The sequence below is a fragment of the Agelaius tricolor genome, unplaced genomic scaffold (genome assembly GCF_023055355.1).
Source record: "Agelaius tricolor isolate 1412-34295 unplaced genomic scaffold, bAgeTri1.0.p SCAF_8, whole genome shotgun sequence".
Taxonomy (NCBI): Eukaryota; Metazoa; Chordata; class Aves; order Passeriformes; family Icteridae; genus Agelaius; species Agelaius tricolor.
The window spans coordinates 19509369-19797726 of record NW_027269268.1 but is presented as its reverse complement, the minus strand read 5'-3'; the positions used below and the strand labels follow the sequence as shown (position 1 = coordinate 19797726).

The window sequence follows — 288358 nt, the reverse complement described above, 5'->3', positions numbered from 1 at the left end:
ACACATGTATTGCCAACACTATCTATTAACACAAGACATTAAGAGGAGTTTCTTATATTTGGAAAAAAAAACTTCACAGAAATAAAAATACATAAATCAGGAATGAGCTAAAACTCAGTGTCAGCATGCTCCAAAAATGAGTGTCTAATGTTAGGCTCCTAAATCCTTCTTAGCCACCAGGATTAGTAGCTTGATCTTTGCTACTGGTAATTGCCCAGCAGGTTCTGAGAAAGTAGCTCATTTAGGCACCTAAATGTCAGGTTTAGGAACCTAATTTCGGCTTCTAAAATAAGAGCACCAGGATTTTCAGTTACTATTAGAGTTTTACTTTCAGGTCAGACACAAAATCAGAAGGGCTCTAATTTTCTACTTCCACTTTAGACACAACCCCAAATGTCACCACTGCCATAATACTCTGTAGGTGGACGAGAGGAATGATGGCAGAGCCCATGGAGGAACACTGAGCACGAGAACAACTCCAGTGCCACAGCCTAGCTCCCCTTCCTCCTTCTGGCTTCTTGGGGAGTGCTCTCAGGTCTTGCTGCATTTGCCCCAGCTGCTTCCTTCCTTTCCTCTCGTTATCTGTGCAAAAGGCACTCATGGCTTATCTGTCTGCCAGGGCTCCAGCAGGGCTACACAGGCTCTCACGTCACTTCCAGCCCAGGCAGGGGCACCATTCCCACCTTCTACAAGACAAGGCACCCCTGAGGTGCCAGGGAACTCCTACACTCCAGCAGCTGAAATGACCTGCCTTTTTCTGCTGAAGAAGTGGATTTGCCTCTGCTATGCAACTGGTAACAGGATGCTCTACAAGGAATTGGAAGAAAAAAAACCCTAAAATAAGCTATTTTGATTGGCTACTTTTAAAGAGGTTCTGTATTCCTTCTCAAGACCCTCCAGAACACAAAAAGCATAACTCCAGAGTATGCTTGAAATCAAAACCGAGGCTAAACTTAAGCAGAAGCCAAAGCCAAACCAGAAGCACAAATCAAAACCAAATGTGTTGCTCTATTCCTAGAAAGTCCTCTTTTCAAATAAAAATGTAATTACGCTCTTATTTTGTCATGTCTCGCCTATACACAAAACTGTAACCATTTTACTAAGCCCTTTTAGAAACTGACTTTTATTTTAATTAGTACAGCCCTTTTATATTCTTTTGGTTATCCTCAGAACACCTTGCACTGATTTGTCTTAATTTATTCCTTACAGACCAGGGCAGCTTTTGTCTCTGACATCCTCAGAGTGTACACGTTTTTTGTCTGGAATTTTTTTAGTGAGTACATTTGAATAATTTTACATAGAGCAAAAATCTTTCGGAACTCCTTAATTGAATTTAGTGTAAGATGAATTCACAAAAGTCATCCTCAGCAGGATTGCAACGCAGACTGTAAGATTATAGTGTTGACTGGTCATATACAAGTAGGGAATTAATCCAAAGAGGCACTAAAAATAGCATGAAGAAGCTTTTTTAAAACTGTAGCCACCTTAATCAGTGCATAGAGCAAGGTGGCAAATGTTTTTTACTGACAGGACTGAGAAAACAAAAGTCAGAAAGGCAAGCCGTATGAATTTGATGAGTTTACACCTTTAAATATTCCCTGGGTAAAAGGAGAAAACATTTTTGCGGGAGATCCTTTTACAGGATCTCCAACTTTGCAAAATGACTTCGGGTTTATCTTCTAGAACTGCTAACCCTCTGAAAAAGGGCAGAAAGCAGGGTGAAAACCAAAAAAGGATGGATAGAAAGCAGGGTGAAAAGCTAAATAAGGATGGATAGGACAAGGTGGGATGGCTTAAAAATAAAAGAGGGTAGGTTTAGATTTTATATTAGAAAGAAATTCTTTACTGTGAGGGTGGTGAGACATTGGAACAGAGTTGCCCAAAAAAGTTGTGGATTTCCCATCCCTGGGAGGGGTTTAAGGCCAGGCTGGATGGAGATTTGAACAACCTGGTCTAGTGGAAGGTGTTGGAGCTGGATGATCTTTGAGATGACTTCTAACTCAAACCACTCTATGACTGTGACAGTGGGAGATAACATTTAATGAACAATTGCAGTGCCCTGTTGAAGCTGTACTTTCAAGAGCTCACCTAGGCACAGCTGCTTCAAGCATTTTAGTGCACACTTGTGCTCAAGTACAATGTCAAGAAACTTTGCAGACCAGTTTTCAAGGGCTTCCACTTTGGAGCATTGCCATGTGTGCAAGACTCAGATCATTAATTCAGGAATGGCTAAATCCTAGCTTTATTTTCATCATTCTTGCTGGTAAAATAAAGTGAGTAAACTGATAAGAACTGTTCAGTGGTAGGTATCTGCAGTGGTAGTATCTAACAGAAATGCAGGATGGGATTTGCTCTTTCCTAATGTGTCTGATTTGGTTCTGATTGAAGAGTAATTCAGTATTGCAGGAAAGGAAGCTATAAGAGCAAACATTATTACAATTATGAAAATATCCCACCTATGATTTGCTTAAAGCATAGCCCCACAGTAATTAACAGGGCCTTATGCATTTTCAGCTCTATCATTAGTCAAAGGCTTAACAAAATCTCTCTAAGGAAAAGAAAGCAGGAAGGGCTGTGCACAGATTCCTGGTGATTCATTGACTTCCTTCCTTCCTTCCATCCCCAGCTACTGTTTTACTGGACAAGTCTGCACACTAACCAGTGTGGTGCTGCACTAAGTAATGCCCAGTGCAAGAGAGGGCCACCAGCTCCTCACTTGCCTTCCATGGGAGAGCAGTGGCAGCACCAGCACTGTCCCAAAAACACCCCCAGGGTCTCCAGGTGACCCACTGGGCTCTCTGAGGAACAATTCTCACTTCCAGGGGTACCCTGCAGTCCCCTTCAGTGAACCCTGCAGCAGGCAAGCACGCCTGTGTCCACCAGCCTTGTCCTGCTTTTGTGGCCTGATAGACCTCTCCATCATGTGTGCCTGAGAAACAAGGGGATTGATCACCAGCTCACACTATCTCCCACAAAAGCAAGCTGTAAAATAAGAAAAATATAAATTTTAAATAAACATGAAGGTGTTTTCTTCCCTCAGCTGTCATGCAGGATTTCTCCAAGGCATCTCTTTGCTGCACTGATTCAGATAAACATGCTAAAACCCTCCCACAGAGACCTGGCTATTTCAGTGAGATCAGAGATATCTGGTAGGGTGTTACTATGTACAAGTATTAGCTCTCAAGTCCTGATTTTTTCTTCAAACTAAAAATAAAAATATAAGTAATTTAATCCAGGGGATCTCAAATCTGTGGCATGACTTAAATGAGCTTGTGGTATCTTCAGGGGTATAAAGGACATGGTGTTCCCAAGTGTCGTGGAAAGGTCCTGCAATAAACTGATTTCTCCAGCTGTACCCCAATGCTTCTTAAAAAACACCCCAAAAAATAGACAAGGTTATGCTTGCCTATTTCATGACCGTGAAACACAGCAGGATCCTCATGTCCCAGCTGAATCGCTGCTGGATAGTCCAGCTGTGTGCGGGGAATTAAATTGTGTTTTGACTTGTGTTTTTAGAATTCCTTGATTTTTATAGGATAACCTCAACAAAGAAGGTTAAGAGCCTTTCAAGGTGGCTAGAATAACTTTTATCAAGCTTTTCATACAGTAAGCTCTAACTAGCACTGTGTTTTTATTACTGGTCAGACTAATAAAATAATTACATGTATCACTGCAGTCAACCATAGAGAATAGAAATGCTAACCTTCTTTAATTTTTTTTTTTTTCCATTAGGAATTGACATTGGGGAAGGACTTCCACTGGACTAGGGGTTGTAAGTGGGCCTTGATTTAGGTTATGTTCTCTCTATAAAGCATTTCCCTGACCTGCCAGTGTGAAAATACAATTGACTTGAGAAGGAAATCCCTGTTGAAAAGGCCACCCTTAGTCTTCTTTTTATCTTCAAAGAACCCATGTAAGATCAGTGGGACTATTTCAACAGGAAGTTTTAACATAAAAATGCTAAAAGCAGCTCCTCAGTTTCACTGAATTGATGTTTCAACTTGTCATTCCTCATTTATCTTGACTCTTTTCTTGTTGCAACTTTTGCACAAAGCAAATAGACTAAACATAATTTATGTGTTACAAACTGAGTGGCATAATTCCCCACTTTTTAAAGTCAATTGGAGTTTTATCAGCAATCTGGAAAGAGGCAAAACCTGATCTCTCATGGCTGTAACTCCTGCCCTATTAAGAGCCATGGCAAAACAGCTACAGATTTTAATGGAAGCTAGAGCTGCCATTAGGTTCCTACATCCCCTATTTGCATTGCAAGAATGATTCAACTGTGTTATTTTCCCCTCTCTTGAACAGGATTTTATCACCTGTTCTTGTCCAGACTTTTCCCTCTATCAAAGTTCTCTATATTCAATTTCAGAGTCCTGTCACCAAGTTTGCAGTGGCATAATGCCACCCTATCTTGTAAAGGACTTGGCTCAGCTCCCAGCAAAATCAGTAAAATCATTTCCATTTCATCCTGCAAGCTGAATCAGACACAAGTTTGTAACTCTGAGCTTTCCTCCACGACCCCTCTGCTCTTTAGCCTTGAATTCCCACAGGCTCTCAGGAATTTGTTCTGCTTTTCCTTCCAAAGCTTTCAAAACAAAACTGATAAAGTGATTTTTCTCTCTGCACCTCTTCAAGGTTCTTTAGACAGAGCAATCAAAGGGTGAATGAGAAAAAAATATTTGGCATAATTTTCTGCAAACAGAAGTCTCAGGAATGATGTTGTGAGTAAGATGGGAACTGCTAAGCCAGGGTACATGAGTGGTGCCTCTGGTCCTCTGTAATTCTGCAGATTTCAGATCACATAAAACTGACAAACATTATTTCCTCATATTTTCCTCCAAATCAATATCTTGGATAATGAATTACCTATACATGAGAGGGTGTTTTCATGGCTGTGAAAGTTAAAGAGCAGCTATAGCCCCAGCCAGAACAGGAGGGTAGGACACAAGGAAGAGCTATTTACCCCTGGATTTTACACAACAGCTACAGGACATTGGAGCCACTGCCAAGATTCACAACTTGGGAATGGCTTGCTGCCCATCAAAGATCCAGCAGAGCAGCAGGGTTTAAGACAACACTACTGGAGCTGTTGAAGGGGACACACAGACCCTATTGCACTGCATAACCTCACATGTTGAAATTCCTCACTTATGGGAAGGAATGCCTTGCTCTACTCTTCTGTCAGACTGACACAACCAGCCTCTGAAAACTTGTTCAACAAACCAGTAGCAGCACTGTCTATCCCTACAGGTGCAAGTTGTGAGTCACACTTTAGTTCTCACTCATGTTCAGATCCAGCTGTCTTTTCTCACTGCAAGTGGTCCAGGATGTTATAATACTTGTAGAGAGGATGTGCATCACTGTTGTAATGTTAATTTGTTTTTAATTAAACTAATTTTAAATAAAAAATACGGTAATTTTTTTCAGTTTCAAAGGCAATTTTTTAAATTTAAAATGCTGGTTAGGCTTCATTCTTTTTCATTACTTGTGTTGTTGCAACCCTTCCAATTCCAAATCAGAGGTGCCAAGCTGTCTTGAAGGAATTTTCTTAACAGAGTTGTGTTCCAAATACTAATAGTATTAGTATTGTCTAAACTAGATAATTGGCAATCCCCAAAGAACACATAGGATCTGTTGCCTATATATTACTAGCTCAGGGCTATGTAATGGCCAGCACTAATTGATTTTCTTTCTTTCCAGTCATACAAGTATAAATCACAGTTAATAATTATCTCAAGTCATTTCTAAGATAGTGTCTATAGTAAGCATGCTTCCACCATGAGTACTATCTTTGATATGCTTTCCTACTAGGAGAGGCAGAAAAACACCATTCTTCATCCTGTCATTAAGCACAGACTGGAGATTTAAACATGTTTGGCCAAAGCTCAGACTACAGTGGTACATGATGTATAGTAGAAGTGACTGCATATATCTGAGTTCCACAAAAAAAAAAAAAAAAAAAGCAGGCACTATTAAATGTAATGATCAAAATGCAGCCTCCCTGGCTCCCACCACATTCAACTACACTTAACAAGTCACACAATGCAGCAGTAGCTACCCTCACAAACCTTTGCACCGAAAGTGTGGCATAACTGCATTGTGGATTTCCAGGAATGTTAAAAAGCTGATTAATTTGACATTTAAAATGTATTAAATGTCTACTGAAAAGCTGATTGTAATAGCCCTGAAAGGAGAAGGGCATTAATAGCTTTGCATGTATTATGTATATATGTGTTTAGGTGCAGTAAATATATAATAGAAACATTGCTATTTAAGCATGTTAAAATAGGCATAGGATGAAAAACACTTTTTACATATGGAACTTTTTACTCATAGGAACATATGAGTACGTGCATGCAAGAGCAGCATTGGTGAGAGCAAGGTTTAAACGTACAAGAGATAAATTCTTCAAGCAAATGAAAAAACAAAGCATCAACACTTTTTGTTTAAAGACATTCTGCAACATCCCTGAACAGGATAAACAACATAGAAGCCACAATGCTCTATCTCCTCAAACAAACAAATGACGTTAGCTAGCACTTGTGAGGGACTGATAGAAACTGAAATAACGTCCCAGACCTTTTAGAGCAGTTGAGCTGTGCTGGGTGCATATCACAATGGGAAAAGCAAGCAAATCTGGCAGTAACACAGTTTCCTTCATATAGAGCTAGCTGGTAAGTAGCAGGAGTGATTCTGACATTGCCCTGCACCATGCCAAATGCCCACTGCCTTCATGGGCAAGAACAGCAAGGAGAAACCATCTGAATATAAAAATCCTTTCACCAGATTTTAACACAGGACTCCTGGCAGGTGTAACCAGGAACAGGTCCATCTGAATCAATAAATGCATCCCACAGCACCCACACAGGTGTAATCATTACCCTGCATATAGTTAATAAGCTTCTTTATGCTAAGCTCCTTCCATATTTAAATGGAAGTTTTTATGACAATTGTGCCAGGTGGACCAATGCCTGAATAAATCTAGAATAAATAGCCTCAGATTGGACATAACTTCAAAATCAGTGAAGCTATTTGTTTAACTAGAGGTGTGTTACCTTGCACAGCTTTTTTCCTTTTTTTCTCATTCTTTACTCAAGCAAAGCTCGTGGGAGTTTCTCCCAGGGCGAGAACTGAGTTGAGTGCTAAGTCAGTTAAGCACTCCTTTGTTTCAGGTTCTATCAAATTAATAAACTTATATTAATAAGGCTTTCACACTGCATAGACACACTGATGTATGTAAAAATTGCAAGTCATTTTGTCATGGTTCACCTTTCATAAAAATTCAGACCAAAAAACTGTGACAGTGAGAATTTCCAGGTGGCCAGCCTCAAATTGGTGGAATTAGTTAGGATAATGTGAAAATTGCATCTCATTCAGATCAGTCACCCTGAGACTGGTGCTAAATTGCATCCCACTTCCAAATTAGGAATGAAGTTTCTGGAAGGGGTTCCTGCCACAGAGGGGTAGCATCTCCACCCACTGATTTCACAAGAAGTCTGGTCAGGGCCTAAGTCAAAATGAGGAGAAAAGTGGTCTTGTGTATTTCTGAAACTCCCTTTTGCTTTCAGACATCAGGGTACAGAGGTTCAGATGGGTGAATAGGTGGACCACAAACAATGATCTGTGCTTCCATATTTACTTAGGAATGCTGTATTTGGCAGTGCACGTTTCCAGTGGTGGAAATCTCACTTCCTGATGTAAATACAATATTTGGCAGCAGTTAACACATATTCCCCGAAGAAAACCCTGCCACAGTTTGAACCCAATGTGCAAGGGACATCAGCATTGAGACAAACTGGCTAAGCTCTTATATTTTGACAAATCTTACACCAAAATGTTCAATACAGAAGGGAGAAGGCTTAGGCAGACTTCAGACTGTTGTTCCAAGAAACACTGAACAGCAACTATTGGAATATTTTCTTTGCATACGAATGAATTGCAATAATCCCTGAATAATAGCAGGTCTTTGATTATTTTGTGGAATAAATATTTTCCTTGTGTAATACTGCCCAGTGGATTAAAAATCAAATGAAGTATAAGCCTGTGCCTACATTATCTAAAGCTCCAGGATCCCAGGAACCACTGGCTTACACACCATCACATACACCATTAAGAAATGTAAAGGTCATATTTTACTCTGCTTTCTTCATACATACAAGAGAAGAATTTTGGTCACAAAAAAACCCCATCTCCCTATTATACCCCAAAAGTATGAAGTTTCCTTGGGAAAAATAATGAATTCTAATTTGATTTTGAAGGAAGTAATCTTTTTTCTTGTAGGATCTGATAAAGCAGCAGCCCATGATTACCTAATCTGAAGGTCATGTCACATTCCAATAACTAACCTATCCACACAGGGGATGGAAGCTGTGCTGCACCACCCATCATGACAACTGTCAGCAAAACAAAAGCAACGTTGCTCCCTGCCTTCCTGGTACATCCCAAATTGTCTGGATGATAATTCCTAAGACCAAACAAACAAAAATCTGTAATGTGTGGATATACCAGTAAACTTTCAGAGAGGAGATAAACAGAGGTCAAGAGGAAAAGGAGCTTAAGTAATAACCACATGTTTGCAGCCGCAGGAATTTAGCCATGCTCCATTTAGGCAAGGAAGAGGGGAGGATGGTGTAGGTCTGAGAAGCCAACACGCCAAAGTCTGAGATCTGCTAGCAAAGCCTGGTCTTCCAGAAGCTTGAGCAGCTCCTCTCTCTCCTTTTCCCCACACTTAGAATGCTCTCATTTTCCCTATTCCAACCACTCCCCACATGCTCCCAGCACATATCCCCCTTGTACCAGCACTACCTTCTGCCTGGGCTCCTCTCCTCAGCCCAGCTTCCAAACACACACCCTGGCCTGGCAAAGCACAGGTCCGCAGTGCCAATTTCCCTTACCAGAGGCACCACACGGGGATCTCCCTCCTCTCTCCAGATGCCAGTTTTCATTTAATTCTTCAGGAGCTCATGTCTCTGAGGGCTCTGGTCTCGCTGCCAGGTGTGGGTGACTTCACCCCAGGCCCTGCAGGGTGAAGAGGGCTCTGTGGGAGCTGGCATTCCATCGGCCTTCAGCCAATCCTCGAGAAACAAAACCACAAAATTACTACATCGTCGAGAACGACTCTTGTTAATAAATACCACTGATGCTGAAGCGCTCCTTAACCATGATGGAAGTTGTGAATAAGAAGTGCCCAGGCCTTGCTGCATGTTCAGCCGTCCCAGGAGCCTGAGCCTGGGGTTGTTCCCCCTGTCCCTGTGCTGCCAAGGGAGGGAAGAGGGGACGGTGACCACCCTGTGGGGGGTGACACACCGTGGCTGCCAAACTGCAGGTGATGCTCCTGGCTCCTCACGGCAGCTCGCAGGGGAAGAGTGCTGCCACGTCCCCGGCCCTCACCAGGTGGCACCAGCATTCAGCCAGGATTCCAGCCGGGATTCAGCCAAGATTCTAGCCGGGATTCAGCCAAGATTCTAGCCGGGATTCAGCCAAGATTCTAGCCAGGATTCAGCCGGGATTCAGCCAGGATTCAGCCGGGATTCAGCCAGGATTCCAGCTGGGCTGCTTCTGCTCGCCCCGGCAGGCAGCCAGCGCTGGTCACTGAGCCCCACGATGAGGCCTTCTGAAGTGAATGGTGAATGTAACATAAAAAAATCCCAAAACAAAATAAAACCCCGAAACATTCCTTGCTTATACCTGAAAAAAAAAATCCTCTTTGTTTTTTAAACTACATGTTGCCTTCTCCCTTGCAATGTGAAGGGAGCCAAAGCCAGCAGCTCTGGTGACCAAACTCTGATTCCGGGCCTCATTTTCTGTGAACGTACTGCTCTTAGTTCCCTGCTCCTTAATGATTTTTATATTGTTGTTTGATGCAAAAGGAAGGGCAAGGCTTGATTCAGTCAAACCTCTTCAGAAAAAACCCAAGCAGTGTAATTGTTAATTAAATCACCTGAACTAATTAAACTCTTTGGAAAAATTAAAGAAATTGAAAAGCAAGTGAGAAAGAAAACCCTTCTCCCTTAATGTTGCTCTACTGAAGTTTGCGCCTGGAATCATGGATACGTTTTCCTCCGCTGAGTTTTTGCAGGTTAAAAAACAGTGTAGTCCCTAGATCCTTTGTCTCTGCACTTGAAAATCTGGCAAGGAAATAGCAAATGAGAAATAAAACTTCTCATGGTTAATACTTACATAAGCAACAAGCATTTGCCACACAGCTGCAGCAGCAGGGGTTTTGTGCAAGAGCCCACTAAGTGACATGTCCAGGGCTGGACTTGGTAGTGTGCTAGAAAGGCAGTTTTCTTTCTATAACAGCAAAGGCTGCCTGAGAAGTAAAGAGAAGAACATAGGCAGAAAATTAATTTAAAAAAAAATCTCTAGATCGTCCCTTAGGTCCTTCTGCCAGACGGCTCAGATCTGAGAAACCTGAGCCCAGCACCCTGAGCAAAGTCCTGGGGAGGAAAGGAGAGGAGCTGCTTCCCCCTCAGTGAGGATCCAAGTGGCTCCATCTCCACTGGGAGCTGCTGGTGCTCCCCGGCCCCCTTTGTTGATCAAACCTTGTATAGTTGGTATCAAAGCACAGTGGGTTACATTTAAGTGGTATCTTTACACACAAAGGCCTCCACATGTCTTTGCAGTCTTTGTATCTAAATTACACCAACTCCTGCTGAAATTCGAACAGATATATTTGATATGCAAAATAGCTGTAGTCTAATTAACAGCACTGGAGCTAGATTGCTCTGCATGCCACACTTGGATCCAAACAAGACTTTATCCTGTATATTTTATGAGTTAAACAGCAGTTGTACAGAAGGAAAACCACATCATCAGGACACAAATGAAAGGCAGAAAGGAAGATCATGATGTAATAATAATATTTAAAAAGGTAGTCTAATAATAATAAATGTTACAATCTTCATGACTTAGTAATTAATTATAAGGCCCCATTTGGAATGAGACCACAACAGTGCTATCACAGCTATGTCTCAATAAGAATTAAAGGTTCCACTAAGGTTTTGAATATCTTTCCTTGGTTGTCAAAGAAATTCTGCAATTACATTTGACATCCCATTCCATCTACATGGAATTTATATTCTCACAATCTGCTTAACTTTGTATTCTTCTCTTAGAACATCTTCATTAAGATTCTACTATTAGAAATTACTTTTTACATTAAATAAAGACTGTACATTTGCAGTTTCTAAGACATTCTGAATGTAGAAGAGAAATCAATGAAGAAACTTTTTTAGTGACTGAACACAACCACTATTTCTCCCAAAAGGAACTTTTAGACTTCTGTCTTTAGACTTTGTGCTTTGAAAAACAGGGCAGGTTTCATACATGATGAAGTTCATGCTAATGGCTTGACTGAGGTAACTGCAATGAAGAATTAAGAACTAATTACTGCCTCATAAATAAATTTTTCTTAGAAAAGAACCCATATCTTCACGTTATGACCTGCCCCTGAAGGCAAGGGTAACTCAGGTTCTCCTTAATAGATCCATTGGGATGAATTAGACTGAGACAACACTGAATGATCAGTGTTCATAAATATATATATGTAGGGTTTATTTTTGAACAATTTGGTTGCAATGGAAGGGAGATATGTAGCCTTTTTTGTTATTACCTGTAGGAATACAGCAATATAAAAGCATAGAAACAACAAGAAAATGTGTAAAAAAAGGAAAGAAAGAGAAATGAAAGATAAGAGTAGAAAGATGTCACCACACGTGGATCCTGTGATGAGCTGTTGGTTAAGGTGATGGCTGCAGTCCTCATTCATCAGGGGTGGGGATGAAAGGTTCCAGAAAGGAGTCTGTGGGCTGCTTTCTTTGGGGGTCTTTGATGGTTTACAACCCCTTCTAAGACATGACAGCTCCTCTCAGGTCAGCGTACATGAGCCAATTACTCACCTCCACAAATGGCTGATTGTTTTGAGTCATTAACCATTATTAGCACTTCGGTCTCTCACACAGAGTGAAGCAGGAACACAAGAAAAGATTTTCCTTTCAAAGCAATTAACTCATCATGTCTGTTAGGGAAAACAAAGCTACCTTGATATTTTTTTCCTCAAAAGAATCTTTGTGGGACATTGCAATGTTTTTTTAAGAGTTCAATATCATTTGTATGAAGATTGTCATACCATGTGTATATGCTCATACTTGAATCAGAAAATAATCTGGTATTTCACAGTTTACAGATAACTATAAACTACTGTTTATGTTTCCAGAGTTTTCCTGTCTTATACTTTACATATTCCAAAAAATTTCTGGAATCTTTTCTTATGTCTATATACCTGGACAGACCCCAGAAAACTTAATATCAACTTTCTGAGAGCAGAGTGCAAAACCGAAGCCAGCTCCAGCCATTTCTGTAAAGAGTCCCATAATACATATATATGGCTTCAGTGAACAGAGGTATCTGAAATATATTTGAATTAATAACACTCTTCACAGGTGAGCAGAGGAGAGAGGGAAATAGAAGAGAAGGACACAAGACTACAGCCCAAGGCACACTTAATAAATTAAGATGTCAGAAGAACAGTGTTAGGAATGTAGGAGAAACTAAAGCAGTTAAAGTCACTCTGGTGAGCTTTGAGACACTCAGTGCATCAGCCCACAGCTATCACAGGCCATCTGCTCTTCACAAAGTCAGGAGCCACTCAAGGCAGATGAATATTATGTTCAAGTACTGAAAAATATCTAATTTGGATGGATAGGAAAAGAGTTGTGGCTACTCCTTGTAAGGGTAAGACCACAGAAGAAATAGAATTTTGCATACAGCTAAGATTTTCTTCTATTTGCAGCTTCTATGAAAAGGCTTTTTCCATTTTAATTTGCCAGTGCATGAACTAAATAAATATGTGGGTAATGGCAGTCTGTGTAATACTGGGGACATGCCAGAAAATGCTTTTTTTTTTCAAAAAACACTCAGTGGAACAAAAAAATACATTTAACATCTTACCTGTGGCCTCACAGTTGAGGCCGCAGAGTTCAGTCACATTTGACCAACTTACTGAATGCTGATTCAAGCCTACTGAAGACAATTTGTTGAAGTTCAGAAAATACCTGAAAAATGACAGTGATGCAGAGTCAATGCCATAAAAAAGCATTTTTCAGATGAATTCTTTGGTAAAAAATTTTCCATTGTCAGCGCACCCTGGTCACCAATATTTCCCCAAAACTTTGTGGCCATCACACTTGATGGTCTAAACTCTGTTTAAACTAACAGGGACTCGACTGCTTTGAAAGTCCGTGTTCAACTTTTGGCTGACACCCAAAAGTCACGAAGAGTGTTGCCTTTCACAGCACTTGGAGCTCTCTGAAGCTGAGCAATGGTATGAGTATGGCTTTCAGGAGCATCTGCAAATTGCTGTTCTACAACAGACAGTAGAAAATGGGAGCTTAACAACATCCTACCTATTGAACTTTTCCAAAAGAAGTCACCAGTGCCTCGAAGATTGCAGAAACCAGTGTGTCTAGCAGACAGAGTGGGTACTGTGCTCAGCCTAAAGCTGCAAAGCGCTGAAGAAAACTTTACTCTGATTTTTAACCATCCCCATGAATGACCCTTGGATATGAACTACACTGGGCTGGATAAAGAAAATAAGCACTTGGCATAAATGTTAAAGAAGAAGGAAAAGCTTTCTCTTCTCTGTTTTTCCTTTCCTGTTCTGTTAATTTCTTGATGTTGTTACTTTACTGTGTCCTGGTAGTCATTGCCCCTGTGCCGTGGTCCTATTCTCATATGCAACTTGTTGGCTCTCTTCAGAGCTCCTGATTTTCACAATCTGCCTTCAGATTTTACCCAGCAAATCTCCCTTCCTCAAAAAATCTCCTTTGTCATCTTTACTATCTTTTCTCCATCTCTCCTCATCAAACAGGTTGTTTCCCAAACCTCCCACTCCAGGTTGCCTGGTGTATTGTAAAGGTGCTGTGCTTTGTTTGCAGTCTGTCATCCCACTGCAGTCAGCCCCAGCCCAGAGGAGGCATTGCTACCTAGCAGAGAGCAGTCACATTTCAGCTCTGGTGGAGGTTGCCCAAGCTCCCAGTTCTGCTCTGTTTTCCACTCTCTAGCTGTACCTCTGCACATTGCCAAGAGGTGCCTCCTACACTGCGCTCCAGGCTCAGTGGACAGGCTTGTGGGGAGAGGATCCACACCCTGCAGAGCTGTAACTTGGGGGAAACCAACAGGACACATCTATAAGAGCAAATCCTTAAGCAACACAGTCTTGAGAAACAAGTCTCTGCTGAATGCAAGTGTGCTCTGCTTGTGCTTTAAGGGCTTATTGTAATTATTTTTTTTACTTTGGCTAAATGTGCTTGGTTTGCCATATGTTCAGCAAACAACCTTTTCACCTAACGGCTACCACCATGCCAAATCTCAAAGCAAAGAAATTGCAGTGATCTTTTAATATAGAATAAAATATTGCCCCCCGCCCCCTCACTTGGCTTTGATCTGGAAAAAAATTACATCACTTTTTTTTTAAACTTATATTTCACAGGTGCAGGCCTGCGCCATCCCAGCATGGTCAGTCTCATTCTAAATGGTTAATGCTTGGCTGAAATGTAAGCATCTAAAAACAGGATATTACACCAGAAAACCGGATAAGTGCAGTAACAGTAGGAGCTGCAAGGCCCTTCCCAGCCATCCCCTCTCTCCATCAAAACAAATAGAGATAACATCTCAGTGCATTCCTGTCTAGTTAAAACCCTGTGCAAGCGAATCGACAAATTTAATGCACATCTCTGACTTGTGGCAACTTTTTGGTTGTGATTACCAGCGCTACAAAAGTTGATGTTCAGAGCTGTGGTGGAAAGAGTGCTTCTCTAAGGCTTTTTCTCATCAATACCACAGAAACAGCATTTCCCTCCCTCCTCCCAAAACAGGGAATGGCTGTGATGGTACCATCCTGACTCCAGACAGGATGTGTCACCTCCTTTCCCACTTGCATTTTTCTGGCCAACTGGTGGGTTCACCTTCACGGTGCCCTGCAAGGCAGAAGGAAAACAGGCATCCCAAGAGGGGACCAGCCAAGGAGTGAGATGATAAGAAGTGACAATTTCTGTCTTCATTCCCTTCCACACCATTCATTTGTGAACAGAGGAGGAGGGGACCACACCTGCCACTGGTCTGTGCAGATGGCCCTGCCTGTGTGAGCAGATTCACACCCAAGATGAAACCAGCCCGATATTTGCACCCAATAGTTGTGGAGTCAGGGACACAGTAGCTTTAACTCAAAAAAGCTTAGATTCTCTGTTCCCTCTGTGCAGTGATGCATATAGGAAAATGAAGGGAAATGTGTTTCTCCCTGACTCCTTTCCTACCCTGAAAAAGGCAATCTACTTTTCAGCCTTGGCCTCATCTTTCCAGACAGCAAGTTGTTTACTTGCATGTGTTCAGAGCCAGAGACTCCTGTGGTGGCATAGGAACTGCTGGGTTGGGAAAATAGAAATGCCACACCAGAACAAAACTTTTTCCCCAGCAAAATTTGTATTTTATATCGCTCAAGTCATGTTGGTTTTTGCTGTTCAAATCTATTTGTGTGTTCATTATGTCACCAGAAGAAAGGGAGAAAATTTGTCATTCTCTAGAAATTTAAACTTTCCATGAGAATTCCTGAAGTTCCTCTGTTTATTAGAATTCCATTTAACTTTGTGTTTTGCTTTGTTTTAATGCAGATGTGCCTTGAGCTATAAAGCAAGAGGCTGATCTGCTTTTCCATTGCATTTAGCTGCTTCTTTGCCAAATCTCAACATGTCCCAAGCCATGCACACTTTTCCCCTGCTTTAAAAGAAGGAATCCACATTTCCCAGAAGAGTCATGAAAAGAGGGGAACCAGTCTGATAAACCCCTTTTCTTCCTGAAAGGGAGAAGTAGCAGAGAAGGGAAGAAGGAAAATCACTGGTGTAGGATGTGTTCATCCTATTAGCCTAGCAACAAAACACACTGAAAGGCAGCAGCGCTTTCGGCATTAAACACACTGAAAGTCTTTATGTCAACAAAACAAAATAAAACTGCATTTTTGATGGGGAAATTTCACCTTCACTTGATGTATGCAATTTTGCCAGTGCCACCACTGAGGAAATAAATCCGGCAATATCCATTTTATGTGAGTCTCTATTTACCATAACAAGATAGATTTGTTCTGGAAAATTTTTTGTCAATATATCCTTTGTTAGGCATTACCTTCATCTCCTAGCAACAGTGTGGGGAAATCCATCAGAGACATGGAATTTAACAGCAAAATAGGATGGCTCACTGTAGCTTGTACATGTTTGGAAACCTGCACTGGCATGCAGATACTCTCCCGCACTTACACTGTTTATGTCCATTGACGGACTGATAAATCCAACTGCAGCATGGAAACTGGGAAAAAAAAGAAAAGAAAACAAAAACCCTACTCTTTCTCTCATTAAAAACAAATTTACCAAGGCACATGAAATACTGAAATAACTGCTCTGCCTCTTGCTCCTGGGAAAATTCTTTCACACCCATACACATTGCCCATACTTTGTGGGACATTGGATACACATAAACACACACACCACATTAAAATTCTTGTGATGACACCTAAAAAGTTTAAATGTCATCAAAACAGAGTTTTTCCAGCCTCAGAGATTTGTGGGGTAATTTTCCTAAAGGTACAATAGGAATAATAAACCTCTTGCAAGCATCACAGTCACTGAGCAAACAGGTACAGAAGATGGCAATGCTCCTCAGGTGCCTGTGCATTTCAGGGCATGTACCAAACTCTGCTCTTCTTTTTCTTCCAGAGAGAACCTGTGCTCCATTTCAAGGAAGTTAAGGGTGAGCTAAAATGCTTTAAAAAGTCTCTAAGGCATGTCTTGCAGCTGAGCTCTGCAATACCCCTTTGATCTGCATGTCATCCTGCTGGCTGTTTTTCAAGGTTGGATTTGTCCCTCAGGCTGGTCCCAGGAGGTGGCTCCTTGCCTGCAGTGGAACTGACATTATTGCAGCTCAGCCTCTGCAAGCACAGAAAAGAAAGGGATGGTACTGCAGCCTTGTGGCTTGTCTGTAGCATAGGAAAATGGGAATTCCCTGTCTGTCCCAGCCTGGCCACATCTGGAGCCTTGCAGCTGACAAAGCTCAGCCATGTCTCAGGACACTCCTTGAGGGTATGAACATCTTGGCTTCATTGGCTGCTGTGCTTCCAGAAATACACAAACTGCAAGAGCAGGACTAGGGTGTGGAAATACTTTGCAGAAGGGACATTGCCAGAGACTGAGGGGGAATGACTGAGAGGATTTCCTTTGCTCCCCAGTTCCCTGAGCACATTACCACATATAGAAGCCTCCACAAAAGTAAGAATGACTCATCCTAGTGATCCCCATAAGACAGCACTGTCTGAACCAGGCTGTCACCTATAACAAGATCTTATGGACACCATTCAAAGGCCAGTAAAGATTCCTGAAGTCTTTGTGGGTTTATACCCATACTCCATGAGAAACTTGATTTTATAAGTAAATTACACAGTTTAATCTCCTACACTATCACAAAGGCAATTTTTTATCTGCCAATCAGATAAGTGGATTATTTCTGTGTCCTTTACTATATCTTCATTAAGGGGACACTACAGTAGGAGATTGCCTTTATATGTGTGTAGTGTCCTGCAGATGGGAAATCTTCCAACATATATTGTAGAGGGTTTCTTTAATAAAAGAAGATGTAGCCCAGAGGCACAGTCAAGCATTCTAAGGACTGAGGAAATGTGCTGTTCTCAGAGATCTGTTTTAGTTCAGCTGGGGAGAGAGGAGGCAGCTGAGGGGACACCTCCATGTGACTGAGCCAGCCTGAGACAGCTGTTCCTAGGAGGACATTAACAGATCAAAAGGACTTTATTAACTACACCTTATAGATGTGCAAGGGCTTTAGGGGAGGGTTAATTGGCAACAAGGCAACTAAATAGCTCCCAATACAAAACCAGTTATTCAGGTATCTGCTGAACTCTGAAAAGGCAGCTGGGGAGACAGGTGGGGGAGAAAAACAGTTTTGGCAAAAGTCTGTGTTTTCAAGGGAAAAATACCGTCCAATGATTGGGTATTGCTGCTGTATATATATGGGGGAAATCTGAGCAGTGACCCAAACCCCATTCTGCCTATCTTTGGAATGAAAAGACTTTTGCTGCAAGACCTCTTCACACTGCCTGATCCTCAAACAGTGGCAGAAGATGCAAGAACCATCCCAAGTAAAACTTCTCCTTTAAAAAGACATTTATATTGTTGTTTCTGATTGGGCATAATGATTTCAGTCAATTTGAATTTTTACCCATCTAAGCTGTGTTTGTTCTCAAACTTTTTGCTACTGACTTGCACACATGTTCAGTACACAGAGCAAACACTTTGGTGTGAAACAACATCATACACAATGAGTCATCTGTGCTCTGGTCCACAGCCATCCCACAGAGAGCTGGGGCTGTCAGTAACTCTGTCAATTGCAAACATAGCTACAAACACTCAAAACCAGACAGTTATCTTGTATAACACCTTATGGAGACTCTGTCTAAAGTAAATAGGAGCCATGTCAATGTATTTTTGGAAGAGCTAGAATAGAAAGATAGATTATTTGGTAAGGGAGAAGACAAGTCCTTTTGGACAAGTCCTGTCTACACTGATGCATCTGAGCAAGATGATTTTAAAAATAATTATAAATTAACCTTTGACTTACAGAAGAACCTGTCCTGGTTTCTATGGTGATGTGCAGCTATCAGCAAGCGTTAGCTTCAAGTGTACAGAAAAAAATACATTTATTCATCCTGGGGAATAGCACTAAATAAATTAACAGTGTTAACTCCAAGTACCCTGATGACACAGGCAGGTGAAAAGGGGAAGAAAGGGGAGAAGAGTGGCACAGGAAGGCAGGGAACAGCAGAGAAGATGACAGAAAAGAAGGGAAAGGGAGTTGGGGGTATGGCCTGTAGTTATGGTTTTATAACATGGGGCAGAGCAGCCTAGAGAAGGTGAAGAAGGACAGAGAAAGGCATAAGAGGGACAAGAGCACTGTGTAGAGATGGACAGGCAGTGACCAAGGGGCCAGAAGGTGTGTAAATGGGAGAAAGAAGGGCAATAAAATCAAAGAATGTCAAAAAAGGTCAGAATGGGGCAGAGCTGGGGTGAGTGCTGCAGAGGAGAGCAGCAAAGAGAGGTGAAAAAGGGAGAGAAGAATGGCAGAAAAGCAGAAAGAGTGGAGATGAGCAGAGGTTAAAGAAGGGCAGAGAAAACAACAGAAGTGAAGAGAAGGTCAGATAAGTTCAAAGAATGTCAGAGAAGGTCAGAGACAGTTGGGCAGATGGAACAGAACAGCAGAAAAGAGGGGTGGAGATGAAGGAGGAAGAAGGACAAAGGATCAGGAAAAAAAGAGAAGGTCAGAGAAGGCTGAAGAAAGGCAGAGACAGGAGGGAGGCAGAGAAAGGAAGGAGAAGTAAAAGAAGAAGGGCAGAGGAGAATGAAGGCCAAAGAAAATGGGCAGAGACAGACGGGCAGAGTGGGGTGGAATGGGGACTGCGAAAAACAGAGAAGGGCAAAGGAGAAAGGTGAAGAATGACTCAAAGTGAAGAGCTCTTAAAGATTGTAAATTCACCATACCAATATTGGCACTAAGGGTGTACCAAGGAAATGCGTCCTCTGATTTATCAGAGTTGCTTAAGGATCCACGACAAACAGATTTCCCCCAATAATACACACACACCCCTATATCTAAATCTATACCAATATGCATTTTTCCATCTGAATGAGAAACGTGGGAGTTTTGCTCTCCACTTTCCCAACCCCATTCCTTTTGATCTGGGAACAGAGAATTCCAATTATACTCGGCCCTGTCACTGCAAACAATTTCCAAACCATCTGCTATCTAATAAAACAACTCGTCTAGACAAACCCCAAGCCAGGCAACAAATCTGATATTGTACTTGAAGTCATCTAAGTATTAACAACCTGCCATTGCTAACCTGTCAAACTTCTTCACTGGAAAAAGGACTCACATTTACAATCTCAGGCAGAAGGACTGGAAACTGGAAAGATTTTTTCCATCGTTAGATACAGGAGAGCTGCTTAGAAGATGGGACAGGATCCAGCCAGCCCAACCTGAGCACTGTTTACACCCACTCAGTCCATGCCTGCGAAAGCAGGGAGCAGTGGAGAGAGATGGGTGCTTTTGAAGGGGCCCATCTGCTCACACTGGAACTCCTGAAGCAGGTTTGGTGATAGTTACATAGCTGGGGCCCATCAGTCTTGCCTGCTCCAATAAGATGGAGAGCCCAGCGTATTCGGGATTTGCTACAAAACTGCTTTTAATTCGCTATGCCTGAGAGAGTGGAAACAGATCCCAGGTTCACTAAACTCAGACTTGCTTCTGAGAATTAGATTAAAAATGTTGTCTGTCTCCAATGACACCAAAATCAGCTTTGTGTTGTGTGAGCTGAGAGGTTATCTTTCCTGTTCCTCTTGTGTATTTTTTTTCCTCTAAGTTGATTTGAAAAGAAAGTTTTTGTCTTGATGACAGAGCTCTTAAATACTCAGAAGCATGGACCAAACTTGGCTCCAGCTTCTGAGCATTTCACTGTGCAATTCAGAGCCAAAGTCAGAAGGCAGCAGTCTTTCCAGGGTAGGGCCACAGGGGCAAGAGGGTAGGGCCACAGGGGCAAGAGACAAGTTGAGTTCCAGCTGCTTCAGAGAAGAGGTTTTGAAGCTCCTTTTTTCCCTGAAACCAGGGAAATCAAGTTATGGAATCATGTAAGCTGTTAAAAAACTTTGCTGAATCTTGTTTTATTCTGTTCAGAAAGAGTCAGTCAGGAAATAAAAAAGGCAAGAAATAATAAGCATGGTGCTATAACACTTAGACACTTACTTGTTTGGAAGCTCTTATTCTCTAGTCTTTATATCAGTTTGGTCCAGTAGAGCTACATTCAGAAAGAAAATACCTCTGGTAGGGTTTGACCCAACACCTTCTTTAAGGTTTCCATCACTCGATCTGAGCAGCAGGAGAAATTAAATTAATAGGAATTAGGCATCTATTTTCAGTAGAGCTTTTGCCTAGGCTACAGTGCTGCCCTCCCTCAGGATGCCATCTTACCTCTGATCAATGGAACGGTGTTTATCTATCCAAGGTTTTGCTCAATCATGCAAGTCCAAAACTCCCTCTCACATGATGGCTGTGAAGGCAACAAGGGAGGTTTTGTGAGAGGGAGAGAAGTTAGTCAAACCTCTTTTGGGTACATTTGGGCTGAGCAGTGGCCAAGTCCCACGGTATGCTCAGAAAGTGCCTGGCAGTTTCATTGAGTGACCTATCCCAAAAATGTCCTGGTACCAGGTGGGTGAGTTTTCTTCCCACAAGAGAGCAAGGAGAAGATACTGAGTAGGGACTGGTACCCTCTAATATGGGAGCAGTGTGTGCCTGAGGCATGCTCAGAAACACACTTAGGTCCTCCCATGAAACACAGTCAAACACTGACAAAGAATGATTATTCAAGGTGCAGACCATCAACTCCAATACTCTGAGAAACCTGTGATCTTCATTCTAAGTACTGAGCTGAGTTTGAGCTGCAGCTCTTCTCACTGAAATTGAGCCTGGTTTTGAGAAAAATCATGGGGAACTGGTAGACACAAACTGGGAACAGAGAAGCATATTTGGACAAGTGTAAGTGTAGTGAAGTGAGGAGTTGTTATCACCCTGAGTTATCACTCTAATGGGATGATAAGAGAAAGTTTATGATCCTCAGGGGTTAAAGAGGGAATCAGACAGTTGTACCCACCAGCATTATCTCCTCTGCAGTAGGCATGGCTGTGTTATAATGATGATGGATTGAGTCATTAGACATTTTGAGATTCTTTCATGATATAACATTGCTGCTCATTAAACCAAGCCTAGGTGAAGGAAAGGCACTGGGAAATGGAAAAAAAAAAAAGAGCTAGTGATTAAGTCTTGCTGGGTTTGGTAACTGGAATTGGAATGAAACAATCGACTGCTTGGAAATGGATTCTGCAGCAGCTGGGTGACAAATTGCAGGACATCCATGTCACCTTTAGCAGCATGAGCAACACTTAAAAACCTATTTAAATTCTAAGAATTATACCTATATTGATTAGGAATTACAGTCAATTTAGCAGTTTCCTTGTAGTAAAGTGGAAGTAAGCTGTTAATCTAAACTGTGGTAAGTGTTATAAACACATCCAATTTTGATCGAACTGTTACTGATGTAAACATATCATTATAATGAAATTCAAGTAGTAGCAAGAACTGTGGTACAAAGTTCTGGCCAGATCTCAGTGATACCAAGATAATTGATAGAAGAGCAAAAAGTATTGATCTTGCATGACTAATAGGCTGCTTAACACAGGGAGAAGGACTTACAGCTAAGAACTGAAGATTAAAAAAAACTGAATAGCAAACCTGAAGTGCTGCTTCAGTGCATGCTTGAAATATCACAAGATGTTGGAAAAACTCATTTACAAATTAATATTCCCTTCATATTTATGAAGTATGAGAATCTAGAGTACTATATCTGGCTTTGGTACATAGAACATTGTAATGATATAAATTAGACATAACTATACTGTGAGGGTTCACTTATATCTGAATATAAAGTAAGAATGCAATTCTGTTTAGAGAAGGCAAAAAATATGTTTTTTCTTTCGTTTTTCACTTAACACCATAAATCATATGTTTATGTCCTTCTATTTTTCCATTTGTAAGTTGGAGCTAATATTACCATGACATTTAAAAGGACTGTTCTGAGAAAAGAGTCATAAAAATAACAGAGAATTCAGCTATTGGAGCGCTGATTACCATCTTAATTATGTATTTTTTCTCATTACATCTTATAGGATGGAAACACTTGCTGTTTATTTTCCATCTGTGAAAGCTATGCCCAGTTCAAATTCAGATTTCTGCCCTGAGGATAAGTCTGGGAGAAATGCTTCCAGCCTCTATATCCAGCAAGTGAGAGGTGAGGGGACCCTTACCCACTTGTAAATACTGATTAATGCTCTCCCAGGTTTCACAGTGCCGGGCATGACCCAGCTGCAAGTCACTCAGCCACAGCAAGACAATAACTGTGCTCAGAGGAAGCCATCAAAGGCTTCCAGAAGAAACCCGCTTTGAGATGAAAGAGAACATTATTACGGTAATCAACTCTGCTAAGAGAAAAGGAAAGCTGTTTCTCTTTGGGAAGATTTCCAGTGTTGAAGAAAAGTGGGGGGAGAAGGCGAGAAGGGAAGATGATAAGGTCTCACACGTTTGATTGATTGTTCACATCTAACAAAAATAGCCCTGGCCTGTTCCCATTGTCCTGCAGCTGCTGGCTTCATCACACTCATTGTGCATTTCCTCATGGCTGAGCAGTGCAGTTGCCCAGTTTCCTCTCCTTCATTTCCTAACAAGATCTGTGATGAACTGTAGGAAAAGCCAGCAGCCCTACAAAACAATGCCTTTCAAGTTTCCCTGGGTCCATCCCAGAAACCCAGGCTACTGTCTTAGAGCAAAGCAAAGCAGTTTCAGACAAGTCCCAGTGCAGGTACCCAGATCCTGTCCTGAATCAGATCCTATCACCTGCATGTCTTTATTTTTTATTGCTTTCCTGGGGCATATCTGAAGTTATGTGGACTTTAAGCTTGCTCCTAAAGTGACAGGAGAAGCTTCCTGCACTCAAGGCCAAAACATCTTGAGAAAAGAATGTGCACAAAGAGATGAATATTGTGTTTAAAAGGTCTCTTTTCCCTCTATGTATTTAACAGCCAGTGTTAATTCTCCAAGGAGACATTCCTGTACATGAAAATTTCAGATATAGAGCAAGATGTAAGAGGTGTTCTTTCTCATTCCTTGGTCTTGGAGCCATTTAAATTGAAACAAATTCACCTGGCATGGCCAGATTGGTCACAAACTTGCTCATCCCTTGTGGGAATAAGCTACAGAAATCAAATTATCATTCCCAAGAAGGGTATTTTTGCATACAGAAATTAAACCTCAAAGCATCATAACTGAATATCCTAAGATTGAAAGGTTGGAATCATTCCTACAAATATTTTAGAGTCTATTAAACCCTCTTTAGCTGAATTTCTCTCTGCCTTTCATTTTATTGCCAGGAAATTGAGGAATACTTTTCTATAAATAGTTTACAGAGACCAGTATTTTGCATCTATACCCCCCTTCCAACACGGATACCAAAAGAAAGCTCCTTTTCATGCCATGTGATGCTTCTTTTTCTTTAAGAACTGTTTTCTTCATAGAGGAGCTACACTTCAGCAGAAATAACATCAGATGTTTCAGATTAAACCAGCTGAGAGGAAGATTTCTTCTTTCACAGAACCATAGAATGGTTTGGGTTGGAGGAGTTTTTAAAGACCATCCAGTTTCCACCCCCTGCCATGGGCAGGGACACCTTCCTCTAGAAGAGGCTGCTCAAAGCCTCATCCAACCTGGCTGTGAATGCTTCCAGGGATGGGGCACCTGCAGCTGCTCTGGGCCACCTGTGCCAGTCCCTCACCACCCTTGAAGTAAAGAATTTCTTCCTAATGGGTAATCTAAATATCTCTCTCAGTTTGAATCCATTCCCCCTTGTCCTAACACTAAATGCCCTTGTCAGAAGTTCTCCTCAAGCTTTCCAGTAGGCCCCCCTGAAAGGACACCGTAAGGTCACCCCAGACTCTTCTTTTTTTCAGGCTTTCAGTCAGTGCTTTGTTGTTATTCTTTACTATTTGTCAATACCTTAAATGTTCTGGATTAAATCAACGTGAACAAACTCCTGTGGGTGAAGCAGAACTAACTTCTGGTGAGAAGCGCCGGATAAAGGCCCAGACAGCTACAGACCAATCTCAAGGCTATTGTGAAGCTCCCTGCCCAGATATTTCATCAAGAAATGGCCCTTCAAGTGCAAATTTCTGACACCCAGGTGCAGGTGAGCCTTGCACACAGCTGAAGGAAAGAAGCTATTTGGGAATAATTGTCAAAAGGGAAGAACACCTGTGAAATACTCTCAGTAAAAAAAAATATTTTTCCATTCCTGCTCCTCCCTTGGGAATCTGTACACTTCCTGGATGAGGGATGTGTTAGCCCTGGAAATCCAGCCAAACAGATAAGCTGCACTTCAGTTCACCTTATTCGCTGCCAGATCTTCAATCTCAAAAACACTCAGAGCTTAACAATTCTTAATCCAAATGTCAGCCTTCTCCTCTTTCCTCTGCTCAAATATTTTGCATAGCTTGGAGCAAGGAAAGTCTTTGTAGGCAATTTCAGAGCTGCTCACGGTCCTTGTTGCAGACATTTCCTCCTCACACTCAACCCTTGAAACATTTATTTGGACTCTTAAACAGGGACTTAATGACACATCAAGCCTTTAAGAAAAACTGAGGGGGTGAATAAATGCTTTTCTGTATTTTAAATTTAAAAAGAAGGGATAATATAATGACCAGTCTGTGAATTATCCATGACAGCAGGCAACACCTCACACAAAGCTCATTCAAGTACCTGAAACCCACAGACTAATCAGGGTCTTAAAAACACTCATAGGCTCTATTCAGAGCCTCTTTTTACTGTAGTTTGACCTAAATTCTCTAATAGTCACAAAAAAAAAAAATTGACTGGAGAGAACATAAAATAAGCTCATTTCAAATGCTGCTACTAATGCTCTGGCATGGATTTTAGCAGCTTTTCTAATACTTTAGTTCAACATAACAGCAATGGAATCATTCTATCTCCATTAAGTCCCTTGAATTTGTATTCCAAAGGAAAGAAGAAATTATGGAAAAGAAGAAAAAGCATTAATTAGATAACAGGGGTAAAAAAAACCCAACAAAGCAGTTACTGTATCTACTTCATCAGCTTTATGGTTGTTTCAAACATGCCATACTTCGTTAAGTTGAACTAAGACCACTAGAGATCAATTAATATTGATTAAATGTGAGAAAAAAAGAGATATGACATTAAATAAATGTCAGGTTCATTCCTACAGCATAAAAAGTGAACTGGTTAGGCAAGGCATTTTCTTCTGAGTTTGTCTACGTCTAGTTGAAGAAGGAAGAAAATCTGTTCAATAAACAATCCCTACTGATCTTGGGAGATGTAGATATAAGAGCAAAAAACAGGTGTGCAAATGGATACGGACTGTGGCTATGTCATGATGTGCACAGAGAAATACCATCCAGGGAAGTATTCCAGTATCATCTCCTCCTAATCACTTCTTTCTTGGATATTTCTTGGACTAAATTATGCATTTGTTGTCCCTAAAACCTCTAAATCCTTACAGATATTTTTCATTACTATGGTAACTGTTTAGAGAGGAGCTGGTGATACAATCAGAGGCAACCATCACTACACAAACTAAATCAATCATTGTTTCATTAGTTTTATTGGCTCCTTCATACTCACAGAACTAAAATTGGAAAACAGAGTCTGCTTGCTCCCTGGCCTGAGGAAATTTGCACTTCAAGTTGGATAGGCTGTCTAATGAGAGAAACTGGGCTTAATATCCCCCCAGAACCAGTCATATCAACTGCCTAAAAATATTGAATCCTCCAACAGAGCAGCACAATTTATTTGGTTTTCCTGCTACACCTTACTCCTCAGGCATGCCAGGGTAAGCCTTCAGAGGGCTGTGCTTGAGGTGCCCAGCCAAGAACTGGAAGCAAGCCTTGTGCAAGGAGAGGTTCACATCTGGGCATGTGTACAGCTGCTGTGTTTCAGCACCTTGTGCTTATGCCTCCATTAGGCTTAGGAAACTAAGTAGGAAAGCTCCAGAATGAGTTTTGAGGAAGACATCCCTTTTCATGCTTACAGCTTTGCAATTACAGAACTCTTTGCAGATCACAAATGCAGCTTTAAAATTTCTTAGGCTTTGAATGACACACTTCTAGTATCTCCAAAATGCCTTCAAGCAAGAGCTACTACAAGCCCCCTTCATATTTTCCAAGACAAGAAAAGCCCTCTCTGCTTTTTCACAGACCCAGGGTTGGGGAAAGCTGCATCCTCAGGAGAGGCAGGAGCTGCTGTTGTTCCTCACAGTCCTGAGAAGACACCATAGAAGCAAGAGTGATAATAGATATCAAAACCAAACATTTGTTTTTCCCAAGGACTACTCCATGCAGTGTTACTGTAATATTTTCAATCAGAACCATGACTTAGGCATGCTGACATCTGATTGTTCACTTCTTACTATAGTTCTCCAATTTGTTCCTTTCCTTGCTTGCATATATGAGAGTTTTAAAATAATTTTGCAATTTTTAAACAGGATACCTCCTGACATCTTACAGAATACCACCATCCATGGATCAAAGTCTGAGAGACACCTTTGGTAGGATTCCCTCCTCTGATATCTGTTTATTCATACCAAGATGAAAAACACTTACCCTGTCCCAGATATCTAGGAGTCATGCACTGCAGTGCCTGAAGGTATTTAGGCTGGATTTTGCTCCAGTTCTCAACCATCACAGAAGAGTTTTCAGCCCAAAAACCATGCCAGTATGACTCCTGCCACCCCCAGGAACACCAGAACTTTGTCAGGCATATTTTGGAAGGAATAGGTATGTCTGACTGGATAACAGTTTGATGATGTTTTGAAGTACTATAAATGCATTAGGGAACCCTGCTACTGATACTCTCCTTGCCAGCAGCTACTCATTTTTGCACATCCTATGACAACTCATAAAACTCCTGCTCTGCCATTTTGAGAATGAATTGAGAATTTTGGCTAGATACAGGCTGTCTCCCATTCTTCTGCAGGCAGCTAAATAAAGCTAAAACACACATATACATCCTTTTTGAAGATTTCCATGACTGCAGTCATACTTTGTGTCAACAGAGAGGTTTTAGCAGTTTTCTGTTTGGGTCTGCTGCAGATCCCTGCAATTATCAGTGCCACCTCCTGGTGCAGAAACATACTGAGATCCAGCCACTCAGGAATGCTAGGATGAAAAAACACAAAATATCCCAACCCTCTCTTCCTGCTTAATATTTGTTGTTCTCTACAGCCTTTTATAAACAGCTATCTATCCTACAGGAAATCAAAAAGTGAAATACTTTTGTAGCTATATGTATTGAATGAAAGGGCAGGGAAGCTATCAAAGGCAAGAGGTTACCATGGATTTTCCTTTCCAGGATATCCATAACAAAGCTAAAACCAAAAAAGAAATGTATGTATATGCTGATCAAACCAGCTGAAGCTGAACAAGACAAAGCTTGTGAGTTTAAAGTTTTACTCAGAAATGTCTGCGTTCATTTCAGGACTGAGGAAATAATTCTTGCAGTGTTTCTGAACCTTAGATACAAAATCTGAGATTTTGACTGATGATTTGAAACCTGAGGGGGAATCCATGTCCCCACATCTTAGGTATGGAATTTCCACTGATTTACCCAGGCAAACAAAAGTGAGAGAGGCAAGACTACAGGTTAGGACACAGCTGCTGGCAGGAGGCAGCAGAACAGGACTCTAGTCAGAGCTTGCCAATTTATTTTCTAAAAATGACCAAGATGTGCCTTTTCTTACCACAGCAAGTTAGATGTTTTCCTTAGCTCCTCTCTACTTCAGTAACCTAATCCTCAAGCAAAACACCTTCAGCATTATTACTCAGTGCTCCCATGGGATGGGTCACACTTTCACCAGCCTATTTACAAGAAACCAATTCCCAAAAATGCAGGTGAAGAGAAAACACATAGCCAATGAAAGCAAATATTCCCAAACTTTGAAGCACAGGATCTATGTTTTCAGTGACACTTCCCATCCCTTTCCCATCTGTCTCACTCAGAGCCTCAGAGCAAGAGAAATCACAGGCTCAGGTCTGAAAAAGCAGCAGTGCCTTCCCTGTGCCCCCAGTACTAAAACCATTTTTGCTGGTGCTGGGGTACCAAAAAGGCCTGGAAGGCAGCAGAGCAGGCAGCCTCTCATTCCAGGAGAGGGCAGTGAAACACGGTGTAACTTGTCCAGGAAAGGGCAGATGCACCATGAACTGCTCAGCAGCACCTGCTCAGTCAACCCAAACGCTGACCTTGGCAGCACAAACACAGGCAAATTCAACAGTGGGCTTCAAGAGTGGGGTTTCACATGTCACAAGCTCCCTAAATTCACCTGGGTCACAATTTCCTTGGAAAATAATTAATGCAACCACTTGTTCGCTCCCTGTCCAGGGAGAGGAAAAAGTGTCATTAGGAGGCAGTGTTTTCTTGTGCTTAGGTTAACAGGTCTCATTTGTTCTGCCAGTGTGGAGGGAGGCAGAACCAATGGAAGAACTTGTAATTCTCTTTTCTAATTAAGATAATGTGCCACACCAGCCCTCAATCATATTTTTGGCATGCTGCAGTGTCCATGACACATCTCGGAGAGACCGCAGCTGTGATTAAACATTTTTGATAACCCATAAATATAAGATTAGTTGCCTCAGTTAGGTTTCTGATAACATCATTCATTTCAGATCATTCAATTAGTGTAGACAAAAGGGCTCTTTGCAGGAGACATAATGTCATTGTCTCTGGAAAGGAACGTACTTCCCAATCACTGTTTATCACTCTGTAATTACAGTGCTGTAGCAGCCATGCTCTATATTACAAGAAGTCCTTTTTGTGCCCAAGGATCCAACAGTTCTTTGTTTTAATTTATTTTCCTCTTAAATACCTCCTGCTATTTAAGCAATAATTCCCTGTAAATCAATTGTTAGCAGCAGTTAATGACTGGTTGGTTAATTAATAGCTGAATGCAAATCTGAGGGTGTTTGCCACTCTAACAAACCAGCAGACAGTAACTGTGGGGTTATTGCTCATGCACCCTATAATCAAGGACTTTTCTCAGCCTATGTATAATTTAAAGAAGGGACTGTCTGGGTTGCAATAGGTGGTGGCATTAGGGGTGTCTGTGTTCTGCTGGAGAGCTGCGTTAAGACGTTTTTAATCCAACAGCCTGCTCTGCTGCTCTCTCCAAGGGACAGATTCCCAGATAATCTTTTTCACAACATTGTCAATTAATATTTATATAAGCCTGTTTTGTCTCTTATCTTCCACAAAATAAGGTTTGGAGTGATGCTGCCATGGAGAAGGAAGGAGAGTCTAAAGCAGGCAGTAATTGATGTTACAAAAAGGGTATGTGTAATGGACCAGCTGGCTTATTATGAACTAAAATTCTGCAATATCTTCAATGCAGAGGATGGTAATGGGGAATAAATGTTGACATTTTCATGGTGAGCAATGCAAGACCATCAAATCAAACCATTTCTGGCACATAATGAAAGCAACATTTAAATGGAAACTTGAGAGATAAGAACATTTTTTCATATTTTTTTCTGAGTAGAAATGTGCAGCTGTAGGAGAAACTGCACGGCATGAGTTCCCCACGCTGACACAAAGCCAGGAGTTCCCAAAAGGGACTGTCTCACTAGTCCTAAGTTAAAGAAAAAAAAAAACAGCTGAAAGGAGCATCCTTGCATGACTGCACCAACCCTTCTCACTCTGACATTAACTGGTAAATCTAGACAAAAATCTGTCCTCTCCATGACCAAGGAGAACAATTGCTCTCTGTTTTGTTTTTTGTCCCACCTCTGCACTGGACATCTGCTGCCATGTTACTGTCAGCCTTCCCTTGGCTAAAGTGAACAAACCCAATTCCCTTGGCATCTCTTCACAGTTTGTGCTTTTCAGTGCCCTATGTTCTGTCTGATTTACCTGGATTTTTTTGTCCTTCTCTTCACCTGCAGGGAAAGGGAGCACCTGGTGGCAGTACTCCAGTGAAGAGAGGAAAATAAATATTGGTTGTATCTTAAGGATGATAATTCTGAACCATAGCCCAGAACATTTAATTCATTATTCCCTTCAATAGTCAAATATGCTGCTGCCTGGTTATTTCCCCACCTTTCACCCACCCCTATCTATCTACATCTCTCTTTCCCAACCACAGAACTTTGGATTGTTCCTGAATAAATGCAATTTAAATATTTGGGAGTAGTTTCTCCAAGTTGTGAAGATCATTTCAAATTCAGATCCTGACCTCCAAGGACTTCTATCATCTCCTAGTTTTGACATCGAGAGATTGACTTTGTTTGCTTGTTGTTTAGTTGTCAATAAAAAACCCCCAAAACTTAAAAGAACTGAGTATAAGGAAACTGCTGAATGACCTTCTTGAAATATCTTCCCTGATGGTGATCCAGTGATAGCTATTGCTGAGGAGCTATTTTTCAACAGGCTGTGCAGCTACCCCATTGTAATTATATCTATACCATATTCTTTAGTCTGTCACGTATGTCAAAAAGTGTCACTAAAAATCAAGCACCAGTGCATTTGCTGCTCCCTCTTTATTCATAGACATGCACTGTGACAAAGAATGAAATTAGATTGATTTGACATCAAATGTTCTTGACAAGCCTATGTTTTCCTGTATCAGCTGGCTACTTCAGATTGATTGCTTAATGATTTGTTCCTGAATCTTTCAAGGACTAAGTTAGATTGACAGGTCTGTAATTCTCTGGGTCCTCCTTTTCTCTCTCTTTAAAATATTATACACTGTGTTTGCCCTTCTCTTGTCTTCAGGGACCTCCTTTCTCCTCTGTGAGTTCTTAAAGATAATCGCTAATGGCTCAGCAATTGCTTCAGACAGCACCTTTAAGTACTCTGGGGTGAATTTCATCAGGCCCTGCTGCCTGGAATTCATTCATCTTACCTAAATATTCTTTAATCTATTCTCCTCCTCTTCCAGCCTGTATTTCTGCCCCCTTGTAAAAAGTAAGTTTAAACAACAGGCTGTATACCCTGCTGACTGATACACTTCATAATTCAAAGCAATTGAACATTTGTCAGTACATTTTAATCTTTTAATATTTACCAAGCTTTATATTTCCGTTCTCCACATTACAAATTCTAAAAACCCAAACTCATCAACCCCTATTCACTGGATGCTAAACAGACACACCACTCTCAAGGACAGATTCATTGCTGAGGATGGAGCAGAAAGAGAATATGTGACTAAAACATTATGTTTTGTCCTGCAGAATTTCAGCATTCACTGACAGACCTCTGCTGATTGCAACAACAGGTTCCCACTTCTGCCCAAGCTGTTCCTAAAATATAACTGGCACCTTCATTTCTGAGAGTACACCCACAGCAGTGTCCATGAGCCAAGCACTGTCCTTTGAATTGGTGAAACTGCTAGGGCTGTTGTCTAGATTTGCTCTAAATTACAAATATTAAGGCCATGTGTTGTTTGGGGTTTTTTTTAATATTAAATATGAAAGTCTGCCGAAAGTCATGGTGGGTTTTCCATGTAAGTACTACATGGAGATCTACTCCCTGTGCTCTGTCAGACACCTGATGCAACAGTACTCAGTGGGAAAGTAATTCAGGTTTCTACCTGCAACAGCCACGCAGAACAATCTTTATTTCAGTCTTTAATAAAATCTTTTGTCTACTTCTCCTCTCAGTAGTTCACTATCATTACAGACCTGAGTGACAGTGTTTGCATACCAAGGCTCTCGCTAAAGCAGGGCATTTTACAGTCAACACTCTCAGGTTTGCTTTTACTAGCAGTTCAAGGGCTTTCTGCCAGAATAAAGGATATTTCATAGGAGAAATTAACTTTTTAGAGGTCTGTAGGCTTAAGTACCATCCCATTCCTTACAAGTCAAGATGACTGCAAAAAGTCAGCTTTTAAATGAAAAGCACTGGGCTCAAGTGAGTTTGCTGACAAGCCAGTCATCAAAGGAGGAGGAGGAGAAAACTGGAGAACCACTGAAGGCATTCACTTGGCCTCTCCACATGGCTAAGTCTTGCAATGCACATTTTCTAGTTGACCCAACAAAGCCTGGATGACCAGGCAGCTTTTTTTTTTGTTTGTTTCTTTTTTTGTGTCTTGAAACCCTGATCAAACTCTCATTTGAGAATTTGCCCACAGTGACCCTGATCCATGTGACTCCTCTGCAAACATCCTCTTTACCTGGAGCTGCGTGTGGAGATTATGTGAGGGTACCAGCTGGGGGAGGGTCCAGGGTTGCTCACTTCTTTGCCTTCTCTGTGTCTAGAGGAATACAAGAGGTTTGTTCTGAAGCACTTCTATTTCCTAGCTTTACCTTAGCATGGTTCAGACTTTAAACTCAGGGTTCAGCTGTGCCAAAGTCTAAATTTTAATGTATCACTACCAGCAGCTGCTGTGTGTTTCCAAAACAAGGCAGCCATAAAAATCTAGGATAAAGGTTGTGATGGCTCAGAATAAGCATTCTCTTTTGAAGGGATCTGTCTCTGGGAATGCATATTTGGAAGAAATAGGTAAACAAAAATTTAGTCCTGCTCTACAAAGCTTTTCCTTTACAGAAAGAACAACACTGACATTTGAGATAAGAGCTGGTTTGAGAATTTTCTATCAAAAACTTCTCATAAAAAAAAAAGTATTCCAAGTCAAAACTGACCCTTTCTGCAGTAATATATTGGTTTTGATGAAACTCACTGGCAACACTGCTCAAGTCTAGAACAGAAATTATATGACATTCAAGAAGGGGAGAGGCAAACCACAGAGGTGGCAATTACCAGATGGAAGGGCATTCACCCAAGACACAGGATACTCTCCCATTTGCACTTCCAATTATCCACATCCTGTATGAATGCTATCCTGGTGTTCTGTCGTCAGACCTACCTTCTGACAGACAGAAGATTTCACAAACCCCCGCAAACAGACCAGTTCACTGCCTCTTCAATAAAAATAGATTTGCAATTCTCATGCCTGGAATATTGTCCTATGGAAAACAACTTTTGAGCCATATTTGAAGGAATTAACTTCCAGATACAACTTTCCCATAATGCCTCAGATTTCCTTTCTCATTTCCTTTTTGGAAACAGCGCTGTTGGGTTCCTCAGCTGGGACAGCTGGCTGGAGTCTGTTCTCTGCTACTTGTGTGGAACCAGCCTCATGTTCATCTCTATTTTCTGAATTTGGAAAAATCTTATAAAGGGAGTAATTTTCTTCTCATCAGTCTTCTATACCTTATCTGATATTAAAAAAAAATATGAATGCTGCTTAAATGGTCCTTTTCTTTGAGCTTTACTGCCATCCCCCTTTCTTAACCCATTCTCATTCTTTCCACTATTTTTCCAGATATTTTATTTTGAAGGACCCTTAGCAGTCTAAAAATGTTCAGTTTTTTTAGATTGAAGAATCTCTCCAACCTACACTCAGGTTATTATCTTGAATTTTGCATTTTTATAATATATTTGCATTTTCATGCCTAATTTTAAACTCCTACTTGTAATTTTGACTTTTGTTATAAAATCCCCTTCATAACTCCTCGAGTGAGACAACAATAAGCAACAGAGTCTCCACTGCCATCTTCCTCAGAGTTCAGTAACTCAGCAGGCCAGATTCAGCAGCCAGCTTTGAGTTCTGAATTTTCCAGTTCTTCAAGCACTGGAGGAACTAAGACTATAAATCAGTTTAAGAATCACTTGATAATGACCTGTCAAAGATTGGCAGGTTGTTGGTTCACAGGTTGGCCTTTACCAAATGTTGAGTCAGTTCAGAAGCATTCATGAACTTTTTCCCTTGTCTAGAATGGCACTGAACCTTTGAATCAAGGCTCTCACAGTAAGTATCAGTAACAAAATAAAATAAACCTTATCAGAATGAGGAACTTCTCCCTGTTTACTAATATCTTCAGAGAGAAACATAATTTTTGGGAAATTAGTTGCCCATGGGGCTTTGCTCCCCACTGAAGAGTCCCTAGACACCCCCCTTATCTTCTCTGCATGAATTTGCTCATCAGCAGGAGAAGGCAAAACTTGACTACACTCATTGTCTTGAGTAAACAGCACTGCTTTAGTGATTTTTAATGCTATGCTTCTGGTCCTTAGAAATGGTAAATTTTTCACTAGAATAAATTCCCTAATACTGCATGAAGGATTCAGAACTTCCCCACTGAGCAGCTCAATAAAAGATTTTTTAAAAAGGAGGGGATTCACTGTTATCTTTATTGAGAAGAAAAAAATATAGCTCTTGGATCAAGCTGCTGTCCATGGCATCCAATTATTTGTTTCCACTGCACAAAAGGAAATAAAAAAAAAGAAGAAAAAAACAGTAAAAAGAAAATTAGCTACATTGATTGCTGGCTGGGGTTTCATTTTGGGTTTCCCCTGTGACTGCAGCATCAGCAGGAATGGTTACTTAGTCATGAATGTGCTGCACAGCAAGAAATCAGATTGCTCCATGTGAGAAGCTTAGCTTTTTTTCTGGTCTCTCAGTTGGGTGAGGAGGAAATCCAGCTCCCCTTAATCACAGCCTGCCACCACAGAGGACACATAACTCACTGCTACAGCCTTTATTATATGGCTCCCCAAAATGAAAAGAGCCTGTAGATCTTGGCTGTGGGGTATTGGAAATCAGTATTATCCAAAATAAAATTCTAGCAGATCAACTTAATAATGCTTTTAAGCTTGTTTGGAAACCAGGACATTTTTAACTGTATCTTGATAAAACTCCACCTCTATCTATAATGGGTTCCTGATTATTAAACCCTTATTATAATATGATCACATATTTAAGCTGCAATTATGCTTAGCTTCCCCTTGTGCCAGAAGCCCTAAAAGAGAGGGATAGGGCTCTTTCTCAAGTAGTAATTACACAAAAACATAATTTAAAAAATACAATATAATAAATCATTGGGAGAAAAAGAACAATTCTGGGTCAAGCCAGAAGAAAAGACCAGAGCAGGTCAGAAAGTCAAAGTTACCTTGCACCCTAGTCCCTGTTTTGAGCTAGAAAATGGCACCAAAAAATCTCTACTCATTTAAAGCTTACCTCCCCAAAAGTGAGTTTGCTACAATGTGTAGCAAACATATTTCACTGAGCCACTGATATAGAAAAAGAGTGATTCTCAGAACCTAGTGTCCCAAACTAATCATCAGTGATTACAGTGCACCTGGGCAAAAAAATCTGAAATCAGATTTTGTTTCTGTGTCACAAACATGAAATTTCAGTCAGTGCTAACCTTACAGCAAATGAAAAATTTCATTTGCATTTTCCTTTCTACAAAACCAAAACTCTCCCTTTGTAAAAGTTTGATTGTGGAAGAGCTATATTTCAATGTGAAATTCCTAATGGACAGTATCTATAAGCATATGACAGGACTGCAATGAGCCTAACAGGGGCTATTCAGTTATTAAAATATCCAGAAACAGATTAACAATTTTTCATAATCAGAGCAGCACTATCAAGTGCAAGAGGGTTAAATAGATGGAAAACTGCAGAGTGAGGTAGCACTGGCTCCTAGGCCCTTACACAGCCTCTTCAATAAAGATTTTTTTTTTGGCCATTCCCTTGAAATACTCATGCTCCTTAAACCCTCCCTGATAGCCTCAGTGACATCCCACTCCCTGGTTCCTCTTACAAAAGACCTCACAGCCAGCATGCTGAGGCTAAATAACACCATCATCTTTTCCAAGGTAGCCTCTACCCAGCAGCATGAAGCAGTAATTTTCCACTTTACGAGCTGCACACAGTGCATTGCCTACAGCAGCTTGTTTAAGCACCCTGTCCCTGGGAAGAGAGATGCTCAGAGGGTAACTCCTTGTGCTGCACCACCACTCCCTCCTCCTCCTCCTCACTAGGCTGAGAGGAGCCAAGGCACCCCCAGAGCAGAAGGGGGAGGCTGCAGTACAGGCACAGCACCCCTGTGCCTCAGCACCACATTATCCTCCAAACAGAAAGGAAAATAAACACAAGTGGCACAGCACATCTTAATTTTCACTGCTGGTAAGTGACAGTTTTACTCAATTTTAGTCAGCTATCAAGTAATCAGAATGAATTAAGCAGCAGAAGGAAGGGCTGTGCCAGGATCCAATAAAGCAGTGTGCACTGGAGTGCTTCAGGGAGTCACTGAGCATCTTCCTCTTATCATCATCCCCCCGGGTTCCCCATCACTGCCATCAGACAGCATCTCTGAGCAGCTCCAGAACACCAGGAAACCAGCACCTCCTGCCACTCCTATCACCAGCTTTCAGAATCAGCTGTCAGTCCAGCTTGTCTCCGTGGGATGGTTCTACACACATGCCTGCCTGTCTTTATCTGCTTTGAAGAGCCTAATAAGAAGGCTTGAAATTGCTATTAACTCCCAGCAAGCTCCACTCACACCTTTAACTCAGAGCAGTGCTTGCACTTGGTCAGCACTGGTGTTCCCTCAGCTGAGATGAACATGGTGGGTTGAAAGTTTTCATGGGAAAGCCAAAGGCAATTTCTCCTTTAGACCTCCCAAGGAAAGGAGTAGCCTTGGGGACACTTCATTTCATGTTTGCACTTCTCTAAATATTATACCTGCTTTGGTCTCAAAGGTCATCTCAGGTGCAACCTTCCCATTGTAGGGATTGGATATTGTTGGCTGTAGTAAGGAGGGTTTTTTTATTATCTCCTCCTGGTCAGAGATCAGCTTTCAATCTGTGTTTTGCACACTGTGCAAGACATGAGGGTATTTACAAACACAAACTTCCAAGGATGTCTTTAGAGCACAAATGAGAAGGACTCTGGTGAAATCTCTGACTTCAGCTGTGTTTTACTACTGCCATTAAGCTGTCACACAGGGGCTGTAACCTGCAGTGATTCCATATATAACTGCACACACAAGGCATACGGTTAATGGCTCCTTCCTAAATCCTGACTGTCCAGCAGTAAGGAGGCTGTGGACACAGCCTCCGTGAATTTAGTCAAGCACACGCCTTCTCTTTACAGCACTAATAAATAACTCTTACCCTTTGGGACAGGACTGGAGGCACACAATGGAGAAATGTCCTGGCAGGCTAGAAAAGGACATCTAAAGAAAAGTGAGTTTTGGCTCAAGGTGGTTGTTCCTCACAGCTGTGGTACCTTCCCTGATGCTGGGCAATCCTAGCCCACATTAACTCTGGTTAGAAAATAGATTTTGCCAGATAGTGGTCAAATTTATACTGAAAGGGATGGAAAACACTTCTTCTGTTGCATGAAGAACATGCAAACAGCCTTTAATTATGGAACATTACAAAACTACACTGATCCAAGACCCTCATTATTTTTTTTCTCCAACAGTTATTTGCCTCCTCCTACGTGAACCACCCCCACCTCTCGGCAGCTCCTACTTCAAGCTCTTTGCAACATCTCAAGAAATTCAAATGCCTGCTCTTAGAGGAAAATAGTTTCTAATTAAACATAGAGTGTGGGTGTGAATGAAGCTGGGCCCACTCGTGCCTCGCTGAAATCAACAGAAAAATGTTTTTATTTTTTACCATGAGCATCAGCAAAGACAGGGGTGATGGGTCATTGCTCCCAGGCACAGTCTTGAGGAAACACAGGGTCACTGGTACCAACAACTAATGTGGATTTTCGTTAGGTTTGGGAAAAAAGTCTGAAGCTTCCTAAATTTCAGACTTAGGGTGAAGTCTTGGCTGGAAACGTGTACGCTAGAGATTGGAGCATGCCCAGTGGGCAACAGCAAGCCAAGAAGATGGAGTGGTCATGTAAACATTAGCTACTTATAGGTGCCAACATCAGAGAAGATCATCTTACAAACCTTCCTCTGCACCACATCAGAGCACGATTTTGTGAGTTTTGAACCAAAATTAAGTATTTGGGAAATGTTACTCGTCCTTTTCATGGCACAATAAGGTATTTTGCAGACTCAAAAATCTACTTACATAATTTTCAAATATATTCTTTCTTATATTCTATTAATCTGAGGTCTAAGTTTAAAAGAAAATATTCTAGCTCATAATTTATCTCTTTCTACTATAATTCATCCACAGAAACATCCAAAAAGTAGAAGAAAGTGTTGGAGGTGCAGACAAACACAAATCTTGCCAGCATCACAACACAATACAGAAAAACAAAGACAGACCATGGTTTTTGTTCATCTAGGTGGCAGTCCTATCAGGCTAGAGTAGCTGTAGATGGTGTTCAGGCTCTGGATGATTTAGTCTCCACTTCCTCAGTTCCTCCTTAATGTTCCTCTACACACTTACACAGCTGTGTAGTGTGCACAGCTGCTCCTCGACTCCCACAACTGCATTTTGACCAGTGTGGTTGTGGTTTCCATTTGGTAGTGACTCCACAGAAAATACCCACTTGGAAAACTGGAGAGGAAAAGATAAGAAGCTGAAAGTTTTTCCTGACACCAGTAGGACCCCCGTAGTTTGTTTGAGATAATTTAGTTTACAGCAGCACAATGGATCCTGGTGGTGTTAGAAGGGAGGTTCTGCCTCTACTCCAGAAAACGCTCCTGCACTGTGTGCAAGAAAAGCTGAGTGTGCTGAAGGATTATAGCACCTCATATTCCATTTAAATTCTCAGTTATGAACACTCCAGTTATTTTTGCAACAGTAGCTGGTAAAGTTAGGGCCTGTGTGAAGTAGGAAGAAATGAGAAATTGATTTTATTTCAGTAACACAAAATTACATTTTCCTTGTAGAGCTACTCAGACTCTCAGGAAAAAAAGAAAAAAATCAGTAGCTGATCTCCAGAGGTCCATCCAGCCCTATATGCTCATCAAAGTTCATATTCCTGCAGCTAATGATATATTTTCCTTCAGACCTTAGCTTGTCTGGAGATGGGAAGAAGAGATCTGTTTTTTTCATTTTGATGAGGCTAGCACTTTTCAAAGTTCACCTATGCATAATCTTGGCAGGGAGACGTGCATCTAGCTGATTTAGAAGACACATTTGTGTCAAAATCCATCTCTCCTGATTTTCACTGAAGTGCTTCAATATGCTATGGTACTTCACAAGATTGAAATAAATGCATTTCATACCTCTCATTTCCCCCAGCTCCCACCTTCCCTATAACTATGTTTCCATTCCTTTTTAGCAGAAATACCTGAGGCTGCTTTTGTTTTTCTTAACATCAGATTCAAACTCAGGGTGATTTGAAGACTTCTCTCTTGGACTTGTTTCCCCACAAGTCATAGTTCATCAGCATGGCAGCATCTCTTCTCCTGCATAAGAGTGGCTCCAGGGCTTTTCAGGTGCTGAGTTTGCCAGCAGAAGAGAGCAGTGCCAACACTATCATCCCTTGCATTGATTATACTTCCTCCACCACCGCCCCCCCCTCCCCCAAAATGTAAACATGTCACAATGCTTGCTCTCATTTAAGGCTCAGATGGGCTTTCTGGGGGGGAAAAAAGTGTTTTCTCTTGTCTGTAACAGACACCATGGCAAGATTTTTGAATTTGCACAGGATATATTTATACCCTTTAAAAATCCTGCAAAAGACTAATCACCTTCAGGAACACCCTGAAACTGTGGCTCCAGCTGTTTTAACTTCCTACTCAGCCTCTTGGAGGAGTGATTAAAGCCAAAGTTTGAAAGATTTTGATGCAAGGCTTAAAGGTATTCCCACCCTCAGCTGCATCCCAGCAAGCATTATTTTTCTTGCAGGGAAGGCAGGAGACCAAGCTGTGTGATCACCTTCTAGCCACCCTGGTTCACAGTCTTACTGGGATGCAGAGCAGTGATCAGTGGTTTCACACTGTGTTTTCAGGGTCTGAAATGTCACAACATTTTCTTTCCCCACCCCTGGGAGAGGGGCACAGTAGGGGCAGAGAAACAGAAGGTGCTGAAGGGGAATCTGCTACAGGTTCTGGTAAAACATTGGGCGGAAAGCACAAGCCATGAACTGCAGGTTCTTATTCTACTAAACATGGAAACCCTTCTCCTTTCTGACCCCTGTGCAGCACAAGGGGACCTCCAGAAGGACTCAGTGTTGGGGGCAAAGCATCCTCCAACCCCAGGTTCTCAGCAGCCACCCCTGCAGTTGTCAGTGAACTGGGCCCCATTACCTCTGCTCAGGTTGCATTTCATATTGACTGCTCAAACACCACAGGATGTAATGTTAAGGACTTTCATACTTCTTATTAGAATGAGCTGAAGGACACAAGTGGAATACAATATGTATTGTTTTGACCTGAAGGATGTTTTTAATGTGTGTAAGGGTGAGCCTTTACATACAGCACAGAAATGCTATAATGATATATGGAAAAGGACAAAGATACTGATAGCAGAGGACAAAAATTTTTCTGTTAACTGAGCAGCATTATTCCTCAGACTTATTTAAAACTGAACCAGTTCCATCTGGCTTTAAGAATCCCCCAATACTATGTTTCTGTATCATGACAGGAAAGATTTGCTGTGCCCCTGGGATAGTAGCTGGACTCCTACAGATGTCATGCAGGAAAGCAGAATAATGAGTGCAATGGGAAGAGCAAGAGAGAGAAAAAGAACAGAGGATTCTCCAGTCCTTGCTGTTTTTTTAAACCTAAATTCGAATTTTACTTATGTAAAGGCATGGCACAGATCTTGTTTCACCTTGGATTGCTGTGACCTTGTCACAGCAGAATGCCTGGCTTTGTCTATTTGCTGTGTTCCATCAGTAAAGGACATAACGAGTATCAGAAATCCTAGGGGATTGAACTTGGGGGTCTGGAGGTTGAAATACCAGAATAATCTTGCCAGTTGAAGAGTTTCAAATGATGACTAGAGCTGCTGAATTCTTATTCAGCTTGAACTTCAAGGGGATGCCTACTGGCTTGCCACGCTAGCACCAGCCTTGTAGGGTTACAGGCGCGCTGCATGGAAACCAGCTCCCCATCCCGGTCCCCATATGTCTGAGCTGCTCCCAACCCAAGATACAATCTGTCATGCTGATCTGAGAGGAGAAATTTGCCCTCTCAAATTTGCACAGAAGATATGACTTTGTCCTTCAGTAGAAGAAAATTCTTTCCTTTCTGAAGACAGTTGAATTTCCTCAAAAAATGCAGAGATCTGGGATTGGGATGTTTCAGAGCCTGAGTAATACAAGATCTCCCATGCAATAGCCCATCCAGGCCCCTCAGGAGGTTTTGAGGAGCACAGGCTTTCTGTCAATGCTAGACCATAAAAAACCACACAGTGCATTTCTGAAGAATATGAGGTTTCTTTGGCCCTGCAGTGAATTTAATGTGGAAGGGCCTAGGGAAGGGAAAAAAATTACTAAATGGGGGAAGCTTGCCAGCTGTGAGAGTTCTACCTGCAGATGCTTGAGTGACCCTCAGATGAGCTGGATTTCCTGAAAGAAAAGAAGGGCATGGAGGCAGAGAGGCTGTAAGGAACCATCAGAGGAACAGGGCTAGTCCCTGTGTGTGCTCCAGTATCCCAAGGAAACACAAGGACATCTTTCACCAGGATGCAGTGCTATGTCTCCTTATTTCTCATTCTAGCAAAAGTTTTGGCATGTGAGTAAAATGATTGATGGCCTACAGTGCTCAAAATTTTGGTCTGATAAAAAAGCCGAAATGATACAGTGGTGATTTGATGTGAAGTAGCATAAAACAGAGACAAGCCATGCTCATTGTCCTTTACACAAAACTCCTTTTTTCACTGCCCTGATTTTCCCAGAGGATTGAAGCACACACGAATGCCTTGTCACACACATACGTCCTCGTCATTATACCCCCCCTGCCAAGGGTCAGCTTTGCAAGAGAATTTTCACCCTTCCACATAGCTGTCCAGTGCAAAACTGCTCTATCACATATGGTCCTCCACTTAAGCCTTCTGGGACTAAAGCTATTCATAGGTTTTCCACTGAAATGATGGAGAGGAATGAAATTCAGTTCTGGCATAGGGTCTCTTTTGGCATTAGTCCCTCCCAGTTGGTAACTTCCTGCTCTTGCTTTTCCCCTTTCTATGGGGGAAAAATAGCCCAAATAATCTACACAGAAGTTTAGCTGTTGAGTGAAATTTCACAGCTTTTTATGGGTTTCACAGAATGACTCAAAGAGCCTATTAATTTGCTTTTCAGATTTTTTAGGTTTAAAAAAGAAATGTCTAGCAAGTCCTAAAATCCTTCTACAGAGCCCGGCTGGTTATGTTCCTCTTGGAGGCAAGTCTTTTTGTTCCTCTCCTCGGCTAGAAACCCACCACCTCCACCATCTTAATTTAGATTTTACTTCTAACAGGAGCAATGTGAGTTGCACCACAGCTTCCTCAAGGGACTGCATGCTGGTCCCCATGAAAAGCAGCACAGAGTGAAATCTCCAGGACTCAGGATGAGCTTTATGCTGCATCGAATGGAGATGTGCTCTCTCCCATGCAAAGACCCCTTAGGCCTCTCAATTTCCTTGGTTCAAGCTCAGGACCAGCACAGCTTTATTTTAACTTAGACTTCCCTGTGAAAACTAGACTAAGCAAATGCAGAAGGTCCCTCCAGTCCTGGAATTAACTTAATTTTACTTTGGTGAGAGAAGTTTGGGGGAAAAACCCAGTCTGAGAGTCTCTGAAAAATGTTGATTAAATGCAACTTGGCAACAAACCATCATGGAGCATCTCTTGCCAAACATGATCTGGTACTTGCAACTTCCACTGAATTTCATTCCTATTGTAGCTGAACTTGGGGGAAATGACAGGGGAAGGATATTAATATATTAGGGGCTGAGAGAGAGCTGTTTTTCAAGTGAGACAGGAGCAATGAGTGTTTCAAGCCCCTCATACTTCAGTGAAATCCAATTTTCTGTCACAAATGTTGCACTGAAGAAAGAATGCACTTGGAAGTCAGAACCTGGGATGCTAAGCAGCATCTATAAAATGCCTAGGAGATGAATACTTCCTGTGCCCCTGTTGCTTGCAAATGTTGCCTTCAGCCTGCAGCAGGAGCAAACATTAGCCACTGGTGCAAGGCTTTGTACTCAGAGGGCTTTTCAGAGAATCCAAATTGCAGCTTGTACTTCCCTGCAAAGGCTGAAGAAAATGGCTGTGAATTCCCATGCTCAGGAGTAATGTGTGCCTTTAAACATTTCATAAAAGTAGGGATCTCTGCTGAGACAACAGCTCACAAAGGCAGGCTCAGCCTTCAGCTGATATAAGCTCTGGCCAGCAAATTTCTGTGCTTAATCCTTGGAGAGTCCCCTGTGTCATGCCTGCTGGCAAGCTCCAGTTGGCTCTGAGTGTGACCCAAAGGGTAGAAGGAGGGAGTCCATGTGATGGGTTACAAGCCTGGATTGTTTGGGATGGGATGGCAATCTGTAATCTTCTGACCAAATTTGTCCTGCCAAAGAACATGATAATAATAACAGCCCTCTTTAAGGATAAAGGCAAATCCCAGCACTGAGATTGGTGGGATCTCTAAATTCTTTGCAGCTTAATCACAGCAAAGCAGTCAACCATGAGGTTAGCTCTAAAGGGATATGTGACAAATGTGCTGGCCTTGAAATACAGCAAACCTACAGCTATTTATTATCTCCTTGCTGTTCTGCAGGCAAGAGGCCATGGTGGTAGCAGCAAGATGCTGCTGCCCCTGCTTCTCAAATCCAACACCCTGAAAGCATTAAGGGAAAGATTCCCATTGTCACCCCCACTGAGAACAGTTCCTTAAGTCAGAGCCTTCTTGGACTGAAATATTTCATTAGCTTTGGCTAAATTGAATATAGCTAAGTCCTCAGACTGTGTCCAGAAGTAATATGCCTTTTACCTCCTGCCCAATTCACCACTATAAACAAATTAGAGATACACTTTAAGCATGTCATAAACCACTCCTGGCTTAAATTTATCCAGTCTTAATAGCATTGCATTCAGAATAAACTTCCAAGAGAGGTAAACACAGTTAGAAAATAAGGCTTTTGCTCTCCTAGAAACAAAATATATTCTTTTGTCACTACTAAATAATGAGAACATTAGTTCAAAGCATCAGGAAACATTTCAGACAAGTAGGAGAAGGATTTAGTAAAAAAAGAGTATGTAATGGCAATTCTTTTCCATCCAGGGAAGAGCCACCTAGGTGAAGCCATACCACACCAGACACCAGCATGTGGCCCTAGCTGGCACTTCTGCCTTGCCATCCTAGGAATGGGAGCCATGGACAAGCACAAAAGCCTGTTTCTTAAAATAGGTTCAGTGACCTGAATGCAGGAGCTGCTGGAGCTTGAAGCTTTGTTTTATTAATCAGTTTTCATGCATTTACTTGAGGATTAACACAGGCTGCCAGCTTTATCAGCATTAATTTAGAGTACCTTGAGCTATTGAGGACAGAGCTGTCTGCTGCTCACAGTGTCAGCACACCACCCCTGCTCCCCTCCTGCTCAAGATTAAGGCACCATTAGGACAAAGTGAACGCTTCAGATCCACACTGCTTGCTACAGCTCTGCACTGTGACACACCAGAGGGGAAAGGGAACATGCCAGAGGCAGCACTTGCAGGTTATTTTGCAGCCAGAGGGTGGCTGGGGCTGTGAGGCTGAACGAACAGCAAGCCCTGTGTTGCTGTCCCCCCAACAGCAAATCTGATGCCTCCACAAGAGAGCACAGCTTCCCAACAGCACAGAGGCCCCCAGAGCTCAGTACCTGAAGCATCTTTAAAGCACAGCACTAAAAAGAATAGGACATGAGCTATGTCCTGTAGGCTGTGGTACAGAGCCTCAGCAGGCAGCTCATTCCACTACAGCTCAGCCCCCTTCTGGCTGCTTAAACACCTCTTGCCAAAGCCAGTCCAGCAAGCCTGGAGGGGCACTCTCTCCCCTTCTATCCTACCTGCACTTTCAGTGGAGCTTCTGCAAAGGTTTCTGAGCTGCAGCAATCCACATGGACACCAGGAACCATCTTGGAGGTGGAAGGTTCTGTGGCACAGTTTGTTTACAGCCTCAACTAACCAGCTGTAGCTGTAACAGCACAGCAATTAACGCCTCCCTAGCTGAGCAATTAATTGTTCTCTGCTGCAGACGGACACCTGGACAAAGATGTGCTAGAAGAGCTGAACATCTCCAGACGTTATCTAAATCCAAGGGCCCTGAATCAAGGACCACCACCCACACTGGCAAACATCTTCTCCTGACTGAATCCAGACACCAAGTCAGGTGTTAGTAAAAAGCCTGTAACAAACCTCTGACACTATTTAAGCAGCTCATACACCTGTAGAGTGTAACTATCTAGTCTTAATCTAAAGCATCTGTCTGGCATGGGCCAGAAAAACAGTTTGGGGTCTTGAAGCAGAAGGACTGGGAACTGTGATCAGATGAGAGGGACAGTTTAGACTCTGGGAGCGACTGAGCATCCACAGAGGCCTCTTCTTGGCAGAACATATGGCAGACCTGGAAGAGTAACTGTACTCTTGTGTTTGTCTACAGCACACTTATCATTTCCTCTGGGATGCAATTATGAGATGAGAACAAACTAAATTCAGAGGTACATACACCAACTGCACAGCAACATCGACACCCTAGCATAAAACAAAAGGCACAAAGCTCTAGAAAGTCACTCCAAGAGGATGTAATGAAATAGCAGCTATGATTTGTCCAAATCAAGTTTCTTTAGACCAAGTCTTTCTTTAGATCAAGTCTTACTTGATCCAAGAGGTTGTTTTGCCAACACTGAAGAAAAGAATGAAGGACTGCCTTGGGTGAGGCACATTTCTTGGCTGAAAACCACAGTCCCAAAACCACCAGAGTTTTACTTCAGGCATGCACATGGTTTGGGACCTCTCCTTCAACAGCTCACTGATCTCTGCCAGATGCTGCAGCCCTCCCAGATCAGTAGCCTCTTACCATATCTCAGTTACAATCAACTGCATCTCCTCTCTCACTTCCTTTGGATGGAAAGAGGTTTGAGAGGACCTACCTGATCTCCCACACTGTCATGTTTGAGGTGGCAGTCACAGCATGTGGGGGCCAGCAGCTTCAGCCAGAACCACAGCAGCTGGAAAAAAAAAAAAAAGATAAAGTTATAAACCAGGAAATATTTTCCCAGGGTGAGGTACCTTCTTGGCTGGCCACACCCAGGGCCAGCATATCTGGGCTGCCTACTTCTTAGGGACTTTGTATGAGATGGTGTCATGCATTTGTTCCACTTAGATTTTGGCATGTGTCAGTCAGAGAAATTACGTCTGGACTCATGATTGTGACTTGTGTTGATCATACAGATGAGGGGAAATCTACTGATTTACTGTTTCAGTCTAAGACAAAACCTCCCTTGAAAAAACAGCTTGTGACCTATGGAAAGGGTAGGTTATGCAGTCAGTGGTGGCTAGCCTGCTCCCTTGCAGGAGGGGGCTGCCACCAAAGGGAATGAACCAGCAGGTACTTACCAGTGTTCTGTACAGGCAGGTGGGACTGTAGACCTCTGCCTTCATCAGTGCCTGTACAACAGAAATGAGGAGTCACACAAAGACACTGAAGTTCTCCAGGAGCAACTGTTGTGGAGATGTACAGAGCACTAAGGCACAAACCCTCTGAGCACCTAAGGAAGCTGGTCATGGTACTGAAAAACAGCTGGCCAGCAAACCAGGTACTGCATGGGGCTGGCACCCAAGTTAATGCAGTTTCTGAATTGCAGCTGGCTCCACTTTCATTGGCTGAGGAGACAGGCAGTGGCCTGTGTGCCCACCCCCAGCCCCTTCACCATGCCCTGGGACAGTCACCATCGGCTAGAGCACGGACAGTGGCCAATGCTCAGCAGCAAATAAAGCCTTCTCAGGGACAAGCTCCTCGTTAATCGTTCCTTTGAAACACTCAATCAATCCCCCCTTCTGTCTAGGAGGGCTGCCAGAGAATAAGATGATTGCTCTCATGCCACCTTGTGTGACTCACCAGAGAGAAAAGAGTACAGCAGTACAGGGAGGATAATTACTCTTTTTTTGTGAATTGGTGCCTGGTTTCAGTGTATTTAAGTGTTGTTTAAGTGTCTAGTTCTTGGCCATTGTATTCAATCTTATTTTTATTAGGGTCTTAAAATTTTTACAGCATGGAGAAGTTTGTACCTCAATGGGAGCTTTCAGAATACAGTGAAAAATACAACCATAAAAGACAGAAGTACAGGTTGCTCCCTGGCATTTACCTATAGTGCTCTTCTCTTGCCTCATTAACTTTATAAGCATCCAGGTTTGCTAGAAATCATGGTAATTTATACTAAATCAGTAAAGCAAGCGAGCTGAAATGCAAACATGCCAAAGCCACTCTTCCACCATGCATGTTGCTGCAGAGAGAAAACTGGTTGCTTGAGGGAGGGACAGCTGTCAATGCCACCACAGCTGTGCTATTTCCCTGACAAACATCTCACTGGACATGTTCCCAGGGGAGAAGTGGGTGGGGACATGAGTACAAAACTCCTGTGGGCAGGAGCAGCACCCGGAGTCTGGGATGTCTGCAAATCTGTGGATCCAGGTGTGCAAAATCCTGTCTTGGGTGCACTTTCTTCTTTCTGTAGTTTCCCCCCCTCAAATTTGTTCAAGTGGTTCAAGTCTGAGGAAGGAAAAAGGCCAGTCTGTTTTGCTTTGTGGGCTATATTTCTATGGGATGCTGCTCCTTAAAGAGCACAGCTGCATTGCTGCCAGGCAAACACACCCGTCCGCCAGGGCTCAAGTTTGTTCTCTATGGGTGGCCAGACCATATTCTCTAAAAAACATCCAAAAACACCCTAAACTCACAAAAAAACTACCAACAGGCATGTAAGCACTTCCACATTCCCCAACTTGCTTGTTCTGCATAAACAGCAGAATTTTATTTTTCTTTCTGCCACATGCATTTTTAAACAGCTGTATATCACTCTTGTTTTAGAAGACATTGCATAGGGAAAAAAAAGGCTGCAAAGAGACTTTGCTTTTTATTGATGGAGAAATACATTATCAGGTGTGGTTCACAGGGTTAGTCCCTCCAGTTTACCAAGAAGGAGATTTCAAGACTTTGCAGATTTGTTTTCATATTTCCTTTGACCAAATAGGTCACTAAAATCGATACATATTGTTGAAGTCCATCCAGCCCACTATCCACTATTCCCTGGGAAGGACAGCAATGAATGCTAGGAAATAAGAAGGAGCATACCTATAAGAAATCCTACCTGTTCAACTTCCTCATACGTGGGTTGCTGCTCATGTTACTGTTTGCTTCCAATGGGCGGTCAAATCAATACCACTTCTAAGCAGGAAAAGTAGATTTCAGAAAGAATATTGTTCAGCATTATTGAACACAGACTTCCTCCCTCTCCACTCTCAACCCTTTTTTACAAAAAAAGAGCTCATCCAGCAGGCACTTTACCTTTCTTAGCTAGAGGACACAGATGGGCTCCTCTGCACCACAGGTCAGGAGTGCTGGGCAGCAGTGGGAGGATCTGCAAAGAACTATCAGGACATCACAAGCCAGTTTTACTGAGTTTCACTCTGCATTACTCTCTGAGAATACATAATTTCTCTATTTCTAAAAGCAGGAAGAGATAACAATACCATAATTACCTTGGAAAGGTATCAAAGAGCCTAATGAAGTAATATTTGTTAAGCACTGAAGGATCTTTGAATACTGTGAGCGCTTTTTGGCTTTACTTTGTCCTGTGGTGGTCGTTCAGAAAAATACTGAAATGAAGGGCAGAATTTGAAAGTGACTATTTCCATAGACATCAGCATCCCCCAAACCCACTTGTGTTAGTGTGCTTTGAGGTAGTTAATATTTGCCAGGTGTTGAAATGCTCAGACACATTTCTCCCCAAGGTATTTAGAACTGTGATCCGTGAAGGCAAATGAAAGGGATATACTAGGAAACGCATTAGAGTTCTTCCTGTGATCTTGTGATTTTTTTTCCCTTAACGCTTTTGCACAGTTTCAAACCAATGATTAACTTTCCACTGGCAAAATCAGGGCTGTAAATGTCTGGGGGAACTTGCTAGACGTGCTCTTGCACTCGCGTTTGGGCAGAGCTGGCTCACGCGCTGCCCCGGCGCTGACAGGGAGCGGGAGTGCGCAGGCCAGAAGCGTGCTGCTAGTGCAGGCAAAGGCCAGGAGAAACTTCACCTGCACAGACACTAAACACTGGGCCTTTTGGCCTCCACACTAACTGATCAACCAGATTAGGCAAGGCTGGAGTCAGCTGCCTGTGCTGCAGGCTGGCTGCCCGCAGGGCACGAGGCTCCCCGGAGGGGCAGGATACTCAGGTGACATTCTGCTGGGTCCCTTCAAGACAAGCAAGAACAAGGCTCCTCAGGGGGAAGATGAGGGAACTTCTGCAAAACAATCTCTCCAACACAACCAAGAAAACACCCAGTAAAGCAACAGCAACAAAAAAATCAGCCAGGAATTTAAGAGCTGTCGAGGATCTTGAAATGGTGGTGGCTGTGGCAGATCACCATGGATGGGGGTGAGGGGAAAGCCTGCTGGGGCAGCAGGACATTGAGCCACTGCTCTGACATGGTGGGTAGCAGCTAACACAAGCCAGGGGAGCAGAAAGAAACTGCTTGGTTTTCACCCTTCATTGATGCTGACTGTGTTGGCCTTGCAGCCTCCAGGATACTGGTCACAGTGTGCCACCAGTGCACCATGGTTTGCTCACCAGCTGATCTCAGCTCTCAGCAGTTGCTAAAATATGGGGGGCAGAGGTATGTATGGTAAACCTCGGTATTTTTCCACTTGTGTTCAGCCATGCTGGAGCTCAGCTTCTGTGTTAGGCCCCTTCATACAATAGATGGTATGCCAATAAAATTGCTCTCAGGAGAAAATTCTACTGGGTGAGGCTAAGAGTGGCAGAATGAGGTTCTTAACAATCTTGATAGAGGCTGTAAGCAGTCTAAAGAGAAGCCTAATTCAGATGCCTCGGTATGCAGCCTTTTTGATTACACCCACAAACCACCCACAACCTCCAAATTGCTATTCTTTAGAAACACCCTGCAGCACTTTCTGGTTTCCAATATACAGCAGTGCTCTAGGCTTAGCTGCTGGATTTATGCATGCACATGCAAAAATAACTAATGGAGAGCTTGATCAGACAGCAGGATCTTTTCTCAAATGACACATTTTAGTAATAAAGGAAATGTATTCTGTTATCCTGCTAGCATGGAATAATGAAACCATAGCTTTCCCTTCCCAGCTTTTTTCCCTTCCTCTCTTTTGAGTGTTGCAAAGCAGAAATGATCCTTGGCTTGTAGGCTGCAGCAGCCCACAGGAGCTTTAAGAATAGTGTCAGAAACCCACAAAGCCATGCTGTTAATTGGGGACTGGGTCGTTGGTGAGACTTTGGAGAGCTGTGCTCTCATTCCAAAGCAGCAAGGTACCCTGCAGGTGCCAAAGCCTGACATTTCCATGCAGAGGGAGGAGGGTCCCGTGTTGTTGAGACTCATTTGTTTGGCAGCTTTGTCAAGCACACCGTGGCCTGGGAGATCAAACCCTTCTTCCTGCAGGTTCATGCCCATAATCTCTGCCCCTCCACACCTCTGGGAGGTGCTGCTGTCACAAGGACCAGTGACCATGATGTTTCCGTGTTTTCTTTGTAAGACGTGTGTGCTGCTACTCAAATCTCTCTCTGTCTTCGCACTGCTGCCTGTATTGCCCAACTCTGTAACTCTCAAAGCAGAAGGCTAAAGGAAAACAAGATGAGGCTGATTTTTAGGCCACCTTGTGAACTTCTGTTTTGTTTCTTGGGCAGCTGGGGTTTCCTTTTAATTGCAATCTCAATTTAAGGCGCAGGACAGAGGGAGATCGAAGGGGAAAAAGAAAACCTCAACTAATTTTCTTCCCTTTCTGGCTATTAAGTGTGGTTTAAGAACAAAGTCTTCCCAGAGAGCTTCTGTAATCACAAATAAGAGAGACAAGAAAATAAAAGTTATGCTCCTGCTAACACTCCTGGGTTTTAAAAATTTTAAAAATATTTCAGTGTTCTACTCATGTTTTTGTGAATCTCAGACCTCCATATTACCTCTCGTAACCACCATCCACACACAGAGACCTAATAAGGTGGAAAACTCCAGAATCTACAAGAGCTCCAGAGATATCAGAGGTAGAGAAGCATTGCTGGTAGAGAGCTGGTTTCTGCTGTCATGTCAGAAGCAACTGGGGAGGTATAACTACACATTTATCAGCCTTTTCATCAAAGGAAACTGATAGCATGAAATGCAACTTGTTCTCTGTGATGCAAATTCATCAAAACAAGAGCAGAGGAAGCTCATCAGCTCGAGCTAACTCTCAAACAAAGCTCCCTTCAAGGCTGCCCCCCAGACTTCTGCCTCCTTGGCTCCCAGCTCTTCAAAAAGAGCCTCTCCTGCCAGCCCCATGGCAGGAGAAAACCCCATCCATCCTCTCTCAGAGAGTTTTCCCAGTGCAACTCACACCTACACGTATAACTCTGTTTCTTGCCTCGCTAATGATTCTATAAGCCATCTCAGAGGCCAGCTGCCAGAAGCTGATGTCTCTGCAAAGTGAGAATTGTTTGGAGCATGCAGGAAGGTACTGTGTTCTCCTAGCAACCAAAGTTGTAAAATAATGTAATCATATCCAAGATAATGTGATAAAAGATTATATGATGCTTGTATCAGGTTGTTATGGCAACTGAAATAAGTTTAAATGCGTGTATCCAGCGTTTCAAACAAATAATGTAATTGTCTGCAAAATTACCTTCCTAATTAACCCCATTCAGTTTGCCATCCTCTCCATTCATATAAGCCTACTACAGGGCTGTTGTGAAACCTTATTTTCATAGAATCATAGAATGGTTTGGGTTGACAGGGACCTTTAAAGATCATCCAGTTCCAACCCCTTTGCCATGGTCAGTAACACCTTCCACTAGACAAGGCTGCTCAGAGCTTCATCCAGCCTGGCTTGAACAATGCCAGGGATGAGGCATCCACAGCTTCTCTGGGCAGCCTGTTCCAGTGCCCCACCACACTCACAGTAAAGAATTTTTTATTGTGCCTGATTTAAACCTACTCTTTTCTAGTTAGAATCCATTCGCCCTTGTCCTGCCAGTACAGGCTCCTGTAGAAGGCCCCTTCCACCTTTCTCGTGATCTGTCCATCCTCACCCACCAGCACTCCAAGTCCTTCTCGGCAGGGCTGCTCTCAGTCTGTTCATCCCCAGTCTGTGATGGTACCAGGGGTTACTCTGACCCACATGCAGCATCTCGCACTTGGTCTTGTTAAATCTTATGAGATTTCCATGGGCCCACTTCTCCAGCTTGTCCAGGTCCCTGGACCCATCCTTCAGGTGTGTCAGCAGCACCACTCAGCCTGGTGTCATCAGCAGATATGCTGAAGGTGCACTCAATCTCCCTGCCGATGCCATTGGTGAAGATATTTAATAACACTGGTGCCAGTACAGACACCCGATCTGACATCCACTGACCCCTCAGAGCCATTGACCACCAGCCTCTGGATCTGACCATCCAGCCACTATCGTATCCATCTAACAGTCCACACATCAAATCCCCCTCTCTCCAATTTAGAAAGAAGGAGGTTGTGAGAGACCCTGTCAAAGCTTTACAGAAGTGCAGATAAATGAGATAAATGGCATCTGCAACCCTTCCCTTGTCCACTGATGCAGTCCCTCCATCATAGAAGGCCACTGGGCTGGTCAGGCAGAACTTCCCTTGGTGAAGTTGTGCTGGCTGTCCCAAATCACCTCCCTGTTTTCCGTGTGATTTAGCACACCTTCTAGAAGGATCTGTTCCATGATCTCTCCAAACACAGAGGTGAGGCTGACAGGCCAGTAGTTCCCAGGCTCCTCTTTTCTACCCCTTTTAAAAGATGGGTAAAATGTTTCTCTTTTTCCTTTCATATGGGACTTCACCTGACTGCCATGACTTGTCAAAAAGTATGGAGATTGACTTGGCAACTACATCAGCCAATTCCTTAGAACTCTGGGATGCATCTCATTGGATCCCATAGACTTAAGCACACTCAGACTGTCATGAACCAGGTCTTTACTCACCATGGGGGGGACTTTGCTCCCTGGTCCCCATCCTGCTGTCCATCCACTCGAGAGGTGTGGGAAGAGAGGTTGCCATTGAACACTGAGGCAAAAAGTTCTTGAGTACCTTAGCCTTCTCCTCATCCATTGTTACCATTTTTCCAGCATAGTTTACCTGTGGGGGAAGGGGGAGCATTGCACCTTCTCTGACCACTTTCAAGGCCTTTATCCTGCCTCTGCCCAACCCTGTTTTTATTTTGTTTGAAACCTTCTTTTTTTTGACCCTGCTGATGTAAAATTTGTTATTTCATCACTGCACGTTTGAGTCAACACCTATTTGCATTTCAGTGCATCATCTAACATGGGCTTAGTTTTTTCCTTTTCAAAACAATTTTGTTTCTTAGGGAAATGTCCTAAGGTGGTAAGATTTACTTAACTCCTTCCCTTCCCTGTATCTTGATGAATAACCAAAACAGAAATTCCAGGAAGTGAAAATACCCAGCGCCAAAGCCCAAATGAAGATGACCCATCATCTCAGCCATGCTAACAGCAGCTAGGAAAAGAAAGACATCCAAGAGAGGGCACACTGCATGCTGTCAGAATCTGGCATCCTCTTCTCAATTTCTGTTCCCCCTACCAAAATAATAACCAATTTCTCAAGAAAAATCAATTGCCTTGCTCCAAAATTTCCAGTTCTTATCACTAGATACACTTTTAAGAAACATTTTCCATGTCTTTTGATTCCTTCCCTTTGAGGCTTTATAAAAGTCTAATTTCCATAGAGTGTCGTTCTGAAATCAACCCATCTTCTGTAATAGTCCCAGTGGGCTGATGTGGGGAGATAATTGTTTTCTGGATTGGATCAGAGTTTTAGTCTATGCTTCATTTCTGAGCTGTGATTTTTAAAGTGATTCTAATAGATACAATATTTAAACTGACACCTTTGTCAAAATTTTGGGTTTTTTGGGTTTTCTCTCTTTCCCACTTCCCAATCCTTGCTGTACATGGGGACAGTGGTGGTGGGTGGGGGCTGGGTCCTGTGCCACAGCTGTGGGCAGGAGGGCACAAACCACCTTGCAAACCCACTGGAACTGTGCCCTCCACAGGCTGCTCCTGCTGAAGATGCCAAGGATGCTCAGCTGATCTTTTCCCTCTGTTCTTCCATTACCTGCCTGGTGCTGACAGCACAACCTGCACTCCAGGTGCTTCCCTTGCCCTTCCTTCTTTTTGACCTGCTAACCACTCACCCGAAGCAGCACTAATGTACCAGCAAAAGCTTTGCTGCTTTCAACACCTCAAAGGAAAAAACAGTCCCCATAACAACACAAAGCAGCAGTAAAGAAGCTGGAAAGAAGGAAATGGGGTTGATGAATAACCTCAGCTGCCCTGCAGAAGCGTACCAGAGGGCACCACCTGCCTGACCAGTGCTGTGCCTGCCTGCCAGGAGAGCCCAGCTGCACACCCAGACACAACCCACTCTCCGTGCCTGCCTTCCCATCTGCTGGAATATTGGCCATGTTTACCCTGCACTTCATGGGCTGGCTCCAGGCTCTTCCCCATGTGACTGCAGCATCAGCCGAAGGCAAAGATAACCGAGCCCAGCAGGTGCTGTGTGGAAACCAGTGCTGGCAATGGGCTAAGCCTAAAAGCATCAGGGCCATTTGCCACGTAGGCCTGACTTGCAGTTGGGTTTTTAGCCCTGACAGCAGGTTCATTTCTAGGCTGCAGAAAATTCCCCAGAGGGCATAAGCAAAAGGAGAGAAACAAACCCTTTGAAAATATAATTAATCTAGGTCTTATTTTCTTTTTTGCACAACGACAAAAACAAGACAGGTAATGTCCTTTCTGTAAAGGCACAAGTAGCTCTTTGGATGCACTAAAAATGCTTTTGTGAAATAGAAACATAAGGGTTTTTAAAATAGTATGCTCTATAACCAAATTACCATTCCAAAGTAGCATCATGCATAACATTCCTTAAATTTACTGATAACTTCCCAGCTTCCTGTTCTTCTTGGGAACAGGAACGAGATTAATTTAACTTTGATACTGCACTAAGACCCAGGGAAATGCCTGAGTAGCATTGTGTACATCATACGTTTCACACCAACTGCACCATCCTTCTGAACTTGCAATTAACGCTGGGCTCCAATACCTTTCCTCCATCTGAGCATGATCCAAAAAGCCATCCTGGCAGATTCAACAGGAGCAGCCAACACACGACGGGAACTCTGAAAGACATAAAGGATATTGCAAGGTAGGCATTGCACCACACAGGTGCCTGTTTGGAAACCACAAACCAGGAGCTCCAATTCCCTGAGCACATGCTGAAAGACACCTACAATATGTGCAGCAGGATAACATTTTCTTATTTTATAACTTGTCTAAGTGCCTCCAGACAATTAGGGTTAGGATTCATATGTATTAGGAATTTACCAAAAAGAGGATACCTTGACACAAATTTAATCTTTTCATAGGTCTGTTTTGCAGACAAGAAAATATCAAAAATCAGCCTATAATTTTGTTTGCTCACATATGAACATTAAAGTGAAAGAAAGGAAAAAGATCTGTAATTTTTGCCTCCTTAGAGCTCACAAACTTCATTTGGAACTCCAACATCTCTGAGCACTTAATAATAATCCTAGTGGTGATATGTAAAGGGTTGGAGGAGTTTCATACAAAAAAAATCTTACTTTAGCTACTTATTTCTGTGAGGCTCTTTGCGTGGCTTCATCAGAATGAGCTATGCTGGCTTTATGAGAGTGGATCATTTATAAAGCTCATATAAATGATGTATTCAGAGAGTGTTTTGTGCTCCACTTGATAAGCATTAATTGTATGCAAAATGGCATACAGCAACTAATCACACCTCTTTCTTGCAAGGTAGTTGTGGCCACTCAGGTAGGAAGCCCATATTTTTGGATATTTCTAAGCTGGCCTTACAAGCATTTTTAGCTCTTTCTTTAAGAAATGAGCAAGGTAAAATTTGTCCAATTGTTATAAATTAATAAAAGATGCAAATCTAGTCATCTGCATGAAGAAAATGGGAAGGTAGGAGAGGCTGTTTCTAATCCAAATCCCCACGCTGACTCCCTCTGCAGCAGCAAGGAAATTATTTTCTCTGCTCTGAGCCCCAGTTTTCCCCCTCAAGCGCTAGTGCTAATTATACCTGCCTCACTGAGGTTTTGTAACAAACAGCCTGCGTGTGAAAACTACTTTGATGCAAGCAAGAGCCAAGTTTCAGTAATAAACATATGGTGAATGACATTTTGCCTGGATTTATGCACTGGAAGAGTTTATTTAAATCAGATTTGGAAACCGATAGCGAGTCGGAGGAACGCTGCACCGTTTCTCAATCAATAAATAAATACTTGCTTGTAGCCTCTGCTCTAAATGCACGGAAGCCTGGCTCCGTGCCAGGCATTAGACAGACGGTGGGCTTGGAGTTTGTACCCTTATCTTCATATTTTTTGGAGCTCGTTGCCCTGTCTTCCAATGCTTAGTTTAAGGGCAGAGGGGGAAGGTGGGAAGGTGCTGGTACCATCCAGGGCAGTGTTCCAGCACCAGTGAGCCAGGGCAACACCCTTGCGCAGGGAGAATTTTATAGCCAAAGAGCATGTGGAGAGGAAGATGGACTGAATCTAGATCCAGCCATTCCTAAAACTAGGCAGAGATGGAAATATGCTTTTTAAAAACTTTCTCCAATAACCAGGCTGCTCTAGCCAGAAACACCCTAAAATAAAACCTTACCTGGTGTCTGTAATCCTGAACTTCAAACTACTGTACAAATTACATCAGTGCACTTAAATACTTTATCTTAAAAGGGTAGCCACCGACTTGGGCAATTTACAGACTTCAATTATTTACAATTGCCTCTTTGTCAAAGCAGGAGAAGGAGGAGGAAGGGAGAAGACTGAGTCCTGGCAACGCCGTGACCCTGTGCAAAACCATGGGCACACAGAGGTTTTCAGCAAAGAGCTCAACACCAAAATGCTTTGTTTTAACTGCAAGCCTTCTAAGAGGGAAACTGCTTTTCTTTCATTCTGTGCTCTGGGAACTCGTTATTCATTTTCAAATTATTTGAGCCAGGCTGACTTTGTGGCTGCAATCCCAGCCCTGCCAGGGTCCAGTTGCCTTCCATGAGGCTGGGAGTGCCATGCCCTGTGCACGCAGCCCCCACAACTGCAGCCCCCTGTGAACACTTTCCTGATGGCTTCCCAGGCACACCAGGAACCCTCACCAGAAGTTGCTTTCATTCTTTTGTTAATATTTAATGCAAAAGTTTCATCTTGAAGGAGAAAGACCTTTTGGTTCAGAGGCAAATCTGAAATGATTTTCATATTAAGGCTCTCAATTACTCCTTCTCAAATAAGTGTTTCCATATGGACAATTGTATGACAAGTGGGATAGAGTGGTTTCTGCTTTCTTCAGCTGCAGTTATTGATAATTTCTGCAGCATAGGATGGATTCCTTCACTTCAGACCCAAATTAACTTTCCAAGATACATGCATCTTCTCCTCTCCCTCCCTCCCAATCTTAAATTACCAGTACCACAATCCCACTGGGGAACTGGGAAAATGAGGGTATAAAAATGTTTAATTTTTCTAATAGTTTTAATTACCATGTATTTTTAAAGCCCTGTGATTTCTCACGTCGCTGTGGGATAGCTGTTCTAATTTGAGTGGTGACAATGTACGTGGGTATGGAATTAAATTTAAACCTTCCATGGTTACTAACAGCTACCATCACCACCCTGCTCAGGATAACCCTGATGCTTTGCTCTGGGGCCTCCCTTGCCATGGCCATTTTCCCATCTCAAGATTTAAAAGGGATCTCAGAGCCTGAACCTCACCAGTTCTTCTAGCCAGGCTCTGGAAGCAGAGTCACTTACATACCACCCTGGGACTTCTTCATCTGGCCATTGGGCTGCTCTTGATGAGAAATGAGACACCAGAGTGCCCGACCGAGCCACACTGTGGGCCTCTTGGAAATTTTTCCTCTGGGCCTACTTCTTCAGTCCTGTTATCTGAGGTTTGAGACACACAGACATGAGAGATGGGTTTTCGGAGCTAATCAGGATGGGCAGTCCTACCAGACAGAGAAGGGGAAATAAGCCACCAGCAGCATTCATCACAGAGACCCTTCTCTGGGGTTTGTAAGTCTCACACAAGGAAGGGGTTTAGGGCAGTTCGTCACTACCCAGTGGGGCAAAATTTGAAAGCCCCAGTGACTGCAGAAGGGATCTGAGGGTACCAAGGGTCTGGGTGGTAGAAGCAGAAAATCTCCCTTAAGAAAGGTCATGCTGGCAAAACAGCCTCACTCCTCACAGCCTAAAAACACTTGGAAGAACAAGACAACCAAACAGCTTTCCTTCAGTAAAGACAATGATCACACTGCCTTGCCTCCTTTTTTGGTCTAACCTTGTCATTTATGAGTGTACCCAAGCCTGGAGGAGCAATTGGGATCATCCCAAAGCACAGACCAGGGAGTCCCACCCACAGCATGGATGAGTGTTCCAGCTTTTGTGGAGGCAGCTGAGTAGCCTGTCTCTGCTAACAGAAGATTAAGATGTCTAGCTTAACAGAAGATTAACATGTAAAAATAAAAGCCAAGCGAAAACAAGAAAAGTGACAAAATAACAGCATAAATTACTGTGTAATATGAACATATTAATAAATTACAGGGATAATGATTTTTAAATTATCACTTCATCGCTGATGTATTTCTGCATTAGAGGCAGTATTTCACAATCTATATGAACTGTGCTGCTTTACAGATGTTACCTTTTATAATTCCCATTGAAAAACTGAAACGCTGATCCAGATGACACAGCTGGTTAACATAAGTATTGTATTTTCAGATTTCCAAGAAAGCTGTCAGGACGACTTGAAAAAAACATTTGGTTTATTATTTATAAGAAATGCTAGCTTTCCAATGCCAGCTAATTCACTTAAAATGCTATACCAATGTGCTAGGTTCAGCTGAGCAAGGGATTTCCAGCTTTGCACAATTATGGCTTTGGCAGCTAATACTGCTTGCAGCAGGGCTTTTTCCCTTTGGTTTTTTGTTGTTTTTTTTTTGTTTTTTTTTTCTTTTTCCATGCAAGTTAACTGAATCCCTGAATTTCTTCATATGCCCTAGAATATAAATTTGCTGATTTCAAGGCAAATTTGTTTCATTTTAAATCACGTTAATTTGCTTCTGAAGATAAACCAATGATTATTTAACTGCTTGGAAATTCTCAGATCACACTTTTGACATGTTTGCGGTGTCTGTCCCACATGTTGAAACCTGTGGGACCAGGAGATCATCAATAGGAGGATGAGGAAAAGAGGGGAGAGGAGATGTTGGGGTTTGCAGTGCCTGTGACTGCATGGAAACTCTTCAAGCCAGGTCCTGTAGTGGCACAGTTGAGGTGAGGGCAACTCCAGTGGGAAAAAAGTGGGGTCTGGAAAGCAAAAAGTGGCATTTTTTTGTGTCAGACACTGCAGAAGGGTAGTGAGCCTTGAGTGTGTTTTTAATACCTAATGGAAGACAAGTAATTCACAACAACATTAATGATCATAAGCATTAGTAGTTCCAGCCCTCCAAGATTTTATGATGTGGAAAGAATTACTGTACATGTCAAAAGTGGGAGGGATTTGGACTCTTTGCTCTTCCATTGAAAAATACAAATACTGACTTCCATTTCTCTCCCTCAACACCTTTGTTCTCTGAAAAGACAAAGGCTGGTGGAGGAGCAACAATCTCATATTTCCCAGTGCTCTGTCTTCTGAAAATGGAAAAAAAAAAAGAGAAATACCTCAATTTTCGATAGCAGGATGAGGGGTTTATTTCTCTCTTCATACTTCATTCATTAGGAGCTGTCAGGTCTCAGGGCACATCAGAGGCACTGGGAGCAGTCAGGTACCAGCTCCCAGGCTGTCTCTGGAGCTGGCACGGAGGCAGAAATGGAAATGGGCATCACCAGCACATCCCCAAGGAGAGAGCTTTTGCACAGGTCCTTGCCAGACAAATGGACTGTTTCTACAAGAACTACCAGGCATGGGGGAAGGTGTGTGTGGAAGAAGCTCCATTACCCCTAGAACTTTTGGGAGTGCTGTGCTCCCTGATTGAGGGAAGAGAGCAGATGCTGTCCCACAGAAAGTGCCTCAGGAGTGAGTGTTCTCCCCTCATCCACCAGCCCCTTGTGCCAATGTGATCCCGCGCAAATCAACCAAAAGCCCCTGAAACCCCCCCAAAACCTGAAACAAAGCAAAAGAACTCCACCCAAGGAGGAAGAACCCTGCTGGCAGCTGGCCACTGCACTACTGCTCTGAACCATGCCAAGGTGAAGGGCTCAAGGACATGATGCAGAGCCAAACTTGCAAGGCAGAGCACTGAGCACAGCAAACACTCATCACCCCCATTCTGAGAACAGCTTGCCTGATTTTTCACTGGCCTCAGGCAGCCTGCTGAGGGACCTGCAGCCAGAAAGAAAAGTGAATAAAAACAGTCACGGATGACTTGCCACAGGGAGCCCAAACTGACTGAATTGTGGATCTGATAAGGTGCCAGAAAGATTTATTAATTAATCGACTGGCAATGGGAACCATGCAGGCAGCAGCAGCCCCTACCTGCATCCACTGACAGCTCCCTCTTGCCAGCCCCACCAGCCAAGACACCAGGAGTCTGTGGGGAGGAAGCAAAAGGAGCATCCTGGGGATGCACGTGCCCACCACTGCTCCCTCCCTCATGCTCCTGTTATCAAGGCTTGAGTCCCTGCCCAGAGGCAGCACAGGTGCCTTCACATTTGTTTTTAATGAAGGATACAACTGTGCAGTCCAACAGCACATGGATGCAAGGACAGCCTAGGACTTTAAACATAAGCCCTTGAGATATGCTTGCCATAAAAGCAAACATCCCTGCCAGCACACACAGAGTTTGCAGCACATGGTGCTTCCCTGGGCATCCCCCAGCAGCCACCTGTCCCACCCTGCAACCAGCAACAGCCCCAAAACCTGCAGAGCTGGGGCAGATACACCACCCTGGCCGTGCAGATGTCCCCAGACAAGACCCTGACACCAACACATTTTATTTTGTCTCAGCAGTGCAAATGATGGAGATCAAATGTTGTCACCAGTCCAATCCTGAGCCAGCCAGACCCTGACAAACTGCTGCCAGTAACTTGCAATCTCCCTGGAATACAGCTGTAGGCTTTGCAAAGAGTGGCACCTATATTCATGGATTATGGTGATGGGACTTTTCATTTATTTATTTATTTCTCTTTGCCCCTCTCCTCTGTGTCCAAGCATCCCTGGGCTGTAATTAGCAGCATGCTGCTTTCCCACTGCTTTCCCAAAAGTGCAGAGAAAAACCAGAACGTGGTGGGTAGGGAAACACAAGCGGGATTAAATACCAACATAAATCATTCTGAGGGTGTAGGACCAGGAACAATTTTTTCACATTTCACTCACTATTTAAAAAGTACAACCACCTCCAACCTCCAAAAGACACCTCCTCGCCTCCATTGTGAAATGGAAATGAGGTTGATGTGTGATTTCCATCCTCCAGGCTCCCCCTCTGATTCCCACCAAATTCTTCTCTGCCCCCTTGGATGCCACCAGCCACAGCTCAGCCCCAGCCCCATGTGCCCCACGCTTGGCCAAGTGCCTTGGAGCAGCCTGGAGACCAGACCCAGCACAGAAGCCACTGGTCATGTGCTGGGGCACCTGCTGAGGGTGGATGTCCCCAGTGGCCTTCACAGCATCTCAGTAATTCCTGTTGCTGACCTCTCTGCATGTATACCTGTTTTTCACCGGCAAAACTGGTGTGTGTGCCCCCCCTTTCCTCTCTCTGCTTTTCTTGCAAGAAGCTGCTTATTGCAGGGCTGCCTCACAGTCTTCTTCCCTCCCTCTCTGCCTTCGCTTCTAGGTTTATTATGTATCAGCTGCAATGGTTTCTGGAAGTTTTGCAGCATCATATTTCTCACTCCTTGCCCTTTTTCTCCTAATGCCTCATACCTCAAGAATGAGCTATTTGTTATTTTTCAGGAAATCTGCCTTACAAAGGTTTTGGCTGCTCCAAGAAGCTGGAAAGCTCCAGGAGACAGCTCAAGCAGGAGCTGTAACCTCTGATTCCTTCTCCTCCTTCGCATGCTGTGAGGCACATGGGGATCCTCACCTTGCACCACTTCCCTATATCCCTCCAGCTCCATCTCATCCCATGTGCATCTCCCACAGCTTGCAGAGATGACTATGTGGCTCCTGCTGGGCTGCCCTGCTGGCTCCAAAACCCAAGCAGAGCTTTTCATCAGTGGGGGCTGGACCCCCATGTCCTGCCCACACTGCGGGGAGCCTTGCACTGAAATCTGTTGGGAGCGGGGCCCAGAAGCTGCTCAGGCTGTCACAGGGAGCTGGGAGCACTGGGGACTCACGTCCTGCTGCTCCAACAACCCCCAGCTCAGTGTGAGAGCTGTGCAGATGGGCAGACAGCACAGAAAAGCTCCCACCTCCTGTGAGCAAATGCCACCCCCGTGCCTGGGAGGGACGAGCATCATGGGGACGACCAGTGTGTGAACCTCCTGCCTCTCTTCAGTGGGACACTGCTGAGCAGAGCTGGATGGACACACACACACAGCCAGCCCTCCAGCCTCACACACATTGCTGCATCTCTCCATGCACCACAGCTCTCGATGAAAGCTGCAGGAAAAGGTCTGGCAAACACAGTTTTCCTCAGCCTGTAATACTCTCATGCCTGAGCCTTACTAGATTCCTACAGTAAACCCAAGAGTGTGTCTAGGGCTGCTGCATGTAATTAAAAAGTGATAATTGTATCAGGTGTAATCTCACCCTCCCTCCATGCAGCCCTATACAGGTAAGCATGGGAATGGCTATGTCACTCTGAGCAAGGGACCCTGCCATGTCAAGGAGCGAGAAGGCTGCAAGTCCCCCCTGCACCTGTCAGATAAATCTACTGCAGCCTCTTATCAGCAGCAGTGCAGGGTCCCCGAGCCAGCCTGCCTGATCCGCGGAGCACTGAGGTGCTGTGGAAGATAAAAATCAGCAACCCACAATTAACACCACCACCAGCAGAGCCTCCTTCACTCACCAGTGCAAACACCTTCTCCTGGGTGAGCAGCACCAGCAGGTCTCTGCTGTCAGCAGGGACCCTGCACGCACCTCAGCTGTCGCCACCCACGAGGTTTTGGGCATCAGAGGCCGTATTTAGCAAGCCCCACTGTCACCATAGCAACCAGTTTCGCTTAAACGGAGGGATGCAGAGGCCCGGATGCTCCGACCCTGGCAGGGCAGGGGGTGCCATGGATGCTCCGACCCTGGCAGGGCAGGGGGTGATGGCACTGCCAGCTCCTCACTGGGGCCGTGCTGCTGCCCCCCGAGCAAGGCAGCGCCCATAAAGAGTCTGGCCTCTCTGAGTATTTTTGCTGGATGTTCAAATGAATTGCCTGTCATGAAAAAAAAGAAAAGGAGAAAGGAATTATAGTTATTTTCTTCCCAGGAGGTGCGATTCAGTTCAGGGAAGGTTCCATAAGGATCTCCTTGAAGGATGTACCTTGCAAACCTTTGTTGTTCTGAGCTACACTCTGTGAGACTGCAGGAGAAGGCTGTGGAAGACAACAGGCAGCCCCCACAGGGATGGTGGCAGCTTTTGAGGAGGACAAGGTCCTTACCAAAGGCCTGGAAGTCTGGGTAATCAGCAGGAATTATTAACTTGGAAAAGAGCTCTAAGATCATTGAGTCCAACCACTAATCCTGCACCACCATGTTCACCCCTATCCACATCTCATCTCCATCACTGTGTTCACCCCTATCCACATCCCTAAGTACCACCCCACACAGCTTTTGAACCCTTCCAGGGATGCTGATTTTCAAGGCATTGCATCCCTCAGTTCTCAGCAGCCACTATAGATGTGATCCACTGATGGAGCAGCAGCCCGCCTGTAATCAGGCAAGCCCATCCTACAACAGACATCACAAAGATTTTAGTACCCAAGCCAATCACAAGACCCCAGGATTTTATTCCAGTGATGTACAAATGCTCACACAAGCATGACTTAATTTAATTTTCAGTGCTCAGCAGAATGCATTTTTTGGTGCATCTCAGCTGTGTTGCAGAGATAAATGATGCGTTTAGTCTTTTGACAATTTTGCTAAAGCTTCATTCCCAGCTGATCTCTTTCAAATGATATATATTTCAGGGATTTTTATCCTTAATTAATCTTTGTAATAAAAAGAAAAATAGGAGTTTTAGAAGAAATGCATTTTCTGCTATTAAAATCATATTTTCTCTCATTCCTCTCTTATTTCCTTCCATTCCCTGAGCCTTGGCCTTTCACTGCCCTTGCAAACAGGCAATCCCTGAGACCTCTCCAGTACATTTGATACTGCAGGAGACTGGAAATATTTCAGAGCCAGGAAATAATGACAGTTATTCCATTAGATACAAAGATATTCCTCCACAAGCCTCACTAAAAAAGCATTACACTGTTAATAATATTACCCAAAACTCCCTTCCAGCTCTAAGTAGCCCAGATATCCCTTTGTCCTGCTGCTCTGCACTGTATCCTCTCATCCCCTGAGAACACTTTGGCAAAGTTTGCTGAACTGTGGAGAATACTTTTGCCATAACACACGTGCTCTCTTCATCCTGATGCGAATCCCAGGGACTGACCGGGCAGCCCCCGAGCTCCCACAGGCTCAGGTTTTCTGCAAACACCTGCAGTGTGCTCTGAGCAGGTGAGCTCCTGCCCTGGCTGCTGGCTTGGCTTCCCTGCAGCACATCCTCACCCTATGGGCTCATCTCTGGCCTCCTGCTTCACCTGAAGGAAGGGCAGCTAAGGGCAGGCAAGGCTGCCAGGCCAGCAACAGCAGGAGAAGCAACAATAATGCTACCCACACATACACTTTTCAGCTCCTAAGTGCTGTTTACTGTGCTGTGCTCTGATTCCTGAGAAATTCTGCTTTAGTGAGCTGCAGATACCCCTCCCAGCCCCAGTCCCCTTGGAGCTGGTGCTGTGGGGATGGGCTGCAGGTGCTCTTGGTGCTGGGGCAATTGCCACACAGGCTGAGAGGCTTTAAGCCACCCCTGGGTCATCTCTGTGCTTCAGCTTTCCCAGAGAGGGACTAGAAAGTCCCTCAGACTTCCTAGGAGAGAGCAGCCAAGAAACCCAGAGGAAGGGCCAGATGACACATGGGGACACAGCAAGAGGGGGAAGAGGCAGACAGGGCAATATCCCACTTTTACATCTTGTCTCTTGATAACTGTGTGATACTGAGACAATCTAAATGCTGGAAAAAAGATCATATTCTCTCTCCAAAACACCTGTGCTGGCTAACATACATCTATATACATATATATATATATACACACACACATCTACATAAGTAACTTCTTGGAGGCAGAGTCTGTGCTGACACTACCTTCACACTCCTGATGAAGCTGTGAGGAGCCAGGAGTAATTCTGATGCACTACACACAAAGGTGAACTTGGGTTAACTGTGTTAAAAAACAATAATAAAAGCACAGTCCACAGGAAGTGGAGAAAGTAAAGCATTTCTATAGATAGTTTTACTTAAAGCTTCATACTCTTGGACTGGCATGGGAGCAGAGATGCCAAAGAGCAGCCCAGCAAGAAATTCCAGGCAGTGCAGAGCAACTGTCCATTCTCTAACTAGTGCATGAATATCTTTATTTTACTGGCTAGCTATACCTTAATAGAATAATCACTATAGATTGTAGAATGTAGAGTGGCCTGGGTTGGAAGAAAACTCAATAGTTCCAACCCCCCCTGCCATGTGGGAGGATTTGGAATTAGATTCCAGTAGGTGTCACAGCACATATTCTCAGTCATTATGGAAGACCACTCCAGAGGTGCTCGTTCTCAGGGAAGAACCCCTTGAGTTTCAGACAAGCCACATGATGGCTCTGGTGGTTTTAACAGAAAACACATCATTTGGGAGCTGCCAGCTGAGCCACAGAGGGAACCATGGCTAGGAAGCTGGGTGAATCAGGACCACAAGTCCTGACACATTGGTCCCCCCATTCCCCACTGGGAAGCTGCAGACAACACATCCCCAGGGAGCCTGGGCCAGGGCATGCCTGCTTTTGTACCCCTTCGGGTCCCCACAGCAGCAACTTGCTCTGACTTGGTGGGCTGGATGGCATCTCCTGGTGCAGGCTCTGCCAGGAGCTGCTTCCCTGGCGGTGAGCTCTCCCTGAGCCCCTGGCAGCAGCAGGGCGTTCTGGGGACGGGAATCCCTGCACCCCCCAAAGCCTGTGTGAGTCATGGAGCTCTGAGAGATGGAAGGTTATTTCTGGATGTAACTTTCTGGACTGAGGGAAACACTGCAGTGTCAGCACCCAGCTGTGCTTTTAGGAGGTGAGTTGTTTGGCAAGTCTTGCAAATCTATTTCCATATGCAGGCACACGCATGAATCACTCCTTACAAGAAAAAGCTGCAGGGGTGAAAGGGCCAAGACAAACTTTACTGGGAGTGAAGGCAAAACCATTATTTTTTTTCTCCACTATAAATAAAATAGCCACACAGAGGCAGGAGAGGCCAGAAGCCCCCTTTCTCCCCTTACCCAGAGCTGATCCTCTGCTTGTTTTCCCCAGCAGCTCCTCAGCAAGGATCAGTACTATCACCTATTGATGCCAACCTACTTCTGCAGCAATGTCAGCACTTTTCACAATGTGTCTATAGCTTATTGCCAATGTTATTTCCCCATCTGCTAAGAGAGAAATTATCTTATTCCCCTGTCCAGTCACTCTTTCCCCACAAATATCAGTGTTTTCCTAACACTACCTATTCCCAAGCAACAAAAATAGGAACTGTTTATAGGGACAAAAAGCTTGAGCCCAGCACGCAGGCAGCATCAGTGCCCCAGAGGATCTGGGAAGAGGAACCAGGGCAAAATGGTGGCTGTGATAAAGCAAAAGAACAAGGGAGAGAAAAGAAAAAGGGACAAGAGGGGAAGAAAATAAAGAACAGGAAGAGAAACATGTGGAAGAACTTCCCTCCACCAGCAATCCCTGGTAGGAAATCCTGATGCCCCTCAGTAATCCTAGTCTCCCTAGCAAAATACAAACCTAGGAAAAGTCTCACCTAGGAAAGCGGACAGAGGCAGATGCAAAAAAAGAAGCATGAAACAACTTACAATGCCACAAGCATTACTTGCTTGGCTAAATTTCTACCTGCTACATCTGAGGAATCTTTTCGCTATCTCTAACTTCCTCTCCAACATCAACAGTTGTGTTCCTCCCTCCATCTGGCTCCTTTCTGCTTCAGCTTTCACGTGCGTGTTCCTCACATTGATCCTTTGTGCCTGTTTGCCCCACAGTACCGCAGCAGACAGCCCCTCACACACATTGTGGTCAGTAGCTCCTTCAAGATTTAAATCCTTGCATAGGATTATGCTTAGACCAATCACCCTGTGGTTGCTCCTGATTTATATAAATTTCTGTACTTATATATCCTCCAAGTATATTTTCAAAACATACCACCCATTCAGAGAGCTCTTAAAGAGCACTGCTAATTTGACGAGCAAGCAAATGTGGTATTTTTTATTGTGACTAGGAAAGAAACTTTTGCAATTTCCTGGAATAAGTGCTGTCAACTCTTAACTTGCTTCTGTCTCGACTCCTGTAGTCCTTGTTTCCATACCCTAAATCTCATTCTTGGCTTTCCTTCCACAGTCCTTTGGCCAATACTTTAGACCTCTCCCTTACCGTCATTGCATCATTTCCCACTTATTTAACCTTGCTTTTTCTATTCAAGTGTCTGGAAAAGTTTTCTGCTGCTTTTCAACCATGATCAGCAAAGATAACTCAGCTGGACTCATGCTGGTTTTCACTGTATTCCTAGACTTTACTGGTCATGTCCAGCTTACTTGGCTAACAGGTCATTTTTCCATTCCTTGCTAGCTTTTTATTTTTCTCTGACGTGGATAGTTGCAATCCCTACCTTACAAGGCTAATTGAGATTTAAGGTCCTCATAATTCCTGCCCTCTTATCCTGCAGAGAGCACAGGCTTTAGCCAGTCATCCCAGCTGACTTCATGGCAACTCCCTTGTACAAGGTCCAAACTCCTTAGTAATACCATCCTTGCACTAAGGCTGAACTGATTCAACTCTTCAGCATGTAATAAATGTATCACTCTATTCCACAATCTGTGCTTCTTCCTCTGCCAGGGCTCTGAATCCCAGCTCATTCCTTATCACAAGTCTGCCCTCCAAAACTTTACCTTCCATGCCATTGCCTGCTTTCCTTTTCTACACAACTGCCTTCAGGTCAGCACCTGAACTCCACTATAAATTTTAAGTGCACATCTATTCTCAGGTGAATTTTATCAGCCTAGTTTCTGTCATGGCCTACTCAGAGCCCTGGGAGCTTGGTACAGCTTCCTTACCTCGTCATCTCAGACTCACAGTGTAGCACTGCTACCACTGTCTCTTCTCCTGGCTACCTTGAAAAGAGAATGAAATAAATAACCCAATCTCTCCTCCCAGTCCCACTACTCATTCCTTTCCTTTCTCTGGCACTCTGGTCCATGGCTGCAGGGCCTTCTCAGTCCATCAGCTCTGCAGCTTTATTTAAGCTCAGCCAAAATGTCAGACCTATATTCCCTTCAGAGTGCTCTTTCTCCTCAGAGAAATGCAGTCTGACTACAAAGCTTATTAAATATGTACTGAAAACAATAAACAACCAAGTGACAGATAAACAAATCACCTCCTCCTCAGGCAACCTTGTCAGAAGGTTACTTCTCCCTCCCCAGGGAGGCACAAGATCTCTCATTTATGTGATAACGTGCAGATCTCCACCACGGTAATGACTTTATACACATCACATGCTTCAGTGCTTCAGCCACTTGCTTGCTGAATACAGGAAGGAAATATTTCCCTCTGTAAAAATTTGGTGAGATTTTTTTTCATGACTATTTCACCTTCTGAAGGATCAGCAGTAGGTGTGGACAAAGCACAGGAGTGGACAAAGAGTGAAGAAGGTCCTCCCTCTTGCAATTGATACTTACCTGGAAAATCTGGCAATCAAATTTATTACCAGACCTGGCAAACAACTACTAATCCAGTCTTTCACTGCTCTCTCAGTCTGGAAAGGCATTCATTTTCTCTTATCTTCTTGGATCTGTACCTTAGTATATCTCAGCTCTGCACGTGCAATGTCGCTCTGCTTCTTCCACTTTCTCAGGTATTGCTCTCATCTGTTGAACTCACAATGCCAGAAACATCAAATTTAAACGTCAAATGGCACCTACAGGCAACCAGGTTGAGTCTTTTCCTCCTCACTCTCCACTGGTGAGACACACCTGGAGAGCCATACCCAGGTCTGGGCTCTCCAGCACAAGGGAGACATGGACTTCATGGAGTGAGTTCAACAAAGGAACACAAAGGTGATTAAGGGATTGGAAGACCTGAAGAGATGGAGAGAGCTGGGACTGCCCAATCTGGAGAAAAGGTGATAAGTACTTGATGGGGGGAGTAAAAGGAAAGAGCCAAGCTCTTCTTGGTGAGGCCTGGCAACAGAACAAAAGACACAAACTGAACTACAACAAATTTTTAAATGTAAGAAAGAGCCTTCTGCACTCTAAGAGCTCTCAAGCACTGGCACAGCTTGCCCAGAGAGGTTGCAGAGTCTTCATCCTTGCAGATACCCAAGACCTGACTGTACATGGCCGCAGTCAACCTGCTCCAGCTGATCCTGTGTGAGCCCATCTCAGCAGTACCTGCTGGCCTCAGTGACTCTCAATGCTGTAGCACAACAGCAGTTATGATCCATGCCAGTCTCCTCTGGCACAGAACTCCGGGAAATTAGCCCAGGTCACAGTGTTCAACTGCTCATTTAAAGCAAAGGAAATTATTAAATAGCCAAATGTTGAGAGCAATGGGCTTGCTCAATCACAGCATGGTCAGTGGCATCAGCTGCCTCAGGAATGCAAAAGCTAAAATATGAAAGAACCACCTCTTGCTCAAGTCCTGCTGCTGTAAGAATTGCCTAACTGGGTGTCCAGACACAAACTTCCAGCAGACAACCATGCCAGGCTTTGCCCAAAAGGGAAGGGGGGCCGTGGGGAATCCCAGAGCAACTAGTGATGGCCACAAGTGGGGCTGCACAAGGAGCAGACACTGTCATGTCTGTCACCATGCCTGCAGGCTTCCCACTGCATGGCTAAATCAGTCCTTTAGCACAATCTTTGCCAAGTTACTTTACCTAAAACAAGCTTCTGACAGGGATGACAGAGCCAAGGCAGTCCTTGCCTTTGCAATCATTGGCAGAGTACTGCCCAGAGCACACAGCTATCTGTCAGCCTGATGAAACCTGGTGTCACATGTAAAACTGAAACTGCTCGAGTTATTTAAGAAATATTTAAAAAAAAATCAGGGCCTCACAAAACTTTTTATTTTATAAAGTTCAGCAGGCCTGATACTGCAACATCAGCTCAGCAACACACAAAACCCCAACCCCTATCTCTAGCTCCATCAGCTCATCTTTTTTTACTGCCAGGAAAGTGCCTACAAGCCTGAACATTTACATATGAAAATGTGAATGTAGATATATTTTTTCCAAAATCATTGAAGACCAAGAAGTCTCATCCTTTTGCATGCCCAAAATGGCCACTTTTAAGGGGATTAAACATAATTCCAAAAACAACTAAGAAAGCAAACTGAAAACTATTTTTCAAATGGTTGTTTTGGTGCTTGTGGTTTTTTAGCATTTGGAATAGCTGATTCTCACATCCCTCTCTTAGTCAAAGAAGTGGGAAGACTCATCAATCTGACTAATCTGAGCAACAGTATCTTGAAAAAAGAAGGGAAACTGATTTCTAAGGACTAAAATCGTAAATTCAGCTTGCACCCAGAAAATGCCCCCAAATTTTCATTATTTTACACTCTGAATGCCACTTCACTAAAAATTTAAGCTAGGGAGGAGAGAGTCAGGACTCCTCTAGAGGCTTCAGAAGAGGAAAATGCTGAAAAATTCCTACCTGTGCCCAACAGTAGGCAACACTAGCACAAGCTTAAGTAGGGTTAAATCTACTGCAGTTTTGGAGGAAAATCCAGAAAAAATTCGAATGCTGTCTTCTGCAAAAAATATACACTAAGAGCTCATGCACTTTGTGCTTAATAGCTGTTGAAAAGCAGAATTATGATAGTGCAGAAAATATAAGACACTATATCAAACACTACCTCACACAGCAAGATTCAGGTGGTTAAAAATACAGTAAATCTCTCAAGTAGGCACCAATGATGGTTTTGGCATTAAGGTGGGGTATTCAGTAAGAACAAGGAAGATATCTGTACAGGGAGACACAGCCCCATGCATGACATGTCACGGATGAGGCCACAGAATCCAAAACTCAGCCTTCAGTGGCAGCAGGGTTTTTCTTCAAATTCATCCACAGTTTCTTCTGCATTAGGAAAAAAAGAAGGAAAGCTGGAAGAGATTGGATGCCCTGAAATGAGACAAGCTTTGGAAATCGTTTTTGGTCCTTCCAGGAACATTTCAGTATAGCTTAGACTACCCCTTGGAGCAATCCAGAAACTGCCCCTCAGTAGGATGGCAGGGCTTGCTTCAGGAAGGAGCCTGGCCATCCTACCTGGATGCACAGGACACTGCTGTTTTGCATGCTCCGGATGCTTTTCATTCTTTTGAGATGCAAAAACTTCCAAAATCTCCTTTGTGACCAGACACTTTGTACATTCCCTAGTGGAGCACTCATCCTGGGCTGACCTGCTTATCTAATAAACTCGTCAGCAACTACAAGAGACATTTCCAGCCCAAGTGATTGGTAACATGGACCTTTTGGGTTAAATCTACCAACTGAGAGCCTAAGCAGAGTCACTGCTGAGCAGAACCCCCCCTTCTGTACTATCAGGCTGGCTGGTGGAACTGCCAGGGCCTAAGTGAAATGCAGGCAGACAGCAGACTGGGCTGCCCAGCAGCGCTGCCGTGCAGCACGGGGCGTCTCCAGAGCAGGACTTAACCTCAGGTAACCTGCAGTGTTCAGGGAGCACACAGGGCTCAGCAGGAAAGCCAAGTGGTCACGCAAAGTGTCACTGTCCCCTTCTGCACACAGCGTGCCCCTGAACCAGAGGGACAAACAGCTCCACCTGGCAGACGAGCACACAGATTCTGTGCATCTGTGCTGCACTCTACACAATCTGAAATGAAAAGTTACATCTGAAATAGTCCCAGATATTATGAAACCTCTTTATTTTTGCCACCTGTCGTATCTTGTCAAAATTAGCAAGAGCTAAAGTGGGAAAAACATGTAAGAAAGCAGGCACTGAGCCTATATTTAATAATGGTACCTGAAAGGAGGGCTAAGACAATACCCACATCATTGCACCATTTGGCATCATCTGTCAGCTCTTCGCAGCATGATGGACTCAGGAAGGATGATGCTGAGCACAGTTAGGGAGAAAATAAGGCAGAGCTTTGACAGTTCTTCTCTGACTAAAAGAAAGAGCATTTGAAATAAAATTGTAATCATTGTAAATGATACTTGTTGACCTTTTTAAACACTCCAGATAAGGGGAAAACACACAGAGGGCTTTTTTTAACTTGTGCACTCTACTTGTGAGTTACGTCCCATTCATTTTAGTGAAAACCCAACCTTCTAACCAGACCTTGGGGGAAGTCTGCAGAACTGAAGAACTGACAGAAGTCAGTAGCTGGGTAACACATGGGTTTATTTCTTGGTAAAGAACTGACCTTGAATCTTGAAACCAGTCACTCATCTCTTACAGCAGCGGTCCTCTCCTGTCCACAGCAAAAGACAACAAGAAGCACACGCATGAGGTGCCTGCGTGCTTCTGCCACTGAGACAGCAAGAAAGGGCAGGATGCTTAAGTTCATGCACATTTTTATTGAGTAGTAATATAAAATGCTTCTTTCATTGTTACAAGTGCATGCTTTGATTGCCAACATTTCGAAGTCAAATTACAAAGGCAAGGCTGTAGGCTGTAGTGAATTACTTGGGCACTTATACAATTGTTAAAAAATATCAATGGACTGTTTGTTTTGTTTCCTTTTCTTTTTTAGAATGAACCAGTTGAAACCCGTAACTGATATACAAAGGGAAAAAAGTGAAAAAATTACACATTTTGTGGCACATGACAAAACAGAACAAAATGACTAAACCATTATGACATTAACAGTTATCATGCATTTAGAATTTCACATGTAACTACAAACTTATTTAAATTTCACAAGGTTTGCTAAACATGCTACCCATCTATATGTGCACTGACAAGCTTATGTTAAAAACTTTAAGAATACTCTCCCCCCTTAGATTTTTCAAAGCTTTTTTTGATTACAAAATTTCAAAGGCATTAAGCATTTTCTTTTTAGAGAATATAAAGTACGCCAGTATACATACATTTCCAGTATAAGTCAGACCACTAAGCGCATTACAGTCCCATACAGGCCTATACAGCCATTTTTTCTTAAAAAACATGCATAGGCAGATTTTTACAGAATATAGATGCTTTTCACTGCACTTAATATGGTGTCTTGTTCACTATACTTAAAAATGCACCACTCATAAATATTTAAATTTAGCAAGCCACAACCAAGACTTGTTTTACCAAAAAAACCCCAGAAAACCTCCCAAACCAAACCCCCCTAAATATAAACAGCAAAAAAAGATAAATGTTATTATTCCAGTCTTTTTTTTAACAAAGAAAAAGATAATTGCCGCCAAATTAGTAAGGTAAGTGTTATATTTAAAGAAGGGCATTGAAGCACACTAAAGAAACCTGAGGTAAGCATAATCTGTACAAAATTAAACTGTCGCTCTCGCTCGCTCTCTCTCACTCTCTCTCTCTCTCTTTTTTTTTGGCATTTTAAACAAATTTCCAACTTTTTTTTTTCTTTTTTTCTCTATATTTTTAAAGAGTGCCTAATTTATTTCATAGCCATTGTCTGACAAGAGTAGCAAAACATTATCAATAAATAGTCCTTATTTAGTTTGTACATTTTGTTAAAAATGTTTCGATGTTGTAGATGTTGAGTGCTGCAACTGTAAACGTACAATAGTTAGTAAGAAATTAAACAAAGTTTTCATGTCCAGTAACATAATAAAAGGCCTTTCAGTAACATAGCTAGACGTTCCCAATGTAGTAGGAAAACATGTTCATTCCCCTAACTTTGCAATATATACCAGCATGAGCTTTCATTTTTCTACAAGCATTTAAAGGCATATCCAAAGGAGGTGTGTCTCCCCCACCCGCCCTCCCACCAAATTAAAGTTGACGATCTCTTTGTTGATGATTTTTGTAAACTGAATCCAACACCTGGCCCCCAGAGCAAACAAGCTATTATCAGAGGCAAGAACACCCCAGTGCTGACGTGCAGCAACCCCATCGCGCCCTGCAGCTCACCCCCCCTCCCAGACAGCGGTCACTGGATATTGCTGCTATTACTGCCGTTGCTGTCCGTGCCATTAGTCTCTGTGGAGATTGCCTTGTTGATGGAGTTAAGGTTGGCATCGGATGGCACGTCTCTGCGCGGAGGCATTCGCTCATTAATTCGATCTAAGCCTTTGGCCTCTTCGAAGCTAGTGATCTTATGCTGGGGTGAAAATCCTTTGATAGCTAAATAAAGGATTATTGAAAAATAAAATTAGCAAGTTAAAACTCTCAGCAGTTTTTCCCCCAATTTAGCAACAAGTGCAGGAGTCCTTCTTTGGGAAGGCAGCAACGAGAAGATCTGACACCACCACCAACTCCTTACCACGCTCAGAAAGAGCTGGGGCTCACCACCACCGTCCCTTCCAACACAACTATTGTTTTCAACACAATCAACTTCCAGTATTTTGTCGTCCACTGGGGCTCTGCTTGGAACACCAAGACGCTGACATGAAACTATGGTTTGCACTTTGGAACCATGCTGAGGGCACAGCCGTGAGCTGGTGAATTGGCACTTGCTGTCACCACTTACAGCCTTACGGACACCGTGCCTTGCCCTAGTGCTCTTCATCAGGCAAAATTCCCCACTGCCAAAGATCATGCAAAAAGTGCTGGCTGCTTCCAGATGGTGATGACATGGTGAGGCCACTTTGTGGGATATACATGAAAGCTAGGGAAGATCTGGGGTGACCCTACAACAAGTTGCCTTCTGTTCTCAACACAGGTGAGCTGTTGTTGATTGCCTGGGGCAATTATCCTCCCTGATACAACCCTGGACTTCTGGAAAGCAGCTTGAGTCAAATGGCAGGAGCACTGTGCAACATGGATCAGGGATATTGTCATTTTGGACAGCTATACAGTTTAGCTCAGGAAATGCACTGACAAAGGACCAAAGTTCCAACTGAGGATTTATGATCTGCCCTTTAGCAGCGACATTGGTGAGGCCATCCCAACCTCAGAAGGAAGCCACAGGCTGAGGAATGTACTCACAGACTGTGATTTTTATTTTATTCTCTCTCTAATTGAAGTGTTGCAGATCTTTAGATTTAAAGCAAAAGAGAAAAAAAGCACTGTAGGCAAACAGCAGGTCTCAGCCCCGTAGATCAGCCTTCTTTGTCTTTTTTCTCTTATCTGTACCAAATCAGTGCACTCCACTTCCAGAACTGGAATTTCTGCTAGGCCTCTATCATAACATGCCACAGAGCAGAAATGGTGCTTTAGTACCAGGAAACTGCAAACTCCCTGGGGAGAAAATGGTAGGGGAGTTTCAGGGATCCAATTCAGTATTCCTTCTCCCCTTTTCTCTTCTCCATTATCCCCAACTACTCTCCTTCCTATGTCGAGTCCTGATTCTGGACAAGCTGGTAACTTCTGTTAAAAAAAAAAAGCCTAACACATCCAAAACCCCAGAACATCCCTGGTACCAAGCTACCATCCTTGTATTTAGTGGGGAGCAAGAAAAGGCATTTTTTCATGCTGGTTGTGCCAACCTTTCCTGTGAAAAATGATACATCCTGTTTGTCTCAGGATTTAGTTGTTTAGCCAGTTTCACAAATGTTTCATTGGAACTTTGTGAAGTGCATGGTTTTTAACATGTATTATACTTCAACTTAGAAAAACAACAACATAATGGTGATTAGTCAAGTGAGCAGGGACGAAGCAGTGAAAACAGAACAGGTTGTACAGTAAGTTTTCTTAAGGTTTGCCTTTTGGGTTGGGTTTTTTTTTTAATTTACCTTCTACCACAAAATGAAGATGTCTAACAAGCACCCATGCCAATCCCTTAAAGCAATAGTTTAATGGATGGCTGCATTGAAGCTGAAGCAGTTGCCATGTCCTGGAGCTTGCCAGCAGCACAGCCCAGTTGGTGTTACCGGGCCCTGAAGGAGAACTGGTGAAACTTCTCCTCCATCAGAAGCTTCACCTGTGTGGAGCAGTAGTTGTGACTATGGTGACAGTGGCTAACTAGCAAGGATGGCAAATCGAGAATGAACTTGAGGGGTGCATGTTGCTGGCATGGGGGCACATTAAGGGATTGTATTTCCAGTAGACACATTATTGTCTGTAACACTAAGGAAGGTGCTCTGCTGTAGTTGCTGGTCAGACAACGAATATTAGCAGGTTACATGGAGAGTCTACTAAAACACAACACATAGTCACAGAAAATCACAGAAAACAGCCAAACTGTCAACAAGAATGCACACTGCAGATTAGAGATTGCCGATAGGAATAGATAATTCCAACATAAATAGCAGCTTACTCACTGCTATTTAGAAAGCAGTTGTATTTTCTCTTACATATTTGTTCTGTAATTTTAATCACTGCTTTAAAAAATTCAAAAACAAATTCAACTGGCCGAAATGGCACATCTTACCAAAGGACAACAATCACCAGATTTTTTTTTTTTAATTAGTTAAAAAAAAAAGACCCACAGAAAATTTGAGAGGGGCAAGAACAAAATACAACTGAAGAATTTTGTTTTAAAGGGGAATTCTGAAAATTCTTCTTCCAAAACTTTGTAATACTGAACAAATATTGTACATCTACATTGCAATACATGGTTACTTAGCTTTTACCTGAAGTGTTCAAAATTGTTAAGGGTTAAATTAGAGGTCTGTCAACAAAGCACCAGTTTTCAATACTGAGCATTCAGAAATCTTCTAAGGCAGCCAGTCACTTTATATGCAGCTAAAATGGTGCCCGTGTTAATGGTTGCTCTAACGTAAATATCCAGTGTGTAAACTGCCACTACCAAAAGAAGCAGACATCTTGCAGACAAATGTCTTGTGTTGTTTTACTTTTAAAGGGAAACAGAAACATGCTGTACTATAACAAAAGACCAATAAATTTTTTCATTAGTGACCTAAAAGAAAGGAAACAAACTGAAGCATAAATAAAGAAAAAGTGGAAAAGAAACAACAACAAAAAGAGAGAATATATAAAAAGCTATGTGTTTTCTTTGACCAGAAATTGCTGAGGATAGTTTGAGCCAGCCTCCAGTGCACAGCTTTTGAGCTATGTGTCACAAAGCATTTATGAGCTGCTGCCAAGTTATGTCCCGTGAAATCTGAGTTCCCTGATCTCCTCCTGTGGCATTACTCAGTGCTTAATTCAACATACAGCAATTCCAACGTGTTTGTAACTTACAGAAAGAGAAAAACCTCAACAGCAGCAACAGAAAGAAAAACCAAAAGAACACTTTCCCCTTTAAAGCAATTACATTTTGGTTAATATCGAGCCACAATTGTTAGCCCAACACCCACACAATCTGTACAAGCTACAGCAAAATGAATACACCCAGCAGAGCCCTTATCTGTTGTGGCACCAACAGAAAGGGGACTGGCCAATTTACCTTCATCAGCCTCAATAGCCTCAACAGTAGCTGAAGAGAAGAAAGGGGTAGCAAAACGAATGAGAAAAAATGAGCAGAGGATTCAACTCTAAGAACAAGTCAGTGAATAGCAAAGGAGCTACGACACTAATGTTACTGTAAGTGCTGGATTTTGGCAAAACAGACACACAGAGAAATGTTTAGACAAAAACAATAATTTGCAGATTGAATTAAGCTAGAGTTTGTTTTAAAGCAGAAGTTTCACAAACTAAAAATTTTTAAAGACACATTTAAGAAGTTTTCTTTTGACTCAAAAGAACTACAAAATGTAAATGTCTTCCATATTGCACATCTGACCTGAAAAGGTCATTATATAATTGTCCCAGCTCTCAGTAAGAGCAGTTTGACTTGCCCTGTCAAAAGAGAACAAAAAATGGCATAAAGCCATTGCACAAAATTCATACAACTTACAACATCAGCCTGAAAAGTACTGGTGCCAGTACAAGACAAAGGAATTCCATATACAACTTAACAAAATTATTTTCCCTCTCCTGACTAAAAGAAACATCCCCACAGCATGGGATCCTCAGAAAGCTTGGCCTTTGCCTGTAACCTTGCCCAGTCTGCTCCATCTGTAAACTTTATTTTTGTCAACACAGTCCCTGAAAAACATTTTGCTAATATTTTATTTAAATCAATGGATGCAGATGTAAGATTGACTGTTGGACCTCCAAAGTTGCAAAGCCTGGTCAGAGAGAGCAGAGCTTGTAACTGGGAGATTGCTGTGATGTTATGAATACCATGTTATCACTATTATGAAACCATTAATGGTTCTTAAACATATACTTTCATTTGAGTTTTACCCATCAGCTTTGGTATGCATTTTTTTTACAGTCAGAGATTTAGAAGCTGATGCAAATCATTAAATGCAATCCAATATCCCAAATATTTTAAAAGAAATTTTGATTTTCAAGAATTTCTCTGGTTTAGAGAATAGTTCAAGAAATCAAGTTTTTAGGAAGTCACGTCTTCTTTTTTGTCTTGTTTTCCCCTACGTAAAACCCAAACGTGTATTTTTTTTTAAGTTAGGATGTCAAATATGGATTAAGATATATTCTAAAATATCTATACTATTATCTTGCTGCATGGGGAAGTGAGAGGATTTAACCCTCATGCACCAAGGTAAGCCTATGCCTCTCAAGCAGCAGAGCAAGAGAGATGGCTAAAAAACAAGGAACAAAACCAACGCAAACTTAAAAAAAGAGGAATCATGATAACTAGGATGAAAAATTAAAATGAATAACAAGATCCAAACCAGCACTGACACATTAGAAAAAATGAAGACTAAAATGTATACTTCCACAACAGAACATACTACTCATATTTTCTGTTAATACATATGGCAATATGTGTGCTTAACAGAAACTATATGAACTTCAGAGTATTTGGTGAATGGGGTACTGTGTGTTAACTAATGCAGAAGCTTGTGTATAGTAATGTTTTACTGAGCCAGAATACTGCAGTATGAGGAGATTTTCTTTTAGCTTTTGTAACAAGAACATTTGGCAATTTTCTCAAATTAATTTCAATTCCTATTATTTTGCCAGGGCAACAATAGCAGTTTCCTTGGACCAAATTTTCTGACAAATGTAAAGCAACTATGTGGAGAAAAACCTAGGTGAAGACCACAAACCCATTAAGAAAGGCCTCCTGTGAAATCATATTGCAGCATTTCCAAAGCAGAACGTTACTATGTCCATCACACACAAGTCATCAACAAGAAACAAGAGAAGGGAAAAAAGTGGAAAAGGAGGTTTACCACCGTATACCTGAATCTTCTAGATTAAAGAGACAGTAAAGGGAAAAATACAGAGAAAGAATGCTCCAGGAAGGAAACAGGAAAACAAGAGGCTGAGACTGTGTCAAGGTTATAAAGCATTTCTATTTCTTACATCTACTGCCAATAGAACCTCTATAACTGAGAGACCTTTATGCGTGCCTGCAATATACTCTACAGCAATACACACAGGGAAAAAAAGGAGAGCTTCCAGTAATAAATTAAACACTTTGCACTCCTTATTCCATAAGGAAACAAAGGCAGTCCTACCATAGACTTACCAATTTCCTGTAACAAGAAGCACTTGGTATAAAACTGACAATCTGTATTGTGTTTGTGTACAAGGCAAACACTGTGTTTGTAAGAGCCTCCCTTCACTTAAATCAGAGTGGCATTGTTCTCGTGTTGTCGCCTAGAATTTCTAGGAGAGAAAATCTAATTCTAGACCTATTTTCCACTGGTGGCTGTCTATGAGGAAGAACAAATCAGATAAAATAAGAGTTTGAGTGTCATTAGCTAAGTCAAGCCTTCAGTACTCCACGTATCAAGAGCTGCTCTCTAAAAAAAAACCCCAAAAGATGCTCTGAACTGTGGAAAGAGTGCACTTAACATACAATCCTGAGCTATCATTCTGAACTGTTGATTTTCAGGGCCTCCCCCCTTTTCTCTAAAAATTGATGCTAAGTAGTAAGTCTTGAGATGAGGCCTCCCATAAACTGCTCACAAATGCTCCAGCACAACAAACTGCCTGGTTTTCTTCTATCCTTTGTGGTTTTTTTTTTTTTCCTGAGACAGCTGTGGTTACTTTTCTTAGGTTCTGCAGTTGAAAACCAATTGTTTTTTGTACACAGGACAAGACACACGGGCAAACAGGCTTACCGCTTTGCAGTGTTTGTTTTCCTCCGGAGAGCACTCCACTGGGCAGCATTCCTGTCGGAGTCAAACCTTTCAGCGTCAGCACACTCTCACTCTCTTCTCTGCAAAGGTTAAAGAAGAAATGAAAAATAAAACCACCAAAAGTAAGTAAATGTCTTTGCTAAAAACACGAGATATGTTTTAGACATCTTAAGCTACACATGCCCTGCAATGATTTTGTCATCTCCAATCTCCTTGCCAAGATAGACTGGATTTGGTGATGACATCAGCACCAGTGAAGTCCCCTTCACTGCTGTGTACATTTGTTAAACCTTTGCATCACACCATATGCAACTCCTACTGCAGTGAACACTATAACCTGTGCCTATGGAACAACACATCTGTCAACTCAAATATGACAGGAGAAGGACCAGAAGGACCAGCTATTGCTAACAATGCATTTTACACTATGTGGTCCAAAAGCAACTTAAACTGTTAGTTTGCTCTTGTCTGCACTAGCAGGCAGGTGGATTATTTATTGATGACCACCAGCCACTTAAAGAAAGGCAGCTAAAAGTTCATTAAAATTAATAAGCACTTCCATCCTTTCTAGTAATGTCCTTAATACTTTTGTATGCTAAAAATAATATGGATTAAACAAAATTATTTTATGAAACTGAAATATGCTTTGCTGGTCTCCAAATACATAGAGTTTTTAAATATATGGCTAGAGGAATACAACAGCTCTATCCAGAGAAGCCTTTAAGTAAAGCTTTCTACAAGGACTGTGATGCTGCCTATGATGACATACTTTCTCAGCAGCAAAACTGACCCCAATTCCTTAAGAGAAACCTATTTTGAAGTGCTTTACTTTGAAGTATATAATGACATTAAGCTGGAGGAAGCAAATACAAAGACAGAATTTAGTTCCACATTCACTTGAGGATAATGTGGTTTTGTCTATAAAAACTGTCTTTCAGCAATTCTACTACTTACAATTTTCTTTGGACCTACATGCCCTGAATGACTCACGTATATGAAACAACTCTTGTTTACCTACTACATATACTCTTCCAGTTCTATTTTTAGTTTGAAAATAATTCTGCTTGCACTCACTTTTCATTATGTAATAGTCAAAATCAAATTGTGACCATTTTGTTTGCAAGTTTCCCAAGCAATTAAAACTAACGCAAGAGCAAAATATTTTCAGAATTAACAGAGTATTTTTATCATCAGCAGTTACACAGCAAAGCTTTTGCTTTCTCTCAATTATTCAGTACATTACATTTTTTTTTTTTTTTTAAATTAAAGTGCAATGGCACTTTTAGCTTTACCCTCATGGGTTAAGTTTATTTACTGTATTTTTATTATCTTTAAACTGAATGTGTACAAGAAAGATGTGTGTCACAAATATCATGATGTTTTAGCCTTCAGTATTCCTTCATTTCTATTTGATGTCATTTATTTTTATTTATAAAAAAGGATAATAGACTGATTAAGTACTTTATTTACCTCTCTCCAGTCTAAATACACCGAAAGAAAAGTCAGAGTTGAGAAACAAAGTTGGAGAGAGTCAATGACAAGGAATCACGTAGTCTTCCATTTAGCTAAAGCCAATCCTTCTACAATACCTATTTTCATCAAAGCTCATTTATAACATTTGAAACTCAATACAACACTATTTTGATACCTAATTTTTTACACTAAAATGGCTGAAATTATTTCAGCTTTACATTCAAGTTACATCCTTGAGGAAAGGGACCACTCCAGCCCAAAGAAGAGATGACTAAGTTCTTTGCAGATGGTCAGATTAGGTGCTAATCTTTCAGAAAGATTTCAAGAAATAGTGAAATAAATTTCATAAAACACAATGACTCGAACAGGGACTTCAAAGATTTCCAGAGCAGGTTGGTATATAGACAGATGATAGATGGTGGCACTGCTGATTTCTTCCTAGGGTTACACACAATTACCTGACACTTGTGTCTTACATGGATTATGCTGACAAGACAGAAAAAATATCCCAGGCTTTTCTACAGGAATAGTATTTGCAAGATGACCTTGTGAAATTTTTACTGCCTAGCAGCCTGCCACCTAGCTGAGGGGAATCAGCCTTTCTCAGAAAAAAAGATAACAGGTATCCCAGTGGTGGCTGGGATGAAATGTCACTCATCCCCCTGGAAGACTTGTCACCAAAACCATGCATTGCAGGTACCTGTTTATTTGCTGACTATGCCTTGGATCACAGTGAGGATGTGCTGTATTTGCTGGTTAAAGCTAAGGGAGAACAAATTACTCTTCATCTTCAGTCTTTCCTGCAAAGCTTTCAAGGCCATCAATAATCAAGAGCTGTAAAAGGCTGTGGTGGTTTTGGCTGGGGTAGACTTAAGGTGTGGGACTTATGTGTATCATTGTAGAGAGAGCATATGCAGGAATTATTCTGTATCCCTCTTCCATCCTTGAAACCATTGAAAAGCTTCTGCCCTACAGATCCCTTTGAAGAAGTCTGACACATGGCTGATGTCAATCATCTGTAAGTTGTACAACTTCAAATATATCAGCTGATCATGCAACTTCAGATCCTTCTGCTTATTAAAGTTCACAATTCTTGTGAACTAATCCTATATTTTAAAAGGTGGTTCACAATGGAATACAGGCAATCCAGAAGCTGTGGTTCAAGGTTATGGGAGAAAGCCAAGTTTCCCAAACTTTGTTTGCTCAACTATCATTAGAGGAAAATAGTTGTGCTGTTTTATGAAGGTGGTAGCAGCCACCTCCAGGCTCTCTGCCAGACTTGGTACAGAGAAGCAGGTGGAAACATTTGATTTCTCCCCTATCTTGTTTAGGGAAAAGGCATGATGCCAACCTGTTTTTTTCTTTATTATGGGCACCACTTTGAAGTAGCTCATGCACCACCAGTAAGTCAGTTGTAATACTTTGGGATGCCCAGGTACAAGGCCCTCCATCTCAGTTTGCTATTTAAAGCTATGCTGCTGCAATCTGCAAGGCGTGGGTGAAATGCTGTGCCCATGCAAAGCCCTGCAGAGAACCTGCCCACTGCTGGCATGCTGCATCCAAAGCAAGCAAGTCGGATGTTTCCACTGAAATTAAATAGTGGATTCTTCAAGTAACTATTTTATTTATTCTTCTTACATCAATCATGAAATCATAACAGTAAATGTTTTAGAACTCCCATGATTTTTCACTAAGCATAACCCCATCAACTGACTCCAGCAGACCAACACACAGCTTCCTGAGGAAAAAATCACTCGCTGAAAGGGAGGGAGAACTGTATTTTCTATATTTAGACTTCAGCACAGTACAGCATGTTTTCTCTTCTGCTCAGAGACATCAAATGGAGAGCTCTAAACATTGGGTAGCAATTAGTTACTCATGTTCATGTGTTTGGGGGAGTGCAGCCCAAAGGAGCATGTTGCTGTTGCCTGCACAACCATTTCCTGGATTTCTAGGTAAATGACCCTAATGCTTTCATCTTTAGTCATCATTACTCGTGGCTGTAGCAACATCTGTGGGTGACAAAGTGTGACAGCTGACTTCTTTTTTAACGAGAGGTGATGTATAACATATTCTTTCCCCACATTTAACGTTTGCCTCACAGGGGCTAGAAGTTAATTAGTACACCTGGTCAGTAAAAGTTTTTAAAAATGGTAATTGGATTTTTTTTTGCTGATGTCTTTAGCTTGTTTCATATTCAGCAAAAGCCCTGAAGAAGACTATTCAGAGCCAAAATAAATAGCACCATTGTATAAATAAAACAATCTCTAAAAGGCTGCAGTAGAACTCAGTTGGGTGGTATACTAAAATAGCATATTTGCTGTTTGATTAACTGTTGAGTGCTCTAAGTAACTACTGAAAGATATCATTCAACACTAAAAAAAACTAACCCAGCATAAAGCCTTACCTTAACACTGAGAAAACTCTAGCCATTTTTCCTATTGCTCGTATCTTGTTCCTTATAACCTCCTTTCGAGCAGCAGCTGTTGCACCTATGGAAAAGACATTAAAAACCGTTATAGGGATTTGTAAACAATTTATCACTAAATACTTTCAATACTAAATACAAGAAACATCATATTAATGCTACAGTTTGCCAAACTAAGCCACATTTGCAATCAAAACTGAAAACACTTTTTCTCATTCCTAGTTAAAAATTATTTAAGGATAATAAAGCCTAAGGGCAGAGTCATAGAAACGAGCATGAGATGGTAGGGGTTGTGTTTGCTGGCAGTGGCAAAGAGAGTTCTACAGAGCAAATTCCTTCTAATCACTGCTATGGACTGCTCAAAATTATAATTGCTTTGAAATTTGTGAACTCATGCAATACTCTGCCTTTTAAAAAAGGCAGACTACAGTTTGGCTGAGTTTCAGGTGTACTTGTTACTTGGGCATCATCAAAATCTGTACATGCAAGAGAGAACCACCTGAATGGAAAAAAGCAAACAGGACTTATTACAAAGGATCCCCCACATCCCCAAGAAAATGTTCTGTTACACTCAGAAAGCCAGTTTCATTAATTATCACAATCAGAACCACATACATCATGAAGATTTCTCCTAAAGGTTTCTGAAGGACAGCTAACCTTGACTTGTGTGGATGCTGCCTGACAACTCCTGCCTGTTCAAGGGCAAAAATGAAAATTTCTGTTTTCAAGTTCTAACAAATTGATCTATTTTGTAGAGCCCATCAGGGAAGCTAAATCAGCAGAAAGGGGTAAAAATGAGGAGGACAACATTAGTGAAGAATATGCTTGGATGAAACCAGACAAGTAGCGGCGGAATCAGAACTGGCTTCAGCGTGCAACAATCCAACACCTCCCAACACCACACATCATCTTTCCTGCCCTGAAAAACTGTTATGACAGGAGCTCAATGTCATGGAATTCATGAACTCAATGGACTTTTTAAAGGGATAGCCCACAGACTAAGAGGAATGATATCTGTGTGTTTATCTGCCAAAAACAAGAAAGGTGATGGTGTACTGGAAAATGTGGAACCTGCTATGATATACCACAATACTGTCCTGGTTTTGGGTGGAATAAAGTTAGCTTTCTCCTTAAAAGATACTCAGAATGATGGCTTTCAAATCTCCCACACATAAAGATAAAAATATAGAGCAAATATTAAAACATATAAAGATAAAAAGAGATATGAACACTTGGGCATAAATGTCTAATTCTAGACAATAAAGAGTGGGAGAAACGGCTATAATTCAGCTGTAGCTGAATTAATGTAATATATTTTAAACAGCTTAATGAAAAGTTTAAATAAAACAGGCCTGATTCAGCCGGGTTCTCCAGGAACAGAAGGTGGTACCTTCCTGCCTCAGTACTATGATCTCACAGAACTGTACTCTCAAGACAGACAAGACATGGTTTTCAGCCTTTCCTATTCCGAAAACACTTGAGCATGATTTTTCTTCCTTTCTTACCCCTACGCATCACAATCCCTACTTGCTTATTACAAGTCCACACTGTTCTGGTGTATCATATAAGGATATTCAAAAAATTGAACAGCAACTAAGACTGTAGGATATTTGAGAACTGAAAACTGGAACTGTAATTTATGACTGAAGTGAAATATAATGTCCTACATTTAAATACAAAATAAGAATAGAGAAAAACCCCCTCCTTAATCATAAAACACAACAGGCTCAAAGGGAGTATTTTGTATCTCATTGATACACATAAAGGTTACTAAAAAAAATATACTTAAAGAGTTTGGTCTCCACTGAATTTCCTAATGTGTCACAAATATGTGAAAATGACATATGCTTAGTAAACATTACGAATAATTTTATTTATTCTCTCTGGCTTTATTAACAAATGTACTTGATATTCACAATGTTTAATTGCCCTGTTAGTTTTGACTGAATATCACTAACCTCACAGTATGTGGATTTCTTAACTATTTATACATAAATCTTAGACTCACATTCCAAGTGTGTCTAGTTTAATATTTTGAAATTCACTATTACTGCAAATCCTGATGAATTACTTGAGCTATACTTAAGCACAAACTGATGTGAAAGTAAATGGGTCAAAACCTGAGAACTGGCTATAGGTAAAAGGGTTAATTTTAGCCCTTGCAAACATTGCCTGATATCCTCTTAAGATTCTACCTTCTTTTCTTAGAACCACAGACTCATTTAGGCTTGAAAATATCTTGAAGATATTCCAATATCTAAACAAACCCTTTTTGAATGAAGGAACTAAAAAAAGAAATTTAAAGTTGAAGTGTAAAAATTATTTAGGGGGTAATATAAAAGCTTTGAATCTTACTTCAGTGATTTAACAAGTTCTATTGGATTTTGGATTGGTATCAAAACACAGAATCTGCAAGCCAGCTATGAAGGATTAATATAAAAGGTAATTTAAATGTTCAGGTTAAGAAGCACAAGAAGGAAAAAAAGGGTATAAATGCTGACAATACTCTGAGACGTAGGATTGAGCAGATTTAAAACAGTGCTGAGTAAAAAAGTCAACCCCAAATCTCTCACTGGTACCCTCATATATATTATGTAGTTAAGCATTAGGAAAATTAAGAAAACTTGAGCCTTCCAACTTATTGAATACCTTTCTTCTGTGCATAAATGGGATCTTCTTGTGAATTCCAAAGAGGGGAAAAGAAAAAGATCAGTGATGTTTGTAGAATGAAAATAAAAAATAATATAGAACATTTGACAACATCAACGGAAGTGTAATGTTTAAGTAAAGTCTGAAAAACAGAAAAGAAACAAATTAAGCAGAGAACATCCAAAAGGAAAGAAACAGGTTGAAATGAGAGGGGAAAAAGAAAAATAAAAAAAGAAACCTTTTCAGCTTAAAGCCTTGTTAGTAGGTTTTGCAGGAAATCAACATGCAGGTAGGAGACCAGCAGCGGTGTCACCACCTCTCCAACACAGACTTTCTCCTGCTTTGATAAAGCTAATCACTTCTCAAAACCAGCCCCACCCTGGCCATATGGGCTGTGCCTGTGTGATGATGCCTCTTTTGTTAAAAAGGGTCAAACTGATTGCTCCAGTTCTCTCACAGAGAAGCTTACTGTCACAGGCACGTCTGCCTCTCCTAGAGCATCTGTGCCACCCGCTGCACGCCTGCCTTTGTCCAACTGCTCCAGCAGCTCTCGGGCAGCAAATGCAAATGCCACCACTGTGTAAGGTACTGCATTTTAAAATCAGCTCTTTGAGGGCAAGACAAGTGCAGCTCTTGGTGCCCAGGCACAACTGCACCATGGTCTGGGGACACTGGGCACCTAGTGCAGGCTGCTAGGTTGGTCCAGAGGCAGAGCACACCGATGATGCGGCTCACAGGAAAATGCTTTGGGCATGGAAACAACTACATCTGACTAAATCACAGAGTCAATAATAAATACAAAGATTACATTAAAATGCCACTCTGTCACCAACTCACAGAAATTAAGTATGCACTGCAGCCCAGCCTTAGTGGTTTGGAGGAGAACAAATGCAAACCCCTGGGAAAACCCCTCAGTTTCTCTCCCAGCTAAAAATCAACTCATTGCCAAGCTAAGACACTCGCATCAGGCAGTACCATGAAGGTCTGTATCAAGATATTGGTAAGTAACAGACCTAAGGACAAGACCCTTGCTTTTGGTCTCTCAGTCTCTGTTAGTTGCTGCTGAGCTGGCTCCAGGCACAGTTGACTGCAGTGAAATGTGGCAAATGTCATATACTACTGTTTACAGCAGAACCAGGTTATGACTGGCAGGAGACATTTGACTTGGGAATTCTCTTTAGGTTGGAACTACAGCACTGTACTGGGAAGCTGTTTTCCAACAAAGGAATAAATGCTGTAGCTAATGGCTCTGACGGTGGCTTTTCTGTGAGAAGGCTGAGAGCTACACTGTTGAAGGCAATACAAAAAAAAAAATTGTAGATAATTTAGGAGTGTCTTCATGCCAAATCATGGTAAAGATGCATACAAAGCAAGCAGTGCATTTGTGTCAAATTGTTTATTGCATTATTGTACCCTTTTAATTAGCAGTTTAGTTTATTCAATCAAATGCATGAGGCCAGAAATGTTGCTAATTAAAACAAAACAGAACTCTGACTGTGTGCTTGCTAGGTAGAGGTATTTGCAGCTCCTGTTGCTAAGTGATATGTTTGATGCACAAACATACAGCACATGAACTAACATTTGCCCAAGACATTTTTTTCTGGACCAGATTATATTGCAACCACCATAGCAAACAGGAAAGAGAAAGTACAGCAAGAGGAAACTATCAGAGATAAGGAAACTTGACCTATCATGTTCTCTCATTTTTAAAGTGAGTGAAACCAAAAGGCCAATACAGGCCAGCAGGGACATATGGGATAAAGGGCATTACGATATTTAGGCTTTTTTCACAGTAAGCTTACACAGAAACTGCCTACAACAAATTGATCAGATCCCCATGATGTGTTTCCTTAGGGGGGGGAAAAAAACAGTGAGGGGGCAGGGAAAAAAAAAAAAAAAGGAACACATGCTGTTGAGCATCCTGCTTATGGCTAGATGCAACATACATGACTCAGAACTAAAAATAATAATAAATGAAAAAAGGGCTCACAAGAACACCATGCAGTGAAGTCAGGCAATACTGATGGGGCTTTGTTTTGAAGGAAGGAATGAGAGGGGAAGACAGAAGGCAAGAAAACGTAAAAGAAGGTAACGAATGATCAGTGCAAACCATAGTGATGGACCATTCTCACTACATGTGGGAACCCAGGTCAGGGCATGTTCAAACTGCAAGGAGAGAAAGGAAATCAGCAGCGAGCCCTGAAAACTATTGATGATCTAAAAATAGCAATGATTTTTAAGAATCATTCCATAAAACAAAATGCATCTGCTGTTGCAGATATCAGGTGGTTCCTACTATGGTGAATACTGCTAAAAAGAAATCAGCCAGTAAACAGGACTAATCCTCCAAGGAAGCTGGACAGAAATTACTGATGAAGAACAGTGGAAATATTGAGCCACTACAAGACTGTCAGCAGACAATCCTTACAGAAACAGCTTTGATTAAACTGGTAATCATTCTGGTCTGTTTCACTGAGAACACAAATGAAACACATCTTGTACTTCTCTTCCCCAAAAGGCAAGGCTTTTTAAAAAAAAAAAAAAAAAGAAGAGGGAGCTCGACGGAAAGAGAATTTTTGTTTGCTGTACAGATAAGAAATCAGAACCCACTAAGAAATCATTACAGATATCAGCTTCTATTTAAATTTAAATCAACATCAAATTTACTTCTATATCCGAATCCTTCAGTCTCTTCCATATGTATGATCCCCATGAGCCTAACATGTCCATTGGGCTGTAGGTAAAAGTGAGAGCTCACGGCAAGCTGCAGCACCAGTGCCACAGAGCCCATTTTACAGTTCCAAGGGGACTGATTACCTGGGAAAGCAGACATGAACATATGCCAGCTCTGGTTTTTAGCTACACATGCTAAAGACAACTACATTTCTAGTATCTTCCTTGCCATAATGTTTTACACAGAGAAATCATTCATAAGAAAAAACCTGAGAGCAGATTTAGGTAACTGTATTAGTGGCACAGCAGTAGGAATGGTTTAGTTATTCCTCAGCTGGAAGGAAACTTTACTGCTGTTAGATATTGTTACACAGTACACACACATGCAAGCCCAGAGCATTCCAGCCTGTCTCCCTGCTCAGACACCTGCAATGCTGCAAACTCCAGGTGTGGAGCAGTGCCATGGCAAAACTCCCAGGGAGGTGGGATGGGGGTTCACTTGCCTCTCAGAAAAAACACAGTAAATACAGAGACCTCCTTCAGCTGGAGAGGGCTGCTGCTCAAGACCCCTAACACCTCCCTATTTCTGATTCTGCTTTTGAAAACATGTTCCTGAACTGTAACTTGGGGATGGGAATGATGACACTCCAAAGTTTTAGAAAAAGAGTACATAGGCATTGGCCTGTCTATGCCCAATGGAAGCTTACAGTACAACTTTAAAAGGAAGTATTAGGCCAAGGCTGAATTAATTTAGAAATCTTTCCCCTAAAGTCTTTGCTTTGGCATTGCAATCAGTGGAATTTCAGCCTGTGCTTAAGAGCTTTGTTGAGCCAAGGATTTTAAGCACATGGTTTGTTGCTACTGTATTTAACTTGACACAGTTTTTACTCATCGTATGCCTCCACACAATTTCACACACTACTTTAATTACACAGTAGTGACTTATTTAAATTTCATGAGGAAAAAAAATTGGGCACAATATTCAAACAGGTATTTTCTTCTCTTCACTGATTACCAGTTTCAATAATTCAGTCTTTGTCCCAAGTCCTGCAAGATAATTGTTCATGTCCACACTCTGTGGCCGATGCAGAACAGGGAATTCCATCTGGTTTTTCAGAATAAAATCAAAGTACTATCATCTATACCAGTCTTCTCCATCACAAAGGAAACATTTTGCAAAATCTGTGACCTAGCTTCCTAGATTTGAAAGAGAATCTTAATTATTAATTACAACTTCATTAAACATTTGTCTTACTTGAAAGTTCTCCATTTGCCTAGTTCATTCATTCTGTCTAAAAACATCCTGAGAATATTCAGTAGTGTTAGATTTTTCCAGGTTCTTATTTTTAAAATTATTTCTTAGTATTTCTGTCCTTTTCATATATTTTTTTTTAGACAGATTATCTATGATTACTTTTCACAGATTTTTTTTAAAACACTGAGAGCATTCAGAGTAAGAATGTCAGGGATACATGGGATTTTTTTTCAGCTTTTCTCAATTGAGAAGGGACATTTTAGATAGCTGCTATTTATTCTTGCAGACCCTAACAGAAAATTATGTCTAAGAAAATAAACTGACTTTTAAGAATCTACAAGTTTTAGGATACAAAGTACAATTTACAGTCAAACCAACAGGTACAGGGCAACTAATCATCATATAAATTTCAACCCAAAGGATAACAGAAGTGACCATTTCTGTCTTGGCAGAAATGCCAGGTTAAATCATTTTCTATCTGTGTTTACATGCTTATTTTTAAAGATTCTATTGCTCTTGAAAGCCTTTTAGACACTCAAGTGCATCAAAAGAAGTGACTAAAGAAATACCTCAAGTAAAAGTCTTCCAAAGTCATACTACCAACATTTTGGGAAGGAGCTCTGCAGGAAGCATATTTCATTGACATAATGAAACTCACTATGAGAATACCTGTGATCTTTTGCATGAAATCATCTGCCTCCTTCATGACAACATAACCCAGACTTCGTGGAGGGAAATGCAAGTTTTTAAAGCAGAAGAACGGGATAAAGAAATGGTTTAGGTCAGGGCAGAGCCATTAATTCTTTCTGAAGCGTAATGGAAGCAAATCCATTGGAGTCCAGCACAACAGTTGCTTTCAGTGGCACAGAACTCAACTGGGACTCAGAAAATTATTTCATGGTTAGTAAATAAACTTTTAAAGCAATTCCACGGCAAACAATTTCAACCAAGGGTAGAGGCTCTTACCATCAAATCCATCTTCCTCTGTTCCCAGTTCATCATCTGAGCAGATGTTCAGCACGTTTACCAGCATCTCTGTCACTAAAATGGAAAACAAGTGCAAAATGTTGATATTAAGCTTCCCTGGTCTGTCAGATAGCCAACTCCAGCTGTAGTAGTGTGAATAAAAATTCAGCACAATAACAGCACCCACTTTTTAAACAACAGGATCTGTAATATTAGAAGCTGAAAGTGTCCTGTGTAGCTTCTAAAAAGCACAAGTTTCCACAAATATTTTTCCAAATACAATGAACACAACAAATAGACTTAAAAAAATCTGCTAATGATCTCTCTTTTTGCAACTGTCAGTGAGGTAACATTTGTTTTCTCCCCCTCAAGGCATTTTTTGCTTTTCACTCAACTTGGATAACAAAATGACCCCTCTCCTGTTGCTCCTAAACTGCAATAGGATTTGATTTCCCTGCCCAGCAAATGGGAACAACATTCCAGTGGAAAAAGGTACAAGAGGGATCATAGAGTATTTCTTTATTTATCCAGGTTTTGGATACTACTTCAAGTTCAACAAAACATTAACCTTTGTAAGATGTCCCCTTGAATTCAAGGGACAAATACAAATAGACCAGACAGTGTACATTCCTTAGAGGTGGAACTATTCTGTATTCAACAGATACATCACTATTGGAAGAACTTAGGCCATATTCAGCTTGTTTACTTTGAAACTTGGGCATGAAAGGGTCAGCCACAGACTGTCCCTACCTTGGTCTCGTTTCTTTCCAGAGAGACAACTGTGAGACACTAACTAGAGAGCATACAAACTAAGAACAGTGGAAAAAAACCAACCCCAGCTAAAACCAAAACCAAGAAAATGCAACTCAGAGAACAAAAAGGCCAAAGTTATGACATAAAATGTGAAGCAATTAGCAGATTAAGAAAAACTTCACTACAGCTACATGTAGTAAGCAACATTAAATGTGTTACCAGGCTTGTCTACCCTTGTACTGGCTACGCAGGTTGAAACTTTAATTTTTTTAGTCAAGTAGTTAAAATTAAAAATTAAAAAAAAATTAAAAATTAAAATCCTCTTCTGTAACCACTATGAAGGCTTGGAAAATTAGAAGGGTGGGAAAAAGCTAGATTTTTTCCTACTTTAGTGAAGGATTTAATATTTTCCTCTGACAGTATTAGTGGAAAGACTTTCCACGTTAACAACAACCAGTGAAGCTAACAGCTTCCTACCTTGGTTGGCCTTTGAGGGAAAAAATCTATATTAAAAGAAAGGGAATAAATAACAAGTTGTGTGGAACACCAACTTACATCCTTTGAGTATTGCTTTGCATAGAAAGGAAAATACCGATTTCACTTCTTTGGGCTCTAAAATTTCCAAGAAAATGGTGAATGTGACCTCTGGAAGAAATGAAGGAGGAAAAACCACCCCCAAGATGTAAGAAGAATGAGGAACACCATGGTGTCAGAACCTCAACAATTCTGGCCATGCATCCTGCAGCCCCATCTGAGCAGGCTGCTGATGGGAAGCCTCTGAGAAGTGACCTTCCAGCACTGCAATGTGTGTGGAGAACATGCCCAACCTAAGAACAGCCTGGCTGAGTTTACAGCCAAAGAAAATGAACACGATTTATCTGCTTCACAAGAGTCTGCACACGCCTCAGTGACAATTATGTCATGTCTCCATTAGTGCAAGCAGCTGCCTATTCTTTGGTAATCCCTGTTTTATGGTCTATCTGCTTTGTCCACAGAGACCTCAGGTGTCTCACAAGCAGCTTTCCTCAAACAAAACAGTAGCTCAAAACAAAGCTGGTCATGACTGCAGGTATGAGACACAGCTGGCTGTATTTCCAGTTGCCTATTAAGAGAGAACTGTTATTCCAAGCAGCTTTTAAGAGTTTATTAGAGTTTTCTGGCAGTAATTTTTTGTTGCAGCAATACTCTATAATGGATGGATCAAAGCAAGCCTCATCTCAGGCACTGAATAAATGACTTGGGGTTTAGGCAGTTTGTATTTTGTATTAATTTAATATGCTAGACCAAAGTGTTCTCATGCCTTTTGTGTACTTGCCATTCACAGCATGAAGCTGCATTTAGGCAACATCAAGAGCATTAGGTTTCAATAAAATATCATTTGTGATCTTTAGACTCTTCTTGCCAGCGATGAGGCACCACATGTCCTGTGCAGAGAAGGGGATGAGGAGCAAGTTTTCCTTCCTACTGGCATCCCTCTACTCTCTCCAGGAACAGTTAGTCAGACTGGCTCTTAATATCATCAGCTCTGTGTTTGCTAATGAAAAAGCAACCCACCCATAAAGGTAATGTGAGTAAAGATGCAACCCCATGTAGAGAAGTCTGTTGAGACATCCATTCAGCAGTGATATCCAAGGGGATGTTCAAAAGCTTATAACAGAAAAACAAATCAGAATTTTGTTTAGTGAATGCACCTCTGGCCTGCAATGCCATAAAATCTATTTCTGCAGCAGAAAGATAAGGGTATCATCACCTGGAAAGAGTGGAAATTATAAAAAAATATGAGAAGTGTGATTAACCACTGGTAATTGCTTGCCCCTCTGAGCCCCATTTCTACAACTTTGTCTTCAAAAACAAGACACCTGTCTTCAAATTATTCTTGTCCTTTAAAATAAATGAGGCTACATGCACAGTGACCAAGAAACCATTCTGCAGTCTTTAGAACAGAACTGATTTACATACATACCCTTCTCACCAACAAACGGCAAGGACCAGGTAAACACATCCATGAAGTTTGGAAGCCAGTACGGATGAGGGGAGCAGTTGAACTGCCTGATATTCATAACATTGTTCTCATATTTCAATACTGCAGCTAGAAGGAAGAAAGAAAAGAAACAGAAGAGACATCAGCCATGTGTGTAACTGGCTACCAGACCAGGAATGAGGACAGCATGCACAGCCCACAGAGCTGCTCAGCAGCTTCCATACACTTGATCCAGTGGCACCACCTGAATGCTACTTATAGTAGGATAAAGCCTCACTGAAGTTGAAAGCCATTTTCAGTCTGAAAGCAGTGTCAACAGCTTTCCCTGCCACTAAGATGGGCTGGTAAGTGAATTAATATCTCTGAGTAGTCAAGAACATGAGCTCTGGGATCTGCCACCAGTGAGGAATGAAGCAGAGTATTCAGTCCCCCATTTCACACAGTTATCTGAGCTCCTCACAGCCATGCTTTGGAGATAACAGAATAAAGCATTTATGACTCAAAGACTGAGCACTGCTCTTCTGATGGACATTTTCAACATATTTCATTCACAGTATTGTAACTGAGAAGACATCTGCTTCTCACATTATGCAAACTCTAGGCAGGCAAAAACGTGCTCCCTATAATAGGAATCAATACTAATACAATTTGTCTTGCACCATTTAACATTCTCATCATTCTCATCAACACACAAACACACAGACTAAGTCTGTTCACAGGCAGAAATATAGATATTTATGCCACACCCACTTTTTAAAGCACTGCACCAAGTTCAGTGTTAACTATTGTTAATGGACTTCAGGCTCATGTCTGAAATGGTAATCCAAAAAGGTAGCTTTGAGATTATCACCAAAGTGACTTAAAGACATGAAATTCTTTAAACAATGCAGTTACAGGAGACTGCATGCAGGATATTTAATTAACACAAGCAACAGAAACAGTCAACATAAGGTGTGTCATTCTGTGCTTTCCCCTTTCCTCCAGCCTTCCCACTTCCATCTCCCCAGGGAGGAATGTAGTTCCAGGGACTGGTTATCACTTAATAGCCAGCAATAAAGTTGCACAACTGCAATGTGAGACAGCATTGTGGGAAATGCAGTGTTGGCTGAAGGGACTGAAGAATTCCTTCTGATTATTTCTCTCTTTTCTGATTATTTCTCTGATTGTCTGTCAATCAGAGAAGAAACCTTTTTTTATGCACTAGGTTGTTGCTTCACAAATATTTAATAGGATGTTAAATGCCTTCCATTTTGTGGTCAACGACAGAGTCCAGAGCGACCTGGGAGTTTCTGAAACATACTCCCTGACAGACACAGAAAACAGCAATAATGTGAACTTTTGCCAGGCAGACACCATCCACTTAAATAAACCACATTTGACTCTTGCCCATCCCAGTCTGACAACTGGCAGTCAATCTGCTGCTCAGCAGAAGAAAAAAATGGCTTAATACTAGTAATAGCAAAAATGAGAAAACTAGTGTCAATGCTCTGAATATTTCCAACAGATTTTGGCTGAAATCACATGCAGCAGATTGAAATTCATTCTTTTTCTATTACTGTGACACAATTACATAATAAAAATAAATAGTTTGTGGCTTTACAGAAAAAATGAGTCAAAACCACACAAAAAGGACCACTTAGTGGTTGTAAAGATTCATTTAGAAGGACTAAAACTTCATCATCTTAGTGAGCTGAGGTAGTTCCCCTTCCCACTACTTCTTCAATTTATCAATTAAGTCTACTTCTAAATTCTGTGAAATTTGAATGAAGAAATAAGTTTTACAGGGAACTTTTAAAACTGGCCTCTGAAAAACCTGAACCCTATGCAAAACAGTTGCAAAACATAAAATTAAATAAAAATGGCTTTAGTTAGGTTGTTTCCTTTGAAAGGAAGATAATTTAAGATTACTGTAACAAAAAATATCCTCACAACACCTTGTTAATTTATATACCTGAATAGCTTACAAAATAAAGTTCCAATAATAGTATTTCAAAAAATTCTCCCATGTAAATGACCTGTACATCTCCTCAACAAATCGCTTCAAAATAACATTACACAATAAAGCAGGGTAATAACAGAGAAGCCTTCTAAAATAACTCTTCTCTTAAAAGTATAGAATAAAATGGGGTATCATAAAACCAGTATCACAAATACTTTTTGGCATTTAAATTAAAAATCTGTAATTTACAAGCACAACGCACACAAAATATTTTTATTAGGTAAGTAATGAAGATGATATTTAACATGCAAATCAGCTCTTGTTATGAATGTACAGTCCTGATTACTACTTAGTAGTCAGAAGAGGAAAACTTTGCCTGGATCAAGTAGAAAATACTCCTCAGATAACAGCAGGAGTTTCCCTGAGCTTATCTGCCTCTGTGGTTTCTTTTGATAATAGCTTTCTTTTCCCTCTCTGTTGGCTCAGAAAAGATTGGGGGTTTCAACTCTGCTTCATTCCTTAGTCCTTAGTTAACTCAGTGCCTAAGAAGCTACAGGAGAAGCAGCAGCCCTGAAAGAGTACACAGCTTTTGAAGGTTACAAGAGTGGAGGTCACACAGTCGCTGATGGAGGAGACAGAAGTGGAATGGGCTCCTTTGGTTATGAAACTTGTAAGAGAGGAAAATCTGACTCTACTCAACATTTGGTTATTATTCCAGGCTGAAACCTCAATACTTTTTCTTTTCAAACACAGACAGATGATAGAAGACCAAGCCATCAACCATTATCATGTATAATCACCAACCAGAGCAAGAATCTTATTTTATTATTCTTAACAGACACACACATTTTAACCTAATTTTGATACTTGCTGTTGTAAGTAAGTTTTAAAAGCTAATGTTTTGTAAAGTGAAGATGTACAGATAGCCCAAATGACATTACACTTGTTTCCAACGGTAGTAACTGAGATATTGGATGCTGAAATCACATCAGAGTGAAATGAAACACTAATGCAGCAGGCAAAGGGCATTTGTACTGTTTAGCTTGAAGCATTTAACACAGCTACCCTAAGGCTGGGAATATGGGTGTTGAAAACTGTGCAGGTAAGACACCTCCTTCCTTTGGCTACAAATGGAGACAGCCCTTCTAACCTTCTCAAGGTTAGACACAGCAGCTAGGGCTAGACCTCCCTGGTCTCCTTCAGTTAAAGATGAGCCTGGAGCAACTGTGTCACACCGGTCAGATCCGAATGGATGTCTCAGACCCTCGGGCATCTCAAATGGGGCTTTCAAAGATTATATATTTGGAGGTAAGTTAAGGCCTGAAGCCATGTGAACAACATTAAACTGTGTGACAGATAGCTCAGAATTTCTCAAAGACATGACATATCCTGCTTCATGATCTGACAAATAATTTTTCAGGGTAAATTAATTAATAACATTTTAATCAGAAAAAAAAACAATCAGAGGAAAAAATAATGAGCTTGGTAGAAATACTAGCCCAGAATATTTTTAGATGAACAACCTAAATATATTTTCAGCAAACAATTTAACTAATTTTCTTGTAATTTTCTTTCAGAAAACTCATCCCACATTTAGAAAATGAATCAGTGAAAAGTCCCCCAAATTCTTCACACCTAAGAAAGAATTTCAATTTCTGATTTAATGCCAAATTAACTTCAGCATTAACTGTGCAACTGGGAACAATGCCTTCTCAAGAAGAGTTGCTAAGTAACCACAGCATTTTCTGCCCAAGTCAGGTCAGGGATAAGGGTTAGTAAAATGAACTTAAATACTATCAAAGGACAAAAATTATTTACTCTACAAGGTAATGGTCTAAATAATCAAGTACAGAAGTGAAGATAATTGTAGATGGAAATATTTTTCCTTATACAATTTTAAAGATTTTTATTTTGCATGTGCAACTGCATCTTGCAAAGAAACAGCCAAGTAACATTCAAGATTTAATCAACAGACTGCAAAAATCACTTTTGGCAAACTTCTCTGCATCAGCAATGAGATGGCCTAGATACCCTGACAACTCTTCTTTAAAAGCTTTTGTTTCCGTGACAAGTACTCTTCACAGCAGCAGAGATAAGGCATTAAAGAAAACTGATAGGGCAAACAGAGGTTACATCTCTCTTCTTCCTCTCAAAGTGCTAATATTTCTCAGAGATCATCCTTGTCTTCCAGGTATACTACTCTGTCTTTTTCCAGGTGAAAATAATTTTCCTGTTAGATCCATCTGGATCAGGCACACTTCATGGTATAGTTCATGCTGAATCTTTATAAACTTCACTGACATATAACTTATGATACATTAACAAACATACAGATTTACAGATAGTTTTCATTTCTCCACTATCCCAAACTCTCCTGCACACTGACTTTCTTTTCCTGCTTTTCCTTTAGGAAACAACACATGTATGTTGCAGCATGTTGGAAGAAACTTCATGCTGGAGATTTTTTCAATAACTTTGGTAGTTCTCTCTCCACTACAAAACCTAATCTTTTAAAAGTGTTCAAAAGATAATAGTCTGTATTTAAACAGCAAGTTAAAATTGCTCACTCAGCCAAAAAGCACCCACTTACTGAAGTTACAGCCAGACACAAAAATGCCAGTATTACCAGTGTTCTACAAGTAACATTTCTGCCTCTATAGAACTTCTGTAGAATCTTTCACTTGATTTTTTTTTTGTTTATTTTTTGGGGGTGTGCATAAACAACATTACAGCAAGGCCTAATTAAGGCATTAAGAAATATTGAATGCAGTAATGAAAGTTTAGACACAACACAAGGCTAGATCATATCACAAGGTAATTTCTGGCACCCTCTTATTCAGTTGCTATGGAGAATTTCTCCTAGTTATGGGCACCCTGGAGCCCAGGGGCAAATCTGTACTTACACAATTTTCTCAAAGTTTCTTGATCAGCACAGGTGATCTCTAAGGCCCTGAAGTCACTGGTAACTACCACAATCCAATTAACATTTATCTTCTTACATAAGCTTTCTCTCCAGAAGCAGTAGTCTTAGAAGAATCACCAATGCACTGGTACTTCTTGTAATGAGTACTAATAACAATCTTTGAGTATCTTTATCTTTATGCCTTTTAATAAAACAAATGAAAGCAGAAATGTTTGAGAAAGCTACGAAGATACTGAACAGTAGCTCAGAAGTTGCCAAAAAACTCCCTCCCTTTTGCCAATGCTTTCCATTATACTGAATATTGAAGGAATTATTAATAGTAATGGAGTAGGATAATAATGGAAAAAGGAGGACACAAGGCTCCCAATATTGAGGCAGTTTCTGAGTCTTTGAATCACCCCCCTGAAAACCTCTCTCTGTGTCCCCCTTAACTAAGAGGGATGCCCTGACAGGAGCCTCCTAATGCAAAACCTCCCTCTGGCACCCAAAGCTGTGTGTGTGGCCTAGGGCTGTGACAGGAGCCACAGCCACGTGTGCACAAGTGACACACACAGCCTGCATGAGGCCACAGCCAGGAACCAAAGGGATACAGAAACCTCCCTTTGGTGCCAGAACCCAGCACAGCCAGAAGAGGTTCCATGGTGGGTCAGCACTGTGAGACAGCTCATGCAGAGGCTCCATGGCAGCGTTGTTAACAGCAGATTTGCTGAACACAGGCTTGTTTGGGTAGCTTATCTGCAGCCACTCCTGTCAAACCTTCTTTTGCATTGATATCCTTGCCTCCCTACTGCTCTTTGAGGACATATCTGATCCCAGATCTGATCCCATGGCTGCTCTCCACCAGGGACTGAAAGAGCCCCTGGATAAAGTTGGCAAACAAGTCTACTCCTGAAGTGTTTTGAGGAAGCTCAAGAAACTACATCTGTTTTAATGGGTGTAAGAACCATCAACCTGGGGGAGAAAATGAGCATTCTTAACCTCTTGCAGCTTTAAAAAAAATGTATTTATCCTAAACAATACTGCATTTAAAAATGACCCATTTAATGTCAATGGGAGCTTGAGCCTCTCAGGAATTTATTCAGGGTGACTGTTGGCTGACAACCAGAGGAACACTGAGAACGCATACTAGACAGGAAGGTGCTTACTAGTAGGAGAATAATTCCTTTTCCAAGGACTGACAGTAACCAAACCTCCAGATAACCTGTAAAAGTCAATTAGGTTCTGCACCAGTGCATGATGAGTCAGCTAGAGCAACTGCCCTGACAACACCTCTGGGTGGAAATAATGGAAATACTTTCCTTTTTCTATTGATACCAGTCAGAAATTGTGCTCTCAGTAAATTCATTTGCTGCAAACCAAGGAAGTCAACAAGTAGCCATGTTTTGGACTCATTCTATACCATAGTGGTTTTTTTTTTCCTTGAACAGGGAAGCAAGCACCCAGAAACTATCCAGATAAAGATGTATGAGCAATGCAGCATGATAAACTATGCATGATGTACTTTAAATGCCAAGAGTCAGGGCAATCAGTCACATGAAATAATGCCTCCAAACTTCTAATGAGCGAAAAGGAGGCAGATAATCTCAATGGAGATCCATTACAAAGCTGTTAAAGGTCAGCCTCTGAATTCACAAGAAGTTATATATTCAGGAGTGGCACACAGGTGCTGATGCAGCATCAGTGCTGATTTACCTGAGCTCACTCTGAGCAGGTATTGCTGGCAGTGCACACCAACTCCAGCTGTGGCCACAGATAACCCCTCAGCAAATGGTGTAGAGCTTTCCATCAAAATAGGCATTCCACCACATGTAACACCTGCCTGCCACAGTGGAGCATCCTGGAACAAGGGAAATGACCCTCTCTTTGGAAATGGAGATAAAAGAGAGGCAATTCTCTTTACCACCCAAACTGTGGTTTCAAATTCAAGGTTTTGAACACTGTGAATCATTGCTTTCCTTTTAATATTTGCCCTCAAGACAAAGTTTCACATAATTCACCCACTGCCTTCATTGCACAGAACTGCTTCCATGCCTAAGAAACAAAAGGTGAACACTTTCTACCACCTTTCTTTTACAGACTTGTGATCGTTCAGCCTTCGACCCAAAGCAGCCAACCAGGAGAGTAAACACACTTCTCCACCAATAGCAATGATCCTACCAAGAAAATGAACACATTCCTTACTTCATCCTGCACTTCTTAGGTTGCTAGCAGAGCCCCTACATCATTAACTTTTACAAAAGTAGCTATTGACAGTTCTGCTTGCATGGTTTTGCAGAATAACATATTAATTTTCCCACAAGTTAACAGGTATATTAAGAAATCTGAGGTGTAAAAACCCCATTATCTAGCAGCGAAGTGCTTCCTTCCCTAGCATTCAGTTCATGTAATAAAATCTTTTAGATTATAAATTTTATAACATATAATGATGCCTGAAGAAAGCTTTCTTTTCAAGTTTAAAGAGAAGTATTGTTTGCTTCCTCTGCAAACAAGCATCCAGATTAAAAACAGCCCTTCACATGAGAGACTGATCTCTTTGCAAGGCAGCAACTTGCAAGAATATAACTGAGAAAGAATTATTTTACTTTGTTCACAGAGAAACACAAATTATTTTATCATTATGGGGACTAGGAGAAAGTAAACAATACTGCTCATTAGAAGATATAGAAGGACAGGTTTATTAGAAAACTTTATTTTTAGAAACATGAATATTTTTTCCAGTTCATTAGAGATTTCTGGGAATGCAATAAATGAATAAATTCAGAGAAGCTGCAAAGACTTGTATTGAGTGGAGCTTTTATATAGTGACCACCGACCCTTATTTCTGTAGTAACCTTTTATTTTTTTGGCTATTTATATTTAATTTTTCTACATTTCAGTAGTCAAGGATTAAAACCCCCAAAATGTAAAGGAACTCAGACATCCATCCCATGCTTTATCTGCTCATGACCTGTCAAAGTTTAACTGGCTAGACAGTTTGCACATACAAACTCCAATAATTTTATTGGAAAGAAGCAAGGAACAGATAATTAATTATAAGGAACACTAGGCTCTAAACATCTCACCCAGAGCACTTCTTAATATACTTCTTCATTAATAGAGCTGTTTTAAGTTTTGCTTCCCGTGTAACATTTACTTAATAACTTGCAGTCAAAATACAGAAATATCCTAAGGCATATTAAAATACACAGTTATGTTCAGAGGCATACATCTGCCTGTAAGGAATTTAATTAGGTTTGTATTATATAATAAGTGGAATGGGCATGAACTAACAAAAGAGGAAGAAAATGGGCATGAACTGATAAACACAGGAATGAAAAGACCAACATATTCAAGTGCACAGAAGTACAGTCTACTGTACATGAACAGGAATTAAATTCTTACCTTTGTTATTGTATACATCTAAATAGTTTGGTGCTGAAAAAATTGTGATTAGCGAAGGGAAGCCTGTTGTTTGGCTTTTCCTGTACATACGATACCTAAGAAGAAAGAGAAGATACTCATTACTACCCAGTGTTGAATGTCCATTTGTCACTGACCACATTCAGTGCGAAAAATGCCCAGTGCATTAGGGCTCTGGCTTTTAACACCTGCCAAGACTGAAAAACACATACATGAGCTACTTAAAAGCCACAGGAAAGAAGTATTTCCTGCAGATTTTCTCATTATAACCATTTGACGTGACCAGGAATCCATGCTTGAAAGTGGTGTGTCTGTCTGAAATTCAGTGAGCCAGAGGTGGGATTTGTTGTGAATTTGCTCACTGCCCAGGACATCGCCAGACTTTCCCTCTGGGGGACTGTGGGTGAAGCAAGCACCAGCAGGTACCTTGGCAGGGTCCTGCCTTCAGAAGGGAACTGGGTGTCCCCCATGACCCTCCTGCTGCCTGCCTTCTCCAGGCATAGAAGCCATGGCACGGCCAGGGCATGTGGAAGGGGTGAGAAGGGAAGGGGAAATGGGGCATCTGATACTTTCAGTGCTGTGTCTAATCTTATCCACTCTATCAGCCAGTTTATTAATGTCTGTGTGTTTTCATTACCTAACCTTACTGCCTCATGAAAAATACGAAGCTCATTGGGCCAACAAATAAGCACTAAACCTGCAAGTAATTGGAAAGAAAGCAACCAAACAGTACTTAGACACAAGTACACCAAACACTGCTCTTTAGTCCTCAGCTACAAGAAACCTAAGAATTCAGCAAACATCCACAAAAGTTGCACTGAAACTGTTGTATAGTTTAAATGCAATCTTTTCCACAAAATTTTAATTTTCACCCTTTACTGGAAAGCAATACAAGAAAAAAGAAATCTTATTACCCTTGAGTATTCCATGCTAGGTATTTCTGGCATAGTAATAGCTTGCTTTTAATTGCATTACCATATGGAAGTCACAACAATTCAAACATTCAGAATAGTTTTTAATATGCATAGTGAATATTGAGCTTATTCCTACAATGCCACTAATTTATCTTTTATTGCTGTTCAAGTTGGCTAAAGTTTTTACCTCCAAACAAACACAATAATAATTTAGGCATGATATGCAAAGCTATTTATTCAGATTCCAATCCTTCATTAATATCTCACAAGTATGGTACACTTCAAATAAGAGGAATTTTTAAAGTAATTTTTTCAAAGCAGCACAAAAAATTCTACCTTTATAATGACAATAGTTTCATGGGGAACCATCAACACTACCTGATGCTTGACCTGGACTGTTTTTGCATTCAATGGCTTAGACTTCTTGAATTCATTAATGATACCCCTGCAGAAAAATTTATGTGCCTATACAGTTCCATAATTTTTATTTTTTTTTATGAAGTATAAAACCAGTAGACCCAAAAGTTTTAGGTAGCTGAGAAAGTCCTAAAAGATGGCAGTTCTGGCCTTTGTGAGCCAAATCACTTCTCTGGCATCATGGCAATCAGTGTGTAAAAATACTCTGGCATATTTGCAAACCTTTTTCTGAAATGAATTTGTTTTTCTTTACATGTCTGGCATTGTTTGGCATCAAAAAATTTTGGTCATTTTAAATTAGTTAAATACACTAAGGCTAAGTAAGTGGCATTTATAAGAATTCATTAAATTTTGTAACTCACTAATAATAATGTAAAAGACATTATAATGCCAGTGTGTATTTTTGTAGCATTAGTAAAAAGTGAGAGCTGTTGCAACTTATATATTCCAGTTCATTCTCACTCATCTGCTCTTCCTTTTTGTGCTCTGTTTGGGAATGGTAAGCCATTATACATAATGAGTATTATTATTGCCCCCTCTCCACACATACTTACCCAGCATCCTGGGCTTCATGAGCTCGAAGTATGGATAACAAGTTATTGTGCTGTAGGAATTCACATACAGCAGGGTAACTGTTAAAAAAAAAAGTAATAGCACCTGTTAAGGCATTATCAGAAGCAGCACAAAGAACTCTATAGCTTTCAAAAAATGTATCATAAAGCATGCATCATCCATGAAATTAGCACCTGCTCTGCAGGCAGATTTCAGTAGAGACAATATCACCAGCAGTGTCTTTTTAAATCCCCCCCCATAACTGCTTGGAAAGGAATGCAAGAAACTCATCCATTACATAACAACAATCAGCCAATGGCTTGTCAGGAAAAAAAGGTACTTTCTTTTATTCATCTAAGATTTAATGTATTCTAAAAAAGCAAAATGTAACACAGCAGTTGCTTGTAACAGAAAACTTCACCCACTGACTACTGTATGCAGTGGCTGCTTATGGACACCAGAAAATAAGGTGGTTAAGTGGAAAGAAAAGGAAAGAGAGAAAGAAGAAAGGAAAATCGATCCTCAAACTGGGAATGTTTATCTTCCTGAACTTTATCTCCTTGAGAAATAAATTATCTTTCCCCTTGGCAACTTAAAATCCTGTGACTTCTGAAACCCCAAAAATGTGTTCACTGAATATATCTGTGCTAAACATACTGAGCAAGATAAAAAAAAAAAAACAAACAAAAAACCAAAAAACCTCAAGTATACAGTACACAAAAAACTGCTGTCCCAGGCATGGTTTCATGGTTTCACCTTAAGTGGCCACCTGCAATCAGTTAACAGCCCCCTCAGTTTCTAATTTCATGCATGAAAAAGATGAAAACTTACATACCCCTCTCCCCCAATCTAATACATCATCTTCCTTTAGTTTCTCCAAGAGACATGATACTACTTGCTTCCAAACCTTTCTGAGTATTTTGGAACTGAAATGTCATTGCAGCTAGAAGCTACAAACCCAGTGGAATGCTGTATTGCTGTTTCTGGATTTAAGCTTCCTAGCATGTATTCTCAGATGCAGGTCTGGTATTTGGAATTGTTTAAAAAGATTGCCATTATAAAACAATTTCAATTCCCAAATTATGTGGGGTAATGTTTTGGCAACTACAGTGATCTCAAATGCTGACAGGCTGCCATTCAAACCACTGGCAAACGAGAACTGATTTGCATACATTTCTTTTCATAATTAATTGTGACTAAATGCAGACTTATGGTACATTTTGTTTAGAAATTTTTACATTAACTTCTGAAAACTGGGGTCTATCATGAAAATCTGATAGACAGTTGATTATGTTCATTATCAGTGCAGCTGCTCAAAATGGCTAGGCTATTACATTTTTTTCCTCCATAGTATTCTTTTCATCCAGTGTTAAGTACTGCTTTTAAAGAAGACATAATGAAGTGGTAAAAAATGCTCCTAAATAGATATGATAGGTTCTTCTTTCCATTTCAAGTACAAAAGTAGTGGAGTTTTTTATTGCCTAATTATCTTGTTCTTCATAAATTTGTGGAAAATAAGAATTCTGCTAGCAGAATTTGGCAGATTCTACAGGGCCCACACCTACAATAGCAGAGGTGTCACAGTGCTCCATGCAAATTTACGAAAAAATAATTTGCCTGCCTTCTTTTTTTACAAGTGAATAGCACGGGACCTTCAATGTGCCAGCTGCCCTATTACCCAGAGCACCACAACCCATGAGCAGTCTATCAGGATATTTTATTTTGAAAAAGGCAAAGCAACTTGCAAGCATTTTTCTTGAGCTTCTTGTTGAAGCAGAGGCTGGGGAGTAGCAAACTTTGCATCATGTGCAGCTATTACATATGCTATCCTGCATTTCCTTAGTATGTTAGCTTTAGATTAAACCATGTTACTTAACACAAAAATACATGTCCTAAAAAGCAGGTAAAAATAAAAAGTCACACAAAGAGCCAATAAAACAGACATTATGGCAGAAATAATCAAAACCAAAATTCTACAGAAATTACTTCTGCTTGGAAATCTTTTTTCAAATATTTTTTATTAAAATGACTGACTTGCAGTCAAATTCCCTACTAATTTTTCAGAGTGCTACCCTTCCAGAAACCCCTTCCTCCTCGCCCTGCTTTGCAGAGCCCAGACTGTAACTCAGATGAGCCAGAAATAAAGCAGTTGGCCAAGAGGGAAAACAAACAAACAGAAATCCCCCACGCAACAGGCTTTTCCAGAGCGCCCCAGCCTCCTGCCTTCATGTGTCATGCTGAATCACGGAGGAGCGGTGACTCACAGAGAAAACAAAACACCCCTCTGCTAAGCTAGAGAGATGCTATTCCCCATGGAGTACGTGACTGATATTCCCTACTTGGGCATCTTCTTTCATTAACATGCCTCATGCATACTTTACTAGTTCTGAGGTCTCTTTTGCATGATATCTGATTACTTCTGGCAGTTTTCAAAGAGAAGCAATACTTTGCTAATATGAACCAAAATGGCAAATGTTTTCAAATTGTTTTTCCACCAATAACTGGAAAAAATAGATGGAATCAACATAGTTTTTTTTCATGCCCCCTCATCATACCATTAAAAGAGAGGCATAAGCACTTTCAAAAGAGAACATTCAAATTTAGTTCAAAAAGCTTCTGTAACATTACATGCACATATAAAATAGGTTTCCTGCAAAATCCATTGGCCTTGCACTTGAGTCTCCAAAGGCAAATGCTTTGTTGCTGTGCTGTTCCCTAAGCAACTCTCAGAACATCCCTTTCCACCAGCTTTTCCTTGCTCTTAGCTGTGCTGTCTGCAGAGCTGCACTGGGAAGTGGAACGGGGCACTGCATTAGAACAAATAAACACATCTTTTTTTGCAGAGTCGTTCTTCCAGAACTGGATGCTTTCCCAGGTCTGATGGAGCACACAAGCAATTCTACTAGTACATCTGGGCCGACAATGTGAGGGTAGCAAGAGCCCTAAAAGCTTCTGGTCTGGGAGAAAGAAGAGTAGAAAAGTGGGCAAAAGTATCTGTTAAAAATGCTATCACTAAAAAAAAAAAAAAAAAAAAAAAAAAAATCATGCAACTGTGCTTCCCACCCTGAGCTGAAAACACACTACAGTCTTCAAAAGCTTTCAGCAGGTATTTCTTTAATCTTTGCATACTGACAAACTTAACTTGCATGTCAAGTGCACCACTGAAATCATTTGCTTGTAGGGCCAAAATTATAACTCTACTCCAGAGTAGAGTTCAACCATCTGCAAGGTTGAACCATTTCACTGCTATCCAAGGCTGGAAAGTGTTTCTTGAACAGCTCCAGGCAAAGTGACCCCAGCAGCTCCCTGGGAAGTCATTCCAATGCCTGACCACCCCTTCAGTGAAGGGGTTCTTCCAAGCGTCCAACCTGTTTCTTACAAAATTGCCTGAGAGTTACTGTACCACTAGCTTATGAAATAAGTGCAAAGGGTCATTGGCAAGATCAGTACAAATTAAAAAGTGTAAATAAATATTTGCTAGAAAAATTCAAGGCAAGAATTAGGTAATTTGGTAAACAGGAAAACTTCTTTACTGGCTGGATCAGCTGAAAAACTATGTGCCTGTGGGTCTAATATCACTCGGGAACAAATTAATTCCCTCTTGTTTATAATATACTCTGAACACATTATTTTGGGTATGGATGAAAGAAAAGCTTAACTCATACTAAAAGAACAATTTAAACAACCAGCATTCCATTAATGATTTCTACTTTTTCACAAAATTGCATCAAACATGACCAGGACTACAAAGGAGGTACAATTTTAAACTTCACATAGGGAAAATGAAATCCCATCCCTATCACTTTTTGTTCTCTTTAAGGTACAGAAACTTTAATATATTTTCATTAATTCCTTATATTCCACAGTAAACATTTCACTCTGGCATTGTGCTAGTTTGACAATCCACAGTACAAAATACTGCTAGATGCTAAAGGTGCGCACTAAGCGTTGACTCTGAGCGCTTCTGAAAAATCAGACTATTCTTTCCATCTCTAAATGACAGGTTATGCCTATGGTTTCAAGATCTGACATTTTACACCTAGCCACAGCAGTTTCAAGAACTCTTACATAAAGGGACATTTCTTGAAGAAATACTGGATCAGTTTGAAATTCAATAGGCTGTATGAGAATGATCACGTAAGAAATGCAGTGAGAAGCTTGTCAGACTACTGTAAGCTACAGTCTTTACACTTTCTCATAGAAATGGCCCAACATTTCAGATATGGGTTTTGGCTAAATGCAGAGGATTTTGTGCACTTCTGAGATGGAAGGTCCAGTTAACATGGTGCATGCACAGTTAGAAAGCCACATTACTGTTATTTTCCTCACAGCATCTTTGTATTAGGAAATAACTTGAACTCAGAGCAAAGTAACTTGCAACTTGTCATTATAAGTTGCAAGTAATAAATATTTTATTTATTTTATTTATCTGTAATAAAAATTATTTATTACAGATATTTCCTGCAATTGATTAGGAGACCTTAATCAGCTAGAAATTCTTTCACTTATTCGCAGGCATGACCAAAATCTTCCTGACTTCATTCAAAATTCTCATTGCTATCTTTTAACTTCCCGTTCTAGAAATGACTGAAGAAGCTTAAGAAATTTTATTCAGTGAAGAATAAACACAGTCATTCTATTAACAGGCATTCTTGAAGGAGGACTGAGTATTTCAGTCCTTCCTTTACAAGCCTGTTCAGGGAAATTTGTTCCTTTACTCAGGAAGTAACTAGAAAAGGCAAGGAAAATTAGACATTCTACACTGATGGGATACCTTTTATACCAGGTATTATTATTAGGCAAGCAATTAGTCATCTTCCAGGGCAACTAGGTACTTCTTTGAAAAGGAATGCTTGCCTTCATATAAACTCAGATAACATGATTCCAAGCTAGCCTTCTGACTCAGTCATCAAGCAGTTATATGTCCCTCACATGACCTGATAATTAGCTGTCTTCTGAATAGTTCCTCTTCTCCTGAAAATGCACTTTTCTGAATACGCATCAGGACAGAGTCTAGGTCTGGTACATTTTCTGGAGGAAACTGATAGATGCATTTAAGAAATTTTATGGCAACCGTATGGAGCAGACCTCTGAAAAAAACGCCAACCTAAAATCTAGAACTTTTTCCAGTATATAAACATCCCTGTATTTAAGCACAAGCCAAATCTGCCAGGCTATTCATGAGTGGAAATCACCATTGTGTGCAATGCCTGGGAGTCACAGGTACACTCCAGCATTTGCTGCTGCTGCTGAGAGGATAAGCAATGATTTTACTGCTCAGTCATAGCCCATTTGTTTGCAGCAGTGTGCCATCCCTTTCATGATGATCCCAAACACACCCATGGAGCACCTCCCAGATGTCACAGACCCGAGTGTGGCTGCCGGAGCTGCCCACCGGAGGCGGGAGCCAGCGGCCCAGGCTGCAGAGCCAACTGCTCTGCTCTTCACTGGCCCCATGCTGCACCAACAGGGCTCTGAGAAGGGAGCCAGAAATCTCATTTTTGAACATCAAACCATCTGCCACCTTCCTGATAATGTCACCAACAAGGAGGTTGATTCCAGCGGCTCTGTCACCTGGTTTTTGGTGGAAGCCCTTGAATTACTTTTGACATGTTACTAAACAGCTACAGTCAGTGTTCAAGGGGAGATTTTCTAACACAAGTGAAAGAGTTGGATTCCTCCCTTCCTCCGAGTTTGCTGAGAAAACGTAGATTTGTGTAACTAGCATGGGCTGAAGGAGAAATGCTTCACTTCAAAAAGTTCAACAACCTCTTAACATTTCAATAACATCTTCACGTTTCTCCTGAACAAAAACCTTTTTTAAATTAATATTTCACTGAATACATTGCTCATTTTGCCATTTAACCTCCTCCCCTGCTAGTTTTGCTACTCTGGTGTCCTTGTATGTTGTTCTTATCTACCACAATAAAAAAAAGGCAGAAATTCCTTAAAATCCCCACACTGTCAGAGGACAGCACATTCATGTTTCTGCAGGAATGTTACAGGCACTTTTCTGCATTTCAGGTATTACTAAGTCCCATTTAACAAATGCTTTTTAAATACTGAATTTCTTAAGAAGAATTGCTTCCAAACAAACAAAAAAATTTGATCAAACTGAGAGGAAAAAAAGTTCCTCTGTGGGGGAAATCACAATTTTTATTTACCTTGCAGAACAATAAGTAATCCGTTTTTCAGTGCTGGCATCTTTCATTAGAAATTACATTTAATTTCCAAACTAGAAATGCAGTTGCATACCCCTTTTTAAAAGCGACACATTCATTCTCTAACTTACAAAAACAGAGGCAAAATACACAGGCTTTGGTGAATAAAATTAAGTGATTTAGAGTTTTCCCACTGTGACATAACAGAAGAGATTAAAATAAAGCAAGGATGAATTTTTCTGAAAACAAGGCTAGCCTGCAGAAAAAAATGCCTAATTACCTAAGTAGTGCCACAAAGTTCAAGCAAACATTTATACTGCAAAAGCAGAACCAGTTTGCCAACAGAAATCTATCCAAAGTAGTAACAATCACCTGTAGAAGTACGAGCACCCCCTGACTGTGTTGTGAGTGAAGTGTTCCTGAGTCTTCTCATTTCCAAAGTCCTCCAACGGGTCTGACCACAGGATGTCACACATAGGTCCATATGCAGGTGGTTCCTTGAATCGATCTAACTAAGAAAAATAGGAGACAAAGAAATACTAACTTCTTTCAACTATGTATCACAGAAACAATGAAGCAAAATTACTATTTTTCACTCCATGAGCAAGTGAACAAGAGACTCATAGCAATCTGTTCTTCAGCTTTAAAGCAAAGGAGTTTAAGCACCAGCAAAACACTCCTTGCAAACATTGATGGGGACAGAAGGAATAGATAGAACTGAAAATTAAGAGATTCAGTGGATTCATGTTCTACATGAATTTTTGTTTGCTTTTTTTTGCCTTTCTACTGGTTTTTGCAAGCATTCCAGTGGACAAGGGAGAATATAATATTTCTGTATTTCATGATTTTTCAAACCTTAAAACATGAAATTTATGTAAGTGGGGCACCTCAAGAAAATATAGTAGTTATTTCAAAGCCAGGTTCCATTTAGATTTATGTACATTTTCACAAAAAAAAAAATCTAAATATCAAGAAAATATCGCTGCATTACAGCATGTAGGCATGACATTGCTGTTGCTCCTGTAACCTCAACCCTAATTAAGAAGCTAAAAACTTCTTTTTGGTCCTCCTATGGGTATTTAATTCTTCAAATTATATAGAATCATACTGCAAATAAGATGAAGTACAGCAAAATAACAAAATAATAAAAATCAGTATTCTCCTGGAAGAACTCTTTAATATAATAACATCATGTGTTATCTCAAGAATTCTTTCACATAAGAGCAGCCCTGTTAAGATAGTGTATGAATAAGGCTTGCAGTCTGCAATATTCTCTATTTTGACCAGAAAGATCAAGTAAAAGATTCAGTAGCTAGTAGATACTTTCTCCCCTCAAAAAAAAAAAAAAATCAAAGAGAACAAATGGGTGTTGTAAGTTTTCAACACTCAAAGTTTTAGTAAGAGACCTCTACAATTTTGCCTTTGCATTCTTGTTTTGACATATTCACAGCATATCTACACTTCTTATTTCAGCCCTCTCCGAGTAATGCTTATGTAATTACAATGCATTTAAACAAAAATTCATAAATATGCAAACCCAGTTTCTGCTGATTGCCAACGATAAATAAAGCTGCAGGGTTGGGCAGGGAGAAGGAAAGGTGTTAATGAACCTAATCTACAATCTGAGAGCTAAACAACTTTACTCTGCCATTATGCTGTTTCGGAGCCAGCTAATTTTTATGCAGAGTATTTTTGTTTACTGAGATAGTAAACCTTTACCTCAGAAACAAAACTTTGCATTCAGTAATTTTTTAAAGTGCAGTTAATATCTTAAGCTAATTGCTTTTAAACCAAAACATGTAATTACTGGCTCAATTTGTTGTTGTTGTTTTTTTTTTTTAAACTATATTCATTTCTTAGTAGACTACAAATTAACCTCAGAATATAAATTACCTTTCACTAACCTGAAAGCTCAGAAATAGATATCCATTTGCAAGTCTCAAACAGCAAACAAGGAGGATTTTTTTTCTGGGAACACTAAGAATGAATGGTTTAAATAGCTCTTCCTAGAAATATCGACTTCCTAGAGATCTCTTCCACAAAACATGTGAATAAAAAATTAATCCTTGATAACATGCAATAACACTAGATTATGTGAAGAAGCTGTTTGATACTGTTCTCTGAACTTCCATGAGATTTCTGAGAAACTTTTCAGAACATAAGGGTACTACAAGTGTGAACTTATTAAGCCTCAATTAGACTACGTGCTGGGCACTCTAACGCAGAACAACTAAAAATATGGTGGGACTCATTGAGAATGAAGCTCTTGACAATTTAAAAAAATACCAACTATATTCATTACAATCACATGAGCCTTTTTTGTTACATCTTTATATATTGTGAGGTTCTTCTAGAGCTCTTTTGCATCTTCTCCAAGAAAGCACAGAACACTTAACAAGGCACAAGGAGTTGTCAGATGGGGCTTGCATTGTGCTTACAGGTAATAACCTCCAAGACTTACTTTTCTGATGTCATCTAAGGTGTTGATCTCGGGAGACAAGCCACCATGTACACACAGGAATTGTTGGTTCATCAGAGCAGCCAAGGGAAGGCAGTCGAAGGCATCCATGCAGGCATCATATACACGTTCTGAATATTTGATTTTACCTTTTAAAAATTGAGATAGTAACAGAAAGTGCCATCAACACTTAAGAGGAAAAAGGATAAAAGGATTGTGCTTAATATCGCAAACTTTTTCCTCTCACTATTCTATCTAGTATTGAGGACTTGACCCAAACTTTTGCTTAATACAAAAATATCTTCAGGAACCCACTGCTGGAAAAATTCTTCCTGTTCTGAGGTGAAGCTAATAAAAATTTTTTCATATTTTTTCTAAAAAACTGTAAATAAACAACTGAATATACCATTATAGTCTACCATTTCTACTCAGTACGAAATCTGTAGAGCAAGCCTTAAAACATCATCATTATCACTCAATATGCTCTCTATGAAATAGTCAGAACTTTAGCCCAGTCCCTTATAATTAATTATCTACAGAAATGCCATTATGAAATGAACGAGGTGGAATAATGAAGCTGAAATGTTAATTTACCAATATGCATATTAAACTCAGTAAACCATGAAGCCTTCAAGCCAATTAACATTTCCTTTATCCCCAGTGTAAAAAGAAAACACAGACTTATGGCAATAGTTTCATCTCACTGTGTCACAGGGAAAAAAAAGCTTCATTGTGCAGGTAAAGGTCTACATCTAATAAGCTTTTATGTGTCACTGCATCATTTCTTGCAACACAGAAAGGAATTTATATCAAAAGAGCATATTGAAAAGTTTAAGCCTACACACAGGACAAATGTGAAAATGCTATACCTAAAGGAAGAATAAAATAAAAATTCCTTGCATTTTTCTCCTGCTCCATGAGATGAGACCCAGTGAGATGAAGTCCTCCTTAACTAGCAGTCAGGAACCTATCACAGGTGCCAGGGCTGTTGTGCCAGCAGGTTTTGCCTGCCAGGCTGCTGTGTGGGGCAGCAAACCCTTGGCTGCTGCCAGGAGCATCAGCAGCAGAACACGCTCACCGAGAGCATCCTGGCCAGATGGACCCACAGCAGCCCCAGGATGCTCCCATACTCAAATATGGGGGGGTCTAAGCTCTTCCATTCCACACCACTGAGAGGTCACTGCCCCCTCAGGGAACAGGGACTACCATTTAAAATTAATGGCATTTAACATGAAAATTTGCTAATAGTGAACCAATATAAAATATCTGCAAAATAACAAATTAAGTTGCTGAAAAAGGAGTTAAGAAGTGAAAGGTAAGATAGACTTACATTCTTGCTTAAATGTGAAATACTCTGTTAAATGTCTACATTCATGGTTCCCACGAAGTAAAAACAGTGTTTTGGGGTAAAGGATTTTCAAGGCCCACAAGTACAGCACACACTGTGAATCAGAAGAAGAAAGAAAATTAGAATTCATAATTAATGACGGAACAATTTACATTCCCTTCCATCACAAAAAACTTGCAGAGAAAGTAAAAGTGCAAAGCAAAATCTGTGCAAAGCATTTATTTTCAACTGATTAACTTCATTCTTCATATGCTACACTCACTCTGCACTTCAGCCTATACTGGCTGAAACTCGAGTGGGTACATTCTGTCAGAGTTTCACACTTCCTGCTGAGTGGCCCCTCCCTGGTCAGCCGTGCCAGGCTGCCCCCAGCAGCCCCAGCTCTCCCCCAGTGCTTGCTGTGCATCCCAGAAGGAAGTGCACACTCTCCACCTGCAAGGGTAGGCAGAAACCTCCCGTGGAAACAATTCCACCGGAAGACCTGCATTTCCTGGCTTAAGGAAAATTTGCCTCAGAACAATTTAACTCACACTTCAGGAAATACCTCAGCTTCCAGAATTACAGTTTTTAAATGAGAGCTTGTTCATTTTTCACTTAGTGTTGTTCCCTACATATAACTGCGGTAAAAAGATCCACAAAGCTCTTGCATTAAATGAAGTTACTACTAAGCTTTTACAATGCCTCTTCTCTTTCCCAAAGATTTCTATTTGAGATGACATTTCTTCTAGATGTGTTTTTAAAGATAAAAAGAAAAACAAACTTGGAGAGGCTAAGCTCTGCTCAGACCTCTCTAAATCACCCAATTAAAAATATTTGTTTTGAAAATGAACTCACAGCTCCAAGAAAGTTGATGGAAATGAGACCCACTCATCCCATGAGATGAGCCCACTGCCTGCAGGGGCACTTTACAGACCACAATGTCCTCTCAAAAACTAGAAAGCTAGAAAAACTGTCTGAATGGTTTTTCCTCCAGCCTTTCCTTTCTTATATAACCATGAACTGCTGAAATGCTGCACAAGAAACAAAAGGTGTCAAAAAACCCCACTTTCATTCTCAACTACTTCCCAACACTCCCCTTTGTTCCATTGGGGGAAAAAAATTCCTTTCATTTAACTTAATATTCAATAAATTGGAAATTCAGAATGTACTCTATGGTTTCAGATTAGAACAATAGCATTGATGTCAATGCAATGCCTCTACATTATAGTGTGAACTCCCTTCTACAATTCAGAGTGTCTTGAAAAACAGCTGAATAATAAATTTAATCATCTCAACATGTAGATTTCAGATCCCTTGTTTGCTACTTAGTCAACTTAGAAGAAACACAGGAAAAGATGAAGGGATTCAACATTTTAATGTTTGTGCTCACACTATCCATAGATAATCACACAGCAGCAGGAGTTTTATACTACTACTCGTTGCCTTGAATTTATTACATGTAAACATCTGAATGCTCTGCCTGTCCTTTGTCTGTAATTTCTGCTCTTCTACTCAGAAGAAGAACAGAAATTACAGACTCAGAGGGTGTACAGACAGAGAAAAACAGCAAAAATACAGGCAGTATACTCAAGGAATTGTAAAACTAATTCCCCCTCTTGGAAACACACGGGAGGCCTCCCAGCTCATGCCAATTCTTCCACCTATCTGGCGCTACTGCCACTGCAGGAAGCAAGAATAGATGCCAGAATGCCAGGGAAATCATGCTAATGTAATCCAGCATGGAATTGTGGTGTCAGGTCACAGGAGTCATCTGTTGTGGCCCAAAACAACCAAAGGGTGTGGGTGGAGAAAGTCTTCTGCCTCTCTGTAAACTCCAGCAGACCTCGGTTTGATGGTTTCATTTCAGGGGGCAAGAAACCTGAACTTGTCCACACCACCAGAGCAATTTTCTCTCTCTTTGATGATGACTTCATCATTCCTCCAAAAATTTCCAGAACATTCCACTTCAAACTTACTGACACATGCAAAAATTTGATGTAAATGTTGTGAGACAAGAAGTCTAAAGTGACGCCCCCATGCACACAAGGAAAGCTCCAGGCAAGTTACCTTAGAGCTTCTTATCCTGCCAAAACATTGCCCTCATAACTAAGTTTTTCATTTTCCTAAAGCTCTGGCAAGATTAAAGCAAGCACTCCATATTTAAAATATTGTCCGGATCTGGAAAGCAGGGAAAATAAGTAGAGATGGAATTTTTGACTTTTTGGCATTAGGTACTTGTTTACAAGTTGATTGCTCTATATTTGCTTATCATAGATTTATTTTTTCCTTTTTTTTCTATGCTTCCTTTGAAGTACTCATAAGAAGCCGAAAATAACAGAGAATCAATACAGTCTAGAAACTTCTATTTCTCTGCCACTATTCAAGCAACCTAAGCCCACTATTCATATTTTGTGTTGTTTTCAGCAGTACTATATCAAAGGTTTATTTTGTTTAGATGATTTCTTTAATTTTCTCCCTTTTATTTTTCAGTAGTTCAGTGAAGTAATGTTGTAATAGGAAATAAGAACTAATTAGAAGATTTTTTTTTTCATGCAAACTAAAGAGCAAATATGAGGGCAATGATTTTCATGGCTTTTCAACTTAGTGTCATTTATATACAAAAAACATTATGTGTAAACAACAAATCATGAGCAAACATTCTGGTTTTGATTTTTTCCTGCCTGTGCTTCGCATATCATAATTCTTACTGAAAACAAAATATTTATGATAAATTGTCCTTGTTGAAAATCTGAGCTTAAAGTCTTTAAGTATTTCATAATACTGCTTCCCTGTTGTCAAATTTTTAAATACCTTTCTTCCTTCAACATTGTCATCTAGAACATTCTCAACATCAGCTCTGCTGTAACTCTATGCAAAATGTCCAGCTGGGACCTTACAATCTAGACATCTGTAAGGTATTTTTGCCTATTTCATTTCAAACTATCCAAAGACCCATATTACATATATATATATGTGTGTGTGTGTGTGTGTATATGTACGTATGTATGTATGTATGTATGTAAGACTTAGACCCTCAAACCCCTCTTGTTTAGTGTCTTTCAGCTGTTGAAATAGCAGATATGTTAAGTTTGTAACAAAGAGGTAATCTGTTTACCTCCCAGCTCCCCTAGTCAAGCTGTTTTCCGTCAAGCTGTTTTCCTGCTGAGGTTCTGGCAGCCTCAGCTTCAGGAAAGAAAAGGTCTGTGCAATTAAGCACTGTGTAAGCCAAAGGCCCACATTTTCAAAACAGACTTGGGATTTAACTCCACTGTTGCATTCTGAATTGGAGCATTTGCACAATTCCACATCTCAGCCCATCCTGGAAAGGAAAACCAAAGGTCTCACAGCTCTTCTGTGCATCTCAAGTTATGTGATTAAAACAAGGAACCTTGAAAAATCATCACCATGGCCACTTGAGTACAACCACAGCATCACAATGCTCACTTCTTGGTGCTCTGGCACTGGTAGTGCCAGGAAGAGAGAGATGCAGCTCACTGCCAGTTGTGTGGCTTTGCAGGGGCCACAAACGATGAACTCCTCCTCCAAATGACTGACAGCACTAGGCACACCTCAGCAGATGAAATAAAGTGTGAGTGAGTGTGAAGTAATTCGTACTTGAAAGGATAATTTGAGCCACACATTGCTAAGGTCTCTACTGATGCTCTGCGACCTGTGGAACTGGCATAGCTCCCACACTCTCTAACACACACTTCACTAAAATATGAAAATTGTATTACTGTAGGTGCACTGAAATAATGACATCATCACAACATCTAGTACAGATACAGCTTCCTAGAATGGAGTAACCATCCCAATGGAAACAGTGTACCTTTTACATACATAGCTGCATTCACACTACTGGGATGAGTCTTTATTACAGCATGATTTCAGAGACAAATAAAGATAAATTGCAGCTGTAACCAGAATACTCACATGAGATGCAACTTACTGCCATTTCTGAACTACTATCCCTTGAGCACAAAGAAGATTATGAATACGACTGCAAATAAAGAAAAAGCCATATTGTCTTCACTACAAGTAGGATTTCAGCACAATCGCAATATACTGTTTGCTAATGTTTAGACCACATTACTCCCATTTCAGCCTTTAAAAAGAGTATCTGAAAAGTTACAAAAATATCCAAAAAGAAGTACCTCTTTTTCAACCAAAAACTGACTAGGAAACTCTTTTTTGTAAATGTTCCTATAATTCTTATAGCTAGTACTTTCTAGACAGAGATGGCTCCTAACTCTCCTTTTTGGTATCCTGTGTCTAGGCCCCAGCTGTTCTCTAAGAAGATGGGTCCCACAGAGAGATGGCATCAGTGCAGGGGAAATGGTGCCATTACATGTTCTCCCCCTGCAGCCAAAAGGGGGTTCTTGGATGCTGGGGAATCACACTGGGAACAGCTGGCACAGGACCAGTCAAGCTGCAAGGACAGCCCTGACACAAACAGATGTTACAATCTGGGAATCTAATACATATAAAAATGCTCTGAATTTGCTGAATTTTCACAGCTCTGAGGAGCAATGCCATACAGAAACGAGATCTCACAAGATGCAAATTGTTGCTATGAAGAAAGATATTTGCTACTGGTCTACAGAAGAAAAGGGCAAGGAAATTCAGGATAATTCAAGTGCTAGGATTTTCTTTGCTTTAAGAGAACTGAAAAAAACTATTAAGTTCACTGCTGAAGTATTCCTGATCAGCCCAAATTATTTTAAATCAAGCTCCTTACTGGAAAACATTAATACACTACAGCAACAGACGATGCTGAAAGGTGTTTATTTTTCCAGTGAAGAATTGCAAAGTTCAGAGACCTGAGAGATAATAAACACACAACTTCACCAGCATTAACTTGACCCACTGTTTACTGACATAAATTTATTTATGTGTAATTCTTTTCTTGGGAGAGACCATTTAATTTCTAAGAGTTCACCGAGTTCAGAAGCATCTCAAGTGCCAGATGCTTTTTTAAAATTGGCATTAGGTCCAGCAGTCAAATTCCAGACTCACTCCAAACACCTCACTTTGCTCTTGCTGGAAATACCACAACACCAGTTTCACCTTCTGCAATGTCAGTCTGTGCACTCAGGAAGGGAAATGTATGCATGTTCTGAACCTTAAGACATAACTCCACTTTTGTTAGTTTTGAACACTGGTTCAATTCTCCATTTTTTAACTTTTTCCTCTGCCAAAAATGATCACTACATACCTTATGATGGTCAAGCGACATATAAGACTGTATATGGAATTGAGCAAGAAAATAATTCAAACAGTTGGTTTACATATTATTATTAATGCACTGTAGTTGGTTTTTACTCTGTAATTTTCCTAAGACTGTGATGAAAAATAGTCTATATGTACACTCCTCCCTACACTGGACAGCACTTGTCTGCTTTTCAAAAAAGAGTTTTCAGACTCGGATAGAGAGATTAGTCATTCTCCCTTACAACCTATTCCTGCAGAACCACTTAGGCTCTAACTATTCTTTACATTTAAAAATAGCCCTCTGTTTTGATTATTTGGGTTTCTACTCTCCATGACCATAAAACTTATTTGAAAGTGAAGACTAAGGGGTTTCTTCTGCTCTGGAGTCAAACCCCTCGAACAGTGCACAAGCACAAGAGGGAAATGTTATCAGTTATACAGCCGAGGAAACAAATGCACTGTATTAAATTGCTGAAATTTGTTCTTTTAAGTGAAGAAATGCCCAGGTTCTGCCAAAAGGTCAAATGGAAAAGAGAACACAGATATGGAATAAAGATTCCGTCTGTGCCAAGAAACCTTGTCTCATTCTACTCACGACTTGACATTTTTTAACTTTACCTGTTGGAACTTCTCTATCAGTCTCTCATCCTTTGACTCGTTGCTTAGAGCTAATATAAAAAACACCAAACACACCCCCCCTTCAAGCAGTGAAGCTCACACCAGTAAAAATGGAGCATGCACATGAAGAACTGAGCCCTTGGATCAAAAGCTCCATAGAGCAAGGACCGACATTTCTGCTGAGTGCCTTATACAAATACTTTTCTCTTTTTCCCTCTGAATTATCAAGTGCCTTCCACCTACCTTATGCAATTTCTTTCTCTGTTCTTAATGATAATAGCTTGCATTATGTAGTACCTTTCATCCAGAAGAATCCCAAATGCTTTGCAGCCCACAGAGAAGGATTATCTCGCCCACTATCAGAACTCAGCTCGGTCTAAGCTCAATGGTGTCACTTTTACACTAGAGATCACACAGCAATCAAGGGGAATGCTTTAAAAACATGTATTACTCATGATTAGTACCTTGGACCAGCCACTTAATTCTTTTGGAAAGACCCCAGAACTGCAATACTCTCCTGTCTCCATAGCAGAAAGGGAAGCCAGCAGATGGATGGAAGAAAGATCACTATGTGATTGGCATGGCAGAAATATGAACCGAGGCTGGGGCTGTTTACCAGCATGACTTCCCCAGCACAGAGTACTGACAAGAGTTGGTGCCTGATCTATGTACTTAGGTCCCCTTCTCCACCAGAAATATCTTCCCCCTCTAAATGCCAAGTTGCATTTTTCACAATTTTCCTTTCCTTGTCACTACTTATTGTGCTGAGTTCATGCCTGAATGCACAGCTCTACATCTAAATACACTTATGAAACAGAAACTTGCCCTTCCTTTCAAAGATAATCTTTAATCAAGGTGACAGGTGGGGAAAATCAGTTATGTGACCAAAAAAAAACAGTAGTGATTTGAGAACCTAACATAGAAAAGAAATAATATAAGTGACAGCTGAGATATTTCCTTGGTGCTGGCAGAAGCCAATAATGCTTCCAGTGAAAAAGCAATGTTCCTGAATGGAAAAACTGCATTCAGAATACAATTTGCTAAGTATGTATGCACAGGTTGCTAAATGAGAGATTTTAAGGGGATTATTGCCTATACATAGTCTGTTGTCTTTGTTTCATATGGCTTGCTATTTCTTTAATTGGCAATAGCACTGGAACACATTTTGGTAAACTGTCAGAGAAGCACTTGAAAGCTGTTCTATTTCTTTTATTAAAAGCCTATGTATATAGAAGTGAAGACAAAACTTTCCTCTTCCAGACACATCTTGTCTCAATCAGAGACTGCAGGAGATATGAATGAGGTTATCACAATTCAAAAATGGTAGTTCAAGACCGAGCTGCACAATGGTTTAAGTCTGTGCAGCTCTTCCTGCTCCTCCTTCCCAACCCTCCCCAAGCAATCCAGCATGGCAACCCACAGCAGTGATTACCAGCTCACTTGAAATGAAGTTTTAAAATGAACTAATAAAGGAAAAGTAGTTTTATTGAATCTAGTTTTTCAGAAACTTCTTACTTTAAACATAACACTGGCAAGATAATACACTGATCTGTTTTCCAAACACATAACTCAGGTGTGCTTGGTCTTATATACTTGTATACCAATATGGCAACAGTATACTTGGATGTGGGATGTAGAATGAAACAGCAGTGGATGTGTTCTCACATGATGCCATCTTATCTAGTCACAGACATGTATCATAGGATCTATATTGCTTCCAACAGGTAATGGGCATTCTACCCTGACTGAGAGGGAATTCAAGTCTGAACTTTTCACAGAAAAGATCAAGAGTTCAGCAAGGATTTCTGATTGACTAGATGACTTCAATGACTAGATGACCTCAATGACTAGATCAGCTATAACCTAGACAAAAAAATACACATCAGGTTTTATTCAGTAGTAGTGCACTTCATCCTGTCAGTTTGTAAAATCAAGCAATAACACAGGATAGAAGAAAACATCTAGTTTGCTTTACAAGCACTGGAACAGAGAACTTGGGTTTGGTATTTGACTCACTTCTAGTCAAAGCTGGCAGGTTGGATAGGACACTGTTTCTTTCACAAGCCAGCTAAAGAGGCCATTTGACCTCCACATTCTATGGCCTCACCTGGAGACTATGCCAGGTCTCAGCACCACCAACAGGGCACCTGTGCATCACTTCTCTGTGGATTCAAGTGCTGCATAAAATCCAGAGATCATGCTCTCCTGCATGCCATATCTAAACAGAACTTATTCATTCTCTCCAGCACAGCATGCTGCATGCTGGCTTTTTGTCCCATCTACCTCTCATCTAGTCCTTCCATTCTCCTAAAATTTCACATCCAGGAAACTCAGATCAAATAAGCCTAAAAGTCAAACTAAACTATGGGTCGCAGGTTAAGTTTTTTCTGTTATGTCTCTTTTCTAATAGCTCTCATCTACTCAGGCTATTCAGCTTTTGCAAGCTGCAGAGCACACTGCTTTCTGTGCAATATTTAGATGGCCACTAGTTAGCACCATTCTGTGTCAGCTTTCCAGCACAGATATAGTGGGATTTGGCTGCATTCCAAGCAACATTTATAAAAACACCACCAGCAACCACCAACATGGCATTTGTGAAGAGCCTCATATTCCTGAGCTAGTTAAGATATGATGGTAAATATACAAAAACAGGCTGCAAGCAGTTTTGCACCCAAATCCAGAAATTAGAAACTTACTTCAATGCTGAAGTACCCTCTGTCCACGTAGTCCCCCAGGAAGAGGTACCGCGTGTTGGCAGGAGAACCTCCCACTTCAAACAGTTTCATCAAGTCAAAGAACTGACCATGGATGTCTCCACAAACTAGAACAGAAGAGGAACAATATTTAGATTCACCATGCAAAAATCATCTTAGGTACACACAATCCAAAGACGTGTTATGACAATTTTGTGCATCGTTCACTAGTTAAACAGTTTAACAGTCTGTGCCTTCAGGGGAAGAGTTTGGTTCTGCTCTCTTGTGAAACTTCAAACTCCCTGGTGGGTGATTTCAAGCATCTGCAGGAAGGCAGGCAATGCTTTTGGAGAACCCATGGATGTCTAAGCATGCAGTGTCAAAACCTGCATTGTTTCTTCTACTCAAAAGATAACTTCCCCCCCACACATCCCATTTAGGGTCAAGCCTGGAGCTTTTATGGCAATGATCCTTAACCAAGGTGATGTTAATAGCTCTGACTGGTACTGTTTAAACTGGTCCTTCAGTGACCTAAAAAAAAACCAACCCCAAAAAAACCCTCTGATTTTCACACTCTAAGGGTGATTTTTGAAGTAACTGAAGAAAACCAAGGGTCCAGGATAGGCCTTATCATGCAGCAGCAGCCACCTTAAGTAAAATTCAGATGCTCTCTTTCAGGTAATGCTGTTGGATCCGCTGCAGGTAAGCAAACCTCACGTTTGTCAGCATGCCTTGGAGAAGCTGAAGTCACAACTCCATATAGACACAAAAGGACTACATACCACAGCTGCAGCACCAAATACAACAAACTCCCAGTGCAAAGTGTTCATAGGCTACTGTCTTTCATCTCAGTCAAGTTCACATTATAGTTTTATATTTGTATCACTTTTCCCTGAATGTATACACTAAGATCCATATAGTGTCATTCCATCAAAAAAACTAAATACAAAAGCCAGAAAGAACCCCCATCCAACCACCCACTCCCTTTGGGTACAGAAAAAACCCACTGATATCTCAGTCACCGCTTTCATGAATATTTATGTGAAATTGGTGACAATTCATGATTCCTGACTAGCTGACCATTCTTCTGTGATAGTAACATGATATTTTACCCATAAAATAGCATATTTCATCTTATCACCACTGTGATACACTGTATAATCTTTTTACCAGTTGATTCCCCACTGGGAGTTTTAGATGACAACTTTCATACTAAAAGCCATCAACATTTACAATTTCAACCTAAGAATAATATCTGCCATTAATTATGTAAAATAAATACTATTTAAATTTCCAAGTGGTATGACACCACCACTGTTTCTCTAAAAAAAAATGTTTGTACTCCGAAGGAAAGTTTTTGGTAACATCTTTATTTGAACACATTAATCTACCAAACCGATACACATTTCTTGACTGTACTCCTCTGCATGGACACTGTGGGAAGATTAAAAACACGTGTCGCAATTTGATGGCCAGGCAATCTGCTCTCCTAACTTGCAGCAGAAAAGCTTTTAGTTACATAACTGTACAGTTCTACCAATTATCGCCCGCCCCCATTTGCTCCAACTGCAAAAACCTGAAGTTGAACAAGACTTACAGATTTTTAAATGGATTCAACTTTTTTAGTTTTACTTACAGCACAAAGAAACTGGACTTTTTTTTTCCTTTTGGTATGCAGGCATGTGTGAACAGGTAAAGACACTGGGCCCGTTACAGAGAAACGAGAAAGATTAGAAAGCTTTCTGCAAGTACCTGCACATCCCTGAATTTGTCACAAGTCAGAAAAGCAGTGTGCAAATCAGTAAAAAGGACAGAAATAAAAAGTGCAGAGCTCTGCAATCCCACAAGTTGCAAGAGTCTGAATCAGTCTTGAAAATGGGTACTTGATAGATATTCTAGGTACTTTGCACAGAGCAGCCTACTTCTTTTATACTTAGCAATAGATGCTGAAATGTATCCAGGAAAAACAAAACAAACTCCCCCCAAAGATGGAAAGCTGAAAAGCCCAGCACTCAAAACTAACCTTGTCAATTAAAGTAGTTCCAAAAGAGAAACTTAAAATCAGCAGGTAAAAGCAGAGAGAGGAAGATGCTCAAAATTAAGAGTTAGCATTGAGGTTTAATTTATCATGGCCAAATCCCAGAGTTCCTCCTGGGAAACAACAATGTTACATACAGTTAATCCAATTAGTATTTTGCCTGGAATAGGATGGAATAGCTTACAGACTTTACACTTTCCAGGTTTGTATGTATAGGCTTGAAATGTCCTTGTAATGTAAAACCCATATACTCATATTCTGATGAATAGCCTGATTTACAAATGAATATAAGGGGCAATTTTGCATGCATACACTACTATGCTCAATTTATCATTTGAAAAGAACTGCAACTGCTCCTAAAGCTATAGTTCTGCCACCTTTCTTTGCAACTCTAAATTCCTATGAACCTCTCAGATCTGGAAGATTTCCCAGGCAGTTGCATCAATGCTTTATCTTTCAATAGGTGGGGGCAAAAGAGACCCAGCATTATATTTCCATTCATAAAGGCAGAAACATCAACCAGCCAATAACTCTAGCATAGTCTCTATGTCATCTTGCAGCTTCATATCACTAAGAAAGAACTTGCAGCACTGTCCCCACCAAGAGCCCACAGAAGAGGTTCCATATCCACACCGCACTGCTGAGTCCACTACTGTCATCCTTCTTGTTATGAGAAAAAAATAATTAAAAGCACACTAGTTATTATATATTCAGGTTTACTCTCTTACAAGTATTAGCATTGAATCTGTTGTTCCTGTTAATTTTGCCAGACACATCCTGTTTTGTTACACCTGCACAGGGCCTCTCTTGGTACTGGAGCTCTTAATATTAAATAACACATGCAAAGAGGTATCAACATTCTTTCATCACTAATAACCAAAAAATTCCCAGCACAGTAAAGCAGAAAATTCAATTTTTAATGAAGATCTCCAGGATCAATGTACTTATGGATTTAAACTATGAACACGGGGAATGTAAAGCATGGTTTCTATGTGTGCAGAATTAACATTAAAAGCAGCTGTGTTCATATAAAAAAAAAAAATCCAGAGGAGGAATTCACATAGTATCCAATATCAATGATTTCACAGAAGTGCCATCAAGTCATGGCCTTTGTACACTCATTCATTTATAATAACAAACTAATCTGACAGCAAATTTTTCTCCCTAAAGAAGACAGCACTCCTTAATTTATCCAGTGCTCTTCAACTTCCTTTGTATTCTAAAATTGCCAGCTGGAGAACAACAAAACTTTTTCTACTCACTATTTCCAGAGTCAGTTCAGGCATCAAATTTGTTGCTTAAGAATTTGTCTATTTGAGCCTGTCAACATCCTACCTAAACTCTCAGGGCAGCAAGCTCTAGAACTGCACAACACACTAGAAATGTTTTAAATGTAAACAAATTTTTAAGTTATTTGAAACTAATGTCCTGATCTCCAAAAAAGTAATTCCTGGTACAATAATAAAATTTGAGAAACACTAGCTGTTTGTGGACTCCTTAGAAATGTATCTCTGTTGAGGAAGTTTTCAAGGAAGACAAGAGCCCCCTTCACAAGATTCAAGTTCACAGGACTGCCCTTGCAATTCCTGAGAAATCATGTTTCTCAGCAGCTTTTTCTACTTGTTATGATGGGTATTTTGATCCACTACACAACCTTTAGGTAAGCAGCAGATTTTTTCCAATTTAACTGTCTATAAAATATCTTTCTATTACAAAAATAGAAATTGGACGCGGCGAGACACAGGAGAAGTGTTTTTGTCATCCTAATACAAATTAAATTATGTTTCTGATGGCTTTTCTGTGAGGATTTTTCTTTGATTTATGTCAAAGAACAAGCAATACTGAAACAGGAACCACTGATTTCAAGTGGTATTAGCAGTGAAGGAAATTTGAAGCTGAGCAGTGCATTTGCCAGTTTATTTATAGATGACAAATCACTGGTATAACAGTGATTTAGAGTGCAATGTCTGCTGGCACAAATAAAAAGTCTGCGAATGCTCTTCACATACCTTCATTCAGATAACTAAATGCTCTTCACTATGTACAAACTCAGTCCAAAGATTATTCTATACGGTTTCCCACTCCAAATGGACATTAAGAACAAAATTTATATTCACACTACATTAAACATTGTCAATTTCAAAATTTTCCATCTGCAACAGTTTGGATATGCCGCACTTATTTTCTCATTTACCAGGTACATACTTAATTGGTGTAACATAATGGGCTGATAGTAAAATACAGTTACTGTTTCAAGTGAATTTTCATTCCATGAAGATTCCATCAAGATTATATTCTCATCTTCAAATGCCATCAGTTATTAGGAGCAGGTATGTAACACTATCACCAGCTCCAGAAGCAACATTTGCAAATTCATACATATATGACAATTAACAACAATCCAGCAAAGATATCTTTTAAACCACTGTGTAGGGAATAATATCCACCACTTGATCACTTGTTCTTTACATTCACTGAGCTGGAGATGTTTTTGCACTGAGTTCCAAGAGACTGTGCTTGAGCAAAGCAGCACACAATACTAAATACCTAAGGGAGGAAAACACCCTATTGAGTAACATTGTAGAATGCAGACTGCAAATCCCAAAGGAGGTTGCTTTGTACAATGTTTTGGAAGCATTTAGCTGCTTACCATTCCATTAGTGAGCACATGCTTCCGAAAGCTTACTGCTTTGCAAAGACAACTGATACTTACAAAGCCTTACCGACAAAGAAACAATTGCACCATGTAAACCTGCACGTGTCTGAGCAGAATTGTGGCTGGTCACTTGTACAGATCTACAATGAGATGGTAAAGAGGCTGCATGTCCAATGACAAGTATGCCCTAAACATTTCTCTTGGCAAGGAGTTTGAAGGAATGATAAGTTACAAAAGGCTAAGTGAAGAAGCCAAGTGGGAAGGAGCACTTACAGTGGCCACACAAAGGCAAAGTAAAATCAACTAAACCAGCTTCTGTAGCTCAGTTATCAAAGACTGGGCTTCCTCAGAAAACTCATAAACATGAGGGAAAACAACCTCAACAGCTATATGCATAAAATTCTCATGTGCTTCAAGAACAACCACTGCATTGTTTTTGAAGGGTTCAGCTATAAACCAGAAGGCTCTGATTTTCCCCAAAACTTAATAAGCAAGTCACAAAGAAGGTTCACATGTCTTTGATTACGTAACCTTACAGCTTGAATGAAGTTTGTCAGCAAATGTGTTTCTGAGGAATACTATATATTGCCATAGCAATATGAAATGTTCAGAACACCACAGTTTCATTCCTTTTTTTTTTTAATCACTAAGGAAAGAGCAATTTTCTTCCTTATTTTCTGGAGAACCACAATGAAGAAGTACAAAATAAAAGAAAAAACTCCAGAGATTTTTACTTGCATGTGCTCACTACAGGGCAATTCAAGACACCAAGTTTGTGGTTAAGTTACATACATTGTTTCATTGCCATGCAATTCTGTTCCTATTTGTGAGCTGATTAAAGAACTTGAAGATTTCATTACTTACTGAGATTAAGGTCAGAATCATGTAGACAGCTCACTAAGTAACTCTTCCAAAGAAAACAAGTACAAGATTCAACATAATGGGCTTTAATATAAACGTTTGTTATACTAAGTCTATTGAACAACACAGCTCTATTTTCAAAAGAAGCATGATCTCATTCATATTCATATCTGGTTATCTAACGTGATTATAATAGGCTTTCATCTATCTTTTCCCTTCAATCACTGCATGTAAATTGATGAGTTTATACTACCAGAGTGAACTGGCATTAACAAAAAACTTCAATCACGTATTTTCATAAACAGGCCTGGTTGGCCAGAGATAAATCCAGAAACCATTGACCATACAGGTACAGCAAAGGAAACCACAAAGGAAGCATCAAGGCTGCATTTGCCAATGTTATTTGACTGATAACATTCCTCCCTTGCATAGAGGAAAAAATGGCAAGGAGCATCTTGGGAAAATCTGTTTTCTGTGCAACACATGAGGACACTATACTGTGTTCTGCTCTGCCAACACTTGCAACTCCAGTGTCTGTAAAGATCACCCACGCTCGCTCCTTCTAATGGGAGTTCGTTTTCTCCCACCATCCCCTGAAGGCTAGAACAAATTAATGACACTTGATTTGAAGAGGCAGAGTGAAAAAGAATAGAGAAGGGAAAACATCACATCAGAAAAGACCTTCAGGACAACAATCATTAATATTCTCTGATGGAGGAAGCAAGAAAACCCCCAAACCCTAACCCATGCAGCAAAAGCCCCTCAAAATGCTAAGCCTAGAAAAATGTCTTCAGCACAAAGCTTTTAAAAATGGCTCTAGGTATTAATTTTCATGTCACAATATTATTTGCAGTGTCTCAAAACAAAATAAAAACCAGGTACATAAGCTTAGCAGGCAGAGGAGTGACTTTGTGTATACAGGAAATACCAGAAACAAATCCTAGGAAACTGGCTCTACCAACTGCTGTAAAACCTACACTGGCAGAGAAAAAGTCCTTCTCTCCATGCCCCTACCCCAGCTGAATTTTTCAGAAGAGTAAATTGGTAGCACTTGTTGGTAATGAAGTACCAAATGAAAATTTTCAATTCCAGATCAAAGCCACTTAATGGAGTGGTAGTACAAAGGGGATGGTATCTAGTGACTATTTTACAGATCTTTTTTTCCAAGATCAACGTAGGTAGATGCTTTCATCACATATATAAGATGCTGAATGAGGTCACAGAGGGAGAAACAAAGTGTGACAGGACTAAATCAGCCTTCATTCCCATATCCACCAAAGAAACAAGCAGCTCTTCCCCCTGCCACCCTCCCAAGGTCAGCACTGCCCCTGAGGATCCTCCTTAGTAAATATAAAAGCAAGTAAACTGTCATTGCCTCCTGTTAATGCACCCTTAAAATCAGGGAGCAATGAATATTCCACAAATAACCCCATCAGAAGGATTATTTGTGAGGAAATATTCACTGGTGTTTGGGTCAGGATTTCCAGCTCATATCCTGAGATCAAGTTTATTTTTAGCAATAGGAAAATTCTCTTACCCTCAGTTTTACAGATGTGAAAAACAAAGGCCCAAGGAATTTTAACAGTTTATAAGGTCACAGGTTCAGTCAGCAGGGATAGCCTGAGAGGGAGCAATGCACATTTATATTGCTGCATCCAATTCAATGCACCAGAAGCAGACAGCTTTCAAGGAGGAAGGAAGATTGTGCAGAAGAAGCAGGCACAGCCTGGCCTTAAACACAATGTTCCAAATGAAATTTAGGGAAGGTGAAACAAGGCAAAATGAGAAAAAGACTTTTGAAGAGGAGAATCTCAAATAACAGCATAATTTTTTTTTTCTGGTTATTTATTTATTTCAACTCTTAGAAACAGGTTTCTCTACAATCAGTATTTCTCTCAGCAGCACTAATCCCAACCCCAGTAAAGCTAAAACACAGGCAGTAGTATTACATGGATCCAGTGAGAGTTACATAAAGCCCAAAGAAAGCTTCAGTTATTTACAGGGCCATGATGGATAGTATAGTTTGCTCTTCTTACTACAGAATTTTAGAGCAGTATTACCATCACAGACTGCAATCCAATCACCTTTCAAGCACCCAACAATGTACAAGATTTTACAGGTAGCAGAATTAGCATGTCAAGCTTCAGTATATGAATGCCTACTATCTAAACACCCAACCACAAAGCCTTCATGTTGGCTGGTAATACAGGTTATCCATTTTTACCTAGGGATAACATTTGCTGTCACAGTTTCCTCATTCTATGCCATCACAGCCCTGCTTGATGCTTTACCCCATCCCTACTAAGTGTTTTATTAAGAATCAGAAGCAACACTATTACAAAGAGCATCCTCCCTCCTTCAGTGCAACAATTTATCTTATCAGTGGAAAACAAACATTTGCCCACAATGAAAAACTGCATTTGTTTGTTACCTTTGTATATGTAGCACTCTGTACATCCCAGAAACAGAAGGGAAAATGAGAATGAAATTTCTCAAATTCCTGTGCTCTTAATTAGCAACCATCAGTATCAACATGGATACTCGTATGCCTCCTGAGCTGGAAGAGCCAGCACAATTAGCTTAAAGAAATTCAGTGAAGTATAGCATTTGGGCTATATTCAGGGCCATGAATGAAAAGAACCAGCAGCAAAGACCTACTGAGCTTTAAATGTCAGTTTTTGCACCCATCTTAGTGGGCTTAAGCCATCACTGTATCCAGCCCTTCTATACTAGGGATGTTCATGTGATAGTACATGAGTATAATGTAAAGGAAAGCAAGCAATGTACAAGATTCCTCAATTCTACTTTAAGACACAGAAAATTACTTTTTGAAATGATATAATCCAAATAATATAACCAAAGTCTTATGCAAATCTAATTCTGGTGAAAAATGCTTAAGCTCTGAGGAAAGTGCTTTCAAGAGAAAGCTCTCAAAAGTAATTTTTTGTCCTGGTAAAAGCTCACAGAATAATTAGTTAGGAGAGCCAGTGCAAGAAGGAGTTGACTACAATGATTTCCCCTTGATGAAAACATAAACATGATCTTGAATAGATGGCTAAATCCATATGCTGATCTTAAATCAACATGAATTATAGGATGGTTGGGGTTTAAAGGCACCTTTAAGAATACCTAGCTGTAGAAACGAACTGCTATCACTTAATGATCATTATGAAAATAAACACAAAGAAGTCATGTTGATGAACTGAATAGCCTTAATTATGTTTCTTTGCATAACCTTGTTATCAGGCAGAGTGCAAGCAAGTTAAAAAGGACTAAGGGCAGCACTAAGGGCTGTCAGTCAGGCAGATTTGGGCTAGCTCTTGCTCTGTGCTCCTCAAGCAAGCTAACCAGCCCCTGACACTATATTCAGAATTGTTTTCCTAATGTCTGGCTAGAGAGGGGAAAAACCCCCAAAAAGTCAGAAGAGGGGGGTGACAGGAAAGAAGTATTATTTTAGCAGACAGCTACCAACCACATCACATGCCTTAAGCTGTTCTGAGAGGTAAGAGAGTACTGCTGTTCAGAAGCAGAGGTGAGAAGAAAAGGCCACTACCTTGCAAAGAGAGTATCAGGTGAAAAAAAATGAAAAACTCTGTTACACTGAATTGGCATTTAGGGCACTCTTCTGGTCTGTAGTCTAGCAGTAACCTCAAATATGACATCTTTTCAGGCTCCTAATGTAGAGTTGGTAAATACATTTTAATGATTACAGACCAGACATTCCAAGGGGAGATAAGTAAGTGTTTAATGTGCTGCCTATCACTCAAAAGATTTCATTGACATTTGATAAGTGAATTAAGTGTACATGAATTCAGTATCACCAACCAAGGATCTCCACACCTTACACTTTGCACTTGCAGGATAAAGGATTCTTCTGCTTGAACCCCAGACAAACAGATAATACAATTATATGTAACACAATCCCATCAGAGCACACAGCAAAATAATGCTTGAATGGGGCAGTAAGAGATGAGTATTTCCTTGTTCCCATTCCATGCAAGTTGGATACTGGTGATTTTTTAACACAAAGCTATGCTCACACAGATTGAAGATGTTAAACCATTATTTCAGAAGAACTTTCCTCTTTAACTCTCTTGCTCCCTAGAATGACTCACTTTTCAGAAAGAACATTGTCTGCTTTTGGCTGAGATCCAATACATTATCAGTTTAAATCATAATACAAAATGTTCTTTCCAACTATAATATACTACAATACTAACCCCCAAACCAGCCATATATTAGTTTACTTGTGTCGTGAAAAAAGAAAAAATCCTTTCCATGATATTAAAATAATTGCATTTCTGTTCCTCATCTCTCTCTAGCATGCATTTCCTGCAGCTTTAAATTCAGCTCCCAGCTGTAAGAAACAGGACCATGAAAACATTCCTGGTGAAAGACGATTTGACAAAAGCCATCAGTTGAAAATGCTCACAGTAAGAGTATCATTTTTACTAGAAATTTTAATGTAGCATGTTATTAAACCGTTTGTGATTCCTCATAACCTCTACATTTCAGAGAGAAATGCCACTTTTCACCACCTCTTACAGGCTGTGAGGTTCCATCCTGAGAGGGCTGGTGACAAGCTGACCTCTGCAGTATGTGCTTCTGTTCAACAAAGCAGAGTCAAGCAAAAACCCAAGGAAGTGCTCAAAACCCCTGACCCTTATCAAAGCACCTCCAGGAGTCTCTCTGACCAGAGTCCTTCACTAGAACAATGAAATCATCAACCAAAATGGTGAAACATCATAGGAAGCTGAACTTTCACCAAAACAAAAATTACTATTACAAAAAAAAAAACCCCAAACCTCAAAACCCAAATGCCAAATGAGAAGAGTGAACTTCTCCACACAGTCAAGGCAAATGCAGTACGCCCAGCAGCGTTACTAATTTTCTTGCAACAAAATTGCTGTCATTGCTTAGGAAAACAGCCAACACACAAGATGCCATTGTGTTTTTAAGCAATCATGTCTGCATCTAGCCTGGATTTATATGGCTGTATAGGTCCCTTGATAGTTACAGATGCTTAAATTTTACACTGTTGCTTACTACCATCCACATATTGTCAGACAAAGTTTGGACACCAGCACCTTGAAAGAAATCATAGCTTGTAATTCAATAGTCCATTGCTACAAGGAGTGGGTCAACTCCAATTTCTTGTTCATTCATTTCTTTATTGATGTCTAATTCCCTTTGTTTTCTATAATGAGTAGCTTAACAAACTGGCTTTTTTACAGGAGAAAAATAGTGAACCTGGTATCTTCTACATTGATGGCATTTATATTCATTTTTATGCATACTTCTAGCTATTCTATTCCTTGCTTGCAAACAAGCAAGAGGCTTGATTCCCAAGAACATGCTGCCTTGATGTAATGAAACAAAATCCTTTACCCTCGTTACACATTCCTTTATGAAACACCAATTGCTGCTGCTGCTTTAAACTTGTAATGGTTTTGCACAACTGATCGGTCAAATTTGGCTTTCAACAGTCCAACAATTTCAGGGAAACAATTCTTTTGTGGATTTGATACTGTCAAGTGAAAAATGTGTACTAAGAAAAAAATATGCTATTTGTACTTCATGGACTTCCCAGGCTGCTTGCTTCTCTTTTGGACTGCAATAACCTGGTTATTTGAAGTCACCTAGAGGCAGAAACCTTTCAGACACATAAAAATAATAAAATCCTAATGTATTCATATGTTTGGTAGAGCTTGCCTGTGCTTCACTGCAATGGTAGATATTGCTTGGCAGTCTCTCTTTAGCCTTTTGTATCTGGCTAAGTAATATAAAAAAAATAACCCTCTTGGATCATAAACCTGCATTTATTGTATCTGAATGTTTTAATGTACTCCAGAAGTTTTATAACTATATAGTCATTGAAAAGTTCATACAATATTTTTGTGTATCTATATTTCAAACTGAAATATTTACTACTGAACTTGGTAAAGAAAATTCAATAAAGACCTTCAACAGTCTGTCTACTATAAATGGACTGCTAGAAAGCTGAAAAGCATGTGACCAAAAGAAAAAAGGAGCAGCAAAATCAACAGAAGCATCTTATAAAAAAAGGAAGACATATCATTGTGACAAAAAAAAAAATATGAGTCAGTGCAGACAGGACCTTTTCTTCAGAAAACACACAAGTAAGGTAATCAGGTTTTAGAAGATCATCACCCACAAAAGAAGATAATTGTGTATGTGTCTTTTTGGTGACCAATAAAAGCAGGGATATCTATGCATCACAGGAAGTAGAGCTGATGAAGGTGCTATGAAATAACACAAGTAGAAAAGAACAGGCTTTCAACATTATTTTTCTCCTTTTTCATGCTGTCTCTGAGAACAGACAATTCTAAAATAAAATAAAAAAAATTAAGAATCCAACAACTAATTCCCTTACCTCATAAGAATGCACATACAGCTAGGAAATACTTGAGGTTTTCCACCAAAGAGCAGAAATATATATGTTAGTCCTTTGTTTAAGAATTATAAGAGTCTAAAAGACTGTTTTAAGAATTTAAAAAATGAAAAATGTCATATTTGTTATTTTTGAATACTTTTCCAGCTTTGATCAAAGGTTCAGTGAAACTGGACCACATAGAAAAGACCTAAAACTCTGGAAATGTTTTGACAAGTTTTCTTAGAGGATGGAGGATTAGAAACTTGCCATGGACAACATTACTTCCATCAGCAGTGGACAACAGTTCATCTCTTGCATTGAGGACTGACCAAGTACGTGGCTACAAGGGATCCCAAGATCTGGAAGATGCTCCTTCAGTTCTGGAAGCTTCTGAGTTGTCCCTTCCAAGCTGAACAAGGAACAATTTCCAGTCCTAAGCTTCAGCAGGAAAGGACTCAGGACTTTCCTTGAGCCCCTCTCCTTGATCTACTTTTAGAAACAAACAGCAGCAATAAGGGAACTGAAAGAACAAAGCCACAGACTTCTGCAGCCTAGCAAGGCTTCTGCAGGCACAAGTCTTGCAAGCCCAGAAAGCAGTTTTCCCCTTTTTTCCTTTTAAAATTGTTGTAACAAAGTTCTACTCCAGGTATTCATATCTGTGATAAAAAAATCCCAAACCAACAAAACAAACATATAAAAACCCCAACAAAAAACAACAACAACAAAACCACACACAAAAACATCTATTTAATGCTACTTAAACTGGAGCAAGTTATCAGAAGTAGCATGGATAACAGTAAGGATCAGATGTGCTTTGCATTGGAGCAATGATTCTTAATATTTCCTGTACTCCCTGTCACATAGATCTCATTTGCTTACCAGTGTCTCAGAAAAAAACACCTCCAGAAATACTTGTAAAAGAGAACAAAATACTTAAATAAGCAATGCTTGTTTTCTTTGTGGGTTTGGTACTCAAAGTTAGTAAATATCATTGTCTTGTTTTGCTTTAATTATACTGTCCTTTTGGGCACGGAGGATGATGTTGTGAAATGCTAAAAGTCTCACACCCTTGGAAAGGCATTACAACATAGTGTCATTAAGAACTGGACTAACGCTGACATCTTTCTGTAGATCATTCATAATCATGATTTGTGGGATTATTTCACACCTGAGTAGCAAAAATGCTTTTCTGTATTGAGGTTCCATCTTCAACACAGGTTTTTATTTGTCACCTACAAGAACAGTATTCTACGAAGTTCTTTTTTAAGTAAAAGGGTAAAGAACCATCGTTTAAGGTAATTTTTCAGTGGACTGCAGCACTGCTGTGGTTTTCAAGGCAGCCCTTGAACATGGATGCTTTAATTATCTAAGCTCATTAACTAGAAAGATATAAATCATCATTACAGCAGGAAACAGAGTGCAACATTTAAAACTCAATTAGCAACAACGCAAGCAAGTGGTAGGCTGCAAAACCTGGCTTTTCTGTCAAATTAAAGATTTAATAGAAGTATCAGCACCTGCCTCTCTTGCTACTTTAGTCCTGGATTATCAGGAGCTATTTCTCTGTTGTAAACGGCAACAGTAAAAGAGTTTATTTGGTAACTTAAAAGGCCATTTCTATTCCTTGTACCTTCGCTTGAGTTTTTATAATTCTTATCTACAGTACTCTAATATTCTTTATTGGCTGATGCAGTTTTTGAGCTGCTAACTAGCATGAAGTCATTTTGCTAGCACTTGTAAAAACAGAAAGCTATTTAATATTAAGAGTGTATGTTGGTTTTTAAATACATTAATTCACTAAACTTCTAGCAATGGAAAATTCACATTTTGAAATTGCTGATGGATACATTCCTCAAACCAGAGAAACAGAGTGTCAAGAGAAGAGGAAAGCACAAAGTGTAAAATGAATAATTTCTAAACTGCAAGAAGTCACTTTACCTGTTCTTCAAACTCCCTTCACAAACAAAGTGATCATTCTACAAAAAAGAATGGTAATTTTCTGCATTCAGGAAGAAACAAAAAAGGCTGTATTTTTTTTCAAAGAGCATGTGTATCCTGAGCAAAATACATATTAAATAACACAAAAACATTTGTTTCTGCTACCTGGTTAGGTAATCATTATAGAATAAAAAGGGTGCCTAAACACAGAGGGAAAATATATTGATTTAATCACAGTTTAGCTGTCTTTGCCTGCCCGTTTAGGAATGGAGACAGTGAGGGGTTCAGTGTGACAAATTAAGACTTTGCAAGAAATTACCTAAAGAGCAACACTAAGGAAAAAAATATGATCATGCAAATATATCTATACACTTTTGAAATAAAATATAGGTACAGTGTTAAAATTGTTCTGAATACATCCTTTACAACTGCGATTTCCTACTTTGGCTTTTCTCTTCCCCTTGTGCTTAATTTCACCTTCTTTTTCAATATGTCAGGACAAAAACAGGAGAGCTACAGCAGGAGAGAAGGAAAGGAACAGTTTTCTAGGCCCCTGTCTTGTCTTGACACTGGGACTGCATCAAAACCTGTGACACACAGAATTGATTTCCAGTCTCAGGGTTGGAACAAGTTCACACTTAACTGAAAGGCCAAGAATAAATGAAATACAGATGTGGAAAAAAAAATAATTCCTGAATAGAATTTTGAGACAACAGATGTCATCTAATAATCTACTTGTTTTTACAGGTAAATTATAAAAAAATAAAATATGGTGTATTTAAATATTTTAAAATAAATTTTCAAATATTAAAATACACTGTATTTTATTTTTTGAACTATGTAAGCCAGAAAAAATCTGCCATTCTGAAAGGAACGAATAAACAAACCCAGTGCATATTCCAAGTCAGAATCAAGTTTCGTGCTTAGTTCAAGACATTTTTTACAGAAAACGAGTCCTCTGTAATCGCCAGTCAAATGCTACCCATGTACGTGAGTCACATACAGATTTTGCATCCCAGACAAAAATTCTCCCTCATTGCTGCTGTATTATTAGACAGATACTTATGTCAACAGAAAACAAAAAGAGAAGTATGTTGTGGTTTTCAGTGAAAACCATCAGGAAAAAAAAGGTGAAAAATAGCACAGGAGGCTGCAAAACCGCATTGAAGTTTAATACCCTCTCCAAGCCTTTAAACTGTGCTAAGTCCTGTAATTCTTATACTTTATCTATCAAGAAAAGGTGCATCAGCTCAGACTCTGATTTGGTATGAATCGAGCATCTGTAAGAGTCAGCATCAAGGGCTCCTCCTCATGAAGGCAGCATCCCCTCTTGCACTGGACTTACCCTGCAGCACCACAGGTGACATGCTCATGGTGGCACTGCAATGACTGCTTTGCAGCCAGGTCATCCTGCCTTGTGCTGCTGGGCTGAGCAAGGACCAGACTGCACAGCCAGTGGACTCAGGAACTGCTGGAAAACATCTGATGGCCTACAGCAGGTGCTATTCCTTTCCACAACTATCTACATCTCCTTTTTTCTTGTTGAGAAAATAAAAATGCTTCTTCAGAAAGACGTTGTGCTGTTAGTTAATCAATGCATAGTACCCACAATGCAAAATGGCTGTCAAACATTAGGTGGCTATTTTGCAATAAAGTAAGGCAATATCTGCTGGCTGCACTTCAAATTCATTTTTAGGATTGTGAAGGGCAGTGTCCATATAATGCACATCCATAAAATGTCCATATAACACAGGGGTAAGGTACCATGCTACACTGAGGAGCCCCATTTACACTAGCCACTAAACTGAGCAGGTGTACAGCCTACAATACAATACACTCAGCCCTCACTTCAGAAACCCATGCAAATTCTTTTTCCTCTCAATTCAGCTTTATTTGATTTTCCCATTCAAACCTAATTCTGCTTCTCTGCACCTCTGGGGGAAGCAGTTCCTGCTGTATTAGGTTTAGAGAGGGCATGCCTGATGTTAATACAGCATGGGAATGCATCAGACAGACACATTATTAGAAAAGGATTTACAGCATTTCCAGTTGAAAATAAACAATGTAAACCAGAAATTACTAAATCTAAACAAAATCTGTTTGCAAGATGCCTTGGCTTAACTAAAGCATCCTGAATACTACCTGTTTTTACAACTAATTATCAACAAGTGTCATTAGATCATTTCCTTCACCTCAGCTGTTCATCTCAAGGGTTTACCTTTGGCAGGGTGACAGTAAAAGGAAGCTTAAAAAATCCACTTACTCCAAGCTTAGAGTCAACTTTTGCTCAGAAAGCTGAAGTCCACAGCTCAAAATACAATCTACTGTGTAGCACAATAACTTTAGAACACCATTATTATTTAACTTAGACTAGTAACAATTGTAGTGGGTATGGCCAAAATCCCCAGAAGGACCTGAGATACTGGAAAAAACATCATCTTATAGATTTGAAATAAAGGAAATTAAAGACCCATACAGTAAAACTTTACTATCATAAAATAAAGATTTAATATAATCAGTGGCATAATCAATACATAATTTAGTACTAAGCAAGGTGAGCTGTCACAGACTGAAGACAGATCAAGAGACTGTACAACTAAATGGAGAGTTCACAGGAGGTAACATGCTCCTCCTGCTCCAATCTCCTTTGTCCTGTCAGTGCCTCTCAAATGCTCTAATCCATGAATGGATCAAAGCTGTATTAGAGATTAACAGCAGCTGGCCAGTAGGAATAGGGAATCTCCCCAAGGAACAATGTAGATTGCTCCAACCTCTGCAATCAAACCAGTGCAGGTATCCATGCTAACTTGTTTGGCCAATGACTCCTGGTTTCCCTGCAGCAGATCATTGCAACTGCAGGTAGGAAGAAAAAAGTTTCCAGACGGGAGCTTTCACTCACAGGTGAGAAGTGGACACTGAGGGAGGCACCTAACTCGAGTGGGTGGTGGTGGGGATGGCTTGGTTTTGCCTACCCATACACTCACTGGTAGAGAACACACACAAGTTAAAGCAAGTGGACTGCCAGCAAACTGACAAGCCCCAAACAAGCATATAAGCAATGACTAGAGAGGAATCATTCCCCCCAGTCTTATGAAATACTATCCCAGTTACATCAGCTCTGTAGAATCTGGACAGTGTTACTGAATGGTATGTTGCTCTGTGCAGCTTATGTTGCTATCCCTCAAAAAATCTCTTATCGCACACTCTAAGATGGAGAAGAATCCCATTAGCATTTCTATTAAAAGGGCTTTGAAACCAAACTCTGGAGTTAACAAGCATGAAACATCAACCACAAAACACATCTAAAAAGCTTTTGGTTTCCCAGGAGGGTTTTGGCTTTTTTTCCTCGCTACTTTCCTTAACAGCAAATCAAATAATAATAACAAATGGTTCTGATAATTAAATGCCTCCACATGTTACTGGAGGCGTTCATTTCATTGCACTTACATAGAAGTACAATAACTGTATGGTATGCTGCAGCAGAGTTTATTCAAGTGTACTTCCTCAGGAAAGAAAATTATTAACTCACCAGATGCAACAGATACTGACATTTCTCCATTATCAGGATCAACCAAAACACAACATAACGCAAATTATCATATACTAACCTAAACTCCTACATTAAAGAAAAAAAACCAAGAGCTATAAATAAAAAGACCTATTTCTCACCTGACCACATTTCCTAACTATATATCCCTAGAACTGTAAAGGAATTTCAACAATATCTTTTTCACTTCAAAGACTTAACTCACATCTTCACGTAATAACTTCTGCTTGGACTCATAAAAAGGACTTGGTAGGCTATGTTGGCTTTCCAAAACAAAAGCTAGAGATTCAAAAAAAAAATTCACAAAAGACAGCATGTTGCCTAATGACTGCTAATAGAGGACTAGGCAGGCTACAGTAAAGGACCAAAAAACCAAAACAAACAAAACCCAACAAATTTAAGTACCACAGAAAACATTTCTTCGTCCGTATTATTATTGTAAAGAAAGTCTCCATGACTTTACAACACTGACAGTCATAAGAGAAGAAAATAACTTTCAAGACAGAGCCTAGAAAAGTGCAATGACTTTGAAAACCTCATAAAACTAATTAAAATGCTTCAAAAATATCAGTATCCATGTTCTTACTACTCTTAATTACTCATAATCACTGTTACTTAATAGTAAGCAATCTTATACTGGAATTTGTCCTCTATATTTCCCTTACTGAACTGACTTAACAAATTATATACCAGAACTGTAATTTACTTCATGGGTTGTAAAAAGCTGACTACCTTTCCACCTTTGACAATTTTGCATCTTTCTGACTCATGGTGATACAAGAGCACAATTCACTTGCAGAAATAAATCTGTATCTCCTTCAAATAAGCTCCTTGCAATTCATTCCCCCAACACATAATAGCAAGGTTTATAACCCCAGCGGGAGGCTGGGTTAATAGCACTGCTTTTCCCACATGGGAACAGCAGCTGTGAGAACATGTGTACTAGCATACTCAAAACATGCAATTATTAGTTTGAATAAGATACCAAAGTGTTAAAATACCTTAATGGGGAAAAAAATAACTTCATTTGGATGCTGAATGATCCACAGTGAAGACATATCATTTTCCTTTTTTTAACTCCCAAATTGATAGCATCCTCTTCTGGCACAAATTGTTGTTATTAGTCACAGAAGCTTTTTTAAGATTTATTTATTAAGTCAAATTTCTCCAGCCAAGAAATCACAGGGATGTAACCTCATCAGCATGAAGAACAGATGGACATTCCCAATAGGGTCTCCTATTCCTCCTCAAGCCCAGCCTCCTCTTCCCAGCATGGTCAATATTCTTAAGTGATGGGATACAGGTTTGGCTGCCAGCACTACTACCCATGTGCTCAATTTGCAGAGTGCCCACTTCAGTTACCTGGCCCACTGAGTCATGCTGCAGGAGCCAAATATCAGTGACTTACACGATGTTCAGGCTCCTCTCATTTTCCGCTGACAAAGTACTACTGTTCCTTTACTGGATATGTACAGCCAACAGAGACAAGAGTAAATAAAAATAAAGCAACTGACCTAGTCTTTTAATATACCTCCAATGGCTTAAAATACAGTATTCCGTACAATAGAAGTTCAACCCCCTAAGTATACCACCAGTTTTGAAAAGGAAATCCTACTAAATTAAATCAATAGCTCTTGGACCCTTCTGTTTTTCTTCTTAATTCTGCTCCATCTCCAGTGAAACCCTGTAAATCAGGCAAAGTACCAACTCCCACCAGCACCTACAACGGCAAGACTTCACAAGGACAGACTTGGGCTTCTAAATTTTCAATATACTGAAGCAAATTTACTTTCAAGATCTGTTGTTCTTCAACAGGCTCTTTTCTCACTAGACTCTAAAGCTATATCAGAGATACTTTAAGGAGGCTTTTGAAATTTTTTTTCAGAATCTGCATACAGCTCCATCTTGGAACTGCAATATGAAATCTCAAAAGAAATCACCAAGAATTCTGGCTCCTGTGTTAATTAAAAAAAAAAAATCACATGGATACTTCTACCCTAATGTTGCTTTCTGAAGCCCTCAGATGGCTAACTAAAGACTAAAAACTTTCCAGTGATATCACACTATGGGAAGATATGCATGCACTGAGAACAGTTCAGTCAACTGTGCCTCTCATTACAGACAGGGAACTTTTCTTCCAATTCCAAGCTGACCTTTTATCATTATTAATAGGCAACCACCTTTTTGTACCGCCACTGTTTTTTAAAGAAAATAAGCCATTGTTCCTCTGGCTTTTTCTCCTCAACCTTTTCCATATGCACAGTTCCATCACTTCTGCATCCTTCATCCTTAGAGCACTTTGTCTATACTTTTTTTTTTGTTGAATTGTAACTTGAATACAATCAGAATTAGGTTTTTTATTCCAGAAAAGTTTAACCAGGGCTTCTAACCACACAGGGATGAAAATCAGCACAACACTTGCCTGTGTTTATTAGAAACGTCTTCTCAGACAAGACAAAATTTATCTTTTTCACACTTAGCCATTCTGCCATTAACTGTGAAAGCCAGGACTTTCTCTTCCACAGACAAGATGATGAGCAGGATGCTAACAACAGAAACAGTCAACTTCGTGAGTAAAACTAAGGACTTCATCCCATTTTTACTACTGCAACCTTTAATACATTCCAGTTCTTCCCTCATTTCCAGTCCTCTGTTTGACAGTGCCTCCCACAGAGTGTCCTCAGCAGAATTTATTAGCACATGCCCACTCTCTTATGCCAAGATAATTAATGAAAATATTATATACAATTTGCCTCCTGATGAAGCTCTAAGCCTTCTGGAAAGTGGCACTTCCTTTAACAGGGCTCAGGGCACCTCCTTTTAGCATTGCAGGGTTCTCAGAATTTTGGTGAGAGCCACAAGCCTGGTGACCTCAGTCATGACTTGACTTCCTAGATGCTCAGTCTACACCAAAGTTCTCATGCAGGCCTAGAAAAATCTGGCTGCAGCATTACAACGGGAGTATCTTCACCCTAAGTTATGGTATCCTGTGATGTGATACTCTCCTGAAATGAATTGTTATGCCCGGTACTAAGCTCCAGCTTGGAAGGATGTGACCTAGCAGCTTTTTCTGTTGCTGCTGTGCTTCTTCAGAGCTCATCTCCAACACCTGTACAGAGACCAGCAGCTGCACTTGCACATGGAGAGTATGAACAAGATAATTTTGCAAAATGCAATGTATCAGCCACTTACATGCCTGCTTACTTTTCTTGCCTGGGTTACTTCTTCATTCTGATCAACGTCTTTGTTATCTCCCTGTTACATGTTGCAAGGGCAATCATTTAGTACTTGGCAAGAATGCTGCAGCCAGCTTTGTAACAGACCACCCTGATGTCCAAACTTCCAACACCTTTTCTCCTTAACTCTGCAATCTGTGATCAACGTTGTCCTCAATATCCTTAATTAAGATGCCACCTGTGTCTAAACAACAACAGAAAAATGAGATGACACAACTGCATTGACTGAAAGCAGACAATACAATCGTCAGTGCAGAATTGCTGGGTTACCCTCCACTCAACACACACCTAAACAAAGTCATAAGAAAAGGTCTGTAAAGACATACCATCGTATCAGTTCTGAAACTGTAGGGAAGAAACTGTAGTTCATACAGCTATTCACAAGACACAAAAGTAGTTACCTACTAAAGTCACCATTAAAAAACATCTACACACAGCAAGCCTAAATCAGTCAGAGGGATGGCCAAGGTAATCCTCAGAGGTCCTTTCCAACCTCAGCCATTCTGTAGCAACATGAGGCAGGATGCCCTAAATATCTTAGAAATGCCTAAAATTTTGCCTCTCCATCTCCCCTCCTCCCATTTGCTCTAGAAACACAGTACAGCTGTGACATCTCAGATGCATAATGACTGGCAGCCACAGGCCTCCTAACTACTGACCATCAGTCCCTTTGTCTTGGGAAACAGCACGGTACTGCCAACACAGCTTTGGCTCAATAAAAAGCTTTACTAGCTGTGGTACTACACACTGAGTACCATACATACAGGAAAAAGTAATAAAAATAAAAATCAAACCAAGTCTCAGAAAAATGTTTGCAGCACCTATTAATTCCAGTGAACCACAGCAGTTACAATGAAGCAGAATAAAGGAGTTCCTCTTTTTTCTTATCTGCCTGCCAGATACCTGCTCCCAGAAAATATTAACAGCTTGCTTTACCTCAAGCAGACACAAAATTATTAATTGTACCTTGACGACCAGCAAGGTTTCAAAGATGCACTGACAGCACCCTCTTAACAGCAGGGCAAAGCTCCTACACAAAGGCCTGCATTATGGTTCCTTAGGATGACCAAAGTTCAGCTGGCCAAAGTCCAGATGGACAGCAAAAGCCACATCCTTCTTCTAAACACCCTGCAAGGTGATTTCCTAATTGCACACTTCTGCAATGTCCTGGAGCTTCTTTTAATATCTGCAGAGAAAAGTACCTTGTCGTCCCAAATGTTTGTAACCCATACGTTCTAGATCATCCCTGGTTTGACACATGCTCTGCTCCTGCCAATCAGCACTTACCACGGGCGAGAGGCTTTGCCCAGGAAGATGACTACAACTCTCGACAGCTGGTTGACCCTTTTGACCTTATTTCTGTTTGGTGCAACTTCAGACAAGAGACATTGCTGCTTGCATTACTGCCAAAGCTGCTGGTCAAGTTCCTATGAAGTTCAACCAGGGAAAGTGCTGGACTCTGCACTGGGATAGGGCAACCCTGGATGTACAGACTGGGGAATGAGATACTGGAAAGCAGCGCTGTGGAAAGGGACCTGAGGGTCCTGCTTAACTGAAAGCTGACTATGAATCAGCAGTGCCTTGGCAGCCAAGAAGGCCAACCATGTCCTGGGGTGCAGCAGGCACAGCATCGCCAGCCAGGCCTGAAATTGTGTCAGGGGAGGTTTAGGCTGGATATTAGAAAAAGGTTTTTCACCCAGAGGGCATTTAGGCTCTGGAACAGGCTCCCCAGGGCAGTGGGCACAGCACCAGCCTGACAGAGCTCAATAAGTGTTTGGACAATGCTCTCAGGCACAGGGTGTGACTCTTGGGAATGGTCCTGTCCAGGGCGAGAAGCTGGACTTGATAATCCTAGAAGGTCCCTTCCAACTCAGCATATTCTATGATTCTGTGATCTCCTAGCAGCATATCAGCTGTCTGGCATGACACAGCCACCACACTGAAACAGGGCAAACTAGGCACAACATCCCAGTACTTCCCCTGGCAAGGAAGAATACTGTTCACCAACAGTGATCTGTTACCTATTTGACAAAAGCAGCAGCTACATATCCTGAATCAGGCACCTCCATAGTGACTCGAGAGAGGAATTACAGGTTGGTTTGTTTTTCTTAATGTTGACACCCAGGCACAGAATTTCAAACTCTATCTTCCTCCCCAGTCTGTGTGAAAAGCACCCCACAGCACAGACAACCTCTCTGCAGCAATAAGCAGCACGGGCCCCCCACCCACACCACTGAGCTCACAGCTTAGAAGCAGTTTAACCCCTCTAGAAAGAAGCTTGCACTGAAATACAAAAACTTACAAGAGTCATTGGCTACATACTATTTAGTACAAAGACATTGCCATATTCTTGCCAAAACCCCAAACATTTCCCATACCTAACAGTAGAGCACTAAAATGCTATTTTAGTGCATTTAATGCATTGTTTGGCTAGACCTGGCTGGTGAAAGTGCAGACAGGGATACTGGCTCTTCCACACAGGTGAAATCACAGACTAGGAATTCTTCTGCTGCTGTTTGAGTAACACAGTCTAGTGGAATGTGCCCCTGCTCATGACCTTTAAGGTCCTTTCTGACCCAAACCATTTTATGACTCTACGATTTCAGTTGCTGTTTTCAGTAGTTGCCATGCCTGTCTGTCAAAAACCCCTCACCTGTATCTGTGCCAGGAAATGGCAACCTGCCCTAGCAATGTGCTACTGACATTTTAGGGCAACCCCTGCAACCTCAACTACACATCTAGGATCTAAGTTGTGCTCCTCAAAGAACATGCTAGCAAAGACCAATCAACTGTTTGTATGGTTCTTAGATATTTTTCCAAGAACAGCATGTTTAATTGTTTCAGTTTCAAGAGTCTAGTTATAAATATTTGGTGTACATATCCAAATGCAATAACACAGTGTGCAGTAGCAATTAGGATGAGAGTGATGTAAAACAATATTCTTAGAAGAGCAAATTCATCTTTTTCCATCACATTTAGAAATCCCTCAGGTCACTTTCATATACATGCATTTTGTTGAGACAGATCATTGCTAGTTTCCACAATAGTCCCTTTCTTTAAAATTCCTTGATTCCTCTCAATTTTGTTTGCAGATGCTCAATTACCCTGCAGAAATGTAATGTATCTAGATGCAAGTAAAAATCATCATCTTCAGTAATGGCCTCTTGAAAAAAAAGAAGTTTGCTTGAAGATGCACATTAAAACTGTGAGACTCAATTATGTTCTGTCAGTCATTCCAGTAGCTTCCTACTGTGGTAGGTGTCTGGGGATAAAGAGCTGGAACTAATTTCTCCTTTTAATTCCATTTTAGAGATCTCTATAAGCTCCATATACAGTTTTTCAACCCTCAGTGGCAGTACCAGCTATACCAGCCAAGCTGGCAAAAGTTGCCTTACACCTCTGCAGAACCAAAATGGTCATAAGGTCCATATACTATAATCTTGACATCATTTTCATGATACTGCCTATATTGAAACTCTAGATCTAAAATCTGATTGAGACAGTGGAAATATTTTAAAATCAAAAATTTGTAAACATCATGGCAAAGGTGCTTAAAATAGATTTTCTTGAAAACATGAAATTGAACTGTTTCATATATGCTAGATATGTCTTTTTGCTGGCTTTATACTACAGCAGATTTATCCTTCTCTTTCACATAATCATCCCAAAGCAGAGTTTCCTCTTCTGTGACATGGACAGCATCACAGATTACTACAGTATCATAGCTGAAGCTGAAAAAATTGCATAACTATTTGTCCTGGTTTCAGCTGGGAGAGACAATTTTGCTCCTAGTAGCTGGTATAGTGCTGTATTTTAGTTTAGTGTGAGAATAATGCTGGTAACCACACCAAAATTTGGCAAGTAATGTAGTTTAAAATTGTTTTTCTCCAAATGCTGTTTAGCTCAAACTCTTATCCCAATTTCTTAGCACCAAAAAGGACCCTCTCACCCCCAGCCTACAACAACAGAGGGGACAGGACTAAGTGGAAGAGATTGATTTGTGAAGCAGAAATTGTCTTTTACTAGATGACTGCAGAGAGCTTGGCATAATGCTACTGCAATCTGATTAGCATGGCTCACTACTTCTTTTATTAAATAATAATTTACAATAACAAACCCTCCGATGACAGATAAAAATAATTCAATATTATAGTAAATTCAGGTGGTACTAAATACATGACCAAATTTGATTCTTAAAAGAGATTTTGTGATACATTATGTGACCATCAGGAATCTCCTTCTCTGAATTCACTGCTCTGTGTCAGGGGTGTGTACTCCTCACATCAGGGTCAGTAACCCCTGTTGCCTCACCCCCATTTTGGCTATCTTGCTGACACAGTGACACACAGACACCACAGCCTTCCTCTGCAGTGGAGATATAGATAAAATGAAGCCCACTCATCACCCCAAGGCCTCCCCCTTCACAGGCAGCCAGATGCTCGGCACTGTGGAGACCCAGTGCAGAAGTTAAAGGTCTGTTCAAAAGGAGAAACCAATCACCCCACCCCAGTGCACACAACAGAAGCCCCCAAGAGAAATGCTTGTGTTTCAACACTGCATTTAGCCCCACAATCACCTGCAGAGTCACCTAAAGCCAGATAAATAGGCCACCACCAGCAAAGCTTTGAAAAGAACCTCATGTATTCTACCAATGGATAGCACAGAAGGTCCCCAAGTTCAATCTTGGAAGAAAAAAAATATTGGTAGCTGCTCTCTCAAATGTTTCAACATAGGAAAATGAAAAGATCTTATTCTAAACAAGACAATAAAAACTCAGATTTCTTTCTGACAGTCTCACATATACATAAACAAAAGTACACATAAAAGCAAAATATTAAAAAATGTCTCAAGTAGAAGGTAACACATGCTTATAGATTAATTATATTTCTTTCCACCATCAGCTGCTTTAAAAGGACAACTGCATAGATCAAAGCACTCTGTTATACACCAGAATTTTATTGCTGCCAAGAGAATTAATTCAAAATGAAAACCACCCCACTCATCTTAAATTTTAGGCTAGAATAACCATGAATCTCAATTTTCATCAAGAAATTCTCTCCAGCCAGGGATGATGTAAGACACATTTCTTCTTGCTTTCACTCCTAGTTGAGTGTCCATCCACTGCCAGACTTCCACCAAACCTACTACTTGCCATGGAAATATGAAATTAAAGCTTGCCTGCATTTGTAGGCTATTCTCTGAGATGCAAACCCATCCCTCCTCTCAGAGAGGACAAGGGAAGCACCCGGAGGAAAAGCATGATGCAGATGTGCCAAAGGAGATGAAAGCAGCAGCTTATGCAAGGAAGCCCAGATTTCTTACGCAGAGGTTTTCAAGTTATACTTGCATGTATGCTAAAGAGAAAGGAAATTTCCTCAAAGGCTAAAGAAAAAATGCTCCAAACATTGAGAAAGAACCACCATTTTGATACAAGGCACAGTTACGTTATTTTCAAGAAATTCGGCAGTTTAGATTACAACAGAAAAGGCAGGAAAGAAATCCCTCACATAAATGAACATGTGACTTCAGAAAATGATTGGATTCTGCCTTCAGGGAAGGGAAGAAAGCAAAAAACACAAGATTTACAGGGCTTGCTCTAAGACCAGGAATGGAGGTACTCCTTCTACATCTATTTGCTGATGCTATGCAAATCACATATTTATGGGTTTATCACAGAATAGGGGGCATGGATTTTAAAAGCAGTTGTCCTACCCCACTGTAATGTTTAGCAACTCAATAGGTAAAAGTAGCAAATTAGCCTCAAGCACAATTATAGATTTAAAATTAATTCTCACCTGCTGCTATTCAAGTATTGCTTGGTGTTCCCCAATAAATAATCCAGTAAATTATGTTTTGCCACAGTTTGGCCTGTGACCATTTTTCATCTGTTAATTCTGGGTTATTCCTGTTCTGCTTTTAAGGCAAGCTCAGGCAGCAGATTGTCCTGCATGGTCTGGCACCATTAGATTGCACTCTGCAATTCTGCATTTCACTCTCCTGGGGAGAACCATCTGGTCTACAGGTTTTAGACGCTGACCACCTGAGTGGAAGCAACTTCATTAGAAACTTGTGTCAAAAAAAAAAAGAAAAAAGTACTTCTGCACAGTACTTCTATTCATTTAGGATGCACCTGTAGAACAAATACATACTCTGTTTTTAATACATGGCATATACACTTTTCTTGTTACTACAGTGTTTAGTAATGAACGAGTTCTTGATTATTTTATTTTGGTTAAATTTATTATATTTTGCTACAGTGCTTTAAACTTATGCAGAAAATTGATGGATCTTTTCACATCAGCACCATTAACTTCTCATTGGAGCAAATAGAAAATATACATATGAACACTCTAAATTAATTTAAAATTCCTAAGATAGTCAATAGTGAAGTCTGAACAAGTAAACAAAATATTTATATTAAAGAGAAGGAATTAAAAAGGGATTTTTTTTTTTCAGTTGAGAAGCATAAACTGCACATAAAAATTATGCTCTAAGCTGGGAAGTGCCTCATTAATTTTGTCAGCATGTATGAATGGGGAGCTTTTCAAAACCTTTTAACATCTGTCTGATTCTGTCCCTTGTAAATCCTTATCCATTTCAGTAGGATGAGACAAAGACCTAGGCAGACTACTTTATAAATGCCTTTGGCTACAGACAGCCCACTGCATGCATCATTATACACAAATCCTCGGGGTGGAATAAAAAAATAGAGTACAAGGAAATTAACTCAGTCTTCATATCCTACCATTTGCTGGGATGTTGTTTCCTGGGAGCTCATAATCCATTTCAATTTACCTTTTTAACCCTCAAAATCTTCTGTCTTCTGGACTGCTACCATTGTAATTTGTATTGTTTGTTTGACATTGTGTTCCTTTGAATAGTAAATAAGCAAACTACATATTTCATCCATATCTCACTGCCTTCACAGAGTACTACATGTGGGCCAACTCCTCACACAACCTTTCTGACAAGCACCAAATTAACATACCTTCTCAAAAAATAAAGCCTCAAACCTCCACATGCTTCAAGAGAATACAAGTTACCACATAATTTTCCAGGTTTTTTAGCATATGAGGGTTTTTAAATCTTCAGCACAAATTGGAGCAACAAATCTAGCCATGCTAAAGCAGAAACATGTCCTGCTGTTCCCAGAGGTACGTGTTCCTTTTCAATTCCATCACAGTGTCTGAAATGGGTCAGTCTTTAGCTCTTACTCATCTCTGCTGGTAAGAAAAAGCAGCCTAAATGAACAGAACTAGTGGGGGGGGAGATACACACATACTAGAGGGAACTTAATAAAAACTAGAGGTTAAATACTACTGAGGGTTCATCTTCTCTGAACAGTATAAAACAGCATTTGCAGCCTCTGACTACGCTTGGCCTTGACGTTAAAGAAGGGGAATAGCAATGTCAAAGAGCAGGATCACCAGATATCTTTAGGCTGAGGAATTAACAGACTGACGTGTTCTTCTTAGGTCAACTCACAAAATAATGTTTTTCTCTTTTTTTAGCTTTCCTTAGAGAACTTCCAGTTAGTTTATTAACCAAATGTTAATTTTCCCAGTGATTACTATGCACCCATATTTCTGCCCTTCCCCAGAAATGCCTGCATTAATATGCAGTGTCACTGACACAACCACAACAGTGTTCAGCCACTGTTCTCCTTGCAACCTCTGGAACTCCCAGCTACCACAGGCTTAACTCATCCTATGAGAAAACTATTTTCTTCTCCTTTGAGAGACAACCCAGTGACAAAAACATCATTACAGGAAAGATGTTCAATAATACAGCCACCCAAAACTGTGTTACGGACCAATACAAGTGGTTGTTTTCAGAGAGGATACTGTGGCAAAGCAAAAAAATTAGTGGCTGCTTATGCTAAGAACAGCAAACAGCTGCCAAGAACTATCAGTCTGCCCAGGCAGTATATATAGAGCTAACAAACAAAATAAGGACTGGAAAAGGCACATTACATTCCAGAAAAAGTTGCTACTAATGTAGGAACCAAAACAGTGTTAACACTAAGGTCTCTATGATACCTCCTGCTACATACCACAACCACCTCGTGGAATAAAAGAATTAAGAGAACTCAGTATAACTTTCTCTGACTTCTACAAACACCAAGCAGGACAGTTGTACTGCTATCCTGTACCTTGGGACAGAAATAACTTAAACAACACTTACTTCACGTTTATTTGTGTGCATGCTATTACAAAATTGGGAGACACCTAAGAGATGTTTGACAGAAAAATATTTGGAATAAAATGTTAATAAGCAAGGAAAAGCAGAGCTGAAAGCTCTGCAAACATCAGCAGTGACACAGAGTGATTTGCGCTCCCTCTGTCAGAGTTCACACGGGCACTGAGCCCTTAAACCGTTCCCAAGACCAGAGCTCACTCCACGAAAACTCCAGCAAACACTCTGCCTAGTTATGAATTATTAACTACAGCAAAACTCATTGCTCAGGACTAACAGCAGCCACCCATTAAGCAGGGACCAAGCTTTATGTTTCCTTTGAGAACCACAGCAAATAGCACTTGCTGTCATTCTTATCTGAAAAATCAACCTCACTAAATGAATTAGAAGTTTATTCTTCCTCAGATGGAAGAACACAAAAGCCCAATTTCCAAGAGGGGAAAAGGGCCTTTTGGCATCTAATTCCAGAGGAGAAAAGACATTAAACTTCCCTTTAAATGAGATGACATACTAGGTGATTCTGTGGTGTCACATCTGTTACTGAACTCTATCCTGTATGTAGTGTCTAAAATCACTACCTAGCATTATTCCATCATTTGCTGCAGTACTACTATGAGCATTATCAAATGCAGAAATATTTCCATATTTCAGACTATGGGACACAAGATGCAAAAAAAGGCCTAAAAGCTTCAAAAGTCCAGCCAGGAGCTAATGCAGTTTACCTGTTTAATTCCAAAACTGCATGAGTTGTAAAAAAAGTCTGAGATGAAAACTGTAGCAAATTTAAGTTCGTTTGTAAACAGAAGTATTTTAATTGAAGTTAAAAAAAAATCCTCAAACTCACAAAGTTTAATTATCTAATTATCCCTAATTCAGAGACATCTAAAGCAGGCTCCATATTCCTGGAGGGAAGAGACAGGCACTCTCCTTTACATTATGATTTTCTTTTTTTTTTTTTTTTGGATGTTATTACATCTTTCTACAGAATTTACTAAAATTTTTAAACAAACATACTTCAGATTAAGAAATGCATCTTCACATTTCCTCACACCCTGGGAGTCAATTTAAAAAGGCTGTTAAACTAAAACTTTGTGTTACTTTCATGCAGATGAATATTCAACAGGTACTAAGCCAGCTCTATGAGATTCACAGTGAGCCTATTGAAGTGACCTGGATTAAAGGCAGAACTAAAAAGAGATTTCTTTTTAAAATGCAAGTCCTTTCAACTCTGTTTATAATGAACCTTCATAAAATCTATTAAAATAAGAAGTAAAAACTGCATTTGCATTGCTGCAGATATAACTAGCTGCTACCATAGTTAGGGGCTGGAACTTTTCTCCAGCAGTTGAGAGGTGCTGTGTGCCTTGAGGCTTCATCCAGGGAAAGGGTGTCTCAGCCATCTGTCTTTGGAGCACCTTGCCCCCAACGACATTTCCCAGACTTTAAAGGGCAGATCTGACTTTCTGGGCCAGGGCACAAGTTACTGCCTTGCTCCTGATTTTAGACTACTGAGCTTAATAAGTAAAAGATCTCCACCTTCTCCATGGGGGCTCTGTTGTTTTAAACCTCAAATATGGACCACAACAGCTGATAAGGAACTGGCACACTGGTATCAAAAATCTGCAATTCAGTTTCACAAATCTAAAAAACTTTCAGAAGTTCTACATTATCTATATATCAGTCCTTAGACAAAGCATTTAAAGGGCAGCTGAGATAAAGTGAAAACTTGCATGGATTCCACATGTTTCTGAGGAAGGGAAGTGACCAAGAGAGGAAGGGAGCTCCAGAGAGAGCAAAGAGAAACAGTGGGAAGAGCCAAGTCCAGACGCATTGAGGAAGCAGAGATGAGTGAACAGAAGGTTGGTTGCTTTTAGTTTTGAAAGCTGATGCAGGAGGGAGATGGGGAGGACACCTGGATGAGAATTTGCAAGGGGCTTTTGACCAGGCAAAGGTGCTGTTCTGCTTTCAATATGAGATGACTTAGTACAACACAGATTGCTCCAAAAATGCGTTGCATGATGTTTAAGAAACATATTTATGAATGATTTAGATTTTCCTGTCTGAGAGACACTGTTTCTAACCTAAGAGAGCACCTGAGAGAATGTACATCAAGTTCTCCCCAGAAAGAGAAGTTTAACTTTCTTCCCCCTCCCCATACTGTCAGCAAGCGGTTCTGGTGAAAGAAAATGGGATTTAATAAACAAATTTAAACAGTCTTGAGTAGTTCTCAGTCTAGGTATTTAAACAGTCTTCACCCAGACATGAAATAGAAACAGACAATGCTGAGTGCCTGTACCAGGAAGGCTGAGAATACCACAATAACTGCTTAAGATTCTGCAAAAGAAAACAACAGAGAGAGGAAGAGACAACATCAAAAAAATCACTTCAAGTCTCCACAGCCTAGATCAGAAATAAGGCTTCCCACCAGAATTGAATACCAAGTTATACACATGCTGGCATTCCTTAGATGAGGTTAGCTGGCAAGTTAAGGGCATCCTGGCCTGTACGAGCAATAATGTGGTCAGCAGGGCTAGGGAAGGGATCATCCCCAGTTCTTGGCACTGGGGAGGCCACCCCTCAAATCCTGGGTTCAGTTTTGGGACCGTCCCTACAAGAAAGACATTGGGGTCCTGGAGTGCGTCCAGAGGAAGACAACAGAGTTGGTGAAAGGTCTAGAGAGTAAATCTGATGAGAAGCAGCTGGGGGAGCTGGGATGGTTTAACCTGGAGAAAAGGAGGCTCAGGAGACCTTGTCACTCTGTATAAATGTCTGAAAGCAGGTTGTGCCAGGAGAGGTTTAGATTAGATATTAGGAAAAATTTCTTCACTGAAAGGGTGGTCAAGCATTAGAATAGATTGCCAGGTTTGTGAAATCACCATCCCTTGAAATGTTCAAAAACGTGTGGATGTGGCACTTGAGGACATGGTCTAGCATTAGAATACAGTATTGCTGGGTTACTGGTTGAACTCAATGACCTTAGAGGTAACAATTCTCTAATTCTATGATAAAGATGATACAACCTAGAGCAAACACATCCTTTATCACCTGAGACAAAAAGCCTTAATAACCTTTGAAAAGGAGAAAAAGGAGCAAATGGATGCTAAGACACCAAAAATTATTTTTTAAACTAATGCTCCTTGGAGTATCACAAAATGAAACTTGGAAGGATGCTATTCAAAATGCTGGAAAAAATGCAGCAATATGGACATGCCTCATCAAGAGATGCATGCAATAAATAATCAGCAAGTATTTAGTATACAAGCAACAAACACAATTGCAATCTACACCATAATTCTGAGCACTGACACATGCAATGTTGTTTCTTTTGAAGAAAAACATTACCTTATTTTCTATAAACATCACAAATACAGAATCACAAACTCACAGAATGGCTCAAACTCACAGAATGGCTAGAGTTGGAAAAGACCTTAGGAATTATGTGGTTCCAGTCCCCCTACCATGGGGAGGGACAGCCCCTGCTACATGGGACATCCACAACTTCTCTGGGCAGCCTGTTCTAGTGCCTCATCATCATCTGATCAAAGAATTTCTTCTGAATATCTAATCTAAACCTGCCCTCTCTTTCATTTTAAAATCATTGTTCCTTGTCCTAACATGCCAATATAATATATAATATCTCCTCCTCCCTCCTTTTTATAAGCTCCTTTCAGGTACTGGAAGGTGCTGTAAGGTGTCCCCAGAGCCTTCTCTTCTCCTGGGCTGAACAGCCCCAGCTCTCCCAGCCTGTCTGCAGGAGAGGTGCTCCAGCACTCTGAGCATCTTCATGGCCTCCTCTGGACCCATTCTAACAGATCCATTTAAAATAACTTCCAAGTGTCAAATGGATACACTATCTGATGGTTCACCATGATAGAGTGCAGTAAGTGTGCACGTAGACAGACAAGTGCCTGAAACCCAGCTCAAAATGTGTAAGCTTTGTATCCTGAGTATTTCATACACACACCCTGATGTGATTTTCTTTAAGCCTCAAAGTGAACAGCTCCTCCCTTATACTGGTTCCACAGAGAATTATTTCCATGAAAGCATATTCAATCTTCTCATGTGTTGAGCAGATTTCACAAGTACAATTTTGGTATATTTCCCAGATAGAAATCATACCAAAGAAGCGTCATGCTGTACTGAATTTCTTGATGACAAAAGCGTGACACCTCATTTGACACAGGGTGACTCAAATATAGAGTTTAGTATTATTCTGCAAATATGCAAAAAACATCAGCAGATTTTCAATTTAGTAGCAATTTAAGGATCATAGCTGATTTAGTTTCAAGAAATGATACATTACTCCTATAATTTCACTATCATAACATAGGAAAATTTTAAAAGCATTACATACACAGCTAAAGTGTATGGAACATGCCCAGACTACACATTTGACTTTACCAGGTACTGATATTGATTACCAGGTATTCTTTCTCAAGCACTGAGAAAAATACTCTATTTTCAAAGAAATGACAGAATACCTTCAACTTCCCTAATAAGAAAATGTCATTTCAGCCTTTGGGTATGTGGCAGCAGCAGCCGATTATGCTCCTGGCCACTGCAGTTCCCCTTACTCCAGCTCCTGGTCTCAGACACCCTCGAGTGAAATGAACTGCTTAAGGGTACTAAACCAGCAAAAAGCTAGGCACTACACTGAATTACAGGACTTCTGCCAATTTAGACCTCAGTGGGCTTAGCAAGCTGGGAGAGTGGGTCCAAGGGAGCCCCCAGCCCAGGGGTCCAGGCCAGCCAGTGGGCAGTTCAAGCTGCTGCCACTGAACAGCCAGCCCAGATGGCCACAAATGCCACTTAACAAGTCAACAGCCATGCTAGAGGAAAGGGTCGCTTACACTGGCTCAGCATTACAGGAGGTGAAAGGAAAATGGAGGATCTGCATGCCCAGGTCTGCTCAGAAACAGAACAGCTGAGGAAACATCTTCTGCAGGTCTTAGTTTGCTCTTTTCAACCAACAATATTTATAATGGTATTAGAATAACTCAGTGATTACATCCGACCAAAAAAGGTATTTGCAGTTATGTGGCTGGCAAACTAACAGCAGTGACAGTACAAGAACATGCTTTAAACTCCTTATGTAATGAGCTGAATTTACTACGACTGCCAGTTTTACAAAAATGTCTCAGCATTTTAACTTGAAACCCCAAAAAAGCATCAGCATGTAACACAAAAAAAAAAAGTATGAAGAGCAATCTCTTCATACATCTCAAAAAAGGAAGCAATTAAGACTTGTACTTTTTCCGATATTATCAAGGACACTGGAAAATTGCAGAGAAAATAAGAAGATTGCCAGGAATTAGACTACTCTGGTAGATGAAAAGATGGGGAAGAAGTGGGAGGAGAATGAGCTATTTTCCACATTGTGCTGTTAATTTTCCAATTGAATTGTCATTGCAATGCTTTAACTTTAAAGTTTACCACACAATTGCAGAGACATGAACTGCTAACAAATCTTCCAAATGCAGCTCATATTTTCAGTCCAAAACTCATTATCTTTATGTTAAACATCACAAAATAAGCCATTATGAAAACTCACAGAAAGGTGAGGTTGCTCCAAACCCCAATGTGACAAGCATGCATTGATCAGCTAATTTGTCTCTCTACTTTTTCTACCCAAAAACTGAGGTGGTATTTTTGCTTTTTTTGCTTTTCTATATCTAAAATCAAGGCACAGTCTACTAGCCATAACCATCAAATCACTGTTCTTGACAGGCTGCAGATCACATTATGTTTTGGAGGACAGAGTTCTCTCTCCAGCAAAAAGTATCAAAGGCTACTGAATTTGGACTCAAAAATGCGGTGCAGAAAGTGCTTCAAAAGTGCATTTATGCAATGGAGAAGAAAGTGTGGAGGGATAACAGTAAAAGACCATCAAGCATCAGCATTGTCAAAATCCTCCTCCACTAGACACACTTGCACAACTTGACTGCATCTGCAGAATAAGAAATTGCTGAAAAATATACACCTGCATGGTATTTAAAAATACACTTGATCCAAGAGTCTTCCCCACGCCACATTCCCCTCAGTTTGATTAATATATTGACATAATATACACAGCAGGTAACATGGAGACCCAGATTCAGGAGCCATGGAAATGAAGATTTTCCACACGTGGAAAACATTGTTATTAATATACTAATTATTTTTTCACAATGATATTTAAGCCTTGCTAAACAGTCAGAATAATTAAGGAAAGAAGAGGAAAGAGCATTTTTTTCCTGTGATTGTATTAACCTTTTCTGCATGATTAAGCTAAAAAGACAGCCATCGTTTATCATAATGTCTATCAAAAGATTTACAAGTCACTGAAATCATATGAGGATAATAGAGAATTAAAAATTCCTCATTTCTCAAATAATCTTTCTTGGACCACCTTACCCATCCTTTTATCCTCAGGGAGAGGATAAAAGGCTCATGTACTAGACAACATTGAGTAAGTGAATTGCTGGTTTCCCTTACATAGTTTATTAAGAATGAAAATATAGTCTCAGTTTTAAAAACTTTTCATAGCTGAAAAGACTAGGGTTTTCCTTTATCACATGATTTTCCACTATGTGGTTTTTCTTCTCATTTCTTACTGACTCTTTTAAAGCCAAACATTGTTTTATTTTGACAGAAAAGACATGAGATTTCAGCAAAAATGATGATTAAAAAAATCCTATGCTTCTGCCTAATTGCATCATAATTAAGAGTTTTGTTCTGTTTGTTTTATAAGTTCTGTTGTCACAGCAGTGAGGAATGTACACTGGGAATATCTGATGGATCAAAATTTGAAGAAATTGGGCAGAAAGTTACTTCTTCCGTAAGAAGTCTCATAAGATAAAGGGTTTTTTTTTAAAAAAATACATAAAACTATGAAACGTTGCTCTTTCATCTAAGTGTCAAAGCACATCATAGAGTTTAACTACAGAAATCTCTAAGACCCAAAATTTTGTGACGAGGCTTTTCAAGCCCCATTACTCAACCTCTGGCAGATTTCTCAGTGAAAACTAACAGACCAATTCAAAGAATCAGCTTTTTAATTTCTATTGGTTAGGTTTTCTGAATTTTTCTCCTTTTCTTTCTCCTTTCTAATATTTACTTGTACAACAGGCTTTCTGTGCCTGTTTATAAATGACATGGATATCATATCAGTAATCTCTTCTGGTTGAAAATGTAATTTATTTTAATTGGAACTCAAAACCTGTTTGAGGGGTGGCAGGAGGAAACTGTTCCTATTTCCTGCTATAGTTCTCTCAGCATCTAATTACATCCATAAAGAGAAACAATGGGGAGGCTGTGTGTTATGCAGTTTAATGTGGTTAATTACACTATGCCCCCTATGCATGCAAATACACCAGAGCCTCATAACTGATACAGCACCCACCCAACACATTTACCAGCTGTAACAACTGTGCTTTGAGATCACATATGATACACACTCGAGATATAAATACTTGTTTACTGGAAAACGCTTCTAGTTCACAAGAAATCATGTAAAATGCAGCAGAACAGACACCAAATAAAAAATTCTAACCATTAGCATCTGTATTTAACACAAAATTCTTGTCAATATGAATTCAATTGCTGCAACTAAAATCATACTATTCCTACTGAAATGCCTTTGTCCATGTTTTTGTATGGATAAGATACTTTGCGGAAGTCTTTTTTTTATACCCTCATATCCCAATATACTAATAGGAGTTGAGCCAAATTCCAAAAGTTTTACAAGATTTGTGCCACAGCAGAATGGAATTAAGGAACCAGTCAGAACTTCTGCAAGACAGATTCAGTGCATAGGTGTCTCTGAGGACACAGAATAAATATTTTAAATAATATCTATCCCTGAGATAGATTCAGTTGGGACAGTGACACATCAGCTGGACACATCTTCTTCATTACTACTCTTTCTTCAAAGTCATGCTTGCATCAGCAATGGTCTGTGAGTGCAAAGGCAGACAGAGGGTAGGTACTCAAGAAGGTGCACATGAAACAGCTGCTGGCATGCAGAACAGTCTCTGAACACCAGGCTCTCCTCCAGACACTCTGGCAATGGGGAAGAATCATCAGTCGCACATTGCAGAGCAATAGCTTTTGGTGACAGCTTAAATGTTAACACCACCTTTCCCATGGAGCATGAAAGGACTTGGTCTTGAGAAAAGAGACATCTCAGTGCTCAGACAACTACTCTTCCAAGGCCAGATTTTTTGAATACAAAATCACCAAAAGAACAGAACAAAAAGGTAGAAGGAGCTGCATATGGTCCTTCTTCTATGAAGAATCAAAGAAATGTTTCAGAGGCTTAGAATGAGACCGTCTGAGCTCAGATGAGTCACTGGGGGTTCTTGGAGCAAAACAGACAATATGGATAATTGATAAAACAGGGACAGACAGTAAGAAGCATAGTCATGAGGGACAGTCGTGATGCTTGAGGAATATGATAGCCTTTGTGAGGAGTTAACCTCCCTCAGAGCACAGTTGGACTAGTAGGTGGTCTGTTCAGAAACATCATGTTACGAGGGAAGGACGAATGTGTGTAAGTTGGAAAGAAAAAGATGGATTAATTAAGAAAAGAAGTGGCAGAATTTACTCTGATCTACCTTTGAACCTGGCCCTGGTTTTGAACAAGAGGCAGCACAATGTGATTTTCAAAGGTACTGGTCAACCTAAATTATTTTAAGAAAAGGACTTAATGTGGGAAGAACAACACAAAAATAGCATTATCTTCATTACTGAATGAAACCTATGCTGAAAAAAGCTGCAGTCTGGAGAGTAGGTCACGGGTGCCTAGGGAAAAATGTGATGAATTAAGTGCCAAAGAACTCGCAAATGTTGAGAAGATAGATGTCGTTTGGCAGACTAATGCCTTGATTTTGTTTAAACTACCTAAACTGAGTAACTTAGCTTCAACAGCACAGTGAAAAACTGCTACTGCTATAAAGTTTTAACCTTTACCCATTCAATTACTGTTAGGCCTGAAAAGCTCTCCTCAAAGAAAAAAGAAAAGAGCTTCTCTGAAGAACTTGGAAAGGTGATATTCATATTCCAGATATTCTTAAAGATAAAAGGATATACAAACCTTGAGGTTTTAGAACACAGATATACACACCCACACACACCCAAGCTTTGTTTATGCAGTTGAAACACATTTCCTTCTACCATAAAAATCTGCAGCAAGCAAAGGCTTCAGATCTTCATCATTTCATTGCTGCCTCAACCCAACAGAAATCCAGTTTAATCTTCACTGCCACCCTAAGTAAGATAACATGAAATTTTCCCCAAATGCTTATTTAGAAAATGAGACTCCAAAGTAAAGGCTGACTAGGCTGACTTGCATTAATTGCTTATCCTTATCTGCTCTCCCACAGCTGTGGTCATCTTCCAGCCTGTTCCCCTAGCAACAGCTGGAGACCTCTTGTTCTGGCCTTATCGCTGTGGTTACTCTTCCTCTCTTGCATATTGAGAATATATGGCCTTGATGGCAGGTGCATCAGGAAGCAGCCAGACACACCAAACACATGCCACCAGATGGCATCTTCAACCAGCTACATTTTAAGATCATGCCTTCAAGAGGAGTTCCTGCATGTGATAAGAGCCTTGATATTCTGAAGCCTCAAGCTTCTAGACTAGAAAAAGCAGAAGCACTAGTGAAGACCTAGATTGGTGTCACTGATCTGAAAGTAATTTTTTCATTGCTAAAATCATCATTTTACTGAGGATACATTTGTTCCCACAAAAAAGATTCTGAGAGCCAGAGCAGTATTCTGCACCATGCCTGATGCCTTCTCCCCACATCTCCTTAACGACGTCTCTCTAGTTTTACAATAAAATCTAGGGCCAATGCACTGGATTTTCAAAGAGGGACTACTGATTTACACAGGATTTTATTACATTTGATACTGGTTCCCTGTTTAGAGGTGGTTTTGGCCATAATTAACCTCTACACGTATTTGGAAATTTCAGGTTTTCCGCTATTATGAGAAAGTCTATTTCCCTTAGCAGACATCTTAATGAAAACATGACAAACAAAAAACCACCCTTAACTCCAAGTAATTCTACAAGAAACAGTAGACTACAAGCCTATCCTTAATCTGCTGTTATCAGTCATTACAGTAACAAATGGAGAACACAAACCACATCCAAATCTATAAAAATGCTTGCTTTATTGTACTTAGAGACCAACCAAGTCTTACCTCAACACGCTTACCATGCTCTTCTCCTTTCAAGTATAATTTTTGGTTATTTCCTGCCATAGGCATTGCTAATTAACTGCCTTTTAGAGACAAATATTTTCTTATTTGTCTAGAATCTAAAGATTTCCTCTTCAAAGGGATTTTACCCTTTCAACTGACTTTTTTTGATAGTTTGGGGAAAAATACAACCTAGATTTATGTATGCAGGCTGATTTCACAAACAGCTCTTAGGTCTTCCTCTCTACAATTTCAGCTGTGTACCCTGCACTGAGACTGGACTTTTTTCCCCCCTCTTAAAGTCTGATGAGAACCAAAGGAAATGAAGTGGAACAAAGAAGCTACATTAGCTTTCATAACTTATTGCTCTAGACAACTCCAACTATTACCTGTGACAGGAATCAAGCCAAGCAGAAAGCAAATGAAAGCGTTCTGCCACTTTGTCAACAGCTGAAGCCGCCAGATTCATTTCTATGGCCACCAGCAACATCCCCAACCACTGTTGCCACACTAAGCTCTTGACCTGTATGTACAGGAGGCACCAAATACAAAGGAGAACATGCATGAAAAATGAACTGAAATGTGTTATGTGTTGTTTTCTTCAGGTTTTCTAAAATGATACATTTAAGTGCTCTTAATACAGGCTAATATATAATAAATCTGACAGTTCACTGAATTTTATCTCCTTAGTTATTCAGAAGAATTTTTTTTTGTTTAGATGAATAAACTCCTATAAAGAACTCTCACAAGCCATTCATTTTGACATCTAAATTCAACCTATTCTGATTGAAGCAATACTTTTGGTATTTTCCACTTCTAAAGATAAATTTTTTTGCAGAAGTAAATTAGGAGTGAGAAGAGGTGTAAGAATGACTGTCAAAAATTCAACATGGCAACTCTCAGAAGTACCATCTGAAAGCAGTAATGCTGAGACACTTAATGAGCAAGAAGGATTCTCCACAGCACCTCCCCTTGTGCTGAGCACCATGGCTGGTTTTGACTCTCACAAAGGCTCTGAAACTGGAGCTTAGTCCTCTGCCATTCACACTTGGGTTGCCTGCTTTAAAGATGACATAGCTGAATTTGTGAAAATCTCACAGGAAGGAACAACATTGACTTAAGCCAAGCAATCCAAAAGGTTCAATACAACTGCTAAGTTCAGTATGCAATAAAGGGAAAGACAACATGTCATAGGACAGACTCCTCTTGAAAATTCAATTAATGCTGAATCTTCTTTAGTGGATGAGAAGTAAGATCCTCTTCACTTATCAAAACCATTTTATCAGGAAGAAATTAGCACCCAAGTGGTATCAGTACATGAATTTCAACTAGATTTAGATACTTAAAGCTGACAAGAGAAAAGCAGGAGCAAACACAGTCAGTGCAGAGAGAACACCAAGGAATAATTTGAAACTCACCATTTAATGTTTAATGCCCTACAAGATGCACATAATGACCCCCATGTCAAAAGAAAATGTTATGGCTTGACACGCTACCAGTACAAATCATGTACATTATTGCCAGAATCCCCTGTGACACTTCCCAAGACTTTCTGAAATCAACTGCAGATTGAAAAGATGTTGAGCAAAACTGATCTTCCTAACTGGTACATTTATTTGGAGATCATTTTTTTAGGCTTTTTAGGATTTTTTTAGGTTGTAAAGAACATCTTAAAATACTATTTTTAAAAAATGAATTTAAATGTTTTGAACTATAGCAGCTTTCTTTTTCATTTAAAAAGGCAGTATCTTCAGAGGATATTATATACACCTGGAGATTATTCTATAAAGGTTTTCTCTAGATAAATGCAGAAAACCAAATAAAGAAAGCATCTGTCTCAGCTCTGGTAGTATTTCTTAGAATAATTAAAATGCTAACACAAAAGCATGTAAAGGCAGGAAGAAGTAGAAGAATCACCCAGCCCAGAATAATGTCCTTCTATAAGTACCATTTCCAACTTCTGATGTTCTCTGATTTATGCTCTAAGTGATGACAGGTATGTTTATAGTAGCTCTTTAAGAAGGAACCTATTAGTTATCTCCTTTGCACTTGTTAGTGCTTCTCAGTAGGTTTTGGTGAAAGGTTAGACACACAAAAATAGGGCAGAGATGAAGGCAAGAGACAGCTGGTGTTAGCTCCAAATGCACAATCAGACTCTGAACAACAGAGGCACACCTCTGCACAGCGACTCCCAAATCAGATTAACATGATGGTACCTCCAATGGCAACAATCAGCTGACACAAAATGCTGTTTGCTCAGACTTGCTATTAGCCCACCCCCTCACACTCCTCTGACTCCTCTTCTTGATTGCTGTACTGCAGCCACTCTACAGCTGTTGCAGGTACAGTGTGATTAAGAGCAAATCAATCCCCCTTTCAGCCTCACACATATATAAATCATGACTCCATAATTATTTCACATTCAAACAAAATGGGGAACTCTGTTTTGTTCACCTGTGACTGGTAGATTTTTTATTTTCCAAGGGGGAAGGCAAACAGACTGGAATTTCCCTCTGCCTCCCTCTAGTTCTTACTCATTTCAGTAGCTCCTCCATCCAAAATGGATAGAAGGAGGAACATAGGTGGCTGTGATTTCAGCAGTGATCCCACTGCATTCCCACATCCCTTACTAACAGAGACTATGACCTAAGATTCAGTTAAATTAACCATGGTGAAAATCAAAAGGAGGAGTAACTGGGCAAAGCTAAGAGAACACAAAAGGCAAGAACAAAGGTTGACTCTTCTTAATGAGGATTACACAGTACAAACATCATGGTCATTTTCAAAAAAGAACTCAAGTGTCAAAGACCCAGGTCTAACTCAAGCTGTGCCACTGACTACAAAATTGCAAAGCAAGTAAAATCTCTGATTTCAGATACATATTTGAGAAGCTATAATAAACAGCACTGTTATGATGTACTCTGTCTGCTTGGAATAGTCCTAGAAGAAATGCTAATGTGCTATACTGTGCTGTCAGTATTTACATGATGAACCACCCACATGCTAAATAAAAGATGGCAAGAACAAAGTCCTGAAGGCTTAGGTGTTTGCAAGCAGTTGTTTTTGTATTTTTGCTGGTGGTTATTTTTTTAATCAATGCAATTTCTGTGCTGACTTGAAGCCCAAAATACATTTGATCTTCCATTTCACAGCATCAAATTAAGCTCTGTATCTGAAGGAAATCTCAGATTCCACAAATTCAGTTTGGCTTTTTTGACTAGTTTTTGCACCAAATAAAGTGAACCATAGATAGATCATTTATAAGAACAACTGAGGTAGTTGTAAAGAATATCATCAGTACTATCCACTGTGTTGGCAATAATGATAGATTTAAGCAGCTGCTACTAGAAAACATCAGCTCTGCCAAAATGTCAGATGCTAATGGCTGAAGCAGCTCAATTAAGCTACAAGACACAATTGCTTTGTTCTACCAGGGATGCAGGCACACATATTTCAATCTATATCTGGAACCAACAGAAGCATTTAGGCAAGGACCAGATAAAAAAAAAAATCTGATTATATACAGCCTTACATCTTCACCTTCTTACAAAAGAATCAGATTTTAAGCCACAAGTGATCTGATGCATTATGAGTTCTCAATAAAGCATGCAAAATAGCTGGAGTAGTGTCAGTTTTAATCAGCAACCCAAATAAAGGATCCAATCAAGATCACTTTAGCTGTTCAACAGTATGTTTAAATGGTAAATTACTTTAAACATAAGTTTAAATGCAGGTTTTCTGTAGTTTAATGACATTCAACAGTGATAACGTAATGGAAAATAATTGTGCAACAGTAAACTGTGTTTATGCTACATTGAGAAAAGAGGATATCTAACACATTTTAAAAAATTATGTCAAACATTTCTTCATAAAGTCTAATTAATTTGAGAAAGCATATTTGCTTTCTTCTTGCTGCTTTCTTCTTCTATCTGCTCTTATATAGTAAAAACATGCAAAAACGACTGGACTACCATTTGTTTTCAAGACAGATACAAGAGTAGGGGGTGCTATTAATACTTTCCCTTTCCTCCACTTCCCAGTTCCAACCTGTTCTGCTGAAATCTCATCTATGCAAATGAGATTGTGAATGGATATTAAGAAAGAAACAAGTAAAAGTTCACTTCAGACATTACCTCACTCTAGGCAAAGTTAACTTTCCTATGATGAAGGAGAATTAACTGCAGGCTACTAAATCTGAGAGTGAGACTAATTTGCAGAAATGTGTCCAGGTCTCAGGTGTTACTGCTAAAACAGCAACTCAAACTGATACAGCAATACCAGGAGCATTCGCAGCTCTCATGCATCTCCAAGATACAGAAAAAAGAGTTGTACTGTAACTAGCATCCTGTTCTGAGGGCGGACCCCATCACACACTCACTCTTAGTGCCACAAACAAAATTAAAGATGCTTTTTCAAGGTAACTATACTGAATGTCCTATGGCAAAGAAGGGAGAAGTCCAATTCTTATCCTCAAAAGTTGCAGGTATCTAGGCTTCAAACCAGCAATTAAGCTTTAAGATTTGTGTGTCTGAAGACACCAGCCTTATAACACTTCACAATTTGATCACGTATGTGATTATTTTCATGGCACATATGTAAAAATTTTACTTATACACCTTCTGGGAATTCAATAGTTTCTTCAACAGTGATCACAGCACATAGGATTTAAGCCTAAGTATGAAATAAACAAATTTTAGCTACAATTACTGTTACAGAACTGTTAATTTCAAACAAACTCTGCTGTGCAAATGTGGATTGATCTAACAACATTTGTAGGTCTCTAATAAGCAACCTTGCTTATTTTCCATGCTGAAATTTTATCTTAAACTGCTTCAAAGGTAGAAGTCAGAAAGAACTGGTTTAGTTTGACACTCAGATTGGATCAGATCATTCACATGCATACTAAATTCAGTGTAATTTTAAATGATATTCTCTTTTACTATAATGTGGGCATAAATACTTTTATTAACTCATCTTAACATTGATCACTTTAGCTAGAAATTCTTGCTGTTTACAAAATTTTAGCCTGCACAGCACTAGCAACCTACTAATATTATTTCATGCTACCAAATGCGAGAAACTGGGCAAAGGAAAAATATATGTGGTACAGAAAGAAAAATTCAGGCACAAACACCCTACCATTCCACAGAATAATGTACCCAGACAATATTTGGAAGCCTCACAGATCATAAAGGCACATGCTAGTAGGAAAGGGCTTTCCCTCTAGTTTTTATGGACCTGTAATGTACAAAAGTTTCCAAAGGTCACCCAAGTTGTCACAGCTGTTCCCACACAGGCTTGTCCATAAATGCCTACAACCTTTTTCCTCTCATCAATTTAGAGTCTGAATTGCAAAAACTCTGTGTGCTCCCAAAGACACAAACATTACAAGCAATTCAAGTACTTAAGATGGATTTCCATAATGCTGTGGCATCAACCAAGCCAATGGAATTTTCCACCCAAAGACACTGCAATAATAGCACGAGTGAGTGTATTTCCCCTTAGCGAGCACAAGGTTAGTACTTCCAAACCTACAGGATACAAACACCCTACCTCACAGAGCCTGTGACACAAAGGCTCTGCAAACAGCAGTGGTTTCCTTGCACTTACCACAGCCATAAACACTAGAGCTGCAAAAAACAGGACTAGGAGAGGAAAATATGGCCAAGGAGTCCTGCAGAGACTGAGACACTTCCTACACTACAAGAATAAGCTTTTATTCTGTCTTCCCTGATGCCCTCCTCTCTTCATCTACCAAGCTTGCACCTGGCAGTTCAGAAAGCTTTGCACACAGGCTAACACAGAGACAGGACTTCCTCAATGAAGCATGTTTAGAATGAAAGTATATGCTGTTTTTACCTATTTTCCATTTTTTTCTAAGTGAAGGAGTAACAGATGCTGGGACCTGTGCCTGTGCATAGCCTGGCAACAGCCACCAAGCCAGAAACTACTGTCATGGACACTGCTGGTGGGGCAGCCACACAAACATCTGTGTACAGACAGCTGCCTCAGTAATATTCATGCATTACATTTCAGTACACATACTAAAAAGTACAGTTTTATAAAGATGTATATGACTTAGGTTTTAGTGTTCTTAGTTTACTGGAGGACACTCTCATTTAGTACTGACGGGCAGAACTAGCTAAAAGGACTGCACACTGAGCACAAAAAGTGAGATATATCAAGTGTGACAAGAAAAAAGAGCACACATTAATTACTTTAAAAATAGATATCAACAGGGGAAAAAAACTTATCTTAAAGCACCAATACATATCTTACAAGCTTATTCATTTGTGCAGTCATATGTGCAAAAGGTATCATGCTATTTTCATTCGCTATCTGTAAATATAACAATATCCTCAAGGAAAATAATCTAAAAAGTACAAGCAAAGATGTGCAATGATAGATATTAGATAAACGTATCATTTTACAGTTCTAAACTGTAGTTTGTATGTCATTTAAGGAGGTATACATTAAAGCACAAAGAGAAAATCACCCATGCACCCATGAAGTCAAAGGGACACATGCTTGGAATGCAATTAAGAATGTTCAGTAGCCAAGCAGCATATTTTAGATTTGGGAGAGTCCATAAAACATTGCAGTCAGTCAACATGCAAAGAAAGGGCAGTGTATATCACTTGCTCAAAGTCACTCTGTATAATAATGAACCTCTGTAATTAGGCTACCTAGTCAATCATAAATCTGGCATTCCCAAATGTACTTTGGAGTGTGACTTCAGTAAACATTGCCATCAGAGTGATTCAGAGATATACTTCCTTAGCCTTCTAGAAAAAAAAACCAAAAAACAGACACTAAAATTGAGCCAATTTCCCCATGTGTCATGATACTGTTATGAACATAATACAGGACTGCAAATCCTAAGTCTGCCATAAAGACATCTGTCCACTGAACACCTGTAGTCTAGCGGTAGATCAACCTCATTAAACACACAAGCTTCAAATGAAGTCTGCATTCCTCCAAGTGCAGAGGTTACAGATGAAGTCAGTCAAGACAACATTGCCTCATCACTTCCCAGATGCAAGAAAAGTCCTAATAAGGGCACTTGGAGTCCCTTATTTCAGGCTCAGTTCATATTCCTACCAGTGAGCAGGAGCCCAGAGTAACTGCAGGAACAGCTCTCCATGTCTGTAAGCCAGACCTGCAGTGCAGGTGTGGAGCAAACAATGACAATTTGAGCTACGCTCACAAATGGGTTCATCAGGAATACTTCAAAAGGCTTATATTATAACCTTGCCAAATTTGAAAATAAAATGTATTAATTCAAATAGCAATCACATTGATAGCTCCAGCTAACCACAGATACAAAGTAAGTTTTAAACACTAATGCAAAATAATTGATTGTGCACGTCACATTCAGGCTCTTGGCATGACTCACACCCAATTATCATTTTCTTGCTCAAATTCAAGCCTTGTATGTACCCACTTCATTGCACATGACTTATAAACAGAACTCTGATACTTCTTCTGAGGACAATTTTACCACCCCTTAAAATAAAAAAAGAAGTGAAATTTCAAATGACTGGATGGTTGCACAAGGTTTTAAGACAGAACTTTTCATATTCTTTAACACTTAACAAGTATATCACTCTAATAGTCTGCAATGATATTGCTTCTACAGTTACGCTCTTCTGTTTTTCTTCTTTTTTGATAATCACCATCTTATAAGCCAGTGACAGGAATATATTTCTAAAAGATGAATGCCTCTCCCACAAAGAAACCCATATTAGGGGGGTTTATTAGTGGTTTATGACTGTCATTCTTCAAAAAGATTGCTTCTCTTGTATTGAATCCTAAAATTTATTTTCTTAGCCACTCTATCAGTGGTTTTGTTTGTTCTTCCCAACGTTTGAAAAAAGCTTTCCTCTACTGCACAGCTACTTCCTGACTGTCTGCATAGCTGGCACTTCCACTACATCATCAGGCAATTGATATTCTCTTTATCCAGTCACCTGCTGTCATACTACTCATACAAAGAAAATTGTCAGGCCCACAACAACCATGCCTCACAAGCTTTCTCAACCTCCCCCTCACAATTTAAGTTCTTTCTTCTTTTGATGATCACTTTCATAACTACAGCTTTCATGTTTGTTCATACAGAAGATTAGCACTTTCTCAGCTACCCTGCTAACACACATCAGGAGCCCAGCTTTCCTATGCTGGCTTAAAAGAAAGTAGCTACCAGCCACCCTGAAGAATACTGCAGTATCACAATCACTGCATGAGAATAATTTCAAAGGCAGGAACAAAGCAAGGTGTAGGCTTAACTGAAAAAAGAACCAAAGACTTATATTATACCAGTGTTATACAATGGGGCAAACTTCAGGAGATTAATCCCCAAAATATAATTCAGAACAATTCCAACACCTTCAAATGCATTTAAGAAAAAATTTGAAGAGAAAAATTAAAGAGAGAGGGAGAGAACATTAAACACAGGCTTATGGAGATCAGCTGGGACACAACACACCAGAGCTGTCCTCCTACAGTATACATCTCTCAATGGATTAAAAAAAAAAAAGGTAAAAATGACACCCAAAAAAAACCAACCCATATAAAGATAGAATTTTCTGTGTGTCTGACACCCCATTACAGACAAGGGTACTGCACCTCTACAACTTCTTCGATTTACCCCGAAGTGTCAAAAAAAAAAAAAATCTGCAGAACTTTATTTTCAGTCAACTAAGGGTCCTTTTATTCATTCGGTTTTCCTTATTCATCCATGAGCTGCAACATGATTGACATCTTCTCCACCAGAACTGTACAGCAGCATGACGAGCTAATTATTACATAAAAAATGATACACATTACCTCTCCAGGTCAAGCTACAATCCTCTAGTTGGATGTAATTTTTAAAATTACAAGCTTTAATAAATTGTGCATCATTCTAGTCCAGACACTACATTCAGCTTCAGAGAAGGTTTCCTGATAATGAAGGGTTTATTATTTCTACGTAGGTTTTGGTGACTGCTACCAGTATTGCCAATAAAAACTGGTAACCCTTCCTCTGCAGTAAATTACTATTTCTTGTACTTTTATCAGGGCTCTCGAGAAGCAAAAGTGATGAAACCACCTGACTTCTTAAACCAGGTTTTATACTTTGGCTTCATAGTTTAAACTGGCTGGAATTAAATATCTTTTCCCCCCAGCTAACTTTCTATGCCACAGATCAATTAGTTGTCAAAAATGCATTCATATCTTGTAGCAACAACAAAATATAGGAGGACACACATTAGAGCAAGCAAATGCATTCATACATTCAGAATGCAGGCAGAGGCAGGAGACAATTAGAGAAGGAAATTCAAAAATAAGGCATTTCCTGAGGATTAATGAGCGGGTGGTAGTGTTTGATAGTCAAGGGCAGGATGGGCTCTGCAACTGGCACAATCATTAATCCCCCAGGCAACACAAACTGCTAATTTTTTTTCTGCACTTCTTACTTTCCTTAACATCTAATTAAAATTTCCACTAAATTTGACACCATAATTTCCTCACAGAATCACAGAATAGTTTGGGTTGGAAGAGACCTTAAATATCATCCAGTTCCAACCCCTCCATCACAGGCTGGGCAAGTCCCATTTGGACCATGTTGCTCAAAGCCCCATCCAGCCTGGCCTTGAACACTTCCAGGGATGGAGCATCCACAGCTTCTCTGGGCTTGTGCCTCACCACCCTCACAGTGAAGAATTTCTTCCTAATATCTCATCTAAACCCACCATCTATCAGTTTGAGGACATTCCCCCTCGCCTTGTCACTATGTGCTTTTGTAAGAATTCCCTCTTTCCTGTACGCCCCCTTCAGGTAGGTGCTAAATGGTCTCACTGAGGCCTTTTCTTCTCCAGGTTGAAGATCCCCAGACCTCTCAGCCTCTCTGCAGAGGAGAAGTGCTCCAGGACCCTGAGCATCTTTGTGGACCTCCTCTAGACTTGCTCCAACAGGTTCATGGGCTCCTTATGTCAGGAGCCCCACAGCTGGATGCAGCAGTCCAGGTGGGGTCTCCTCACCAGTGCAGAGGGCCTGGAAGAGAATCCCCTCTCCCTTGCTCTGCTGTCCACGCTGCTTTTGATGCAGCCCTGACCACAGCTGGCTTTCTGGGCTGCAAGTGCACATGGCCAAGACATGCTGAGTTGCTCATCCACCAACATTTCTAAGTCTTTCTCATCACCTCTGCTCTCAGTCCATTTTCTGCCCAGCCTTTACTGGTGCTTGGGATTGTCCCAAGCCATGTGCAAATTCTTACACTTGGCCTTGTTGAACTTCGTGACATCCAGAGCCCAATGCTGTCTGTATGTCTGAACAGTCCTACTATGATAAATAATATCTATACAATTACAGAATTAATACCTGGTGCAAAAGGCCAGGTAACTTGTCACGTTTCAGAAAGTAGTTGTAATTTTCTCCTAAAGACTAAAAATGTTGCCTGCCTTAGACAGGTCTCAGCAGACATAATCCTTTCCTTTATATTACAAACTGCTTGATGGCCTCCATTATCCAGTGGTAGCAGACAAGGAGTGAATCAAGTATTGGAGAGAAGAACTGATTTTCAAGCTGCCTTTCAGTGCCTTAGGAAGCCACATACATTAATGCATTACCAAACATGTCCCAGGCAGCAACCATTCCTCTCCATCACCATAACTCCACACTAACCTGTGACAGGTGCATCTATGTCCAGCAAATTCTTTTCCTGGCGGAGAATCGAAGCTCCCTCTGTTATTATTCTCAAAGCGACGCTCTCTTCCAGTCTCCCTTCTTTCATAAGGTGTGCCTTTAAGATATCCACACGAGGTTTCCCATCATTATCAAACACTTCCTTAGCTGTGAGACGGTGACTTGGAGGAAATGGGACAGCTACATGAAAAAGAAACCAAAAAATATATGGTCACTCTTTACAGAAAAGCTTCTATTACTGACACATTTCAAAACACATTTCTGCTGCAGAACAATGCTACCAAAGATTTTCTACTCCCTCTTACAATTTGTGGTTTAAATTGTACATAGACTCCCAAAGATACCATTAAAGTGCATGTATTCTACAAGACATATTATTAACACGTGCAAGAAATAATTCATGCTTATAAAAAATTGAGAGAAGTATATTTAGGCCATAATTACAGGTAGATACATTCAAGTAAATCCCCCAAAAGGCATGGGAATACTAGGGAAAGGAGGGAACAGAGTTTAAACTGCTCTGGTAGAAATAGAGAACATTGACATCCCTTTCATTAACGGCATAAAATGCACAAACAAGTGCAATATTTAATATCTGTGCATGGACATGCATAGATACACTCCAATTAAAATTCTAAAACCAAGACAGAGCTCTCTCTAATGACTTTGGGTAGAGCGATGTAGGATGTTGTCCCTGTATAAGTAATAGCTTGCTGCACAAGATACATCTGAAACCCATCAGTGCTGAAGAGACCATTCCAGCACGGACAGGGCAGAGGATGCATCAGACTGAAGTTGGAAATAAATGGATAAATACAAAGCTTGTCCTGGCAACATGGCTGCAACCTGCATACTGTCCTCAAGTAAGGTCAGAGGCATAAACTTGTATGTTCCTGCTCTCCTGGGGCCAGTTGGAGCAAGAAGGCTCAGAGGTGATGCTGTCAGTTGCCAGGATGAGGCTGGGACATTATCCCAGCTTAACCCCCTTTCCCTCGCAGCTCAGTTGGAGCAGCACTAGGCAGCGCCTGCCTCACCAGCCACAGGGTAATTATCCTGATCCTTGCCATAGATGCAAGAGGGTCAGGTTGTTCCAGAGCTCCAAGCAGGGACAGGAGGTAGCCACAGGGCTGGTTTCAGCTGGTCACATCTGCAGTACAAACCTGTCCCTGCCAAAGGGTCTTGTCCCCTGTGGAATGTCTTACTGGCAGCCCCATCCCACACAAGACATGAGACCCTAACACAGCAGATCAACATATCCATGAGCTTCAGTTTTCTTCTAATTTCACCAGCAGTGGACTGCAAAAACCCATAACTCACACTCATTATTTAAAGTTGAAACCCAACACTCTTCTCTTACATTACTGGAAGTAACAGAGCAGAAAATAAAAAATTTCACTTTACAGTTATTTTCCACTGATATTTTTGACAAAAACAGCTTCAGAAAATGCCTTTCCCCCCACCTCAATCTTGTTTTCATTCCTTTTTGCTGCTTCAGCAGTCCATTCACTGAAATAATCTGGTGGGGACATATGAATGTGGGTGTCTGAAATACACTGAAGCCTGACTGCTCTCAGACTTAAACATGGGGGAAAAGGTGAAAATTTATGAAATAAACAATTTATTATGCAACACAGAAAAAGAATAATATTTTCAAAAAACAGAAGGTGAGTGAAAACTCAGCAGTTCTCCAAGCCTCGATCCTCTTTTTACAAAAACAAAACCCTGATCCTAAAGATCCTGCATTTCCAGCATTGAGAAAGGAGGAAGGGGAAAAGGTGGTACATATCTGCAATCACTTTGGCTGGAAGAAGCACATGCCATTAGCTTGCATTCCTTAGCAAGACAACAGCCACTGCTCCTCCTCAAAGGCATGATATTGCACAAACCTATGCAGTGCACCAGTACTTTGAGGTAGCTACCATATATGCTTGTAATGCTGAAAGGAGATTTTTACATTTATAAAGACAGAGCAAAACACAGATGCAATGACAATAGCAAACAGAAGCTATGACATAAAACCTACTGATATAGAAAAAAAATGACATATGCTGCAGGACTGTAAGAGTTCTGCAGGCAGAGCTCTAACAAAGATGTACCCACACCTAATTAAAGAAAAAAGATACTGTTCCAATAGCAGATGATTCATGATTAATTAGCAAAAACATGACTGACTGAATAGACCACAAATTGCATCTTCCATTATGAGAATATTAACTTTGAATGATTAACTTTGAATGTACACATACACAGAGCTTCCATAGAAGAACAAAGTAAGAAATGGTCACATTTGTGCAGAAGTCAGTTAAACATCATTTTTACTAATAACACCCACAAACGCCGGTATCAACCAAAATCCTTTTATAAATACAACAAACATTTAACTTCCATTGCTTTATAGAGAGCAATGTTACCATCTGAATACACAGGTATCCATCTGTTTCTCCATTCTTTTTTTTTCTTTTTCTGCTTTTTTAAACCTATCGTATTAGCATATATAAGTAAATAATAACAAATGCAATAAATTTGACTCTTCTCAGAAATAAACCCTAGAATTTCATCAGACACCAACTGTGCACACAATACACAATGAGGAAGAGCACAGAACTGGGAGAGGAGGCCACCAGGGAAAGGCAGGAAGAGGAAGGAGTGGGGTACTGAGCTGCCAGTATTGAGCTCCTCGCCAGGGGATGTTTTTGTAAAAACAGACAAGAACCTGTATTAAGCAAAGGCCATAAAAAGGGAGAGGCAATAAAATGTGCATCTACACATAAGACATAATTTTAGAAGTTTAGAGACAAATCTTGCTACAAGACCACCACACAAGACTCATGCATGCCTAATCATATTCTATAAAACTTAAAACCTGGACTGGTGTCCATCTCATTTACATTACTTTCTTTATACTGGCATAAAAAACAAACAAACAACTATTGGCCAAGCAAAATACTACCCTGGTGGTTTGGTCATAAAACATGAACCACAACCAAATGCAAAGAAACAAAGTTTAAAACCCTTGACCTCAGCCTGTCAGTAACAGTCTCCTGAGATCCTAAAGCACAAGAAAATTCTCTTTAACCATTTAATAATGGGGATTTTTCCACTTGTGCTTTCAGGTCTCTTGAGCATGTTCCAGCAAATGGAGGAAAAGATCAACCTGTTCTTTTGCTGTTCTTGCAGGCTCCTGTAAAACCCATCTCATCGCTAACACAGCCACTGCAAAGGTCAGACATCATTACTGTTCCTCTCAAATATTAAGCAGCCTCTCTGGAACAAATAAATAAACCATAAAGAGCTCTGCTTAATTAGAGTGGACCATGTGTGCTCGCATAAATAAAATACAAGCATGTGGCAAAGCAAGCATTATTTTGTTTATATATTATTCATTTTAAAATGAAGCTGTACACTAAATTAATACTCTCAGAGGAGGCTGCCCATAAGAAAAACCCTCTTTCATCAATGTTCAAGTTCGCAAATTATCTCCCCCTCTAATGCTTGTCCTATAATTTTACGCAACTTATGCTGCATGGCTGTACTTAACTATAGCACACCGTACCTTTATGGCATATATATGCTTGCTTTTTTACTTGTAAGGAAAACACACCAATAACATCTGCCAACATCTCAATAACCCAATGCACTGCATTTGTCTAACAGCAATTTGCAATTCTCCATTTTGAGAAACATTTGCACTAGAGCCATGCCTAGAGCACAAGTTAAACACACTGACACTATGCCACAGGTGCAGAAAACTTAAAGGTCACTCTGCAGCTTTGGGTTTTTTTACATCTACTTCTTCATAGCCTTCAGACTCAGTATGCACAAAAGTTTCCTAAAACTATGATAAAAATCATCTCCGTAATGCCAACAAAACTGTATTTTTAAAAGACAGAAACATTTTTAATAGTTAACTAACAGGTTTTGCAATCTGACTTTGAAAATCTAACCCATTTTATAATGTGTTTGAACGTATAGCATAACCCAGAGCATTCCTGCTGACCAGTAACACCCATACTGGAGTTTTTACTATTTAATCGGAGTTCTGCATTTCTGCACCATATTGGGTCTGACAAAACCTATGCAGCAACACAAAGACACAGCTGAAGATCAACTTTTCAGCCTAAAGACATGAATTTAACATTACCTAATTCCTGTACAGTTGCCTATGAACTTCTGGTTTACATGGTTTCTATGAACCTAAGGGGAAGGAACGATGACTTTTTTTTTTTCAAGAACCCTACTTAATTCAGGTGACAGACTGAAACAAGATGAGTCACCATCATCCACAGCTGCTAAAGGGGAACAGAGTGAAACCCCCAGGCAGCACAGGGCTCACCAAAGCAGTGGAAAAAGGAAAAGGAACTGCCAAAGATGCTCAGCCCCGCAAGACATGGAATTCTCATGTGACAAACATCCCCCCTCAACAGATTTCCTCAGGCACCACATGGATAATGCTTTCATCTCCATACACAAGTTTTCTGGAGACAGATTCAACCATTCCAACATATTGAATCACTGCGATCTCTTTGTTAACCTGCATATTACTTCCTTAGCAGGTATTTTTTTAGGAGTATCACAGAGAAAGTTGAGTTATTCAGAAGACAAAATTTCTTTTCAATATAAAATTTTGTATTATAACATTCATACCATATGCAAGTTCTTATTAGTTTTTTGTGTACTTGGCAGGGAAATATGTCTACACCTGATAAAAAAAAAATCCAGCTATTTATATGACAGCAAAAGAGTGAAACCAAAATCATCTCAGTGGAGCTAAAAGTGGAACACATGTTCTGATGTTTCCTAACAAAAACTATCAGGTTTCATTTTACATTAGCTACTGTCATTAGAGTAGGCACTGAAATTGGCAATCTCTCTCTAAAAGATCAAGCTTTCACCTGCTATTTTAAGACATGACGTATTTGAGGACTGTTTTTACTAAATCTGCTCACCAGATGGTGAAAGTGTTGGAAATTAGAATCTGGAAAATAAATCTACAGTATAAAATAAGAAGCAGCTATGAGGATTCCTATAGAAATTTAGCGTGAATTTTTCTTCATTGCCAACAAGTTCTTGCAGTGTAATCAGAAGAGCTCACAACCGTATTTGCTAAAAGACATAACTAAATTAACATCACTCATGAGCAAGGCACTTTGCTTCACAGAAAGCTGAGCTTTTCACTGGGCTAGCCAGTCAATACTGCAAAAAGAAAGAAAGAGTCCATCAAAAAGAATGTTACATGAAGACACCTTTGGGTAACAGCACTTGCATGTGAACAGAATTGGGAGCAGACGAGAGGCACACCTCAACAAAGCCCACATACACCAAATTTAGAGAGAAAAGAGAGAGGAGTTCCTTTCACAGATATCTCAGCTGACAACACGGAAAACAGGCCATTTGACATGAGGCAATAACACCTGTGGCCTAGAAAAAACAGAAGGTACTACAGGTTGGCAAGGAAACTGCTTCTCACAAGACTGAGATGAGCCATGCTAGCATCATTTTTTGATGAACAAAAGCTCAAACTATAAAAATTTTAAAAAGTAACAAAAGACGCTTCATCAAATACGCCAGTTCCAATGAATATTTTTAATATATTCTGACACTTCAGTCATAACTGGGGAACATAAGAACATAACAGCAAAGACAGAATTGCCTCAGAGAAGCGTGCCTAACTTTGGACAACAGCTGTGATAGGACAGTGTTTGTAAAAGGAAGGGCTGTGTCAACCATGTACTGATCCCAACACACTGCCACGTTGCTTCCAGACACTAAGGCTGTGGCATTCTCATCAGTGGCATTCTCATCAGTAGGCTTCACTCCTTCAGTGAAATGTCACACTCTAAGACAACCCGTACCTGCACACTACAAGCAATCCTCATGCAGAATAACTCCATGACACCTCGGGAAGCACAAGATCTTTATAGGATTTGAGCCTCAAACTCACAAGAGAAGGATGAAGTCTCACCCCTGTGCACCTTGTTACTTTCACAGGAGGGCGCTGCCTCTGAGCAGCTGCGGAGCTGGGACTGACTGGCACACTGTGCCACGAGCTATGTCAGTACATCTCAACCACATGGATAAGTTTTTGATAGGATGATCTCTCAACTGCCTCTACCATTGTAATGAACATACAGGGATCTTTTTGCACCAGTGGCACAGCAGAAAAGAAGGACAATAAAAGTCACCATCAACTTGGACCAACAGAAGGGGGATGAAATCCTGTCATTTCTGTCTAATTACCAAGCTGAGGTGTGATGGGCTGCCCTTGGGTGGATGCCAGGTGCCTGTTCTTATGGGATGAAAGGCTAGAGTACTACCACTTCCCACCATTTCAGGAATTGCTATGGCCTTTTCATGGCATTACTGGCCTCCTCCAGAATACACAGCACCTGACAATAAGTAAAGTATATAGCAACACTTTTCTTCAACTCTTTAAAAGAGCATAACCAATCTCCTCATAAATTCAGGTCAAATTATACTTGGAAAGAACCACCATAAGTAGCTATGTCACCTTCAGTCACTTAAAAAAAACCTAAAAATAACACTCACTATTTTAGGATTTGATTTTCTTTATATTCACCTCAGGAAGCTTTAAAACTCTGAAGAAGAATTTACACAAAGAGGTTCTTCCAAGAGGTTAGAGCAGTGGCCCATTATTCTTACTCTGGGCTCAAATGAAGAATAGTTATAAAAACCACCAAGGCCTGGATAAACACACAAGATTCCCTTGGTAGTTTGACCCTTGACTGGTGAGTTGATTGACTCACCCATCTCACCCACTCTTGAACACTTCTGTAATTAATTGTAGCATTGATATCAACAACATAGATAAATGTATATCTCTGTAACAAGCCAAAATCTAACTCTAATTTTCAATCCTTATCAAGCAATTAGCAATAAAACTGGTTTCCAGTTTTTCAGAAAAAGTCAGAGAAAAAAATACATCAGAAATTTTCCAGAACATTTACAGGCAACAGACACATCAGAGAGCATAGGAACCCTAAGAACCTTGGAGGAGGTACAGGCTGGAAAGGGGAAGGGAAGGAGGTACACTTTAAAACAACTGCAAGAAAGAAAAGCCTCCTAATTCAAAGAAATGGGTCTGTATGAAATATCAAATTGTAGTGGACACGGTTATACACTGGCAGCATTCCCAGAGTATCTTCTGGCCTACTACTGTAATAAACAAATCCTATCAGTCTTAAAGAGCACAAAACAACACACATCCCTATAAAATATTGCAAAAGAGTATTCTTTCCTTGTGTTTGAGATCATATGCAAGTATCTTTGACATTTACGATCCACTCTTTTATCCACAGTCCATGGATAAAAAATCAACTACAACATAAAGTGGAGAGGAAAAATTCAGTTCAATAGGAAACATTCCCAGTTAGGACCAACACATACAGTAAAAACTGGAAAATGTGATCGTAGCTTCCTGGCCTCATCAGAAAAGTTTGTTTTTCTACTTTGTTACACCCAAGTTTTTCCATAGGCCTCGAACTGAATACTGTTGAGCTTTGTTTTTATTAGCTTTTGGAACAGAGAACAATAATTACCCAGAGTTTAAATTCCTTTATGAGAACAATTCATTTGGAGAAAATAGTCAGAGGAAAAAGAACCCCGTAACAATGGAAAATACCAAAGGTCTTCCAAGACTTAAGATAAGGAATCAGGCACAGTCCTCCATCCCCGAAAACACTTGAGTGATGGATAATTTCTTTTCTATGGTAATACTTCATTATTGTTCCTAATTTGAGGCAATTAGGAAGTAATTGCACTTGAAATTATTTCAATCTACAGGGGGGAAAAAACCCCAAACAATCAATTCCAGGACCTGGAAAAGTTTCAAGTATCAATACAAATTTACGGCACCATTTTCTTCTGATTTTTTGGTTCAACTTAAGTCAGTTGACACTACCAAATTTCAGTCTTATATAGCGAAGGCAGCTAAAAGAAGGACTGCAAATAAACCCTCACCTACAAAACAGAATTCCCTCTCCAACCTTCTGAGCATAATGAGGTACTCTTTAACAAATTTTGTCAGAAATCAGCTTGGCTTTGAGAACTAACTCAAAAGTTTCTAGTGACATGCAAAAGGGCAAAAAGAAAACACAATTTCCTTTCCAAATGGTCTACCAATGGTTCTACCAGGGCAACCAAGATTTAGCTTCCAAAAATTGACCACTGTACACAGCCTGGCACTTGTCAGACAAATTTGTTAAAACAAGTCATAGACTCATAAAATGGTTTGGGTTGGAAAGGACCTTAAACAGCATCAAGTTCCAACTCCTATGCCATGGGCAGGGACACCTTCCACTAGACCAGGTTGCTCAGAGCTCCATCCAGCTTGGCCCTGAACTCCTAAAAGGAGAGATGAGTAAGTGCAAGTAAAGCAGCCTTTATTTGGAGTAATTCTGTTTCCTAACACTCCTTAAATGCCACATTACAGAAATTGCTCTGCTTAAATGTCAGCCTGCAGAGGTTGATTCCTGGAACAAGAAACACCAGCACATCCCTGGCTGCTACAAGAAAGTTCACTGGGCAGAGGAAATGAAAAATTCCTACTAGCATTACTAAGTAATCGTTTAAAAAAATACATTTCACATTTCAAATTTAAGGCTATTTGGCACCTCGCAATTGATAACTTTATGTGCAGCCTAAGGACAAAGGACAAAGACAAGGGGGTAAGGATGCTAACAGACCAAGGTATTTTACTGCTATGTTGACCAAAGGACTTACAAGTAGCATCTTTGAATCATATAAGTTTTATTTTATTTGAATTTTTTTAAAAAGCTACGTTTCAGTGAAACAAACAAACTCAAACACCTTACGTAAGACAATAAATATGAGTATGGGAAAAACATTTAAAATGTTAATGTCTGAACTATGCCCTATGAACTAAATAAAAAAGACATGCTGACCTGTAAATGTTAACCTGGTTTATTATTTTGCTGATCATGAGACATGCAGCAAGTAGCAGATATACACCAACACCTCATAAATCAGTCAGACAAGTCTAAGGAACAAGCCTTACAAATATAAGTATGTGTAAGGACCAAGGCAGCTGGAGCCAAATTGACCTTAAGAAGTTCGAAATAGCAGTTGATGTGTGGGTGTTTTGTTTGTTTCAGGTTTTGTTTGAATTTTGGGATTTTTTTTAATCCCAAAGAGCTTTGCTTATTTAGTAGCATTCTAGCCCTTGACCGAAGTTTTAAATCAGCATACTTCTGGATGAGTGAATCTATACTGACTCACACTGGTTTTAAGGTGTACAAGGAACTGGCCAAGCTCTGCACCTACTAGTGTGAAAAACATAATTTCAGAATTCCACTGAAACTGAATTCTGCTTGTTCAGCCATAATCAACAGACAGGAAATACACATGCATTAAAGAACCTGCACCTGATTATATAATAAACTAATTTGTACTAGGCTACATGTATTATTGATCCAGTAACAGCCCCTTCTTATTTAGGGGTCAGGTCATACACCTGGAAAAACAGCAACATAAAGAGGTACTAATAATTTTTTTTCCCCCATGCAGTTTAATGTCTAGATCCCAACTAGTTCTAACAGCATGGTTTGGCTTTGTCTGCATTAGGATTTAGGGGCACACACTTCATGTTACACAGAGCCATATTTTAAACGAACAAACAAAATCCCCATCTCAGTCTTCACTATACTCACTGAAATGCCTAGTTTCTCCTGGAACTCAGCAAAGGCTCAGTACAATTTGTTTCTTCTTGCCTGATATCAGAGATATGGCTTACCACTCCAAACTAATACCACAGTTCAAACTAGAACATTTGACAGGGGAATTCAACCCTTCAGTTTACAGAAGGGGCATAAGCAGAAGGCAAAGTCAGCCCTCCACAGACCCTGTAAGCACTGGTGCCTTTCTCTCCTGATGAAAAGAATTCAAACTCTTCCACGGGACTCCTATAAATAGTTTCATATACAACTGTTCTTCTTCCAACATGCTCAAAGGACTAATTTCCCTGTGATGTTATTAGAGTTCACATAGATCAATACTAAAGATTATGGACCAGATTCACCACTGTGCTATGCTGTAATGCCATTAAACAAATACCCTTTCTAATCCAGCATTAACAGATCACACTGAGCTTTGAAACTGGGTTCAGCCTGCTCACGGTGTCTAAATAAAACTTACCAAACCAAACCGAGTGACACTGACATTAATCTCAGCAATGTGGCTGTGAATCAGCCCTGGTATTTTGGTTTGGTTTTCATGGCTTGCCTCTACCAGCACTTGTATCATGGAACATCCGCATGGAACTTCTGCCTTGGACTCATCATCAAAGCACATTTATTTCCATCAACTAACCTGCACTTCTGGAAAAAGTCATGTTGATTTTAAAAGTAACACATGCAGAATTTGTAAGAAAAAAAATTTAACATTTTTAAAAGGCAAGTTTTTGTTGATTGGAACATTATGTGGTCTGATAGGCACTTTTTTTTAAAAACTTTTTCTTTTTTTCTCAGTACACGTGGCAGAAGCAGCTTCAAAGCTCACAGTAAAAGTTTCTAGTCCTGTATCTAAAAGGATACTTAACTCAAATCCTCCTTTTATTTATTATAGATGCTTTTATATCTTTTGTAAACCATATCTTCCCTCAAATCTCAATTGCTGTTTAATAAATGTTAGATAAAAATAAATCTGTCTAAATTTACCATTTTGCTCATACTCTCTGAAACATCCTGTTTTTAAGCAGAACACTGGAGTTTAAAAAAACAGCTTAATGAAGCAGTGAGAGAACCAGACACCTGTGCTTTATTCCCAGATCTGTTGTGTAAAAGCAATAATTTTTTTTGCCAGTAACTAAACATAGAGAACACACAGAAAGAGCTCACCACTGGGGTGCTCAGGTCTGTTGTGCACCATCCTGTGTTGGTCATGGAGACTCTGTGATGCCTCTGTGAAGACCAGCATAGCACAACAGGACTCCCAGCACACTTCCCCCAACAAAAAAGATGGAGCACAGCTACCAGAGAGACACCAAGAAAATGGGACTCTCTCATTTGCTAATGGTGAGGTGACATCAGGCACTTCCGGTCACATCTCGGGTCTCAAATCCTTTAATGGAACAGGTGACTATTATTTCAAACCAAGATCAAAAGAGATTTCAATCAGCCACTTATCCAGAGAAGTGCTGGCTGAGAGACCTTAGGTCAAAATACCACCTTCCCCTACCTTGACCAAGACCAAAATATTTTTCCACAGATGACTCAAAAGCCATGGATCAGACAGCAAGAAAGGAAATGTGATGCTGCAGCCTATGCAGCTGTGCAGGCATCAGGGAAACTTAACTCATTCCTTTGGCTACCAAGGCCACTTCCACATTAGATATTCACTCATTCCCTAGAACCAGTAAAAATGGCCTCATCTATTGCAGGGGCAGGAATTTTGATGTCAACATTCCCCTACTGCACATACATTTTTTTTTTCGGGTCCTAAGGAATCCAAATTCTTCTTTTACACTAAGCAGATAACTTTTTGAGACAAGCTGAGGACACTTTTCTCCTCAAGGAAGAAGTAATAGAGTATTAGTGCACCTTCCCAAAGGTAAGAACCTTTACCCCTCCTTAAATTCAAGTTTTTTCTAGCCTGAGATGAAAGTATGGCTACAAGATTAAGGGGGGACAAGAACAGAGGGACTACTACGCAGCTTTTTGCTGCAATATGGCAGTATTAATATCAATAGAGATTAGTATTAATAATGAATATTTGGACAAATAAAATTAAGATATTTTTCATATAAAGAACCATAAAAAGCAAAAGCAAAAAACAGGATTCAAATGCTCTAAAAAATATCTCAAGTTTCTCAGATTTCTGCTTATACATGAAAGTAAGGACCATGAGCCAGAGGAGAAACCTCAGATGGTATTTATCATGGAAATATATAAATAGGTCCATTCACTAATGGATTGCAAATGATAAGACACAGCCTACACATTTCACTGCTTCTTAATCTTCCAAGTCCATTAACTCACTGCATTATCAAGAGATAAGCTTACCTATAAGGTGCATCAGAATTTTTTATTAAATTACCTTAGCAAGAAATAGAACTTCACCTGTGTCATATATCACTATATCAACATTACTGATATAATATAGCTGACCTGCTACATTATTATATATTATTATAATGAAGGAAAGCAGGACCTGGAGAAACATGCCATAATCACAACCTAGCACCAAAAAGCAATCTGGCATCTACAATCCGTGATGTGCCTCTTGGCTTTTCTCACTCCGAGCGCTGCACTGTTCTGTTCTGTTACATGCATTACTTCATTTCAGTGCATCATCCTGACCCAAGGAAAACAGTTCTGACTTAAGTGGAACATGGGGCTGTTTCCTTCAAATAGATTCAAAGATGTAGTCCCTGCTACTTGCAAATCAAAGCAGCCTCTTTCCAAGAACACGGTCACTTCTCATGCTGAGCAATGGGCTTGTACTAAGCATCTAATAAAGACCTGCAGATAAAAGGCACATTTCATGAACCAAATGATGGAGTACAAGAACAGAGAATTCACTGTTCTTGCTTCACGCAGATTTCCCACTGTTACAAGAGAGGCTGCAGGAAGGTCAGAGATGCTCAGGGAAAAGAATACTTTTTAGCCTAAACAAGTAGTGGGAAACAAAAAATATTTCAGGTGCACAACACTACCCGAAACAGATCTGTAGCCACACACACAAGACTTTCTCCTGTTTGCTCAACTCTTCTGCAATTTTATGTAATGGTTTGAATAAAGCCTAAGGAAACAAGGATCAATAAAATAACTTCTCACAGACTTCTACACAAAACCATCTCCAAGACCTCTGATACTGCTGGCATCCAAAATCAATGGAGTAACACTATCAACATAACAATGCATAATTCCCAAGGCATTCAAAATTTAGGAATATTAAGGGGTTTGGAGCTGTCTCCTCTTGCATTCCGTTTTAAAGGCAAATTTCTAATGCAGCACACATTCAAAACCCCTGCTAGAGCCTCACTGTGTCGTAAGCTAAACTTGTGGAAGGCAGAGTCAAAATCTATGCCTTAGTGAGCTGAAAGGTAGCAGCAATTTGCACAGCCAGTACCACTTCTTTTTGTCTCACATGTTGCGACCAAGGCAACAGTTACTCTGGGGACCAGCATAACAAAAAGGAAGAGCCTTTACAATCTGCACAGGTATCCCAAACTGAGCAATGTGCCTTACACATTTCCTATATCAAGAGGTTTTGTGCAGGGTTTTTTCAAATACATTCAGCTCTGCGTCATTAAAAATAATTGCAAAAATTACAGTGATTACACTTCCTGAAGTGATTTCTATCTTGTTACCCTGCACCATTTGCAGCAAAAGCATTAGTACTGGTGTGGAGGACAGAGACAGCACATAGACATGAAGTATTTATAACACTCATCTACATACAATTATTCTAAACAAAAATCTCTGATATGTTTTGTATTTAACAGAAAACCTGTCAAGGAAATAATACACACCATGGTGGTATCAAGACGGACTGCTGATGGCCTTGTTACACACTCTTACATGCTTAATAATAAAGAAGTGAATTATGATTACAGAAATTGAAATGAACTTAAATACTCACCACCCTGTTTGCATGCACACAAGTGAAAACTCTACAGATTACAGACTTTATCTCTAAAAGTTATAGAGAACTATAAAGAAGTACCAAAGGATACCCTGACTTGTATTTCCTTTTCACACAAAAACAATCCACATTGAACACAGCTGAAGAAGTTAAGATGCTTTTCCAGGTTACTGACAGGTAACACTACACAGCACTGATGTGAACAAGTGGTCACTTCTGACAGTGCTGCCCTAAGAAATTGAACTAGTTTTGTAGAAGTTTGGGTACGTGTCTTACCAGTCTCTCCACTTCACACAAAATTCCATCTGAATTCAAAAGGTAATGGACACTAATCCACATGCTCCTAAAAAGCCTCAAGAATCATATTTAGCCAACACTGAATGGCTGCAAGGCTTCTAAACTATACTAATTCTTGATCAATACAAACACAAGCACAAATCCCCAAAAGCACACAACCACCAAAAACAAATATTGCACATGAGATGTTTTTGAGGGAATAGTTAAAAAGAAATGCATCTCAGGGCTGTGAGTACCCCAGGCAATTAGGATCCTCAGAACCTTCTTATATAATGCACTATACCCAAAGGTATACCAGAAGAAACTCCTCAGTACAGGCTACATTCACCTGGACCCAAATCACTACACCAGCCTTGCCTCTGTTCAGAGTTATCTCCACAAAGCCATTATCTCCCAAAGTAGTATTGCTCAGAGAGGAGAACATGGGAATCTCCCATGTTTTATGGGCAGCCAGTGGCCAGCTCCAAGCTTAAAGTACTGAAATGCTATCTTTTATGACCAAAGAACTTGAGGGAGAAGATGGGTCTTGCAAAAGCCCTTCCTGTTCCACAAAAAAAATGCTTACAAACAAATTAAACCCAGGCCAACACTGCACGTAAGGGCCCTCTGAGGGACAGATGCCTGTCTCCTCCCCACCCCAAGGACTGGAGAGCCAAAATAATATTTAAACTTGCTTCCACACTTTTTAATAGCTTTTTTAATATTTGTGATGAAACAGATAGTAAGCAGAGAGAAATGTCTGCTTTTCCTGACTTAACTGCAGCTTTCCAGAATGGCCTACAGTACTTCCTTGTAAATGCAGCTGCATTACTAATCTATTGTATGAACTTCACAAAAAAGATTAAGTATTCCAGTATAAAAAGAAAATAGCTTAACAATAAATAAATTTATAATTAGTCAACAGATATCAAAAACCACCTCTGCACTGAAACAAAGTTTTTTTCCCCCTACAGAGCTTGCTATGACCAGATACACAAAACTCTTTTTCTATACTTGTTAAAACCAGCTCCTTGTAGACTATGCAGTAGATGTGAGAACAAAAAAATCCCAAAAACTATTTGAGACCAAAATGTGCCCAGTCTATTAATCAGGTTCCAGTTCCAATACAGAGCAAGGCCTATCTTTTGCCATTAACTTCACATTTTTCTAGTAATATTCATCTAAAAACCCACAAAATCTCTGACTCTGCTTCCTCCCTTCCCCATATACTAAAACATCAAAATTACTATAAAAGAAAGTTGTATTTTTCACAATACTTATACTGTATTGCATCAGACTTACTTAACAGGACTGATTCCTGTCAGCTAACACAGAAAATCTCAATAGAAGCTGCAAAGGCCTAAGTGATTTTCATCTAATTTGGTTTTGAAAATGTATCATTGTGTATCTCCTGAACACTGAAGTCTGATTTACATCTTTTTATTGCAATGCAATAAACTTCTGTGACCTGGGGGTGTCTGTGTAGCCATTACTCTCCAAAACCCAGCCAGCACTCCAACTGTAACTAGTTCCATGCATTCCACTTAGCACCTACCGGTGGCCACCTAATCTGTTGGAGTCTGTGGAAAAAAAAAATGTTGGTGGGATGGTTTTGCTGTTGTTGTTGTTTTGGGTTTTTTTTTCCTATGTGGGGGAAGAATATATTTCACCTCAATTGCCAAAAAAAAAAAGAGATTTAATTTAAACTACAAAATGATACATTTAATTACACTCACAATAGGTTTAAAAGTTTTTTCTTCCCCCTATCTAGCTCCTTCAAGCTTTGTTAATCTTTGACTGTTTTGTTTCCTGAATAGCTTTAAAGAAGACTCTTTAATAAAATTATCACTATTTTATTAGACAAGAGTGAGACTACTTCCTAACAAAAATAGCAGCAAACAAAAGGGAAGAAATTTGCTCTGTTGAAGGTAGGTTAATATTTCTAGTGCTATCTTCTGGGGAAAAAACACAGAACAACCTACACTGAATTAGAGACACTAAAGAAGCCCTGAGGAAAAACAAAAAAAAATTGTGGACATGCAAGTAATACAAGAGTTACCTTTTTTACTCTTTCTACTGCCAAGATAGGTAATGACTGGGATGATAACTGTGAAGTCAGAACCATCACCAGTTTGCCTCCCAGCAAACTACAGTCTATTGAATTTGCAGCAAAACCAATCCCAACCTTTCATGTGCTGCTCCCAAACTCTCTGAGTTACTTCTACAAATGAATTAAAAGACACTTGTTAGGAAAACCAAGAATTCATCAGACATTGAATCAATTATTAACCACCTGGCAGCCAGCAATACCTTCCTTGTATTACCAATTCAGTGTTCAAACTGTAAGACAGAGATTAATGCAACAAATACATTTTAGATGCACATTTAACCGAGTGCACCATCAGTTCTGAATTGAGTCCATAAATGGCTTACTTTCCTGCATAATTCACATTACAAATAAGATCCAGCGACCTTTAATAGGGTGCAGGAAAAAAGAGCAAACCAAAGTCTGATTTAACTACAAGTTTCTGAGCACAAGTTGAAGCATTTTCAATTATCTTTTATCAAATACTCAGTGAAACAGAGGAGATTAAATTAAGTGCACTTCAACTGAATCATTTTCTGCAGAATCAAGCAGTCTCAAATTGCTCTGCAACTTGATAAAGAGTAGAAAATCCTGCATGTAAGTGAAAAGCAAGTACAAATGTATTATATATTATGTTTGTATGACACAAAGGCTTTTTTAAGATTAATATTATCTTAGCATTAAGAACATAAAGATACTAATGCGTACTAAGTAGGATTTATCACACAAGAAAAAAAATCCTTTGTGCCTAATTTCTTGAACATGTATTAACAAAGTCTAAGACTGCCGCTGGGAATTTCCCAAAGCACCCAAGAATCCATGCCTTATCCAGATGCAAGCAAGTCAGAAAGCTCAAACTCCAGTTTCTCAAGTTGTATCACTGTCCATCATGTTGTCACAGAACAACTTCCACATTTCTCCTGGTTTAAAGATTAGGCTAATGATAACTTCAAAGATTGCTGGGTTAAGGAGAACCATAAGGAGAAACATGGGTTTAAAAGATCTATCCCCCTGCTGCCCTAGATGCACGTAATGTAATAGTTTTCAAACCTCCTCATGCTAGTTCAGCACAGCATGTCCTAATTAAACCTTAAAAGTTAAACACATTAATTTTTAGTAATATTTATTTTTGCTCTTGCATTCTTACTTATTTTCTACCTGAGGTACCATGAGACATGTGCTTTGGCAAACTCTGCATCATCCCAAGAGCCCTGCCCTGATATTATCTGGTACAGGTCTAATCTTACTGAAAGCCTGAGGTAAACATCTGAAAACCAAGAGACTCAACTGCACAAAGGCTTAAAAGGGTTACCACACTTTTAAGGCCACCGAGTTCAAACTCAAACTTACTTAATGGTTGTGCTCTGTGGGATACATTAAAGAAACACAGTACACAGATATTCAGTCTTTTTTCATTATCTGAAGATCTCAAAACCCATGCTCCTGCCCTAATAATTTAAAGATACATAAACACTAAAATGAATATGTAAATACTAAATGAAAATGCAAACTCAGAAGGATAAATTCTACATTTAAAGCTTTACAATCAAACTTAATTGCTTCTGATTTAACTCCTTTGGGGGAAAAGACCCACCTACTTACTAGAATCTCAGTCTTGCAAAAAAAAGTGATTTCTAAATTACTGAAGTCCTATGTTCATACTTCGTATTTTGGTGGTATCACTGTCAGAATCTACCCTGCTTACAGTCAGGGGCAGATACACAGGAAACCCATTAATCCAAATTCACACTTTTAACCACCAACCATCAGTTGAATCAGCAACCCTGGCTGACAGGACAAACAAAACATTACTGAATTTATGATAGTATTTCCCTCTTCTGCAGGCAGCCAAAATAATTTTGACACATTTATGTACATCAACTTTAGCAGCAGATGTCAAGTGAGTTAACTTGTTTGTCTATTCCCCATCCATCCCAAGCTTAAAACCTTCCAAATGGAATCCCAGAATGTTTCCTGGCTAGAAGCTAGGTATGAAGCTATGTTTTCAAGAGGAAAAAAAAATTAAACCTTGTTTGGGCTAATCCAGCAAGCAAGAAGAAAACATTGTTCCTCACAGCAAATGCAAGGCAGGGGATGATGAATGGGTTTTCTGAGGTTCACAACATCCGAGAGAATGGAAATATTGCATATCCATATTTTTCGTATGAGAGACTGTGATGTTTTTTATATTGAGACAACATAGATAAAACATATTATGCCTTCCTCTACAAGTGAAGGGCCTTAGCAGAGATCCTGCAAAAAAGAACTGATCTAGTTTCCATAGCAGTCCCTCTTACCTCAAGCTTCACCCTGAAATTTTTTGGATGCACGTTGGACTGCTTCCAAATTTGCTCTTCTCTTTGAAATTTCAGACTCAATAACGAGATGAACATTGTGAAATCACAACTCCAGCAACGCTCAAATACAGCAACTTAAAAATGAGTTCGTTGCAACTTGTAGACATTTTAGCCCAGAAAGGCTGCTTTCTCTGTGCAAGGAACCAGGTCAATAAGCAAGGAATAAAGCATCACTTTTCAATGGGTGTGGAAGAGCTTCATTGCATGAAATACTTAACAATTCACTCAGCCGAACAAAGTTCTTACATTTTCCAGCAAAACACAAGTCAGAAGCACACTGAAGATGTATTTATTGCGAAAATCTTGCCACAGGGAAAATAATAACTGTCAAAAAGCAAAATATATACTCAGATATATATATGTTAATGGAAACAGCTTAAAACCTTCTCCTCTGGAACTCAAAATGAACCTAAAATCACATTGCATTCCATTTTCTTTTTCCATCACTATGAAGTCTGCCATTTGCATCATTTAACTTTACCTGGTTACCTGAGAAATGAGATTTCAAATACCGTATTTGAAAGACAGTCTTGGCTTCTCCTTCCAGTGTTCAGAAGCATATAATTGAAAAACCCTAATAAGCATATAATTGAAAAACACAAGCACAGAGTAAATGCATCTGTGAGGCAAAGACAGAACAGGGATGTGCATGTTTCTCTAAATAATAGGCTGGTACAATTAATTAATAATAGAAAAGGACACACTAAAACCACATCCAGAAACAACAAATAACCTCTCCTGAAGCAGTAACAGACAACACACTACTTCCAAACAAATACTGAGGAGCTCTATAAAGATAAGTTTATCCATGAGGCACAGACAAGGTAGCATTTAAAGAGGAGGCTGTATTATCTGCCTTTGCCTTTTTACTATTTATGTTTCTTTCCTTCCCTTAATTCCTTTTTGCGAAGGCTTGGGCCCAAGGAAAGGCTTACTCATTTACAGAATTGAAAATAACCCCAACATCTGGTAGATTGCATTAGCTCAGCCCTTCAAGGTTTGCCACAGAGCCAGGCAACATTCACCCTCACAGGCTCCACCAAGAAAGTTTTCAATGATTTGTTCCCCCCCTTAATATAAGGATTGCAATTGGAATATTTTTATTCTTATGAACAAATATTTGTAATATTGCACGTCAGCCTGCAGGACTTTATAGCTCTCATGGTATGAGAATAGCTGGGGTTTGAATGAGGTTTGTTTGGATTTTTTTGAGGGGGACTTTTTTTGCGTTCTAACATTTCAAAACAAACATCTACTATCTCACTACATTTATATAAACAAGAACCATCATCATAATACAGCCAAGCTCTTTGGTAGATTAGGATTAATTCCTACTTTTAAAAACAGAGGAATAAGAAAACCTAGAATTGAGGAACTTTCTAATCAATGGATTTCTCCCAGATTAATGTTCTGAATTCTCCCATTTTCCTCATGGCTTACCCCAGCATTCAGAACAGTCTTTTAGTTTAACTCTGCTGTTCGGTAAGCCAGAGCTGCTCCAAACACATGAGCTTAGGCACACACTGCACAGCCATGCCCTTTGTCCTTCCCCTAGAGGCATCAGCCACTCCATTTGCTGGGCACTACTTAGGCCTACAGAGCATCAGGCTCCTGCCTTCCCAGAGTGACCCATGGGAAGATGATCCTGGAAATAAAAGGCACAAGAGCCAGGTCCAAACTTAGCATGGTAGAACTGTAATTTTCTCATGTTTTCCATTCCCATGGGCGCACTCACATTTATCTACATCAAAACTTCATTTACAATTTTGTGGCTTAGTTAAGCAGGACTCTAAGAGTGTTGTGCAATTCTTTAGAGCTGGCCTTTAACTACCCTGAATAAAGTGGTACTTCATTACCTCACTGTTCACCTGCTCTTCCAAATCATTTATACAGCCAACACAACAGGGAGTAGAATCTCATTTTTTCCAGTATGTTATTACAACGTTTCCAGCTTTCCACAGTTGATACTGTGTATTTCAAAATTTATTTATACTTGAAAGTTACTGTTTAATTTGACATTTAGGGCTACAGAACACAGTGCTTTTCTGCAGGGGAAAAACACCCCACTGTCTTACTCATACTCTTCATTTTTGGCAGTCTCTCTCAGAAACACTTTGTCTCATGGCAGAGATCATTATCCTGAAATGATGCAGCCTGTGTGCAGGAATGAACTATGTGCCATTATGACTCTTGCAGTAACAGACCTGATTCCAGTTTCACACTGTTACAACACGTCACACTTTGTCCTTATTTTATTGCTCGAGTCCATTAAGAATGACAGTTTGATCTATTATCAGGGACTTGGCTCAAAGGGAATGTAAAATAAGGAACTCCAACTTCAGGATAAGTACTGCACCATGCTACTTAGAAAACCAGAGTAAGCTCATTTAAATGTCATTTCAGTACACAAAAAGCTTTTTCCATGTTTACAACACCCATTTTGGCTTTTGCTAACATCCCATTTTATAAAATTTCAAGTCAACCTGCTACAGCAGCTTCACTGCAAGATGAACTAACAATCTGGTGGGCCTCCTGTCCTCACGACCGCTGAAGCACAGGGATTTATTTTGAAGAGCTAACACAAGTTAACAGAATACAGAATGCAGACCTGGTGAGACTTCACACATTTAAGTAAGGTAGTAGGTAAGAGGAGAGAGGAAAAGTAGTGAAACAGTTGAATGCTTACACTTGTAAAGAAATCTAACTTAGCAGCTTATGCCTAGTAAGGAGACAGTGAGAGGCCTCCAATTCAATTACTGAAGATAAATAAAAGACAAATTTCTCATAAACTTGAAGTATATGGCCAAAGCTTAGATTAATGCCCAAGACCTAACAGATGGAAAATGAAATTAACAGCCACCAAATTCAGGTATAAGGCTTCCAGTCAGCATATCTTGGTTTCATACAATACCCTAGTTAAAGATAATAATGGATTTACCTCTGTGCCCATCAGCTTCAGCAACTGATAACTTTTAAGACAGTAAAGAGCAGGTAGGAACTAAAAACTGGGTCTAGTTATAAAAACAATATGGGAAGTGACAATCTGCAGAGCAGTAAGAGGTTTACCTGAAGTGCAACAGCAAAAGGTGCATATTACATATATTACATATACAGCCAAGCCAGGAGGAAAACAGGTCTCAGATGAACTGAGAAAAGGCAAATTTTGAGCACATAAGTAAATACCTTCTCAAGTATCTGCATAAGTCAGGGGTGTGAGAGGGAAATCAAGGGAGTTATTGTTCTCCTGTACAGTGAGGAGTCCCAACAGTTCTTGTCATCTTTTCACACTACACAAACATTTCAGAAGAAAATATGAGAGGCCAGCATAGGAGGGCTGGGTTCCAACTCACCAGAGCTTACCATGTCTCATAGCTAGAAACTGGTTTGAAGACTGAAACATGAAATTAATCTCTATTCATAATACCATCTCCCTGTGCTGTAGCCATTTAGCATAATTCCTTAGCAGAGATTTCCCGAAATATTTAAAGAGGAGGGTAATGGTAATGTGGGATAGAAGGCACAGGCAAATACAAGCAACCACTGTGAGTTACAAGTTAATAATTATTTCCTAAAAAAATCTCTTCCTTCCATGATTTTCTTAGGGTTTTTCAGTTTCATCTGCCTTTTCAGATTTTAACAGACATTGCTGCTTGGACTAGAATGCAAGAGAGAGAGAGTGCAAGACCTCAATTAGAAATTCAAAGAATGGCTTTGAGGAAGATTGTTTTTCCTCTTCTAACTCTGAACTCTACATTGGTTTTGTCCAACTTCTTCACACAGGTAACTTCTCTTTCCCTTTTCTCCCTTCTCCTTAATTACAAAATACAGAAGTGGTCCTACACCTCTGTGTGCCCTTTTTTCATTTAACTATTTGCATTTCAGACTCATACTCAGGAGCATTTCAGAGGCCTGCATAAAACAGTTTGCTGCCAAAATACTTGCTTTAATGATTTTTCAAACCATTGAAATGTGCTTATCACGGTATCATTAAAAATCTCTTCACACATCACACTTTTGCAGTCTTTCACTGGCAATGCATCTTCATAGGCAGAATATTTTCAGCACTTCAGTACTGGGAGGAAGGGAGAAGAAATCTGAGAACTGCAAGCATGCAGTACAAAGAACACAGCAGCACGGGGTACCCAGACCTCAGCTTGTCAGAGGTGCAGCGTCTGCACAGCTCTCTGCCTGTTCACCCAAAGTCTAAGGCTTCTGACAGTCACCCAGTGATGCCTGTTTGAGAGCACATGGATTGAGACAGCCCTAGCAACACCAATCTGTCACTGCTCTCCAGTAGTGAGGGGAACATCAGCTAAGGGAGACTGCAGTGGAAGACACAAGGAGGTCCAACAGGAGGAAAGAAAACCAGAAGAGGCAGCAGCCTGTGCTCCAGTCTCTTGTAATTCCAAATAAAGCGACTGCAGAAAAGCCTGCACAACAGCATTAATTGATAAATGTGACTAAACAACCTAACCCAAAGCAGAAACCCATACTACTCTAATTTCAACTTTAGTCTCCAACATTTTCATTAATCTTGCCTTATTTATCATTTATATCTTTAGAGTCTCACAGGTGGGAAAAGTTCTGAAGCTAAGGACTGTGTGGACAGTTGGGTGCTGAGCATCTCCAAGGATGGAGACTCTACGACCTCTCTTTACCATGCTCTCATTCCAAGGGGGACCAAAAGCCCTAGATTGGTATCAAAAGCCCAACTACACAGGAAACACTCAGCATGACTGAGGGAGGAATCAATTCATAGAGAGACACTTTAATTTAAATATACCTACAGAAGAATGAAGTGAGGGGAGTATTATTTCTGAAATAAGAAACGAACTTGCATGTTCTTGGAAATTAAAATTAGGTAAAGACAGGTTTCAGGTATGATACTGCTGCCTCCAGAAGAAGAAGGCCAGTGAGTATTTCTCATTCTCTGTTTTAACATATCCTTGCAGTCAGTTACAGTGAGAAGGAAAAGACGTATCAGACCATTCACAGAGCTGTATTCTCTACCGCCCCACTTTCTAGGAATTACCAAAAGAGTAAAATGTGGTCTTCCAAAACCTCTCTCTTCAACACTGTTGACTTGTAATCGCAAAACTGGGTGACAAACATACATATACAAGACAGAAGAGCTTTATCCCTTGAATACTTAGCATTTACACACTCAGTCCCTCCAAAATCCTTGTTCTTCAGTGACCACCATCACTGGCCTTCCCAATCATATTTAATATTACTACCCATATACTATGAAATTCTCTTTTAAAGGAACAGTCAGCTGCAAGAAGCCATGAGAAACTTCATTTCTTTGGGCACTGACATTACTGTCCCTCCTTAAAAATCAATAAAATAAATCCCTGCACGTGCCCTTCACTTGGCCACCATCAGAAATCAATACTGAGAGGAATGAGGAACCATGTGCTCACCTGCCCCTCTCAATGCTGCAGCCAGGGAAGGGAAGAACAAGCTGTCTGGGGGACCTCTGGCAGCTACTTCACATCTACTTTCAAAATCTCCTGCAAGTGCCAACTGCATAGATTACACAGCTTTTTATCTGCTTTACAGCAAACAAAGCAGTTGCCAAGATAAAGCCACTTTGCAACCCAGCAGGGTTACAGACACACAATGGCAAATTTAAAAGGTAATAGGAAAAGCAATAACCTACCACTACCCATCCTCTCCTGCCACTGTCAGACTAGGCTGGAAACCAACGACTGACTCTGACTCCAGCAAAGGGATAAAAAGTGGATAATCTTCAGGTCTTTATACAATTCTCCAGTTCAGACAGAACTGCTCCCTTCCACTCTCACGTACTTTTTTAACACTACCACATACAAGGGATTAAGACAACACACTTCCACCAGCAACTCTTGCAAATATTAGCATTTGAAAATTAAGTTTAGATCATGCAACAACTCAGAAAGGCACAGACAAAAATATTTCATCTAACATAGTGCTCATTCCAGTCATATTTTTTCAACACTTTTCTTTTTCCTTGTCGGATTTTTTTGGGACTAGGATAAAAGGCAAGCTAACAGAAAATGAGGTTTTAGCCCAAACCCTAACTATGCCTGAATCTACCAGTAAGATGTCTTCCTATCCCTTAAATCTCTTGTTATCCTCCATTAAGGACAGGGATTTACAAAGCAGAAATTAAATGTCAGGTTTTTAAAATTACAGTTGTACACTGGTTTCAACATGCTTTCGTCACTGTAAATCCGTTTAGCTTGTTGCTGTGCCCATGACTTTGTTGCAAATGCAGGTTTACAGTTTGGGTTTATGTCTAACAGTAGCAAAAGCTGTCTGTTTTCTGTGTTTGGAGACAAAATACAGTAAATTATGCATCTAATCTACAGATTAGCATAAGCAGCATAACCATCTTTTCACAGCACTCAGGAGAAAGCAGCTGAAACTCAGATGAACATACCAGATATGTTCATTTCCAAGTAAAATGCAGAGGAAGTAAGGGTTTGGTCTGAGCTCTTTCACACAGAAAAGAGGAGTAGGGAGATGCACTCAGGGTTTTCTCTCAAAATGTTGGACCTCCCTTATTTTACTGAAGACCTCTTTACATTCAGTGTACTAAAACTAGGATGAAAAAAGAATTCATCTAGCTCTGCCTGACACAGATATGAACTTATAGTTGGACCACATTTGATGTTCAGTATATTAGGTCATCTCTGAAAGTCTAAAGTTAGACCAACCTGCTTCTTTATGCTGTGTTAGATGAACCAAGAAGTTTGTTTAGTCAGAGGCTGTTACATGCTCTAAACATTTCTGACTCTGAGATGAAGCTGCTCCATGACAGCAAGCAAATTTCACCACTTTGCCATACACTCTTTCTTTGCCTACCCTGCATTTTGTGTGAGAACCCAAGAAAACCATAACCCAGATCACAAAACCATCTTGGTGACCATGACAGACAGAATTATGTTAAAGATCTTCTCAAGTCTCTTTGAATTTTCCATTGACATAATAAATGCTGAGACATTGGTCCTAAAGTGAAACTTGTTCCAGAGCAGAGACTTAACTGCAAGACGATCCAGGCAAATCACATTCCTAACATACAACTGCCAACAAATGTGCATGACTAACCCAGTATCTTTAGACTCCCTCTACCAGAATTTTGACAGCACAATTGAGCTCTTTCTAGAGTAGGAATCTTAAATAGGTTAAATTTGTTCCCCATGAGTGTGTTGCTCTCCACAGCCTAGAAAAGGAGATTAAGGCAATTAACTAAGGTAGATACAAAAGGTGAAATGAATCCAGACCCTGATCTCTACACATCCCCCATAAAATCACCTCTCCTCTCAGCCAAGGAGCTACTACCATCATACATTTCCCACAATCAAGCCAGCTGAAAGATTTGAATCAGCAGAGTAAAGCAAAGAAACACAAAACCCCACCAGTCACAGTCCATCCTCTGACGGCAGTACACGTACACCTCTAACTGCAAAAGCTGGGCTGTCCATCCATTTGGTTTGAACACTTGCATGACAGTAAGGGGAAATGAGAAGCCTTTTTTCCCTCCTATCTATGGATCTTTCTGTGAATTTCTTTTGAAGATGGCAACCACACTACCCACATGCATAATGCCTACAAGCTGAAGTGTCAATTTCCACCAGCCTCCCACCAGCACAACTGACACCATCTGAGCTCTGAGGTTTAATCCAATTCAAGTTAACCAACCTCCTGAACCACACTCAGCAAAATATATTTTACTTTTTCCCTTTCAGGAATCCCTTCTCCCCTCCCAAGACTTTAGAACACTACTCAGAGTAACTAGTTCTTCTGAAAACAGATTTTTACAAATGACATGACAGACTGATCTGTAAGGAAGGCAAAATTAATGCCCTCAACCCATATACTCAAGATGCAGTTTTCCATGTCTTCTACTAGACAGCAAAAGTAAGTATAAGACCCTGGCAGTATGATAAATACCCTTTCTAGGTAATAGGTATATGCTAAATGCAAACTTAATTAGAATAGAATTGAAAAGTTAAGAAGCCATTAAAAAAAACATGAATAAAATATTGTCCAAAGATACAGATAGAGTATTTTATTTTTTTAAATCCATTTTTTCTCCCAACACCTTTGCTCAAGTCTTTCTTTAAAGTCTGTTGCCTTTTTTTTTTTGAGGCATGTTTTGCTCCATCATGCATTTGCTAAATGCTGAGTGCTGTAAGGCTTTGCTCCTAGGTTAAAAATCTGAGCTGATTTCTTGCTCTGGTATAAAAAGCCTCCACAACAAAATAAATTCTAAGAGGGCAGAAGCAGCTTTCTACTCCACCTCATGGATTTTCACACAGACACATCCCAGCTGTAGGGCTCTAAATGACCCCTCAGAAAGAGGATGGTGAAGATCTGTAGGAGCAGTACAGTCATGCCTACACTTAACCTTCAACCACTGCTTTAAAAAGACCTGCTGATGCAACCCCACATTTGAATTACAGCAAGTGTCATGTCAAGTTGAGGACTGTACAATTTACAGGCTAATGCCTTGAAAACATTACAAAACAAAACTAGCCTTGCATATGAAATATTTTTAAATCAGGAGATGCATGACTAGACAAGCAGCAAGTTTTCTCAGTATTTCAGCTTTACTTTCAAACATGTGTTGCTATTTTTTTCTTTTAAAGGTAATTACAGATATTGGGCAACAAGGGAGAGTTTTTATAGAAGCTGTCAACACAACAGTCTACTTTTCCAGCTTTCCTCAGAGCTGAAGAGAAATCTTGTGTGTTTCTACTAGGTAAGATTAGAGACACCCCAGCCTCCCATAAGAATTCTTGCCCTTAATGAGCCCTTCTTCCCCCTTCTGTGTTCAATTACTACAGCCCAGTCAGAGTTCAGAAGCACCAGTGCAAGTAACAAAAGGCATCAATTATCAGCACTGGAAACAAGCAGAATACTTCACATGTACGAAACTCTCCATTTCATTTGAACATCACAAAGTTAAAGATAATTTATTCATTTGGTTTAGCACAGTGCAAAGTTTTGGAGTAGCTGTCCTATTTACTTGTCTCTCAAAAATCTATTATGAAAGTCTTCTTTTATGCAAATGTTTTATTTAATCTCTTGCTCACAGTTAAACTTGAATGCCAAAAGAAAAACAAATTCAACTTCCTGCTACTGGGGAACACTGTGCTGAGGACTTGTCATATATTTCCTTTATACTTACATACTTACAAATTATGTATGTGAGAAGCAGATGATGAGCAGCAATTTGGCAACACTTCACCATCTGCTATTTGCAGATCTAGTCAAATTCAGAGTTAATTAAAGATTAAAAACAAGGACCGATACTTTTGAAGCAAAGAGCCATCTTCTTTCCTGGCATGACTGTAAAAAAATAACTTGGGTAGGTTGCTCCCACTCACTCCAATACAATCATAAATCTGCAATATCATAAGGGCAACACAAATTGCACTCATAAAATACCTGTATATCGTCTATTTTAATTGAAAAAATATACTAAAATCATGTCAGCTTTTTTAGAATGCCACAATCACAGTAGGCTACGTAAAGCCCTATTCAGGAAAAAGTCTATCTATCAGTAAGAAACATAAATTATCACTGAAAGACTCTTGTAGAAAGGGCTACAGAAAACATTAGAGAAAAAAAATTAGTCAGGTTGTAACATCTTTTACCTTTTATTACATACATATTTAACAAGTAATATTTATTTAAGGGTGAATCAGGAATAAGATGGCCCTGATGGGTCCCTTGCATTACTACACTGATAGCATGCTACCTTCCTGTTGTCCAGTCCACATTTCCTATGCTGCTTCTGCAGGAATCAGCTCATGTCAGAATACCCCCCTCCCTCCTCAGGGCTCCCAGACCCTCTTCTCTACAGCCTTACTTCAGCTGCCTCCCTCATTTATTTAACTTTCTGAAAGAGCTGGGAAAGAACAACAAAAAGATAAAACTGGAAAGGGTGCAACAAGTCCTCCCAAGATGCTGGCTCAGGTGTATGAAGCAAAGGTGCCTGCTCAACTCTCAAGAGCAGTAACCTGAGCTTGGTGTTTCAGAAAGGGTTGGAAAGCTCTGCTCTGTTTCCTCTGCTACCTGAGCCTGCAGCTGAGCTGTGCCAAGTCCAAAAGCTCACCAGGCTGCTGCACAGCAGCTCACTGTGGCTGGCTGCCAGGGAGAGAGAGCAGTGCTGGTGGAGCTGAGCTCCCTGGGACACCGGCTGCCAGCTGCCCCTGCCTGCTGCTCAGCGCTCCTCAGCCAGCTGGAGAGCGATCCATGGAAACACCACAACTGCCAGGGTGCAGCATGCAGGGGGATGGAAGAGACTCAAAGATGGGGAGCCAGCTTGGAGAATGCTGGGGAACAGAACAGGAGCTCTGAAAAAATGGCAAACTCTACCCTCTCCCCAGCAACCAGAAGCTGGTGATGGATTGAGAGATAATTACTGAAGAGTAATTATACTTGAAACAGACTACTTCTGCAGATTGCAAACAATTTTTTTTTTAATGAAATGTCAAACATCAGTCTTCTTGCTTTCTCCTCCTCATTTTTGCAGCAGTAAAATTTTCAGAACTGGTTGTGCAAGCATCATGGCAGCAATCAAGCTTTGGTTCACCAGCATTTCACTGAAGCTTACTTCCTGTGAGACTGTTACACAGGAAACAGGGCAAATAGGACTTCATGGCACCTGATTTGGGTTAAATACAATTTTGTTTCAACTAAGAAAAGTTGAACCAATGGAAATTTTATGTCAAAATATTTAACTTCTAAATGCCACCATTAAATTCTCCCCAACTTTTAAAATATCTCTCTGTAAGAAGTTGCCCCACACAGCTGGGGCTTACTCAGTCCCCCCCCATGTCATGATAGGGGAGGGAATTGGAAGAGTAAAGTGAGAAAACTCAGATTAACACAACAGTAGCTTAATTGCTAAAGCAAAAGCCATGCACACAAGCAAAGCAAAACAGGGAACTCATTTACCACTTCCCATAGGCAGGCAGCTATTCAGCCTTTCCCAGGAAAGCACAGCTCTATCACACCTAACGCTGACTTGGGAACGCAAACACCATCACTACAAACGTCTGCTCCTTCCTTCTTCTCCCCACTGCATATGCCAGCAAGATGCCGTTTGATGCGGGATATTCCTGGGGTCAGTTGGTGTCACCTGTCCCAGCTGTGTCCCCCTATTTGTGCACCCCCAGCCTCCTTGCTGGTGGGGTGGGATGAGGAACAGCAAAGGTCTTTAGACTCTGTGCAAGTGCTGCTCAGCAGTAACATAAACATCCCTGTGTTACCAACACTGCTCCCAGCACAAATCCCAAAAAGAACTTCATACCAGTTACTGTGAAGAAAATTAACTCTATCCCAGTACAAATCAGTGGTATATTCCCCTCAGGCTGGTTGCTGCACTTAGAGACTTGGTATACCACATCTAAGACCACTTTTTTAAGCTGTGTTTCCACTGCAGTCTATTTAGCTTATGCTGTCTCTGTAGAAGATTTCCTGAAGTGAATATTAATGATATATTATAGAAATACTGAGGTTAAAAAAGGAAATGCTGATTGCATCACTCAAAACATTCTCCTGACAGGGAACGATTTCAGCTGTTTTGCAGAGTCAAATTTAAAAATATCAGGCAGTAAATTTTAAAATTATTCTTGTCACTGATATCAATTTATCAGGAGAGGTTTGAGGGTCTTCTGCTTTCTTCTTTACAGACTTCAGTAAAATTATTCATTTCATTTGTCAAAGTTTTATATTTTTATTTCTTAAACTTTCTGATTTCAAAACATTTGTTGGTTCCAGACACTCAGCATCAGGTTATTCCTCATTAAGTTAGCTACATCCATTCAGCCTTTCAGTTTCTAAATATATTTGAGAGAGGGAAAAGACAGGTAGTAACAGCACAAATTATTTAATGTGTACAACCCTGGAACAGAATAGGACAGACCTCTAAGATCAAGTCCAACTTTTTTGAGGAAAATTTGAGACGTTATAATTGGGAAGGCTGTGGTGAGCAATCAGTGGGAACACCATCCACAGCCCTGGTGACCTGCAATCAAGAAATAAATTCATACCTAATAGGTGCAGAGCAAGGCTGTGACAATGATAGTAGCAACCCTGGGTCTCTTTTATGAGAGGCTAAAAGAGTTTGCCCCCTTCAGCTAGGCAAAAATGAAGGTGGGGGGAAGATAGGGAGAGGATGGCTCTGTTGTCCCTACAACAGGCAACAAAAGGGGAAGGAATATGGGCTGGAAACAAATACAGGAAATCTGGGTGGACAGTGCTGACCAGAGAACAAGTGGGTATCAATTGGGTCATCAGTAAGAAGCTTGCCAGACATGAGCACTAAAGAGGTCTCACAGTCTTTGAATCCAGGTAGACTGAGAAATTAAATAAATCTCAATAGTGTAAAAGTGGAGCTTGAACCATTTTTGGAGAGGGCTGCAAGAATGCTAGAAGTGACAGATGAGTGGATTCAGTGCTCCAGAAGAGGTCCTTCCCAGTCTTATAGTTTCTCCTTTTTGCAATTTTAAAACAATCCCTCCAGACTCTCCATCAGCTGCCATTAACTGCTCTGCTAATTTCATCCCTGGTGTCATGCATACAGTGCTCTGATTTGGCAAACAAGCCCCAGAGCTCACATAAGCAGCTTCCCAGAGGACTAGCACCTGCTTGTTCATTATCAACCAAGGATTTACAAATGCAGAGACACAGGAAGAGCCCTAACAGCCATAAACTGTAAAGCTGGCAAGGCACTGAACAGGTCACTCAGGGAAGTTGTGGATGTCCCATCGCTGGAGGTGGTCAAGGCCAGGCTGGACAGGGCTTTGGGCAACCTGGGGTAGTTGAAGGTGCCCACAGCAGGGGAGTTGGAACCAGATGATCTTCAAGGTTCCTTCCAACCCAAGCCGTTTAAATTTTTTTAAAAATAAATTTAAAGGCAGCACTGCTACAACAGAATAGAGAGGACAGAGGCTCCAGATTTAGAGGGAGGAATTTCTTTGGAAATCAACACTTACAGATACAGTCTGGCTGCAGCAATACTGCCCAGCACAGGCAACCCTTAGGCAGCTGTCACTCTAGCAGCTTTACTTGCTAGTCATTATATTTAACTTTATAAGTATTTCCTGTACGTAATTTTAATAATTTCAACGTGTGGATACTTACGCAGTGACTTTTTGTATTTATATATATAAAAACATTCTTATCCAAAAGTTAATAAATATTTAGGAATGTACCAGTGTACAGTAACCTCTACTAACTATAGTAGAGGCTGAAGACTGTTCACATACAGCTTTACTGAAAGAAGAATTCTTATATTAGGTATAAAAGTATGAATAAATTATAGGTAGTTTTACAATGTGGTTTATATAATATTATGCTCTGTGCGCCTTTCCTTAGAGTGCTTTCTATAAAAGAATCCATCTTGTGGAGTGAGATGCTTTTTGAGCCAGTAAGTCTCTTCTAGCTCAAAAACCCAGAAACATATTTCTAACCACTGTCTTTTCTTTTTCCTATTTATAATATATTACCTTCAGTTATACTCTTTCTACTGTTTCCATTATGAAATCCTGCTATGTGTTAGGTACTGCCACTTCAGAAAACTCATCTGATGTAAGAGGACAATTATTCCTACTTTCATTTTATCACATGGGTTATTTCTGCAATTTAAGACACAAATGCAGGGAGAACTAATGATCTCAAACCAGCATTTTCAGCTATTTGTTTATAAAACTGACTGCTTCCCACTTGTATTTAAGTCTAACATTTTAGAACATCTTTCACCACTATACATTTTGTCACACTTAACTATGAAAATAAAGTACATTTCAACAGATGTGAGCTTAAAAATCTTAATAAACAAAACCAAAGTCCAATGTTCTACTATTTATAATGGGAGGATAAAAAGCTTTGCACTGCATAGAAAACAAACTAGCATGTTTCTCTGAGAAGAGCTAGTTTAGGGTTAGGGGGTGTGGGTTTTTTGCTTTGTTTTGTAGTTTTTTATCACTAAGAGTCATACAACAGCTTGAAGTACGCTGAACACCTTGGGTTTAGAAAACACCAGTATTAAGTATTTAAAGACTATTTATGCCAGTAGTTTTTCCCCCATGTAGAAGCATTTCAAGTTCCCTAATGCATCCTATTTGAAAATGGAGACATCTTAAGACTTTTCTTTTGCTAGACTTTTCTATTGTCTTCTTTTTCATAGCAATGAATCATCCCTATAAATACCTAAATTAATTCTAACTAAATTTTTAACAGTGGCATATTTCTGAAACTGCATTACAGTGATTTGAGAGTTCACTTTCCGAACTGAAATGTTGATGAACTTTTCAGTAAAACTGAGGTGAGTTCCATAATAAGATGGCAAGAGAGAAAATGAAAATTGCTCAGAATTGCACATTTCTGTGTTTAGAATTCACATATTTCCTTTAGCTCCCCTTTAGTTCCTTTTTCTCCTTCCTTTTTCACTAGAAAGACTGCACACAGAGTTATAATAAAATATTTTCTATGTTTTGGGTTAAGGGTTAAAAGAATAATGGTTTACCAGTTTAAGAAAGGAAAATAAACCATATGTCTGCAGAACGAACTGAACAAGCTTCCTGTATATTCTCATATTTTGCAGAGTTCTATGAACTAAAAGAAAAGGCAAGCCAAAATGATGGCCTGCATGCAGCCACAAACAGTAAGTAGATACAGTTTTGAAGCCTATATAGTGATCAAATCTCTTCTTGTAGGAAAAGTTTTCAAAAAACATACAACAACAAAACCCCACAAAATAATGAGATCATCCAGGTTTGTTGCTAAATGGATAAGGAGGAGAAGGGGCCTCCCTTGTGAAATTTTCCAGCAAGGGCAGCTTCTGTGCTACATATGACAAGGATTACAAAGGTCAAACTACACAGAATCTGAAACTAACAGATGGCATCAGTCTACTTTTTTCAAACTCAACAGGAACAAGCAAATCTAAGCTAGGAAAGCAAATACTTAAACAGTGCTAACAATTATCTGAGGAAAGAACGAACACAGATCAAAACACCCACACATTCATGTCCTGGTACATGCACAGCCTGTTACTGCAAATGTGGCATTAAGAAATCAAGGGGGGAAAATTTGGTTAACTTTAGTTACAGAAAATATTAGAACAAATGCCAAAAAAAAAGCAAAGTACCAGCACTCAGACAATGAGATGAAGTAAATTCTAAGTATTTGATTCTGTAAAAGACTATTCTGAAAAAAACACATTATCAAGAAATCACTTGTACCTTTTTTCATTCCAGCTGGAGAAATATTTTTACATATACTTTTACCATCCTGCATATTTCATATTTAAAAAATGAGGTGGCAGCTTCATTACTGACTTCAGGAAAAAGGTAAATAACTGCTTTATCCCTCCTTTCCTCAAATTATTTCTAGGATGTATGATGTACAAACATTCAACCTCTACTTTGATTTCAAAATGCATTTAAGCCCTCTATATTTTGATGTAGTAACACATTAACTTCATATTTAAAGAATACAAAATACTAAGCCATTATCATCATCAGAACTCTGAATGCTTCAATTTTCTTCCAAAATGTTTTGAGGCCAGATACAATTAAAAAGTGTAAGCCATAAAAGGCAGAAGCTCATCTTCTGTGGCCTTGAAGTAGCTTTTATTGACTCCACCTGGCTTGACATTAAAGAAGTGCTGAATAATTATAAAAGCCATTATTTTTAGTTTCAGACTCCTACCACGCTATTGAGGTTTTTTCTTTTAAACAGATGAGGGGGGATGTTTATGTAATATCTCCCCTTACAGCTTTGAATATAAAAGGCTTGAATGTGAGAAGTTTGATTTGTCTGTATTACCTTCCTAAATTATGTTCACTGTGCAGTTACAGCCTTAAAATGCTGAGCCTGCCTGTGCAGAGCTTAGCCACTTTCCCACCTCTCCGCATGCCTTCCAGAGGCTGAAAATTACAATTCTGCCTAATTCCAACCCTGGACTCGGCACTTGAAAGTTGATTTGCAACTCTCTGTATTTTGCTGTTCTCCACCAGTGTTTTTGTACACACAGACTAGAAACAGGCCAAAGAGCTGAGCTCCTACCGCACTCAGCGACAGAACTGCGCTGTGAGTGCAACACCACCCGCTGCGCGTGATCGAGGTGTGCTAAACCAAACACATTCTGTACACCCCACAAAGCTTCTCTCCTGCGGCCCAGCACTTCACCCCACACGTTTGCACTTAAGCAAGATTCCCCCTCGAGCTGGAAGGAGATGTATCCTGTCCCTCATCCCAAACACGCAGCCCAGAAGGTCGCTCGAGCATGAGCAGAGGTGACCGTGTGTGGCCGAGCGCTCCGTGTGTCCGTGGGGCTCGGACCCCCGGCCGCCCCCACCACGGAGCGCCTCGCTCTGCCGTGCTGTTATGGCAGACAGCACTGGGTGGCACTGTTAGACAGTGTTTGTGTCCCTGTCAAGGTAAGGAATATCCTCTCTCCCCACCTTGCCAATTTTTAGCAGCTGGCAGTGCAGCTGTGCAGGTTTCCCAAGGATGCTGTTGCAAACGGCAGCAGCAGCAGCGACATCCCTACTCCCATTACACACTAGGGAAAAAACAGCACTTGCTCATCAAGGAAATGAAACCTGGTTCCTTGAAAAAATTCTAGAAAGCAGTTTTGCTTTTTTCCACTTTCAGTAATGTAGGTGTAGAGTGTTGTATTTACAAGTCCCAAATACAAAATAGTTGTACTGAAGTTCCAACACTATTCCCCATAACTGTTTTGTCAATAAAGTCAAGTGTCTCAACAATCTCAAAAGCTGATGTCTGAAGGGCTATGTGCACTAGTACTGTTGGAGAGGACCCCAGTCTTATTTTGCCTGCACTCCAAAGTTCAGTTTTGCCCAACCAGAGAAAACACTTAACAAGTATTTTTTATTGCTCTGCTCTTTAAGATGCTGTCACAGGCTGCCCACAAAAGCTGTGAAAGCCCCATCCCTGGCAGTGCTCAAGGCCAGACTGGATGGGCCTTTGAGCAATGTGGTCTAGTGGAGGGCGTCCCTGCCCACAACACAAGGGTTGGAACAAGATGATCTTTAAGGTCCCTTCCAACTTAAACTATTTGATGATTCTGTGATAATTCCTAAATAGAGGTAACTTAGTTGCAATTAGAATGCTTTTAAAAATTATTTATGAGAGTAATGTTCTCTACAAGTTAGCTTATTTTCAGGAATATGCACAGAACTGCAGTAAGATACTCACTGAAAGGTGGTAAGGCTACTCCTGATGGTCCAAAATGTGTGGGCTAACAATTACCAGAAATTCTATGCAAGTTTTTCAACCTCCAGCACAAACTGAAAGGTTAATGTAATACTACAGGATGTGGAAAACTAGAAGCCAGTCCTTAATAATGACTACACAGCTTCAAATACTGCTATTTGGCTAAAAGTAGGCTTGACTCACAAAAAAAAAAAAAAAAATTGCACCTCTACAAATATGTCTGAGGGTCAGAAGTTAACTATTGCATTTCAGGTTGCAGATGATACATTAGTAAAAATAGTAAAAGCTTGCTTAGTACTGCTAAACATGTTCACATTATATAATTTCATAATCAAAACCAATAGCTCTGCAGAAAAAAACACATCTTACTTTTCCAAGAAATAGGATGGGAAGGAGGTTGAAAAATTATTTCAAGATATAACAATTTGACAGCTAACAGGTTTTCAATGCTGCACCGTGTACTAGGAATTTGGAGGAGGCAAACACTGAATTCAGAGCTGCAGAGGCCTCATTACATAATGTCACTGTCAACTGGGGTATTAGAGAAGTGAACAATGAGAGTGTGACAGCCTTGGTCATTTGAGGATTCCACCACAGCTCCCACAGATATATACACTGGATATTACACACAGTATTCAGCTTCCATGGGCAAAAATGGCAGCTTCTGCATGACTTCCACAAAATCAGAATCTGATGTCTCGATACAACATAGAGAGGTTTGTTTTAAATTAAAAGAAAACTATGAACTTGCACGTCAAAACTGTTAAGTCACTGAAAATCTTAATTCTAAAGGTAAACTGACCCTTAAAATCTGTTTTATTCTGGTTTTTAACTTCCTTTCTTTCACTCAAAAAAACCAACAACAAAACACACAAAAAACCTCAAACCCAAACAACAACAAAATACCTTTGCTTCAATAAGTGGAACCTTTAAGTCCTCCTACATATCATCTCCTAAACAACTATTATCTAAACTACTTGGCATCTACCCTTTGAACAGCTGTACCATGAATTTAGGAGTCCAGACCAGCAGCTTGCACCTCAACACCAACATGACCTGCTTTACATGACACAATGCCTTCATTAACTAAAGCAGCTACAAGGAAGAGGTGCCTTTAAAGCATGGTGAAAATACTTAGCCCTCTTGCTTTTCCTCTCCCAACTGACAAATGTTTGTCTTCTGCCTTACATTTTTTCAAGTTGGTCAAACCCACAAAATTATGACTCCAAGAAATTGTCATCAAGAACAAAAGGGCCACTAGCAGAAGTTTTTTAACAAATAAACATTCCCAATCTAACTATATATATATATATATATATATATTAAGGGTCTATTTTTAAAATAGGCAGATGCATAAGGAGACACCTGTGCTTTGTCAGAAAGAATAATTACCCAGTTTCCACACATTTTCAGGTCCCAGGAGGGGAATGCTGGCCTTCACACTAGTAAAAGCTGTGCTTTGGGTAGTTACATTTGTCTTTTCTCTCTTCCATTCTTTACTTCTTCTTGAAAATATAGGATAAAAGCCTAATAAAAAAATTCTAAGAAGCTGCACTGTACATGGCCCATTATTCCCTTTATTTTAAGGTTCATAAAAACATCAATTTCCTCACAGAGCAAAAGACTGGGCTGCACAGTATGACTGGCTGAAGAATGCACTCAGCTCCAAGCACACACTCATGGCCCAGTGAGATGAAGAGGAATTAATTGTTTTCCGTCCTCGGGATGGCTGCCAGAGAGAGTGCAAGGCATGCAACACATTTACAATTTCACTTGACTTAAAAAAGCAGCATACAAGTAGCAATAATGAAACTCCTACTGATGTGCTCACTTGTTCCTTCTCCCTCCCTCCCCCTGCAATTCTGAAAACAAGTAAATTAGAATCCCAGAATGATAGAGCTCTGCTAATATTGACAGGAATTAATACATTCATTGAAGCAATTAGCAAGTTAAGAGACAAGAGTTAATCATGACTGCAAGTAAAAGAGCCTGAATACAGATCTTACACAAGTAAATCTTATTTTGAAGAGGTTAAAACTGAGGCTTTTTTATTCTGACATTTTTTAAATACTTTTTTTTAAGGATATGCAAATCACTGTGTTAAGTGGTATAATCTACAAAGCAGATTCTACCAACTTTCAGTCAGCAGACACCTTCCTTTTGCACAAGCTTAAACCACACAGGCGTTTTGCAAACTGTCCCTTTTATCTCTCCTCCCCTGGGCACAGGCTTTTATTAAAAGCCCCGAACTGTTGCCAGCGTGCTGGTTTAAGCACCGCCACTAATTACACTGGAGACAGATGATTTCTTGTAGGGCAGACGGCCAGGGCAGGGTCCCCACGGAGCTGCTCTATGTCCCTGTCGGGCACCAGGGCTGGCCACTGCTCCTGCACACGGCTGCGCTAAGTAGGTCAGCTGTCACCTGCGCCAGGGTTCAAGCTTCTCACACAAGAGCACATTATCAGTCCTATCTCAGGATCAGTTTTCGACAGCTGAGACTGAAATCTTTTTGCCTTTAGAAAACCCCTGTGTATTTTTCAGCCAAGAAATTCACTTTCTTCCCCCCATGGTTTTGACAGCAACTGGAGGAGCACTCCAGGCGCAGCACTGACCACTTCTCCCCCTGTCCACCTCTCTAGGCATCTGCTTTGCACAAGAAACAAGATTCAAGAATACATCATTTCAAAACAAACAAAAACTAAAGCACCCAGTATTTTCAAGTTTGAAAACACATCCTAACAGCAAACATTTATTTTTCTTTCCTCTAGACCACTTTGTGCCTCAAAACCAAACCTAACCGGGAAGTCATACTTGCTATTTCAAGTGACTGCCTAAATACTTCTCCATTTGATAAATATCTCTCCCAAACTACTTTTTTTCTCATTTGCATTTCTGAAATGCACAGGTCACTATAGGTATATTATTTTAAAAAAACCCAACAACTTCTTGTTTCCATGTTTCAGCTACAGTTTTATCCCAAACCTGATTTATCATAACGAGTCTCTCTAGAGCAAGCACTACCCTAAACTTGAGATTGCTGGACCACTGTGGGACAACAAGCAGGAAGGTGGACTGGAATTCAAGTGTTCTGGCACTCAGGCAAGTGAACAGAGGATACAGGTGGTAAAGTTAAGTAACTCCCCAGCTGCTGCTCCAGCCCTGCCATGCTGCAAATCAAAAATCATTCTCGGGTGCCTGAGTGCTGTTTTTGCTGAGTGGTCACTGTCCCACTGCTCAGCTCTGCTACCTGGGCTCAGGGCTGCAACAAAGGCAAACATCAAATGCAGAAATTTGTATCCCATACCATTTAGGGGGATAGAATCATTCTTTGAAAAAATAAAATGTCCATGGATTTGTCCACTCCAAAACAGGACAAGGTGGCTTATCCTTCCTCATCAGGTACTTGTACTTTCCCTGAAAGTTAGGTCCATATATACTTCTTGTAAAAAAATATTTTATTACATACCATGAATAGGAAAAAATGTTGATTTCCCTTTTCCCCCTATAGAAAGCCTTTTTCTTCCTCATACAAAAAAATATATAGGCAGCAAGCAGCTACATATGGGCTTCATGTACACTCACTTCCCCTAATGATACTATCTAATCATTGGATATGCAAAAGGAGAGATGCTGAGTATCCAAGAGGACCAATAAAATATATATCCCCCTTTGCCATATTTGCAGCTGAAGGCACGTTTATTGTCAGAATGAACCTTCTCAAGTGCCATTCACTTGGAAAACAAGGAAATTAAAATATCTTCCCTCTTCCGTTTGCTTCAAAAAGCTTTTAAGTTCCACTTGAAAAGAGATACAGAAGAGGCTTCAGGAGAGAAAAGAGTGGGTGGACAGTTTAAAAATTCAAGACCAAGCCTGCAACAAGAGTTTTGAGACATTATTTCTTCAGGCAGTAAGAAGCAGGTAAGATACTACATCTTTGCACATATACTCTATAAAAGGCATTTTACAAGCTCTCTCATCTCATCTGTAGTAATGGGGTTTTCCCTTCTTGCCATGCCAGCAGGAGACTGCTGTGCAGATGAGATGATGTCACCTCCTGGAATCCCCCTCAAGCCCTGCCAGCTCAGTCTTCCCAGTAACAGAGATACTGTCTATAAATAGTTATCTGGTGAAAACAAGGTTAGCTAAGGAATTGTGAGGAAAACAAGAAATTATGAAGACCAAAAAAAAAAAACCCCAAAAACAACAAGCCCACATTTTAAAAGATACTGTTCTTTACCTCTGAACATCAAAATTTAAAATTCTTATGAAAAGAACACCTTTGCCATGTGATAACTCTACAAAATCCACCATCTAAATTTGCCAGTGTTTCTAAAATGATCCCAGAAATAGAAGCAATATGAACGTATACAAGGTAATAGTCACATAAATTTACTTCTGTCATACAAATCTGCTATTCAGAACCACCTCTGACAAGCAGGGATATATTGCACACTGAGAAAGATCACTCCATGTATCACAACCTTGAAACACAAAGCTGGAGGCTGAAAAGCCTCATTTAGGCAAGTGCTGTACTATTTTCCCAGCATGGCATAAATTTCAAACACTACCTTTGCATGTCTTAAAGAGTATTTCAAAAGTTCTATAGAACTGTAAACATGGGAAAATTTCTCTCAAAATATATAAAGTTTTAGTAATTCAGAAAGCCTGGAAGACATTCTGCAGAGAACTATAGAGAATTACAGGTTTAAAAGCCCTCCTATGCAACTGTTTTGGTGATTACAAATTGTTGTTGAATACATGATATTCAAAGAAGGACTGAGAGTAACAAAGACACTCACAAAGAATTTCAGCAAACTTCTACCATGCAGGGGCTCAGTTTTGTAAGACTCTAAGACATACAAAGATATACACTGAAAACAGTGTCTCAAGCATTAAGTTTAAAAATCAGTGTATCAAGGCATATGACCTTTAAGTAGTATATTTACATCCTGCAAAAGTAGCAGGCACTGCTGGTACATACAAGCCTATCAGATGATAAGTAACACATGCCTTTCACCCAAGGTGAGAAGTGTTCAGAGTGGTTTAGGGGGATTTTCACAAGTGCTGGTGTGCAGAAACCCATGCAGAGCTCTACCTAGGCTGGCAAGAGAAAAGTGGTCTCCTTTTAGTGCACAAGCCTTTGTCAGACGCATAGAAAATATTTTTGAAGCCTGAATTTACAACACTGAAAATTATTACTTCAGGTTTTCAGGGAAGTCAAGTTCATGTCTGACGCCATTTGATATTACACCTGCCCAATTCCTTGATGAAATACCTGCTGCACCTTGTGAGAGTAGAAAGCGTCATAAAGAAATAAAAGAATAGACTACATAAACCAATTGTCTTAGCAAAGAATTGGCAAAACAAGCCAAATGAATTAATGAGTTAGCTTAAGAGCACAGTGTCAGGGTAGTAAAAATATCCTCTTCAGTGCTGTACTGACTAAAGGAAACAGCTGTCTAAATATTTGAGTTTTTCTGAAAAAACATTACTACACTATGGCAAACAGTGAAGCTAATACTTTCACACAGTGAAGAAAAAAGAAGTGACCAGAAGCAAAGGGAACCCTCACAGTGATGTTAGCTAATTAACAAAGCTATTTTCACTGGAGAAAAAGGGCATGAGAAACTTCTGTAGGTATTCTGTAAGGAAATGAAATTAAAACAGACGAGGCTAATGCAAGGTGCTAAATGAAGGCGTCAGTTCAAGTGAAACCAGGCTCACTGCTGACAAAGTGCACTAAAGGAGCTCATTAGAAGAGGACTGCCATCGTTTAATCTGCATCTCAATGACTGCCACAAAACAGATCTAAGCCTACCTGGGAAAGCCTTTACATTCTTAATTTTACTCTGAGCAATGAAATGGAATTTCAGTGAAATCCTGGAACACACTGAAGAGGCAACTACCTCAAGTGTTGTATCTCAGATGTGGAGCTGAGATACAGACACCTCAATAAAGAGAAAATGTGGGCATTAAGATTAGTCTTCATTTCATGCCACAAGTCACACAAGTCTGAATACCACCAGGTCCAGCTGCCAAATGAACAAGGTTTTCCAAAGTAAATGAATGCTCCTTTCTCCACAAGAAGCACCTGAGTAAGGAATTAGCAGCAACAGCATGGAAATTACACTGGGCTAAAAAAAAAAAAAAAATTTTAAAAAACCACCTCCTGTAAATTATCCAGAACATGTCCCTTCCATACCTGACATTCTAATTTGACTTCCTTGAGAATGAAATGGCAAATGGCCTCAATGTTGAAAGTCAACACTTTGGGTTTGTATGCTTTCATTTGACTAGAATAATATAAAATAACAAGAGCTAGAAATTTCATATTTGTTGCACTGGTACAATCACTTACAAAGTGACAAACTTACACAAACATTAGAGTTTTAAAATTTTAGCTCCTGCAAATTACATGATCAGAGCATAATGATTGAGTATAAACATAATTTTACTTTTATGCAGTTCCCTACCCCAAGGATAAATTAATTTCACGGAAGGCTCATATTAATCTTCCCCTCTCAATTTACCAAAATAAGCATTCTTCTTATTTGCAATAGCACCTAAATTGAAAGCAACTTCACTGAGCTCAAAAGCTAATCTCAAGCATGCCTCAAACTAGAAGCTCCATATCTTCTATAAGAACTATTAATTTCCTTTTCCTCAAAAAATGTCTCGTTCCTCCATTTTTGTGCAAATGTCAGGAAATCCATTTCAAAATATCATATTTAAAAGGCAAAAAAGTCATTAGGATCTGTAGGATCTCTCACTCATCAGTGCAAGCAGCCCCTACTACAAGTCACATCAAAAGGCAAATAAACCATTTCTCCAAGTCCAGTCCTCTGTGCAGTTGGATAGATCAGGAAATAAGGATAGGACAGGAAAAAACATTCTGACTCTAGCTACAACCTAATACTCCAAACGCAGTAGTTACCATTGTCAGCCTGGCTCAAAATGAGTAGTCCTGTCAAATACAGGGCAGAGGAAAGACTGCCTTTCCCTGTAGCACAGGGATGGGGAAGATGCCCCAGACTCAGGTAGGTCACTGCTGCAGAGACTGCCACGCCACTTCTCAGTGCATCAGGCTCAGGTACCAGAACCAATTTAACTCTTGCAGCACAGGCAAATGCAGCCAGCTGAGCAGCTAACCCTGTGCTGACTCAGATGTGTACACTACAGCCTGCTTTGTTATTTTACCTGCTTCTGCACTGGCTAGTGACAGCCCCTGGCAATCATCCGAGCCTGCTCTTCCCAACTTGGGAGGTGCAACTCACCCTTGAAACGCTGCAGAGAACAAGTGAGACACGAAGAACCCTCCCACATACTATAATAAGCCAAGAATTTGCAATAGTAAAAATTAGATATGGACTAGAAAAAGCTGAGAAACCCTGACTAATACCAGCCCCTGCACACTCTGCCATCTTTAGACCATCTCTACCACGCACAGCATAATTTCTCTGCAAAAGCATTACAGGCAGCTACAGAAGCAGATATCCCTGGCTACATCAGTGTAGCTCTAAGGCTGAGCTGGCAGGCTCTCAGCAGGGTTACCTTGCTGCTTTGTTGCTTTCAGAGTTCAGCTACGACATCCATTTCCATGCTGTACACCACGGCTAGGGGACCAAGAGGGTTCCCTTCTTAGGGCAGCTTTTATTTGTGCATCTTTGCAATGGTGTCAATGTTTCATCTAGCTCTTGTAAGTCTCTGGAGTATTTTTTTCAGACTGTGAAAGATATTTATAATTGGAAAATTTCAATCTTGTGCAATCTAAAGCTCCACCAAAGCAAATTAAACTAATTTATTTTAGCTTCAGTAGAAATGAAGAATACAGAATAGTTGATCTGTATCTTTCTTATACCATCTTTTTAAATCATTTAAGATTCAGACATTCTCAAACCTTTTTGTTTTCTAGGCTAAAAAACCTCAAGGCCTTTACATATTCCCTATAGACTGAGTTTTTCAAACCTTGTGTCCAAGCCTTGGTGCCATTGAGACCCTGCGCCTCTATCTACCACATCCTCCTTTAATTCTAAGTCTAAACCAGAGGCTAAAAGCACAGTGCTGAGCACAGAAGAATAATTATCTCCTCTGTCATTTATCTGACATGTTTGATCACTTATACAGCCCTAATGAAATCTCAGTGTAATGCACACCACCCCTAACAAGTTCAGTTTGCAAAGCCACTGTGATTCCTCAATCCTTCCTGGCCAGCATGCTGCCTAGCCCATTTATATCTGTACATTTGATTTCTCCTAAGCATAACACTTTACAGTTGTCTTTATTAAATTTCACCTCATTGATTTCAAACCATTTTTCCAATTCATCATATGAAATTCTAAATCTGTTCTCCTAACTGTTTATAATCCCTTCCCACTTCATCTTCCAAAAATACTCAAATTATCCTCTTTGACAGCGATAAATGGATGATGAATACTGAGACTATCGACTAGTAAACAACTTAAGCCAGCCTCCTGCAGGAATTACCTTAATAGTCTGAGAGCAAACAACTAAGCCTAGCTCAACATTTCAGACTGATTTCTCAGTGGACTGAAGCATTGCCTGTCATCATCCAGGCATTCAAAAGAAATCACTTCTCTGGCATCTGCTTTAACCAAACTAATGTCATCTCAATTCTGTGAATGCTTCTTTTCTCTAACCTATCCTGTAGCTAGAGTTTTAAATGCTAACATTTAGTTTGGTGGTCAGAGTTTGAACAGGGCCTATTTTTACAATCATATACCTATTTACTGTCCTAAAGAACATTATCATTGCCAAAAGCATGTAATTAAGCAGGAACCAAAAAAATACCTCAAAAAAGAAGTCACTGTTTAAGGAATGAATATAGCTACATGAGCTGGAGACCCCTTGTCAAGTTTTCAGATGTAAGACAATGCTTCCAAAACCATGTGCTCCCCTAAGCAGGGAAAAAACAAAAACCACCCACCCTCCCCAAGCACACAAAAGACACAGATAATAAAAGTATACTAAATGATCCATGTGCTTCAAATAAAGCAGAAACACATCTATGTAGATTAGAAGACGATTCACTTGGCTGAGGAACTATTGCATGTTTGCAAAGATATACAAAAAAAAGCCTCTTGTTGTTGAAGTCCCAAAAGAGCAACTATTTTTCAGCCAGAAAACTATGCAAGCTTCAGCTTTGTCAACAGAGATCAAAATAATTTTATTTAATTAAGACCTACATCTTCAATTTAAATCACAGAACCTTAGAGAAAAAGCCATATAAACAAACTACAGTTTAATCTATCAAAATTGTGTAGCATCAGCAGTCAACTGTAACATTATACAGATCACTTCAGCAGGAGAAGTGCCAGGCTTTTCAGGAGCTATGCTTATCTTCCTGTTGCTGTGTTTGGCACACAACTGCTCAGTTCTTCCTTCCAATGCCCATTATTGGCACCACTTCTTGACTCTACAACCCCTTAGATTTGCTTTGGGGTTTAAAACAAGAAGATAATGAATAATATCCCTTCTCATAGCTCAAAACCCAATCTGTGAATTCCCTCACATCCTGAATTTTATACACGAGACACACTCAAGCACCTCTTCTTGAATCAGGAGGGCTTGTGAGGAGCCCAGCTGCAGGTGCCTTCTGCAGCCCATGCAGGACCCAGCAGCTCTGGCCAGGGCAGGGCTGCCCAGCACCCAGGCACCCTGCCAGACACCAGGCACAAGCTTCCTCTTGTTGGAAAACACAAGAGAGGAGAGCCTGGCAGAGGGAAAAATATGCTAGCCATAGCTTCTCATGCCGAGATGGAGTCCTGGTGTAACTGAAACACATACGTAGACCTGGGAAACCACCTTGATCCCACCACTTTGGGTGAGCCCAGGCACAATTCAGCTCCTCATTCTGCCACCTTACCACTAAACCTTCTCTGCAGTTTTGGAGACTGCCCAAATAAGTCTCCAAAATTGAAAACCTAATTTATAAGTCACTTCAGTGTTTTTAACAGTTTTTATACAGTGTTGTAATTTTGTAGTTTGAAGAAAAGCAAAAGCTTTGCATTTCTTTTTCCTGTTTCATGCAAGACTGACCAAGGGAGAACAGTAATGTATCTGTTACATTCTAAAAGGAGGCATACATGTATAAACTAAATCCTGTTCCTTAGGGAAGCAATAAAATCCTTATTTATTCACACAAAAAGAGAAATGCACATTTCTCACACTTCACTCACACATGTTTTTTCTATAAGTTTAATACCAAAAAGTACAAGTATCACCTACTACTAAGTAACTAAGTTATGGTCATCCATACTTCATTTTCTTTGAGTAAAGTAAAATAAAGCAGTATTTGATAATGCACAATATCATGTACCATAAGAAAAGTAAGCCTTTTCATGAACCCGTTAGGGAGTTCTCCAAAATGCAGAACAAATAAGCACAGTCATACACGTTGGCAAATTTGCTTCAAAAGGATGTTTTTGGTCATGTGAATCTTGCCACTGACAAGTTAAACACAAAATAATGATAAAACAGGAAACATATGAACACTGCTCTTCCTTTTCAATGGTTTCTATTTCATATCACTATGCTTCTGTTTAACAAGGTTTGGAAGGCCACTTCCAAAAAATTTAAAAACATCTAAAAAAAGCTTGCTTAGAGTTTAAATAAATTTTCTGTTCTCAGTTTCTACAAACTTCATTTTAACTGTTAACAAGTAGCCACCTCGGCAATCACAAAAAAATCCCAAGAGCACTGTTTCTTCTTGTCAATCACTAACTGCATTAATTATTTTTATTTATTTTACTTTTAAGGTGAGAGACAACATTTATACAGAATGAGCAGCAAGATAGCCACCTGAAAAGAAATGAAACCCCATTTTTTGGATCAAGCCAGGTTTTTCATTTGTTACATGCTTCATGCCAAGGCTCCCTCAGGCTTCAGGGAGAGCCAGGGCTTTACACCCAAGTTGTTAAACACACACAGTAAAAATTTATCAAGGAGAAGGCTTTCACAAATGTGCAACTAATAATATCCAAAACTGCTCTGAGAGCATGTCAGCATCTGCATTAATCTGAAAGGCTGACAGACAAATGTTCAACAGATCAGGTAGCTGAATATCCTCAACAAAATATTAAGCAAGAGGCTCCTGCTGTGCTGCCAGCAGAGCCATACACCATTGTCACTGTCCTGCTCACCCCCTTGGGGCACAGAGCCTTCAGCTTGACACCTCCTGCCATAAACACCCAAGGCAAAAATCATTGACTGGCATTACTGGCATCACTGGTGAGCCATATGCTATGTTACACTGCATGGGAGCAACTCTCCCTCCCCACCTTTTACTTCCATACTGTTGTCATTATATTGCAAAGGCTCCATATTGTTGTCTCCTTATTGTAAGTGTTTCACACCTCCTTGATGGTTCTCATGGGCAGCTCCTCTAGGCACTGACTCTTCCTTCTTCCCGCAGTAGCCAACTGACTCCAGTTCCCCTCAACCAACCAATCCACTCTTTTATAGCACTCTTCTCCTGATTGGCTACAGCTATGGCCCATTAAAGTCAGGCCTGCTCCTAATCTTCAATAATTAGCCCAGCCGCAACTTCTTAGGGATAAGATTACTTTCTATACTACCTTTATTTTCTTATATTCTATCCCCCTACACCATACCATAATTACAGCCACAGCTCGAGAAGACACAAAGCCAGGTACCAAGAAACACAGTGTACTTTCCAATCTGTGTCCCAGGCAGATAGCTCCACATTTAAATGGAAAAAACTGAGGAAATCTACTGAGGCATCATCCACACAACCCAAGTGTGGGAAATATTTGTCTTCTGACTTCACGACAGAAATACCAGGCACCAGAGCATGGTGTTCAGAGAAGGGTGGGAGATGCCTGGGAGCAGTTGGACAATATTCAACAGCCACTGCACCATCCCGGGAGGAGCTGTCCACCCCCCACTGCCAGACTGGAAGGAAACACAGGTATGCAAAAGAAGGTTGTCAGTATCCCATACATGCCATGCATCCTCCAGTCTTCCAAAAGTTTTGAGCTTTTCATGCCAGTTTGGAAGGTTACAGTATGTTGTATATATAACTGATGCTACATTAGCGTGGATAAATTTGTTTGGCTTTTGTTTCTGTTTTGCAGTTAGCAGACTCCAATGGATCTTTAAACAATTCCATACAGAAATAAGGAGTGAGACCTTTTATCTATCAGATGCATGTCTTCCAAGCTTTATATATAATGTCAGAAAAACTAGGAAACCTGGCAGACTTGAGAGCATTATGTGAAATATATTCATACTGCACCTGTAGACATTCAAGTACTGTAATTATTTTTTCTGAACTTTAAGGGACAGAGTCAGTGACTAAAATTGTAGAATATGCTAAGTAGGAAGGGACCCATCAGGATCACCAAGTCCAACTCCTGGCCATGCATGGAACACCCAAAGAATCACACCATGTGCTTCAGAGCATTGTCCAAACACTCCTTAAACTCAGACAGGCTTGCTGCAGTGCCTATTTCCCTGGGCAGCCTGTTTGAGGGCCCAACCACCTGCTGGGTGAAAAACCTCTTCCTGATACCAAACATTCCCTTGGTCACTGGTCACAAGAGTGAAGAGATCGGTACCTGCCTCTCTGCTTCCTCGTGTGAGAATGCTGAAGACAGCAATCAGGTCTCCCCTCAGCCTCCTCCAGGCTGAACAAAAAGTAACCTCAGCTGCTCCTTGTAAGGTTTCCCTTCCAGACATTCACCAGCCTCTTGACCCTCCTATGGATGCTCTCTAATAGCTTAATGCCTTTCTTATATTGTGGTGCCCTAAACTGCCCCCAGGACTCGAGGTGAGGCCACCCCAGTGCAGAGCAGAGCAGGACAATCTCCTCCCTGGCCCGGCCAGAGATGCTGTGCCTGATATACCCTAAGACATGGGTGGCCCCCCTGCCTGGAGAGCACTGCTGATTCATCTGCAGGGACTGGGAGAAGTTTTCCCAGCGTCATAATTCCAGCAGAAAACAGTGCTGGTCTTTTGTGATTAGCTAGTTTCATTTTTAGTTCTTCTGCTTTGGAGTTCCCTTGGTATATTTCCAACATATGAATGACATGTACATTCTGTATTAAAAAAAAACAAACTGATGAGGCACAAATCATCAGGCCAAATGTAACTTCTGTTCAGCCTGGATTATTTGGTCCCAAAAAAGAGAGATGGATGCAAAAAAGATCAACCTGGAAGCCCAGGTCTATAATCTTGCATGCTCTAACCACTAAGGATGTCCAGGATTACAGACAATTCCTACAAACACAGAGCCCAAAAATTCACTCATCAGTGAGCAGGAGACTTTCCCAGGGGAGGTGGAAATCACTGCAGAAGGTCAACAGGCAAAGGTCTGCCCAGTGGCTCAGTTTTCTCCACTATGAACAGAGAACACCACTGGGATTTCCAGCTGGGTGAAATTCAGCTGACCATGGACAGTGACAGGGTTGCTATTAGTTTCCAAGTATCAGTTAAAGAAGCGTGTCTGATTAATTCAATTTTGCAGCCCTTTGAGTGATGTTAGAGGCAGCTGCTTGTCTCAAGATATCAGATTAAAAAAACATCATAAAACCTCCCATGTTCCCACCTACAAATATGGATTTGGATCTATTTACAGAGGCCTCATTCTCAGTGTTGCACTCATAAACAGTAAGGATTATATTTTAAAGTCACAAGAGCCTATGCTCTGAACACAGCTAGAAGAAAGTTCTGCTGCAACACTGGTAATGAGATTTACAAGGAAATGTTCCTACACTACACGTGGACACACATTCCAGTGTAAGGGTAGCTCTGCATCCATTCAGGAGTTTCCAGTACAGGAAAAGATTTCTGTATGAAACCAAAATGTACAGAATATTCTATTTAAAAGGCAATATAGCAAGTCTACTTCCTCCTTTGTTGATTTAAAAAAATGCACATGACTTCTTTGTCACACTTCATCTTTGGAGAATATAAGAGTTCATACACTGCATGTAGTCATTTTAAAAGCTGAAATGCTCAACCCAATTAAATCTTTTTAAAGAAGTTACTTTAGTTTTTCAAATATGCAAGAGTCAACAAAAAGGGACAAGCACATCCATACCTGTACTTTACAATTTTCAGATGTGCTATCAGATGTTGTACAAAACGGTCTTATGATTCTTCATTTTAGAATAGATATTTAATAGTGACTTTTGTTAGTTAGTTGGTTAAGTAGTTAGACTTGTGCTTTGCATCACAGATGAAATCATTCTACGTTTTAGCAATCAGCTAATGAGCTTCACATTGGGAAGCAAAAAGCGGAGCACCTTCAGCTTCTCTCTTTCCTCCTTCTACAGAAAGAAAAACATTTTAAAGCAGCACAGAGGGTCTTAATCCTACACCATGCAGAGGATCACCATGCAGAAGGTTAGGTCCTTCCTAACATGAGGTGAGAGTCTCCTGACCTGTATTACATTACAGGAATCATAGCAACAGCACCAGAAATGCTGAAGCTGCTCTGTCTGGATGGTGGGAGACTACAGAAGGAACCAGGCCATGAGCAGCAAGTCCTGCTCTCGCATGGAAGGGAACAACAACCAAGACACCCTTGGCAAGCAGAGGTTACTGGTATTCAGTAGTTAAGAAAACCTGGGCAGTCACCCTCCATCCCCCCCAGAAGGATAGGTGGATGTAGAATTAATTTAACACAAACTTTTTTTCATGAATTATAAAGCAAAAAGCATTTCACAGCTCAAAAGAAAACAGATGTCAGATGTTCCTAGTACTTTATGTCACCAAGTTAAAGCAAGACGATGACAAAGTTTAAAAAGAACTGCAACTTTTATATTAATCAGCAAGAAGACATAGTAAGATGAATGAGACCTGGCACCAGTACCAAAAATACATCATTAAGTTACTAAACCAGCATTTTGGACTTGGCTTTAGGCAAGACCCTGAGAAAACAGGTCATCTTCTAGGCTTTGCAAGAAAATGTCAAGGGTTGTACCTCCCTCACAGACAGGATACTATGCCTCTTAATTATCTTCCAGCTGACCATGGAACAGAAAATGAGGTATCAGCAGGAAAAAGCTTTTTAGTCCAACTCCACTTCTACAAAACAACAAAGTATCAAACTCCAGCCTCTTGCAGATGTTTACAAAAGCACTACACTGAAATTGCTCTTCTAATCATTCTGAGTGCATACAAGTTTTTTAGGTATTGGTAATAACTTCGGTAAAACACCAAATTACATCATTCTGGAAAAAATAGCTAACCTTTTAAGAACAGAAAAACTAAAAGAGAAAACTTGGTCTTTGAATTTAAGATTCCTACTACATTTAATTAGCTTGTCTCCAGACCACCCATGTATGATGTTGTGATTTACTTGAGAACTTACCAGCACAGACAAGTAAACTCCTTTGGCCTCTTGAACTAATCTAAAACTAAATACTTTCTTTTCATAGAACTCAGCGAAGATCATTTACCAGCAGCCATTTACAGAAACTGTTTAGGTTAACAGAGATAAGGAAAACGGTATTTACCAGTCTTTAAGTGAATTTACTCAGCCCTCTATAAACTGTTTTGCTTATCTGATACATTTAGAAAGGACTGACTGCTGGTACAGAGAGAACCACGGCCAATGTGTGGAGTCACTGGTTCCTCAGCCATACCACAAACCTGCATCAGCAAATTAAAAAAAAAAAAAAAAACTTAAAAAGGGGGAGGAGGAAAGAGAGAAATGGCTGCACTTGTCACTTCAGTTGGCTGGCTCAGGCACAAACTCAGGCAGAAGCTGTCACCCTTCCCCAGAGAGGTTTGCTTGCACAAAGTCCAGGTAAGCCACGGAGGCTGTGCTAAACCACCCGTCCTTGTGACTGCTCTGCATGCTCAGCAGCCAAACCACTGCCTCTTGCAGATATGCAACCACCTGACAGCCTTCACTGCCTCTTACATTAGTTGAATTAAAAGCAAAACAATCTCTGTACAGCTGAAGCAAGTACTTTATTAAGCAAGATTAAAGAGACTGGTCCATTTCTGCTCATGTCCAGTCCAGTATGGGGAGACTTAGGAATACTGCTCCAGTATGACATACTGAAAAGTTTTATAAACACCCACAAATATCCCCTTCAGCTTCTTTTCAGCTAATTGAGTTTAGATAGAAAGTTGTTTTTTCTAAAAAAGCAATAATAACTTAAAAGTGACATATATATATAAAAGGAATCCCAACTTAGACCTACACAACTTTTTTTACTTCTGTATGCAAATATTCCCATAAGGATGATTCTCCTGACAGCGCACCTCAGCTAGAAAAGTGCTGTAAGAATATAATTTTCTCCTCTTTTGCAGTGATCAAAATGGAAGTAGTCTCTCACATAATGTTTAATCTAATTTTCTGTACTTGCTAGAATTGGGTGTTTTTCCAAAAGCTTTCTGGCACCAGATCTCAAAGAACACCAACTTTTCAATACACTTTGTTTTCATCGTCTTTGGGATCATGTCACAAATTGATACAGTTCAGTAAAACAAAAAAGGGGGGGGAGGATGGGAAGAGACAAGGGATAAAAGTGGAAGGAAAGATGAAGTGGCACAGGGTGTCCTCTCCAGACAGCACCACCACTCCTTCTGCAAGCCATCATCTCTAACCCACAGAACGAGGTGTTCTGCAAACAAACAGGACAAATCTTGGTCCTTCTTTTCACTAAATGCACAAGTCATAAGCTTCATGAATAGCAATGTCAACTTCTACTTGAAATGCAAAACCACTTATTTAATTGTTGCCATGTGATCAAAGGTAAAAACATGAACAATTATTTTTCAGTAGTTCTCCCTAATGCTGTAAAATTATGATGCTTTCAATTTTAACAACACTTTATCTGAGAAGTTGCAAGCAATTTATTCTCTAGATACAGCTCTTCTATTAATTCCACCCAGATTTTCTTGGGGGAGAACAATCACCACAGAAGATTCAGATCTTAAAGAATAATCACTTTGCCTTAGGAAGGTATGTATTAGAGAAAATAAAACCTCTTCTTTCTAAAATTTTAAGAGGCTTTTCAGAGAGTATTTGTCTTAATTAATCACTGCTATATAAAAACAAATTACTGCAAACTACACTGGGATCCAAGCAGTTTTCAAGGGTTGGGATAATCTGTACTTGGCTGAGTGCCCATGAACATCCTCCAGGTCTGAGGATATACCAGAGCAGTGTACACTCAGTTCTAAGATACAACAAAGCCTTTGGAGAGTTAAGTGACTGCACATCTGAGTCACTGTCTGAATGAGACATTTTGGCCTTTCACACACTTCCCAGTGCCAGAGCCTCTGGATTTCAGTGAGGTTACAGCAGAGAGAAGACGAATCAAAAACAAAAGGTGCTGCAAAAGCAATAGACTCTTGAACTTTTCTCACTGTAAACTTTTAAATATTACTCTGCAGGCAGCTCCACTACTTTCCATCCACAACAATTCAAGTAAAGTTAATAAAAGGTAACAAGTATTGCAGTTTAAAAAGAGAAAAAGTGGAAGCTGTGACTCCTCCAGAGAAGATGAAGAGCTTTGGTACTGAAAACACAACAACTGACTATATTTGGAGTCAAGGCTCTACACTAACAATCCATACTCTCATTTAAAGATTAAACCTTGCTTTTGTTCCAGAATCCTAGTTGTGGAGATCCTATTTCCTAGACCTGAGGGGAGGTGGCAGGAAATACATTTACTCTAAGTTAAGAAAAAAACAAAACTGTACAAGTAGAACACACATGTATGCATGCCAATGCTTTCACCAGACAGGTAATAACAAGTGGCACTATTCTGAGAGCAATATTGATTTAACAGATTGGAGCACTAGATTCCAAATTAGAATAATAAAATGCTATTTGTGACTTTGCTGCTGGGATTTTGGAAGACTTATTGTAAGGAAAATAAAAGTCAACATTGGATTATATTCTGCACAAGAAGAAATAAACATGATTTGTGGCAAATCTTCCTGGCTGTTTTATAAGGCATAGTAGTGAACAAAACCAAAAGGGAAGTAAAAGGAATACCACTGACCTCACTGCACTTTTCTCCTGGGAGAACTAGTGGGCCTGCTTCCACTATTTTTTAAGAAAACCTTGAGGTAGTTTATGTACATCAACATACAAAAGGCAACCTTTAAGGGAGGGGACTGTACACCTAAAAAGAAAAAAAAAGCCAGCAAAATCAGAAATTATCAAAAAGAGATTTAAAAAAAAACTGTTACAGCCTGTTAGGGAAGACAGACTGCACAGCCCAACAGGGCAGGGCACATCAGTCAGCCAGGCATGAAAGAGAAACCCTCCGTTCTCAAGGAAGACAAAAGCTACATGGCCACACATCCACACATGAGGGCATGGTTTTCTAACAATAATGGTCTTCACTTCTTGTTCTTACATCATCCTCTTTTTGCAAAAAACATGAACTGAACTAAAAAAAAAAGGCACTTCACTTTTGGTACAAGTTACATGAAACCACCCAGCTTTAAGCAGACTATAGACTGCATGAGAAAAGGAAAGGTCAAACATAAATGTTTTATACAGGTGCACAGAGCAAAAGATCTAGGATCACCCTTCATCCCAGCAGGAAAAAGGAGGAATTTATTCCACAATTTCAGTCTACCTATAAAGAAAAAAATCCATATCCTCTTGCTGTGGATATTGCCCTCATGCCAGGAAAGCAAAACCACTTACAACAGCCTCATTTTAGAGCTCCAGGCACCAGCATAAAAAGTTCTACAAGACCCCCAGCAAGGAGTAATCCAAGTTTCTTTGACTACCACTGTGTGGGCACATTCTCTAATGCCTCCTGCAACAGATGCCTGGCAATCCAGTTACAGGAGAACACCATCTATTAGTGCCACCCAATCCTCTCCAGTTTCATGCCCTGGACTCAGTCCAGGTATGCCCAGTTTAGAATCTGGATTCAATGAAATGAGTCTGTAGTAATGCTTTAGAAGGTTTTCTGTGAACTTTGCCCATCAGACAGGAAATATTACAGGTGTAATTATTCTGGGATACCTTATTATTTCCCATTGGACTGACTATCAGGATCTGAAACAAGAAGCAGGAGTAGTGTCTACAAAGAATTGGCTTTTTTTAGCCAAGCATGGCACCAACTGATCACAGCTCTTCCACACAACAGAAACAAAACAGATCAGACCAACAGGTCTTGGCCTGAAACTCCTCTGCATCTCACACCTACAGAAAGTTACATGGATGGGTACTTTTTTGTAGGCTGGTCCTGGCCATTTGAGGTGTCCTTCCAAAGAGAGGCCTTTCCAGCAAATCTGTTCCAGGATTTCCTGCTGCTCAATTCCATTCACTGGATCCATGAAAAGGTTTTAGACTCTTGACAGACAAGCCCCTAAAACAGAATTTGGTAGTTTCAGTAGACATTGCAGTGTCTGGTTTTGGCCTGTGAACATCTTCAAACTTTGCTCTTTTCTCCTGTTTCATTTCACTAGGATATTTTTTAAGTGTCCACCTGGCAAACCTCACATAGCAGATAAAGAAGTTCATATTTTATTCATTTTTGCCAAGCACCTTAGAAAAAAAAAAACAAACCCCACATGAGATTAGTAGACAAATGAGGACGTAAACTTGAAAGGCCAAAATATATAAGGCAGCTACAGCGTGTGTGTATGTGTACATAAGAAGCTTTACTGTAATCACGGTATTGTAAATATTTCAAGTACTCTGATAACACAAGTTGATGACACGCATTCCAGTCATCACCATTTTCTTGGTGCAGGAGAAAGGCATGACATTAAACAGTCCATACTGAGACAGGTTTTATAGCAGTTAGGCCACCAATGCAAGAAAACATCCTTTTTTTTAATGGAGACTCCAAATTTGTTTCTAAAGGGAAAGAAAAATGCATACCTATGCATCATTTTTTTGCATAATTATGCACATACACATGCATAATTTTTTTGAGATGTGTGTTGATTTGGGGAGAAGGGTTTGTATATCTTAGGTTTGGCTATTTTTTTCCTTTAATAATCAAAAGGCATTCATTTCGGTTAACTCAGGAATTAGAGTTAGTAACCTGTTACCTAAGGCTCTTACAGGATGGAAAACAGACAAAAAGTCTTCTAAAGCTTCAGAATCTTTTCAATACACAGCACAAAGTATTAATGCTTTTGCCTCTGCAACACCTGCCTGGCAACACAACTACCCACAGCTATCTCCCTATCTGAATGGGAAGTTAAACACTACAGAGGAAATTAGTGGGTTTCAAGAAGAAAGCTTTTAACACTCACCTCTCCCTTACAGAGTGGTTCTGGTTCACATACTCCTCTCCTGCTGCAGTGCCACTGAACCAGAAACAGGCACACTTACACTAGCAGGGGATGCTATTCTGTCAGAAGCTAACTAGCAGCATGCCTTATATTTACGAGCCAATCACAAACACCCAGGATTTCTCTACTTCCAGTTCTACAGTAAAGTTTAGGAGCACCTACTGATCTCAGGAAGATGTTCATAGGATATTACAGTCCTACTGTGAACAAATACATTACCTATATGGACCATTTTTCTGGTGGTTTCTTTGAAGAGAAATTAGACCTTTGACAGAGACTTCTACAGTGCTGCAGATACACGAACATGAATAAATAACTAACTATCCTCTCTGGGTCATGTATCATACTCAGCAGTTCTCACTACTGAAGGTAGTGAGAACCTTTCCTACTCACTACTGAAGGTAGTGAGAACCTACTCCTTTCTCCTTTGAATTACCTAAATGTAGAGATGCTGAAACAGAAAACAAAATTCAAACTCCTCTTGTAACTTTTCCCTAACTTCAAGCAGCATCCTTTCTGATGGCTGTCATACACTGAACCAGTGTAATAAATTCAGCCTGTTGCTTTCCCAGACTCCTACAACACAGAATATTTCAGAGCTTCTTTCATGGGGATGTATGTTTGCCCAAGATTTTAATTTATGTTATCATTTATACTACACCAAGGCCATTCATGCTTTAAATTACAGTATCTGTCTACCTTTTTCCTCAAATGTATCTAGTCAGCTGAGCAATCCTGGAAGCTACACTTCCAAAACCAAGTATTACCTCCATTATCTAGATTACTTTTCCATGGAGGTGATGCCATCTACAGAACTTGCTCAGAACTTCTAGTATGGTTGCTCAACTAACTTTTCTGAAGTAGTCAGCATAATTCTGTCATACTCTGAACCTTTCCAGATGCTTATATTCATTTTCTGTTACCCACATCAAGAGATTCCCTTATCTCAGGTTTGATTTTAGATTAACACATGCAAGATTCAGTTTAAAGGGAAACTTAGTCAGGTTTAAAGGGCAACATTCACCCTCATAAGGAAACAAATAAACATGAAAATACAGCAAAGAAAAAATATGCCAGGGAGTGTCAGTGCTGAAAGACAACTGCCATCCCTCTCAATTTCAATTGTCATGCCACTATGAAAAAATCAGATGAACCAAGGACTAGGGAAAGATAAATACTTCCTTCCAGTAATTAGAAAATGGACCTTTCTGATAGTCATATTAGAAACACTGGCAGTAACTATGAAAGATTTATATAAAAGCTTGCTTTCCCTTTTTCTTACAGGTGTCTAAAGCAAAGTACAGTGATCATACTATCTGTCCTGCTTCCAAGCTACAACAAACTCCAGAGCTGCACATGCTTGGGAGATTCTGAAAATTCTCAAGAATCTTCAGAGAGAGATCTGTGCAAATCTTGTGCCAGCAACACTACTAGCTACATATGGATGCATTAACCCATTATATATATATATATATATATATATATATATATATAAAATCTTCCCAATGCAACATATCTTGCTGCTATGCCAGGATAATTATTTACCTGGTGGACCCTCAATCACACAAAGAATTCTTCCTGTAGAACACCTCATTAGCAAACCTAACTTTGAATTTTTAAGGGAGATTTCTCTACTTCATGTTGGGTCAAAAGATCTCTGAATTGATCAACTGTTTTAATTATCCACTTAAGAGAGCCGAGTAAAAGGTGGTCACAGAAGGGTTGAGGTTGAAAGGGGACCTCTGTTGGTCAGCTGCTCCAACCAACACCTGTCCTCAAGCAGGGTCAGATAGAGCCAGCTGCACAGGGCCCCATCAAGATGGCTTTTGAATGACTCCAAGGATGGAACTCCACAACCTCTGAGCAACCTGTGCTAGTGTTTGAAAAGCACAAAGTTACTTACTGTGAGAGCTGTCAATTAGTGTACGTTACCTCTTGCCCTGTCACTGGGCACTGCTGAAAAGAGCTTGGCTGCCCCTTCTCCATTTCCTACAACCAGCTTTAATACAGCCAGATAAAGCCCCTCTGAGCCTTGTCTTCTCCACACTCAGTGGCCTCAGCTCTCTCAGATTTCCCTAGGCCCAGGGCCATCTCTGTGCACCAGCACTGAACTTGTTCCAGTATGTTCACATTTTTCTCACACTGGGAAGACCAGAACTGAATCCAGCACTTCAGGTATGGCCTCACCAGTGCTTAGCAGAGGATTTACCTCTATCAACCTGCTAGCAACAATTGTCTTTATGCAGCCCTGAAGGCTCTTGGCAAACTCTCCAAGGCAACCCATAAAAACCTCTGTCTCCATAACCAAGGGGTGAAGGCAAAGAGTCTAACACACTTTCAGAAGCCAGAGGAACTGAATTATAACCAAAAAGATATCTGCAGAGTAACTTGCTGATGGGCAGTACTTCTGAAATTAGCCAAGGTTAGACAATTAACTTACAGCAAAATACTGTCTGTTACAATAGGATACAAGATGTGAGGTTAAGTGTACAGAAAATTCACATGCATTTAAGACTTCTGTTAATGACAGCACTATCCCTCATCTTCTCTGTGGTAAACAAACAGCATTTACATGTGAGGTAAGCGTCACCTGAGAGTCAGAGCTCCAGGGAAGGAACAGTACCTTGTTAAAAGGATTAAAGTATGCTATTCCCTAATGTACAAGCTTCTCTATATGCATAAATTAACTTCCATGTACTTTCACATGTCCCACAAACTGTGAGATATGGACCAATTATCATGAGCCCAGCAAAGTGCCACAAAGATGACTTATGGGACCAAGGCATCTCTCCTGTGATGAAAGGCTGAGAGAGCTGGGGCTGGCCCAGGTGATCTCCAGAGGTCCCTCCCAGCCTCAACTATTCTGGGATTCTGTGAAGCTGTCAGAGCTTGTGCTTTTTCATTGAGAGTGACTGAGAAAGATACTTTTTGACACATCATTCATAAAAATTACAGATACACTATTTCTCCAGTGAAGTGGAAAGCAGAAGATTAAGTGATCGGGGGGGGGGGGGGGGGGGAAATCGGGGCGGGAGGGGGAAACCAAAAAACCAAATCAAACCATACCTGATGAGTAGTCAACAGCCCAGAAGCTAAAACTGATCTCTCAACTGAAATGAGTTCTGGTTTTTCCCCTTTTGTAGTACAAGTATGGGATTTTTTTTGAGTTCGCTTCTTTCCTCCAACTACCAAAAGTAACCTTATCTCAGGATGCTCCAAACACAGGACCCTCAAGTCATTTTCCCCTCCTTCTTACTGATAACATAACTACAGATTAAAAGTTATTATGGTTAACAAAAACTATAAGCACTTTATCTCCGTAAACATTTTTTTTAAATATGGAGAAAGTTTGTTCTCTGACAATCTAAATCAAACTTAGGGGTATACACACAGAGTATATGACTAACTAAAAATTTCACCAACTGCCTTTGCCAGTTCTCTGCTTGTTGAGAGTCAAGTTCCCCAGAAGCTACTACTCAGCTTCCTGCCCTGCTGCACAGGCACCTCCAGGATACTCACCTGAGCCAACAAGGCTCGTGAGGCAAAGCAGTACCAAAACAGCTCTCTTTGGATTTCTAAACTACCGTAGTTCTAAATTCCCTTAGTAACACTTCACTGCACCCCCTTGCCCACTATGCTCTTCATTTCTTCCTCCCAAACTCTCCACCTGTCATCCCAATACACCATGTAATGCCATTAGGCTCCCCTCTAGGAATCACAGACACCACCACTTGGGTGACACACAACAGCAGGTTTCTCAGGGAAGTAAATAATGCTCCCATACCTGTCTGCTATGTACATCTTCAGTAATACCCCTAAGTTACTCTCTTATAGCTGAAAAATAAATTAAACAGATTTTATTTAAAGTGACCCAAATGTGTTCATTACTGAAGAAAACTTCTTTGTAAAGGGACACAGAAAGAATATATATACATAAAGTCTGCTGCTTGTTTTTCCAACAATGAAGAACAACCATATGCACATAGACAGAAAACATTTCAGACTACACTTCTGAAGAGAGAGCAACAGTGAAGCAAACTTTCTTGGCAAACCAGCCACCTACAAACAGACAAGTTCATCCTCACTTGGTAAATGAGCATTGCAAAGTAGAAAGGCACTTAGCTCACTCTTAAAATAAGTGCTAATGCTGTAAAAGATCAAATATAACAAAGTATTTTAAACCAAAGAGAAATCATGCACTGAAAAAGGAAGGCCAAAATAAGAAATCCTAGGATGACAACTTGATTCACAGTTTACTCAAGTTAATGAAAGACTCCAACTCCCACAGATTTCAGCGGGTTATGAAACAGGTCCTGCAGAGGGAAATGTTCCAAGTCACAAACAGCAATGCCGTATTTTGATACGTAATTGCCACCAGTGCCTATGAAGAAATCTCTGGTGTAAAATAGAGAACAAATACAGTAATCTTGCTTTCTCATTTTAAAAATGGCATGAAAGAAACAACAAAAGAAAGTTATTGAAGAGAACTAGATTGTTCCCAGCTGTTGTCATAAAATACTACAGCTGTTCATGTCATTGCAGCTAATGACCAGTTGCACTTTTTTAAAGATTGTAACACAGTATGACCATTGTAATCTACATCAAACTGAAACTTGGCAAGCATCATGGAAAAAAGACCAAGAAATCATTTAAATCCTATTTTATTTTTTGATTTCTGTTCATGGGTTGGTTTTGAGTGTTTTGGGGGGATAGGACGGGATTTTGTATGAATGGTTCTTTATTCAACTTGTCAATTATGCTAAACTACTTACAAAATCATGGTAAATAACAGGTATTAAATTATCAAAATTTTCTTTTCCAGTAATAAAAAGATAATTGAACTAATAAATCCTGGTTTGGTTTGTTTTTTTGGTTTTTTGGGGTTTTTTTGTTGAAAAGAGGTGTGCTGACTTAAAAGTCTCAAGTTGAAAGACGATGATGAAATATCTTTTCTCTGGAGCCAAGAACAGGGTAGGCATCACCATCTAGAAGCTTTTAATTGCTTTGCTAACTGAACTATACATGAACCAAATCAGACTTTTTCATAAAGATTCAAGTACACAAATGCAAAGAAAAGGTTAAAATAGAAAAATTCGTATATATATACACATATAGTTGCAGAAAGAATTTTCAGATACAGCTCTCTCCAATGGAGCATTACTCTTTGACATATGGAGAAAAAGCTAGAGGAAAGCATGTGTTCCCACATAAAATCTCCACAGAACTTCAAACATACTACTTCAAGTAATTTCATGGAATTTCTCAAGAAAATGAGAGAATATAGGTTCTTCTCTAGCAATGTGTCCCCCCCTCCAAGATCATCCATACATAGCTATAGACCAGGAAGATATCACAATCCTGCACTTCTTTTTATCTTCCTTATAGTTACCAAGAAAATAATTCATGAAGAAAATTAGAAGTCATTTTATCACTTTCTCCACTTTAAGACACAAAAACACTGCCAGAGAAATTCCAACTACTTTGGAAAGATGATGACCTAAACACTGCTTTGACCTATTTTCGTGGCAGTGGCCTGGGACTCTGTAACAAGTAGCAAACACAGCTGCAACAAAAAACCTGTGACAATGAAACTTCCCGATCCAAAGGAAGAAATAATTGCTAAACATGCACTTATAGCCAAACTTAGCAACAGATAAGTTAGAAGCTGAGCCTCTTTGAGCCTCTTTTCCTCACTTTGGGACACCTATTTAGACTGCAAAGGATTTCTTTCCAAATGATGGTTACTTCAAAACACAAACAATCCTGAAACTTTATGCAGCAACACAGTTACTCATCTGTCACTATCAGAAAAAAAAAAAAAAAATAAAGTAGAATTGTAAACCCTACCTTCAAATACAAAAGTCTAAATTAAAAATAAAAATCTAATCACACACAGCATGAGGCCAACACTCTAGTTTAGGACAGTTTGGATTCTATTAATTAAGCCTATTGAACAATGCCCAGAGTGACTGTTTTAAGACTCTCTGTAGCATCACATCTGCATAAGCCATTATTAACACATGTTATTTTCACCATTCCAATCAGAAGTTCAAAGTGCACTTCCTTTCTTATAGCAACATTGTACAAAAATATCAAATCTGCACAACTAGGAAGTATTAGATGAACACTGTAGCAGAATTTACTCCATAGCAATTTTGGGTTTGGTTTTTTTTTTTCCCTTCAGCTCGGCATTGTGCAAAAGTCAAGATAATTCAAAGTATTTTGGCCAAAAGCAATCTGATGCAATAAAATGCCTAAGCTAAATGCCTCTAAATGATGGGATGGAGAAAAAGAATATAGGATAGAATACTGTTATAGCAATATCTGTCTCCATCAGTACATGTTTCATCACATTACAGCACTTTTTAATTTTGAAAGCTTGATTTTATTAACCCAGATATGCCTTCCTCAAAGACGAAAAAGTTGCTGCATCTTTTGTCAAAGACTTTATAAAACCCTTTTTTAGCATGGTTTTTCCCTTTCTTTTCCACAAAGGTTTGGTACAGTCTCCATACAGACTAGGTTCTGCACCTTTTAATCCTAAAGTTTAAGGTGGGGGTTTTAAAATTCACTCATCTGTGGTGAACCTCAGGATTTTTCTCAAGTATTACCAACTTCACCAAGTCTTACCCTTCATTGCTAACTAACTCCTATGTCTGATTATAAAGGCACCAAAGCAGGAGGGCCCATACCACCTCCCTTGCAAGTTAACCAAGAACACACTGCTTATGCTGGCTTTGCAAAGCACACAAGTTGAAACTAACAGTGTGTTTGAGTGTTCAACATAAACTGCAAGAAACCTGCAAGCAGCAGCTGAGCTGCAGAATAGAGACATCCCTCTGTGACAAGCTGGGTAGAGCTTGAGCAGCAAACTGACAGTGGAGCTATTCACTGAAAAGAAAGCTACCGTCAGCAGCTGGCTGCAGAGTTACAACAGAAGTCTGAGAAGAGGCAGAATATACTTCCCCTGTTCTCACAGGCTCCCCCAGGCACCTACAGATGCACCAAAAGGAAAGATACAGTGTTCCATGAACCTCTTCCATTAAATACATGCACCCAAATCACTCAAATCTACCAGGCAGCACTTAGGCTGCTCATCTCATACTTAGCAATAAGCAAACAAGCATAAGAGCAATGAGGAAAGAAGAGTTTTTAGAAATGCAGGACAGGAATAGACAGGAAAAGGGCATTTTGAAACCTGAGAGGGGGAAAGCATTAAAAACCCAACTTGCTGACAAGTAAAAGGAGCTGCAACACAAGTTCAGCACAGCTTTTAATTACAAGTAGAATGAAGTTTGATTGATAGACAGTTTTCAAATGAAATGTTTTTGAAAACTGGTTAAATACACCCTAAAGGTTGCTATCTACACCTTAGACACAAGCACCCCAAGACACACAAGAACTAACTTCTAATTAAAACCACCATTTCTAATGTGTGGTGTCTTTCCACTCTGCTTCTTTTCCTCTCCAGCTCCAAACATACATGGTGTTAGCTGACAATTAGCTGAAGATGATGCTGGCATCCTAAATCAATCTTAAATAAGACAGTCATGTTCTCCTCATACAGCAGTGTTGCTGTATCAACATTACCATGCCTAAGCTCTCTTATAAATAGAGATTAAAACACACATAGTTAAGGAGGTACTGCTCTGGAGGTGTTATTTCAACAGTGGCAGCTTTCTGGGGGAAGAGTAAATAGGGTGGGAATTAGTCCAGATTTTTACCTTTAAAAGAATGATTTACCATCATAATAGCACTTATTGTCTTCCTGGTTTTCCACACGTGATCTCTGGTCTCTTCCTTCACTCAGTAATTATAGGAAACCATTAAGTATGTACCTGGAATACCACCTCCAGCAATTACCCATCTCAATCCACAACCCAAGTGGCAGACCACTCAGTGAGCCCCACACTTAGATGAACGTGCACAGTTAGGCTGCACATGCAGTGTAATGGTTTTCAAAACGGGGGTGATACTTTCCACCATTACTGAATAGACATAAAATTATCTTTTATGGGGGAAAGTCAAGATAAATGACTGATTATCAGAAGGGGAAATTATTTGAATGTTCAGCTGAAGAACTATTGTGAAATCACAGCCTATATTTGATTCATGAAACCACATATAAAAGAATATAAGAAGGTACCTTTTCATGAAGATGATTTGAAGTGGCTTTTACTTCAGAAACTTGTGGCTTCTTTTATGGCATGCTTACAGTAAGTGTTAAGCAGTATCTCTCCATCTTAAAATACTTTTAAGGAAGTAGTTTTTTCCACATTCCTTGAAGCTATGAAGAAGAAACTAATCCCCACTATAAACTGCTTCAACATCACTGAGTAGCCTAAAATAAGTTAATATTCACAGTTAAATGGAGTACCAAGTTTAACTTATAGTCCTGGTTTTGTACTATAAGTAGGAGCCACTCAGCAAAACATAAGAAACTGGAAAAAAAAAACAGGAAAGATGAGACGGCAGTATCCAGGCTACAGGTACTTATTTATTGCCATTACCCAAAATTACTTTTGATAGAAAATCCCTTTAGAAATACCAGACAAAAAACACTGTGCTGAGTTCTAGAAGCCTAGAACCACAAAAAAAGATAATTTAAAATATCAAGTTATATAAACAAAGGTAAATATATTTTGCACATGATCTTCCTGCCACAACCTGCACTGCAACGCAAGCATATCCACACAACAACTATCATCTCTAAGCGGGATACATGTGATGGAAGTAAATACCATTCAATTTGGGTATGGATAACAGAGAGAAAACAACTGTTCTCTTCAACATCCCCCTATAGAAAATGACCTCAACTGGCTCATTTTTTCCAATTAAGTTAAATGCTGATATCATTCAGTACGTACTCCTCTTTCAAGATTACAAACAGCGGTATTAAAAGCAGCAGCTCCCTACTGAGGCTCAGTCAAAAAGAGCAGGCAACAGAAGGCAGCTTTAGCCAACGTGGAATTCAGAAGAATACAAAAGGTTTTTAACACACAAACAAGGCAATTTTGTGGCTCACTTCATATCAGTCCTACGACTCAGCACACTCAGCAAGGCACTCTCATCATACAGCGCACGAGAAAAGCCTCCCACCTATGCAGTGCAGCAGTAACTCTGTAAGAAAGGCACCCTTCAGCAAGTGCACAATTTTCCCCTATGCCTATACAGCAAAAGACTTGTTTCACTAAAGGGCTTATTTACAAAATGATCTTAATGACTAAGAGGCTCAGTGAGTTCATAAATCAAAACAAATCACCAGCTTTATTACACATAGTCATCAAAGACTGTACTTTGGTTTTGTTTCAGTTTCTCAGCACCACACTCATAATCCCTCACGAGCGTTACACACATCCCACATACACACACGGGTTTGCACAATGTAAAACATACAAAGACTGCAACACCTAAGTGTCATCCAGTTGATAAAATCTATTGGTCTTACAAGTATTAACTTAGTTTTGACATGAGGTAAGAACAAATCAGTTACATACATAAGAAATCATAACACAGCAACCTTATTTTCTTTCCTAAACAACCATAATATCTCTCCAAGTATATTCAACTGTTTTCTGCTCCTAGGTGCCTCTCACACAGCTTGTTTCCTAAAGGTACCTGGAGATCTGCAACTATGGAGTACTAAAACTGAGGTGGATGTACACCTGCTCCTTCAAATGAAGGTAATAATGGACAGGGAACAGAATCAATCCCCAGCTCTACCAGTGCCACCTTTCTGGCATAGCTGTGGGTGGATTCTCTAGTTAATAGTACACCTTGAACCCAGATGCAGTCTTCCTCAGGACAAGCAGTGTACCCCTACGTAACAACAATAAATTCATTAAAGTGAGCTTTCCTATGCCAACAGAAACAGCTACAAAGCAATTCCTTCTTTTTCCTCATGAGGATCATCCTCAAAAGAGAGGCCTATCATCCTTTGCTGCATTAGACAGTTAAAACTATTTAAGTAACCCTGGTCCTTGCCATAAATAGGCAATACCCAAATTTACACCAAAATAAACACCAAATCCACCAGCATTACAGATGTTCAGTTCAACGCATTGCTTAAAAACCACTGAAGCACTTGCAGGACACATCTATGCTGGAAAAACAGAAGCAGGCTTCTGCAATTCACCAGTGCTGGATTCCAGCCTGGAGCACAAGCCTTTGGTGAACATACACAAGTCTCCCTGGACTAATGGGAATTACCAATGAAGTTTAGAGTTTCCATTATTGACAGCAATTTTGCCTCTCACAAATCTGAAATTAACACTGATGGTGAGATATCGATCGTGAGCTGGCATTCATATTACATTACAAACAACTGTCAGCCTGCACTTTAGGAGAGCATTAACAGTAACACAGTTTGAAATCCAGAGACAGCAGTGTCTGGTTTTATTGTGTATTGTCAATTGCTGATATAACCATGTACACCTCCCCATGCAACGCACAAGAGGAAAGGACAACACCAAGGATCACAAGCCATGGCTACAGCCCTTCTAAACAACTGAGACAGAATTATTTCATTAAAACTCCACTTCCAATAAAAAAGCACCAAACAGAAAAACCCAGACAAAAGCATACAAGCATCTGACCTGCCCAGGAAAAAAATCAAAACAATTAGTGTCCCTAACTAACTGCAAGATTTCCAAGAAATACTGACTTCACTTTTTTTGTACGACTACTCCAGTTGACTTTCAAATTTTTATTTATGATTACTATGCTTTAGTGCAGTATTCCTCAGAGGCACTAATGCAACACTAAACACGTTGAGGAGGTCAAGTAACATGATACATGGCTTTTCCTTCCCCCTGGGTGGGGTTCAAATCTTGCTAATGTCAGTAGTGAGCAAAAGCTGTTGACATCAGGCAGCTGAGCCATGTGAAATGAGCTACTATCCTCAGTCCAGTTTTCCCTGGACAGGTATTCCTACCTTCACAGGAACAACCAAGCCTACACTCTGGCTGCCAAGTCTCAGGAGTTAGAAACAGCATGGATAAGGAATAGCTTCCTCAGTCACAAAGAAAGACACTAACTTTTAAGACAGCTCTGTTCAAGTGAAAGCTGCACCATACCACTAACAAAAAGGCAAGGAATTTCAATTAATTATAAGCACATCAAGTCAGCACCTCCTGCAACAGTATGTTGTCCTGAGCCTTGATCCCACAAACTTCTGAATGCACCTGAATATACAGTTTATCATATTTGCAGTCAACAGACCAAAGCGTTGCTCCTCTACAGCATGACAAAATTCAGAGTAAAGATGAATTGTGTGATTTGCATCACAACATACATACCATCCTCAGGAGAGCACCAGAGTAAAATGAAAGTGCCCCTCAAACCATAACTGCATTCTCTGGAATAATTTTACTTTTTTCTTTAGCCCAACAAAACAGACAGTTTTGTCAATTTTAACTAGTTAATTTGCTTCTGGAAAGTTACCATTACACACAAACCTGAATTTCATCTTTACACTTCTCATCGTATGACAGTGTAAGATATGCATAACAAAGCCAGAAGACCAAGACGTTAAAAACATTAGGGGCTCCCAAGCCTTTTTCCCCACATCCCAAAAGCGTGTTTTATTTTTGAGTCAAATCAGTTCAAGCACAGTTCAGACAATTCAAAAAGCAAAGAAAAATGAGTATGAGATTAAATCCTCGCCTATGGAAAAGCTCCACTTCTCCATATATTTGAGCGTTTTAAGCACGAGAAGCAAAAAACAAAATCAAACCCAGAGCAACCCCCTGAAGAAGCAGCTCTCAGGCACAAGCAATTTGCACAAAGCTGCTGGAACTGTAATCCCCCCAAGCCCATCCCACTGTTACGTAACAGTGCCAAGCCAGGATTTTTCACCAGCCAGCTCAGAGTTACTGTTAGTAGGAAACATCTCCTCTCACACACCAGCAATCAAGAGGATTAAAAAAAAAAAAAAAAAAAAAAAAAAACAAAAACAAACCAAAAACAAAAAAAAACCTATAATAAAATCAAACAAAAAAAAATCCCACACAGTCGAGCAGAGGGAAAAATTTAATCCGGAGACTACATCCATGTTAAAGGCATTTCCTTTAAGTAAGGTTTTATATGATATTCTAACTTAGAAGAACTAGCTTGCTTTCTCAGGTTACACTTTACCAGTGTTACCGTATCTGGTTATTCTCTCTAAAATAACAAGACTTCAACTACTTATAGAGGTGCTTACAATATAACTTTCAATTTAATTATTCTGTGTTAATTTGACATTGCAAGCACATTTCAGTTCTTCATCTCAAGAGGGTAAAAATCATGTCCTATATGACAGAAACAACAAGGTGATCTTTCCTTTATTACCATCAGTTTCTTGACTTCCTTAATGTCCATAGGAAGGCAGTGTGAAGTGCCTATGATGCAGCAAAGAATAATCCCATGAACTATCACTTGACTGTGTACTACACTCTTCAGATGCTATTTTAAGACCTTAAAAGGATTTCAATATTTAATGGAGGCCTGAAGCAGTTAAGCAGATCTTCACATCTCCACTGAAACACTGACATTATAAGACAAACAGTTAGCAGGGGCAATGGACACCCAAGCAGCATGTATGTTCTTTTCGCTCAAGACTTGAACTCACTTTAACCAAGTTGATTTCTCTCTGAGCTGCATTATAAAAGTATTTAACTATACACACTGCTAAGTTTTCTTAGAAATAGTGGTTTTAGATGTTTGAGACATTTACATGTGGGAAAAACACAAAGAGCAATTGCTGACAAAACACATTCAGATGAGCTGAAAGCACTAAAGGTTTTGTAAATACTGAAATAATTCCTGTTGATTACAAACATTGTCTTAAGCCAAAGGAAGCTGGCCACAGCAAAGATCAGGACGTTTGGTCATGTACTAGGACCACGCAGATTAAGGAAATTAAAAAAAAAAAAAAAGAGATACTCCATAATCTCCTAACAGGATGGCCATTTGTTGTTTCTACAGGAGAGGAGTATCAGCTAAACACAGGCTTTAAAGCCTACTCTTGGGGTGATATAATGGACTGAAGCTTAAATTGTAAATATTCCAGATATTACAAGTTAAAGGTGAATTTACAAGCGATTTTCTTAAAATTCTTGCAATTATGTTTCTTATAATATCTGAATACCTACACTTTCCTTTGGAGGGGCATAAAATGAAGTAAGAGGGGAAAAGGCATAAGATGGTAAATATAAACACAAAACCATAAATAACACATCTTCCCAAATAATATTTACACTGAGTGTTTCATTCTGGCATACACTCATGTAAATACAGAAGTGTATGTATTTCAAGGCCATTTCCATTTCCAGCTTTCCCAGGATATGGACACATCCATGCTGCACCTCGGATTTGTGCTGTCCACCGTAGCATACGGGTTATAACCTAACTGGGTGAAATACACTACAGCTGGATACACTTGGCTGTGCGCCCAGTGCGGAAGGAAGAAACAAACAAGAAACAAACAAACAAAAAACCCAGACCACTAAATACACGTGCACTTCCTACACACCGAGAAATGCACATGTGCAATTTACATCAGGCATCACCCAGTAAATAAAACCTTGGTCTGTACTGCGGGGCACAACGTGTTGTCAACCCAAACTCTCATTTGTTTATACGGCCGAGGCTGGCAGCACAGGCGTCCCTCCGAAGCAGAGAAAAGATCATGGAGCCCATCCGTGTTTGTGCCGAGCACCCACACGGCCATCCGCACGCACACGCGGGAGCACGGACACGGTACGCCCGCCGGATAACTTCACATCCTAGCAGGCCGGGCCGTCAGCAAGAGACGGCGATGGAGGAGGAGGAGAAGGAGGAGGAGAAGGCGGAGGAGGAGGAAGCAGCTTTCGCCGCCTCCCACAACGCCCGCGGCCCGCTCCCCCTCGCCCGGCATCCCCGTCGCGGGTGCCGCGGGGGCGGCCCTGCGGGAGCGGGGCACGGCGGAGCCGAGCGGCGCAACCGGTCCCCAGCAGCGGCGCTCGGTGTGGGAGCGCAGCCCCGGCTGCTGGCGCGGGGAGTCTTCCAGGCATCCTTGCTGCATGCGGGGAGCGGAACGGCAGTGACAAGCGGCGGCGCAGCCTGCGGGGGGGCTCCGGGGAGCGCGGTCCGGAGGAGACGGAGGAATGGGGGATGCCCAGAGGAGCGGGCGGGGGGAGGGGGCCGAGCCCTGCCCTCCTCTCCCCCAGGCACCGGGGCGGGGGAGGAAGCTGGGGCTCCCCCTCTCTCTCACGCCAGCCCTGTGCAGCGCCTTCAAGACGGAGGGGGGGGAGGCGGCGGGGGGAGGAAGGGGGGGAAATGCTGCAATGTAGCGCCGGGCAGGCAGGCGAGGGAAGCCGCAAACCCTCCACTGGGGCCCGGCGCAAGCCCCCGGGCCGAGCCCACCCCTCCCAGCTGCCGCGCCGCCGGCAGCCCCGCGGTACCTGCCCGGGGCTTGCGGGGAAGGGGGGACGGACGCGACCCTTGCAGGGGGCCCGGCGGGAGAACCCGGCCGAAAGGGCGGCGGGGGCGCAGCACCCACCTTTCACCACCCTGTCCGTCGTCGATAACTTGGGATCAACGGCCTTATGCTCCGACATGTCCGGCGGCCGGGGAGGCGGCGAGGCTCTCCCCCCTCGGGCAGGGCAGGCGCGGGCTGAGGCGGCGGCGGCCGCTGCGGTCACGGCTCCGGCTCCTCCGCTGCGGCCGAAGTTGCCGCGTCCCGCCGCCGCTCGCTGGCTCGGCTGGGCTCTGCCGCGCGGTGCCTTCCTCCTTCGTCTTCCTCCACCCCCGTCCTCCTCTTCCTCCTCCAGTTAATTATTGCTGGCTTTCAATCACGCCTCCGGGCTGTGCAGGACGGCTCGCTCTTCCCCCCCCCGCCAAAGACCCCGGCGACAACACCCGCGGCGGGCGGCTGTCAGGCAGCGCCAGCAGGAAAAGCCGCGAGTGGACGCGGGCAGCAGGAACAGCCAGGTTGCACACGCAGCGGCCAGCCCTGCGCTTCCTTCCTCCGCGGCGCGCCGCTCCGGCTCCTCCCGCCGCCGCCGCCGCCACCACCACGGCCGCCGCCGCACGGGATCGGGATCCGGATCCGTGTCTTCCCCGCCGCCCCCCGCAGGGTCTCTCCGCGCCTCGCACCGACACCGGCCGCGGCCCCGCGCGCCGCTGCACACGCTCCGCCGCGCAGCCCCCGCGCGCCGCCCGGCCCCGCCCGCCCGGCTCCCGCTCCCGGGCGCCGCCATTGGCCCGCGCCGCGCTGCCACTCACTGCCGGCGCCCCGCCCCGCCCCGCGCGCGCCGCGCCGCCCAGGTGCGCCCGCCCGCCGGGGCCGCGCATCCCCCGCCGAGCGCCCGCACCGCACGGCCCCGCACGGCCCCGTCCTGCACTGCACGGCACGGTCCGGCACGGCCCCGCACGGCACGGCCTGCGTGTGGCCGCGGGAAGGAGCCTACTACCTGCCGCTCACGGGGGCGGTGGCTGCGCGCCGGGAACCGCGCCCGGTTGGCCGCGCCTGCGTGCCCCGCCAGCCCGCGCGGGTGCGGGCGGGCGCGGAGCGCTCCAAGCGCCTGCCCCGCGTGGTGCCCGCCCCGAGGTGCGGCGTCCCCGGAGGGGTGACACGCAGGTACCGGCACGCCGGGGCTGGCCTGCGCGAAAGGAAATCTTCTTAAATAGCATCCTTGAGCCGGGGGGCTGCTGATCCATCCCCTCGGATAAAGGAAAAATACATCCATCGCCCCTAGCTGTGTGTCTTGCCCAGCGCATCTGGCACACCCCAACGCGGGGCATGGGCTGGCGCAGCCTGCAAAGCTCGGCCTCGATGCTGGGACACCACTGTCCCCTCAAATGGGCCTGCGAGGACAAGCAGAATGGCCAAACATGAGTGAGAAGTGTTCGCCGCCCCCAGCCGGAAGAAATACAACTCTTGTTTCATGTTTCTTAGAGGATTGGAAGGTACTTTACTGTGAAGGTGTCCTCCACCATTCCAGACAACATAAATATTGTTATGGGCTTGTTTATACATGTTGTTCAGGAGGAGCTATTCCTGACTAATTTCATGACTAATTTCCAGAATAAGGCTGGGCTGTTCTGGTTTAGTTTAACACCGTGAGTTTTAATTAAAGAGGAAAATAGGACATACCTGTTCTGGAGAGGGATGTTTACAGAATTGTTGTTGAATAATTTCTGTGTAGATGAGCCAAGAATCAACAAACACCTAACCCGGCTTCTCACTTCCCTCTGGGGTGGTGTACAAGTTGCTTGCTTAGCAGATACTATAGCTTTAGAAAGCCACCAAGAATATAAGATGGCAGTTGTGACACATACTCCCTGCTTTGATCTGCCTGACATTTTTAGGGGACGTTTTGTTGGCTGTCCTTGTGGTATTTTCTCTGAGCATAAGAAGACATTGTATGTGACTGACATTTAGTAGAACAGCATGAGTTCTCAGCTTGTTCCAATAACTGTGGTGAGCTCCATGTGCTGTGACCATCCTCTTGTCCCAGGGGCACAGACTAGCTGGTAAGAAGCTGCCATCTGAGATTCCTATTGCAGCGCTAACATGAGGCATTCTCATGTGAAACAGAGCTAGGGCTCAAGCGAGGGTGTCATATATATGCCCAGAAAAATCCTGAAGCCCATGACATGTAAGCAGAGATCTCCCCATATGGTAGGCATACTTCATGAAGCATGAAGGGCAGAGAAGATTCTGGACAGAAAAACCCCTACATCTTCATCCCCACTGCTGGGAAACACTGCCCAGCAGCACTTGGTGCTCAGACACGGAAGGAGAGGCAGCATGTGAGGAATGCAGTATGGCCAGTACTGCCTCCATGTTGTGGGCCCCAGCTGCATGAGGTGTGGAGCACCAGTTTGGATCCGTTCTTCTGGGACTGCAGGCGGTTTGCATGAGTCATCTGGATTTGTCTTCATAGCCTGGAATAACAGAAGCTCTGGAACTCTCGAGTTTACATTTGCTCCCCCATTAATCACAGGACAAGACTTCAGTGCTGCTTTTTTAATGAGAAAGTATCATTGTTGCTGCTGCTTAAATAAGAACATCCAGCATGTTTGTATTCATTCTGAAGCCTATATAGGAGTTCTTCATTTTTAACAGTTTTCCTTTCCTTCTGGTTTTCACCTATAATATGCCATCCAGGCTACGTAAAGCTCTTTCATTTTATCTCGTGGAGGGTCTTGATAATTCATCTGTTGAATGTGTTCAGTCTTCCTTGCCAAGGTAAAATCCTCATTTCAGGTCATCTCTTCTTAGGAGCATTCAGATGAGCTTTCATAAGACAAAGGTCAGTACCACAGCCGAATACCACGAATCATGCCACCTCTGCAAGGTATGATACAGCCAAGATTCAGATCACAGGTGTAAGACCTCATAACTACTCTGTCTTGTTGTGGTGAAATCTTCACCCCATAACTTGTTTCCATAGCAAAAGGAAATCCTTATCCTCCTTATCCTTGCTGTGATGGAGGGAAAGGAAGAGAGAGAAATCGCCAAACATTGTCTTTGTTCTCTGATAATAGTAACAAACTGACTGTTTCAGATTTGTGTTAGCAGTACAGGTTGTATAGGCATTCCTTATGACTTAAATCTGTCCTTCAAATCCATCCACACAAGTAGTCCTTCAGGTTTTCCTTACACTCCTTGGTCACAGAAGAATTTATTTTTCATGGGATCTGAGTCCTATTAGATTCCTTTTTCTCATTTAACAGCAGGAGGAGAATATGAAGATCACATCTTTGAGTGAAAAGAACACAGTCAGTGGATTCTGGGAAAATTCTAACACATTTGACCTCTTGCATCACTAATGCCTAGTAGCATTGTTAGTCATTTCATCCCCTAGTAGAATAAAAGCCCAGCATGATAGATTGGATGCTCTAGTCTTCCAAAGAGCAGTCACTCCTAATTACTGATTTTGAGGACAAGCTCTGTGAGATCTGGGGGAGAGATTTTCTCCAAGTCTGGAGTAAGTTAGTACCCACCTCTTTGCCTCAGATGAACAATTCTGTTCCATTTTAGCAGAGACATGACAATTCTTTTAAGCAGCTCTGGAAAGTAGCAGCATCCAGCTGAAGAGGAAGGAGGAATAAATGCCCATACAAAGAGAAGTCAGTAATTCAAACCGGACTTTCATAAAGACACACAGACTGAGGGATTTCAAACTGTATCATAGATCCTATGAAAAATTAGCAGTCAAGTTGTCTTGACTCTATTTCAGCAGCAAGGTGAGGATTATTTTATAGACATGTAGTAATACTTTTGCCCACTGACTCAACCAATTAAGATACTGTTTAAAAGTATTGATTGGAAGAAATAGTATTTAAAATTTTAATCATTATTATTAGAGAAAGACTGTTCTACCTACAGGAGTCTGTCCTTCCTGCATTATTATTAGCCTCTGGAAGATCTGGCTCCACATGTAATAAATGTAAGTTTGGCAATATCTTGGAAGTAAAGGGGAATTAGCAAGGGCCCTTAAATACTGTGGTGGCTGGATGGAAAATATGTGCAACAAGGTTAGTCTGGATATTGGTGCTGCCTTAAATAATGATTTTCCTCATTTTTCTTTCAAGAGAGATGTGAAATTGCTTTGATTTACTTCCCTTCAATATAAAAATTACTGGGGATTCCCAACATCTTTGTATCTATGTCTATTGCTTAGGCCATAGCCTCTATAGCATCATTACAAGGGTAAACAAGTCTACAAGATTAAAACCACTACATACCAGTCTATGTTAATAGTGTGTCTTGAGGAGATGCTCCATAGTGAACTCAACGTTCTATTACAGCTCACAGTCACAATAGTGACAACAAGCACCTAAAACTTTCAAAAGACCTAGATCCATCTACATTTAACTAAAATAAATTTCATAGCAAGTGTTGTATACTAGCCTTGGATAGGCAATATAATTTATCAACACTCCATGTGTTGTTTGGTTCCATCATATCCTCAAGAGAGGAAATCCACCCCCATGTAGAGAGCCTACACAAAGGACCACATAGCAATTTAGATCACCATCAAGGGGCGCTGTCTGAGGACTTTTTTGACAATTGTTTTTCTCCTCTTGTTCTACCTCAGTACAAAAGAGGGAGATAGATAAAGGGCCTGTAGCAAGTAAATTCTTTGTATCATTGAAATGCTTTCTGGTTATGTTGGCAAGGAGATGGAAAGTTCAGATGGCAAAACACAGACACATAACCCATCACTAAATGTATCCTCTCCTTTCTTCACTCATGGTCTTCATGGATCCCCTGTGGGCACTTAACCCGTTGATCATCAGCCTCTCTGGAGCTTTGCATGTTTTTCCCAGCATTCATCTGTTGGGCTTTTGGCTTGGCTATCTATGCAGGTTCTGGATTTTGTCCGGAAGTTTTTAGAGGAATTTATACACACTGTTAATGATACTGTGCCTGGTTGAGAAAGCAAAGCTAAATAGATAATTCTATAGAGAGTCATGGAAGGGATGATACCAAAAGGAATTTTGTTGCAATAAAATGCTAGCAATGGCATCTGGAATACAGAAGAGAGAAAGGTTAGCTACAAATTCCAAGATGCTGAATCAGCATGGAAAACAGTAACAACTGGTGCCATGAACAGTTATACAGAGTTTGAGTGACATTTCAAAAGTCAACAAATAGTGAAAGAGAAGAACACAAGTGAGAGAAAATAACCTTGAGGCCTGGAAATTGTTTACCCCATGCCAAAACTGGCCTGCTTACAACAGGTTTCAATATAAAAGAAGCATAACTGTGGTCATTTAAGGCTGCAAATTAATATTTGCATTCAGATTAAGCCTCTGGTGCAAAACTGATCCACATGTCATGCCTGTAATCCCTCACAGCATGCAGATGCAAGAGAAATCATGCAAAGGACTTCCATATCTGTCCCCATTCCAATACTGGTGAGAAGCAGCCTAACACAAGTTTCCTCCACTGCAGTGTCAGGTTTCCTAAGAGGCACCTACTTTCATCAGATGACTCCACTAAGCCCAAAGGTGAAGACCAGATAAGAATTGAGTTTGGATAGGAATAAAGCCAGCGTAAGAATAAATCAAAACACCAGAGATGGAAAGAATCATCTCAAACTGGAAAGCATAGTCAGAAAGTCACAGAGCCAGGTGTTTGAAAACCAGAGTCCTATTCTAAGTCAAGTCAGGACTAGGACAAGGTGAGGTACAGGAGCATAACACAAAGGAAGCAGGAACCAGGAATCAAGACTAAGCAAACAAGAATGAAAGGCAAAAGAGTCAGAAGCAAAATACAGCCAAATGGCACTGCAGGCTGCCAAGAACAACTGGTGGAGTTGCCTGACACATCTGCTATTAGAGGAAATTAGCCAAGCTTTAGCTCCTGCACAGCTGGGCCACAGTCCCAGTTGCCCTATTGCATCCAGCTGCAGGGCCAGTAGCCCAGGCAAAGCCCAACAGTGTGGTTAAACATTCATTGACTTAAAACTTGATCTGCAGGAGTAGCTTGTCCCTATAAATTTACTGGTGCAAGCAGCAGGTTTTACTCAATTTATGTATCCAGCAGAACACTGCACTGATTTGCCTAAATGTGTTTAAAATTATTGCTTTAATTAAGCACTGCAAGTTTGTGCAGTGAAAATGTGTTACTGTAGAAAAAAACCAAAAAGCTGCGCGTCTGAAGGCAGGCAAGAGTGCCGAGGTTCCCAGAAGTGGAAAGACATCCCCTCATCTCCCCCTACTGGTGCGCCCGTCCCGGAGCCTCTGCCTCTGCCAATACGTTGTGAAACTGAAAGAAAGGACCCTTGGGAGCAGCTTCCAGCATCGAACTGTTCTCAAGATGTTGGCAACAGCTTAAAAACACAGTCCTGCTATCAAGAATTAGTCATTTGCTCCCAGGGAGTTCATCCTGCAGGCTTTGGTTGTTAATTAGACATCGCTTTCAATGGGAGTCTACAGAATACAGATTTTGCAAGGGGCTTTAGGATGTTATCCCAGTGAATATTAAAATCTTCCAGAAAATATAAATTAAGAAAGGAGTAGAGGGAAAGCTCACTGCATTTTAAAGATGTTCTTGCATTAAAAAACATCATGACAGACCAATGCCTGTTGAGAGAAATGAACAATATTTGAAGGAAATGGGAAGAGCAAAATGACAAGATATATATTCATTTTGTATTATAAGTATCTATATATAACTGATTTACCTCTGGTGTGTTATTGAAAACTACTAGTGACAGAAGCAGCTGAACAGATCCTGGAGTAAGACATGATACCCAGGGTGTTTAATACCCAGGATGCTTTTCTGCCTCCTTTTTCAGGAGTAAGGCTGATGACAGAAACACAAGAGCAAAGAGGAATGTGTGTAATTACTTTTGCAAGAGTAAGCCTTATTTGCTTTCATAGAGATGCCATGAATTATTATTTAGTTTTGCTGCCTTTATGGCCTGAAAACAGTATAGATTAAATCCCTGCCACTTTAAAGTAACATGCATGGAACACATCCTGGAGTAAATTATTTATTCAAGTGCCATCAGTGCCAGCTGAAGGCTTGGTGGCAGCACACCATAACTGGTGCTAAGAGTAAGATAATTAATCACAATAAGTTGATACTCAAGTAACAAACACTGAAAACTCTGATTTAGTTGCCAAAACTCTCAGAATGTAAAGTGTCTTGTGATATGTTATTTAAAGAAGCATAGTGAATATGAAAAGGAACAATGGACTAGAAAGTGTTTTCCAAACTGACCTCCTGTGCTGTCTTTTCTGAGGAACTTTAGAATGGATAAAAAAGGACAGAACAATCTTATCTCTGAATGTATGTTTGTAAAATTCCCAAATATTTTCAAAGCAAAAATACTGAAAACTAGAGATTACCATACAGTTTAAGGAGCTCTAATTAATATAACTACAGTATTTAATTAGATGTAAATAATTCAGTTGGTTTAGTGGTAGCACTACAAAATATAAAAACCTTAATTTAATTTTCAGACTGACCATAAATTACACATTGGAAATCCAGATTCTCACTATCCCCGAGGCTTTAAACTGCTGTACAATGCAAAGTTGCTTTTTAATGGTTATAAGTTACACTTACACTCACTTAAAATACATTTTATGTTCCCAGGGTGATGCAGAGCAGCCCTAAATTAAGGGAAACTGGGTTTCTAATTGACTACAAACATTCTTGACCAGGGATGCAAGTTCAGTGCTGCTGTCTTAACCAACTGCAGCAAAGGAGAAGAAACTGTCACTGTGGCAGTGCCCTACTAGTCCCACGAGGCTTTCCTGCAGGGCAGCTTGCAATACTAGGTATTAATCTCATGGAAAAAAACCCCAGAAATATTGACAGCCAATCTCTCCCCTTCTCCCCCTTGCACCTATGTCACTGAAAAAACATCTACCTAAGGCATGGCACAGGACATCCTTTCAATTATATTTTAATCAAATTGCTTTTCATCAGCTCCTCAAACTTTATGTAAGAAGCACATGAGCCCCTTTAATCTTTCTCCCTCCTCCCTCACTTCTTAAAAGAAAGTTTCAGTGCTCTCTTTGAGCTTACTCAAAAAATGGCATTCAGCACAGCAAGAGACGCATAAATCTTCTGAATTGCTAAAAAAGTGGTACCCAGAGGCTGTTTTGGCTCTAGATGATGACAATTGAATGCACAGGACTGGAGAACACCATTTTAAAATACTCAGATAATAAATTTTCCTTTTAAAGTATCCTAGCAGCAGAGACGTGATGTTTTAGACATGATATGTTACTGATGTGTTAGAAACAACAGGAAGTGCCTGGGAATGATCAGAAATTAAGGCTTCACCCCTTTAAAAGGTGGCAGGATCAATAGTTCAGCTGAAGTGCATCATCTACACCAGTGTATGTGGCATAGGCAAGCAAAAGGAGGAGCTGGAAACCAAGGTGCAGCAGAAAAAGTATGACCCAAGTTGCCATCATGGCAACAATGTGGGTTGGTTCACACAGCTGGAATGTTGTAATGGATAGTGCACTGGGTGTAGGGATAGGCAAGAAGGAGAGGTGGTGGGGTAGCCATGTATGTGAGAGAGTGGTTGGATGGTCTAGAGCTTAATGATGGTGGGAGTGTTGATCTGCTGGAGGTAGAAAGCCTCTGCAGAGGGATCTGGACAGGTTGGATCAATGGCTGAGGCCAGTTCAATGAGGGTCAACAAGGTGAAGAGCTGGGGCTGTCAAACATTGGAACAAGCTGCCCAGAGAAGTGGTGGATTTACCATCCCTGGAGGAATTTAGAAGACTTGTAAATGGTGCATTAGGGATTAGTGGTTTAGTGATGGACTTGGTGGTTCTGGGTTACCAGCTGGATTTGATGACCTTAAAGGTCTTTTACAAACAAATGATTCTATAATTCTTATTGGTACAGAACACATCCATTCTGTAAATAGATGTCCTCTATAGGATGGGACAATTTCATCATCTTGACTTTGACAGTTTGTGAAAACAATTTAAACTTAAGGCAAGGAGCAGACATTAACACTATTCAAAACTATTAGGATGTTTCTTATTGAGTGGAAGCAAACACTTTTCAGTTACTTTTGCTATCTTAGCTTTGCCAATAAACCCAGCACTTGCGTTCGTTCCTTTATATGACACTGCTTTCTGCCTAAGAAGGAAATATTTCTCTAACTCTCCTGGAGTTCACAGTTATCCCAAGAGTAATGACTTCTTGCTGGTTGTCTTCCAAAGGATGTTGTCAGCCCCTCAGTAGTTCATTTCGGGTGAAAATAACCCTTGTGCCAAGGCCAGGCCAAGATCATATACCAAATAAGTCCCATTAAAATCTTCAGATAAGGCATAAATGACATTTAAGTACTACAGTGCTGACCTTCTGCTCAGTAGTGAATTAGTCGAATGTCTGCAAAAATGGGTTTGCTCTGAGTTAAAAAATTGGCAAGTGCTTATTCTGACCTCACAGTGGGATTGGTGAGACTTGCAAAATTGAGTAGCCCAGGACATGCATGCTCTGCCAGATTCTCAGAAGTTTTCCCCTTAAATATATCAGCTGAGAGAGGGCTGATGACAACTGTACCAGTGAAGGATCTGGATGCTGTTACAATACATTGGTCCCTGGATACTTAGTGGCTGGGAGCAGCCCTGGCACCATGACTCCTGCCGAACACAAAAGTCACAGAGAGTGCTAGAACCATGCGCTTGTGCCATGTTCCCCCCAGCTGGGAAAGAGTGTCATGTCATTTCATCTCTGAATCTACCTATTTTAGTCATGGAGCTTACAGGAAGAGAAAGGGAAGGGAGATGAGACAGAGAAAAGTGATTGCTGCTATGCAGATATACAATTGAATGAGGTCTAGCAGATGGCAGATGACCTGAACTCTGTCTCTTCACTAAAATGTTTTCCTTTTGCCTCCTTCCTGTCCAGACTTAGCTTGAGCTGTCACTTTCTATTCTTGCTCCAATTTTTTTTTTTCAGTCATTGGGTCAGCTGGGAAAAAAAAGTGTTGTTCACTGGGAAGAAAGAAGACAAATGGATGCTTCCAACACCATATAATTAGAGTGCAAAGCATAGCCACAGATAAAATATAGGTGCATGTAAAATATGGGAACCAGACCTTCTGCCTTACTAATGCAATTATTCATATGCATGGCAACACAAATATGCTGTGGAAGGAAATCTGTGTCAGTGATAATGTTTGTTCAGATATTCATTTGCATATTCATGGGCTCAGATGGAGAACATGCAATGAGGAATGATTGGTTCACCTCCTTCCACTTCTGTGTCCTCAAAATTTTCCTCTTTTGTTTTCCCTTCTTTTCTCTCTTTTTAGTTTGGATTTTTTTATTCCCCGTCTTTCATTTTGGAAGTACCTGGAACAGTATTTCAGAAAAGTTTTATAGCAGAATGTTTCCCTTTAAGGATGTAGATTGCACCTTGGAGTAACCATACACATTCTTCTAGAAGAGCCTCTGCATTAAAGCTGCTGCTCCTGCCTTCCATTCCCTCCTCCCTCTTCTTTTTCCCCATCTTCTTAGCTTTGTTGTAGCCCACAGTGGGCAGTGATAGGGAGGGATGATTAAGACACTGCTGTGACATTTTCCAGTGATTCTTTCCCAGGAAGGAATCCCCATTTCACAGACTCCCAACATACACCCTCATAGTGTACAGAAGTGCTTTCCAAAGTATTCAGGTGATTCTTAATTTTAAACTCCATTATTTTAAGTGGTCACCAATTTCTCCCAATCAGAGTGTGTACTTTGAATGTCATCAAGCTTTCTCTGGTCACTGTCTTTGAACTATCTACCAACATAAATTAGGGTAAACTCTGACTATGTCACTCACAGAGATGAGCTTAGTAAATCTGGGATTTTCCTATTTAAAAAATTGCTAATGCTGCTCTAAATATATAATCACTGCCAACAGTAACACACATAGCAGCCAGCTTCCATCTGCATTGAGATTTCCCGGACAAGCTGTATAATATCACTCCAGAAACTACTAAGCCTTGGCAATAATCAGAAGATTGGTGGTGGTGAGACAATCCAGAAACAATGGATGAAGTTAATCAGGGAGGCCAATGAAATAAATACTAGCACAAAACTGAGGAAGAAGAAACTGCTAGGAGCAGAAGAAACATACTAGGAGCAGACACTGGCCTTTCACCTCAAAGCTCTTCATATTCTGCATATCATTCATATATAATATTCCCATTCTAGGAAGAGCATATAGGAAAACTTGTATGAAGTAATGCCAAAAACATAATATTAAATTGCTTTAAGAGTATGCTGATTTTCCAAATGGAGAAAGGAGAAGAAAGAATACTAATACCCTTCTGTCCATCCTACCTGCCAATTGCAGAGAATAACTTCCTTTCCTTGTGCAGACAAGCTATATAAGAAATAAACAACGAGAAGTTTCACATTTCACATTCAAAGATGCAGATCTTGGAAGCTGAACTCAGCAAAATTCACTCTGGAAACAAGACACACATTTTTAACACTATGAGTAATTAACCAGTGGGATTTCTTGCCCTGGAAGATGCTGGGACACTTGGAGCTTTTAAATCACGTCAGGGTGTCTATAAAAAGATGCTGTCTGCTTCAGTTGCAAGACACTGAACTCAGTGTAGAAATCGGCTCTGCTATGAAGAATGTTGGACTAGATGGTCCCAAGGGCTTTAGTGATTAGGAAATACACTCAGGAACAGATCCAAGTGTAATACCCAATTTGCACAAATACTGGTAATGCACACAATTTATGAATTCACTTTTGCTGGGAACATCAAGCATTCAAATTTAGAGTTAGCTGTCTGTGGTTGCACTAGTCACACTGTAGGACAGAAGGTATGCAAGAGGAAGAAAGTGTGGCTTCAAGTGCAACCAAACCAAAATTCCAATTAAATGTGAATCCTGCATTTGCACATTTTTATTTATGTATTCACTTTTTAAAATCACTTCTTTTTAATAGCCTGGGAATGAAGAACTGTATTCCAGTAAAAATAATACAGTGACCAGCTACAGCTAGAGAATGAAAGGGTATCAGCTCAGAAAAGCACTGCTTAACCCTGTATTCACCAACACCAAGTTGTTGAGACTCCCAAGCACCACAGTCTGCATTTCTTCTGAGACATCTATGTGTCTTCATAGTTTAATTTGTATCATCCACTGTAAACCTGAGTACAATTGCAGTTCCATCAGTCTTAGCGCCCTGCAAAGCAAAACCCTTGTCCCAGAGTGTAAAGAGAAAAACTCCACTTTACTCTCATCAGCCATTACCAGAAAGAAATTTCAGACCCCACTGATGGAGCTTTCCCTTGGAGCACTGGTCACCAAGACCAGGCATCAGGAATGCAGTGAAGCAGTTTTCACAGCTCATGCCTTGTTGGTTTGCATAAAAGTTTGGCTTTTATCCAAAGAGCTAGAATCCATGGCAGCTTCTCAATCCTAGGAATCATATATTTGAATGCTGAATGCCCTGCTGCCTCCAATTAACTCAGAAAGTTCTTTATGGCATTTTATGCCAGCAAATTTATCAATTCAGCCCGCTGACTATGCAAGTCTTTTTTTTTAAATACTCTGCACTGAATATCTGTAGGCAAGTAAAAGATGCCATGCATGAAAGCACAGGAGCTTTCCTTAGAAATTCAGTGACAAAGTCTCTTTCTTGGCTGCTTCATAGCACTGACACTTAGGACATCTCTCTAGTGGTACTCTAGAAGTTATTGGTCATAGTTCATCATGAATTTGCTTAACCTTATCCAGCTATTCATATGAAGTCCATCATGAATTTGCTTAACTTTATCCAGCTATTCATTTGAATATTGTCATTCATTTGTCAGATGAATTTTGCCAATCAGACTATCTAGATGGAATATTTTAGTCAGAACTTTGCCCTAAATTGCACTTTGTTTACGATTTTAACAGGAGAAAAAAAAAGGGAGGAAACATTCAAGCCATTAAAGCCAGTGGTTTTACCTTACTCCTCAATTAGTCCATTTATTTCAGTGAAGCTCCACAATCTTCCACAAGAGCTAAATATGTCTCCCAGTATATTTTTACTGCCGGGAATAGTCCTTGTGCAATTCAGAGTGCCCTGGGCTGCCACTGAAGGAAGGTACCATGGTGATCTCTGAGAAACCAGACCTCTTAGGTGAGATGGTGAGATGTCAAACTGAGGTCCTCAGAATTGCATTTCCAGACAGTAAGACTAAACGGAACTAGCTGGGGATACCACAGTCCTCACTGCACAGTCCTCCTGTAGCTGTGAGATAGTTGTTCATCATTTTGCAATACAAACTCTCCTCTAGTATTTCTACATTTTTGATTTTGAGAATTGAGAAGCCTGGAGCTCAGTGCTTTTTCAAAACGTAATACGTGCCAGATGCGTATTTGTCCACCGCATGGTTATGTAAGAGCAGCTCAGCAAGTCTCTCTGCTTCTCCCTTCCCATGGCACAGCAGACATGATTTAAATCCCAGCCTGCAATGCTTGCTGCGTGCTGGCGTCTTTCCACATGAGAGGTTTGAGATGTCATAGGCCACAGGACCACAGATAGGTAGCTAGCAATCAGTGCTGCAAGATTTCCTGGTCTATAGCTAGATATTAAATAGCTATAACAAAAACAGACTCCAAACCATCTTTCCTTAAAGCATAACTCCTCCATCCTGAAAACTGCAGGGTAGGATTTGGTCAGAACTGATCCCCCCACCAAAAAATTCAGCAGAATTTTAGGAATTATTGACCTGTCAATAAACAAAAGAGAAGAAGAGGCATACATCCTTTGATTTTACTGATTTCTTTTCTTTTGCTCTCTTGTCCCCCATGTATATGAGTTTTGAAATCTAGATGAACAAAACAATATGTATTGTAGCAGTACAGGAAAAAGAAAGCCCTTCACTCTCAGTTGTTCAGGCCCACACACTACTGCTGAGGTACCATTTTGATGTCCTGTTCTGGCAGCTGTGTAATTATATCTCAAGTAGCATAATTAGATTCACTGTGCACACACTCACTGAAAGAGAGATGTACAACTGCAGTGGCTTTCGAGATAAGATTTTTATACTGATGCTCTTTCTGCTGCTATACGAAAATTCTTGTAGTGAAGTCAGTGAATCACAGTAATATGTAAGTGTTGACAGCTATTTATGTTAGGTCCTTTTGAATTTGTAAACAGAATATGACAGAACTAAAGCAAACACCAAGAGGTTATTTTGCACTCTGCTGAACTACACAAAGCGATATAAAGACATTTAGAGAAGATTTACAGAGCTGGAGAAAAAGGCTGCACTGTAGGATGAAAATTCAAGGTTGTCTTGGAGGAAAAGCCTTCACCTGGGAAAGTTCACCCTTGTAACATCATGCTGGTTCACAGGAGCTTTCCATTTGTATAAAGCATTTGTATGATTCCCAAAGCAGGCGTGCTCAGCATGTGCACATGGGCAGAGGGTGCAGTGCCAAGGCACAGCTCTGTATGAGCTGCACACGCTGCTCAGCACCCAGCACACACACACACACCAGCCCAAAGGTGTGCAAGGTCTGCCACAGCCCACAGAGCAGTTCAGCAGCCAGCCACATCCTCCTCCACCGTTTCTTTTTTAGATTTTATGGGATCTACAGGATCTACATGGAGCAACACTCATTCATTCTTAATGCTGCTCTTTCCCTTAACCTCCCACTCTCATCCCACTAGAAATCACCGAAGAGAGAAAAATACAGCAGGACCTGGGTATAAGAATGTGAAAAGCTTGCTTGGTGAAGCTATAGACAAAATAGATTTAGAGTTAAAATTCACAAGAAATCTCTGCTCTGCGTCCCAGTTCTAGTTTTCAAAGACTTTACTGTAAGGTATGCAAGATTTGGGGTGTTTGTTTGCTTGTTGTTTGTTTCTCTTGCCTTACCTTGCCACATTTCTATTTCTGAACACATGTCAAGGCAAAGGAACAGAGTACTTTCACTCAATCAAAGCCAATTCCCATTTTGATAGTGCAAAGACTTAAAGTGTGGCTCAGGCTGACCCAAGGTATGCTCAGACTAATCTTATAATGTCATTAAGTAATAAAGATGATGGGCATAAACAGATTAACATGAGAACTAACCAGTCTGGCAAGCAGCACAGATGTCTTCACTGCCTCAGCTCTCTATGTAATTGCACCATGTGCCTTTCCAATTCCAAGAGCTTTTGCTCACTTGATTCTTAAAATAAAATAATATGGAACTAGTAGGAAGGGGCAGTGATCACATAAGTTCTAACAGGTGAAAAAATGCATTGTTTTTGTTACACATTTATGCAGTATTCTGATTTATTTAGGGTAGTATAAATCATGAGTAACTCAGCCACTCAGCCAGCATGGAGTTCTCAAAAGTGAGATACTTTGCATTTTCTCACCTCAGAGGGGGTCACAATATTTTGTGTGAATATCTCCTGTCACTTCTGCCCTCCCCCCAAGAAAGCACATTTCCTGCTAGCTATAGAAGAATGCTTGAAAGTGCAAGTGCTCTGGGTTAAGAACTTCTAAATGTATTACTGCTTAAGGCATTATAATTTCCAAGCCAATTTCATGATTTTGAGCACTCAGGGTTGGCAACAGTAAGCAAGTCAAAATAAATGAGGTGTAAATGCTAAGTAAGGCCAAAGAAATATACACTGCATGAACAGCATCATATATGAATCTCTTGTCCACAGTTCTATTGGCTGACCTCTAGATAATATCTGGAATGCCACTCACTGAATGTTGCTTCAGTAACCACTGTCTTGCTGCCAAAACCAATATTCCTGATTTTGGTAACACGGCCTGTTATGATACATGTTATTTAGAAATGAACTGATCATAAAGAACCTGATGAAAACTGGAAATATTGAGAGAACAGACAATATTTTCAGGAAAGAATTATAAGACATGGAAAATTTTACTTATTTGGGCAGCTGAGCACAGCAGATGGCAAGATCTTCAGGGAAATAAACACAAAGTTTGGAAAAGCAAGAATGTGTTCTAGCAGTTGCCAGTGATCGCATGCAGCAGGAAAATCAGTCAAAAATTAAATAGACACTCAGTAGCACCAGTGTTTTGTCAACATTTAGTAAAAAATGGGGACTTGGCAGCCAGAAAGGGTAGGACAGAGGAGGCTGACTGGCTTCAAGGGCCAGTGTTTGCAAAAATAATTGTCAGGATCAGATGGTACTATAAATTTACCAATCAGGAGGTTTCAATGGAGATTCACCACTGTAAATCACAGAGTGCGCAGCTATGAAACTAAATTAATCATAGAACTGTTAAGGTTGGAAAATACATCCAAAATCATGGACTCCAACCTCTGACCAACGCTACCATCCCAACTAAACCATGGAACTGAGTTCTATGCCCAATTGTCTCTTCAACACCTCCAGGCATGGTGACTCCACTGCTTCCCCAGACAGCCTGTTCCAATGCCTGAGCATCCTTTCAGTGAAAAAATTATTCCTGATGTCCAGCCTGAACCTCCCCTGGTGCAGTTTGAGGCCACTTCCTCTCATCCTGTCACGGGTTGCCTGGGAGAAGATGCTGACCCCCACCTGGCTACAACCTCCTGTCAGGGAGTTGTAGAGAGAAATGTGAACCTACTGCAGTCCCCTCCCAGGATAGTGACTGTCATGTAATGAAACAAACCATGAGCAAGACCTGGATGTATTACATGGTAAAGCAAATTATATTGTCCCAAGGACACATTTTTATCAATTAATATGGTTCTTACCCAAGGACACATTTTTATCAATTAATATGGTTCTTAAATATTCTAATTGGATATTTAAGAATATGGTCTCTAAATAAATGGTTAAGTTTAGAAATATAACTACTGAGTGCTCATAAATCCAAGTTATTCCATAGAAGGCCCATAATCATCTCTTTTGGGTAAAGACTGCACAATATCTCACCTATGATTCACCCTTTCTCCATTCATTGCTGCTCAAACTTCACATTCCACATATATAGGATAAATAAGAAAGGAAAAATTTGGCCTATTATGTCAAACTGAATTAGCAAGTGATTTCATTTTAAAACAAGAAATTTTAGATGGCCAGAATTATCATTGTTCCACTTGTATTTGACATTTAAATCTTTACTCAATGTCTCTTTGTACACAGGAGTCTTTCTCAGACTTCATTTTTAATTACTACCAGCTATCCAGGTGCCAAAACTTGAAAAAATGATAGCTATGGATGCAAGGAAAAGTCATGATGAAGAAAAATTATACATGCTTTCTGTATATGGATGCTTGAAGTGTCATCATTGTGGAACTGAGTTGGTCATTATATACAACCATACAACTTTTGTAATATCTGCCTCATGATCAAGCACCAGTTTGAAAAGACTGGGTATAAATCAAATTGGACAAAACCTTTCTCGTGTATCTCATGTCCCAGTGTATGATACTTATGCCTACATGTATATGCTTGTTGCAGCTGAGATGAATGAAGTGCTCTTCACAGTAAAATTAACTCAGTTGCTTTTTTTTTTAATTAGAATGTACATATTCAGTAGCAATTCTGCACTAATGAGGTGGGTGAATTCCTTGTCTACTGATGTCAGAGGTTTTTCCTGAAAGGGGAAAGGATTCCATGCAGCATTTGAAAAGATCTGAGTCATGCAAAATGATTCATGATACATGCACACATATGAATATCTTAGGCTTAGATCTACATACAACAGGACCATGACCAAACAAGAGAAATTCATAAGCTTTAGCAGGAGTTGTGGACAGTTTGTGGTATTTTTGTAATTTACATCAACTTTCAATCTTGTGTTAGGTATACCAGAAATGTAACATTGCAGAAAACAATCCCTTTATTTTTGACCATTTTTTTATTCATTGTGTGTTCCAGAAGTTTAGAAAATTTCACTAGAGTCTTAGACTCCCAAGTACTTAAAAAAATTAAGGCATGCCATCTACTCCAAAGCTTTGAGCTATTTGAGTAATCAAGACATATTGCTGTTTGTCTAATCTAGAATTTTGCTATTAATACAGACAAAAAAATTACACAGTGGTAAATTTCTGAGACATATCTCCAGAAAAAAAAATCCTCCAAAAATTTAGCAATTTGAAATTTATTGGTTCTCTGAAACTTGAGTTGATTATGGACTTCCTGGGCTTTTAATCTTATAACTCTGAATATATTTGGTTTTGAAGTATTTTTAAATATTCTCTTTTGTTCCCAGATAAAGAGACTGACTCTGAATGTAGCTTCCACTGTTGAGACCAATCATCTAAATATTTGCATGGAAAGAGCAATCTTTCCATCAGCTCTGCATTTACAGCTGTTCAGTTGCAATGAACCTTGCTCATCTCCTGGCCAAATGCCTTATCTGAATGCAATTAACATTTCTTTGTGGTTTTTTAAATTTTTTTCAGTAAAAGAGCACTTTTAACCCTCTCCCCAAGTTCTGTATAGTATGCAGAATGTTTTCCAGAAAAAGCTTCTGTAGCCACTTCTTACTCAGCAGATTCAAATTTCCTTCAGAAATTATTTGTAATAATCCAATCAACCACCTGCCTTGGCTCACTGATATCTATTACCAGACATATAAGAACCCCCAAACCTGTGAAAGGTTTATTCCTCAGTTTATTCCTCAGTTTGTGTCTACAAACTTAGTACACCTGTGGAACTGAATATATGTTAAAGTCTTTCCTATTAGGATCTGCAAAAACCTGAGCAGATTCCAAGGCAAAAAAAAAAGATTCTTCCTCCCACTGATGCAATGGGAGGGACTTGGGGACACTCCCCATCTCTTCTGTGCATTCCAAACCTTGCAGCATAAGACCTATGAGTCACTGAGCAGGATCTCATCTTTATGTTCATCTTAGTGGCAAAAAAATAACTTTCATTCTTTATAAACAGATTAGTACATACCTATAAACATATGCACATGCACAATTCTGGCATATAAAATAGGAGGTAAATAAATAACCTGTGCTGTCAAATGTATGGGAAGTAAGTCTGAAGTGTTTCAGGTATTTCTATTTTCCTAGCTTGGTGAGAATTTTCTTTGCATTTAGCAACAATTTTACAGTCTTTTAATCATGTAACAATTGTCTTGAAGATTAGTACCTTATTTAAAAGGATCAATGGTTTTCTAGTCAAATATCATGATTCAGTTGGGACAGACAGAATATACGCAGTGTGGAGAGATTATGTAATCTCAACAATTAAATTCAACATTACTTAACATTTGAACTCCTAGGAATAAAGATTTGTTCTTCTTTGGTTTGCAATCCTAAGACATTCAAAATAAGCACATACATGAGTAAGTTTATAGCCACCCCCTCCTTCCCCTTCAAATATTTAATTAAATATCCATGTAATGTTTTTGATGAAAGACACATCAAAATATAATATTTTAACAAAGCAGTTCTACATAATTTCCTTTCCCAAACCTACATAAAGGCCCAGATTCATGGGCCTTGAGAGGGAGGTTTGTAGCAGAAGGTCTGCACTGTCCCTTGGCTCCTGAGGGAAAATGCAGTTCACGTTGACGGCAGTGTAAGCCAACCATGGCAGGAAGCAAATGTACCTTTTCAACACGAATGTCAAAATTACTTCTCATTTTCAGCCAAGAATGTCAAACAAAAGTTCTGAAAATAAATACATTTACAATTCAGGCAGTTTTGCTTTCATATTCTCTATCAAAAAAAGTATTGTATTTGTTTGCACTTAGATTTCATCTTAAATTTATTTGTGAGTGTATCAAAAAGGTGGGTTTTTCACATCATTTTTTAAATGATTCACAGAATCATTAAGGTTGGAAAAGACCTTCAAGATTATCAAATCCTACCTTTGACTGAATAACACCCTGACCACTAAACCATATTGTAAAGTGCCATATTTACTCATTTTTTGAACACTTCCAGGGATGGTGAATCCACAACTTCCCTGAAGAGCCTGTTCCAACGCTTACCACTCTTTCAGTGACCCAGGAGTTCTGTCTAACTAAAGAGGTTGAAACTGAAACTGCTGCTAGCAGTAGATACTCCTGGCAACCATGAGAGCATACTTATAAAGAATTCAACCTTTCTTTGTAAACCTGCATAAGTTACTCATTTTTCCCTGGGTCATATCTGAAACAAAAATTCATAGCTGTGTTTCCCAATTCAAAGCTATTCTAGAAAAGGGAAGATTCTGAGTAAACATTTTTACAAAAAAATTAAAGAAATTGCTAATTAATTCAGTGAATATGTTGACATGCCTGGCAGGCTGTTTCACAAAGTAGGGATGTAAACACCATGACTCTGTTGTTTAAAGGTCCTTTTTTCGTAGAAAAATGTATCATTAAAATACAAAGACATAACACAACCTGAAATCAACTCAGCTGATAAATATTAGCCTCCTCTCTTGCCTTCATGTAGAAAGCAGGCAAACCTTGGCTTGCTTTGCTTCATGGTTATCCAGAGATAGCCACAAATCTCTCTGGACTGTTCCTTCACTCTTTCAGCTATTTGGTTTAGGCAGAAACTGGATAAAATCCAAATACCATATGTGCAAACCTGTCCTGGACAACTAATTCGACCAGTAAAGAACAAGTTTTAGTGGCAAGACCAAAGATAAACTGTTGGATCAATAGAATAGGAATTCTTTTGCAGTGTCTGTTTATAAATATATCCATATCACAGCAAAACAGTTACACAATTTCTATTTCTCCAATATATGTTCACATGCTGGTGACTATTTAATGAAAATAGAATGATAAGAAGAATTATCACCCACTGATTGCTTCCAGTTTAAGCTTGGGGAGGAGGGTGTATAAGCCTTCACTTTCACATTCTGTTCCTTCAGCTAAACATACAAGGCTTGGTCTGTAGATCTGTATCATGTTAAATATATATATAGCTTATGAGGTGGCCATAGTGCTGGGATGTGCAAATCCAGCTTTGAAGTCTACACCTCTTCCTGTTTATAAATAGAGTCTTGAATGTTAAATACTGCTCTGAAACAGATGGTACCTTACAAAAGAAGCCATTAAATAGCTTTAATTTTACTGTATCCATTATTGTACATGCAGGTAGAAAATGCTTGCGGATTTATGTGGATGAATGTGCAAATTATGTCTCTTCCTCACACCTTCAATAAGTCCCTAATGTTGCAAAATCTGTGTTTTCCTTAGCATAAAAAAACTCTTCACTCTATTAGGAACAGCATATGCCCCTTATGCCTTAAACAGAGATAGCCAGGGGCACACCTGCCAGGGTTTCTGTGGCAGGGGACAGACCCAGGACACAGCTGTGCTCCCTACCCCAGCTGGGCACAGGCTCTGCAGCCCCACAGTCCTGATGCAGTCCTGAGCTGCCCTGCACTATTTGTATGGCCAAAATGGATTTTACTATTAAGACTTAAACCAGCAAAAGCTACTGGGATGCAATCAGCAAGTATCTGAAGAGATCCTTATGCATCAGCTGCAAACAGACTCAGTAGAAACACTACAAGACTGATAAAATAACTGTGTTTAATGGGGCATGGCAAAGTTAATTCTGAAGTCCAGAGGCTCCTTATTAGCTGGAGACTGGAAAGACAAAGGGGCAGAGAGGTGTAGAGACTTCTGAAGCTACACCTGACAAACCTGCATAAGTGACAGCAAAGTCTCTGGAACCAAACTGACAGCCACAAGCTCTGAGAATCAAACCACAGGGGGTTGTTAATGGTGCTTGGTCCCCAGTGAGCTATTGTAAATGAAGATGATGACTGCCAAGCACATTTTCCCATTAAAAAAGGCAGAGCACCAGAGACAGGAATTTCTAGACCAGACAGACTGGATCCCAAAAAGCTACAGTGTTGATTTACTTGTGAAGAGAGCTGGGTAAAACTGTGTACTACAATAAGAGTTTAACACCAACTGGAACAATCTTGGGAAGCTAAATTCCTTTTCTTTCCCTGTGAGATTCCACGGTATGATTGTTTCATTCTCACTCAAAGTCTGTTTGATATATTCCACTTTCTCTCCTAGGAAATAACATTCTATTTGTGCTGTTCCTTTCCCATATATTCAAGAATTTCTGGTTTTATGCACTCAGTTAAGCTGACAGTGGTTTCTGGCACCTTCTGTGCTGCAGGTACAATTTGTTCAGTACCGTGTTGTCCTCAGACATCACTGAGCAATACAGTAATGCTGTGACGCCTGAATGTGTCACAGGCATGACTGACAATCCCAACCTCCCCATAAAGACATAAGTCTAAACCTCAATTTGATAATGCACTGTTAACAGAAGAATATATTTCCTTTGGAGTAAACCATGCAAAACTTTCTTAGTTTGAAGTATTCAAACTACTTTTAATTGCTAATTAAATGCTTGTCCCCATTAGCCTCCCCATAGTTTCAGCAACATAATTATATCCCCATCTCTCACAGCAGTGCTCATTTGTGAAAGCCTTGCATAAAAAATGTCAACTGCATAATCAGAAAATAAAAAACATCCCATGATAATTGAGGTGACTAGCACTGGTAACAAATATAAAAGCACAGTGAAGGTGAGTGATTCCCAAGCAAACCATAGTTTTTTAGTGGGACTACCTGGGTAAGCATTACAATTAATGGAAAAAAATCAGGGGAAACTGAGACTAGGTCATGAATAATTGTTTAACCAAAACAGAGCTAATTAATTAATTTAAAAGAACTGATTGACCTGGAAAAGACTATGCAGAGAGTAATTGCTACAGAAGCTCTGTAAACTGGAGGATATTTTGGAGTTATAGTAGGTGTGGGATGTGTAAAGATAGAATTGCTTCTACTTTATTGGGAGGATGAGCAATGCACTAAAATTGCACAGGGATGTGCTGATAAGCTTCTTAAAATCAAAGACCTTTGTTCTATTATTATCAAAAACAGTCAGCAGAGAACATAGTTCTGGAAAACTGCATTTCAAGCATCAGAGAACAGCCCTTGCTTTGAGATGCTTCATTTTCAGTGAGACATTGGAAATGTTACATCACCAGAGTTACTCCTAATTGCATTGGATTATAACAATAGATGACTTTGTGCGCTTTAATTGGCCATAACAATCATTAACTAGATTTGTAGCAGGTAGTGTTTTCCATGAAATGAAGATGATCAGGTCACTAATGAAGGGTATGCCATGTGTTTGCAGCTGGGATTTTATTTGCTTTATCAGAACATTCATGCTCTCACCATATGTGTTTTCCCTTACTCGAGTGACTCTGGCCACTCTGCCAACTGAGCATTGCTTCAAATGGACTGAAGTTGGAAAAGGACTTAAACTCCTTTTGGATTTTAATTCTTTAAAAAACAAGCTTCTAACCTCAAATTTTGCTGCATTAATTAAAAATGTTACCATTCATTAGGTTAAATGCTGCAAGTTTTGCCACATCTGAGCAATGAGGTGACAGCAGGACATTCTCTGCAGGTTGGAGGAGGGATTATGTTGATTACAGTCTGAGGAAGAACCAAATCAATCCCTCTGTCACTTTTGGTACTACTTACTTAGCACTGTTCTAGTTACCCTAAGAAGTCATACAGACAAATAATAATGTAGAATTCTCAGTGCAACAGGGAAAGGTTCCCTCATAGGGAATCTGTGCACTGATAGCAATGATTTACCATGATACAAATCTAGGGATTTGTAAATCTAAAATGTAATTGCCAATCTGGAGAAAACCACCAAACAAATGGCATGCCATTCCACATCAGAGCAGCACAGGGAACACTGGTGGTTTATTCACATGGCTACAGCATCACAGTACCTTGTTACATAGAGAGACTGCTCTGAAATTCTGGTGGACAAAAAGCTTTGTCAATGCTGTGCAACATGACCTTCAACTTTGAACAGTCTTAGAGAAGTTTGCTTACAACTGTGTTTGCAATCAAACCAAATAAAGAATTGAGCTGGGCTTAATCCCTTGCCTCTGGCCTTAATTAATCTATAGTGTATAGTTACCAATCACAGCATTGATTTTCTCCCATGGATTTCTAGTATAATGTATCTTCAGACTCTCAGGCACAGTTTCAGAGTCTGGTCTGTTCATTGGCATGCTGTTGAAATCAGGAAATATAAGCCTAAGCTTGAAGAAATACAATGGTGACAGAAATGCAGTAAAAAAATTGTATACAAAAAGCCCCCTTATATACAGGGTATATAAATTGGGCAGCAAATGAGTTATAGTCACTTGTATCCATTCAATTCTTAATGGCCATGAAAAATGGATGCAAGTACATATATTCATCATTTTCTGGGTCCATGTTAAATCCTGAAGCTGGGGGAATGTATACCTAATAAAGTTATCCAGAGCTGCTTTTGGAGTTTCAAGGAAGGTCATTAAAATGTACAATGCTGAGGAATTAACTTCCACATTTAAGCATGTATACTTCTAAAAATCGACCTTCCAGGAAGTAATTACTTAAATATCTTCTGTACATCCTGCACCCAATATTTAGCTTGTAGCATACATTTTTATAGTTGGTTAGCATTTAATTTTCTGTACCTAAATTAAGGAGGAGGAAGCAGAAGCCTTACAAATGAAAAAAAAAATTTCCCTTCAGTTTTTCTACTATTGCTCATTCTAAAGCCCACTACCTACTACTACCTACTGCCAAATCATTTAATACCTACTTCAGTTCATTTTTAAAGAGTTTGCTAAGCAGCAAATGAACTTGACCTTAAAACTGGGGAAAAATATACTGCATCCATTCTAGCAACATTGTTGTAGCACTAGAAAATGTATCCATTCCTAGCGGTTCCCATCACAGGAAAGAATTCTGAAGTTCTGCCTGGATTAGAAGCGATGACAAAACTACTCCAGTTTATCGTAAAACTTTAATTATCATGGTGTCCACAGAAAAGTTGGTATTTAATCCTAATTTAGGGGAGCATTTGTAATCTGAGTCAGGGTTGCTCACACAGGTCTCAATTTCTGAGAAGACTTCCTTTAGAACTGCAACTATCTGACTGTTGCTTAAGGAAAGAGTGACTTTGGCCGGACAGTCCCTCCAGCTCAACACAAATGCCAGTGTGGAGGCAAAATGAGAATCCAGGTGCTGGCATGAATAAGAGTCCCATCAAATGGTAAAAGCCAAGAAAATGCCATGAAAAATTAACAGTTTTTAAATGTTATGAACAGTTTACATTATGGAAAACCACGAAGTTCAGGAAAAAGGGACATAAAGGCTGCTCCACTATTCACTCTTTGCCAGTGGCCATTAGCACTTATCTAAGGAAGAAATGTGAGACAAACAGCAATTCTTTTAAATATTCAACCAATTTCCTAACCATATTCCTAACCACCTTCCCAAGGTGAAAACTGCACATGAAAAAAGCCTTTTAATAGCCACTGACTGACCTGTCTCCCACAGAAATTCAAGTCCTTACTTTGGCATTCTTAGTTCTTTGTCTTCATAATGCCATGGATTAACACTGTGCTGCATGAATTAACACTGTGCTGCCTGCACAACTCCCTCCTTTTTGTTTATTTTGAAGTCACATCATAGCATGAGTGTTGAAGAAGCCTTAAACTGTAAGAAATAGTGAGTAATCACTGCCTACATGCTTTCTCTGAACCATCTATCATTTTACAGGCCTGTGTCATACCTCCCTTAGTCACCTGTTTTTCATAATAAAGGCAACCATGTCACAACTGTTAATGAGGTTGATTTTCCCCTTTTCCCCCTGACAGGTCAATATAGTTCCAACTGAAAGAAAATTTCCAACAGAATAGAGATAATGCTTGTAAATGCAAGCCAGGCTCCTGCCCTACCCAGCTCCTTGCAAAATAACATGATGCTTCCTTGCTATCTTCCAGATAAGTCATAACTTCATAACACTCCCTAAATAACCTCATTAATCCTTTAGATATGGGAACTGCAGCAAGATGTGTCTGTCTTTTCATCAAGGCCTAGAAAAGTCAAAGAAGACTGTGTGTGATTCCTGCGTGAGCCAGGTGTGCACAATCTCATTTTACAGCAGGGCAGTAATTACAGAAGAATCTGTGATCAAGGAATTCATCTTGCAAAGCATCTGAGTGCACTGGTCTGTCTCATGGTCTGCAGGCATCAAAGAGCAGTCAGCCATTGCATTTGGGAGAAGGATGACTGCTAAATTTTAACACTAAATTTATATAACTAAAGCAATAGTAGTTTATGTTTCTATATATATTTCAAGAGAGATTGTAAAATATTGCTACAAAGAGCTCCATGCCCCAGAGCTGTCTAACTCCTACTAGAGCCACGAAGATCTATCTATGCAGCAAAACTACCATCACAGCAAGGAAAGCTGTACATGAACACTTTTAAAATCTTTGTCTTCAGGCCATTATAACCTCTCAGTAATAGGAGATAATAATTGTCATAATTTCTTAATTACATTCTGGAACTTCACTCAGTCCCTGATTCTTAACATATCTGCCTCCCTGTTCTTTCTAATTTGATGCTACCTTGCCCCAAAAATGTCAGCCTTTGTATAAATAGACTAAAATCTCTCTCTCTCTTATTGGAACCAGAGTATTTCCTGGCCTCCAGGTGCATGAGGAGACACAGAGTGCATGTTGAGACTCACACCCTCTTCCCAGCCCTTTGCACCCTGACTCCCTGCAGAGCAAACTTAGCGCAGTTGGCAGGCAGGGGCTGAAGGGAGATTGGGGACAGAGGCAGGACTGCAAGGTGTGTCATGGAAGCTGCCCTGCTCCAACACAGCCAGAGACAGGCAGTGCTAGCAGAACTGAAAGGATGTGGTCAAATCTTGAGAGATACTGAGCTGGATTTTGCCCTCTCCAAATTGTGAATAATTATTTTCCTTTTTTTTTTTTCTTGGAAGATGCACAAGTGCATCGAATAGCAATGTAACATAAGGCATCTTCTAATTTTTTTGGTTTTCCCCTTGTCTTATAAAAAAAATGTTAAATCCTCTGGGACAATTTCTTGCAATGTTATAGACTCAGATTCCATGATCAGCTGAGAAAAAGTTACTTAAAAAATGGCATGATTCTATGCTTTGTTAATAAACAATTTCATAAGCAACAAACATGATTTATTTTTATATTCTTTAGAATTTAAGCTTATACATTGCATAAACCTAAGAGCAGTACTAATGGTGCTTTCATGCCTCACCAGTATTCCAGAGTACACTGGAATTCCTATTCTACTTCCTAAAACCATTCTAAGATCTTGATGTGAACATTTTGTTGAAAACAATAATTAGTTAACCAAATGTTGACCTGACAAGAGTGGAACTTTGGTTCTGCAGATCAGACTTAGAGTGGTACATTTTTAGTCAGGCATTCTCAAAAGGTGAGTACTGGAAGTATTTTACCTGGGTTTCCAATGTTTCCTGTGTAAATACTTGTTATGGATAGGAAGAGCTCAGCAAAGAGCTCTAGGGAACAGAGCCCCACTGCATTTTTTCACAATAGGTTTAGCACCTAAATACTTAGAACACTGTGACACTTTTCCAGAGAAAACACACACGAGTGGGTTGTTGAGAGTGATGAGATGAAAAACATTGGAAATTTTATTTGAAAATTTAAACTAACTGGTTCATTTTATCGATGTTTTCTGCTCAATCAATGCATTGTATCATCAGGCTGGCATCAGAATGGACTTGAGTGTAGTATTGATCCATATTTTTCTGGTGGTTTGCACTGTTGTAATCGAGATGGGTAGCTAGGGGAGTAATTTTTCAGTCAAATCTCTGCTGAATTTGGTTCTGTGCCAGAACAAATCAGGCTACACTTTCAAACATCCAGTTGGTTAATTATGAGGAAAAAATAATTCTGCCAGGGAAATCAAAATTAATGCCTTTTGACATTGTGCACACCATTGTAAATCTTGGAATAAGGGTTGTGCCTGTGCATGGGCACTCACTGCCTCTTGTATTGATGGGGCAAGTACATTTCATTAGGTTTTTGAATTTTAGTAGCTTGTGAAGTAACTTACAGTTTTTTGGGATGCCTGAAACTGTAGCAAAGCATTGGCAGCTTAATCAGCTGTCATGTTACAGGTCTTTGCTAAGTCTATCATGGAAACATGCCCATAAAAACACTGGATCATACTATGTAGGGGATTTCTTATAATCACCTTTATGCCTAATTTAAAATTGCATTCCCATTTTCATTGAAGTCAAAAGGTTTCACTGTATTTTATATGATAGGCCTGAAGTATGTAAGCAGATTTTTCTCCTATGCTTGTAAGAGGTGCATTAGGCCAATTTTGTACTGAAAATGTGTGTTTCCTCTGAATGTTACTGAAAGATTAAACCATGCATGATTTGAACAGTGAAGCAGAAAAACTGTGTGACTATTCTAGGGAAATTTCAACATAAATAGGCAATACACAATAGCAGTATAAGTGAGGTTATTTATAGATGGGTGTTGTGATATGTAGATAGGCTGTGATGAGACAGTAATAGAACAAATTCTCAGTTCAACATATTTGATAAAGTTGTTCATACTCTCTATTTTCAATGGAAAACTTTCCACTCCCTCTTTGGAGCATTTCTTTACTGTATTTTCTTTTGTATTAGTATGATTAGTATGTACTGATCTACATCTTCAGTTGCTTTTAAATGCACAAAAATAGTTTTATTAGATTAGAAAGTTGGGGTTTTTTCCCTGCATAGAGTGCCCTCTGTTTCCAAACCTGTGATTTTTGTTTTCAGTTTCGTGGGTTTTTTTTTTTTTTTTTTTTTTTTTTTTTGTTTGTTGGATTTTTTTTTTGGGGGGGGGGGTGTTTTTTTTGTTTTTGGTTCTGTGGGGGTTTTTGTTTGTTTGGTTTGGTTTTGGTGGTTTTGTTTTGTTTTTTTTTTCCAGGAAGATGGAGATTTCCAAACAGAAACTTATGGGGGCAGAAAGAAACCTTTCCATGTCACAGCACTGATATAGCCCTGCATTCCATTTTTTAGCATTCACTCATAGACTTGCTCCTCTGACAACCTTTAATTTTTCTGATTGCAATACCTCTAAATATGAACATTGAAAACATAAGTAAAAGGTGCCCAACATACAAAGGTTGGCTTAAAAACATGATAATTCTTGAACTTTGGAGGGGTTTTTTAATATTTGTTTTGGACCTAAAACCTTTGAGGTTTATATTTTTTTACAACCATAATGAGCAGAAACATGACTTCATTTTCATAAATAAAAAATGAGACTTCCAGTTAATTATACAGCTACACAGATCACAGATGCAACAGGCTTGTAGGTGAAATGAAGGCTTTGGGGAAAGAAAGTAAAAAAAAAGGTGTGTGTTATGATGACTGGATTGTTTCTGAGAGCTGCAAAGCAGGGGAGGGGGAGAGACAAGGAGGGGTGATGGGGGAAGAAGAAATAAGAAAGGGAAATTTCATAACAGGGCATTGAAGACTAATGAGTAGAAATATATAAGATGTGTGTTTTCGTATTCTGAGTTGTTGATACATTTCAGTGATGACAGAGTTATTGATGGCACCTCCAGATTTTTGGCATTATTGGCAGTGAGAGTGTTTTCCTAAATTTTTATCCTATTTTGCTAGAAATTATTCTTGTTATTCAAGTGAGCAAGTCCAGCCTTTTTAAAATGTAAGCTGGATAAAGGACTGACTTGGGGTTTTTTGTGAATCTCTGTGAGAAGCAGCTGTACTTAGCTACTCTGGGGTATTTTGATACCATACAGGCAAGATGGCACATTAGTTCTAGTAGTGTTAGATGATCCTTGCTAAGAAAAGTTCCATATGACAAAAATGAAACCATGAACTTTTTTTAACAACATGACACAATTCTTCAAGTTGTAGAAATAGTTCTGTTCTGTGGCTTCGGGTTTTATTTTTTTCCCCTACTGTTTGTTTAGTCCTAGATTATTTTTATGCTAAGAAACCACAGAAGGCTATGTAGAATCTGTTGCATTTGTGGTGTCTAGGCTAAAAGCATTCATCTATAAATATCAGAGGATTATGGGTTATAGTAGGCAAGTTTCAGAGCTGCTTAAAGTTAAATAAACATTTTGCATTTGTTTACTAAAATAACATAACAAACAAACCATATCAACTTCCTTGAACTTATAGTCAATTAAAACTAAACTTTATATACATATGTAACAGTTTGGGTTAGATCTCTAAGATCATATACTTTGTATAGTGCTGGAATTGGGTTGTATTTAATTCCATGTAATTTTTAGAGCTAAACATAGAGACTTTAGAAGAGGTTGGTTTGAAAGTACTGGAGAATGACGTTGTCTGGTGGGCACAACACCAGCTGCACAGACAACATCTGTGGAAGATCCATGGCCAGACTAAGACTGAAAGTTTGCTGAAGCTGACAATAAGGCACCCACATTAGCACTGCTAATGGGTTTTATGTCTGCAGTTTTCTGTGGAAGTTCACTCATTTTCTAACATTTCCTAAAAAGCCAAAATAAATTAATACGTGGAGCATGCTTCTGGAATTTTGTTCCCAGTCTCCTTATCATTACTCCCACTATCTGCATTTTTCTCAGACTTCTTTAAAAGGCTGACTGCAGTGTCCTTAGTGGTAAACCCAGCATGATTTCCACATTGCAAGAAAGTTAGAGGAGCCCTCCTCCACAGACAGGGAGTGGGGTGAGCTTCCATGGCAGATTGAATCCAGTGCACATGAATCACCTCAAGATTTCTGCAGCAGCAGCAGCAGCACCTGCTTTGGCTTTTCCCCACACTGACCTTTGCAGAACCTTATTCTGCTCTATGCAGGCAGAAGTCACCTGATGAACTTCTCCTAAAATTACACTCAGGTTTCCTTCACAATGTAGAAGTTAAAAGCCTGTTTTTATTTAAAAGCCTGTTTTTATTTACAGCAAGAGTTCACAAAGAGTATACACTAGCTCAGTAATGCTCATCCAGGCACATTCAGCTTACATATGCAAGAAGAAAAATGTAAGCACAGTGATTTTGCTGTGGATGTGGAAAGGGAGAATGAGATTCATTGTTAATGAACATCTTTCTTAAAAGACATCTGGCACCAAAATGACAAATTGGACATAGAAAAGGAGGGTGGTTGCTCCTAATGCTTCCTCAGTCTGCATGGGCCTCTTTCATATTATCATTTCTCTCATTTATTGAAAAACAACAGCCACATTGGCTCCTTAAAATATTTCCTTAAAGACTATCTTTGCAAAAGTCAAGAGGAAACTCAATATTTAAATCTCTCGGATGTGGTGAGAATGTTATCATATGGAAACTAGAAACCAAAATGCTTAGGGGGTGACCAATGAAAGGATGAAATGAAATTCTAAAATCTCAAAGTCCATGGGAAATACAATTTTCTCTGGAGTTTTCAGGTTATTTACAATGACATTTCCCCAGAATTTTTGCCAGTTTCTGTGATAAAAGCTAAAGAAAAGTTTTTTGCATCTCTCTTCCTCTCCAAAGGTCTTGATTCAAGAAATTCTCTTACCAGCTTCACCCATTGTCTCCCTTCCTATTAGAAAGAGAAATAGAAAATTTAAATTGCTTATACAGCCATAACCCTCCATGATTATGATCTATATCTCTTTCTCTTTTTAATTATTTCCCACCTGATCCATTTATTTGAATTAATTTCAACTCCTGACTGTTATCCACTTAGGAAACTCAACATGTTCTTTTGGTTTTCATTTCAGCCTAATGCTCCTAACTTAGTGTTAGTCTTTTGCTGCAGGAATTAGATGTCCTATTACATCTCCATGGTATTTTTGGACTCTTTTTCTTAGACCACCACCTCAGCCTAGTTTAAGTGCAGTGGAGTACTGAACTTCCTATTTATACTCTAGATGCATCAGATTAATTTTGTGGGTACTTCCCAGATAACACAAGATTAACATTTCCCAAATATTACCAAAACTAGAATGCCTCTACAGAAAACAATAGAAGCAAAGTTAAAAGTAAGATTCTGGAACTTGTTTAAAACCACACACACAAACATACACTCATATATCCCTTGCTGACATATGTGTGTATGCACTACAAAATGAGTAATTTCAGTGTTTTTCATTTATATGTCTTGTCTGATGTCATATGCCTCATAATTTTGCTGTGTTATACTTCACAATTTGTCTTCTGTTTGTGAAGATGCCACATTGTAGGAGGTGTAAAAAAGTAACTAAGGCAAAAGAGCTCCAATAAAAATGGTGAATCAACCAACAAACAAAAATAAACCAGCCAACTGAACCAAAAATCTACTTTATTCCATCTTTGTTTACTTTCCCACTGCCTTCTTTCAAACTACAGGCTGTGCTCCAGCTCTGAGAATGTTTCCAAAACTCTGAATTCTCAAAGCATGAGCACAATTTGAAATGGACTGGTACGTGAGGGTAATCCACAGCCCATCTCCAAGGCGAATCAGCAGAACACAGTGGTGCACAGCATGGCTTTGTTATCCTTGGCTCCAAGTGTGCCAGGTTTACCTGTTAACAGCTATTGACTTTGCATCAGCATTACTGCCCTGCAAGCTTGTGCATACGAGATGCACGTGCAGGAACAGATGTGGGACTCAAAAGCTGGAGAGATGGACACTCAGCTGGGACTGAAAGGCCACCCCACGCAGCCACAGGATGCACCCAGCAGCATGATCTCTGCATGGGAGGCACATGGAATGTTCATCTCTGGCACACCTGGCCAGCTGCCCCCTCCCCCTGTGTGGTGGGATGAACACAGCTCTAGCATGTGCTCCTCACTGTCTGCTTTCAAGATCAACCTTTCACATTATTGCAATTCACTGCTTGATGTTGAGACCATATCTTTGGGCACCTGATACATATTTGTCATCAGGCTTTTTAATAGGAAAAGATGAATCATCAGACCCTAAAACAACTGTTTCTTTAAAACATGCCCAAACTGGGTTCTTCTGTGTTGGTGGCTGGCTTGCATTTGCAAAAGCCTGTGACTCCCTCCCTCATTTTATGAGCAAAGCACACAGCACTGGGTAGCAATGGTTCAGGCGCATTGAGAGCCTTCAGGATAGATAGATTTCTAACTTCTCTCTGTCAAAAAGCATCAATATGTGCAACATAATGGGTATATAATGAGGAGAACCTAGTAGGAGCAGAAAGCTTGTATAACCCCTTCATTTAGCATTCCTGCTGCAGTTATGGGCTGACTACCTCCAGTTGTGATACTGACAATTTAAGGAGAATAATGCAAATGATGCAAAAAAATTTAGAGAAGAGCCACGAGAATTCTTAAAGGATTGCAAAATGTCCTGCATCGGTGAAGAACCAAAACCTTGGTCTATTTAGCTTACAGTGGAAAAGGTTAAGAAGCAACATAGCCTCTTTCTGTGAGCAATAACATGAGGAGTAAAAGGCCATTTGGATTAGTAGACACAAATGTAATGGGAGAAAAGGGGCAGATGGACTGGTCTAGATGGGAAATGAAGTTGTCTTTCTGCAGGTGATGATAACTAAGAACCAGAACAAATTGTCAAGGGCTGTAGTGAATTCTCCATGGCTGGTAGTTTTTGAAGGAGCTGAAGAGAAGTATTTTGGAGGGAAGATGAGCTGGGATCTCTGTGACAGCTTATAAAAATGTTGTAATCTACGGAATGCTATATTTACTCTAAAGAATCAACTAGACCTTTGTATGACTTTTTGTCTAGATGCCTTCTGTGAGTCAGGTCCTGGTAACTCACAGGTTTCCCACCTTTAGATGATGTTGCAACATTCAAGAAAAGGGAGCATTGCCGTAGAGATGTCTGAAGATTTTTCACATTATTTATTTAGGTCAATAAATCAGGCCAATGATCATAGGTCCCATTTTTATTGAAGTGTTTCCCAATGGCTGTAAGTATGCACACAGCATTAGCATGTGTAAGTATATCTCAGTAATTAAATAAAATCCCAAATTTTAAGAAGTGCTTCTGGAAGCATCTGTATTTCAGTATATACTTTACATATAAGACAAGATAATTAACAATATCATCATCATTGTCAAAAAGATAATGCAGAAGGACAGCAGGCCCCTGAAGTAGAAGAGCACCTCTGGTTTGGTTTTTCAGTTTGCACTTTTCAAAAAGAAGAAATTTAGTAATTTCTGCATGGTTATGTAGGATGGCTATCCTAGCATTGCTGAGGTTTTTGCTATGTGATGCCTTCCTAGAACTGCCTAATGACAGATAAAATTACTTTTTATAGCTTTTAGTTCCATGATTATTGCATCAAGCCATTTATTGATAGAAGTTCTCAAAGTAAGTTTATAGTCCAATTTAGCAATGCTGTATCTGAATATATCTTCAAATCAAAATGTACTGATGTATTTTGGTTAGTACTATTAACCCATTTTCTAAGGGAATTGCACATCTGAAGAGTCAAGAAGCATTTCTTGTGGTCAGAAATGTCTACAAGAAAAAGAAGTATCTCAGCATAAGATGTGTAACTGAGGAGGAGAAAGGTTTTTTCCTCAACCCCTTCTTTCTCCAAAAGTGTGAAGATACAGCAGAGGGAATGCAGTCCTCTGCAAATGATTTAATGGGCTCCCAAGCAGAATAGCAAAAGCATTACCTCAGAATAGCTTTTGAATGCACTTGCCATTGCTGTCCTCATTTTGACACCAAGACACTGAACATCTGAAGTCTGTTCCTTACTTCAAGCTATTTGAATTTTGTATGTGCACTGCCGTAGTAGTCTCCTTAATAAAAAGAAAGCTCTTGATAAAAGGCATTAAAGCCCTAAAGAAAGCAGCAGCAGTGAGCACTGGCTTCATTCTGTCACAGGAAACAGCTGGTAGCTGGCTTTTACTGAGAGCTGCCAAGGTTGATGGCCATATCCAACAATGAGGATACAACAGGCAGAGACCAACAGGGTATGGGGATTTCCAACAGGATGGGGCTGAAGTTCAGCTGTATAGCAGGGATCCAAACATACAAAGCACCTCCAATTTGAGTGTTTCAGTTTAAGTTAAAAGGGAGATTAGAGCCCTGCTGGAGCCCAGTTTGAAATTCCAAAGAGTTGAAAGGCATTTCAGTGTGGTGTTCATTTTCTTTGCAATAATAATGGGGTTATTAATCTTGTCTATTACCTTACAAAATGTGTCTACTTCCACTCAAAAGGATATCATGGAGGATCATGTTACCCCTTGTGGCTAGCTGATATTAAAGAATCTACTGGACACCTGCAGGTATTAGAAAGTTCTTACTTACTGGAAAGTGAGCTGTAATTAACTCTTTTATGCTAGCTAGCAACTATTTAGTTTGTGGAGAGATTGTTTAAACACTTAAACCTTTTCTCCTCAGTACACATTAAAATGTTGATGCTATTGTCAGCTAATATCTGGTTTTTTCTGTATTTAGTGTTCCCTCACATTTCACAAAATGAAAAAGTTTTACACACTTGGATGTGCTGATTTGATCCACCTAAGCTTCTGAAAATCTGCTCAGGCTTCCTCTGGAGTTCAAGATTGATTATATTTTATCATGGCAAGTCACATCCAGCTCTTTCCCTAGCCAGACAGAAATTATTTTCCAAGGAAATAAAGTGAGTGAGACACGGTCCTTCTGGTCCAGCTGCTACAATACCTGGTAGAGTAGGTTCTTGGCAATGAATCAAGTAGAAGAGTTCTAGTCAAAGAATATTTTCAGAGGGAACATCAGGTAATTTTATACTACCTGAACTTTGTCTTGGGGACACAGAATACAACAGAACCCTAGCAGAACAGAACAGGTCAAATTCCTTAAAAAGAACAAACACATCAGTACAAAATTACCTATTGCTTTTTACTTGCTCTTTTGTTGACCAATTTTTCTACAGATATTTCTGTCCATCTGTACACCTATCTCAGTATAAATGATCTTTGAAACAGGCTCAACTCATAAGTATGGGCACATGAACCATCTCAGAAACACATCACAGGGCCATGGCAGGAAACACTGTACACTTGCACTCCTTGGATTGCCTTGCAGGCTTCATGGAATTTTGTCCAAGGTTCAGGCTCATGTGAAAACCACACACAATTGTGTCACCATGTCAGTCCACACAAGCTCTTCTTTCTACACAGAACGAATCCCACACACTATATATTCATACTCATTTGCACAGATCCCAGAAACTATGCATAATAAGTTGTATGTACACTCCTGTGCAGGAATTTCATAAAATTGCAGCATGTACTGCCATCTGTTAAGATCTATCCATGGTTTCTACAGGCAGTCAACCTTTATTTTCAGAAATAATAACTTTCTAGGCACAAATCAGTTTCTAAGGTCAGGACTGAGTAAACTTGAAATCACTGAACATAAAATTCTTTGCTAAAGAAAAATGTACCTTAATCAGATGCTGAAAAAGAATGAAGAAAGGCTTTCAAAGGAACCAAAGTAGGTTACTTTGATTTAAAGAATAAATCATTCCATTTATATGAGGAGATAAATGTCAAATTTTCATTTCTCTAGTAGTCTTTTCCCTGCATACAAATCAGTAGCAACTGAAATTACTAAAACTTTCATGTCCAAAATTCAACACTCTTTTCATCATTAAGCAGGACTTCTCAGACCTGGTCCAATTCTGAACCAGACAATGATGATAAAAAAAAGACTCTTGCTTAATATCATGAGGAATTTTAATTTTGGGAGGAAAAAAACCCTAACAACCCCCATAAAAAAAATCTAACAGGCATCTTATCACATATTATGAAGAATTTGTACATAAAGAATTAAACAAGGAAGATCATTCCCCTTCATTTTAAAAATGAGATATAAATACATTCTATATAACATACACATGTTGTCCACAGTCTGGGAATCAAGACAGAGTAAGCAACCAAAAACTCCCCAAACAAGCCTAGTCAACAGAAGATATTCTAAAAAACATTGGCTTCTCAAGGAGGACATTGTTTTTTATTATTATTTCAATAATAAGCTTTCTTCTGGTACTCATTTTCATGTCTCCTATTTGAAGCTATCCTCTTTTTTTTCTATTGGATTTAAAGCATTACCTTCTTTAGCAAAGGATTTGTGCTAAGAGCTAGGTGAAATACGTGTTTACTCCAAAGAGAAAAAATAGATACTCAAGTCTTTTATTAGAACAATAGGATCCATAAAGTTATCTTAAGAGAGCAACTTTTGGCTCATTAAAAGTCAAAAGTATAGTAGGATAAAGAAAAATCCTAATTTAGATGTGGTAGTTTAATTGTAAATGCTACCAACAAATGTTTCAGAGGAAGGTTAATTGAATCATTGCTTAAGATCCTCAGAGAGTTTGTATCTGCAAGAAGAGATTTTGTTACAGAGATGGATCTAACAAGGGAGACAAATTCCTCTAATCTAGTTACTGTGGGGTAAACCAGAAGAAAACACAGGCAAATGTTTGATGATCTCTGCTGCAGTCACGTTTTGTCAAGGACTAAGGGGCATCACAAATCATACACTGGCTTCCTGTTAAAATGGTGTAGGACTCAGTGACTATGAAAATTTTTAGAATAATCAAACCTAAGAATCTTGAATTCATTTCAGGGCAAGTGGGAGACTTTCTGTTTATCACAGCACACTGAGTGTCTGGGACTTCATGGAGTACTTATGAAAGGTGAGGCTTAAACTCCATTCCCAGAAGGAGAGGCTGGAAGGACAGCCTAAAGCATCTGAAAAAGATTTTTTGCATGGTATGGTCCACAGAGTTGTGTGTAATGGAATGGAGACAGTATGTGGTGCAAAGACTCTTCAATCAATGTCTCCTAGAACTGCTGTTTGACCAGAAGGAAGTACAAATCAGATAAGGATAGGCTTCTAATACTGAGATGCAAAATATTTTTGGAAGCTGAATTGATTGAAGAAGGTTCTGCATGGGAAATCCCAGGTGATGAGAGCAGTGGGTCTGCTCATATATGTTCTCATATAAATATCATAATGAAAACATTAGTACAGATTCTGATATGGAGGAGAGGTGAATTATTCAGGGTTTAAATCCTTCTGCAGAGGCCAGGCTGAGAGGGGTGATTATTCCAAAAGTAATCTGGTAGTGGGTGCATATGTACATTTAGATGCTGGTTCAACATAATTATAAATTTCAAGTTTGTTTTCAAAAGTTGACTGCCTCTCTCTTGCTGTTGAACTTTCTTAGTATTTTCCTTTCTTAGTATTTGGGAACTTAGTATTTGGGAACTTAGTATTTGGGTACTGTTAAGGATTTTCTTACAAAGACAAAAGGGAGAATGAACATTCAGCCAACACTCTCCATCATCTGTCCCTGTTGTCTCTGTGCTATTATGTTTTATTATATTTGTCTACACATTCCTACAAAGTTCTACTTAGGTCTCCTATATAAAACTGGATGGGGGAAAAAAGGTACAAAAGGAATGATGGGGAGGACACTGAGTTGTCTTTCTGTTTTGTTTTTTTCTGATGGCCAGAAAGCCACGGTAAGAATCGGGTCTGCTGAAAGTTGTCCCAATTGTTTTATTGATGGGAATGCTTCTTGTCTCTGAAAGAATTTGCTCTTTCACCACAGAAGACATGAGGCTAAGTAAGAGAGGATGGGAGCCATTAAACTGAATTCTAGTTCTAGATAACAGCATCTCAATACAGAGTGTCTAAAAGAAAATAATATATATATATATATATGTGTGTGTGTGTGTGTGTGTATGCACATATATATTACTGTCTTCTTCCTGCTGTCTTTGTTTTAGCTCTACCTGAAACATCATATGAAAAATATAAGTCACAAAGATCCTTGTTGCAAAAGGATATGGCTCCTTCCACATGCCACAGCAAACACCCCACACAACCACCTCTACAGAACACCAACACTCTTGTGCCCTGCCCAGTACTCAGCCTCCTCTAAGGGCTGCCCACACGCTGCCCAAACATTGCTCAAGTCCTGCACAGCACACACAGGACTGGTTTGGAAGCTCATCTTCACAAACAAAACAAACAAAAAATAATAGAGATTTGCAAGCACTGTAGCTGTTTGGCACGCTAGCAATAAAAGTTCTGACCGACTCCAAACCAATTTAATCAGTAAATAGCTGCTGGGAGTTCTTTCCACAGATAAGTACTGCTATCTTTTTCATGCACATACACAGGGCAATATTCCAGCCCATTATTTCTTATTTAAATAATTTACCTTTTCCCAGCACATAGCAAATCTTGTTTCCATTTTCTACCCATGAATTTCACAGCAGATTGGAGAATCGGGGCAGCCATATCTGATGCACAAACCTTGTATATCTTCCAAAATGGCTGATCAAATTTGATCCACAACAATTTCAAAGAGCAGAAGGTATCATTAAACCATACATTAGTTGTTTACAGTATGTACAGATGTTAAGAATACCTGGAATTATGTACTCTGAATTGTGAGGTAGTCTCTGATGAACAAACACTGAATACAGATGTGATATATTGTCCCTCTAAATCTACTGACAAGAAAAGTATGGATATCTGTTTGAATAAATCTCACTTTCCTCCTAACTTTTTTTTCTACTGCTAGAGAAGTTAAGCTTGTTTTTAATTTGTCTCTCAAATATGAACCTAGTTTTTTAGGGACAGAAGTAAATTTAGTGTTACAGAGATTATGTTTAGCTTTGCAATTCTTGTATTATTCATTCTTAAAACTAATCACGTGGTCACACAGTTTGATTTTCTGAAGAAGCTTGATCTCATATTAGCATGTACAGTAACTTCATGAGTTTAGCCTGAAGCTAAACTGTTGCCTTCATAGCAAAAGATAAAATACAGATGCCCTCTAGGCCAGAAGAACTAAAGCACTTAGTGCTGCATCCTGTGTACTTCAGTTTTGCTGTTAAATGTTAACACGTACAGTCCAAATCAGATAATAACAAATGCCCACCACCACACTCAGGCATTTGAACCTAATATCTACACCTCAAGAAGATGCAAACTGCTAGCAGAAACCTTACCATGAAAACCAGAATATGTGAAGTAGCCAGGAAAGATGAGATCAAATACCAACATTAAATAAAAGCACAACTTACAACCTGATGCAATTTCTGAGTATTTGTAGCTCAAAGCAGATGAAAACACTGTTACAAATGCACAGCTTCTGCACCTGCAGCGAAGGACGGTGTCGTGGGTGACCTCTGCTAAGAACACCAACTCGTGCTGTGCCTGAATGGTGAGGTACAGGCCCACTCTTCATGGTCTCAGTTAACGTACAGTTGGCAGACACCGTATTACTGTCATTTTAAATAATATGCCTCATGTATTTACACTAGCCCAGGGTATTTTACTGTGCCATGTCACCAAAGAGTCCAACTCAGGGTAATAGTGGCATGATTTCCTAGTGCACGCCCTGTATGAGTGGCATTGAAGGTGTTACTGAATTGCAAAGAATAAAAGCACATACACACATATTATCACAGCCATCCTGTTTATACTGCTTGTGCTTCAGCTATTTTGTTCCTTTTATTTTTATTCAATGTCAGTGAATTAAATAGTTGCCTTTCTGTATGGTTAGTGCAGTGTATTCGTTTATGTTCAGCTCACCTTTCCATCTTTGAACAAATACACAGTGACCCAAATATACACATTCACACAAGATTTTTTAGAGATCAGAGTATGATACACCATCCTGAAAGCATTCATTCAATATGTAAGAAAGCTTTTCATTTAATCTACTTTGGGGGCAGGGGGAGAGAGAGACACCATGTGCCTCTCCATACAGTGAATTAAATTGCTTTTCATTGACTTAGGTTACTCTGGGCACTGCTCATTCTAATGCAGCCTTATTAAATTCAGGGAAGGCTGCTACAGTGAAGTCTGGGGTAAATGAAACACTGTTCAAATGCTACACTTCAGATACCTATTTCAGATGCTGTCTTTGAAGAATGACATGTAACAGAAACAGTGTTTAACTTGCTTTAGGAATGCGTCTTTAAGAAGTCTTCTGCTGTCTAATTACAGTAAGCCAAGTATGTTTAAGCTAGAAAGTTCATTAATATTTCAAGCATACACTACACCATGACTACTGCATACTTCTTGACATTCCTATAAAACCTGGTGCTCTTGGGAAACTGATGGCTCACAGGAGCCATGAGTGAGAGACCCTTTGCCTCTTGATCACTGGTCTGAATTCTGTTTAATCTGAAAGCAGCAAATAACTGTCAGTGGCTGATGATGTTTACGAATTAATTTGATAGCTAGTCTTAGTTTAGATGGAAGCAGGAAAACATCCCAATTTAAAAAATCTTTGCTTACCTTATTTGCTTATCTTTGCTTACCCTTCCCCTACTCATGAAATCATCTCTGATGTGTCTGGATCAGCATGGCACAGAAAACTACAGACTCCTCCAAGAGACTGGACAGACAAAATGCCAGTGGCCATCCAGCTTTATCACAGCTTGCTGAGGTGACAAAGTGACTATGTCACTCACTGGGTACACAAAAGGTGCAATTCAGAACTGCACATTATTACTGACTACAAGTCAGATCAGAAGCTCTCCCTTCTCCCTGAAGACATTCCTGAGTGCTGTGAAAAAAATTCTCCTTTAGGAATGAGTAACACCAAGTTACATGACTTGCTTTAAAGGTTGTGCTTCCAGAATGGTGCTTCTGGAAAACATGAAGGCATTCTCACCCCACTACCCAACTTGCTTGTGGTGAAGTTTTCCTCTCAAACATGGGTTTTGGCAGAGCTGGTTATAAAATCCCTTTTTTTACAATTTGGCAGATACACAGTCCAGACAGGACCCCCGCAGTGGTCTCTTTCCTTGGCATATGGGACTTTTATATGTATTAAGGACAAATCATCCTGGAGGTGTAACAGAGGTGGGATTCCTCTGTTACACCTCCAGGATGATTTGTCCTGACAGGCCAATGCAAAGACTCTGTTTCTCCTTCTCTTTCTCCTCTTTTCTTTTCATGCTGGACCTGTGTTAATTTAACAAAAAAAGTAACATGAATTACCTAGGAAGAATAGACTGAATCAGACAAGGTGATTCCAGACAAATTAATCAGACAAATGATTCCAACTGTCCTTCTAATGCAGATCATTCTACTGTTCACCCTTCGGCCTGGTTAAAGCCCTTTCCTACTGTGTTGAGTGAATACATTCTTGTGACATCCAAGACAATGAGCATTATTTAATGAAAAAGCAGTATCCCCAGGTAAAAAAGACTGAACTTTGACTGGAAGTAAATAGACTTGTTGGTACCTACCTCTTTCATTCTGAAGACAGAGACTTTCTTGGGCCGCATCTGAAGTGATGTCTGGATACGTGCCATGATGTTCTTGAGTATCCTGTGATCATCCAGACTAGAGGCAAGTTCAGACAGACAGGATTTCTATCTATTACATATGCCAAGATTCCCACCCAGTAGAAATCAAGGCATCAAAAAGTGGAAAACTTAAAGCATATTGAGTCTCCCTCAACATGGAACTGGGATATGGCTAAGATTTCACCAACTACACAGATATATATATATATATAGTCTCCAAAAATGAACAGCAAGTAATTTTTTTATGTCTTTTTCTGTTAACCTGGTAGAGTTTTAAGCATTGGGGAGGAAATTTTGACTCCACTAGAGACTATGATGAACCTTCCATTGACTTAAGCAAGAGTAGCACATTAATTTGGTAACAGCATAGTTTAGCTTCTCACTCTTCTAGAAGTTCTTCCTGGTTTGTCTCTGATCTACATGGAGGCCACAGTTAACACCACCCACAGCTCTGCAGTCCCCAGATCAAAATATTTTGCTTCTGTTTTCTGACATTATCTTACTGTAGTTAAGTCTAGCAGCTGCCTGCTCAGAGAGACAGAATAAGTGTGATAGAATGTAAAACATTGCTAAGGCTTATATGACAACTTTGGTGATATTTACTGGTTCTCACCTTTTCTTAATTGCGGGATTAGTAGAAAGAATAATTCCTCACCTAATTTTCCTGCCCCTTCATTTGCCATATGCAACTAGTTACAAAAATCTGCTCATTAACTGCGGCCCAGCATCAAGAATGATTCCACAGGGATCTTAGACTAATATTAATGACTATTTTTAATTAATTTGATATGGGATGGAAACTGTTGAGAAGAAATTCCAGATGCTCCGAGCAGGGAAGGGTTGGCAAATTAATTAAGTATAAGATTAAAGTCTATCACAGTGAATGAATGAGAGAACCAGACACAATCAGTGGGGCAAAATATAGGTTTTAGCTGACATCCCAATAGGAGGTGGAGTATTCCAGTCTACTTGGTGACTCCTATTTCTCAGGTATGGTTTGTAAGAAACCAGGAAAAAGCCAGGGGTGTTAGGGAGGTTTCATGATTATTATATGCTACCAAAAAATGTTTCTGAATTAGATATATGACGTTGTTATGCCTGTATCAGTGGACAAGTGTCCAAAGAGGGAATGAATTTCAGCATGTTACTGTTTATATTGTTGAATTGTTAGCATGCTGACTGGTTTGAATTTGGTTCACAGGAATTAGTGCTTCCCCAGACAATTACACAGCACAGCTCAGCACTAGGACAAGGTCCATTTTCTGTAAGTAGGAAGGACAGATTATACCAGGAGCAGACCTTAGTTATATAGTTATAAGATCTGCCAGAGCCCCGGCCATGTCTTTATAACATTTACTAGCATAAAGAGATGCAGCCCGTATGTTTGCATTGTGGCACGCCTTTGGAAGCAAACTGCGTATGCAACGAATCTATCCATATCCCCTCCCTGTAAAATGAAGTTGTTGTGTCTTGGAAGGAGGAACAGATATTGTAGCAAAATAGTGACAAAATAAGTCAGACCATACAGATAACAGCCTCACTGTATGCATCATAAGAGCTGCAGAAACCAGCTCTGAAGAAACATATTAGTGCATGAAGCAGGGTGGATGTTTCCCAGACATGGATGACTTTGCACATTTAATGATTCCTTCTGAACATGTATTTGTAGCTTCAACAATAATGATAGAGCTGTTTCTAAAGTCTCAGCCAAAAAAACTGTATTGCTAAGGTGTGTCATTGCCAGTCATGACTGGGCGTATGTGAAGCACCACAGTGAAAAATGTGGGCTGTCCCTGGTTTAGCTGTAAATGGCCAGAGTCTGGTGCCCACTGTGCTGTTCCCAGTGAAGACACAGGCCTTCCTCCTTCCTGCCTCATCTCCACAAAGCCAGAATATTTACCTTGCTGTCCAAGCTGTTGATCTTCTTAAGGCTCTGTTGTTTTGCCTGGTCTCTGAAAGGTGAGAGAGACAGTTCATGTTGAGTTTACAAGTTTCTGGTTGTGAGACATGCATTATTTTGATGCTAGCTCCTTTTGTAATGTATAGGATGTCTAAACCATGCAATGGGCAACAGTTTACATTTCTTTTTTACGCTAGAATATTTAAAAGGGTTTTTTCCCTGTCAAATTTAGCTATCCTTTCAAAAGCGCAAACACTTCTTGATAGGACAGTAGACACACTTGTAAGAAACTCCAAATCATTTCCTTCGCCCACTCCCCATTTTAGATCATCTTTCACATGGGAACAGCTTCCCTCCTCCTCACCCACCTCCTCCTCCAAAAAAATTTCTGACATCTGTTCCTTTACCTCTCTTGCAGCCACTGTTCCCTCATCATTTGCCTTTTATTTTATGG

At 40.2% G+C, this 288358-nt stretch overlaps 1 protein-coding gene and 1 long non-coding RNA gene across 3 annotated transcripts; both read right to left on the bottom strand.

Moving 5' to 3' along the window:
* Positions 1–46440: 46440 nt before the first annotated feature.
* Positions 46441–63772, bottom strand: LOC139592602 (uncharacterized). The gene is made up of 7 exons (XR_011680054.1): positions 63673–63772; positions 55739–55814; positions 53608–53761; positions 48962–49044; positions 48765–48841; positions 47017–47067; positions 46441–46628 (listed from the first exon to the last, which is right to left on the bottom strand). It is a non-coding gene; the product is annotated as an uncharacterized lncRNA (long non-coding RNA).
* A 9674-nt stretch (positions 63773–73446) lies between these two features.
* PPP3CA (protein phosphatase 3 catalytic subunit alpha) lies at positions 73447–244620 on the bottom strand. Of its 2 annotated transcripts, XM_071431847.1 has the most exons (14): positions 243976–244620; positions 173577–173777; positions 123868–123992; positions 115346–115457; positions 114019–114164; positions 111930–112069; positions 105399–105476; positions 103496–103590; positions 95235–95360; positions 92519–92593; positions 84955–85039; positions 81057–81154; positions 78362–78391; positions 73447–75195 (listed from the first exon to the last, which is right to left on the bottom strand). In XM_071431847.1, the coding sequence occupies exons 1-14, from the start codon at positions 244031–244033 to the stop codon at positions 75002–75004; spliced, it is 1563 nt and encodes a 520-aa protein (XP_071287948.1). In that variant the 5' UTR covers positions 244034–244620; the 3' UTR covers positions 73447–75001. The 2 variants fall into 2 exon arrangements, with proteins under 2 accessions (XP_071287948.1, XP_071287949.1); XM_071431848.1 differs by lacking the exon at positions 78362–78391 and having other exon boundaries at positions 243976–244618.
* Between the last annotated feature and the right edge of the window lie 43738 nt (positions 244621–288358).

What these genes read in the sequence shown, in the direction of transcription:
- PPP3CA (XM_071431847.1), bottom strand. Translation starts at nt 244,033, where the DNA reads ATGTCGGAGCATAAGGCCGTTGATCCCAAGTTATCGACGACGGACAGG. An exon ending in GACGGACAGGGTGGTGAAAG is followed by an intron (nt 173,778 to 243,975) that starts GTGGGTGCTGCG and finishes TTTTTCATGTAG; the next exon opens with CTGTCCCATTTCCTCCAAGT. An exon ending in CATGAAGCCCAGGATGCTGG is followed by an intron (nt 103,591 to 105,398) that starts GTAAGTATGTGT and finishes CTTTCTTCTTAG; the next exon opens with GTATCGTATGTACAGGAAAA.